Genomic DNA, 231,338 nt, shown 5'->3' with positions numbered 1-231,338 from the left:
AGGAGAAAGGAGCTGGAAAGTTGCAGCCTAAGGGCGTCTGTAATATGAGACATGCTGACTTGAAAAGCTTAGGGCTAGAAAATATTCCGTCACAAACAGTTTTCTAAGACTACAATGAGTGAGAAGACATTTCACTCCTTATATTGCGAGTATGCGTCACCAAAGACATTCCCAATTACCTTTATGATCCACACTGATTCTGGTTGACGTCTACCGGGTGCCTTCTCAGTCTTAGTGGATGCAACCTAAAGTTCATCGCACCAGGGCCGGAATACGCGTGTAAGGCCAAATCAGAAACGTGTATAGACTAGCTCAGCCACAAGGAGCAAGATAAAGCGCTAACGTATCCATGACTCAGCTATCACACAGAGCATTAGATACATAGTATTAATTGCGCCCTAGGCCCCGTCAACTACGTTTCCGCGTGTTGCCTTGACTTCTTAGAACTGTATGCGTATAGACGGATCAACGCACGTATCCGTATACCAATCACTTTCTTTCAACTTCCTTTCACTGCACAAAACCTTGAATCCACCAATCGATGTCGAAACAACAACGAGACCAGCTCTCAAGCCGTCGTTCCCACCGAAAGTCTAGAAACGGCTGCATCGGATGCAAAAAGCGACACATCAAATGCGATGAAACCCGACCGGAATGCCGTAACTGTATTATGAGCGAGCGATTGTGCTCGTATCTTATGCCGGGGTCCAATCCTAACGATATTCACCCAAGTACAACCTACAACACATCCACTCCCAGCAGCGTCGCCAGTGACTACGTGTTGGTTGTTCCTAGAGACACAGCGGAAGGTTTATTGTGTCCAGGGCCGACTTTTACGGCAACACACATGGCCTTTCTTCATTATGCCGAATCCAATATGTCTGAGTATATGGCTCTTGAAGGAAGAGCACAGCCTATGATCGACACTGCTGTGGAGCACGCCCACACAGCGCCATATCTACTGGACCAACTTCTCGCACTTTCCGCGCTCCATCTGTCCACCCAAGACGTGGCGCAGGCATCGTCATTCCGTCACCAAGCCACTGAGTTACAAACACGTGCTTTGGGTCTATTCAACCAAGCCAAAGGCCACATATCCGAAAGTACCTACATGCCAACCTTTCTCTTCGCCTCGCTTCTGGGCATCCACGTTCTTCATGAAACACTTCAGCAACGTCAGGACACGCTTGCGAATTTCGTTGATGATTTTGTTAGCTACCTGCGTCTTCATCGGGGAGTACGTGCCATCATCGAAAAGTACTGGAAACGTATTTTGCAGTCCGACTTGAAGCCTCTTATGTACATTGCATTATTGTCTGAACAAACGGACACGCAAGCCCCAGGGGAGGAGACAAAGCAACTAAGAGAATTTCTTGAGTCATCTTCGACCTCCTCTGCAGCTACTGAAGCTTGCCTCTCGGCACTCAGCCGCATTCAGTGGGTAGTGGACTTAACAAAACAAGAGCCATCTAGATTGGATGTTGGGACTCACGCAGTCATGGCATGGCCACTGGTCATATCAGACGAGTATGTCGAAGCTTTACATCAGCATAGACCTGAAGCTCTTGTTGTACTGGCTTTTTATGCGGCCGCCTTGCATCGATATCGACAATTCTGGGTATTCGGTCATTCTGGTTCGTTCCTGATTCACCTGGTAGCCAAAACGGTTGGTTCTTTTTGGCAAGATGCTTTTGCTTGGCCATTACAAGTCCTTTCAGAAAGTTAAATATTTATGGTTGATATTTAAAAATAAAAAAGGGAGGGATGTTAGCGTCATATTTCTATGTACAGTCTGTTCGAGCAAACTTTTGTTGTCGATAAAGTTTATACGTATTCTTAACATGAACATACGAATTCCCCTAACTTTTAGCATCCATGAATGTGTATCCCATCCCACAGCACTCAAATTCTCGGAAACATGTGGGACAAAACGGGACTAATTCAACCAGAGATCTCCCCAAACCTCTTGCGTCAAAAACTGCGCAGTGTCAAGATGCTTTATAACGAGCTCACATCCAGATGCCCTTTTTTTCTTGGTAATTTTCAATATTGAGCTAGAAACTCCAATCGAGCATCCAAATCCCACTGTCGTCGACAAAGTCTGCCAGTGTTCAGGTTGTAGTCCCACAGATGACTTCCAACGCCAGAGATAACGTACATGCTGGCGGAAGGATCAAATTTCCCCTTGATCCGAAGCAAACGGTCGTAATTACTGCCGTGAAAATCCTCCTGAAGGTTTTTGGCGAAAGGATTAGCTTCGTTAATGTACGCGCCAGATTCGGGAGCCCCCTGATGCCACACAGCTTCCTTGTTCTCCTCGGTCCAGGCGGCAGCGGCAGCCAATGCATCTTGAGGGGTAGATTCTGTGATATTGATGAAAGCTCCAGCACTGATAAGATGGATTTAGGCGCTTCTCCAACCAGGGTTGACTGCGCCGCGCATATCTGGTTGAACTTGTGCTGGCCCGGGGCCATCCTGTAATCCAAAAATCAAGGAAGAAGGGTTTCCTTCAATCTGGGACTTTGAGATGCTCTGCAGATGAAAGCGTAGTGCTTCCAATGTAATTTCTGTCAACTCTTTGCGACCGAGCAGACGACTCGAAATCAGACTGATCTGTTCTACTGTCTGCGGAGATTTGTTGAGGTCGTCGAAGAAGGATAGGTATGTTGGGAAAACTGTTGGCTCCGAGATAAATATCGACATTGTGTTGTTTTTACCGGACGCGATCATCCTTTCTTTTAAGGGTTCGATAGCGGACGATAGAGTAGTCGCTGTCGTGTTGTAACCGAAAAACGTGAATGAGGTTTCTATGCCTTGACTGATGGCACCGGAGGGCAGCTTGGAAGCTTTCGTTGTCACTGCATTGCCGAATCCTGCTATTCCAGCAACCATAAGATCTGGAAGATAGCTTGTAAGTATGGCCATGGCGCTCCAAGATGCAGATACCGCTGCTTCTGCGTCGTTTCCAGCCATGGACATGGATAAAACGGCCTGGACAACGTTCCTAGGAATAGGATGTGTGCGCAGAACGTACTCCGTGACGACACCATAAGAGCCCGGTCCGCCGCCTCGAATCGCCCACAGTAGGTCTTGGTTTTGTGCTTCGTTGACCACGAGAATATGTCCGCTCGTTGTGACAACTGTGGCCTGGAGGACCTGGTCGGCAGCCAAGCCGTAATGGCTCGAATGAGGACCGTGACCACCGCCTCCGATAAAGCCACGAAGACAAACTGTGCTGACTTGGCCGCTGACTAGGGTACGGCCAACTTTGGCAGCAGCTTCGAGGGCGTTGCCCCAATTGATTCCGCTTCTAAGAATCGCCACATTTTCGGTGTTATTCCTCAATGGAGGTAGCCACTCAGCATTCAACTTGATTTGTCGGAATTGATGGGTCCATATCGACAATGAGCAGGCGCCGCTAGACCTGCAGGCGAGTTAGCGAGATAGTAGATGAAGCTGGAATCTAATGTCGCTATGTCCGCTTACCTGCCATTCAAGTCATGCCCGGTCCCCTTTACAATAACACGAACATTGCGGGAAGCAGCCCATTTCATGGCTGCTGCTACCTGATTCTCGGTAGTGGTATTGACCACGAACTCAGGCAATCCTTCAAGCTCGCATCCTTAGTTTTTGTAGCCGTAATCGCTGGGTGGAACACAGGAGCTGTTGGCCCAGTACGGATAGTCGATTGACTCGGGAAAGCGCGCATGGAAAGCCGAAGAAGACCATCTCTTTTCAACCTCGTCACAGGATTAGCTTGGAGAGAAAGGGTTGTTGTCGTAGCAAGATGACACAACAGGTTGAGTTTTGATCAAAACACCACCCAAAGTTTGATTGAGAGCATTCCAGTCCCCAGTGCTGGGCCAGATTGCATCGAGAGGGGTGACTTTGCAGACCACCTCTGCCGGGACGTGCCCGAATAGAAGTGATGCCGCAATCGAGTGTCTTGCGAGCATGGTGTAGATTTAAGGTTCGATATGTTGGTGTCAATTGGATTACAATAAGAACATAAGAGGACCGCACGCATCTTATATCATTCCTTTTCATTTAGTGTACCAGGGCCCGGAGATGAGGAAAAACAACAAGCAGCATCAAAGTTTGGCCTGTGCCACTAATGGTTGCCTGACTTGGCTTGATACACGGATGCATGATGGCGAGAGCCGCTAAACAAGCAGGTATTAGCCAGGGCCCTCACCCATCATCGCCGCAAATGTCCGCAGCTGCCGTAACTTACAGACTTGGTACGTCAACGGCCTGCTCAGCAACATTGTCAATCAACAAGCGGAGTGCTGTGCATTTCATACGGACGCGCAATATCACACTTGGGCCCGGCACTAGCCTATCATGGTCATAATGGCATACGCGTTTAGTATCTTTACCAAAAAAAAAAATACAAATGGATAGATGGCCCTGTTCTGCATGCATCTTTAACTGGCATTTTTATGCATAAAAATTTAATATCTTTGCAAATGCTGCATACGGTTTATTCACAGGCATCTATTTCCATCCATTCTATCTGCAGATACCACCCAAGTTCTGGTTTTTATTACAAAACCTCGTGAGCCGGAGAGTCGAATCTGTAGGACAACCTGGAATGTGGATGTAGGCTTTGTGATTGCCCTTATCAAACAAATATTCTGAGAGCGCCAACCAAGAAAATCGCCTGATTATCAACACATATCCAAACACGCTTGTTTTTAATGCGCAACATCACAGGTGGTTGTTCCTGGAAGAGCCTCATGGATGCAAGAAATGCGACATTCTTGTCTGAAGATAATTGTGTACCTGCTTGGAGGTTAAACCTATCTGTCCCGCACGTAAGCATACAGAGACAAGTCATTGAGTCCTGCCGTCGGCAGGGTCTCCTCGTCTGCTAAGATCTTGTGCTCATTAACAATGCTGCTCGGGTGATATACGGAAAATACTACCGAAACAATAACCATTAGGAGAGCATCCAGCACGTAAACGTAAACCTCCTTCTGAATTAAGCTGCCATCGTGTCCCTGGGCATACTCTATCATGCGAAAGACCGAGCGAACTCGAGAAGTAGAGCACCCATATGAACCTCTGCCAGGGTATATTGGTGTAAATCGATTTCGTTGTCGGATTTATTGTGATGCGGATATGGAATACAGTGGTGATGCCCATGAAGAAGCCAAAAAAGATGACTTGGATGCCAAGACCGAGGAGAATGACACTATTGCTAAGGTTCTGTGATGATTCAGACTTTGCAGTTGCAAGCATGCCGCCGCCTAAGAGAACCCAGTCAGCTCAAGTATTTGCAAGCTGCAACGATAATCTCCGTTATGAGAGTAAGGCGAGAACAATAAGAGATGTGATCCTGCGTACCTCCTCCCTGACCGAAAATAGACAGAATGTCTCCCATAAGAAAGAACTTCGTAAGCCATTTCACCTTGATCAGAGAGTATTTTTCTGCTTCGAGTATCCGAACCAGACGACCGAGCACCATGTAGATAGAAGCGGCGTAGAACGCTGGTCCCAGTAGAATGAGCATGCTCTGTGCGACGTATGGCATCAGATTCCAATTTGGGGTTTGTTTGGCTGAGTAGCCCCGTGAGGCATATCCCAGAGTTTCAACTTTCGGCCATCAATGTTATCATCAACTATTGGGCAGATCAAAAAGTTTTTCTCAACACATACATATGCACCCCACGAAGAAGGGAATGAAACACCAAGTCCGCGTTTTTATCAAGAGCTGCAGGTGGCGTATGGAAACCGCACTGAACAGTATAGCGAAGAGGACTGCAGCAGCAAAAGAAGGTTCATAGTAATAAAGCTTGAAGCCGGAATCATCTCTGGTCATCAGAGCCGAAGTCATTGTAGGAAGACAGCAGGGAAGATGTAAAGACATTAAGAATAGGAAGGGGATTGTGACTGCATGTGAAGAAGATGACCAAGAAAATAATTGGACAAGGGCTACCCAAGATCTATGTAGTATTTCCAACCAAGATTTGGACTTACGTTGACCTCGGGTTTCCATTTCCCGCTAAATTCCTATATGAGATGTGTGTTCTTAGTACATGTGTGGACAGCAGCAGGGCACTTATGTTGAGGTCTGCGTTAGTGGCGCAATCGGCGCAGTTCCGCGTATTAGTGGAGAACCATCCAAGCGCTGGCCGCGTGTAAGGCATCACTGTAGTTCAAATAGGAAAATAGACGGACTGAACATGGCTCACAGTCAATTAGGATAGTTAGTACAGGGTAACGTAAATATTCGTTGGATCAATGGAGCACTAGCTTGTAACAGCGTATTATTTGATTGGCCTGTACTTCGCTAGGGAAAATCAGATTAAGGGCTGTGCACTTGGCACAATCGTGCTACATGAGCAAATATCCTGAACTTTGTTACAAAATGCCTTCTACGCCAGAATTTCCCAATTTCTGAATGACATGGAGTCCCGTGGAGTGTTCGTCCCAGTTGGACTGCAGATCTCTGCGTAGTTGAATGAGTGGCAACCCACCCCTAGCCGCCACTGAGCATAGTCCAACCTCTTCCGCCAGAGGTTCAGTATGGCAACATCAACTCTGAGTTTGGGGTTTGTTTATCCACCTGAAACAATGCTTCGCGTGGAAAACGAATCTTGACTTGGTCTCCATCGCGACCAAGCCCGCTTCCTCTGTGGCTAGCAATGACGGGGAAAACTGGCGCACACATACCAAGGTATATCACATACTGACACGTAGTTGGCGCGCTGTGCATGTTGGACTTGATTTATGAGCCATTATGAGTCTCAGGTACGGCTTGATCACCCGCCGCTTTAAGGTCGCGCGAGTAGGATGAGCAGGTTGCTTGCACAGCAACAGAGATTAGCTAGTCAGATGGCAGATTAGGGTCTGACTGCGTACGAAGTAAGAACCCCTTGTCTGTATTATTCCTAGGAACGGGAATCCCTTGCTCTTCTTCTTCCTGAGAAGGAGAGTTCCCGTGCTCTCATTCAGACTAAACTGCTTAATCCAGCACGCGACTTTGTCCATAAGGGGCACGTCAAGCCTGTTTTTACTTGAAGCAGGTGGAATCGTCGCAGCAAATCAACGTGAGGTCGTTATCGACGCATCTGACGGACAGGTCGCCGCTGCAAAGACCATTGCGGGGGCCGATCTAGCGTTAACAGTGACGCTTGATGTGGCAATAGCTATGACGAAAAACTTGAGGATGGTGGTTGAGAAATGCATTTTGAGAAGTATGATGAGACAAGAGTTGTTTGCGAGGCAGGTAGAAAGCTGAGCGGGAATTGAAGAAGATACCTGTTGTTGGATTTGATTTAGCTGTTTGGATAATCCCTTCCTTTACTGAGGAGAAACCTGGAGCCTTTTATACTACTGTTGTGATAATATCTACATCATTCGCTGGCGACCAGCTTAGACTGCTAGCTGCTACCAGGGTGCCGAAACTGCTTAAGCTACAATGGCGTGGCATTGCACGGCAACATCTTCGAGTTAGAACGGCCCGGCTTGGTTGCAAGCATATCACCCATGGCCTACACAATCGACCTATCTAACGGACACTTTGCAATCTAAACATATTGTCTGGAAAAACTTCAAAAGGCCGGATTGGAGAGATATGCAGTATTTTGCGTCCTTTAAAGCTGTACTACAGCTAGCAAGGTAAAGTAGTGCAATGTTACCGCCCTTTAGCTGAAATGAACCCGAGAGTCCGAGCCGGTCGGCCTAACTTTGGGGGTCGGGCGGTTGCATTCTACAACGCATTCTGACAATAGCATCTTCTGCATGAACTACAATGTACTCCGTAGTATCAGGCCGAATTGAGCTCTCCCTCAGCTCAGAAGTAAAATGACACCGTTGCCAAAAGTAGGAGTTATCGTTGTGTATTGTGTCATACGAAGAGTTTCTAAGATTGCTATTTCTACTATAGACTGCTACTAGGACATTGTCCAACTACGCAATAAGCAGTAGCCTTATATTCTACTCAGCTACTCCTTTGAGCTTAAACTCGAATGGTTATGTGGTTTGAATCTATAGACTTGAGGTTTTATTGTTTGCTAGACCTTAACGTAGTACGTCAGCACGATAAGACTTTTACACCTTGGAATCTACAATATTGCCAATGCGAACAGTCATGACTCATGTTCCTGCCAAGGTTAAAGACCCCTGAAGATCTGCACCTAGCAGGTGTCATTTCCATGCAAATCATCATGCGCAGCTAAATCTACTTTAAGTGTGAAAAGTCGTCTATCCTTGCCAGAGGTGTTGTATTGTGTAGCAGAGTAAAGGGCAACTAACAACTCGGTATGAAGGATAGCTATAATCTGACCCTCTGATTGATATCATGAAAACCACTCATATATAGCCTCAAGGACCCTCCTTTGTTGCATGGCTGTTCCAGTTTTTACATGACAGATTGTGGCTTTAGTGCAAGTCGTCTTCTGAGCCCAGTGTATCAAGTTGGTTAAGAATCTGATAAGCCCTCACAAACTTCTCTATGCTGCGCGAACACGAATTCAGATAAAACTGCGTTGAATGTTCGGCACCGAAACCGGCGAAAAGGTGCGGAGTAAGGATATCGCAGGTTCAGTGAAATCAGACTGGTATCTGAACACATTAATACATTAGCCATTCTCCCATTGTCACGAGACTTGTTGAAAAGAAGGTTCGTACTTCTTTACGATGCGTTACAACAGTAGAGAGCAAAATGCTTGTTATCGCAGCTATAAACCTTTCGGGACTCAACATATGGTCATCATGCATGATTTACGATGTTATAATAGGGACTGGCTGTCAGCTTTTGAATCACCTTAGGCCTCGTATATATTTAATGTGTGCGATCCTGGGCATTGATTCCAGTTTTACAGTCATAAGAGTTGTTCTTTAATCAAATGCGCCTACTACTAATCTATTGTTTAACGCATAGCAAACGTTCAGTGTGGAAGATACCAAGAAGCCCTTGGTCATGCAACAAGACTTAGGTACCAAATAGAACAACAAAGCAGAGCTAGAGAAGTAAAATAAAAACGGTAGTCTTTATAAGTGCTTACACACTTGCCTAGAGCCTCAGGCTTCCCACTTTGCGATATACCAGCTGAGATTCTGGACTGCCCAGGCACTTGTGGTTCTCCCGCTCTTAGCAATACGGACATGTTTCTGAACACCAATGCACGCCCTCTCGACGGACTCAAGCAGACCTACTGGCCCAGAGCTGTATACCCATGCATGGCCGTGCGGTGCTGCAACTGGTTGTTGGCCAAGAACAAGGGCATTATGGAGGTGTGCGGTTGGATCCACTCTGCCACTTTCTGAACTGATATGTACGATAGCTGTCAGGTTCAGCACGGAACTAGCACTCTGCTCGAGGTCTGCCCATTCGGCAATCATTGCAGCTTCTCTATGCCTCACCGTCCAGATGATGGTAAACGAAGTGTTCTCAGGGCGTTTTTCTAGCCACCAGCGTGCGAGACTGCAAGCGCCAGTGATGCCAGTTCCCCCCACGATGCAGACAATATGAGAGGCTGTTTCGAAGCTGGTGTCACCGACACCGTAGGGCCCCTCAATTCGAACCTCTATGTTCTTGATGCTGAAGGGATCGGAGACAAGCGAAGCCAGCTTCCAGGTTCATTCTTTTTTAAGTCTCTTCTGAGATTTTCCAGTCGTTGGTTGTAGTAGGAATCCAGGACAAGAATGAATGGAACTTGGAATCGCGGCGGTAAAGGCGTGGGTTTGAAACCTACTGATGGATGGTATCTGTAAACTGTAGTATAGCAGTGGTTGAGAATTTGATCTGCCTTTCTCTTCTAAGGCAACGTTTCTGCTGTGAAAGCCATCCCTCGTACTCGGTGGGGCAATGTTATCCTGAGCCAATCGTTGCCTGCATTCTCCAGAGTCGCACTTGTCTTCGATAGAAACCCACCTACTTCTCCTGCGAACATCCGGCATGCCCAGTCGGCAAGCCATAGAAGTAGACCAGGCAAAAGGAGGTAAAAGTTAGTGCTAGCATGAATGCTGGCTGCAATGAATATGACCAAACCAAAGAGAACGTGATTGTAGTAGAAGAAGTTATAGTGGTTTCTGCGAATCCAGGGAATGGATGTGATGATGATGATCCAGACAGGCAGAAGCGCAGCAATTCCAGTATATGTGGTCATAGTGAACCATCTGCTTCGTTGTTTACTTTCTGAGAGGGTCATCGCCGGGTTACCCGTTGCGAATGCTTCTTCTTTCGCTTGATCCCCCTCACTGCCGGTGTCGGTTGCATAGAGCTATATGATGTCAGGATTATCTATGCAACAAGCGTTTGAAACGATGTATGCACTTACGATATAAGTGACTCCATGGGCAGTTGCCGCCACAAAGTACATATATGCGACCATCTTGTGCATAAACAACAGCGTGCTGCGATGCAGCGAGAGCCCTTTCACGACCAGACTATGTCTAGACACGGGAATGATCAAAAGCCCCAGCAAGATATCGGAGTAGTGGCCAGTGACCCCAGTGATGGTGAGTTTGACTTTCGCACTGCTCCAATCAAGAGGGTCCGCTCGCAGGCCCCAGAAGTCTTGCTGTGCCGGCAGCCAGAAAATTGTCGTCGAAGCGGTGAGACCAACAAGCCAGATACAAGCCAATAAGCCACCCAGTGTAACGCGTTTGCCTGTGAGTGGTGTCCCTTGTAGCAAATGGAGGCCGCTCAGCGTTCGAGCCCATGGAAAGTATGCTCGTAAGAGGAGGAAGCAGCCTAAAACTGCAACGAGAGTGTAGTAGAGAATAAAATGGAGCCTGGTTTCGAAGTCGAAGTACTGTTCCGAACAGAATGTAGCGTAACATGGCGCAAAGGTGAGCACTATTGTTGCTGCTGCCGATACGGCGAACGTAAGAAACAGAGCCACAATGCATAATATTTGGTTCATGGCTGAAAGGTTTGACAGATGTGGACGATAGTTTAATGAGAAATGGAAAGTGTTGATTGAAAACTTCAAAGGCGACATGCAGTTTGATTCATTCATCTCTAGAAGGAATACTCTAATTATTTAAACTAATACGAAAAGTGAGCACCATGCTCATCAGCACCGAGCTACGAAACTCTTATTAGGTATTACGACTTGGCATTCGTCAGCGCTGCGCCCATCATGAAATCCAGACACGCAAACCAGAGAGTCTCTGTGGTTTTATAGCGCCAAGAAGACGATTTACGTGTGAATATATTAATAGCGACTTATTTTGTATGTCGGATGTTGACGCTAAAGACCGACGGAGTTTTGAGCGAGATCCGTGGTCCAGCGGACACATCGGTTGTCACTTTGGTTCCTTAGCAGGAAATAGAGGTATTGGACACAAAGTCAAGACCTCTGGGCTAGGGACCTTAAAGGATTCCAGCGGTTGGCGTCAGGAGCTGTTCGCTTCGTCGTATCTATCATATGCTAGCTGCTCAACCCTTCTACTGACTTTCGTGGCTCTGAAGGATACGTAATTGATGGGGGCTTTCTTCGAGCCCCCAACGCAAATTACAACCAACTTATGTCTCAAAAACACTTTGGTCTCATCAATCACGTGTGGGCATGAACATGTTGTGTTGCGGGGCTACGTTGTACTTTTTTGAGTCTTTTTGCATTACATCATATTCTCCTGAATCAGACTGGAAAATCAATAGGGGAACAACAGTCGCGATTAAAGCACATAGTGGCACTAAAGAGAACGTTCCGTTGATAGTTGCAGGTCAGTCTACGACCCCGAGAGGAGACATCTCAAGACATCAAATGGGAAACATTGGGCCCAGTGCCGATGCCCTTTGCAGTGACGGTAACCCAAAACTGACAGGATAACCCCAATACAATCCAGAGTAGCTTGTGACGAGTCAAGCCCTTTGCTACTCACTGAGGCTATAGCGATCCTTCACTGAAGCTAAACTTCCCAGACTGCGATACACGACTATACATAAGCCAGTGATGTCATAAGTTGACAGCTTCTCTAAGTACTCCCAAGCGGTATCGTCTGACAAAGTACTGAAAGAACCCTGCCATGTAATTGCATTTCGTTGCGTTGCCTAAATACGACAGGCCATTGGTTCTCTCCGTGGCAAACCGTCTAGCACACAAGGAGCCCGCCCATCTCCATGAGACCTCACGACAAGGAACATTTCTTGTAACCGATTCAAATGAGGGGAAAACGTTGTCTGATGCGTTATGGAAAACCGCTGGTTATATCCGAATCTATGCCTCAACGCCGCCTAATGCATGTTTCTCGGTGTGCCGCGCACTTTCTCTTCCTAGGCCTCTTTCTAAAATCACTGCGTCTTCGGCTTTCTAAGCGGAGCAGTGACGGAGAATGCGACAAGGCTGTACTCGGTCTTCTCGGCCTCCTTCTTATCAGCTGCTTTCTTCTCACCCAACGCTTTGGCCTCCTCGGCCTTCTTCTCCTTCTCCTCTTGATCTTTCTCGCCGTCCTTCTTGATTTCCTTGACCACGTTGCCGTTGCCGTCGAGCTCGACCACGACGTCACGCGTGTCCAGGGTGCCGTCTTCGGTGTACATCCACATCTCCTTGAGCTCGCCGCGGACGAGACCGGTGAACCACAAGGAACCGAGTACACCAGGAACGAGGTACAATAGGGCGGGCTGGCCGTGCTTGAAGACGGCCAGCATGCAGAGAGTGGCCAGCATGCCCAAGGTGTACCCGACCAAGGAAGCGTTGAAGTAGGTCTTGCGGAAGGTTGATCCTCGAACAGTAGGGGGAATCGTTGCTTGTCCTCCCTTGAGCAGGCCCAGCCAGGACGAAGACCAGAACCAGTCTCCCCAGCATCCGGCAATGTCAAGGTAAGTGGCTTTCTGGGCCATATGCTGGGTCTCGCTGACGGTGACGACGTCTCCCGAGTTGGCGTCGTGCTGGTCAGACTTCAAGTCGGTCGGGACGTACTTGATTTGTTGCTGGTAGTGGCGCCACATGTCGAATCGAAGGGCGAGGCACATGACGATGCCGGGAACTACAATGTCTCCGAGGCCGAGAATGCTGGATCTAGCAGCAGACTGAAATTGGAGCTTGATGGGAACGTCGAGCTTGGTGGCGACGGTGATCATGTAAGGCCTTGTAGAGGTCAGCCAATGCTCATGGTGAAGAGCCGGAATAACTCACGTGTAGAAGACCATGACAATGTCGTAAAAGAAAAGCCCCATCAGTACCAAGCTGCCGGTGGCGAAGGTTGTCGGAGACATGATCAGGAACGAACCGTAGCAGAAGCCATAGCCCATCAAGTTGGAGAGGAAAGGCGATCCGGACATGAAGTACGTGAAAACGGCCGTGGCGGCCAAATTAAAGCCAATGACGTGGAGGACGGAGATGTGAAACTTTTCTTGGAAGAGACTATGAACCTTAGCCTTGACTGTCCACTCGTCCGTCAGGACATGGCGCAGGTCCCAGAGGAAGCGGTTGACGTTGATCGTGTTGAACGGGACGATGGAGCGGAGACCGAACGGCAATGGGTTGCTCTTCTGGAGAAACTGCGCGTTGCTTCGGTCCACCTCCTCGCCGGTTAACTTGATGAAAGATTCATCGTCGTCGTCGACATGGTACAGCACGCCGTTGTGGCGGAAGTAGTTGGGAAAGACGAACCCCACGGCAATCCGCAGCGAGTGCGCGATCAAGGTGGACAAGCTAGCGACACCCATAACAGACATGTACACCCTCAGGATTTTGTTGAGGATCGCCGGGTCCTGGAGCCATTGGATCAGGTAGTAGAGGCCAATGAGCATAGCGCCGGCCAAAAGGGGGAAGAGAATCGCGTCAGTGGGCAGGAGACCCTCAGTGATGGGTTCGTCCTCCTTGCGCTCACGCTCCCCGTCCTTACGCTTCGCAGGAGCGGCCGAAGGAGGACGGCGAAGGGAGCCATGAGCGCCAATGTATATGGTGGCTAAGGCGCTGAAGATGAGCTTAGCCTCCATTGTGAAAAAGCTAGCGTAGAGGTAGAGGTCCCATTCCAGTACGGCAGAGGTGGCGTTGCCGGCGGTGAAGTTGCCAGTAATGTTCTGCGTGACTTGGTCAAAGGGAGGTGTGACCGGACTGGGGACAGCTGGTGAAGCCATGCTCGCAGGTTAAGGCCAATCTTGACCGCAGCGAGCTCGTGATCCGAAGCTGAAAGATTTGGACGAAGCAGTGAAATTGAGCCTCGCCCGGTTGCGGCTAGGACTGAAGGTGCTACAAGTGGCAGAGATACACTGTAAGAATCAATGATGGTGACGATGACGATGATGAGATCTTGCCGAATTAATACCGATGAACTCGCAGAACGTTGTGGGGTTTATATACCTCCTGGCAGGAGTACCAAACTGGTGAATGCCGAATGTCGAATACCAAAAGAAAGATACTCTGTTGTAGAAAAAAGCGCAACCTCTGAATGCAAAAAGCCACCTGTCAGGTCTCTGAAGAGTCGTCCAACGGCCGGTTGGGTTGGTGTAGTGTTGATGAAAGACGACAACGTGTTACTAGCGAGACGAAGAACTCGATTCTCAAGATCCAGCAGTACCGCCGAACGGGATAAGTCACTTTCTTTTTGGCTCCGTTTCTTGCCTCTCTGGCTTGCTGGTTGGTTTCCTCAGTCGCTTGACAAAGGAACGCCGGACGTCCAGAGGAAGTTGTCTTCTTTTGTCGAGCAAAGTCGCACCTTCCGCTTAGCCAGCTGCTCAAGACCAGGGTTACAATCCGTGCGGTGTGAGCGCTGCTACAGGAGTCGCTTTGCGCCGGGTCAGAAGAGCGGCCGTGAGATGCAATGATGCGGTAACAAGGTACGGGACGGGACACAGCAGGGGCGAGGGGGATGCTGCAGCTCCACAGCGCCTTGCAGCTCTCAGCTCTCCCGCCAATCCCCCTAAACTCTGACCAATAGCGCAACAGCAGGCTGCCGGGAGGTGGCTGAAGCTCCCCTGGCCACCGCCGCGCGAGCGCAATGGCTACCGCAAACCTCACCGCAGTCGCAAATCGACATCGCAGCCTCGTCTAAAATAATCTCGAGCCCCTCCAAACATCCCACCAACGTAACGTCCTTCCTTTCACGAGCAGCCACCCGCACAAGAACCGCCATAATGACTACGAATGTCGCTCTCGAGACCTCAATGGTACGTCTACTTGCATAATCCTTCCCGCTCTACTCCCCTCCAGGCACAATGCCCAGCACTGTGAAAGCATAACCGCTAACTTCCCCTCCTCAAGGGCACCATAATTCTCGAGCTCTACACCGCCCACGCGCCCAAAACCTGCACAAACTTCTCCACCCTCGCATCGCGCGGCTACTACAACGACACCATAATCCACCGCATCATCCCAAACTTCATGGTCCAGGCCGGCGACCCCACGGGCACCGGCCGCGGCGGCACCTCCATCTACGGCGAGAAGTTCGCCGACGAGATCCACCCCTCCCTTAAGCACACCGGCGCCGGCGTGCTGTCCATGGCCAACGCCGGCCCGGACACCAACGGGTCCCAGTTCTTCATCACACTGGCCCCGACCCCATGGCTGGACGGCAAGCACACCATCTTCGGGCGCGTCAAGAACGGACTGAGTGTCGTCAAGAGGATGGGGCTCGTCAAGACGGGGCCGGAGGACAGGCCTTTGGAGGAGGTCAAGATCCTTAGGGCGTCTGTTGTTGAGGAGGGCGGTGCCGACGACCAGTAGTGGGTTCTCGATGGTTTTTTTGCATGGCATGGAGTTTGGCGTTGGGTCATAGAAAAGACACAGTTGGACCATATCAAGTCACAAATACCAGGAAATTCAGAAGGAAAATGGTTTCGCATGTTCCTATACTCGTATCCATGACGCCGTCCCGCCTTCCTATTTTCATCCTACCTTGATATCAGGCGAAACCTAGGAAGGTCAGGGAAGTACGATCAAGCACTAGAGGCATGACTGAGATAACACGGAGAGGCCGAGGTTTATGCTTGCCCTGCTTGTACTTGTCTTTCGTCTTCCACAAAACATATCACAAGTCACACAACAAGGCCCAAGGACGATAGTCTCAAGCCAAAGGGGGAATCAATGTCATTCGGTCAATGCCTATAGTAACCGCAATCTCTAAACGCCGCCATCTGCCTCGCCGGGTGATGCACGAGAATGTATGGGGGAAACCTCCCCATTCCTTTAGAGAACCCTCCCCGACTGACTCCTAGAACCATGCAATGTTGTGGGTGTCGTGTATCAAGTGTTGGTGACAGTCGTGCTGGAGAATCAAATTTTGTGATGAATACAAGGTGATAATGTGTAGTCTGGTATCTGACATCTGTGGTCCACCCATGACAACTTCTCTGGTCATGGTATGTTGTGACCTGAGGATGATCTTCATCCTGACCTGCGGCTGGGATCAGGCCATGGGTGAAGGAAAAAATTGATAGAGTAAACAAAGAGATAAATAAGTCAGGAACGGCGCCTCTCGTGAGCCTGGTCTTCGTTGCGGTCTGAAGGTCGTTTTCGGGCCTCGGTAGCAGGTCGGGCCTCAGTGATGGGTTGCCCTTTGACACGAAACTGGTTTTCCATGGCGAGAGGACCCTTCACAGCAGGCGGGCTTGTGGCAACAGCGGGGGCCTTGGTGGCAGTCTGGCTCTTAAGACAGGGCTCCTTGGGAGAGAACTTGCCCTTGGCCGAGGGCTGGTGCATCCTCCGTTCAGTTTTGATGCTTGTGGTCTTCTTCTTGCTGGAGTCGAAGGTGCATTGCTTCGCAGGTCCGTCAGCCGAGGACGATGACGGCGACTTGAACGACGAAACCGATGGCACGGGGTGTGGGGAGCTGACCGGGTTGCGATTCTTGGCAGTACTACCAGACTTCTAGTTTGGCGGCGACGACAGTGTGCCAGATGACTCGGATTCGGCGTCTTCGTTCCGACCATTCTTGGAGAGGGGAGAGGACAACGGCGGCTTCGCGGCACCGAGCTTGAGCTTCTTTGCCGGGCTGATGCCTTTCGCCTCCTTCCTCTCCTTCTTGGGCGCAACCTCGACGGTCGAGTTGTCGCCATCATCGGGCTTTGCCTCGCGGCTCAGCAGGGAGCTCGACTTGACCTTTTCCTTCTTGGGGCCCTTTGTCTTGAGGATGACCTTCTTCGTCATCAAGGGCGTGGACTTGAGCTTCTTCTTCCTGTGGCTGTCGGCCGACTCGTCTTCCTCCTCGGGGACCGCCACCTCCTCGCTGTCACGCTTCTTGGGGCTCGAGGCCCGCGACGCGGGTGCCGGCGTAGCCTTCTGGCTCGACGGAGGCGTGCCGTCGCCCTGACTAGCGCCGTTGCTGCCATTTGAGATCTTCGCCGCCGCGGCGCGACTCGCATTACGGCCGCTCATTCCTATGCAGGAGCCCATGTGGTTGTTGAGCCGCGTGACGAGAATGCATCGCTTGCACTTGCTGCAGGTTGCAGAGGGAAACGAGAGAACATTGGGCGGGCGCGATTCGCCGGGGGCGGGCGACTCGATGTTCGGGTCGGGCTTCATGTCCTTCTTCTTCTTGCCTCGGCCGGGGCCGGGCTGAACCCACGTTTGACCGTAAATGTCGTAGCCGGGCTTGTCGATATAGGGGTGCTTCTTGCAGTAGATGACGCTGGGATCGGGCTTTTTCGCGCCCTTTCCGTCGGTCGGGTAGAGCAGGCGTGGCAGGTGGCATCTCGGGCAGAGGATTTCGGAGGTGGTCTTGAGGGGATTGCCCTTGAGCAACACTTTGCCGTCCTCGTATATGGCAGCGTCGGTCTCGATTCGCACGTCGGGTTTTGATTCCGGGGTCGAGCTCTCTGATGCATCGGAAGCCAGCTTCTCGACACGAATGGCGGCGGTGGTGGCTCTCGCCATTTTCTCGTCGCGGTGGACCTTGAGCAGCAAATCGTGGACGATGTTGTACATGAGGTCGTCAAGAACGGCGTGGGCCTGTTGCCGGATAACAGACTGCGGTCAGCATCACATCATTTCATCAGCCACGGCAAAAAGTCGCCCAGTTCACCCATGTGTCGGGACAGGAGTCCAGGTGAAGCTGGGGTGGGACGGAGGGAGGGAGATCGTGAGATCGAAGCGCACTTACAAGCTTGTCCATACTGCCAACATCATCTGGAGCGACGATTACTCCAGCCTTGCCAGTGTTGGAAGCCATCTCAACGAGGCCGACGGAACGGCGCACAAAGGCTGAGGGGAGAGAAATGCCGTCGTGATCGCGCGGCAGCCTCAGACGGCGGAAAGCTTCGTTTGTCGTGCAGAAAAGGTTGTGGTTGCGGATTGTGGAATCGATCTGAAATCGGGTTGACGGGACTAAAATACGGAAGGTGCCACACGACCGGACGAGGGGGGTGGTTGCTGCGAAGAGGGTACTGCCGGCCGAGAGAAAAAAAGTTCAGAACCTTGCGTTGCTGACGGGAAGTACCTTAAAAAGGGTACAACAGCAATGGCGAAATGCCTTGACAGATGGGAAACTGGGCAGTTTTTCCGGATTACCAAACTGCTGCTAACCTGAGGTAATGTAAGGGAACACCTACGGGAAAGAGTAACCTTGCAAAGGCCACAGCACTGCAGCTACCTTTCTTCGCGCACTTGTCTCTCTAGATTGGGTCAACCCCGGATAATTAAATGGACAACTGGAATTTAAGTGACGGGGACAGGTTAGTGACCCAGTGGCCAGGATATGGGAAAGATCACCTCCGCCTCGGTTTGTTTGAAAATCATGTAAGCATGTCACTTGCGTGCGCAGGTACAGTGAGGAGGAGCCGCCTGAGCGCACTTTCCCTGAGTCGTCAACGTCGATCTCGGACGGACGAGTTGCCAAACGACGCGGGCTCAAATCCCTCAGGTGTGTCCAATTGGAAGCCGCTGCAGTTGCGTTGGACAATACAGCGAAACCGCAACATCAGGAGAGGATACTTGATCACTGGCAGTATCGGCAGATTTGCATCCAGCTTGTGCAGAACAGAAGACATGCCCAGGCCGTTGAATTCGTCGTAAGGGTACGCATACCATCGTTCCATACCATCAACCACTGAGCGGATACAGTGTCCCCATCAGCGCATGCATGTGCCTGAGTTAGTTCCCCCCTTTAAAGCCATTTTAGGGGACTCGGACTCCGTGGCCGCGATGCCACCCCAGCCGGCAGAACAGCACCTGGGAGCAGGTTCGCCTTCGGGTTTGACCGCCCAGCACGTAATCGCATCGGCTGCAAGTGCGCCATTGGGATCTTCCTGCAGGTGCTGCTGGCTGCTTGAACGGAAGTCAGTCAGTCAGTCATCGGTGGACACATTTCTGCTGGCTGGCTCATTGACAGAGCGGAAGTCCACTTTCAGCAAATAGCACTAAAAACCCCATCGCCATAACCCCTTGTTTTTGGTACTGGCAAACAGCAACGGGCCTGGATCAACCCATCCGAGCCATCCATGAATTTCCCGACCCAGTCCTTCCGAATTAGGGACCTAGGCTCACTGGCGTCAAATCTGACACGATTCGCCTTGCATTTGCTTGCTCACCTCAGTAGCCGTCACAAGTGGTCAGTATTCTGGGACGACCCGGTGGGGCCGCCTTCCCGCCGGAGCCTCAATACCGCATTTTGACCGCATCTGCCCTGCGTGTCCTGCATTGCACCCGCTCGCTTCAGAGCGTTCGCTCCAGTTTGCTGAGGAAAGTGTCTCTCTCACCTTTGTCCCTGGACACCAAGGGGGGGAAGCACCGACCATCCAACCAACCGGGAGTCCTTCCCCCAACCGAGTCACGACGTGCATTGCACCCAACCTCACTTCCCAGTCCGTCGCCTGCAGCCAAAGAAAAAATCGCAACCATTCAGAGACATTCTGTCCGAAACCTCTCTTGTTTTTTTTTCCGTTTTATATTTTTTTGCCTCTCTTCGTCCTTCCTTTCGCCGTCCCCGGACTGACACACGGCATCACATGTCCTCGAACCAGACCTTGCCGCCGCACGCGTGAGAATATGCGCCTCTGACATCCTGTAATTATCTCTCGTGGACTCCCATCCAAGCTATCCGTCCACCCCTCAATTCCTCACGCTCTTTGCACACATCCATACTCGTCGTCCTCGACTCGGCTTCCAACAACGCGCAACACCCCCAAAGCCACAAGGACCAGCATGTCACTTCCTCAGACCACGACAATGAAGCCGACGCAGTCGTCCATAAAGTCCTTCTTTCAACCTCGTCAACAACCCACCTACGCGCCCCCGCCGTCGTCATCAAAGTACGCGCCCGCACCTTCGTCGACGGAAGCTCCCACTGCCCCTCCTCCCCCCGCGGCCAAACCCCCCGCCTCAACACCGACAACACCTCCCCCGCCAACAACCACAACATCACCACCCGTGACGACGGCACCATCCGCAGCGGCATCAGTGCCCATTCATCCAAATGCCGCAATCCGCCCCGTGGACGACCACGACCTGCAACCCCTCCGTCGCATCAACTCACTCCTCCTGCCCGTCGCCTACCCCGAGACTTTCTATGCCGCTGCCCTCACAGGCCCCTTCGCCCGCGTGATAACCTGGTCCGACCCGTCCTCTCCGGGCGCAGAGCAGGTCGTGGGCGGCGTCGTATCCTGCATCGAATCCTCTCCCTTTCCGCCCGCCTCGCCAGGCGCTCGCCCCGAACACGCCCTCTATATCCAATCCCTTGCCCTTCTCTCCCCCTACCGCTCCTACGGCCTCGCGACTGCCACCATCGACCATCTGGTCGCCGCCGCCGCAGCGTCGTCCCCCGAGATCAACCTCCGTCACATCTACGCCCACGTCTGGACGGACAATGAAGAGGGCATGCACTGGTACGCCGCCCGGGGCTTTGAGCGCTACGGAGAGCCGCTGCAAGGATACTACATCAAGCTGCGTCCAGACTCGGCCTGGATCGTCCGCCGCGCTGTCGGCCCGCTGTCAATCGGCAGCGGGGGGCAGCATTCTGAGAAGCCATCTGCGCCTGTCCCCGGTCCCACCGCCGCGATTGCGAACCTCCCTCCCATGAGCAGCGGTCCTCCCCTGGCCCCTGGCGAATCACCCGCGAGAACCCCCTCCGGTCAGTCCTTCCAGAATCGCCGCGCCGCGACAGAGTGGAACGACCTGCCCGAAGATATGGCGTCGGGCTTGCTTGCTCCTCCCCGGAGCAACGGCGGCTCGGGAGCGAGCTCGAGGAGCAACTCCACGGCGAGGAAGAAGAGGGACAGATCGTACCCCGCCGCGGCGTTCCAGGGCTAGAGGTCAGGAAGCGGCCCGACAGACGCAATAAAACGCTCAGCAAACGACTGGCCAGACGGGCTCGAGGGTCGAACAGCCTTGGAAAGGCACTGTTATCAGTCACTGCCAACCAATGCTCTCTTGGGTCCATCAGTGAGTCGCAGTTCCGTTTAGACCACAGATGAGCCACCAGGTCCATTTGGTGCCGTTGCTCTTGGTTGAAACACCACGCTTTGAGAACCATAAACCCCGGACCATCACATCCTTGGGAAGCACAGATGTAGCATGATAAAGATGGGACAAGAAGGATGCCCAAAAAAGAGGGGTGGCCGCGACAGGCCACCCTTAATATAGACATTGACTTTACTTTAGATGAAGGAAAGAAAAAAGACTCATACAGTTATACAGCTTTGAACAAACAAGAAGCATTTGCTCAGCTCAAGCTCAATAGCCCAACTCCGTTTTTGCCCCTTTGTGGAATCATGAGACGAAGAAAAGAAAAAAAAGTTCGACCACAGAATGTCCCAATGCTGAAAAAATGACCAAATGGAAGAGGGGATTGCAGAGGGTGAGAGAGTCGCGTGCGGGCTGCTGCAGCGGCTCTTTCCCTTTGGTCGTTCCCCGAAATGCGTTTTCGCCCACTTCCCTCATTTCATCTCGAATGAGTCTCGTTCATATCGTTTCCCCAACCCCCTTTGTCGTATCCCCTTTATTTCCATGCCACATCGATCATGATTGACGGTTGTAACGCGACCACCATACGGCCGCAATGGCTGCAACACCCACAAGGCCACCGATTATCAAAGCAGTGTTGGTCGTCGACAGTTCTTCGCCTATAAAAAGAAAACGCAGAAAGCGTGGTTAGCCAGCGGTCTCGCAATGCACAACGGCAGGAATATCGTCACAGTCGACGTGGCGCCTCTTCTCGGTAGCATCGGTGAGTAGCAACTTACGAGGTAAAGGAATAGAGTCCAGCTCTTTCTTGACGTTTTGTCTGAACTCGGTCAAGACGTCGCCCTCCTTCTCCATGCCAGCTGCCACAAGGGCGATGAGCGCGGCGCCGACTCCGCTGCCGTCCTTTGCAATGCCGATGCGGATCTTCTCGGCTCCCTTGGCTCCGATGCCGTCGATTGCGCGCAGGGCCTCGTAGATCATGTCGCGGAAGAAGGGATAGTGCTCGACCAAGCTGCCGTCTACACCAATGTCGATGACCTCCTCCTCAGGGTCGTCAAGCTTGCCAGACTGGAGGACAATGGCGCCAATGGCAACCGCCGATAGGCGAGCAGCGCGGCGGCCGACAGCACCTGCGACGGCCTTGAAAGCCTGGGCGTCCTCAAGCGAAGGAGTGTAGACGTGCAGGATAGTCTCCAGCTCCTGTCTCAGGGTCGACAGCTCGGGGGTGTTGTCAGCGGCAGCGACAGACATGATGGCGCTGTCGAGACCCCACTGTTGGAACATGCTGGACTGGGGGCTGATATCGGTCGTTGACTTCCAGTCGTTGAAGCTAGAATTCTGGTCCTTGAATAGGGACAGCTTCTCGTCCTTGAGCATGTCGAGGATGGTCAGACGGACGATCTCGCCGAGGAACATGCCAGAGACGCGCTTCTCAAACATCTGGATGCCGGGGTTGACGCTAGCCTTGTCAAGGGCGATATCCCAAGGAGTGTTGGGCAGCACGTTAAGCTGGTTGTCAAAAGAGCCCCACTCGGTGTTAACCACCATCTCGCCTGTTGACGCCTCGTAATCGCCGACGATGGGCTTCTGGATGTTGGACAGCTTCTCGAGGTAAGCACCGTTGGTGCCGGTGCCGAAGATGGCGCCGAGGATGGAGCCCGACTTGCCGGTGGAGGTGTAGGACCTCGCCATGAGAGTTCCGACAGTGTCGTTGACAAGAGCGGCGACTCGGACGGGGAGATGCAGCTTGTCAATCTCGGTCTGCAGCAGAGCGCAGACATCCTTGCCGACAGCGTCAGGGATATCGAAGCCCTTGGTCCACCGGATCAGGTTGCCCTTGTTGATGCCAAGCTGCTGGACGGGGAAGCTGAAGGTGAAGCCGAGACGGAAGACATGCTCGTCGCGGTAGCCCTCGGGGGCGCTATAGGTCTGGCGGCGGCGCACGTGCTGCTCGAAGTGCTGGGCGTGGTGCTCGCGCAGGAAGAGTTCAATCTGCTTGGCGAGGAAGGAAAAGAGCTCCTCGGCGGTCTTGGCGACCATGAGCTCCTTGGGAATCGCAACTTTGCTGTAGGTGAGGTTGAAGGTGGTGTCGCCGTTGAGCTGGACGGAGCACACGCGGAAGTTGGTTCCGCCGAGGTCGACGGCGAGGTACAGGCCCTGCGACAAGCGTCAGTACGAGGAATGCCGCCGCATTTTGTTGGGGAGCAGCCATGCGAAGCTGCGTTACCGCGCAAAATTACCTTTTCAGTGCCATTGGGCACGCCAGTGACGTAGGTCGGGATCTGGCTCATGCTGGTTCCATCTTTTTGGAGTCCATCGTCTGCAAGCAAACACGAAAGTCAATTTCTTTCTTCCTAGGGTGACAAAAAAAGACTGCCCACGTCACTGTCTGTCTGTCTAACGGGAGAAGATGAGCGCAGAAGTTATTCGCGCACAGACAGGCATGGCAGCACAGGCGGTGGTGGTGGCATAGTTCGTCGAGGAGGGGCAAGCAACTTACGCATCTGGTCGAGGAATTCCTTGACTGCACCGTTGATGTAGGCATCGGAGAGCTCGAACTGGTCGACAACGCGTTTTGTCTCTGCTTCGAGCGCCATTGTGAGAGGTCTCGAGATGGGTGGCGTGGTAGGGAAGGGCGCTGGATTCTCGCAGACGGGCTCCTGGAAGATTTGGGCGGAGGGAGAGAAGAACGGAGGAGATGGGTGGAAGAAGTGGTGGGAGGGGAAAAAGGAAGTGCGAAGCTGCAGCTGGAAGTGCGGTGGTAGGAGCTTGGCGTCGCGTAGGAGGAGCTGTGTGAGCTGTGCGATTGAGGAAGGAGACAAATTAGTCCAAGAGCTGCAGGAGGATCCCCGTTGTATGTGTGAGTGTGTGCGAGAGAGAGGTGGAGGGCGGGGAGAGAGAGAGAGAAAGAGGATTGGCTAGAAGGTTGGTTGGATGGATTGGGTTGGAGCAGACCAAGTAGGGTTATGGGGAGTGAGGGAAGAAATTGTGGTATTGAACAAGGAAAAAGAAACCAAAAGACAAGCAACGGAGCAGAGAGTCCAAGGTCCAGGCAGAGCGAGACTTGAGAAAGACTTTGGGGGAGCTCTGATGATGTATGTGACGAAATCGCCGTGGAATGGACGGGGGATGGGGTCAACTGGCATGGAGCGAGAACGTGGAGCATGGAGCACGCGTGGAGCTAGCCATGGAGCAGGGAGCATGGAGCAGGGCGGCAGGCAGGCATGGGCCCGGCGTCAGAGTACCTCGAATCCAAATCCAGAGGCAGTGAGGTAATGATGGTGGTGGTGGGGTGACAGGCCTCGTGCTGCCACACGCGAATTTTCCCAGCTGGGACGCCGACTGGATTTTGGGACCACGACATGACATTTGACAATTGACCACCATGACAGGCGTCGCCGAGGAGGGGGGGGGGAACAGCCCAGCCGAGGCCGTGGGCAAGGGAACAGGGACCAGGACCGAGACCATGAGTGAGACCATCTGCGAAAAAGGGACCTGCTGGAGCTGGTGATTGACGGATTGGCAAACTTTCGCCGAGGACGATGTTGATCCTCCAGGTCAGGCTGCATGTCGAATGCTAATGGGCCATGAAAGACACCGCCCGGGTCCAAGGTACCGTATAATGGTCCAAGTCAGTCCTTTCTTGGAGTTCGGCCCGGACGGAACAACAAGCTGCGTGGCGAGAATCGGGTCTTCTGCAGCACGACGCAGCTTGGTGAACGGCCATTGACGGGTGCATGCAGCCAGCGAGCAGCACCACGACGCTGGTATGCGCGATGTGAGGCGAACTGCTGCTGCGTGGCCTTGGGAACCTTGAACCCAGGACTGACACCTGTGACTTTTGGGGGGCGCGACTGCGGGGAACGTCCGACCAATGCCCAATGTCTAGTCTCCAATGCAGCGAGGAACCTTGGCTATGGGGACTTTCTTCTTGCTTTGGAACCTCCTCCAGTCGTCATGCCTTGCTAGGCTTGACAACAAATGGCGGCTGACTGACTGACAGACATGATGATGGCCTTAGGCGGCAGCGGCGCCCGGTCAAGCGTCCCGACCGTGGCCTTGGAAGTATGCGCAGTAGGCAATAGGGAATTAGGCCGCTGGGAAAAGCTCGGGGGCTGGAAACAGCTTTTCATCGTCCGCCATTGGCCCGAGCGTCGAACTTCGGCCCCTCCGTTGTCTCCAATTGGTTCCGGCGAATTCCCGATCATCGATGCCTCTCGCTTCAATCGTTGTTGAGGTGGTCTCGGTTGTTGTAGTCGTTGGTTTTTTGGTGGTTTTTTCCCTTCTCCCACCCTTCAGTCCACTGGTCTCTGTCCGGCTCCTGGGTCCAGTCCCAAGGAGTTTGCTGCAGCTTGTCGCCTGCAGGCCTGCAGTTTTCCTGTCCAAGTCTCGCTGGTCGCATGCTTGTCCCCTGCCACTGTCGCCAGAGTCTGCCAGAGTCTGCCATGTTGTGCTCCCCAACCAAAGTCCCCAAAGACAAGAAACCTGGGCCCCCGTGATAGTCCGCGTGCTGCCCCAGGGGTAAACCCCCCCCCCCCATTTGGCTCAATGGAGAAGAGAAACCTCCAGGCCGCACCACGCGCTACTCGACGCTCCTGGCGGCTCATGACAGCATGCGCAGGGGCGCTGACAGGAGACACTATCCCCCGTCCCACGGCGACCCACTTCTGCGCCGAAGAAGCTCCCGTCCCCATCCACCATCGCCCACCCGGGCGGGCCACCGAACCTGCCGGAATTTGGCAAATGGGGAGGCTTTGACCAAAGGGAGAAACCAGGCGGAAAGTTCGCGCGTGCGACAGTGCTGGAGGAAATAAAACAAGGGGTAATGACTTGTTGGCTTGCAGGGTGGATTCGGGGTGACGAACGGGGACCGACGTGGAAATAACAATATTGTCTGATGAAATGGAAAGAGGAGAATTTGCACTGCTGCAGAGGTACTTACTAGGACGAGCACTAGGAACACGACCGAGCAAAGGCCGTACCAAAACGAGGAGACCCCATGGGAGACCAGGAAGCTGCTCCTCCTTCTCCGGTGTCTCGAATCACCGACTTTGGCTTTGGATTGTCGACGGCCACCTTTGCCGCTGCCGCTGGTGGTCTTGGTCTTGCTGGGTTTGGGGGTGTCGCTACCGCTAAGTGTCAGTAGCATATCGTCGCATGCGCTGTTGTCATCATCGTCAAATCCAATGTCCCCTACAGCAGTGTCCGGGCCATTGTCATCACACTGCGGCCGACGAAGCTGTTTCTGGCCGTCGACGTGTCGCTTCCCATCGTACCGTTGGCCCTGTCGCCCATCGAGGTCTCGAGGAACAGTATCAACACCGCCCACGCGCCAATCGGCGCCTCGCCTCCGGACGTAGGCCGACAATGTGCCGGTATTGCTATGTTCAGGATGCAAGAGTTCTCGCTGCGGGCGCGTTGCTGCACCTCACTGCGAAATCTCCCGCGTTCTCCTGAAGATTTTGTCCGTACTCCTGATCGGAACGACGGCCAGATGAGTCTTTTTTTTTTTTTTTCCTTTTTCGACGAGAGGTCCAAAGGTCCAGAACGGGCTCTCCTTGCGCGAAGAGCGACAAATGTCTCCCTGTGTGCGGCCTACGAGGTGCAGTGCAGCGTAGCAGCGTGCGCCTGTGCGGCGATTGCGCTGGGCGTGGGACAGTGGCGGCGACGGTGGTTCTGCCGCTGAATTTCTCCCTCTCGGCCCTTTGGAGGAGCCAGGACACGTTTAAACGGCCCGTCTGTAATTAGTTTCCCGGGTGTGACGCTGCGGATAGACGAAGAGGACCCAGGCCTGTTCCCCCAATGAGGTCATGAATGGGGATCCCGGGTGCGCAGCTGGGTTCCAGGTCCTAAATGGGAAGACGGCCCTGCAAGGGTGTTGCGCCAAATTCTGATGTCCTCGTGTGCGCTTTTCGTGGAGTTTTTTTCGTGGATTCGTGGGTTGAGCGCCCGACGGCGGGGTCTAGCGGGAAATAAGATCAAGTACGATTATGGGTTTACGGGATGGAGAAATGTACGGAGAAAGTCGAATGAGGGATCACCAACGTCTGCAGTGCCGTTCGATCGCTCGTGATGGTCGTGCGCCGATCACCTCAGACTCAAGGTCCTCCGAGTCTGGCGCCGGGTCTCGGGTCTTGGGTCTCGAATCTAGGTCGGTCGGGGGATTTCCAGTGTCCAAGTGGTCGTTGTCCCGGTCGAGTCGGACGACGGTTGGTGGCTTGTCTTGGTATTAATAAATTGGGCTCCCCGACTTGCGGCTGCGCCTCTACTCGATTTCAAGCGTCAACGTCGCTCGGTACCAGTCCCCTTTGTCGCATCTGCTCCCCAACTAGCGTCTGCTGTCGAATGTCATGCGACCGCTCACAAGTGGCTTTACAGACCAGTCCCTCCTGTTTGAGGAGGTTGGCAGGCGGGCGTAGTGTGAATGTGAAGTGACGAGGGTTTCCTTTGCAGTGTAAGGTGCAGCGCCGGTCTAGTCTACTTCACCTCGTGGGCGGGCACGTCAAGGTGCAGAATCTTGGTCGGCAACGCAATTGCCCTCCTTGTCTCAAGGTCCAGTTTCCTGGTTTTCGGCTTGGTAATTTGGGTGTGTTTCGGCGATGATGGTGGTGCGGTTGGTCTAGTCGATGAGACCGTTATTCTCTGATTCGCCGGCGATGCTGTTGAACGAAGTCCGGTGGTGATTGACGTAAACCAGCTCTTTGGGCGATAGGACGACCAATCCACAAAGAGGGGGGTGCTTGCGTTGTTGGGTTGAGAGGAACGAGGAGGTGCAAAGGACAAGGGGACAATTAATTCATTCGCAAGACGACAAAGGGGAGGCTGGCGCGCAACTTGTTCCTACGGTCTACCGAACGCCGTCTCCCATCCGCTGAGGGGGTTCTTGAGTGCCTCTCTTGCATGAGAAAGGCTCCTGGGAGTGGAGGATGCACCGGGCTGGGTTTTGAGTCGACCACTCGGATTGTTATCGAAGCGTTGCAGGGTCCGCCTAACTGTGCGGTGTGAACTGCAAGGCCCGGGGTCTGGAATCTGGATCGTTGGAGTATCTCCAATCACTGCGAAGGGGGCTGCCGCCACGAGCGGGATCGGTGTTCCTCGGCTGTCTGACAGCAGCGTGAAGACAACGACGACAACGACAATGGCATGCAAACGGTGTGAAGAAATTCGAGGAACATTTCCAGGAAAGGAGGACGCGATGTTTGTCGCACTAAAATACTCAACAAGCAGGTGCACCATTTCCTATAGGGAAAGAAAGCTGGGAGCCGATGAAACGGAGCCCCCAACATGAACGGGCCCCTGCCCCCAACCCCGAGTCTCTTTGCCCACGACGGCCCTCCCCAGCTTTTGGTTGGCGGCATTCACAAATCCCCCGGTCCTCACTATTTCCTCCAGCTGGGGGAGCCTCGCATACGAACCGAATAGGACAGATTGCTTCCTTGTGACAGATTCCAGAATTTTCCAGTCTATCTATGATGCTCGGCCGTTGTTCCGGTCATACATGCCCTATGCTTCTCGATTCCTCATGCCGTGGTAAACGTACATGTGGCAAACATGCTCCAAAAAGCACATTTTTCCCTTGCAATGTGATCACTCCACGCTGCCGGTTCTTTGGCCCAGAAGAAAAGCAGGGTTAGGTCCGTGGTGTTGTTCGATACCGGTCCAATACTTAAACCTTTGGATCAAAGTTTTTCTTGACAATGAAGTAGGACAACATCAGTAACACAGCACAAGTGACGAAGACGCTGTTCCGGTGACCGTCGCCTGTTCTCATGTCAGCTCGTCGTCGTCCTTATTGGCTCTGCGCAAAAGACTTACCCTCTTCATCCAGGCTATGGGCCACGACAACGAACACATTGAGTGGAAGCCTCAACAGGCTGTACACACGCCCTCGTACGCCGTCCTCGACAACCTGGCTCTTCAGGAACGACATGCTGGGAAAGTAGGCACCGATGCTGGCCTCCACCATACACAGTACCCAGAATAGCAACTTCTCGCTGTCGACCAGGACAGCCGCCGAGAGGCAGCAGCTCACGACGAGCACCACGAGCATCAGGATGATTGAGGTCGTCTCCTTGGTGTGAGTCTTGGTATAGAGTGAGAAGAATGCGGAGCCGCCCATCATAGCACACATGAAGCTCGAGAAGATCAGTCCAAAGGGCAACTCCTCATCCGAGCCGGACTTCGTTCTTGCGCTCTTGAGCGCCGCAGACCAGAAAAACACAAAGAGGTACATGGCCCCCTCGAAAAAGGTCGACGTCAGACCCAAGGACAGGACGCGCTTGTCTCCCATGATCATCTGGATTCCGCTCTTAACATCTGCAAGGGACGACGTCGCCGGGCCGGCTTGCTTGGTTCCGTAGTTCTCCTTCCATTTTCCCAAGATCAGCCACATGGCAATTGCGGAGCATGCCACGCTTGCCATGAAAGGCCAGACACGACCGCCCAGCGTGTTAACCAAGATGTCACCGACGACGCCAGAGAGAATCGCGACAATGGAGCTAATGGTGGTCATGTTACCGAAGACGGCGCCCAACTTGAGTCTCGTCCGCGACAGACCACGCTGGTTGTATTCCGTGATCAGCCATGCCTCGAACACGCTGTAGAGAAGGGTCGTCGAGATGCCGCCGCAGAATCGGCCGAGGAACAGAATGAAGAGGTCATCGGTGAGCATCGTCAGGCAGGTGAGAATGTAGGTCACGCAGTATGTGATACAGGCAAGACGACGGCCGTATCGATCAGCGAGTTCACCGGCGAAGGAGGCCGAGATTGCGCCGGAGACGAAACCCGCAGCGTATAGGGCAGCGACGACCTTTTCGGGGATGTTCTTCTCATACTTGTAAATGGCATAGATGTGCGGGCCCTGCCTCATTGTCAGCCCGGAAGCAGTGAGCCCGTTACGCTTCTGTTACCTGCAACCAGTCCGCTGCTACTGCCAGAGCGTAGACGGGGAAGAAGTCGAGCTGGAACTGTCGGACAGCGGCCTGTGATACGGCGGGCTCCGAGAGCAGCTGGTGTTGCTCAACGTCTCCGGCTTCAGCGCCATCTTCAGTACTGGCCGCCTCCTGCTTCAACTCTTCGATGGCTTCTTGCTCTTGGCGCTTGTACTGTTGGTAGAGCAGGTATCCATTGCCCGCCACGAAAGCGGCCAAATTCACCTGGTAGAAAGACATGTTGTCGGAAAAGGGTCTTTCGTATGGGTGCAAAAAGATGAAGAGTAAGTCGCTGTGGTTCGGGACGTCCGATTGATTTAATAAAGCTGTTGACGCGACAGGGCCAGCATTCCACAAGCCAAGTATCAGCAGGCGTTGCGTATCTTGGGATATCCTGACATTCAACGTGTCTCAGGTGCCCTGGGGTCAATACCGCCCTGGCTTGGCATCTGCTGAAGGAATGTCGAGGGAGTCGTAGTGGCAGAGGGAGAAGAGAGAAACTTCGAAAGAAACACTAGCCATCATGAGAGAATGGACGGAGCTGCAGTTTGTCATCCGTCGCTCCTGCCAGCCTCAGTCAAGCAGCTGAGACGGGTGGGTAGTGATGGCCATCCAGGGTGTCCGGAAACGGATGGCAAGAGGGAAGGTTCGCAACTTGGGACGTCATGCTGGTTCAGTAGCTAGCCGTGCTATTGGGTCTGGATCACGACCCCCAAATTTGTACCTGACTCGTCCTTGTCAACGGGGTAGAGTTTGACTGCTCTGATATCCCGAGTTTAACCCAAATACCGTGCCGATTGATCCAACTGACGGGCGCGAAGCAGATGGCGACGGTCACCAATTGGGGCTGCTCTAAAATTTAGCTTGGGGGTTCTATTCCGCCTGTCATCTTGGATAAGGAAGCAAAATGACGGTAGCGGGGGGGGCACTAGCACCCTCAACAAGCCCGGGTTATGATGGTTGCGACGGCATTCCATACGAACTAGGAAGACTCCCTCTGGGAGATGATAGGCTGGTCCCAGACGCTCCCTCGCGACATTGGGCCTGAATCCTCCCTCAAATGCCTTCACTCACTCACGTGCAGCTGGGCCGTTGCCATGCGGGGCAACTTGGTTACGCCGTGAGGCTGTGTGTGAGTATACCTGATCGAGAGGAGCGGATGGGGAAAGAGGAGGAAATGGTACGAGACTCCATCATTGTTATCACCCGTCGTATCCAAACAGATCTACTGCTATTACTACCTTGTGCGCCTCTCATCAATACCAGCTTGACCGTGAACATCCGTATCTCACTGGAGGCCAGGTCCTTGACGACTGAAGTTATAGTCTCCGGGACTCACAGTTGCGGAGGGATGGTTGGTCGTGCCGGGTACTTGACAGCCGGCAACGCCGGCCGGGATGCCGAAGGGTCCCCGCCAGCCACGTGAAAGCCTTACCGGCTCGTAACGTCACGGCGACGGAGAGAACGGATCCTGTCCACGCTGCCGGTGCTCCGTCCAGTATAGAGAACATCCATGTCCCTGATGGAACCCTTCGGGCCTCGCCGGAGCCAATCCGGAGCTTCAGAGCTGCTCCGCGGGAATGGACCCATACAACCAACAGCACACCAGAGCTTTGGGGCAGTGCTCAATGAGGGCTTGGGATACGTGGATGCGCGATCCCGAGGCCATGGCGCGAAAGCGTCGGCGCAGCCGACGCTGCATGGGACCCTTGCAACACCATTTAGGGCGAGAAAGAGAGAGAACAGAGGTTTGAGCCAGGCTCAATGTGCCCCGGCCAACATCAATTGTGGGCGCTGGCAGCGGTTTTCGTGCTCGAGCCCGCCAGCACTCGATGGCGAGTAGGAAGACACCGGCAACTTGCCGTGTCTCCTGGTAATTGCTGGACATGTCGGCAGGACAACAAGGCATCGGAAGGCTGTTCGTCCTTTCATGGGAGGGATGCCTCGCATTACGAAGTTTCGTACGATTGAGTCTCTTGGAGCGCTCGAAGTGACGAATTGGAGGATCTGAGAAAGTTGCCAAACCGAGAAAAGCTGTGCGGCTGAGCTTATGGACGCCGATCAGAGGACGGAGACAGTAAGGGTGCACCTTGTCGGGCCTATCAGACGAGTCTGGGGCTCAGCATGGCTACCTACTGTGCTACGCCTCACGGCGCCCTGGCTGCCCCCATTGTGGGACGGGCTTGTACCGCCCCTTGAGGTTCGTACCGAGAATCCTCTCAGCGGTCGAGCATTGGAATCCCTAGCTCACGAACTTGGTACGAGGATGTGCTTGGAGGTGCCGCCTAGGGCGTTCGTCCGGCCCAGCGGGTTGCCGTCGCGACTGACGCCGGCAAGGCTCTCTCTCTAGCTACCTTGGGCGAGGCGGCATCTGGGGAAGTGTGGCATTTCTGGTGGTTCAGCACCCGGTCGCCATTTCCGGAACCTGCGCATGGGCCTCGAGTCCGAGAGAGTGAATGTGAAGTGCTGAAGGGGTCCGAAAGGCGGACGGCAACACGAAGTGTGAATAGGAAATGGTGGATGACAGGACTGATCCTTCGCACCCCCCACCTTTGCTGGATGCGCCCATCAGCATTGTGTGGAACGTTCGGACTCGCGCACTGCCCTTGCCGTTGGCGGACGTTTTGCTCGACGATGGATTCGCTGTGGATGGAGGTGGGAAGACAATCTGCCATGTCACAGTCAGCGTCGGTTTCAGCATCCCGGCACTCGGGAAATGACGACGCAAACAGTCAGGCTGAAGTTCGTTGGCTTACATTGGGCTATGAAGCCAACGGGGGAGTAATTAGGTTGCTTCTTGGCTTCCATCTTGTCTTCTTCAGCCAGGAGAACATCAAATGGAAGGAACCTCGAGGAGGGGAGGAGCGAGCCCTGGAACTTCCTGACACGGCGCTGCTGCGCAAAGGGTGGAAGCAGCAGGCAGGACAGGCCCAACCTAATCTGGCGGGGTAAGCACAAAAAAAAAACAAGGTACAGGTACATCGCCCCCCCCCCTACTGCCTTTTTTGTTCCGTTTTCTAGGACAAAGGGACCGGACCGGCTTGGCGACTCAAGGACAAGAGTAGATTGTTGCACGATTTTCTTGCAACCAAGTAGCAGGCAACATGCAACTGCAAGGCCGATTCGATAGTCAACGGTTCTCCCAAAGAAAGGAAGGACGTGGGCACGAAAACCCGAGCGAGGGAGAAAAAGTGCTCTGACATCGAAAGGGCTGGAAGTCCTGGCCAAGAGAAAGTCCTTCGTGGCGAGCGAACTGCATGTGGAATCCTTCTCGGCACCCATGTACCGTCCAGGTAGGTATTCGTAGACTGGGGGGAAAAGTCCTACGCAAAAAGTCCTGCATCCCGCTCTCCGGCCTGTAAGACTCTTTTCACGGGCCGTCTCTCTGCCCCTCCGTTTTGAGTCAATGGTGATCCACCCCGGCCCAGGTAGGTTATGCTGGGCCAGATGCCGCATCCCGGCAAGCTAGAAGAGAACTCAAAACCGGTTCGTTGGCAACGACGAAACATGGACGACAGGAACCTTGGTTGCCTGGGTGCTAATGATTTCGTGAAAACATCATGGTAGGACGCCAAAGGGCGGGGCATGTTTCTTCTGCGGTGAACGCTGTGCCTCATGACGCGCACAACCGACTCCCTTAGCCAGCCGTGCCCAAGACAGCCAATGGCTTGCAGTCATGGCTTGCCTGGGGCCTTACATAGAGTTCTCTGGATCACGGTCAAGGACCGAAGCCGTACTGACGGATGCATCGAGAGGGTTGACGAGATGCCAGGGTCCTTCCTTGCAGTAACCCAACTTCGCAAGCCAACGATGAAGTCCAATATAGCCCTGCCTTAAGGGGACCCGATACAGGCACCCGGAGGCCCGTCCCGGTTCTCCGCGAGACTGGAGAGAAGGTCACCATGCTACTGGCATCTCCCACGGCCCTTGGGCGGCTTCTTTGCGACATGTCAGCCGCCGTCAGGAACCTCTGACGGGAACGGCAAGGTTAAGTATTCCTCGTAGGCATCAAGATTTTGGGGATGCTTCTCTTGGCTGTAATCGGAACGGGCTGGCGGGGGCTGGCGAGGCTTCCCATTGAGCCCGTCTCACTGGATGCTTGCATCTCTTGTTTGAAGAGCATCCGGGGTTGAGACACCCAGCTCTAGCTCTAAGGTCCGGCCTCAGCTTTCCGTCTGCCGTCCTCGGGCCGCTCGCATTGTCTGGGTGACTGAGTGTTCAATGTGGACATTGGCAGACCAAAAAACAAACCACAAAAAAAACTCTAAAAAACTACCCCGTTCCCCATGGACGTCGTCCAATGTCTGCCGTCCTCTGATACGGGCAACGGCCAAAGGCCAGTCTCGCGATGCCTCGTTTAGGGAGCTGCCAGCGCGAGTGCCCCTCCCCTTGTCCCAGATCCCCGACAATGACAACGGCGATGAGAGACGGGACGAAACCCTTCGGTGATCTGATCTGACCGCACAAGAGACGACGATCCGACAGTCATAATGTGTCTTGACATGCACAGAAAGTTGGCGCCTTCCATGCCTGGCAACGAACGACAGTGACTCGTACATCGGCTGAGTGGGGGATACTTGGGTGATACACACATAGACTCTCAGTCTCCCACACACACATACACATACACACATACACATACACACATACACATACACACATACACATACACACATACACATACACGCATACATGCACACATACCTCGGTTTCAGACACCGAGAGCAGAGAAACAGAAAGCAGCGGTAGCAGCAGCATTTTCCCCACCGCGCCGCACTGCCCTTTTCGCCCTGCAGGCCAGTTTAATCCAGTGCAGCCCAATCGAGAGGCGGGATTGGGTGTGCCCTCAGCCTTACACTGCCCAGAGGGTAGAGGGCGAGCCGGGGGCGTATTGGGTGACTCCACCTAGCGCACCCGCAGGCTTCGTTTTAGTGCCGTCAGCTGCTGGCGCGATGCATCAGCCACCGAGGCCATTTTGTGATCCTGGATCCTGCAAAGTCACTCCGTGCCGGAATAACGTGCAAAGATACTTGCCTCGGACAGCACAGAGCGGGCACAGGGCAGCTCTCACCATCCCCATCCCGTCAGCACCCCTCGAAAACGACAGCAATGCGATAGCTCCGGTAAAACACGAACACGCAAACAAGCTGGGGGACCGGGGAATGGTAAGCAACAAATGTGAGGCAGAAAAACGGAAGAGGGAGGGAAGGACCCGAGATAGGTAGGAAGGCAGAAACGACAAGCACGGCTCCAAGACAAAGCAAACTCGTCTCTGACTGATCCGATATCCCGTCTAGACCTGGGCCATCCAGTGTGTCAGTGTCGTACGGCCTGCGGGAACAGCCAGAAGCTCCAGTCCCCCCCCCCCCCCCTTCACACTCTCGCACTCTTACTCCAGCCCCCCGGTCTCCAGTCTTTCAGTATTCCGGTCTCCGAGCGTTCAGCAGGCTCTCGTGCGGTACCGCCGTTCATCCCTCGTTCTCGTCGCCCTCCTCTGCATAACCCAGCGCCTGCTTGACTGCTTGCCTCTCCACGACCTTATCCTCCATCTTCCCGCCCGTCCTCGTAGTCCTCCTGCTCTTAACACCGTCCTCCTCTTTTCTCGGCGATATCTCAACCAAACACGCATAATCACGACTAATACCGGCGTCTGGATCCAAAGACTCTGCTGTTACGACGGTCAGCTCACCAAGATACGGATAAGGTACCTATCAAACATCTCCATTTTGTTGCGACTGCTCCCAATACCACGTCGTCCCCTCCCGGTGCCTCTACCCTCCTCACAATCGTCACTCCACTTCACCTGAACAAATAAAGAAGAGCCGAAAAAGAGAGAGAGGAAAACCATACCCACCCCAGTCGGCCGGTCGCCATCCCAGCCGCTCCTCTCACAGTACAGTCGCCGGCCCGCCCGCCTTCGTATCCCTCCCCGATCCCTTTCTTGACGCGCTCGTCGCGGTTGGCTGTGGTGGTCTTTTCTGCGGCACCTGTTTCTTTTTACTGCGCTGCAACGGACAACCGCTATGCTCTTCAGTTATTGCACTGCTCCTTGTCCGCACCGCATCGTCCCAGGAACGGCGGATTTCGTTTGAAGCGCCTACGGCCACATACTACCTCACCTTGACACCAGTGACTGGCCCACGCTCCACGCTTTCGCACTCCACCCCCTCCACACCCCCCAATTCCACTTCGCACTCACCCAGCAGCGCAGTTCTATTTTCTCACCCCTTCCCACCTTTGCCCCCCTACCCTTCCCACCTTCCAGCCCTCGTCCTGTCTCAAGCGTCAAGCGTCAAGCCCCAAACCCCCGAACCGTCGCAACAGCTGAGTCCTTCAGTCCTTCAGTCCCCAGTCCCAGTCCCCAAGTCCTACAGTCCCCCCTCCCCCTCCCCATTCTCCCCCCAAGTCCTGACTAGACAGATTTGTTGACTGACTGACTGACTCCCTCCTCAGACCTACCTGGGTTCTGTTCCGTCTCGAACACGCCCTCCCCTCCCCTCTTTCACTCCCCAGACCCGACCTCGACACCCCAGCCCCAGCCCGGCAGCCGTAGCACCAAGTCCTAAAAGTCTAAGCCCAGGCCATCATCCCGCCGATTACTACCACCACCACTACCACAACCTTACCACCAACTTGCTGGAACTGCACCGCACCGCACCGCACGGCTGCCGACGCCTGCAACCTAAAGGATATACCCTCTGCTCGTCCTGCCCACCTGGGCCCTCGCTCTTCTCCCCTCTCTTCTTCCTCCCCCAATATTCCCTTATGAGCTTTTCCAACTCCCGCCTGAAAGGCTTTGGTTTCGGTAAACGCAAGTCAACTGCCAGCATCCAAACGCCCGACCCGAACCAGACTTCCAGCCCGACCCCTCCTCCACAAGGTGGTCACCCTTCCGGTGCCCCTCAAATACCGCAGCAACTTCCCGTCCGACCAGGCTCGATCGCCTCGACATCGTCCGCCTCAATCGCTCCGATGAATCACCCAGGTTCCGGCAATCGCCCACCGAGCTACTCGGCCAACTACCCTCCCGGCGGTCCTCCTCCCATGGGCCGCACAAGCCCTATGACCGGTCACGGCCCGGCTCGCACCCCGCCCAGCCAGATGGTTGGCGGTCCCCCGCCCATCAACACCGGCGGCGCTCCCGTCGCCGGCTACCCGCCTCAACTTCCTCCCGTCGGTGGTCAGGGGCATCCGATGGGCGGTCCTCCTCAGTATGGCGGCGGTGGTGGCGGCTACCCTCCCCAGGGTCCTCCTCAGGGCCCACCCATGGCGCAATACCAGCGTGGAGGCAATGCGGCCGAGGTTGAGGGCAACAGCAGGAGTAAGGCCCAGCTGATTGTCGGTATCGATTTTGTACGTCGCTCGTCGAGTCGGAAAACCCCCTGTGGTGCTTTGGTTCGGTTGCTGACATGAATTACCAGGGAACGACTTTCTCCGGCGTGGCCTTTGCTTTTGCCACGAACAACGAAGCGAAGGAGGATATTATTACGGAATGGCCTGGCGCCGGATCATACACGAAGCAAAAGGTGGGAAACAGCCCCCGAACCCCGCGTCCTGGCCTGTCCGTCCTTGGTTAACGGTTCTTTGTCCTAGATCCCCACGGTTCTCTACTACGATCAGTACCAGAAGGTTGTAGGCTGGGGCCCCGATATTGCCGATGCCCTCGCGCCTACTGGATACCCGAAGCCCGGCGTGCAAAAGGTGGAGTGGTTCAAGCTGCAGCTTATGCTGTCTGGCAACACATATATTGACCCCATCAACCTGCCCCCTCTGCCCCCTGGCAAGTCCGAGATCGATGTCGCCGCCGACTACCTCTTCAAGCTCCGTCAGGCGATGCGCTCTGCCCTGCAAAAGACCCTCGGCGAGGTCTTCAACCGTGAGGAGCGCAACATCCGCTACTACCTGACCGTCCCTGCCATCTGGAACGATGCTGGCAAGGCCGCGACCAGAGCCGCTGCTATCCAAGCTGGCTTCCTCAAAGACGAGAACGACAACCGATTGACGCTAGTTTCCGAGCCCGAGGCGGCCGCCATTTTCTGTTCCAAGACTGGTCTTTTGAACCTGAAGGTGCACGACGCTGTGCTGATTGTCGATTGCGGTGGTGGTACTGTCGATTTGATCGCTTACGAGGTCGAGGAAGAGAACCCCTTCACCGTGGCCGAGTGCACGGCAGGATCTGGTGACTCGTGCGGTTCAACAGCACTGAACCGCAACTTCAGTAACATTCTGCGCACCAAGATCCGCAAGATGAAGCTGCCCGATGGATCCAAGACCGCCGGCCGTGTGTACGCCAAGTGTATCATGGACTTTGAGAACCGCATCAAGGCCGATTTCCGCAATAACGGTCAGAAGTGGGCTGTCGACGTTGGTATCGAGGCCGAGTTCCCCGAGGCCGGCATCGAGGAGGGCTACATGACCTTTACCAACGAGGAGATTCTGCAGTGCTTCGAGCCCGTTGTTAACCGCATCCTCGAACTCGTTAGAAACCAGATCATCGCCATCCAGGCCCAGAACCGCACACTGCAGAACATTCTCGTCGTGGGCGGTTTCGGTGCCTCCGAATACCTCTTCCAGCAGATCAAGCTCCACGTCCCCCTCAGTTCCAGTCCAAGGTCGTCCGTCCCATGGATTCCGTCGCCGCCATCGTCAAGGGTGCGGTTACCGCCGGTATCACGGAGCGTGTCGTCACCCACCGTGTCGCCCGTCGCCACTACCTCATGGCCACCCTGCAGCCCTTTAAGGAGGGTTACCACCCAGAGGCCTACCGCGTGCCGTCCCTCGACGGCAAGGACCGTTGCAAGTTCACACGGCAGATCTTTGTGCAGAAGGGTCAGAAGGTCAAGATTGGCGAGCCCGTCAAGGTCTCCTTCTTCCGACAAGTCGCCCCCGGCGCTACGCTCATGTACGAGGATATTCTGTACGCCTGTGACGACGATGTCTGCCCCGAATACACCAAGGACCCTCGTAAGTCCCGTTACTTGACCGTTGATGATTGTCGCTAACCCTCGTTTCAGGCATCAAGGAAGTCGTTACTCTCACTTCGGATCTGTCCCGCAAGAACCTTGAGAAGGACTTTGAGAGGATGGACACGCCACAGGGCACATTCTACCGCGTCTACTTTGACATTTACCTGACACTCGACGGATCCGAGTTTAGCGCAGAGCTTGTCTGCCAGGGCGAGGTCATGGGCCGCTGCAGAGCGCGCTTCAGGTAAAGATGGTGCGTGAGGGGGGAGCAGTGGAGAGAGAAAGATTGATAATGTTTGCCGGCTTGCATTGGGCATTTCGTTTCCATACACTCGGATGATACCTCGAAAAGGTGACAGGGGCCAGAAGGACAGCCGAGGCTAATAATGGCCAAGAGTATATATCACGAAGAGACCTCCAGACACAGACAGATGACTGGAAGACGAGGGTTGGATTTGGGGGGGGTTTTATGACACTGAAGAATCATGGCCCACTGTCAAGTGTTAGATGCACGACATTCCCATCACGGGAAAAATCAAGTTGTTTCAATGATTGCAGTGTGCCGATTGTTGCGTTGCATTCGGAGGCGGCCAGACCGGGCAGGCAAGATTTATGGCAGAGGCAACAGGTCGAAGCCATTAACAGGGTCGTTACAAGGTAAAACTATCGAGGTACTGGTCTTGGCTAGAAATCCAGTTGGAAGAGACCGGGGGGGTACCACGTGGGGTGGTCGATATTCCCCATGCATCGGAAGCATCAATCGTCCACGAGCCCCTGATTAGGTATGATGATGACGATGACCAGCAATGAGGCTGTGCGTGGGATGAATGATGTTTGGCATGGAGCTGAACTTCGCAGACCGAAAGCGACGTACATAGTACATTCTGATGCTGACCGCTCCTGAAGCCTCAGCCTCAGCCACATCATTCTTGAGTGGAGACTGCGACCAGAAAAAAAGAAAGAAAAAACGGCGCAGAAACAGCAGCCAAGCAAGGAAGGCCCCCGTCGCCAGCGAGTCAAACCGGACCCTGCAGTCCCAACGGGAAACCGGGCAGCCAGTTGTGCCTGCGTCATCGTCTGAACGTAAACCGCAGGCAAGTTCACCCCAAGGTCGGGCCCTGCATTTTGCAACGTCGACAAGTGTCAATGGCACCAGGTAAATGGGACGGGCCAGTGCCCCCCTCCCCATCCGCAAGTAGGTAGCCATGCTGGATGCGATGTGGTGCAGCGCTCTCCTCTCTTGCAAACATCGTCACCGTCCTCAACCTCATAGTGGAATTGGGGGTTGTCACGCTGCGAACTGCTCTCCACGTCTCCTACTCGAACCCGTCCGTGCCTTACTTTGCATCATTACTCGTCTCCGACCATCCACTTCTTTTAAGCGTAAGAAACAACCTACTTTCTCTGCCCTACGACCCTGTTTCTGTTCCCACTCAGCGGCGCCGTCCGACCAACCTGTGGCTCCCACCTGGTGGCCTCTGACGCTACATCGCGCCAGCAGGGATAATCAGGAATTGGCCCTGGATCAAGCAGGCCGATCACCACCTAGAATCCCGCCGCCCCTTGCTACAATTCGCTCTCTCGTCCACGCTCCGTACGTCACTCGGCGCAGGTCCATCGCCGGCCATTGGTGGCGCCTAATCACCACCGCGTTGGCGCTGGCCATATATCTACACCAGATCGTCGTCTCTCGGGATCATGGGAATTTGGGGCCTCTGAACCATGCATTGTCACAGCACCCTGGCGTAAAACGTACTTTTGGTTCATCGAGTCGTCAAAACCCACAACTGATTCTTGTGATCATCCTCCTACTTTGTTTAAGTTACACCAACAAACGCCCAGGGACGGTCATCGCAGGGACCATGAGACAATCGTCGTCGAGAAAAGGCGATAAGCGCTATACGAGAGCCAGTCGGAGTATCTTCGTTGCGCTGGCCCTCGCCTCCCATTTACCAACCACCAGTGCCATCGTATTCCCTAGCTACCACCCGAACTACAAAGCCGATTACCTCCAGCTAAACAAGCGATATAACCCCGCCAGACGAGGACCGCCTGAGGACTGGAACGGGAGAATACCCTTGAAGATCACCAACTCATGTCCCGAGACAATCTGGCCCGGCATCACGACGCAGCATGGCGTCGGTCCCGGGACCGGGGGCTTCGAGCTCGCCTCGGGTGATAGCCGAGATATGTGGGTTGGTCCGACATGGCAAGGACGCGCTTGGGGAAGAACCAACTGCACGGTCAATGGGGAGTCGGCTGGCTGCTCAACAGGTGACTGCTTTGGAAAGCTTGATTGTGAATTCAGTGTAAGTTTTCATGTCGTACGTTGGGCGAACCAGTGCTGATCAATACAGGGCGCCGTTCCCGCCACACTTGCTGAGTTCAACCTAGCTGGAGGGGTCTCCGGGAGGCAGACGTTCTACGACATCTCCCTAGTCGATGGCTACAATATCCCCGTTGGCATCAACTACATTCCCGCTGAGAACACGTCGTACATTCCGCCCAACTTGACAAACTGCGCCTGCATCGCAACGACAGGTTTTATGGCCCAGCGTGCGGCCAGCGGTGCCGTTTACACCAACAGCACCTACCCCGTCCCTTGGGAACCAAACGAGTCCAACGACAGTGTCCGAGACTGGTGCCCTTGGCCCTTGCTGACCAACCCACCTAACAAGCCTGGCGACGGAATCTACCCTTACCCTGACGACAACATCAGGCGTCCCACCTTCAGCCCGTGCAAGAGCCAATGTGCGGCCACGAACTCGGACCACGACTGCTGTATAGGCAAATGGCACGACCCCGATAAATGCAAGCCGGGCTTGTACTCCAGGCACGCCAAGGCTATGTGTCCTGACGCGTACAGCTTTGCCTTTGACGACCAGACCTCGACCTTCATCATCCCCTCGGGTGGCGGCTGGGAGGTTGTCTTTTGTCCCGCTGGCAGGAGCACTAACATTCTCCGTACCATGGGACCCCAGCTGTTCGAGATCGCGAGCGCCGGTTCCCTGAGCCAGAAGAACCTGGAGCTGGTTAAGAACCGCACCTATATAGAATCTGAGAGCGAGAAGAACGCTGCCCCAGGCCAGGCCGTCCCGGCTTACTGGGCGATCTGCGCGGTTACCACCGCTGTACTGTTGATGTGGTGGTAAGATGGATGGTGTTTTGTTTTTCTTTCACTCGGACAAGCACGACGGGCAGGACCCGCGCAAATAGTCGTGCTTCTTGTTTGGATTTTCAGCATTGGGATACCCTGGAACGATTGCACGACGCATGGAACGACACACGGCAGACATGGACACTGAAGAGAGTAGAGAGGGCTCAGGTTGTGAGCCACAGTAGACAGCAGATCTGCACCTTTCCTTTCGAGTACCTAGAAAGATTATACCCATATCAAAACCCAACAGAGGAACGTTTATACCCCCGGGTAAACTTGGTAAGTCGGTGACATGGAGAGACCTATTGCATGCGTGGCCCCTTTCCATCCGGCACGGGTATCTATCTTGGCCTCTTCCCGACGACTGTACGATGCGTGTGTTACGTGATGTTTTATTAGGCAATGAAGTATGCAAGACTACGAGCTGCGAGCCACGCTGGACTTGGACCTGGGGGTGCACTCACCCAGTTTGGGCACATCACAATGGGACTGACGGGGAATGGCGAATGGTCTGATTGGTCGAATTTCTGCATGGTAATGTACGTGATGCTCAACGCCGGTCTAAGCCGTCCGCTCCTTTCCGGATCATGAAGCTCGGTCCCTTTCTCTAGCCCGCGCGCGCCCTCTTGTCGGAAGGCGACCCGGAGTTTGCCTGGCCTTGGGCCTGTATGTCCCCCCAATATCCCACCCCTCATTTCATTTCATTTCATTGAGCGGTTTTTTTATATCTTGTTTTTTTCTTTCGTCTTCGAGAGGTTGCCGCCCTCGAAGAAGTGGACAGCAGTCGCAAGTCTAGTGTATGGGTTTCCCATGTCCCCCCTTTCTGGACAACAAGCAAAGTACCCCCTCTTCCCCTCCGCCGCGTGTCTTTGTACGCCAGACCACCCCGCGGGTCGCGCAACTCGAAGGAGATACCGCGATGCGAGTCCATATTCGGGGCCAGAAAAGAGGGGGGAGCAAACGACGAAAAAAAAGGGCGGGCCGCTGCTCGAGTCTGACCCTTCTCCCGCCCCTCATCTAACCCCACGCAGGCAAGGGACGAGACGAGTCAAGAGGCAGATCAACTCTTACGTGCGGCGCGCTCCTTCCTTCTCCGCTCCCACTCGGCGCGCTCCTCGTCGTCGCTCCCGCTGAACTCGGCGTCCTCGTCGCTCTCGTCGTCGTAGCCCGGTGCGGGGGCGGTCGGCACGGGAGGCGCGGCGGCGTTGGGGACGGCGGGGGCCTTCTTGTTAGGCACGGCGGCGGAGGAGTCGACGTTGATGAAGTCGCCGGCGTTCAAAGAGGCGTACTCGTGCTTCTGGATGAGGTCGCGGAGCCCAACGTTGCGGGGGTCGACGAGCTGGACGGCCGTCAGGCCGCCCTTGTTCTTGACGCGCGGGTTGGAGCCGGCCTCGAGCATCATATCAATGAGGGCGTTGCCGAACTCGCGCTGGGCGGGGGTTCCGAGTTGATCCAGCGGATGGCGGTGTGCAGGGGCGTGTCGCCCTCAAGGCGGTTGACGGGGTCGCATTCGAAGTTTGGTTGGTCTAGGAGGAGGTCGATTATTTCGTCTGCGAAAGGGGGTGGACGGGGTTAGCATGTCTAGAGAAGAGGGGGAGGGGTTGAGGATGTGAGAATGTGAGGCCGGATGGTGTAAGAAAGGGAAGAAGAACGCACAGTTACCCCGTGAGGCGGCTTCGTGGTAGAGGTGGTTGCCCATGACGGTGGTGGTCTCGTTCAGGAGGCGGGAGAGCTCGTCCTCGTCCTTGATGTCGGCGACGACCTCGTTGAAGAGTTCGGTGTTGTTGCGCCGGCAGGCTTCGATGAGGATCTCCTTGACGGAGGCGCCCTGAAGAGGAGTGGTCCGTCAGTTTGCTGTCCCTCTTGTTTCCTTGTCTGCACTCTGGCCGAGAGGGCGCCAAAGACGGAAGGGGGCTTACCTCGTGTTCCTCGTTGTCCGCGGCCATAGCTGTGCTGCAGATGCCCAACTTTCTAGATATCGTGGGTTGAGGTTGTGGAAGAGAAAGTGATGCGTGTTTCGAATTGGCTCCGTGCTGGCCGGGGACGGTTTGGGTTTACGTAGGTACCTGAACCTCGTTGGTGGGGTCGAGATCGGAGTTGCGGCAAGACGGTGAAGAGAGGGGTATTGGGGGGTTGCTATCGTGGGGACTAACGATTTCTGCAGCAGGTGGTCAAGGTAAGGAAGTCGAGATTGCAAAAGAAGAGTGACTCGCGAGAGGTGTCCGGCCGTGTAGATCTGGGCTCGGGAAGGTCAGGTCAGGTCAAGCGGAGGACGTGGAGTTGCGATTCCGGAGTTCGTCTCAGTGACACACTCACACCCAGAAGTCGAGCCGCGTTTGTTCTCAGTCCGGCGGTGGTAAGTGAGACGTAATCGGGGCTGGTGCCAGGGTGTGGTCTGTTCAAGGAGGTGGCAGTGATCGCCCAACCCCTGGTCGAGAGTCGGGTTGCTTCTATTCTAGCGCGCGCAGTGTGTAACCTCAGCACCGAGCTGCCGTCCTACAGTGAACAAAGGACGCTGTGACAGTGGGCTTGTCCCCCCGGCTGACTGCGCGGGAACGGGTAAGGCGGGGGTGTGGGAGGGAAGGAGGGGCACGGAATATTGTTGCGGCGGGATTCCGGCGGGATGGTCCCGACCCGACCGCGGAATGGGGTGGTTCAATGGTCTGTCCAAGCTTTTGGGGGGAGAGTGACTGGCGGTGGCCTATGACTGGCGACTGCAGAGGTTCGTCCCCCACCGTCGCATTCAAGGCCCGCTGAATTTTCCACGAGGATCACGACCGAGTCACCGAGAGATACGCGGGGAGCTGCGCAACGACATTCAAACACTCTACGCCACCCCTCACCGCGTTGCGCAAGACAACGAAACCTACCCATCTACTCACGGAATCACCCATCCTTCAAAATGTTGCTCTGTAAGGCCTCACTCACCCCGTCGCCTCTCCATTCGTTCGCGCATCCGCTAACAAATCTCCCTCCCAGTCTGCCCCAACTGTGCCAACATCCTCACCGTCTCCGCCTACGCCGGCGTGCGCAACCGTCTCGAGTGCCGCACCTGCCCCTTCGAGCACGCCATCACAGAGCCCATTTACTCGCGCCGCGACTTCGAGCGCAAGGAGCGCGAAGACGTCTTCGGCGGCCCCGGCGAGTGGGACAACGCCGACAAGGCACGCGCCCAGTGCCCCAAGGAGGGCTGCAACGGCGAGGAGGCTGCCTTCTTCCAGGTTCAGATTCGCAGTGCCGATGAGCCCATGACGACGTTTTACAAGGTATGTTTTCGTGGTGGGGGGTTTTAGACAAGGTGCTAACGGCGTTTGCAGTGCATGACTTGCGGAAACCGGTGGAGAGAAAACTGATACGGAGGAGGGACGCTGGTATTTCACGGTGCATTGCGAGGCGTTGGGGAGGATGTTTGGGTTTGCTTGATTTATTTGATATCCGCGATTTCTGGTCGCGCTTCTGGTCGAGCTTGTTCCGGGAGACAGCCTGCGCAAGGCTGCTCTGCATTACAAATGTTCGGTGCTGAATAGCACTGTATTCGTACGATTGACCTCGTTGCCACAAACACGCCTCTTCTTTTGGTCATAACCTCGTGATGTGTCTGATATTGTGCAGCTTTGGGACTCTGCACATATTCCAACAGGCAACCGCCTGCACTCCCTGCTCCGTGTTGCCTGATGCCTATCCTGCCCCGTTTTCAGAGCTTTTGCTGTAATCTCGACAAGGCGAGCTTCTTCCTTTGCTCGGAAACCCATCAAGGTCGCATGTGTCATCGTCGCACACCAGCCCCAACCGCGAAAAATTTATATGGCCTCTTTCTATGGCATTGCCCTCACGCATCGCTTCGATGCCAGTCAATCGCCGCCTTCATGCCTTCGTCCACCAGTCGCTGAACGAGATCCGGGCTGATGATGTCCACCCGGAACTGTTCCTGCTGCAGCAGCTCGAGGTGCTTCAGCGTCGGGCCGGGATACATGAGGTACTTGAGATACGGCGGTCGGGACCAGTACTGCAGGTAGGCGAGGTAGGCGACGAATTCGGGACGGTTGAGGAGCTTCTGCGTCGCGAGGTGGTTGAGGTACAGCGGGTTCGCGAGGGATTGGACAAACTGCACGCGCAATTGCGTGGTTAGCTCTGGCCGTGCGGTCGGGAGAGAGAAAGCGGATGGGGAGGGTGGAGGGGTGCATACCTCGAGCTCGATCTCGAAGCGTGTGAATCCACCGTAGACGGGCTCGTTGTCTGACGGCGGAGGCGGTGGAGAGGCCGCGTGCTCTGGTGCTGCGGTTGTCATCGTCGCGATGCGTGTGATGTTTGTTGCGGATGCGACAGAGTGGTTGCGGGTTGGAGAAGTTGATGGGCTGAAGTGGAATTGGATCCGAGCTAGGACCGGGGTCCGCCGCTAGCTCCTCAACTACTGGTAACAAGCAACTTGACGTGCCAAATTCCTTCCATCGATGGAGAACGTTATGTTCAGGTCAACTCTCTAATTAATATTTTAGGTCAGTTTTTGACTGATCCGAATCCACCGGTTTCTTTTCCATGTGACGCCCGTTGTGCGCCAGGTTTACGCTACTAATTCTGATGCTACTAATCGGCGCTCAAAGTCACCCTTTAACGTCTTCCACCGCGAAGTGGGCTGCAGTAGCTTCCGCGGGGAAGCTGCATGGTCCCCTGCATCTCCAGCTACCTACTCGAGCTGACACCGATCTACGTCGGATTGCAACCGCTAAGAGAGAGCATCTTGATTGCAAATCGCTCCAAGACAACAGGTTCGGCTCAAATATTCCAATCACATGATATTTGTGTGCGTCCAAGGTCATTGTCCGTCTTGGCTCCTCGAGGATTACTGATTATGCCCTCTTTGAAGACAGGTGGTTTGACGATGAATTGCTACAGTGCCTCTCTGAGCAACATTGCCTGGAAGTATACGAGATCAAGAGTTTGATGCCAAAAAAAGATTCGAAATGTGAGGTACAGCACTAGGTTAGCATGATTCATCGAGCGTGATAGGGCTTCCGTAGACTGCAGCCGATTCGATTCGCCCACGTTCCCATAAAAATATTGATCAAAGAAACAAAACATCTCGTTATACAACGCTTTTGTTTCGGAGAGTACGCGTGGTTGAGGTATATGTCAAACTGATTCCCACCATCCGCACAAAATTTCATACTGGGAGAGTTGGACCAAAAAGAACGGGCTGCTTACGCCCTGGCAGAGCTGCATGTCCTTATTTTGATATAGGCTATGAGGGAATGATCTGGGGGCGCAGGAAAGTTGAAGAAGTTACTGGAAGTTAGACGACTATGCTAAGTCGGTACACTATTTACTATGTTTGCAACCAAACTGCCTTTTGAAGTTCGGTCCGAATCGACTGTGGCCCAAGTCTTGGAAAACCAACAACGCAAGTTACACAGGACCTTGACAACTCCCCTTCCTCACTCTTGTTCGCATCAACATCGGTCACTTCGCTAGTTGTACTAGCCTTTCTTGGCCAGATCACAACGGTACAGCACTCCACGATAGGCAGAGGTCACGTTGTGTAGTGTAACACAGGGCCGCCATCCCAACCGCAATGCCTATAAACATTCCATCCTACTGCGAGACAGGTAGTCCTTTGGTATTGCATGGTGGTTCTCGGAAAAGCTGTCTGTTAGTTGCATTTCTCCAAAGTCCAGCTGAATGACGAAGTTCAGACGTTTCTCACCTCAAGCTGCCTGTAATCCGCTACTAAACCCACCAACTATCCACGCTTCACTTTGTCGGAAAGGTCTGTTTTCTCCATTTCCCATGAACACACCAACGAAACTAGCACAATGGCTTCCCCCCAAAACCATCGTAATCATCATCAGCTCCGTCAAGCTCCTTAAGCTCCGACATAAGCTCGAATGTGTCGTGAGAAGGCAAACATTACCCGGATATCATTGCTCAGTGAGGGAGATGGGGCTGTAGGCATTCACAAGCAGTCTTTGGTCGAGAGGAACGGGCTGAAGCCCGAGCCCACTGTCGAGTCAAACGCCGACCAGCAAAACTACGACAAACTCAGCTACGACGCAAGAGGCAAGGATATTACCAGCCTGTAATCATGACCAACCGTCTCGAGCTTCCCTTTCTATCTTAATTCGCAGTCTGCCTGCTCTCTTAGTCTAGTAGCTCCTTAGAATCTACTTCGGAGATGCGTCTTGACTACAGCATCGCTCAAATGCTCAGTTTCACACCTAATAAACTGATACCGTAATGTTTGTGTACTCTCTCAAGTACGAGCCAGCAATTATCGTCGTATTGAATGTTGAATAAGGCAGTTTGATGCATTGAGAAGAGCACTACCTCTTTTTAACCACTTTCTTCTTTTGATTTTAAACTCACAAACACACTTAGCAAAATCAAGGTTTGTTTTCATAAGCTCAGTGAAATCGCTCTCGGTTCGTTATCCAGATCACAAGAGTAAAATTTATTTCTCAGCCATTCATTAGCTCATTGAACGTTCAAAGCTAGCCGATTACCGTGATGAAGGCCGGAGGAACATCGGCGAGCCGGTGGGCGCAACGACCGGAGACCGTCAGGAAGCGGCCCCACGCACCAAAGACTCTTCTCCACTAAAAAGTTGCCCGGGATCAGCGCCAAGGCAGAAGCTCCCATCTGCCTGTTCGCTGAGGTCAGGAAATTTCGCGACTCGTCAACCAGGCCATGACACCGCGCGTCGCTTCCGTTCCTCCCCAACCCAGCCCTACTTCCATACCCGTCTCTTACTCTTGAAGATGGCTTCGAAGCGCAACTACGCGGCGTCCGATGGTAACGACGTCGCCGAGCCGGCGCCGAAGCGCAACAAGAAGCCCAACCCCAAGACGCGCGACCACCAGAACGCCCACATCGACCCGACATGGGGCCAGAAATACGTCTTCTCGTCAGCCGCGGGCTCAACGACGGTTCCCGTGGACCCGGACCTTGATTTTGAGGACGATGCAGATGCCATGGCGTATCTCAAGTCAGTAAGGTAAGCAGACACTCCCGACTCCCTCCGCGCCCTTTTCCAATTGCTGAACTGGTCTTTTTGAAGTAGCCGCACACGATGCTGATATGGTGAGTACTCTAGGACGCAAGCAAACGGCATCCCCCACCTTCTCGTCGCACCAAAGGTCTCGATCGGCCCGCAACTACCAAAGGAGCTCCAGGACGACGGCTGCGATGACGTAGAAGAAGGCGAGAACGTTGAAGAGGACCGGGACATTTACACCACAGGCCAGGGGGATTTCAGAGGCTACTACCAAGACGGCGCATACACCGCCCGACCTGATAACTGGGACGACCGGCGTGCCCCTGGGGACCACGAAGCAGAAGACGGCGGATGGCAAGGTAACGAAGGCGTCTACGACGACGACGAAAACACAGACCCCGAAGCGGCGATCCACGAGGCCTACTTCGCCGCGATCCTTTCCCGCTTCAACGCACTCCGCAGAACCCTCCACACCACGCCACCACCAGACGTCGTCGCTGCCCTCCCGCGCACGCACGGCTACCACGTTGGCGCCTTCGGTCCAAAATCGGGCACGTTCTCCATCTGGTCGCAGCGGCTCCGCTCCACGGACCCTCTGCCGGCGCAGATCGCGAGCATGGACAAGGACGGCGTGCTGCGCGTCGTGCGCGTGCTCCTGGGCGGAAAGTTCCTCCGCAGGGGCTGCGAGCTGAGGGAGCGCACGAGTCGGTGGCTGTGGGCGCTGCTGGCGCGGCTGCCGGAACGAGGCGCGTTGAATCACGCCGAGATCGGGTGGGTGCGCGATCTGGGGCGGAGGGCGGTGTTGATGATGCAGAGCCTGGCGGACATGGCGGCACTGAGAGACGCGTTGGAAGGGGAGGGGATGGATCTGGGCGTGCACGATGCTGTTGATGAGAGCTCGGATGACGAAGATATGTTGAGGGAGATGGAGGTTGAGGAGAGGGACGGGGAGGAGGTGAGCGGGAAGACGGGGGAGACGCCGAGTGCTGGGTCCGAGGTTCTGACCGAGACGGCAAAGCCCGAGGAGCGTGATTTCACACCGCATAAACCCACTGACGACGGTGGAGTTGAGGACGGAGAGGTTGACGACGACCAAAAGTCGGAGCCGATGGACGTCTCTGAAGATGGCGAGATAGACGAGGGCGAGGTTGCAGAGGAACCTGTGCCGGGCGAGACGCTTGAAGAGGCGCGAGCTCGTCTCCTCGCCCAGCTGGATACGGCCGCTGAAGATGCACCGTCCGAGGCTCCATCCGAGGAACCCATCGCAGAGGTCGAGTACGAGGAGATGGCCGACCAGCTGCGCGCCAGGATGAACATGCGGGCCACGCTCAACATGATCCTGACAGTCGCCGGTGAGTTCTACGGACAGCGCGACCTGCTTGAGTTCCGGAACCCTTTCACAGGTATGTAAAATTAGACGGTGCGCAGTGAGCAGGGAGGGGCACAAGGAAAAAATTGGCCAAAAAGTGTACAATTTGTTGGCCTAGTGGGCAATTCAAGGAGCAGGCTAGCTATGATATCAAAAACAACAATGGTGGTAACCACCCGGCCTAAGAGGCTTAATACACTCCACCGGTTCATACCCGGGCATAGCAATCTTCGTCGATCTTCATGACAATTAAACAAATGTCCTCGAAGCAGCTCTTGCCGAGTACAGATGAAGTCACCCCCCAATGTCTACAATCCCAACTCCAGGCGCCCACGTCTCTATCAAACAGTAATGCATCGTACAGCAAGGTTTCCATCGTCTCATCCTCTACGCATCGCTCATATCGGTGTCCGGCGAGACGAGGAAGTCCGCCTCATCGAAATCGTCGACGACCAAGTTCTCCTGCTCCGCCGCGGGCTTGCGACGGCTCTTCCTCGGCACTGCGAACGGACGGGCATTCGCCCATCCGGACGGCGCCAGGCTCCGGGGGCTGACTTCACCTTCCAGCCACGCCGTGCGGTTCGCCCACACCTGCACAGGCTCATCGGTCTCCTCGTCGGCAAAGAAGCGCTTCTTGCTCCGTCCGTCGTTGGCGGTGCTCTCGACGCTCTCGACGCTCTCCTGAGAGCTGCTTAGGCCGGGCATATCGTCCAGACCAGGCACACCGTCCTCCTCGTACTCATACTCGCTGGTGTGTGTCGGCTGACTGGCCAGGCCGCCAACCTTGTTGATGCCGCAGAACGGCAAAAGCTCACGCTGGGCGGCAGCGCTGCGGTGGCGGGCGGTGGTATTCGGGGTGCTGGCGGCGTTGGTTGTCCGGACGACGGGAGTGCGGCGTTCGGTGGTGTCGCTCCAAAGCTTGAAACTGCTGTAGGTTCCGGTCTTGTACCCCTCGGGAACGGACTTGCGGACGCGCATGCCGACGGAGAGGAGGTTGGACTGCACCTCGGAGGGGAGGTTGTTAGAGGCCGGAGTGGGCGAGGGTCCGGCGGGGGGCGCTGGACCGGAGCGGGTGGCGAAGAAGGAAGTGATTTGGCGCTGGGCCGGGTCGCTTGATGCGCCGGCGAAGGGGCGCTTTGTTCGTGGGGCCGACATAGTTGTGCAGCGGAAGGGGAGGTCGAGGATCCAAGCCAGCTTTGCTGTGTTGTTGCGTATGTCGGGTCGAAATAGAGATGTTCGTCGTGAGGTTGGGGTCGAAGCGTTGGTGTCTTTGTGGCGGAGACGGAAAGGATCGTGAAATGCGGCTGCTTGGAGTGGAGAGTTTCCGGTTCGTCGCAAAAAACGAGAAAAAGGTGATGGTCGCCGTAGAAACGATCGCAAGCGAGAAATGACGTACAGAAGCGGGAGGGGATATGTTCTGGAGAGAAACGGGGTGCAAAGAAGGAGGTTGGGTCGGGGAGAGAAGGCGAAATTGAGTTGATACGAGAAGAGGGCGGATGGTGGGGGATGGACCTCCTGGGCGGTGCTGGTGCGGTGCAGTGCCAGGTCGCTGAGCGGTTTCCAAGGTTGCGAGGAGCAGAAAGCAGGAGCCCGCCGACGATCCGTGACGACCCAAAAACGCGTCAGGGCGTGTTTTTTCGCGAGACTCGCGCGGCCAGAGTCCACTAAAACCACTTTAAGGGACTGCCCTGTGGGGACCATGTGCCCTGAAACTCATAATGAGCGGCGGATAATTGGCGCCTTTGCGTTTGCCTCGCAGCACGGTTTCCGCCACTGTCAGACAATAGGCTGGCGGCCGACGGAGAAAGCGGTTGAGCAAGAGGGATACACCCTTTCGTGTCTGGTACTATTTTGGGATCCGACATATTGCTCTTGTTTTTGGCATGAATGAATCCGAGAATCTTAACGAAGAGTCTGACAAGAGTTTGTTCGTTGTTCTGCTAACAGTTCATACTGGAGTCAGCGACGCCCTCTCGAGTCGGCAAAGTACCTATGTGCATGCCATCGCAGCACGGTGACGAAGTGACCGGGCGATCCTGAGCGAAAACGGGTCTGATATGCATCTCAATCTTGTAGCCGAGGCAGCACACAACAGGGCAGGATGCAGGCCGTGAGGAGAAGCTGCGGCGTTGTAATGAGGGGCGCTGAGACCTAGGTAATGTCAGCAGAAGTCTTTGGGTATCGCTGCTAGGAGAGACCATGCTGCCAGTGAAGTAAATCGAATACAACATTCCTGGGTCAATCAACGCTTGACATTCACAGCCCAGACCTCGTAGTGCACGCGCTCTTCAAAGCCAATCTTGTCGGTTGAATTGCAATAGCGGTGCTGTCCACACACAGCCGGGACCAACCTACATAGTACTTGCACAAGCTCCAGGGCCTGTCACCATGAAACAAATCTTATCTCAATATTCGCGTCTAGTCACACGAGCATCTCGTAGGCGTCAATTGCCCAAAGATTCACTTCACAATGAAGGCGGAGAATAGGTGGACATACAAGACAGTGGGGGTCGTCACAGATCCGGCAAGGTGCACGCGAGCACGTCACATCACAGAAAGACACAGATCACGGAGAGGCGATGTACGGAGCACAGGACGAGGGTTAGGGGCGAGTGTGTGGAAACCATTGAATTTCGCGAGCAGTGCTGAATCCTCCGAACTCACTGCACTCGGGTATGAAGCGATCCTCAATCAGCAGGTTCCACGTCCTCGCGTCCAGAGAGGCCGTGTCGCAGACCACTCAAACGCTCATGTGAAAAGCCATTTCCAGCTGTCCACCCATGCAGAGAAGACGACCAAGAAAAAACTCCCGTGGGTGACAGAACAACGTAACGCATCGCAGAAGGGACAGGCGTGGGACGAGAGAGCGAGTGTTTGACTGATTTGCTTTTTTGATTGTTCGTCGGCCGCGAGGAAAAAAACTGAGAAAATGCGTCGTATTGGTGATGCAAAGGATATCCGGAGACCCCCAAACGCCCCTGTGTTTTTTGGTCAAGGAATTTTTGGATGTTCCATCTTCTATCCGCAAAGGTTGTCTGATTATGTTCTGTTCGAAGACAGCAGACTCTAAGAGCCCGTGCCAGGGTTGTCTATACGCCCATGCCCAGGTCGCTTGCTTTTGCAGATCCGAGATGTCCCACCAGTGATGAACCGTCCAAGTCGTTAATACCCAAGGGCTACAAAGAAACCGTCGCGAGGGACAGTTTACTTTCTGCGGAAAGAGCAGCCCTCAGTGAGTCTCGCCTTACCACCGGTAGGCTGGCAGAGGACAGTGGTGCATCCCTGGCAGATGACGACGGTCTGGGCGTGGGAGAAGACGGTGGTGATGGTGAAGCAGCCGGGGCACTTGACGTCCATGAAGAAGGAGCGGGGGGCAGGCACAAGGGTCTGTCCGATGTGTGAGCACGAAAAGTTCGAGAGGGGGAGGGGCAAGATGAGGCCATCGTGGGCGCTATCGTACCTTGAGCTTGTGCTTGCGGGCCTCGGCGGCCGGGGAGGGGTTGAGGAGATCAACGGCGAGAACCTGGGGGAGAAGCCATCAGCATGATGGTTCCTTCATCAAATATCGCATGCGTAATCGTCGTGTCCTTTCCTCCACAGCCCAGCCGTACCATCTTTTCCTCCTCTTGAAATTTTTTCGCCTCTTCGCGGGATTCCAGCTCGGTCGGGTGTTCGGGTTTTTTTTTCGTTCGTCCAGGAATAACAATCACACACGTGTCGCCGCACGCGAGGAGCGGCAGCATCGGGAGGGTCTTACCATCTTGACTGATCTGATCGAGTTGATTGATCGGGTGTCGGTGCGAGTGCGGTGGACTTGACGGGAATCTGATGGTGTTGGAAGTAGATTCTGGCTGCACTCGCAGAGATGGCGGATTGTTCGGTGGATGGGAGCGTCGTTGACAAAATCCTCCGCACTTTCCCTCTCCAATGGCGAAAAGTTCGCGTACTAGTCCGTTTCAGGCTAGCTCTGGAGGGCACATCAACCCTTCCACGTGACTGGGATCCTTGGGAGCGCTTTGATTGGCAGCGCGGCATTATACTGGGGCCGACGGCTCAGAGCTCGGTGAACAGCAATAGCTCACCTTGCGGAGCCTACGCTTCCATTCTCGGCCTCCACTGTGCTTAGGCACCTGCGACATTTCCCTGGCGCCTGAAGTCACTAGACACACCATACTGAGCCCCCCCTCTCGGTCTGATTCTATCTTCACTCTTCGCGACTCACTTCTTTGACTCTCCGACCCCTTGCTCTCTCTTGCATTAGCCGCACTGCGAACCCTTCACAATGGCCGCCCCTATGGACCAGAGAATCCAGGTCCCGATCGATGATCCCAACGCAGACACCGAGTGGTATGTTGCATCGTGACGGCTGCTCGACGACTCCTGACACGTGCTGCCAGGAACGACATCCTCCGGAAACATGGTGTTATCCCCGAGAAGCCGCCCAGCCCGACGCCCATGATCGAAGAGGCCATCGCCGAAGGACGAAGGTTAGCGCACGAGAACAGACTGGAGGGCAAGGACCTCGACGAGCTCGATGAGCTGGAGGATGACGAGGATGAGGCATTCCTGGAACAGTACCGCCAACGCAGAATGCAGGAGCTCAATGAGCTCACCAAAAAGGCCCTCCACGGCACTGTCTACCCGATCTCGAAACCCGAGTACTCGCGAGAGGTCACCGAAGCTTCCAACAACAGCCCCGTGTTTGTGAACCTGACGTCATCTTTGGGAACGAACGTCGAGTCGCGCGTGCTGTCCGAGCTCTGGAAACAGGCAGCGCGGGAATATGGCGAAATCAAGTTCTGCGAGATGCGCGCTGACAAGGCCATCGAGAACTACCCCGAGAGGAACTGTCCCACGATCCTGGTCTACAAGAATGGCGACATTGCGAAACAGGTCGTTACCCTGATGCAAATGGGAGGCGTCAAGATCAACATGCTGCATATTGACAACCTCTTGGTTGAGGTTGGTGCCGTTCCGGAGTCGGACATGCGCGTGGCCAAGCGCCGAAGACAAGCCGAGGATGAGGAAGAAGAAAGGGCAATGGGAAAGGGAATCAGGCAGGGCAATGTGTCCAAGTCCAAGGCGCATGACAGTGATGACGATGAGTGGGACTGAAAGATGTCCTACGTGCTGTCAGTGTTGTCAAGCCGAATGTGGCTCGATGCGCAAATGCACATGGCTGGGGGGATACGGCTGACAGCTTGACCGTTCATCCCCTCCTTCCTTCTGCCAGGAAGCCGAGGAACAATCCATAGTGGCGATATCTTAGCTGATGCCAGCCGAACAGAGCTGCGCCTACATCCTGTTCTTGCTATATAGTGCAAGGGGCTGCGCGGCGAACCTGTTGCCGCCAACAAACCCAGGTTGTGGGGTTGATTTAATCAAAGAAGAAGCTCCATCGAAGATTATCTTCGAGTCATCTTACTCCAAACGAAGAATACGCATGTCTTAAAATGGCACAAACAATACTGGAAAGTGCTGGCTAACAATGAGGACAAGATTGTGACTATGCGAGGGGCAATCTTGGTTCCTGGATTTCGTGCATTTGATGCCCCGCGCCTTGCCGCTGCGGATCCTTAGGACAACGGCACTTCATTGGTCTGTGCATGTGTGGGGTCAAGGGTATCTCTCGACCTGCGGGACAAAGTACGCTAAGCCGTTTAGGAGTAGCTGCTAGCATTGCAAGATGGTGTAAGTTTACGGGCTGGCCGGTGATGGTCGCGTCGGGAGGTAAACAATACCTCTCATCCACGACGGAAGAGCAAATGTCAAATGCCAGAAAAAAGAAAAGAAAACATAAGGGACAACATAGCCTACCCTGTTCCTTCAGATCTTTAGTACCATTCAACGGTGCTCGGAGCTATCGTCGGAGATCGTGTGAGCGGACTACCCCTGTGGGCCTGATCCCGGGCTGAACGCGTTCCAGCCCCCACTTGCGTCACGACGCGCGCGCCGTCGCTGTTCCCACTCGCGAGGGTCGTGGTGGCGGGCCTCGGAGCTTCCCAATTTCTTGATATCGGCTGCTACTCGCGCACACAATTCGACAGTCTTCTTCCTCTCACTCTCCCCTTTTTCCAATCTTCACGATGGCCGATGAACCAACTCTGCCCAGCCTGCCATCCTCCATCTCATGGAACGCGCAGACCGAGCGCTTCAGCAATAACCCGCGGAAGCGCAGGTACAACTTCAAGAGCCACTCGGTTGCGCCCCCGTCATGGTCTAACTCCAGCGATCCCGCCGTTTTCTCCAGCGATGATGACCCCGGTCTGGACAACTATGTTGAGGGGAGGCGGAAGAAGAAGAAGTACGTGGGTTCGTGGTTCCTCCAGCAGCCCGCGTCGTCTGACTCGGCTACCGGAGAGCCGCGGCCGGCACTGAGGGGCAAGCGGACGTTGAAGCGTGACTTGGACAGTGGTGTATGGATGGGTAGCGACAGCACGGATGGAGATGAGAGCGTCATGATGCCCGATCTCCCGACGCAGTCGAGGCTTCCCCAGTTGAACCGGGCACCACCTCGTCGTCGTAATGTTATCTCTGCCGAGGAGCTGGAGGCGCGGGAAAGGATCCAACAGTGCCTGGACGCCGGTAACGAATACATTGATCTCTCGTGAGTATCCTGAACTATGCATGGCAAACGCGATCTAACCAGGACTAGCATGATGGGACTCAAGACACTGTCCGATGCTACCATTCGCCCCCTATCCGAATTCTCCTACATACCCATCGTGGCCGAGGGCGTTCCATTCGAACAGAAGGACCCGGCTCTGCAACTCTACCTCTACCGCAATCCTTTGCTCAAACTTCCAGGCGCTATTTTTGATCTGGAGCATCTCACAGTACTTTCACTTCGCGGATGCCGACTGAGGGAGCTCCCTCCGGCCATTGGCAGGTTGCGGAGCCTCCGTACCCTGAACCTTGCGCAGAATCTTCTGAGGTACCTCCCCGCAGAGCTGCTCGATCTCATGGCCGCCCCCTCCGCCTTGGAAGAGCTGCTTTTACAGGGAAACCATTTCTTCCAGGCGACCGAACGACCGCGTCTCACCGATCTGGAAAGCCTCGAGGGCGACGGCTCGGAAGGCTCGGAACTGGTCGAAGCGTGGAAGCCGGGGTCCGACGGAGTTGCCGCGAGGTTCTTTGCGCGATCACCGGTTCACTACCTGGACAGCTCGGGCTTCTCGCATTCAGACTTCCGCCTCGACCCCGAGGCCGTCATTGTGCAGACGGAACGGCAGGATGGTGACGGAAGCACGTCCAGCGTTGCCCCGCCGTCATCCGCCCCTTACCACTCCAAATCCGCTGGGAGATGCGTTGCTAGTGCCAAAGGGAGCCGCGTTCCCAGCCTGATGGAGCTGGCGCTGCGCAGTGCCTACAAGAGCTCCAAATTGAACGAGCTTCCCGACTATATCCCCGATTCTCTGGCTCACTTGCAGGCGTTATTGGAGCGTGCTGCGGATCAGCGTGAGGTGGGCGGGCTTACGTGCTCCGCGTGCAAGAAGCCCTTTGTGGCGCCGACCACTCAGTGGCTGGAATGGTGGCAGGTCTGTCTCATCGAGAACAGACAAAAAGAGGAGGGTTACGTCGTCAAGGCCCGGCCGTGGACCGACTTGGATGAGGAGAATGATGGTGCCGTTCCCTTTTTGAGGAGGGGCTGCTCATGGAAGTGTGGTCCTGCCCATGTTAGAGAGGGACAATGGACGATTCGATCTACCAGGGAGAACTAGCAAGAGTAAGAGTGCAAGGTGAAAAGTCTTTCTAAGCAGTATATTGGTCTCAATTCTGTAAGGGTATTTTTTGGCGCTCGGCTCGGAGTTGGGGGCGGCCTGGTTTGAGTTTGACCCCTTCAAGGGATCATAGGTTCCATCGTTTCAATATCCAATTTGTCTAACTGACACTCGTTGCCGCCCCTTTGCAAACCGTCCCCTTGTTATACCACTCTATCGACGGCATTATCTCCGATGCCACCCATCTCGCCGTCTGCGAGTGCAAGCTGCCATGCCCAAACGGCTTATCCGTCTTGTCCCTCTTCATCCCTTCCCCTACGCCCAGCTGCGCCACGTTCTGTTCCAAAACATCCACTTCAGCACCCTCTGGAAGGGGACACCGTGGGAACGACGTCGGCCCCTCAGCCAGAGCCTGGAAGATGACGAGCTGATCCTGCAAAAACCCGTCCGTCGTGGACTGTGTTATCGCAAGCTCCTTTACCAAATCGCCAACGACTCTCCGCGAGACCAGGGAGGCGACGGATTCCCTCTGCCGCCCCTTTTTGGGGGTCGACATGAGCACATCGCGGCCCCATCTGAGCCCCGAGGCGGACCGCGCCACAAGCAATACGTAGATGCGCGAGTCGTGGCCCGAATCCTCGACGACCTTGAAGTCGACCTCGGCGTCGGGCAGGGACGAGGCGAGCGCACCCGACAGAGCGTTCTGCAGGTCGGCGTGCATGTGAGAGGGGACGACCATGGAGACATCCACATACCCGACCTCAAAATCGGAGGGGTCTTCGTATGTGCGTCCCGGGTCCAGAAGACGTAGTGTCTGGCCTGGTCTCAAGGGTTGGATAGTGAGGACGATGGATCCCCTGCTTTCCGGGCCTAGGCTCCAGCCGCGCTTCTTCAGCCTCCTCGCAACGTGAACGCCGAAGCAGGACTCCAAGCGAGGAAGGAGGACTTGGTCGAAGTATTCGTAGGAGAGTGACCATCCTACGTTGGTGCCGCCTGTAATTTCCAACTCAATCGGCGCCGAGGCGTCATTGTCTGCTGTCGCGTATAAGAGGAACGGCAGGATGGCCTGGAGGATCAGGAGGGTGCTCGCGGCGCCGGTGTCAGCGGCGATTTTGATATTGCGGGGTTTCCCAGCGAGGGCGGCCGAGGGAGGGAGTCGCGGGACGAATGTGAGGGTGCTGCTGCCAACAGAGAGGCCCTTGGCCTCTGCCTCCGTTGTCTCGGCCAGCCAGCGGATGGCGGTGACGTGTTGAGCTTTGAGACCTGTGAAAAGAACCCCAGGAATGGGCCTCATCAGCCATGGCGCTCCTATCGATGAGCGTACATTTGCAGGTGTAAGATCTCACCGCCACCTCCACTGCTGCTCCCCCCGTGGCCGCCCCCTCGTGAAGCCCGATTGCCACGTACGTTGGTAATCCGGACCGGTTGTGAAGTTACTGCGGCGAGGGCGATGGCGACGCGTACCAACTGGCCCCCGCCTTCGCCCGTTCGACCGTCGATTTCTATAGGTTTACGAGGCATGTCGGAGGTCCTGCGTGGGGGACGTAGGGGCTGAGGGTTTCGTATATCGAGTGAGGACGAATGAAACCGTGGAAGTCCAAAATTACCAGTTGTATCCCTTGTCAATTTTGACGGCGCGTTTCCGGAAATGTGAGTCAACTAGACAGCCGTTGTCTCGATAAGTTGAAGAGAATCAAGAAGGCTTTCTTTCAATCGCTGGTTCAGACTGCGTTACTTAAGAGCGTAGTTAGCGCTCGATCTAGGCAGTGTTCCAAAGTTCGGTACCTGACTCACACCGAATACCTCATGATCCGGTCTAACCTACGCAAGGATGCTGATGCCTTGTCTGCACGCGTTATTCGGGCGATCGCTTCCAGGAAAAAATCATACGCGATTACTCATTTCAGACAGAGTCCAATGAGTGAATAGTGGTGCCTGCTATTTTAGTCCTTTAGGTATGTCCCGATCCTGCCTATACGCAGCCCCCAGGAGTGGGATGCCATTGGAGAGTTCGGACTATGGACGCGTGTTTTTGGTCCCGTGAAATGGTATTTAACAAATTCCCATCCCCAGAATCGAAATCAAAGAATGGACATTTCTGCTCGTTATCTAGAGTTGCCAAGTGGCGACAATTGAAAGATAAGTGCATTGTTCCTCGTTCTTATCGTTGTTTGTGTCTCTTTCTTTCACGGCGTCCCTCCGTGCTAATAGGGACGTCGGGTGCTTCCTCCGCAAACAGAGTTTCAACTCCCGGTCCGCTTTGACCGCCTCGGAAGCCAATTCAACGTCACCTCTTTCTTTGCAGGCCTCCGGCTGCTTTTGTTTTTGTCGCTGTTTGCCTTGTATCACGGTTGCTTACAGCTTTCCATGGCTAGATTGCTGCGGCCTCATATTTCGATTCGGCATGAGCATCTTGTCCTACCAACACTCACGGGATGGCCGACCAATCACCATCGATGATGCGAGCCTCTCTTGCACAGCAATTACACGGAGTCGCCGTTCGTTGGTGAGTGTCTAGATCTGCACTGCGCCTTTAGATCCCCAGCTAGCCCACGGCGAAGTCAGAGGCAAATCCGAGCTTCGAGCGACAGATTCAATCGGCCGCAATGAGGCATACACTCGTGGTAGGCAAACTTGGGACCTGAAAGTTCCATATAGATCCAGGAAGCCGTCGTTACCTGGTGCCCAACAACGATCGATTCGATCACGAGCCTCGAATACGTATCCGTCCCCCTGCGAGCAACCAGCTATGGCGCAAGGTAGGCCAAATAAACACGACGCGTCCGAACTTCCACGACGCGCTGATGCCCAGTCAACAGAACCCAGGCAGAATACAGCACAACAAGACACTGAGGGGTATCGGAGCCTCATTAAGCGAATTGCCTTACTCACGCCCTCCCATTTGGCAGTCTCTCAAGCATCTATAAGAAGCCGAACGTTGGTCACATCTACCGACAATGCAGCACCCGAAGAATCCTGATCGAATATTGCATTGAACTACACAACACCTAGTAAAAAATAATGAGTCGCGATCTAGAGCGAACGAGCACACTGAAACACATGCGATAGTTGCAAGTCAACCCCCCATCTTTCCTATCTTCTTTCTCCTGTATGAGACATCAATATGTGGAAACCCGTACTCTATTTTTCATGTTTCCTTCCAGTTCCATCTCCAGTCCATCCTTGCGGAGTATGTCTTTATAGTATCAAATTCGCCGTCGGTTCGTTTGTATAATAAGGGAAGAGGGGATTTGTCGGAGGTTGTACCCTCGATAGATACGCCACAGAAGAGCTTATACATGAGTGGATGGGGTCATAGATCACAAGTGTGATCACATGTTGTCCTGGCTTACAACTATTTGAGACAAGTTAGTGCTTGCCTCAAGGGAGTTGGGATCATGATGCCTACCTGACTTGATTGTAATGCAAGACCCTCTCAACGGCATGGCGTCTCGCTCAGTTACGGTTGTGTTTGTGCCGGTGGGTACTGTGCCCTTTCGAGTGGGACGAGCCACTTCTACGGTCGTTGCTCGGCGCATCAGGGTAGTCGAGTTCAATGCTTGCAGCGTAGTATGGTGGCGTTGGCTGGTATCCATACTGACCCGAAAAGTTACTCGCAGGTACTGTGGTCTGTTGGGTTATTCCAAATGCCCGGTTGTACGCGTTGATGGGTGCTTCCGGAGTAGGTCGTTGCTTTGGAGGCGGAGGAGGACCTGGAAGATTTAAGGCAAGTTTCCGGAGCTCCTGACGATTGAGTGCCACGTCGTTCAACCTTGGATTATCGTATTGATAGCTTTCTCTATCACCAATCACAATCAGCAGGAAACATCTGGAGCTTGCTCGTCGACAACATACGCTGGGCTTCCCGTTGTGCTGTATCCCGAACTAGAGTCAGGGACTTCAGCACTGTATGTCATCGGGTATTGTGGTTGGGCTGTAGGCTGCCCGATACGACGAGTTGAATCGATGTACTGGGGTAGGCCATACGTTGCCGGCTGTTGCTGAACCGGACCTGAAGACGACGACGCTGTGCTCGAACTGGCCTGGGAATCCCTCCGACTTGAGCTAGAAGTTTTGCCGCCTGAGCGAGACTTCTTGGTACCGCGTTCGCTCATGTTGGTTGTATTGGAGCTAAATATGGATTGTGGTAGATCTTTGGTAAAGTGGTTGGGTTGATTGATCATTTACTGACTCGTCTTCTAGGGGCGGGAGTCTTTAATGTTATAGTCAACCCCTCTTCTCTTGACCCAAATCTACCTTCTCTCTCCTTAGGCAACAATGCCGGGAAGACATCGAAAGGTACCACGCTACTCGGGAAGTGCTGTGCCTAAAAGCTCTTCAATTTCAGCTGCGCATCGCCTCGATCGGCGAAAGACGACTGTCCGTGCCCTTGCCAGGTCCAGCGGATACCCAGGTGTCTTCGGCCCCCACCGGTAGCATCGTACTGTTCAGTCGGGATTATGACTCCTTCGATTATGGCGCAGTGGCGAACCTAGACCGAGTTGCAGGGTGGTGGCAGTAGGCAGCTAAAGAGGTGAGCCCGCCTAAGCGTAGGATGAAAGAAGGCAGCCAGCTCGCATTGGGTCGCCATATTCTCAATTACAGATGGTTGCCCTTGAGGGACGTCGCAGCGGGGTTAGCGGCACTGTCGAAACGCTGTTAGTCCATCGGCGGAAGGCTTGGACAAGAAGGCGGCCAGACTACTAATGAGAGGGTAGGAATAGGGCGCCGGTTGTTGGCTGTGGCTGAGAGACGTGCTCAGCCTTCGTTCAAGATGAAGTGTCGGCCAAGGCTTTCTTGGCCCAATATTGACAGGTCATTGTCAGCACAGCCGCGGCGATAGGAACAAGCGCTGGGAGGTGGCCTCGGTGAGTGTGCCCTGAAAAAGCCTTGAAGACCGCCTGCTGTGGCATTGTCAAGAGAAGAAGCATTGAAGTTGGATACGGCACTTCGAGTGGCAGAAAATGGCGGAGCGAAGTTGGTGGACGAAACGGAAGGGCCACTACTTTATGTCTGGACTTCTCAAAGCAAGGCTGAAGGCGGGGTAAAACGATGCCCACACACGAGAATAATGACCGCCTGATGCGTTGTCTAGCAGACAACCAGAGTTCCTACATGGCGAGCTGCAGATTCGATGGGGAGGCCACCCCTATCTGCAGTCTCCCTACTGGGAGAACAGCAAACCTTGGGCGTTCTCAGCCGAAGATCAAACACAAAGGGCAAGAAGATAAGGAATGAGTATACCCAGGGAGTCAGGAACGATTTTTTGGGAAGGAGTTTCCCCGCCTGTTCTGTTACCCAATGCATGCTAGCACCGCTAGCAATGACCTGGGGAGGGACAGCATGCTTGCTGATCCAGCCAGCCTGACTTGGATTCAGCCCACCCACCTTTTTGACCTTGTCGCGTTCAAGACATACACATTCAACGCTTGTTACGCTTATCGCGGAAGGGATAAAAGTGTCAAGACACCTGCAACATGAGGAAGACGTGTGCATTTGCTGATGCTAGGAGAAAGCACTGCCCGGCTTCCGAGCTTCCTGGCTGCTAGGCAGATTGGAAGACACTTCACGGCGAAGGGAAGGTGGGCATTCTGCAGTGCGCTGCAGTGTGCTGCATGCTGCGCCCTTCCACTTTTGCTTCTCCCTGCAGCTTTGGCTGGTGGTGCACCACCCGAAAGGTGCCATGCCAGCGCTCTTTTACATGGGAGACATGGCACAGCTCACAAATTGCGCAGAGAAATCTGTAAAAATTGCGTAGGGGCGCAAGGGCGCGACATACCTCGGGGGCTGGGGCTGCATGAGACAGAGTTGTGTCTGATATTTACCAAGTAAGTACTTTGCGCATCCAATGGCCAGGCGCTTAGGTCGTCTGCAGCTTCCAATCATAGATTGATGGAGTCTTTGAGGGAAAATGAACAATGAAACGAGGAGTCAACTACCACGGTTGCTGGTATTGGTTGCTGGTATCAGTGAGCGACGGACCGGTCCCATCGCCATCCCACCCGCCGGGCGGGCGCCTGTTTTCAAATTTGATGCATAGTGTTTTCTGTCAACGACCTGAGAAAAAATTGCATCTAAACGTGTGACCGCTTTTCTTGCACCTTGTATTTTCGTCTGAGTAACTAGGAGAGATTTCTCAAGAGTATATAGATCCTCAAGGAAATTCTCGGCCATGGATTAGATAGCCACCGGTCAACTAGCACAGAATGCCACTGTTGAATATCTGACCGTAAACAAACACTTGCAGTAGTTCTGAGAACTCGCAGCAATTAATTCTTGAAGATTGATGAGGCTATCGAACCTTGCGATTATCATTGAGACGCTCATGAAAACACAGAAAAAGCGACTGCTCTTGTTGTACAACTTACAGAAGTCAGAAAACACCATGTTGTGGCTGGAGTACCTATCAACTGTGTCAAACGAACTAAACCTCCCATACACAAAGTTCATCATTTGTTAATCGCCAGCTGCCTCAAAGAGTCACTGACTTACATGGGTGGAGAATAGGTGAATGATGATTCGGACTTCTTGTTGGCACTCGAGTATGTTGAATCCGAATCCAAACAATGATTTTCATACTCTCAAAACGCAAAACACTTCACCAAGTCCAATGGATTTCGCCTGGCAACTACGTGCTTCTGACCAGGCATTGTAGTTTGTTATGAGATAGCTAATCTCGAAGGGCGACGCGGAAATGTGGGACAAATGGAAAAAGAAACGATCAAAGCTTTGGCCGAGTCAGATTACGTGTGGAACTCTCCAGTCAAGGAGCCAAAAGTCAATTTGGATCCATGTATGAATTTCGAGAATTGCTAGTAAAATGGTTGTCAACAGGAAAGATATCGAAAAGTTGTTCCAGCGCGGGTCATGGAACTCAATCCTAACTGGAATCTTGGCCGCTTCGCACTCGTCACGATAGTTTAACGCGACTGGTCAGCACGCGACGCGTTAAGTGGCTGTTGATGGATCACGCCATGAACAAGTCGCGATTAGCGAGATGAGAATGGAGTCATCTGTGGACCCAATAACCCGAAGAGGTATCCACAAACTCGGCATCTGAGTCGGGAGCTCGAGCTCAGTGAAACCTCCCTGTAGATAAGGAAAATTTCCGCCTCCTGGCGCAAACCGCCGTCATTGTCACCACTTCATCCACATTAGCTTGTTGCTCCACGTAATCCCGTACAAAACTCCCCGCCTCAGTTCACAATGTCTACCGCCTTCGTCCAGCGCCCTGCTCCCGCCTTCAAGGCCACTACCGTCTTCCCCGGCGGCGAGTTCAAGGACATCAACCTGTCCGACTACCTTGGTCAATGGTGAGATGTCTCTGGAGCATCGACAGACCTTACGAAAAGGCGGGCCAGGTGAGACAACAAGCTAACATCTCTATTCTTTTAGGGTCGTCCTCCTCTTCTACCCTCTTGACTTCACCTTCGTCTGCCCGACCGAGATCATCCAGTACAACGATGCGCTCCCCCGTTTCCGCGCTATCAACACCACCGTCCTGGGCATCTCGACCGACTCCCATTTCTCCCACCTGGCCTGGACCGAGAAGCCCCGCAAGCAGGGCGGTCTTGGTGATGACCTTCAGCTCCCCCTCGTCGCCGACAAGTCTCACAAGATCTCGCGCGACTATGGCGTGCTGATCGAGGAGGAGGGTGTCGCTCTGCGCGGTCTGTTCATCATCGACCCCAAGGGTATCCTTCGCCAGATCACCGTCAACGACCTGCCCGTCGGCCGCAACGTTGAGGAGACCATCCGCCTGGTTGAGGCTTTCCAGTTCACCGACGAGCACGGCGAGGTTTGCCCTGCAGGATGGCAGAACGGCAGCAAGGGCATGAAGGCTGACCCCAAGGGCAGCTTGGAGTACTTTGCTGCACAGGGAGAGACTAACGGACACGCCAACGGCAACGGCCAGAAGCGTCTTAGAGTGGACTAAATCAATTGCAAGAGAAAAAGAAACCAAAATAGATCATCCAAATGGTTGTATAGATTATAGATGTAGAAACTAGAGCTGTAGAATATCAAAGTGTTAGACACTGGCTTTCGAACGCCAATTCGGCTGGACAACTTCACAGTGGACATATCCTGCGTTGTTTCGAGCGCCTTGAACGAAAGTTAGGGCCCCGATGTGAAAGCGATATGGCGCGAAGTTGCTTATACTCAGGATTAAACCGGCATGCTTTATGGCAGCCCATCAAAGGAAATGATCATTTATTCTATTTGATATTTTAACTCTGCAACATAACGAGAAATCAGATAATCCAACAGGGTAGGATAAAACAAACCACGAAAACCCCATGAAATACAAGAACAAAATCTATCCAGTTCACAATCACAGAACGCCCAAGTAAAACCATCTATGTGTATATCCAACGAGCAACCTTGACTGTTCCTTCCCCCTTTCCCAAAAATAATTGTGCTCTCAAACATGCTGGTGTATTCCTCTATGCTGCTCTTGACCGTTTCTAGGGCTTGAATGGCTTCATCATCTGGTCGAGGCTCTTTTTGGTGGACTCCTTGTGCTTGTGGCGCCTTCTTCGAGAGCTATCGTTTGGTTCAACCTGGTATCTCTTGTGCTTCTTCTGATCCTTTACAAATTCGTTCGTGTCCTCCTCTGCTTGCTTGCGTGAAGACGAAGATGCTTTGCGAGGGTCATCGTTGTCGATACGCGGGTCTCCCTGGAAGCTGTGATGGTCAGCTCTGATATCGTGTTGGAAATTGGAACAAGTACCTTCCAGCTTCGGCTTCATAATCATTATACTGGGCTTCTCCATGGTAAAGCGAGTCTTGTAAGGGGCTCGGGTCCTGTGAGTACTGCTGGTTGGCTGCGTAGGATGGACCTGAGGACGGCAACGAAGAGTAAGGATACCAGTGGCCATCACTGGCCTCATAGTACAGTTGGCCATCGGCTCCATGTTTCAAGTTGAGGTTGGTAGACATTGCGGTCAATTCGGAGGATTGTGTTGAGTAGCGAGGTTGTTGGACAAGCGAAAAGTTAATAGGCGAGAGAATCAGTTGGTGCTTTTCTCCATCAAAGACTCTCTAGCATTTGGCGTTCATCCTTCTTTTTATAACCGCCACAAAACACGACCAGCCTATCGTGAGTCCGCGACATCCTTGAAAGTAATGTCTACCCATCAAGAACGTGATCAGAAACAACATGGATATCAACACTGTTAACGTCGAACCGATGAAGCAGGGCCACCTAACCCCATGCTAAGCATGGGAAAGTGTTGTTTACAACAAGGGGTAGTCCTGGTCTTGGGCCAGTGGTTGACGGGCCGTTTCTTCGGGTGGAAAGCGCCTCGGAGTAGTGGAGGATCCTGACCAAAAATGATAGGCTAGTTGATGAAGTGCAACGGATTCGAGCTTCGAAAGGGAGCGAAAGGGGGCTTACAGGTTGGCACTGAGCCTATGGACCCATGGCCGACAGCATCGTTTCGCGATGCACTGCCCAAGGCAGAGTCGAGTGGCAGACCGGCTGGTAACGGACCAAGTGTGACGATCATACAGACTTTCCTCTGGTTCCCAAGCTACCCTTGCTCTTGACCGGGCCCGCGCCGTTGCGCGTTCTGTGGGAGTCAGAAAGCGCGGCTTTGCGGTGAATAGTGTTGCCTTTTGGCGCAGCGTCATAGGCAACCTTCCGTCATGGCGGAATGTTTACCGACTGTGGGTCCTAGCTAAGCCACCGCTTCTTCTATGTTTCGTCATGATCAGGATCGTAGTGAAGAATCAAAAGAGCTACCGACAGAAGGATTGGGGTATAGATACCGAGTGTTCGGGCTGCGACATTTCGTTGACGCCGAGAAATCGGAGGAGTTGAGAATCGGACATGCCGATATCAAAGCTGGGAGAGATCATCAGAAGGTTGGGGGCGTTTGGGATCTAATACTTCAGAGGCCAGGATCTTGTTAGCTCTTCCTCGACAACCCATATGCTGGGCAAGAAAGCACGCCACTCTGCAGCAGGCTGGGAGCCGATCCGGGTTTTGCTTCTGTAATGGTGCGTCTTCCCTGCTTGATGCCCTTTGGTCGTCCTTGTCCGGCCTGGGAACTTCACAAAACAGCAACCCGAGTACCTTTTGATAAAGAAACCATGGACAAATAGCCTTGAAAATTTATTATTATTATCAGAGTGGCCGTGTTTGCTTTGGGGAAGGCTTTCAAGGGCCGATTGCTGGACACGATGGTGTTGCTTATACAGGCACTCTAGTTCACTGGCAGAAGTATTGCTACCGAAAATGAGAATATGCAAAATTGTATGGCGATTCGCGTAGAGAATCAAGATTGGTTCAAGAGTTAACGACGGAATGCACAGTTGCTCTTAACAGCACTAGGACCTGTGTCTCTCAACGGCAGCTGGCTGGTCTGTGGAAGAAATGGAAAGATGCCGATAACAGCACGCGACGAAACCTCACCTTGATTTCTCTACAGAGTTTAGATGACTGCAGCTCGGGATGGTGGGCTGGCTTGCACGGCGGGTCTTCGAATGGGCCGTTCTAACGCATGATACGTAAAGACTCGAAGCGCACGAGCGGGGTCTGGACGGCTGTTTGCCGGAGATCAATCTCATCTCACAATCCCAGGTCCATACCACCGGTTTTGCGTCTCCATAGGCGAGGTTCAAACTGGGATCAGGGCAGTTGACATCAGGGGAGTTGATGTAAACGCATACAGCTACAATTGTCTTTTTTCTCACATAAATAGATCCAATCCCGGTTCCCAGTTGAAAAGAACTGGCTGCGAAGAAAGTCTTAGGGCGATCGCCGTAAACATCCAACGTCTCCCAGGGTCAAATGTGGCATGCAAGGAATACATGCATCAGTCACATTTATTGAGTGTTGCGGAACCTGGTTGCAACACTGACCGGAATTGGACCCGCCCCAGCCTGCTTGTCGCCCCCCAGCTGACCACTCAGTTGTTGAAGTGTCCTCCAACAAGCGAAAATCAATGAGCCTAGTGCCATATCTTGCTTCTGAAAACTTCTCGACTGACTGAACAACAGTGGATTATCAAGACCAATTTTGGAAGCGATCAAATATACAACGTTAAATAGTTTGAACCAGGAAGTGCAAAGCAGACGACTGGCCAGGTGTTAGATGGGGCCTTAAAAGTAAACGATCGGTGGGCTCAAATTTCTTTGTTTCCATTTGCAAAGGGGTTTCATCTGTTAGCTCAGGCGAGAAGGAACACCATTCGGAACCGATAAGAAGCGTGGTGCCCACCCTATGGGACAATTTTGTTTCTGATGCAACCACAGCTTCGTGGATGGCAGCTCTCCCGACATACCAGAAACCTGCGGCTGTGGTTAAGGTACATATTAGGAAGGTGCGAACCGCAATGTAGCAGCTAGGCCATAGTATGTTCGAGAAATGACTGCGCATGATGGCAGAAACGAAGCCGGAGATTCAGCACGGATTTACCATGAATATCTTGTGTCTCAGCCTGATTCCACAGCCAGTCTCTCCACTCCACAGCCTCCTTGAGCAGACTCCATGTTCCCGGGCTGGTTCCAAGGGAACAGGTATTGGTTTGCTTGTCGCTCGGGAGAAGGGAGCCGATGGCATGGGTCGCTGGGGCAGCAGCCATCTTCCTCTCCACCTCGACTTGTTCGGCTGACCCTTTTCTATATGCAAGCCTCTTACGATTCTTCTGCACGATATCAATGAGTTCTGCTAAAATCATGACACTGTCACACACGTGCTGTCTCTAAAGTTCAATGCCGGTCCATTAGTAGGTCTTGGGGAATTTCCAGAAAGGTCTCAAAAAGAGGGTGTACTCATCTAGCCGAGCTAGCTGAGCCAGCTGTCCCATACGTAGACTCGTGGCTGATTGGCTGAAATTGCGAGATTGGTACTGACAGAGCATGTTGAGGGCGCCCCCAATCCTTTCAAAGGGCATCTGTGATGGTGGGTGAGCAAGGCACGGGGTCCGAAGCAGTGAATACTGGATGTAGATTGAATTCAATGGGATGCTTAACATCAAGTCAATCCTCGAGGCTGCGCACGTCAAACCTGGCTTTCATTGCGACGGCTGATAAAAATGGAAGAAGAATTCAGGGCACAGTTTCGTTCACTTCAACGCGTCCATTTGTGGCGGGCCAAATGGGAAAAAGGGTAGCTTCACCTAGTGGTGCGCGCTCCTCGACATGTGTTCGACCCACACAAACCCTAATCTAAAAGAGAGCAACGTCAATTAGAAGAAGATATGATTTCAATAACTTTGGAATAGGTGTCATGACAAAAACTCAATCCATCGTTCAGGTCCGTGTGGACAGGGGCTAAACACGTCTTGACGCTCTTCGGTTAGTCCAGTAAGGCTCATTCTCTGACTACTCTAGGCAGACTGAGCAGAGACCCAAACGCCACAGGCCAAGGCTAAGATATGATTCGCTTTCTGATGATTTAGGGACGATGAGAAATATTCCTCCCAAAGGAAAAGGCGAAAAGTTCTGACGAGGGATTTTACGGAAAAGTTGACGGCCAAGCCCTTCCCCCCAATCATTCAAGTTGTTCGTGATCACGATACTCAAAGGGAAGCCTTATCCAGTACTCGGGTGGTTGATTTGAGTTTGAGTCAATCAAAAGGCTCTAATGAAACGATTGTGGACTTGGGCCGTCGACGATCGTGGAAGCCTCGTCTGCTGCCTCAACCCTGGTTTGTGCCTTGAGTGGGTTATTTCTGGCGAATACTAAGGCTCTCTCAGCGCATTCTAGACAGTCGGTGCTGATGTCCGCCCTGTTTATCGGATGCCGCAGCCCAATGTGAAAGATTACACTGCACCTCCTACACTGGTCGGGCGTTAAGACGTGTCCGAAATCTTTATGAGGCGAGACAATTTAGAGGTAACGAACGTTCTCACCCCCGGTAAGGTATTACCAACATCGACGGCGGAGCGGTGAAGACAATGTCTGTTAGCTCCGTTGGTGTACATAACAGGGCTGTTGAAATACCTTGACCCAGTAACAGAATGACGTCAATAGTCAAGTAAAGCTGTCCGAGTATCCGAAAACCTCTTAAACCTTGGCCTAAGGAATAACGCAGAAATTGACAGAACAGGGATATCCGACTATACGTACGAGGCAGCTGAGTAGGGTTAGGTCTTCCCCGAGCACAGGGGTCAAGCTTCTTTGTCGGTCTTCCTCATTGTCTTGTGGAGAGGGGGTGAGAATAAACCGGAGTGCCGTGAGTTCAGACATTCTGCCAGACAAACCGTTTACTGACCGTATTACCCCAACGTATGGGGCGCATTCATTGAGGAGAAGAAGGGTGTGCTAGCGCCGGGTGCCATATTTAGTGAGCCGGCAAGCCGATGCACTTGTAAAGGACATACATGAGCCACTGTTTACAATCAACAGCAACCGTAAAGACTGTTCCCCAGCATAATAAACTTCTTGAAGGTTCCTCTACGATGGGCTGATGATGTTGATCAACGTCAATACTACGTGGTTCGAAGAAGGACGATACCAGGCTTCTTGTCAGCCCGTAGGTAATATATCAGAAAAGAAAGAAGTTGAGCTGAAACCAATTTGATAGAAGCGCATAAACCACTTCGCAGTACTTAAATACTAAAGTCTGAGGATTAGATAGTTGACTACGTCAGAGAAGCAATCAGGCAGAATGAATACATTTCTCTGTGGGAATTTCATCACTGCCAGCAACTAAATACAACCTTTGCCCCATGAGCAAACGATTACCACATATTAATCATGGACGTACGAGATCATATATCTCATGTACGAAAGCCAAGTCTTGTAGTTAGGAAGATAATCACGGAAAATACATCTTTGATTCACCCCACGTTTTAACCCAGGTACGATCGTACGACTGGGTTCTCTCAGGAAGAGAGAATCTATTCAACAAGAGGACAATAATCTCAACGACTACTAATCCCAAGTTTTGGTATGAATCTCTGGATTAATGTGGCAAACCCATTAATCAAGTGGTCCTGTCTGTTTTAATATGCGTCAAAAACCCAAGTTAATGGTCCGACCAGACTGTTTGAAAGGGGCAGGAACTGTGCCATAAACTTAGTCACACATGCGTAGAATGATCATTTGTGCATATACAACAACAACAACAACAACAACAACAGAAGGATATTTGGGAAGAACAATGTTCCCGCCGGTACGGCCTCTATAATCTTTTCAGTCGGTGGCCTAGTATGTATCAGCGAGCCCTTATATAGTTCATAAAGGGGTTAGGAAACTGGAGTTCTAATTGATATTGGTGATCTGAACAAGTACTGTAAATCAAGTCAAGACTCCGCTGGTGTATGCGAGATTGAAATCGAAGATAAATATCGAAGTACTACGTCCTATGAAGTCCAGAGGGCGAGACCACAAGTGGAAATTTGAAATTATTACAGAGTATCGGGTTCATAAGAATATGTTGGTGCACCTTAAACCCTCGGGAAAGTAACCCCCTTACTGTTCATAGTTTGCCTCCGCACCTCCCTTTAGCCTGTCTCGCTATGTAGATACTGATATGATAATATGGGTGCGAAAGCAGTTGCGTAATAAATCCTTGTCGGTAAAATCGATCAACAAAGGATATGAATCTTTATGTGTCGTCAGACTTGCCCAATCCCTTGTTTGGAGTTGCGAGCATGGGTTTAAAGGGACGAGGTGGACCGCGCTAACATAAAGTTAGTGTGCATCTTGGCCACAAAATGATTAAGGCCTCCACAATGATTGGAAACTTAAAAACTATAATTCGACTTCTATGAATAATTTGGGCCTAGTGTCATTGTTATTGACTCGACCCCCGGCCCATGGTCTGTAAGGGTGCGCAAGAGATATACATGCAGTGTTGTCAGCCTCGCATTTATACTGACGTTGGAAACTAGCACTGGTATAGAGTTACCATCAATCACATGATCTATATCCTCAGCTGCTCCATATCAGAATCCTGAGACGTTATTGTACTTCTTTCAAGGGTGCCATATGGGCTTTAGAGAAGCTGCCAGGTAACGCTCCAATGTCACTTATTAGCTCTCCCTCTCACTCCCTAACCCATAAGCCAGCTGAACAAGATGTATGTTCGCTTGAGTAATTTTCATAAAACAACGGTGGGCGACAATAACATGGGACCTTCCGGTCATCTAGAAGCGATGGATGCCTAGACTGGCGAAGTCGTTGCTAGGGTGGTTGATTGGATCCTGTGGGACTTTTTGGATAGCTTTCAACAAGGGCAATGCGTGCCTCAACCAATAGCAACGTGAGGGACTGGCTATCGGGGAAAAGAAAGGATATTTCGGCGAGTCACAGCTCCAGGGCTCGCGAAAACCGCCTCACTTTCGTGACCCCAGTTTTGGTCACATTTCGGATTGGATAACGCCTTAAAACCGGTGGAGATTCCCAAGGGATAGGGAAATCATTGGGCTACAAGACTTAAAGTTTATGGTTTCTGTCTTATTAGCTCGGAAAATGCTACGAGATTTCACAAGTTCGGCTGTGATGAAATAGGGGCGTGACGTGACCATTCATCAGTAGGGTAGAGCGCGAGTAAACATACTCACATGCCCAATGTTTCGATTATTACACTTTCAGATAAGTTAGAGATACGCTCCCTCCTTCATGACAGCACAGCCTTCATTCATGAGCGCTGAAGAACAATAACTTTCCGGCAAAGAATGCAAGGATGTTGGATAACCAAACTAGGCTGACGTACGCCTTCAGACAAATCCGAATCACTGTTCATAGCCGAGAAAGCTAAAGCAACTGTATAGATTTTCACCATACAAACATAAGGAAACAGAGAAAACTAATAAGTTCTAGTCACAAGTCTGCTAGAGTGGGTTTCCCGTTTCCTTTCGTCACGTTTCTTCTCATCGTGGTCATCGTCCTTGCGACGACGAGTTTGACCATTGTTTCGGTCATCATAACACGACATTGAGGTTCGGCCTCGTCTTCCTTTGTCACCAAAGTTTTCTTCTCTTGAAGGGCTATTTGTAAGGTTAGCACGTGGAACACTACAAGTGGTGCAGCCGGAGATACTAACCTGTCGTGTCGATGCACTTCGGTGGAATCAGAACGCGGTGATCTGCCAGGAAGATTCTTGAGGTTCAACCGCAGGTGCTCGCGACCACGATGATCCTCTGGTGGTGGAGCGGGGTAGGGGAGCTTTGCCATAGTATCAGCCCAGCCACCCATTCCCGCAAAGATTGGAGACTGGGGGAGAATTGTGGTGTACGCAGAGCTCGGCGTTGTGGTCGATGGGCTTGGCTGATAATAGAGACTTGAGGTGCTTGAAGACGTTGTCGAAAGGTCAGTACCGCCCATACTTGCTGCATAAGGGCCGTCTTGGTGAATGCTGTATGCCAAACTTGGATTGAAGATATGGACACTGTCTTGGAGTGCTTCATGTGGCGTCCTGACACGGCTGTCGTTTTGCTGACCAGGATGATCTAATTGCCGGAAGCCCTCGTCGTGCGTTGAGGAGTTGCTGGGGTAGGAGGCGGTGGTCTGTTGTGAAGGGATATGGCTATGCTGTGGGAAAGTCCATGCAGTGTACAATGTGTGCGCTGGGTCGTGCCCTTGCATAGCAGTGTCATGTGTGGGATGCGCTGACGATACTTTTGGGTTCGAAAGCATCGAGGTAACGTATGGGTGCGAAGAAGGAAAGCTTTTGGTTGAGTAATGGTAGGCAGGAGGCAGCGCAGTTGAACGGCGTCGTGTACGGTGGGTGTCCTCTGTGCGTCTCCCAGATTGATTTTTTGCGTGCTTAGGATCCATTTTGCTCGTCTGTATCTAACATGGAGCGCTAGATCGCAGGCGGATCGACTGAGAAACAAAGAGTTGAGAGGGAAGGGAGGCTTTAATGTTCATCAGGTCGATCTCAATTATCAACCATCATGCCCTGTCAGTCTTTCTACATGATTTCTTATTGTTATTTTCGATTAACCTGAGGTATCTGACTTCTACGACATAGAGTCCAAGCTTGCATCGGCATCGGGCACAATTACTCCAGCATATTCAATCTCGTCAGGCTTCAACCACCATAGAACAAGAATTATCTCCTCCTATCGTTTGGTTCAAAGAGTAAAAGCCGCTACCGCCCTGCATCCCCGTCAGCCTAATGAAGCGAAGGATGGATGCCAGCGTCCCCTGCTGCCTGGAAAAGCATGGATAGGTGGGGTGGGGTGTCGCCTTATGCTGTTTCCGTTGTCCCGACTTTCTTGAGCTCGGGGCGAGAAACGGCAATAAACGGAATCCTTCCAGTCAGTGTACCAATACGTGTGGTGAAAGCTCCTTGGGGCACTTGCTGAAGTACAGTTATTTGTTTGATGCGACGATCCGGAGTGGAACATACAACAAAACGGTAGAGTCACTCGTTTTGAAAACTTACGGTGATGTAGAAAACTACACGCATGCTGTGGCAGAAACCGGGGCCTCAGAGCCTGACGATGGGCCTTTCTGAGTTAACAGAGCCAGAAAATTCAGGGCAAGAAGCGTTACAACAGCATCACGAATTTGCCTTTGACAGGATATTTGTGGGAAATAACATGAAACCTTAGGATCCTGTTCGTAACGGCATTCTCTAACAAAACCAGCAACTTTCTATTTCTACAAGCCTTCATGTTACCACAATCCGTTATGTGTCATGACTAACGGTGCTTCGTGTTAACGAGAAAGCCAAGGAAATTGCCTCGGTCGTTGCGAACCAGCTACTCCGAGGCTGTTGGCTGCATGGAATTGCTGCCAGGTTACTGGAATGAGTGGCACTAGAAGAGTACTTCCATCCATCAAGTACGGCGACCACTAGCGTCATACGCAACCTTGAACCGACGTTTGGTATGGACCTTGGGTTCTAAGAGGTCTCATGAGCCCTTGTCAAAGACTTATAATCAAGATTCAAGGTACCTCAGGGTTGGGGCAACAGGAAAGGCTAATTTTGAAGACTTCCAAGGCTCCTAGAGGAAGCAGACCGGCTGTCTGTTGGGGCTCGAAATTTGATGCAAGTTATTTCTCCCCACAAAGAAGCCCCCAACGGCCCCCAACGGCCCCCATGCTTACTCTTACAACCTGGGAAGATGACCCGCAAAAGCTGCTACGGAGATTAGGGAAAAAATTCCTGAGTCTCTCGAAACTGAGCCAACACCGGTACCAGTAGGGACTCACGCTAATACTGGTGCGACCCTTTTTCAAAGACTGTGCAGCCGAGGGAGACTGAAGAACATCATGATTTTCAATTCTGAAGTATTTAAGACTTTGTCTATGTGTCCTTTCCACGTGGCTTTCGGTTGATTGACGTTGGGCGCGGCGATCGGCGCAGCACTGCAGCTGCTGTACAGCAGCCCATCTGCAGAGGGAAGGGACGCCTACAGTTACATTGCTCGGTCTCCATCTCATCGGCGATCTAGTTCAACAAGTAGGCGGGGTATGACTGTACTTTCATGGTCGACAACGGTTTCAGGCAGCTCGAGCTAGAAAAAAGCCAAGGCGGCGTCTCCGAGTTGGCATATATGAGCTCCAAACGCCTGACTTGAGAGGCTCAGCGCGTAAACGTGTCGTCATCAAGTTGGTTGACAACCTCTTGAGGGTTCAAACGGACATTAGGTATGGCCAAATGACCATGCAATGAAAGCGAGCAAGGCTGGCTTGGAGTCCGAAAACAAGCGAGAGGAATTCCGGCAGTGTAGGTAGGAAAAGAGACGGCCCAAAGGCCGAGGTAACCAAGACGCTAAAACCTTCTGATAAAGGTGTAAATTTTGCAGTTAATGTGCTAAGAGGACGCTATCAGCCCTGAATAGACCAGAAAGCCTCGCACATATTAAGTGAGCAACTGGTGCGAATGAAGTACAGGATATATTCAGAAGAATAACCCTTGTAGGTGATTGCATTTAGGCGATGATATAATACGGTTTTGAATCCGAATTATAGCAATAAAGATTCCTGATCTTTCTATCAGAAACATGTACTTGCGTGGATCGGAGGAAAAGAGAAGCGAGCCGGTTGCGTTACAGATGCAAAGTCAAGTTGAATGATGTTTATTTTCTTGCACTACTGTGTGTTGGTTATGCTACATCTCAATTGAAACAAGTAGAATAATCACTGATGGCCACCGCTTTCACCCTATAACCTCGAGCTGATCGAGTCTAATCTCGTTTTGTTTGGAAACGACACGAACCTCCATCGCATGCTGCCCCAGTTGAACAGGTCCTCTGCCATTCAAGCAGACACAGTTTTCAATGGTACTTCAGGTATGCATTTTTAACACGGAACAGGTTATAAAGGCTAAGCTCACCAAGCCTCTCAGAAGGGAACATGTGCCTTTGTCCAGGGTGTTGGTTTTGTTCACTATGGACACTCGTAAGGCGACTACGGCTCTAGCATGCAGAAGAGAACTGGTTCCTAGATCTCGGGCTTGAGAGACGTTTTTGCATCCAGTCAATCCCTGTTCTTCCCATGAATAGGCTTCCGAGGGGTCTGGTCTTCTTCGTAGTAGAAACGTCCGGACCCGTCTCATTAGGCATTAAAGTTTAACGACAGGATCCAGAAACCATGGCTACTGGACCTGAAAACCGTGGTATTACTCAACCGTTTGTAATGAGTTTTGGCGAAGCTTCTTCAGTGATACAATTAGAAACCACGCGAAGATTAATGCAATATTGGCGGTCCATATTGCGTACAATGAGTGACCGGATTACATTTCCGTTAGTAACATCGGAAGTGCTGAAGTATTCCAGTTCATAATAGCTTGCTTGAAAGTCTGCAATTAAGTCCGCGGTATCGACGAATTGTAAATATAACATATCTTGGACGTAGAGGGAATTTTATAACCAGTTGGCAACCCATTAATGTGAGCAGAAAAACATACCACATCTGTCTCGCATAGGTATGATTTTGAAGCCATTATACAGCAACTATCTAGGCCGGTTCAAGGTTCAAAAGGGACCATAGCCTTCAGTGTATCTACATCGGGCCAGCTTTCAACAAGCCGTTCATTGCAAGACCAAACTTGCGAGGAGAAATTTTAATTTGGCGCTTTCATAAGGTGGTTTATCCTTGTGAAATTCAAGGAAATTCTTATCCCAAGACACGATGCAACGTCTCATCATAAAGGAACCCGCGCACTTTAGGAAGGTTGTAGAAATCGAAATTAATTACCTAGCTACTTGGATCCTCGAGGCTGTCTATAGCTCCCATGCTAATTCTTGTAATTCTTTGCATAAGAAAACTCGAAAACATCTCCAGGGCTAAGTGCCTTCACGCGGCTACTTCTGATATCGCTTCTGTTTAGAATCTGTTGGTACAACGGCGCAAAGTCTTTGGAGGTTGTCATTTCAAAGCGTGCAAAGGGTTGGCTATCTTTTTCCACTTCGAAATGGACACAATAGGCAAGGTAGACCTCATTGAAGCGAATGTTCGTCTTCTCATTCTCGCGAGCAGCCGCGATGGCAAAGCTCAACAGAGCGCCTTGTGTTACAGCTGGGGCTACAACATATTCGACCAGATGACGGTAATGAAAAGTTCCCCTATATTGATCTGCGTTAGATTTATATACCTTCAGAGCCTCGGAGTAATGGACATGGTCAATACATAAATGAGATCGGCCTCGGACACGACTAGGGACTCTGCTCGTACTATGCCGGATGCCGTTGCGCTGGAGTTCGACTTAGTCCCGCACTAAGTGAATTAGAGCTTCTCATGTACCAAGTATTCTCTGTTCAGAATACCGAAACACACGAAGAAAAATAAATAACAGATTTCTTACATAAACCTTAAACTCATAAGACCAGTGATCATAGCCTTTTTATGCAAAGGGATTTTGACATTCGAGACTACTGTGAGAGGAAGGAAGGAGCAGAGAAGGTCCGATGCAAGATAACAAGCTATAGTCATAGTCAGCAACATGACATAGGCGACCTCGAGATAATGAACAGAAAAACTATGATAGATATTACAGTCCTCGATCGGTAATGCGTCAACATCAACTTTGCAGGCGAAAGGTCCAAAGAGCAACCGGTGTTCATATTTCATCATCCTCATCGTCGCTATCACCTTCTACCTCGTCGCTACCTTTTTCGTTTCCACCGTTGTCCTCTTCAGTGTCTGGGGGCAGCTGACTTATGAGGCCGATGAGAATCGAGTCAAGTCCCTTCTTGAGCTGCAAGTTGGATGTCGCCTCAATACGCTGCTTCAACTCGCCGATCCTGGCCTGAAGCTCCACTTTGTTTCTCTCATCCGCGTCCACTTCACTAGCTTCGACGTCGCTAACCTCATCCAGCTCATCTCGCTCAATCCCCTTGCCAAAGGCTTCTTCGAAAGCATCAGCCATACCGGGGTCTTTGATGGCAAACACCACATCTTCAATCCCGTCCCATGTCTCCTTGTTGCCCCTCTTCTTTCCTTTCGTGTCGTTCCTCGGGACAAGGGTCTTTCTCCACGCTTTCGCAACCTCGGCTACCGGATTCCCATAAGCGCCACAGCCCCATGCGCCGAGGATAATCTTCTTAATACCCTTAATTTGGCAAACCCGTAAAACCACTTTCATCTTCTCCAAGATGAGCTGGCGGTCTTTCTCATGTACGTAGTAGCTGAATCCCGACGTCTCATCTCGCTCGGTTTCGGGGTTCCGCAGCATGGCGGCGCTGATGCAGTCAACGAACCACCGATCCTTCTTCTCCAGCACTTCGCTGGAATCCTCGTCTCTGAATACCAAAACGTCTGATGTATAGATAGCCCCGAGTTCCGGTAGACGGTAGTATTCGTCTTTAAGAGATGGAAGCAGCGTGGTGCGCATGCATAGAGATTCTTCTTGGCTGCTGGCTCCATTGACGAAGCCACCGCCTGGTGTGAGTGGAGAGGCCATGTTGAGGATGGCCACTCGCGTCTCTTTGTTGCTCAGGTCCGCCGGTCTGTCTGGAATTGACATCCCAGCTACCATTGAGTGAGCAGCCGTCAGAGTATCCGCCACTTGAAGCCGGATGCGAGGCAGCGAACCATTGTGAGAGGCATCGCCAGTCCCCTGGTTTGAAGGTGTGGGTTGTTTTGTCGTGGGTTTTGGCTCGACGATAAGCTCAGCAGTATCGACTCCGCGACGAGCTCGTGGATGTGTAGGGAGCAACGATGGTATGAGTTGATTGAGGGTGACTTTAGCCTTCTTGGCGCGCGCAGCCTTACGAAACGCCGCTGGCGGCTGTCCAACCGATGGTTGAGTTCTCCCCATTGTGTAGGGAATTTCGGAGTTTGCGCACGAAAAGGAAGCGAGACTGCTGGTGGTGGCACTCAAGTTTCAAGAGTTGCAATACCTTTGAGCACCTCGTTCGGCTTTATGTGGCGATCCTATGAGGTGGGGCGAAAGGACACCCTGATGGCCAAACACCGCAACGGGCTGGGACAAATAGTTGTCTACTACGCTGTTGCACTGGAAGCTTTCTTCTCATTCATCTTTCACTTCATAAGCTGTTATGTGAGGGGATTTCACGATGACGTCCATTGAAGGCAAAATCGCCCACCTAAATTTCTAGAGGATAGTCTCGACAGATGGCGACAGCTGGCAATATCAGAACCTTGCTGGCTTTCTGCTCCAGCCTGCCCAGGATTGATGGAGTAAGACCAAGACACGGCTTGCATGAGATATTAGGCGGTGATTGATTGTTTTTTTCCGGCTCTTTTTCAGGGGAACTGAACCTCTCTTCGGATCAAAATTCCAGAATCTTTCGTTTGCGATTACAACGCTCCTCCCGTTATAGCATATGAGCGTCGTTCAGCTTAGGCCACCCAGGTTGAGAGGTGAAGTCACCGGACCCACACAAGCCACATTCTCGAAATGGCCTCGGCGTTCATTCAATCTCAGCAACTCTCATCCAACTTCACCCAGCTCGTCGCTCAAACGTCATCGTCAGGTGTCAGCTTCGAACCGACCCAGTTCATTCTCACGATAGCCGGTCTCTCGCTTACTATGGCGTCCCTCACGGAACCCCGGCGCGTCGCCGAAATCATGCTCTCATGGCTGGGACTCGAACTTGTCTCCCTAATCGAACTCCAAACACTCTGGGCCGGCTACGGACATATCTGCGCCATCACCGCAAAAGTTTCTGACACAGATGGGCAAGTTACCTCAACCAGAACATCGCCCACGATTTTGCAACAAGCAGACGGCACATACCATCTCATCATCAAACTCATCTCACCGCCTCGCGCTAAGGGGGAGGAGACGAGGGCCACCTTCGCAAGATGTTGAGCTACGAGGTGGAGCAGTACTTCTATCAAGAGATTGCGCCGCGTTTGGCGGATGATGTCGCGGTCGCAAAGTGTCTCGCCTCCACTCTAGATATGAAAGGTAAATCACGGGCGGAGGAGTTGCAGGGGCTCACAGCGACTATCATCACCGACCTGCGGCCGCAGTTTCCTGTCGCGGGAGAGAAGAGGCTGGTCCTCAACCGCCGCCAAGTGCATGCTGCGTTGGATTGGTTGGCAAAGTATCACAGCAGCTCTTGGGCCTCGTTGCCGGACGATCTAGGCAGGTTCGTGTTGCCCCGCTTGAGGAAGCGGAAAGGAGAGCGGCTGGCAATGGAGCCGCCGAGCCCAAGCTCTGGCTGAACGGTGGTTACACATACCTCACCACGCGAAGGAAGGAATACGGATCGCTGTGTAGGGACGAGTATTCGGAATGGTCATCCGCCTTTTGCGATCCTGTCGAAGGCTCATCATCTTCAATTGCTGAGCTGGTGGCCGAGTTCCTCACCCCCTCTGGTAGGTCCTTCGAGACCTACATTCACGGCGATATCAAGTCTGAGAACCTCTTCACGACTCAGGCCGGCGATAAAGTAGCATTCTTTGACTTTCAGTACGCCGGGCTGGGAGTCGGTGGCTGTGACCTTGCGAAACTGTTCACCTGCTCAGTCCCTGTGGAGATGCTGACGCACCACGAAGATATTCCTGATCAGTTGCCAATGGACAAGGGCGAGAGAACACTGCTGGAACTGTATCGGGACACGCTTCTCAACCAGAAGCCACCAGGAAAAGGCCCTGCGGACTATGACTGGGTCACGTTTGTGCGGCATTGGGAAACTGCTCTTGTTGACTGGTGTCGGTTTCAGGCGTCTTGGGGATTCTGGGGAAACACGGAGTGGCTTGAAGCCAGAGTGCGGCATATTCTTGCTGACAATGGTTGGAGGAACTGGTTGAAGAAGGAAGTACAGATATGATGGTCCTCAAATCTTCACACAGAACCTTCAATGTTGATAAACCTAGACATAGAAAAGTTGACCAAGCTCTTTTGAAGCTAGTCTGGCACACTTAACATCCAAGTGCGAGCAACCTTCCTTGGGCGTAAATTCGCGCATCTTGCACTGAAGCAAGTTGGTTGGTGCACGAGTCCAACACCGTCTATCATTCAGATAAACCATGAAACCGGTTTCTCATTGACCAATTACTCCTAGATTAACTCTATTTCAACTTTAAATTAAATGGGGCAGTTAAGTCCACGCAGGTGATTCGCAATTGACCGCCTATGCAATTTACATATATTATTGAGCATACATTATAAGTCTTCTCTTAAATGGTAACGTCGGCTCTCCCAAATATTATGCCCTTTATCACCTATTCCCATACCCTGTGGGTTCAGAAAATAATGAAACAAGCAATGAAGGCCTGGGATACGTCCCTTCGCAACTTCCACCAGAAGTTCAGACATACGCCACTTTGCCCCTTCTATAATCTTCATGGTATTTACATTTGGAGTCGACGTAACTATGTTCATCATTCTCAAAAACCACTCGTTAGGATATGGACGCGATAGGGACCCAGAAGTATGGGTACGATACCACGCAGTATGTTATCAAAAGGCTAGCCTCTTCAAAAGGCATGGTCAAACCTGTCCACGTACCCACTGGGTCGTGGAACATGGAGACTCCCATTGAACCGGTCCGAAACGAATTCCCTGATCGGCTCAAATTTCCTGCATGTGTGAACAACGTCGCTCTTCACATATCCATGGCCATATCCAGGGAAGTATTTGATTGGCGTAACGGCCGTACTGCCCCAGCACATGATGGATTGACGAATGTGGTTGATACAATGCTCTAAGCAGCTGTTAGCATCTCGTGCCTGGTGCTTCACCACGATAATGATCTTACCAGTGTGAACCTCCCCATGAAGCGGTATCTCAGGGTAAACATCTCGATGCAGAGCTTGTCGGATTTGATTGAGACAATGAAGCTGATGGAACATATCAAAACCTCCTGTCCATCCACTCTTGTCGTGATCCCAGTAGGTCATATAGTCCTCGCCCCATAGATTCTTTGCCTCCTCCTCCGATATGGAGAAATACCTTCCCCAGAGCAGACGAGTCCAAGCATCGTCAATTTCTTCAGATGGGGTTCCAACATAGACTTTTTCGTCGGCACCAGCAACAAGGACTTCGTGGCCGTCTGCCTCAAAGTCAACTGGGGTCCCAAACCTGACTTGTTCTAATTGGATGCGTTCGAAGGGCACTGGGCGTCATTGTCAGCTCTGTTATTCTCATCACACTCTTTGATAGCACTTACGCAAAGTATCTTCCTTAAACCCACTCTCGTATGTATAAGGGGGGAAAATTCTTAAGCGGAGTTCCATTGCCCACAAGGTGCAAATGACACCAGATGCAAAGAGACCGAATCCAAACAAGATGGTGACAAGAGTTGAATGCTGTGATTGAGAGCTGTGTTGCTTTCGACTAGAAATCAAGTGCGCCTGGACATCTTCCAAGCCACTGCTGACAGGGTGGTATTTTAGCAGGGACATGACACTGTTGTAGGGCTGGCAATTTAAAAGATGGAAAACAAAGAGTAGAAACTAGAGATAGAGATATATGAAGCGCAATGAGAAGATGCTGCCATAGCTAGTGTTGCGAACGATTTTGGAGACGTTGAAATATAGACCATAAGAGGCTTGCGGTCTTGATCTCGTGACATCAGATACGTAAAATGAACTCGCTTTGAGACAAATGTGCAATCATTTTCATCTATTTGAAACGTATAGTTGCTTTTGTAGTTGTTTCAGAAGTAGAGTAATTCCATGGCTCCTCGGCTCTCTCATGACCTGGTATGTAATTCTGGGTATGAGTTTGAACTAGGTCGAAGAACTGTACCAAGCTCCACAAGGGCTTTTGTCACTTTGCTATAAACCCTGCGATTGATATAGCTAGGTGGCAGTCTTACGACTGGATAATTGGCTCATTTCCCCTAGATTCAAACCTTAGCTTTGTATGATCGACGTTCTCGTCGCAGCATCACAAAGCTTGTTTGCCTTTATGCACTGACCCCGTGTCAACGTCAGCTCCCAGCGTCTGGGGAAAGTCGAGTCATAAACAGTTCCTACCCAGCTGTTCTCCGCCAATCGATTTCTTCATCCATAGTCGCTGTTCAAGATCACACCATGCACATAATACTGGTTGATTATGTTAGGAGCATGTTTGAAGCTGTTCAACGATCCTGGGGCGCCTATATTCGCACATCCACCGATTCTCCGATTGGCGACGCCGTTCCTTTATTTTGGGCCCCCTCGTGGCAGATTATCACGGGTGATTGACCAAGTCCAGACCTTGGAGCTGATCAGAAGGTGTATCATTCTTGGCACTTTAACGAATCGGCAGTGTCTATCCGGCACAAGTCGTTTTGCCCGTCACCTGTAGCTCTATCCTGTAGAACACGTAGGCCTGCATGTCTACTCTCAAAGGCTGGCGATATAGAAATACAAGTATATATAGTCAATGAGGCTCCAGTCCAATGGTCCTGATAATTTTATCACTGGAATCAACTAACCAGCACACTCTTCTCTTCCTTCTGCCGAACGTTCCTACTTCGCTTCTGCGGGTCAGACTCATCATATCTTCTGTGAAGATATCTTGTTTTAACTCGTTGTCCCACTTTCACTAGATCCAACCTCTGTTTTCAAAATGAAGTTCACCTCGGTGTCCGCTGTTACCATTTTGGCGGCTATTTCCGCTGTGCAAGCTGCGCCACTTAGTGTAAGTACTATTTCCCAGCACGAAAACAGCTCTGCTCTAACAGTTCACCAGGTCCACTCTTCTGCCGTGGCTGTTGACCTTCTTCCTCGCAACGGGATTTCTGCCCTCAGCAAGAAGGGTGAGACAGTCGGCGATTTCGAAGCCGAGGAAGAGAAGAAGGCCAAGGCTCTCGAGGCCCAAGGAGTCCCGGAAGATCGCCGACTTAAAGCCCGTGCCAAAGCCGAGACCGTTGGTGAGATATTGGCAGAGGAAGAAAAGGAATTCCAAGAAGAGGATATTCCAGAGGACCGCAAGCTCAAAGCCCGCACCAAAACTGAGACTGTCGGCGAGGTCTGGGCCGAAGAGGAAAAGAAGACTCAGGAGGAAGGTCTTCTTGAGGACCGCAAACTAAAGATCCGTACTGTCTGCGGCCAAGTCGACTTCAGCGGCGGAAAGCCTGTCCAACTCGAGGACCGAGAGCTGTGCCATGGTCAGGAGATCGATCCTACGCCTGCCAAATTTGCTGACCTGGAGGATCGCGCTGTATCGAAAGAAGCCAAGGATGAACTTGATAGAATCCGAGCTGGGATTGCCACTGAGCCGAGGCTCGAGGACTAGATGCCGGAAATATATATTCGATGACCGGAAGATGAGGTTAGGAGCCTTGGAAACTGCGAAATATAGAAAGGAGTAGTCGGATGTACCATGGGAAGTACGATGATGGAGGTCCAAAACGGCTGATGTACATGCCGTGGGATCCGAAAGAAATTTATCTGCCACATTTATGTTAGTCAAGATCTCGGCAGGTGATTCTCTCGCTATGAGACTTCAGATGATTTATTAGTTTACAAGGCCGCGAGTAATGGCATACTTCTTGTTGCGTTTGCTCACAATTATTCATTCCTCGAATGTTGACAGCCCTCATCTGGTTTCCTTAAAATCGAGGCTGTCCCAAACTTAATCACCTTACAATAGTAAAAAGCGTTCTCTTTCATACTAGAAGAAATAGACGGTCTGATTACCGCTTGAGACAGGAGTTAAATGATGTGGATTTGTTGACGGCCGACTGTGCCGTCCCACGTAGAATGCAGAGGCTGAGTAAGCTGTCACTGAGGATGTTCGCCTTATCCAATGATGTTTTCTATAAGCTGTCTCCACATTCGGTGTTGCTGCCCTATGTCTGCAACGGGAGGTTGCCTAATGGTTGCCTTAACATCTTTTTCGCCAATTACTGGCCAACAGATCATTGGTTCGCCGCAGAGATATCCCTGATATATGCACTGCCGAGAGCCTGATCTTCTGGTCTCCTCATAACTATCAAGAGGCCTCCACATCTTGCTTGTCATGAACTCTCCTCTCTGCAAGTCTGTTCTATCTCGCTCTCATACTCCGTGCACTCACCAGACTACTTCATCCAACCATCGTAAGATTTGTCGTCTTTATTGGTCATTTTCCTTCCTATTCCCGAGATTGAAAGTCAATCAGTCCACAACTCAAATCCATTCAACTTGGATACGTTTGTCTGGGAATACAAACCCACCAAAAATCTAGACATCGAATCGTTATCCACATCAAGCACCCGTTTGATCCAGGTCATAGGATGGCAACCTCTTGTCATGCACACATCTTCAAGACGTTGGCCGGCCCTCGCGATATTCGAATACTGCATCTATACCCGGGAAAAGGCAACGTTGCTCTCTATGGTAGGCTTGAACACGTCAGTCTAGATTGTGTACCGTCCTACGAGGCCCTTTCGTATGAATGGGGAACGTCGGAGAGGGATAACCAAATTACCCTTCAAGATGGTTCGAACCTCCTTATCACAGAGTCTCTGTACCATGCTCTTCGAGATATCCGATATGAAACACCATCTCAGGAAAGCAGGATCATCTGGGCGGACGCAATTTGCATCAACCAGGAAGACACCAAAGAACGGCAGCAACAAGTCTCAATAATGGGATCCATATATCGCAAAGCTTTTAGGGTTGTTACTTATATTGGCCCTGAAAAGGATGACAGCTCCCTCGCACTTGCCGTCGCACGCGACATTTATAAGAATACTGTTTTCCTGTATGAAAACTCTGGTCTAGTCTCTCTGTCTGTTCAGGAGCACATCAGTATCGAAAGCCATCCAGCATTTAAGAAATACTGCAAATCACTCAGAGCATTAGTTTTAAGAAATTGGGTATGCCGATATTCTAGTTTTGACCGGCAAGATGGTGCTAAGCTAACGACGTCTCGTCAAGAGTAGTCGATGTTGGTGTGCTCACGAGTTTCTACTCAACAAGAACCTCATTATGATGTGCGGGCGAACGGAACTCTATGACTGGAACTTGATCCCGGTCATAGTAAAACTTGTTTTCAGAAGATCACTTCCCAAGTCCTTGCTTCCATACTCTTCAGAAGATCCGATTTCAACAAGAGAATGTCTTACAGCACTGATGAGGTTGCGCTTATCAATCATCCACGATGGACACCAGCTGAGCCTTCTCACTCTACTTAATTCAGCGCACCCATTCCAGTCCACAGACCCCAGAGACAAAGTATATTCTCTGTTAGGTCTTGCAGCCGATCGACACGACTTGGCACTGGAAATCAATTACAGTTGCAAAACCGAGCACTTATACATAACTGTAGCCAACAAGATTCTCGCCAAGTCACCTACGCTTGATATTTTGTACAGCAATCTCAACAAAAAGTCCCTCAACTTGCCCTCCTGGGTACCAGATTGGTCGACATGGCAGTTCGGCAGCCATGGAATGACTCTTCGATCCTGTTACGCGGCCTGCGCCTCTACAGAGCCAGAAATTCGATTGCATACTTCACAAGACAAACTAGACGTTTGCGGCTGCTTCGTTGACAAAATTTTAGGGCTCAGTGACAAAATCGAACCATATTACAGAGACAACGGTGGGCCCAGCTTGCTGCGACGAAAGAGATGGTTGAAAAAACAAGCAGAATTCGTCAGAACACTAGAACCTTACCCAGACGGTTCCGATATCTCCGATGTGCTCTGGAGAACTCTTATTGGCAATATCACATTTGAGGTGGAGACCGCGGGTGACGACTACAGAGCTCTTTTCTACGCTCACCTAAACTGTCGTGAGAAAGACTCTACCGCATTAAAGAAGATGGCAAATGAGTTTTGTGATGCTGTACGAAGAAGATCGCGCTATCGCTGCCTTGCTGTCACTGAACAGGGTTACTTTGGAGCGATTCCGGATACCGCAGAGATAGGAGACCAGGTATGGATGTTTCACGGCGGACAACATCTTTTTGTTGTTCGCCAGTGCAAAGAAGGCTTCATGTACGTCGGTCACGCATATATCCACGGACTAATGCAGGGTGAGGTTTTGCATTTAGATTGGTGTGAGAAACGTGCTATTACCCTCATATGACAAGTACTGCTTAGGTAGCCTGTCACGACTTGGATTATCTTTGAAACAGAGGGTTACTTGGAATATAAATGCATAGTTTCTCAACTAATGCACTTCAAAATTTTCGTCGTCGTAGTCACCGAATCAATTCTTAGCTTTTACCTTCCTGATTATGTTTCCGAGAAGACCGTAATCTCTCCAATGGAGTAGCTTCTTGATGCCTGTTGATCTATAATTCTAACCAGTTGGAATTTGCGATTGGGACAGACCAGGCATTAGTATGGTTCTAGCTAGCACAATTGTTGATTGCGACTTTAATGCCGTACCAATGAAAATATGCGGATTTTCACTAAAGACGTCTCCTGACGATATCGGACCAGCCATCAATGGTTCAACACTACGGCACACACAGATCGAGAATTGGCGAGTTGTTATACTTCAGTTGCACAGAAGCTCTTAAGCCTCGCTGCCTGTGAAGTGGAAAGTTCCGTCTTCTTTTCTCTTGCGTGTTGTCTTCAATTGGGGAATTTCAAGCATTTAATGGTGATCAACTGCGAAATAACTGAAGGGTAAATTCGTAATCGTATGCGTAGAACAACAACTGGCATCGTTCTTTCTCTTTACAACGGTTATTAGAGCGGGTAGCAAGAACTGCATTACAAAATCAGGCTGTTCTTGCGTCCCTCCCTGTTGTCCCATAATATCTTGTTGTATTTCGGATTTGCCGTCAGCTTAGCACGCCATACTGCGGTTTTGGTGCTGTGTCAAGTTGAACATGGGTGAGTCATCACGACTTCGGCCCGCATCCCGCGCCGGTTCTGGAGCCGAAAACTTCTCCACTCGTTGATCCTCCAAAGTCCTCCAAATGAAACGAGGCAAACCATCAAACACAAAACGCTTGAACGATTTCCGTCTTTACGTCTCCAAACCCTTCTTCTCTGATTGATAACTGAAACAGACCTAATCTCTTCAGTACCATTTTTCGGGATCATCACCGTCAAATCATTGCATGATGGACAAAAACTCTACACCAGCTATCAGTCTAGGTGACCTGCTGGTTGCCGCGCCCATTGACATGGACAAATACGAGGCACTTTACAAACACTTCCATGCTCATCCGGAACTTTCCAACCTTGAGGCTCAAACTGCCAAAGCCGTTGCAGAGCAGCTGTCGCAGCTCCAAGCTTTCGATATCACTACCAATATCGGCGGCCATGGACTTGTCGGCGTGCTGAAGAATGGCCTAGGTAACACCATCCTCCTACGCGCTGATATAGATGCGCTCCCAATAAAAGAAGAAACTGGTCTTTCATACGCTAGTACAGTCACCATGCCCGACATTGAAGGCGTCATGCGACCTGTGATGCACGCCTGCGGTCACGATATGCATATGGCGTGTCTCCTTGCTGCGGCTGAACGCCTCGTCAAGCTGAAGCAGGAGTGGAGCGGCACATTGATTGTGCTATTTCAGCCCGCGGAAGAGCGTGGCACTGGAGCAAAGGCCATGGTAGACGATGGTCTTTACGACAAGCACCAGATTCCTGTGCCTGACTTTGTGCTTGGCCAGCATGTTATGGCGATGCGAGCTGGAAGCGTAGGGTCAAAGACGGGGACAATCATGGCTGGTGCGGATAGTATGAAGATTACGCTGTCTGGACTTGGTGGTCACGGTTCGCAAGTGAGTACTCGAGCTTTGAATGTTTTTGCTGGTATATGAGAGCTGGCTAACACCACTCATAGCCCCATCGAACAGTTGACCCTGCTGTCATGGCAGCTCATGTTGTAGTACGCCTTCAGTCAATTGTCAGCAGAGAGATTAACCCAAGCGATATCTCCGTCATCACAGTCGGCAGTTTACATGCCGGTCAGACAGAGAACGTCATTGCAGACTCGGCAGAAATCGGCCTTGACATCCGCAGTGTGCGGCCGGAGACGCGGGAGAAGCTCCTGGCCTCGATACAGCGGGTGGTAAAAGCCGAATGTGAAGCAAGCGGTGCAACGGCCGCCCCCGTTTTCAAGATGACTCGGCATTTGCCAGTCACAGTGAACGACGAGTCGATGACGACAACGCTGGCCACTAGCTTCAAAGAGCATTTTGGAAATGACTTTGATGCGAACATCACGGCAACTACCATTTCAGAGGACTTCTCAGTTCTTGCGACGTCACAAGGTAAACCTTGTGCTTTTTGGCATTGGGGCGGGATAGAAACTGGGCTATGGGATGAGAAACTGGGAGAAGGAAGGTTGGACGAAATCCCGGCAAATCACACAGCAAGGTTTGCGCCTGTTATACAGCCTACATTGCGGACGGGTATCGATGCCCTTTGTATTGGTGCACTTACTTTCTTCAAAAAGAGCTTGTGATGTTTAACTAGCGGACTACTCAAATACAAATCCACAGACCCGTATTGATAGTTTTACCATTGCATCACGACCCTCCCTCCTCCTCCCACCCTCTACTCGTCTTTCAGATAACCTTTTTGTTGTAACCAGGCCGTGGCCAAAGACGGCCATTTCGAAACCGGCAAGTTCTTAGTATCCAGACCGAACCCATGGGGCGCATCTGCAAAGACGTGAAGCTCTACAGAGCCTTCTGCGGCCTGGAGACCTTGCGCTAAACGGTACGCGTTCACCACCGGAACAATAGGGTCGTTCGCGGAGTACACGATGAAAGTCGGCGGTGCTGGCCGCGCGACCTGTTGATCAGGGATCACAATGTCATAGAGTTCCTGTTTGGCCGGCGGATCGAGAGGGGATTTGTTCGGCACGATGGTATGACCCTTTGCGTTCGTCGAGATGGGTCCATATCCGATGATTGCAAATTCTGGCTTAGGAACCGGTGGCCCGGCAGTTGTCGCCCATGAAGCTGGGTACTCGGCTAACAACGCTGATGCGAGGTGGCCGCCGGAGGATAGACCACATACTGCCAAGCCTCGCAGGCCGGCTTTCTTCTCTTCCATGAGACGCAGAGCTTGCCTGGCGTCATCTACCGGCGCTAGAGGTCCAGTTTCGGCAGTCGGGAAGCGATGTATGAGAACGTAGGCTTCGAAGCCGAGGTCCGCAAGCCAGCGGGCGACTGCGATCCCCTCACGGCCCACCATGAGCTGCACGTATCCACCGCCACCGAGGATGAGCACAGCGCGTCCGTTTGAAGGTGTGGTCGGCTTGTAGCCGAACAACCATGGTCGAGATACTTTTGTGACAACCCCTTGGTCGATGGTTCCTTCCGGAAGATCTATTTCAAAGGCTCCATCAACGGGCTGGCTGTCCCATAGGGGCCAAGCGGAATCCGCCGCAAAAGAGGTCGAGATGCTCATTTCGAATCAATTATCAGACTCGGAGTCTTGAGATTGATTCTTAGGTTGTTAGTTTGGATATTCAAAGTAGTCAAAGTGCCCCGTGTTTTGATGGAGGAGAGTTTTACGCAAGATGCACACGAAGTTTCGAGCGAATGCTTGAGCGGATTTTACTGATTCTCGGTTCCCTTTGTCCCGATGACCGACCGAGTTACCTGTCGCACACCCCGAGAACCACATAATAAACGGCGGGATGGCAAATCTTGGGTTTTACGAGCAAGGTTCGAATATGAACTCCCTGAAATTCTTTGTATTCAAGAAAGCAAACAAGAGGTACAAAATGATATTGGTTGTAAAGCAAGTGGGGATAATGACCTACCAGGCAATTCGACTTCTAACTTTTCCATTTTGCTTCCATGGATCATACAACGGGTTTTCTCCGCAAACACTCCCTTATCATCTCTGAGGTATGTCAATCAAGCGCATCTATTTCACACACTGCAAGAACTTTTAAGCCCCATATGCCTTACGCCAGTTGTTTTGGGGGTACCTTCAGACACAAAGCCGCCTAGTTTCGATTGGCGTCTGCTCTTATCTAAGCGCCCAATACACTAAGTGCTTTCGAAGCTAGAGCAAGTCATGCTAGAGCTTCGTCTTCTGCACACACAGCATGGTCCGCTGGGTTCGCCATCGTGGACCTTGTACATGCTGATGTATGCGCTCTCCTCAGCGTTGTGGACAGTGTTTGGTTGCATTCACGGAGAGGACGGTCTTGGTTCCATCCATGACGTATCTCATGTTGCAGAGATTCGCCCCCAGGCTGGCCTCAACGTGGTCCGGGCAACATTAGCCAATGTAAGCTGTGGCTGTGATTAAGTCTGTGCCAAGTGGAAAGACGTCGCAATCACGGCGGATCAGCAGCTTGATAGGGCGAATGGTAAAGACCGAATACATGCCTCACCTTTGTATTTGTTCTGATGGCGCGCATTCTCGTCGCCTTTGAGCTGCCGCTCTCTTAAAATGTGTTATTCGCCTCGTATTACGTGCCTTACCGACATCGTCAAGTTCATGGTCAAGCAACCCTCCGTCTCTAATCCACACTTGATCACTTATGGCTTCGTTCCGCGGTTCTTCCAGCAGGGTTTACACTTGCTTAACTTGTTTCCGCCCCAAAATACTCTACAAAATACACTAATTCGGCGACATTTGTTGCTCTCTCAACATAGGCATTAGGATTAAACTTAGAAGTGCGACATTAGCCAATGGTCGCAGAGGAAGCGTTTGTTTTTGGAAGGCAAGCTAGTTGTTAGACGTCTTCATACATACAACGATGTCTGAGGGTTGTATCCCTTGCAGCTTAGGGTTCTTTCGTTAAAATCCAAATACCACAAGATGAGGTTTTGATAATTAGCACTGAGATATGAATTGAATTGGCATCCGTGACAATTCCCACCTACAGTCGAGTTCTTACGTAATGACTCCATTGTGCCGTCAGCCTAAAGCCTTCATATCGAATGAGAGTACATGACGTTGACTTCTAACCAGCCAACTAATTGATTGAATGCCTCTTTCAAGCAAAAAATATGAAATTTAAAAAAATTCCATCGCTTCTAGAATACACAGCCAGACAGTATCTCGGGGAATAATCCATCGGTTGCGATGCCGGCATTGGCGGCAAGTAGTTTGCCCGCTCAATACCACCCTACCCCAGAGGTCCTGCTGGAATTAAGTTTGCGGGTGGCGGGGATCGCTGTCAGCCAAGCCCTCAAAAGCCCCGGAAGCCCCAATTCCGATTCCGCTCTTTCTTTCTCAACCTTTTATCATTCGATTTATCGTTCGACAGGCTCGGTCGAGGAAGCAAGTCGTATGCAGCAAATTGAGGAGCGGGAAAAGCCCGAGTACGTGGAGAATTGACTGTCTTTTGTGATTGCACAAAAATGAGTTCTCCAGATTCCCCAAGCTCTCGTGCAGAACTGAGATCCGGGTCTCCTGGCCCCCAGAGCGGAATTCCGCCCACCCCCAAGGCGCGGACGACCCGCGGAAAGTACATTTCCAAAGCTTGGTGAGACCCGCCTGAAATTTCGAGCATCACTGGCATCAATACTGACATTGATGCCTCATCACAGTCTTGAGTGTAGGAAGAGGAAGAGCAAATGTAACGGAAAGAGCCCTTGTTTACGCTGCGCCCGTCAGGCTTTGACCTGTGAGATATCCGATTGTCTTTCACTATGGCCAATGACTAACAACACAAGGTGCTTACCCTGCTTCGAAAAAGCCCCGGAAGGATCGAGGGAACAGTATGTAAGTTCAGTCTCCATCTCCAAAGCTTCAATGTTGGTGTCGCTGATGGCTTCAGTGAGACCGATGCCGAGACTCTCCGGTCTCTGAGGGATCAAGTAGCTTCCCTTCAAGGAGGGCTGGACTTGTTGCGTCGACAATCACAACAACCCTCGGAAACGCATTCAAGTCCATCTCAGTCAGAGGTTCCACTGACGATTGTACAAGCGTCTTCAAGTCATCCGAATAACAGCGCACTGGTAAATCCGGCGCCCCAGTCGGACTCAATTGTTACCGATGCGGATTCGTCTGCTGAAGATGACAGCTGCCAGCCATCGGCAAGTTATACCTTCAACATCAGTCTTGCCCGGGCTCATCTTCGCGCACGAGGAATTGGAATCACCGACTCGGATCCCGGCGAGATGCCTGGATCTGTCAACCCAACTCGACCGCCTTCTCCTTCCATCCAGACCGCCTTCGGCTTAGACATCAGATCAATAGACCCTCTATGGCTCATCAACGAAGAAGAGGCTGTGCGTTTATGCAACGTCTACGAAGAAGAGATAGGCATACAGTATCCTTTCCTGGACATTCAATGGCTCATTGCAAAGGTGCGGAACCTCTATCGCGCCATGAATAGTGGTTCACGCCTTGGTTTCGCATTTGCCGCAATACCAGGTCCGACAATAATTGATCCCCAAGATCTGAGTTTGGTCAAAATGGTGTTGTCTGCAGCATTGACTGTCGAAGCAGGTGGCTCTAGCCATCTTGGCAAATCCCTATTTCTCGATGTGAGAAAGTCGTCATACGATATGCTCTGGGAATCTGCGACTATCAAGTCTACTATGTTGTTCATCTTGCTGGTAATTACCATCTCTGCAAGCGAATCATTACCTTTATCCTTACTGACTTTACACAGGCCGTCTATAGCTTCATGACGGGCGATGATCTGCAAGCATGGAGACTTGTGGGCATCGTTGCGCGATGGTGTTTAGAGATGGGCCTTCACCAGTCTGCAACCTTGAACAAGACATTCAAAGATGCTGCAAATCGTAGGATGGCTTCGAGACTCTTTTGGTGCGTCTACACGTTAGATCGCCGGTGGGGCTTTGGGGCAGGTCTGCCATTTGTTATGCACAGTTTTGATGTTGATCAGCAATTACCTGAACCAGTGAGCCTTCCATACCACCTTTCATTGTATCGATGCACATTATACCAGACACTGATGTTTTCTGTAGGACCAAGACGTTCCCTATCTCAAAGCCATGGTTGAGTACAACCGCATAGGCGATAAGGTCTGGGGTACATCATACAACTCTGCTCGAGCGACTGGTGCCATCAGGGACGATGAAGTCTCATACCTGCTCTACCGGATAGATCAATGGTGTGACGATCTCCCAGAAGACCTCAGGTTTAGTCCAAACCAACAGGCAACCAGTCCTACATCAGTACCTAGAGGCTTACAGCGACTTCAACTTCTGCTTCATTTGAGGGCCAATCAAATGAAAATACTCCTCCTTCAACCATTTCTCCACTCAACGTCCAGTCTCAAGGCCAACAAGTCTAAAGTCCAATCGCTTATCAAACTTGCCAAAGACACCATCCAACGACTGGACTCTCTCAACAAGTCCACAGATATTTATCAGAACCAACAGATGTGCTTCAATCACTTCCTGGTTTCTGCACTCGGTGTCATTTTCTTAGTCGTTGCCCTCGTACCATCAGAGCACGGCGCATCTGTTCGTGACGAGTTCCACGTTGCCCTGGATTTGATCCGTGGTCTCAGCGCCAGATCATATGTATCCAGTCGACTTTGGAGAAGAATTAGTGACTTGCGGCTTGCCTGGAGAAGGCTGGGGCTAAATGCTCCACAACCCAGAGATGGCAGGGAAGCTAGCGCGCAGTGTCACGCACTTGTAACGCCCCCGACATCTACCAGTAATGTCGATGTTTCACCACAAAATGCACAAACAGTTTTCGATAACGCTTTGCGGGACTCAGAGGTGGTTGAATGGCCCGCAAACTCGGAAGAACCTTTCACAGAGGCTCAAATGACACAAGAGCTGAACGACTTCTTCAATGCGATGGACAGCGGGGTGGATTATAGCAATTCATTGTCAGCTCTTGGTGTCGGAGAGGAAGGTCTTGATTCTGCCCAGAACCTGCACGACAAATTCCTCGTGCCAGATTTGAACAACTCTGCAATGGATGTTTCACACTTGCTTGTAGATATGTTGTAAACAGTTTATGAGGTTTATGTGTTTCTAACGCTACTCTTCTCCCATCTTTGATGATTATCATACAGATTATCTCATCATACGCGGTGACAATGGGTTCTAGACTGGCTTCCGTCTATTTTCAAGCTGCTGACCAATCTGACATCGTTAACGACCTGCTTATTCGAACAGCAAGTGCTCATATACAATAATCCCACTGGCAAGACACTGCTGCTTTTATCGGTACAGAAGGTGCAGCTATCACCATCAACCGTTAGCGTTATCGCTAGCCTCGATTCTTGCTGTCGGCACCGCAAAGTCTGATGCAAAGGAGCTACCGAAGATCAGCCAAATCTTAGATAATTGCTTCCAGGGATCCTTTAACAGTAACTGAGTTGATGTATGCAACAGTAAGCTTCCAGTAAGGATCTTAATTGGCTCGACAGCGGAAAAATCATGGCTAATCAAGGTACAAGACAGATTTGTTTAATATAGTTCAGCAGGGGCAAACTGAGATTATGAGAAAAGCTGCTCGAACAGGTATAGTTGACCGTAAACTAGTTCTGACTTATTGCTTGGAGGGCCTTATCCAAAAAATCTTATTGAATTGGGGTCTTACCGAAGTTGCCGGTCACACTCTGATAGAACTGTGGAACGGAATTTGGAAGAATAATTCCGACGCGGAAGCGGCCCCGCGGGCTCCGCGATCGACCCTTCGCCAAAACGCGGGGGACTCAATGGCACAAATGCGGTTTCCGCCTAATGATGTATTTAATTATAAATAATTGAGACCATATTTTAGACCCTGAAATTGCTTGACATGTTAACTCTGTGGGGTATTCAATCACTTACCACATCTGCCTGTTACCAACATGTTTGTTGCCGAGCTCATCCAGAGCCTTTCTCACGGAGCAACTCATCAACCCATCGAATACCTTTTCAAAGGAACCGTGTTAGCTGTCTTTTTTTATTTCGTTGTGAATGAAGTAGTCCGGTTTAAGGCTCGTTTGCCGGCTTGGAACGGCCCAAAAGGACTTCCTGTCATCGGAAATTTACACCAACTTGGTGGGAATGCCTCTCAGAAGTACCGGGAATGGGCTCGAGAGTTTGGTCCGGTCTATCAGGTTCAGCTAGGCAACCTACCGGTTTTGGTTGTCAATACCGCTGCTGCTGCGAAGGTCGTGTTCGGAAATAACTCGCAAGCGACCGCGTCTCGCCCTGAGCTGTACACTTTCCACAAGGTTTGACCATCCAGTGCTTTATGAGAAGTAAACGTTGCTAACACCAGACAGATAGTTGCAAATACTGCAGGTACCACAATTGGCACATCTCCGTACAATGAATCCCTCAAAAGAAGGAGAAAGGGTGCAGCATCTGCCCTCAACAGACCCTCCATTGAGACGTACATTCCCCACCTGGACTTGGAGACGAGAGACTTCCTCAAAGATGCTCTCAATTACGGGAAGGGGGGAACTCTAGCAGTCGACCCTATGCCTCTCGTCCAAAGACTCAGTCTTTCTCTGGCCGTCACTCTCAACTGGGGCATGAGATTTCCAAGTCATGACGACGGACTGTTCAGGGAAATCACCACAGTTGAAGGCGAGATCAGCCGCACCAGGAGCGTTACCGACAATGTGCAGGATTACATTCCCTTATTGAGGTTGAACCCCTTCTCAGCCGGCAAACGACATGCAGTGGAGATGAGATGTCGGCGAGACAAGTACTTGTCCAAGCTGAACGGTGACCTCGAAGAGAAGATCCGGAACGGATCTCATGAGCCTTGTATCCAGGCGAATGTTATACTCGATGAAGATGCGAAACTCAGCAGCGTAGAGTTGACCTCAATCAGTCTGACGATGCTCTCCGCCGGATTTGAGACGTTTACTGCAGTCTCGACGTGGGGAATTGCGTTCTTGGCCACACACCCTGAGATCCAGCAGAAAGCATTTGACGCCATTCGGACAACCTATGATGAGACAAACCCTCTGTGTGATGCGTATGACGATCAGACGATTCCTTACGTTCGCGCTCTGGTGCGAGAATGTCTGAGGTATGGCTTTCTATGGTACAGTGAAAGAGACAGATGGGCTGACAACAATTGGGCAGATACTTCACTGTTCTTCGACTCTCATTGCCCCGGGCAACTAACAAGGAGTTCACTTACGAGGGGAAGCTTGTTCCTAAGGGCACAGTGGTGTTCCTCAACTCCTGGGCTTGCAATATGGGTCGGTAATCTCCTAGTCTTCACACAAGTATCAAAGTTCTAACTCATTGGCAGATAACGAGCTGTGGCACGATGCCGAGGTTTTCCGCCCCGAGCGCTGGCTGGAGAATCCCGAAGCTCCCATGTTTACTTATGGAATTGGTTACCGCATGTGCGCCGGAACCATGCTGGCTAATCGCGAGCTGTATATCACTTTCCTTCGTATGTTGGCCAGCTTCGAGCTGTCTTCAACTACCAAGATCGATACCGACCCCGTCACCGGAGCAGCGGATTTGACAAACTTGATCATCACGCCGGGACACTACAAGATTACTTTCACACCTCGTAACGAGACGGCGTTGAAGAGGGCGTTGGAGACCGAGGTTAAGCACTAGAATTCCATCCAGCATCAGACTGTAGAAGAACAGGTTATAGATTAGTATGTTGTAGGGGCTATACTCGAAAACTGAACATACTGCATATCGCGTTTCCTATCTTGAGAGCTTGAGGAGGTACAACAAGAATAAGAGAGGAGGCTGATGGCAACCAAGGCCAGTCATCGACGGTGGCTTTACGGACCAAGAATATCTTGGAAGTTGAGGCAGTCAAAATGCAAAAGACAATTTTCCGAAACCGAGAATCGAACTCGGGGCTATGCCTAACCTCTCGTGGGACTTGAGAGGGCATCATGTTGGCCACTACACCATATCGGATCCTTTGATGATGGTTTGACCCAGAAGTGGATTTGTAAAGGCTTCAAGATGGAAAACAAAGTTGTGGGAGTCGGATGGGGTTGACTAGAAAACTCAGATTGGTGCTGTGGGACGGTGGGTCAGGCTTTTGATGGGAGCCATCGTAGGCTAGGGTAGAATTGTCACAAGCTACGGTGAAAAATAGGTCAAGTCAAGGATGACAAGATAGAGCGGCAATATACTCTCAGAAACACGTTAGCACCAGAGTAGGCAAGATGATCGATCATACCTGCTCTGTTAATGCTGCCTACAGCGGGACGCCGAATATCTATTTCAGCAGCCCTTCCTACCCGACTTATTGAGACCTTGATGCCTGCGCCCAGGGATACCGAGATTTCGATCTTGACATAATTACGTTCGCATTCATCTCAGCCAAATATTGTTCCTTCAACTTTGTCGACGGTTGAAGACAGGACCAAAAGAATCAACACGGACCCAAATGCTGACTTCAGGTTTTGCACACCCTCGCGTCGTTAAGCGATACGTTCAAGACACATGGTCCGGAAGTCACTTCACCCACTCAACCGTCGAAAATGGTGTATTGGAGCGTTTTGGGAACCGCTTGTGGTATATGGTCAAGAAATAGCATATTGGTTCATTGTGTCATCCAAAAAGGCCTTGCGTCAGCGCAAGCCAACTGTCTTCCAGTTATAGATCCCCTCTAATGTGATGTCATGCTGGTCAAGCTTGCTTTGACGGTTTATGCATGAGCCAGGCAATTCAGGCTCAGATCTGTCATATACAAATGTTGCTTCAAGTTCCATCTCTTCGACAGTAATAAAGCCTTCAGTGTAGAATTCGTGTAAAACAGCTGACGCTCTATCGAAGCAATTCTCGCTGGCTCCTACGAGGTGGGCAGTTGCATTGAGCATGAGATTGCCTACCTCATCTGGGTAAACATCAAGAACCAAGGTGACCTTGGGAGTGCCGCGGTGCGCAGGTTGGATACAATCCAGCCTGAGATTGACCACCTCGTCGTTCTTCCTAATTTGGGGAAGCTCCCCTTGAAAAACTGAAATGATGACGGTCTTTTGGCCGTCTGTAGTTGTGGTAAAGTTCAAAGTCTTGCTAGCTGGTAGCATTGTCCACCTTTGAAATACGCGCAACGCTTCTCCCCCAATGGTTTCAACACTCAGACTTCGTGGTTGCACAGAATACCTTCCAACGATCTCGGCGTATCTTTCATGCCCGGCAAGGATATCGGCCAGAATGGCAGCGCCGTAAGTAACAGATTCGTCATGGTCCAAGGTATCTGGAATCAACTCAGAATCATATCGATCGTCCAATGCTGCAGCACGTTTCCCGTCGAAGAAGGCTTCTATCATAGACCGAACTTGTTGAGCCCGTGTATAGCTGCCCGTGATTACAAGGTGAGCAATATCTGTCCGTGATAGGTTGGCATTTTGGATAACCCTCTCCATATGTGTCAAGGTCTGCTCAAAAAGCTCCATCTCGACTAAGTCAAAATGATAGTCTCCGGTATGCCGCTTCTCGATAATCTCTCCTATTTTCTTGCCAAGTTTGGGGTCGCTGGCTGTGGTGCGATGTTCAAAAATGCCCATGTCCACTTCAGCAACAGAAACCTCAAAGTTTTCTCTTCCCAGTTCGTAAAAGACGACGTGAGCAGGTTCATCGTTCGACTTGTCTATGCCATATCCAATTCCAGTAGCGGTGGGTGCGTTCAGTATTCGAACAACTCCCAATCCGACAGACGTCCCAGCTTGCTTCACAGCGCTGCGGTCATTCTCGTCGAAGTACATGGGAACAGCCACAACTACGGATTGGATAGTATGTTGAGTCCAAGCCTCGGCAATTCCTGTTAATTTGCGGAAAATATCTAACAAGGCCTCGTGAGATATGTGGTTTTCGTGGCGATGGATGCCGAGTCCCCCTGATCGGCAAGGGTTTCTAATGACTGCGTGCATGAAATACTCGGGTTCGGTGGGTTCGCAGACCATGTACCTGCTCATAGTCAGCGCAAGCTTTTCGAAGAGCTCTTATGGGATAATCCCTCACTCGATATCGAACAAAGCGTTGGAAAGACTTGGGTCAGAATAGGCATAACCGATTTGATCATCTGTCTTCATGATAGAGTAGCCTGTCGTGGGTTAGGCATACAAACTGGTCTCTAGCGAAAGCAATCTTACTCTGACCAGGAAGAGGTATCCTGATAGCGCCATGCTGAACCTTTCCAACGCTTGAGTACGAAGGCCCTACACTCTAGAAGGTTCACCTTCATCAAAAAAAGAGCTCGATGGCGCTAAAATTTTCTAGTGATGAAACTCACAATAGCAATTATACGCGAGTGGTCCTCAGTATCTCGTTCATAGGTTTCGGAAGCGATAAAACCAGGCACCAAGAACAGGTATGTGGCTAATACTTGAAACGACCTCAGGCTAACAATCGAATGTCGTCTTCTCTGCAGCATATTGTGATGATTGTTCATCAAGATTCAGCTAAATCGAGTATCGCCAGCTAAAGGTGTTAGGATATGAAACCTTCTTTGCGTTCTGGTTAACGCAAAACTATGAGACCAAGGTCCCTCTCTATAATCTGATGTCAGGGAAAGAACAGTCTTACATAATGCCGTTGAGCACGTTCGTTTTTGTTATTGCATTCCATCGACTCGTGCTGCATACCTGTTTTCTTGGTCATGAGTAAATTGATGACTGCGTGTTTTGTTTATCAGAATATTAGCTTGGCGGCTTAGTGAGCAGCATTGAATGGACCTAGGCTCGATTCGTGTTACTAAGCAACCACCCTAGAAGATACTCAGCGATCTATGCGAATGTTCTTCATACGTTTCGACAGTGTAAGCAAGCATATGGGAAGAACTCAAAAGACAGTTACGGAAATCGGCTTGCCCATCGTTCGACGACATCCTATTAGGATGACATCAATGTCTAACAGCACAGCCCTCTGCCTCCTTCATTAATCAGTTTATTTGTTAAGAGCAAATAAACTGGGCTTGCCCCACAACAGGAAGATGTGTTGACAGGCTCGGCAGTCTGTCATCCGCCATATCATTATTCGGGTTGTTGGTTTAGTGTAATCAATTCAATACTTTCCCCAAGGTGTGATGTCGGCAAGACCTCTACGCAATTCATGACTCTTCTACAGCTTTCTAGGACTCGGTAGACTATGAGGGAGGAAAGAGGATGATGCGGAGAAGAAAAGCAGTGATCGTGGACACCAAAGGTCTTTAATACATTTATCGACACTCACGACCACATCGTGATTGCTACTTGCCCTTAATGGGCTACAGTTTGATGGCACATTTGTAGCCAAATTGAACACTAAAGGTTTCACTCAACCCCCAAGTTTGAAACATTGATAAGAACCAGTGTGAATAATAACATAGACTCCCAAGACCGTTACATTATTACGCTAGTAACTTAAGCAGAGAAACCGAAATGCTGAGACGAAAGAGTTGGGCGGAGAAAATCCCCGCGGTCTCCTTTCGAAACGCTTAAAAGGGAAAGATCAGTGCGCGGCTCGACCGGTCCCAGCCGTTGTCGGCCGCCCCACCCGCGGCTCCCTTATCGTTGCCGTAGCTCCGATAAGGCTCGCATAACGAGCCAAACCACTTCCGTCATTCTCCCTCTCTCATGCTGTTGCGCGTGTCGAAAGCTCCCTCCCCCAAGGCTGTCACTATTCATGAGCTAAGCCAGCAAGCATGATGAACGCACGCTCGGCATGACTGATCCTACGTACACAGTCTTCGTCCGACTGCCCATTCTCCGGGGCGAGTTTACGGATCCTCCTCCGGTAAGTCCATTCCACTCGTCGCCTTGTCTGGTTGCTCACGGCGCCGCGGGCTGCCGATGCTGATGCGCTTCCCATCACTGCAGGTGAACTGGGATTCCACCAAGGACGATGTGCTGTGGAACATCCTATCTAACGCGGCCAAGACCGAGATTGACTGTAAGCTGAAGATGCGCCGTCGATTCTTTGGATGTCGCTCACTGACTTGTGTCTAGGGAACGAACTGTTTGTTGCCCCGACTGGCCTCGACCAGTGTATGAAGCTAACCCATCCACCAGAGCTGCGCATTTCGATGTGACTGTCGACTTCCTCCTGCAGCAAGTAGCCTACCTGACCGAGCGGCACACTGCCCAGCTACGAGCCCAGGTTCGAAAAGCCACAGCCGCTGCCAAAGGCTCCTCTGCTCCCTCTCCCATCCCTGGCGCCGAGCCTCAAAGTCACCTGAGAACCGTGTCCGCCCTTTCCATCCGCCGCGACTCGCCCCTTCCACGAACCGATACTAGTACGCCCGCAACCCCGACCACGAGTTCCCTACGACCGAATATCTCCCGCCATGGCTCTGCCGGCACCGTAACACACAATCTGGGCGGCGGCTCATCAACTCGCCAGAGCAAGCCTGCAACTTCTCGTCCGTCCAACGAGACGCAGCGCCGTCGCCTGTCATCATTGCCAATCCAGACCACACCCCGCAGCCCCGAACCGACTTCGCCCGTTGCCGACGAACTGAGTTCTCCCACATCCTCCGACGATGAGTCCAGCCCGGCACAGTCGCGCATCATCCGCCGGCCTCCTCGCTTTCAGCAGCGTGACGGACCAGGCGACCTCGAAGATGAAGACGAAGACGCTGAGCCCGCTTTCCTTCAATACAAGCCGCAGTCCTCCGATACATCGGCGCAGGACATGGGATCCACTCTGCGGGGCGACCTACGAAACGTCCGTCGGACACCGAAAGGCAAGGAGAAGATCCATCATTCGGAGACGTCAGATTCGTCGACCAGCTCACCTGCTCTGGTATCCCACGGCCCTTCGACAGGAGAGCGTCGCCCAGCCGGTCCACTTTCTCCACGGCGCCCGGCCGAGTTGTCTGGGAAGAGTCCGAGCAGAAAGGGCTACTCACGGGACGGGAGTGACGGGACGCCTAGCATGGGCAGCAGCTTCAGTGACTTGGACGGTAGGTTTTCAGTTGGATTTGAGAAGATGTATACTTGCTAATGAGTGGCAGACGCTTCAGTAACGCAGTCCGCGCTCGAGGAGGCACTGGCGAGCAAGATGCAAGATGGCGCCATTGGGAGCAGGTTCAGCATCAGTCAAGCGTTTAGAAGCCGCTACATGCCCAAACCTGGTCAACAGTAGCAGCATGATGAATGTCGGTTTTTCTTACAGTACAATGTGAAACGGTTGGGTCGCGAAGCATACTTGGCGTTCAGGTAAGATCACGAAGGGAGTCAGACTGTCCATTATGATTGGGGTGGATTGGATAATGTTTTAGGTATTGAATTCCAATACATTTTCTTCGAATTTGCAGCGAGACAGGCACATGGTACTTATTTACTTCGTTTCCAGTATACCGGAAGCACTGACGAGCTAGGTGGTGAGAAGCAAGCATCGCGTTGCTGGAGATGCGACCAGGATGGCGTCTGGCAATGTTTTGTTCTGAAATGAACTGATACAGAATTCAACCGCGAGCTATTTACAACAGATACCCGAGGTACTAGATGTCCGCATCGACATTCTTCGGCTTCAAGCCGTAAGTCAGGCTCTACGCGCACTACAATGATGACGATCGAGAAGAATTTGCACCTTCGCATCTATACGACTCTCGCTTTATCGATATCCAGCTTTCATCCCTTGCTGCATCTCGTGGCTCTCGGCTCTTTCAACTTTACACCGTCAGTATACGCCACATCATCTCAAGGAGAAGAAGCCTACCGTCAGCATCATCCATCTTGGGACCCTCATAGGGATCCCAAACCTTCTTGGTCCTGGGTGGATGGTATCTTGGTGGGGGCGGCGACGGCAGTCTCGTTACCGTTGTCTCCTCGCGGAATGATGCTTCGTCACTCTTTTTATTCCCCGTACCCTGCAACTGATGCTCGTCATCGTCTACCCTTTCGCCGTTTAACTCCCGGCGCTTTTTGGCTTTGTGCGCACGGTAGAACAAAAGAGACCCTACGACACCGACAAAGACGGTGATGGTGCCGACGATGGCTCCGATCTCGACGGGAGTGAGGGCCCGTGGCGGGGGCGCGGGCTGTTCGCCTTTGCGTGTGTCTCCCTCGAAGAAAGACATGGCGTCGAGCCGAAGGTTTTCCGTTGATGGCGATGATAGTGGCGGTGGCCACAGGTCCGTGTGTCTACGAAGGGCAGGGAAGCTTGCGGCCCGTGATGGGAGAGGCGTTCGACGGCGGTCCGGGGAAGATGGTGGCTACCATCGATCGAGACGGTGACTTGGTGGGGTTTGCAGGAGGCTGAGGCGACCTGGCTGAACTTGAAGCTCGGCGCGGATAAGTGAAGCAGGATACAACGAACCAGAGATTCGGAAAAGATGAGAGAAAGATAAGGTTCCCAAGGAGCTAAAAAGGGAACAAAGGGCACCTTTGTGTTCTTCCCGCAGAAGAATGGTAGATTAAGAAATATGATTGACACAAACTGAGTCTTGGGGTCATTATGCGTTGTCTCTGCTGTTGTCCCATCTCTTTTCTGCGTGGAGACCTGGGTTACTCTCTCCCCCCCTCTCTCTTCCTTTTCCTCTTCTCAAGGACAATCCATGTCTCCTTTTCCATATTTGCTTCTTACCACTGACTGCCCTGTTGTTGGTGAGCCCGACAAGACTTCCCCTCCTGCGGCTAACCGAAATGGCTCTCCCGGCTTGTGGTGATGTTCCCAACGGACGTACCGTGCCCTGGGACGGCATTGTATAATACGTACATCGGTACTGTACCCCTTCCCCTTGCTCCCTCAAGGAAACCGTGACAAACGGAATTGTCGATCAAGTTGGAATAAGAAATGTGTTGGTTCGTTTGCTTCCTAAAGGGGTAAGTGTGATATGTCGGGACATGGATGTTACCTACCTGGCCGGCTCCTGTCAGGCTTTTGATAACCAACATGACCTGACCATTGTTTCCTCACCGGTCTCGGCGGTTGATGTCCTACACAACTAACCTGGACTTGGCGTCCGTTGCGCTATTTCTTGTTGCTTTCGTGATCGAGGCTTCCGGAATGTGAGTGGATTGTTTGCTACTGGAATGTGCCTCCTTAATTCTCTTGTCTCGCTGACCCCCTTCAATAATACAATGAAACGGGCATTCTTGCACCGGGCCATCCGCCCACGACGCCGAGAAACCTCGACTAACTCTGCCTGACTGTCCAAAGGTCTCGAGAACGAACGCAGACAGGTCTTTTTCGCCATTGGTGGGCGGACTTGAGGCAACTCCCGTCTTGTTACCCAAGCGCGCAATCACGAACTTGGCTCTGTGGTTGTTTGTTTCCAGCTCAGCGTCATCTCTACTAGGACATCTGGAGACCTATCGAGTCGGCTACACGCATCGGGGTCCCGGTGTGACAACCAAGTGAAAGGTCGAGAGACACCGTCGCCTTCGTCCCGAAATGATTCACTTCAGTTCGCCATGATGGCCTGTTTTACCCCACTCCCGTCATGCAACGGGACACCCGCAGTCTCCTCCAACCCTTGCACGAAACCAGCTTCATCCTCCCCGTCCATGTCCAACGTGAGCCTTGGCCCGACTCTCAAAGGCTGGTAGGACGACGTGAACCAGTTAAACAATTTGAGGGAGAAGCGTTGGTTCAGATTGAGATTGAGATTGCCCGCCGGTGTTTCCTTTTCCCTTGTCAGGGGCGGCTGAGACATGGGCTTCGGCTGCTCGCGAAGCCCTTGCATAGGCCCGCAACGTGCATCGGGTACCCCAAGCCCCGTGGGGAGAAGAGGGTAAGATTTTGTGGTTTTCAGGAGACAATACTTGATTTAGGGGTTTCGTGCAACGGTCGCCGCATCAATTTACCTACCTACTTCTAACAGATGAAAGATGCATGTAGTGCATGAGAGATCCAGCATATCACCGCCGCGGACACGGTTGGGCCGATGGTGTCGGGCCTGGGCCCGTCTGGGGTTGAACCGGTTTGCACCGCATCGCACTAACCCGTATCTGCATGCCGAGATGGGACGCACCCATCCTGCCTGCATGCTGCAGTGCGATGGTGAGCGGTTTTCGAGGTGTGGGCGCTGCCTTCGCCGTCTGGTTTGCGAACTGACAAGTCCCTTGGACTGGATGGCTTACACGGTTTCAAGTATCAGATTCAATGTCAGACTTGGCAAACAGGATGTAGAAAGAGTGATCGTGACGTGCAGGAGGATCGATTTTAACGACATAGGTCATGCATGGTTCTTAGTGTGAATACGGACATGTTCCTACACCCCGAACGACTACACCAATCTGAATGCTGCATGAATCGGCAAAGCAATTTCAAGTGGCTCACCACCAACTCTTTCGCACCCACAAGCCCAAGAGCCCCTAAGCCGGTGTAAAACTCAGCAGCACATCGTTTGGCAGCTTTGTCGTGATCCCCACGATCTGCTGCAACGGCCTGTCGTCCCTCGGCGAGATCTCCTTGAACGTCTGCAGGATCCTCACCACGAAGTAACTCATCTGCGTCAGCGCGAACTGCTGGCCGATACATATCCGGGGACCGCCAGAGAATGGGATGTAATCCCACCTGCAATAGCCACGGGAGTTAGCAAAAGTTCCCAAACCAACAATCACCGGTGCTTGATCATTGCTGCACATCACTGGGATGTCTAAGCAAGAGGGGGGTCGTGACGGGGGCAAACGTACGAAGGCCGCCTCTCCTCCCAGCGCTCGGGGCGGAACTCGTCCGCATCCTCGCCATACAGGTCCTTCCTCCGGTGAACACGGAAGGTAGACCACCGCACGGTTGTGCCTTTCGGGACGAAGATGGGCGATTTGCCGTCAGGCCCGCCGCCCACAGGGAGCGTGGTATCCCGCGCCGTGCCACGTGACATGGTCGACACAGTCGGGTACAATCGCAAGACTAAGTATGCACAGTCAGCACTCTAAAACCTAATCCCAATCATATCGACGCCGTCAAGAAAGCGTATACTCACTCTCCTTGAGCACCATGTTGAGGTACTTCATGTCCTTCATCTCCTCCCACGTCGGCTTCCTCCCCTGCAGCCCCTCGACCTCGTCCCTCAGCCTCTTCACAACGTCGCCCCTTCGCGCCAGGATCCAAAACAGCGCCGAGAGCGTCGAGGCCGTCGTGTCGCGCCCCGCGAGAATCATGGACAACAACTGCGCGCGAACGTACGCTGGCGTCATACCGGGCTGCGCCATCATCTCGTTTAGGAACACGTAGCCCCGCTCCGGGTCCTCCTTGTTCGCCTTCTTCTCGTTGGCCTCGAGATCGGCACGCACGCGCTCGACGTAAGTGTCGCAGAAGCGGTTGATGGTCTTGAGCCCGTCTTCCCACTTCTTGTCGTTGCCGAAGAAGGTGAGAAGGCCGAGACGCGAGCGGATCGCCGAGCGGGTGGTGATGTACTCAAAGGTTGAGGTGAACTCGCGGGCTTCGAGGGACGGCGTCGTGAGCATGTCCGTCGAATGGCCAAACCTGTCGTCCTGGTCAGTACAGCCAACCAGTAGATCGTCGTGCCTGATGCGCTAGAAAAACCTACATAAAGTCTGTCGCCGAGTCCATAGTCATCATGTACAGCAATGCCTGCAAATCCACCGTCCCGCCATCCTTCGGGATCCTTCCGATCAAGTCCCCGACATGCCTTTCAAAGCATTTCAAATCGGCAATCTGGTTCCTCACAAAGGTCGGCCTCATCATCGCCCTTGCCCCGTGCCACCCTTCTCCGTTGGCCACGAAGATGGCATCCGGCCCCAAAATCGGCAGCACCGCCTCCCTCCGCGGGCCCGTGATTGGAAAGTCCTCAAAGGAGCTCGCCAAGATCGCTTTGAGGTTCTCCGGTTCGCTCGTCATGAGCATCCACGCCGTCGGGGTCTTGAACCACCACGTGTGGCCCAGCTTGTCGAACACGGTCTGCCACCATTCAAGCAGGCCGTGGTCGCGCTGCCGCGCGAGCGAAGCCCGCACCCAGTCGCTGCCGAAAATCGGATCCATGTGTGGATACACGGGCACCTCGCCGCAGTTGCGGGCTCTCATTTTGAAGAGATATGAGGCCTTGTTGTACAGAATCAGAGCCGGGATAACGAGGAGAGCGGCAAGCACGGGGTGAGCGTAGGCGCGAGTGTCGGAAGACGTGAGATGGGAGCCGTGGCTCCAGCGGAGGTACGTCTCGGCGGCGGTCCAGAGGATGTAACTCCCCAGGACGGCCGAGGAGGTAAGGTAGAGATACTCTCGCGCCATGTTGTGCTGATCCAATCTGGTAGCCCGTCAGTCTTCGTAGTTGGAAGGGAGCAGAGTAGCTGTTTCGTTTCCATACCTATCCCCTCGGACTCTTATAAACAAAACGGTATCCTACCAGTGTCTTCAAACGTCTGTGCTGGAGCATACGATGAGATGTGGAAACATCAGACGGAAAGGCACTCCGACCGTTCTCGGGGCTCGTTTCTCCTTAAAAGAAGGTTGATGGGCGACTTTCAACGACTATCAACAATCAAAGAAACTAGCCTAGGCATGAACGGCCAAGTTGCAATATCAGTAATCATCCAGCACGGGTGAAATGCCGAGACGATGCATGTGTCCAGCGGGGTTTGGAGTGATGTAACACAACCATCTCATCCATCCCTGGTTTGCCCCTCTAGCCCACTTCTCCGGACTAGCTTCCACTACGAGGATGCTGCTAGTCCGCTATTACTCGCCCAACTGCCACAGCTTAGTTCGGCGCGAAGACAGCTCTTTCACGGGAACGCCACGGGCGCTATGCTAGGCTCACGTTGACTCTAACTTTGAAAGGCTAGAGATCGTTTCCAGGCTCCCCCGCATGCCAAATAGCTACACCAAAAAAAGTATCCCCAACCACAGCTGCACGGGGCTGATCCTCCATGCGCCTGATTTCCAATCAGCCTCCAGCAAGCCTTCGGAATACTACCAAGAATGGCACTTTGCTCTTAGGAAGGCAGGTGAGTCGAGATCAACCGGCAGTGTCGAGCATATCAATAACATCAACCGAAGTGGTCTCGCCTCCACAACACCCAATCACCATACCGCCCAAATCCCCTCAAGGCCCGGCATGTGACAAAAGTGCCAAGTCGGTGCTTGGTTCGACCAATGAGGCGCAGAAACTTTGGAGTCAAAGGATGTAGGTATCGGTGGATAAGCTTTTCCTCTCATAGGACCGATGGACAGCCAGGTAAGCAGGTTCGTCTGACTAGGAGTGGAAACCTAGGAATCACTACCATATAACCGTCGGTAGTCGGCTATTTGATTGGCGTCGAAGTTATCCGAAAGAAAGCGAAAGCCTGTTCTTAGACTATGTAATTCAATTTAAATATGTTTTCTCGCATCCGGCTTCTGTGTTGCTCCGCCCCATTAGTAACCTCGTTCTCGTTGTCCAGCTATCTTCCCCAGTCCGTCCGAGCAGGGGTTTGGATTTCTTCTGCTTCGATCACCATCCCGACGCAACGTCCTTTTGCAAAACAAGCTCCTGGTCTACCTTCCCACCTTCAATGCACTCACTTGACTCACAGTACTGAAGAAGTTACGCGTACAGAGCAGCCATGGGCCGGTTTCATTACAATTGCCATTATCTGTCTATGTACAAATTATCATAACGTCGTTAGTTTTTGTTTCTGTCTATCTCTGCTTAAGAGTTGGCTTGCTGACAATGCCTGTTGAGTCCAGTCTTCCGATGAATGCAAGATGATGCCAACCCAATGCGTATGTAAACATCCAAGTATGTTCCAGAAACATGTCCGTAGCCACCAGGTGAACGCCGTGGGTGGTAAAAGCAAAGTAGCATAGAGATCTTGCTCCTTTGCGGACTATTCGATCCGAGCAGACCGCTGCGACGCTATGCTGTTCCGCAACGTAAGGTTCTTGTTCTTCCTGCTAAGCCTCTTCTCTCGGACCATGGGAATCCCCGGAGGATGGGTCGAAACCACTGTCGTATCGCTCATTTGAGAGATCATACTGCCCCGCTGCGGTAAATCTCGTTGGCCGTTTACATCATGACCCTTGGGCGGCAACGGAGACAATATGCCGTTTTCATGTGAGCTCGCTCCGTCGCTGGAAACATCGTTGTCGATTCCCTTCCCTTTCTCATTCATCTCATCCGTCTTGTGTCGCTTGGCCAAAGCTGCTAGGCCCCCGCCTCCAAGAAGCGCAGACCTGAAGTCGAAAAAGCGCTCCTGAAGGGGCTTCTTCGACGTCTCGTCCATGAGCATCCATATAATCCCGACGACAAGAAATCCAAGAACCACCATCGTCAAAATTGCTGCTCCGGCCGTTTCGCCCGGACTCAAAGGTGGGCAATTCGAGACCGCCGGAATCGTTCGCCCAATATCGCTGCCTCCACCTCCGGGGTCGCCTTGGGAAGTGCCGCCACCATGGGCAGTAACAGGGTCCCTGGATACTCCGATGAGGTTGCCGAGGGTGACCTCAAGGGCCGCCATCTGCTGCCCGACACCTTGCATTCCGTCCCAAGTCCCGTTCTCGGTCCACTTCAGTCCGCACATACGACCGTTCGAGCCACCCTTGCATTGAGCTGCAGCTGCAATAGACGACGGACGAATCTTGGCCATGACACTATCCGACAAGTGTGGGGCCCATTTAGTGATGGCGACCAGCCAACGACTGAGATACGCCTTGAAAGACTGCTGATCGACATTGCAAAGATTCACCGTCTCACATGCCACCTCCTGCATGATGTTCTTTTCCTCGCCAACAAAGAAGACATCGGCCGCCTTGACAAGTCCATCCAGCCGGTTCTTCCACACCTCGCTTTTCGTATGATTGTACATGGCCGCCGCACCGAGGATCATGCCGCCGGCGTTGTACGTCCACTGGTAGGGTACGATGTTTGTGCAATTGTACTGGATGTGACCGCCATCGTAGACATAGTAGTCGTCTGTGATAAACTTGACGCCCACCATCCAATCCCATGTTTTGTCGGCCCAGTCGGAGTAGGAAGTATTGCCAGTATAGAGGGCTAGGCGCCCGGCGAGGGCAAAGAAACAAGCCTGCGAGATGGTGTTTTTGTAGTCGTATCCGTTGTTCCAATTGAAGATCTGCCATCTGAGCCCTCCTGCACAATTGTCGGGATCCCAACGTGCAGCCTGGGTGTTGAAGACTGCCTGTGCCAGCGCAAGCCATTGCGGCTTATCCTCGGGGGGTCGGGGAACTTATACTCGGCGGCTGTCATGACGGCAAGTCCCCAGAAGCCCTGGTCGTCGTTGCCTTCGGTTAGTGTCTGGTTGTCGGGCATATAGTCGTTGTATTTGCCGACTTGGTGGAGGAGTCCCTGAGTGACAACGTCATTCCAGGTATCATCGCCCGTGTAGTACCAATAGTCGATCATGGTGCCCATGAGGGCGCCGGCTTCCCACCCTGGATAGTGTTAGTACCCAACTAGGGGTCTAATGACCACGAGAATGCACTTACAATAGTACGGCTTGGGAAGAAGACCGGGGGTATTGCCCGGCTTGTCTCCATCGTAGAAAGACATGAGGTCTTCGGTCATCGATCTTGCGATGGTCTTGATGTTGTCTGCACGCGATACCTGTAAATAACAACATTGTCAAAGAAGGACGTGCCACTTACTCGGGTCATCCGTAACCAGGTTGTATGCGTTGGTGACCGGGACGGTCACCAGCAGCATTGCCGGCAACAGCCGGCTTACAGACCATGACGGCCGGCCCCTCAGTGCGGGCATGATGCGAGAGGTTGGCGACGGAGGGGGTCCTTGGTTTCGAGGGACGGACCGCATGAACGACAAGACTAAAGTGATCCAGAATCCGGGGACAGGCCTCGATCAAGTGCAGCAAAACGAAAGTGCGGGTGCCGCAGGGTAGAAATAAGAACCGATCAACGATTGCACGATGTAAGAAATCTCCTAGCGTAATCCGGGCAGGTCGTGCGCATGGAGTCGAGCCAAGGTCGTGAGGTAATGTAGTACCTGCGATGAGGTGACAACCAGGAAGGTTGGTTGGTACTGTTTTCCCCTCCTTCTCGGACAGCGAGTTGAGTTCGTACAGCGTGGTTGGACTGACCACACACACGCCAATAGCTCACGCCCTAGGGAAGTGCGTGTACTTGTATGTAGGCATGTACGTGCATGCAGGTCGGACGCCCCCAGAAAAGTAGTGGCACCTTGGCAGCTTGTAGTGTTCGACTCGAGTCCAGTTGGAAGTGACGGAGAAGAGTTGAGGGGAAGGGGTGATGACGGCGGAGTTGCGCTCGCTCGAGTACTGCTGCTTTCACTTCTTTGCGTCGTGCATTCGTTCCAGGAAACCGAGAGAAGGAGAAAAGGGGGCGCAAAGGGGGTGCTTCTGACCCTCAAGTAAATACGAGTTTGGTCAGGAGAGATCGAGTACACGAGAAAAGACGGAACCGTCCTATTCAAGGGACCATGGGAAGGGGACAAGTGGCGGAGGTCCACTAATAGCTTCTTAAGCAAATACGAAGAGGATTCCACAAGACGAGATTTGCCTTCGTTTCTGGCCCGCGACTAATCAGCCGGGATGAAAACAAAATAAGACAGAGAGCAGAGACACAGGCATGGAAAACGCGAGCATATCGGGCCTGGTAAGACTTGGGGGGCCGATCAAGCATTATTCGCGAAACCAGCTGAACGAGATCCAACGTGATTATGTCTTACCGTGTGTACTTGTTGTTGTCGTGTTGTGATGTGTTCCCATCTTTCTCCCCCGTCTCAAAGTTCCCCATCGGCCAGTAGTAGGTTCCCTAGGCTTTGGCCCTTTTCCTTGCTTCTGCTTCTAGCGCAGGCATTGGCAGCTAAGCTTGTTCAGCATGGTTATGGTGCTTGTGCATCATCCCATCCACAGCGTGCGTCCGGCTGTGGCCCGAACCCCTGCCGTCCCACGAGCTTGGTGCTGCACCTTGCTGACTTGTCGCTGGCATGCCCCAAGCTTGCATCGCGTTGTGCAAGCTGGTGGTGACGTCTTCGGGTTCCGCCGAGAACTACTGGGGATCTCGCACCCTTTTTGCTCCCATTAAGGGGAAGAAGGTTTGTAGCTGGAAACATTGATTATTGACGTGTTCCCGGTCTTCCAGCTCTCGCGTGCCAGGCCCGGGCTCCTGTTCGGGTGGTACGGAGCCAGGGTTCGTCTTTTCACTACGGGAACCAAGGCTACTGTTGCTCGACATAAACCTTGGCTCTGGTCATAGCCATGCAACACTCATGAGCTGATCGACTTCAATACCGGTGATACCGGTTGACCATGAAGGACACCTGGGCATTGCGCTGCAACCGCGTCGTGCTCATCCAGTGTGATCGTGCGGCGGCTTTAGGGTGGGATACCGCCTGGAATTCAGGTAGAATAACCTGAAAAAATCGGGGCTGGTTGACGTCGGTGATCATTAGAGCTTCCGGGGTGGCTAGTATCCGACAAAACAGGGCCAGTGTGCCGCTGGTGCCGGACTCGACGTTAGGCCCAGTAAGCTCTCAACCGACAAACCAGAAGCTGCCTAGGCTGCCGCGTCCCTGCTGCAGGAAGCCAACCATCGCGTGGGATCGAGAAATGGTAGCGAGCGGGGAAATCGCCGTGGGCCGTTGCCAAGTGTGTACATTGCCGAGAACAGTACCTCTCTGTTGACTCCAACTTCGGACGTTGTTCGAGAGAGTCGACATAATACTGGCCGTTTCCCGCTGCATCGTCTTCGTCGTCGTCTATTTCCAGCCGATCGCAAGCTTGTAAATCTTGGCGCTTGTGCGAGCGGCGGGTGGTCGACGTTTGCGAACGACTTAGTCCGACAGTACTCGGCCGGTCCATTCCTAGAGTGCATATACGCTGCATGATTTGGGCCTCGGGACATGGGATGGACAAAACGGAAACCGCTCGTGATCCTGGCCGTGAGTAAGACGACAACGCATAGCGAACGCAGCAAATCCGCATTCTTGGCTCAACTAAGAATTTCCCGCGAGAATGCATGCCAAGCCGGTGCAGGCAACAGAGAAACAACATGCCAGAGAGAACTTGCGATGCGCAGGCTGCTGTGTCATCGCCCGGGTCGTTGGCATTGAGGCGCATCATTCCGCATTGCTCTGTCATGAAGAGCGTAATTTAACTCCTAGGTGACTCCATTCCTCAAGGGACTAAGCCCACTCGACAACAAGCTATGGTTGCGACCACGTTGATCGGGGGTCAACCTTTCCCTGCCAGTATCCGGAATAGAATGCCCATTCCATTGTTGACCGAGGTTCGACTGGCAGGCCGATGAAACACCGTTGCAACAGTTTGGGGCTAACTGGGACATCGCAACCGGCGGGATCAGCTTTATAAAGTGCTTGACGAGGGTGCAAATCTAGAAGCGCGACGTATGAAAGTGCAGGAACAATACAGGTTCGACTGAAGATGAAGCGACGCCGTTATCATTATCTCCATTGGGATGACAGCCGATGTTTTTTGCCATGCCGTACTATGCCTTTCGCGGCGGGTCAACCGCGATAAATTAAATGGTATAGGAGTGCTAGATACCTCGTTGCTCGACGACCAGCAAGCGATCACTGTGCTACTTAGCAATACTGTTAAGATTCGAGGAGTTTGTTCTCTTCCGTTTGGAAGGTCAACATCGGCTTGAGCACCGGTCCCTTTACCCTTACCTGAACCGAGATTAGCAGTATAAGGATACCATTGCGTTCTAGTCGAATGGAAACGAAAGTCTATTGAAATTGCTCAGGTGCGGTCGATTGTTGAATGATTGAATTGGGCAGATAAGGAGGTAGGAAGCAAGAAGGGTGATTCAGGGCGCACTGACAAGCCACATGGCTGCGCCGCCGACGCTGTGGAGATAGAATCCTTAAGCCGCAAATCTCGGCTAAGCTCCGGAACTAAATTTTCGGATTCGCCAGCTCCGTTCCGGGCAAATACGCATATCACGTGGCTGTAATTCACGTGCCGTTTTTGGGCAATGCGAAGGAACACGAACGGGATAGACAGGTAAGATGGGACGGAAGTGCAGGTGGCCAATACTCCGGCCCAATCCGGGTCCGTCGGGGTCCAGGCAGTGACGACCCTGCAGCACCGCCTCGACGATTACATCAGAGGCCGCGAGTTTATGGTTCGTGGTGGCACTTCCAGCGTTACCGCAGCAAAGCGACGTGATGCCCAGCCTCTCAGCCCAGCCCGATGGAAAAGCTCAGAGTCGGGTCTCCATGGAAATGGTCTCCTGGAACGAGTCTGGTTGAACGGCGTCAAAGGTAAGGGAAGAGAGGAGGAAATGGCAGTGCTGCCTCGGAGACGCTTCCAGATTCTTCGTATTCAGGGAAGAACCTTTCCGTCCCCTTTGTCATGTTTAAGGGCACCTGCGTGGACAGCCGACAGAGAACAGCAGACTTTTGAGTGAATAGAGAGAGCCACTGCGTTCATGACTTTCTGGCTTTCCACTTTTTGCCGGGTTCCCCAGGCACCGGACGAAGGGTACGTACCCTCACCGGCCTGTCTCTGACTTGGTCGAAACATCCGTCTTGATTGGCCCTCATGGGCTGTTCCAGCATCCACGTCTCTCCCCCCTGGGCGCCCCATCCTGTGTTGCCTGTCCAGCCATCATCCCCTGCGGTGGCCGTGCTGAGCCGTGTTGCGTCGCCTTGAGTGTGTTCCCTCCGCCCCGTGGCCGTAGGTGTTGTTGCTTGCGCGCTGCACCCTTTGAGGTCTGGTGCTGGTTTGTTCCAGTGGCTGGGTCGTTCCCAGCTCGACTAAATTTGGTAGCCTAGCATCCCCCAAAGTGGCCCTTGGTTGTCCCCTTCCGAATGTCCCTCTGTCCGTCCCTCCCCCGTAGCCCCCCCCTAGCAGGAGACCGCAGCACCACCCCCCCCCAAATCCTCAGACGGACACCTTGTTTCGGCTGGGCGCTCGCCTCTTTTCCAAGACGTCTCATCACCTGAACCCGAACTTAACCACCTCATCAACCCTCCTACGCCCGCCAACCACCTTTTCTCCTCTTTCCCAACCACACATCGCTCTCCCACCGTTTATCAACAACAGCGACCGATCTCATCGAACAAACTCCAAACCGTCGTCCAAGTCAATCTTGCATCTCGGTCGCCCGAAACAACACTTTAACCTACCAGCCGCAGCTTCGAGCTCCGCCAGCAAACCCCAACTTTACACCTACCTCTCTCACCTTTTCCGTCACCACAGCGACAATGCCCGAGGACGCCCCCTACGACCCTTACATCCCCAGCGGCCAGGCTGCGCCGCAACAGCAAGGAGGAGCTGGCGGCAATGCGAGGACCCAGGCTCTGCAAGCAGTAAGTTGCGCTGATTTTTATTGTCGCGAGGATGCCCATCTTCTTTCCCATTACAAATGGACGTTGCCCCGGATTGCCCGACGCCTGATGACGACCGACCGACCGACCGAGTGACCTGCGCGACCCAACATGTCGCCGACTACGCCTGATTGGGCTATCACGTCAATTCTTCAGCGCGCCAGGTCCAATATGACAACACCAACGGCCGAACGATACAGGAACATCCTGCGCATGCCTATTCTGTGCTGTGTTCTGTTTTGTTGTGCTGTGTTGCGCCGACGCCGGTCGCACATCAGCCTTGTTGGCAGGCAGTGCAATTGGCATCAACAACACAAAGACTATTTGGCGACCGACATCATTTTGACGGCATATACCGGGGCATCGCTACTCAACGAGCGTCGCCAGCAGGGCCGCACGCAAAATTTTCACAGTTGTCGGTGTCGCAATCAGGGGCAAATTTGTTTCGCTTGCAGCGTAGTCGGAACCATGTCGCCAGAGTCATGTGCTAACGTTCTATTTATAGCAAATCGATGACACCGTCGGTGTGATGCGCGAGAACATCAACAAGGTCTCCCAACGAGGCGAGCGTCTGGATGCGCTGCAAGATAAGACTGATAACCTGGCTGTCTCGGCCCAGGGTTTCCGTCGGGGCGCCAACCGTGTTCGCAAGCAGATGTGGTGGAAGGATGTCAAGATGCGCATGTGCCTGATTGCCGGCATTATCATCCTCATCCTCATCATCGTCATTCCTGCTGGTAAGTGTTTCTGTTTCCCCGAGCGCTTTTCCTTTGAATCGCGTCTGTGTCGTTGTGTGGCTCTAACCAGTATTTCCTATCAATATAGTCGTTGCAACGCGCTAATTTGGCCGGCCAGTTGTTGCTACCCGCAAAAACTAGATACCACACTTTTTTGCATTACACTAGCCCCTTGGGTTCATGGTTCGCCCTCATGATATGGAATGAATTGTCAGATATCTCGCAGGTTTCGAGCAACCGTGGGAGAAGAGGGGATGAGGCGGCATCCTTGCTCAGGGGCCACCTCTACGGGTTAATGACTTGGGAAGCGCGGAGGTTGTTCGAAACGGACTCCGATCTACTTCGATGGTCTGCATGCAAAGGGCTGCTGGCCGACTCCGGGACTCGCTCCGACGCAGTTGGCCGCTCACCCCGGCTGCGGATCGACCGCATGTATGTATGAGGGATGGCAGGCGTTTGCGTAATTTGAATTCTACTGGCCCTGATTCCACACCTGGACTGGTCATTCTACTGTATTCGAACGAAGTGATGAAGATTTGTTTTCCACTGGTTCTCGGAGCAACGTTATCGGCTTCTGAGTCTCATCGCTTATGGTAACATGTGCGTATGCCTTCATTTCCATTACGTCTCGATATCGAGAAGAGGCAGCCAATGAGAGACTTTGAAACTTGCCCGCGAACGCCAAACTCTAGCTTCGAGGACCCGGATACGTGATCGGATGGAGTCCTGAAACCAACACTCGTAAATAATCGGCGGATCTGCCGCTACAGAATGGTTGTCGGCAGTCGAGACCCTTGGGACGGGGATCCACGATTTCGAGCAGTGTGTGGACGGGACATTACCTAACGGCGAGCCAGCCAGCTCCCGGCGGAGGTTCCACGGTAGCTTTGTGGTTCATCTCAAGCTCGGCGGTCTCTGCACCCGGCTGGGTTTACGTCGGCGTTGGGCCGGCGTGAGAGGCGACAGATCCGAGGCGGCGTTTAGAGTTGGATGTCCACTTGTTGTGTTTCCACCTGACTGGAACCGGGAGGGAATGAGTTGGCTGATGTTGTCGGTGGTCGAAGAGGGTTCAATACACATCTCCTCTGGCCCTTACGTCGCTTAGGCCGACCGTAGACGACGGGCGTTGAACAGCTCACTTCCGTGCATGGCCACTCCCAAACGTACATTATGCCATGATTCGAATCGAGATGGCTTGAGCGACCTCTACCGTGCTTCTTCTGCCTGCCTCGGCTCGTGCTAGGCCTGCCTGCAGCTTCGCTCTTCCCCCATTTCTCCACCGCAGCCAGAAAGAAAATTTTCAGCGAACATTTCCCAGGGCCAGTGGCAGGAAATGCCTCTTTTTAGCGTGAATGCGTACTGTAGTACCGCGAAAGACGGGCTGCAGACTGCAGATCCTGGCGGCGTTCTGGTGATCTGTACCCGTGCCGGGGCATTCCTTATCAGATCCGACCAATAACCGAGAGCCCACTCCCCAATGGAGAGAAGTGCGGGTTTGCGCCTGTGCGCCGTTGCCAGGTGGTGGCGGCAGCAGCCCACTCGTGGAGGAGTCGCACCGTTGACGAAGATGGCCAGATGCCTCTTTCAGCAGCAGTCATCCATCTGTCATTTCTGACAAGCTACGAATGCCATTGTAAACGCAAGAACGGGCTCGCCTGGTTTTATAGAGATAAGGGTAAGTGAAACGACGATTGAATCCAAAAAGGTAGAATGACTAGTACGGACGATTCTCAGGAAGCAGGAAAATCAAGGTTCTTGGGCTCGCCGTCGACAGCCCTGCCAGCTGGCGCTGAGTGGCGGGGAAAAGGTGCGAGCGAAGCAGCGCAAGGCCATAAAAAAAAAAGGTAGACTGCGGTTTCGGTCGAATTTTCAACAACAGGCTGGCTCAGGCCCCCCTGCCCCTCCTCCACAGTCCACACCACCTCCACTGCATCATACCTTACCGGTTGTCCCATACCCACGCCCAGCACCTTCGCAGGCCTCAAAAAGTAAAAAGCCTCGCCGTGCCCGCTTGCCGCTCTGATTTCCCTGCTGGTACTGTTTTTTCCCTCTTCTTCCTTCCGTCTCGACCCTTTTGCGAACAATTGGTCCAATTCCTCCGTCCGTCATCGTCGTTACCATCCGTCGGGCCCCTCCGTCGTCGGTCAGTTCTGAGTCAATTGTTCCCTCCGTTGGTCGGCACCAATTGGACCGTGTTGGCGTTTGAAAAGAGTCAGCGAGAGGAGTAAGAGTGCCGAGGTAATTCTGCCCGGGTGTTTGCGACTATCACCTATTCTCGAGGATTCAAAACCAAGCTCGCAAGAGGTGTGTACTTGACGGTCCCCCCGATCTCTTGACCTATGTGCTGCGTTGCTTTGGACAACCACGCGGAAGCCCCTCTCGCGATTGACTCAGGCGCAAGCTCTCGAGCATTCGCCCCGTGACCCTTCGTACCTCTCTTGGAACCCCCTGGGACTAGAGAGAAGACGACGGCATCAAAGGAGACGACTAGAAGAGAAACAATTCAATAAGACATAAACGTAACAGAACCCAATCCACTGACCAATTGCTGATAGTCACGATGTTCTCCGCTGCCGTTATTCGGGCCGGCGCTCGCCGAGCCATCCCCCGCGTTGTTCGCCGCCAGAACGTCGTCGCCGTCCGCAACCCCTTCCAGCGCCTCAATGCCGTTCGAGCACTCTCAAGCACAAGCTCCCAGTCCGAGCAGGCCAACCGCGACCGTACCCGAGCCATCATCATCCGCACCCTGAGCCAGATTGGCAGCCGCCGTGAGGGCCAGCAATACCTTTCATACTTCACCTCCGTCTCCTCCCAGAAGTTCGCCGTTATCAAGGTCGGCGGTGCCATTCTCACCGACTACCTCGATGACCTCTGTGAGAACATCGCCTTCCTCTACGAGGTTGGCCTGTACCCCGTCATTGTCCATGGCGCGGGCCCGCAGTTGAACCGCCTGCTTCAGGAGGCTGGTGTCGAGCCTCAGTTCGAGGAGGGTATCCGCGTGACTGACGGCAAGACCCTGACGGTCGCCCGCAAGCTGTTCCTCCAGGAGAACATGAAGCTTGTCGAGAAGCTCGAGAGCCTTGGCGTCCGCACTCGCCCTCTGACCACCGTCCTGACCGCCGACTACCTCGACAAGGAGAAGTGGAACTTGGTTGGTAAGGTCACCAGCGTCGACAAGGCGCCCGTCGAGCTTGCCATCTCTCAGGGTTACGTTCCTATTCTCACTTCCATGGCCGAGACCCCCGAGGGCCAGATCCTCAACGTCAACGCCGATGTCGCCGCTGCGGAGCTTGCCCGTGCGCTCGAGCCCCTGAAGATTGTCTACCTCTCTGAGAAGGGTGGTCTCTTCAATGGTGAGACTGGTGACAAGATTTCCCACATCAACCTCGACGAGGAGTACGACCACCTCATGTCCCAGTCTTGGTGCCGCTACGGTACCCGCCTTAAGATCAAGGAGATCAAGGAACTTCTGGAGACCCTGCCGCGAACCTCCAGCGTTGCCATCATTCACCCCAGTGACTTGCAGAAGGAGCTGTTTACCGATTCCGGCGCCGGTACTTTGATCCGCCGCGGAGACAAGATTGCCTTCGCCGACAGCATCTCCTCGTTCCCTGACCTCGACAAGCTGAAGCAGACCCTCATCCGCGACCGCGAGGGCATGGACGCCGAGGCCACCGTTGACCGATACATCGAGTTCCTGAAGGGCACTCCCTTCAAGGCCTACTACGACGAGCCCCTTAACTGCCTCGCCATTGTCCTCCCCCCCAACGAGGAGCGATCCCACCCGACTCTGGCTACCCTGACCGTCACCAAGGAGGGATGGTTGAGCAACGTCACGGAGAACGTCTTCCATGCCATCAAGAAGGACCACCCCAAGCTCGTCTGGACCGTCAGCGAGGAGGACGAGAACCTCACCTGGTTCTTCGACAAGGCCGACGGCAGCTTTTCCAGCAAGGGCAACCAGCTCTTCTGGTACGGCATCGACAACCTCCAGGAGCTCGGCGTCTTGACCGACGAGTTCAACGCCCATGGACGCGCCATGCTTGGCGACTCCAACCTGGAGGCCCGCCTGCGCCGCGCTGCTCAGACTTCGAGCCGCAGCCTCAACCAGTCTACCACCCCCGCCCAGGCTCGTGGTTTCTCGACCATGGCTCGCCGCCCGACATGGGCCCCTGCCGCCGCCAGCCTTTCCGGCAAGCGCACTTTCGCCACGTACACCACTACCAACCCCAACCCTCCTCTGGGCAAGAAGAACGCCTCCAACGACGTTCCCTCCCGCGTCGCCCTGATTGGTGCCCGTGGTTACACCGGCCAGGCTCTCATCGAGATGCTCAACGCCCACCCCAACATGGATCTCCGCCACGTCTCGTCTCGTGAGCTCGCTGGCCAGAAGCTTGAGGGCTACACCAAGCGCGAGGTCATCTACGAGAACCTGAGCCCCGACCAGGTCACTGAGCTCGAGAAGAAGGGTGCCATCGACTGCTGGGTTATGGCTCTCCCTAACGGTGTTTGCAAGCCTTACATCGAGGCCATCAACGACGCCCGCAAGGCCGGCGCCGACCACCGCAGCGTCATTGTCGACCTGTCCGCCGACTACCGTTTCGACAACACCTGGACGTACGGTCTCCCCGAGTTGACCGGCCGCTCCGAGATCTACAAGGCCGACAAGATCTCCAACCCCGGCTGCTACGCTACTGCCGCGCAGCTCGGTATTGCTCCCTTGGTTGACCACCTCGGCGGTTCTCCCTCAGTCTTCGGTATCTCCGGCTACTCAGGTGCCGGCACTAAGCCCTCGCCCAAGAACGATGTCAACCTGCTCAAGGACAACCTAATGCCCTACAGCTTGACGGATCACATCCACGAGCGTGAGATTAGCGCCAAGCTCGGCACCGACGTCGCCTTCTCCCCGCACGTCGCCTCCTGGTTCCGTGGCATCCAGGCCACCATCCACATCCCCCTCAACAAGACCATGACCTCGCGGGACATCCGCCAGATCTACCAGGACCGCTACGCCGGCGAGAAGCTCGTCAAGGTTGTTGGCGAACCCCCGCTGGTCAAGAACATTATGAACAAGCACGGTGTCGAGATCGGTGGTTTCGCAGTTCACAGCAGCGGCAAGCGCGTCGTCGTCTGCTCAACCATTGACAACCTGCTCAAGGGTGCGGCGACTCAGTGTCTCCGTAAGTTACCCCATCTTGCACTTTCGTACGCCCTAACTAACGACCGCACAGAGAACATGAACCTGTCTCTTGGCTACGCTGAATACGAGGGTATCCCTACCATGTAAAGGACCATCTATACTTTCAGACCGAATTAGAATCAAAGGCTCAGCGCGGACACTCAGACTTACGGAGTAAACCCGGTTCAAAAAGCATTTCCTTTTATTTACTTTTCCATCCTTGGTTGGCAGTTCTTTCCTTGTTTCACTGCTGTCGTCTGTTATTCCTTGCGTATTCACAGTGGGTTTTTTGATGTTTATTCCATCTAGTCATTCGGGGGACCCGAGGGCGGGTCGTCGCGAACGGACGTTCTGGACGACGTGATTTGTGTATGCTTGTATATACCGAGGACGGGTTAAGAAGTAATTACACAGATTTAAAGCACGATGCTCGCCGTCTTTATCCTCGCTGAGATGTATTTATGAACTTTCCAGGATTTCGGCATCCGTTCCGCGTCTCCGTTAGTCCATACCTTCAAGCGTTGGGGGCGGCATAGAGGTCCTAAATGGCATCTCTTTGTGTTTATCGAACGACATCGGCGTCTAAGTGTTTAGATGAATAGTTGATATGCGGATTCGATCCGGCTGACCCTGGGCCAAGGTACGAAAAGAAGGCAAATTTCGTTAGTTCTGCTGACGAAGCTGCTGACTCGATTGCTTCAGACGTGGAACGACCACAAGCGGGGGTCTGACAACTTGTAGACATCGGTCCAATGTTTATCCTCAGCTGGAGTGACTGTCCTTGAATTGCGGAATTCGACCGCGAATCGTACGACCAAGACTGGGTCCGACCATGCTGATGGTGTTGCAATTACCTGTTCTAGCGTAAAAGACACCACTGCCGACTGCCCGGTCTCGGGTATAACCAAGGCAGTAGTGCTTGTTTGCGGAACTGATCTGGTGAGGGAGTTGCGCATCTGTTTGTTCGTAACACGTTCATGTCGGAGCATTCGTGCAGTGATGCGGTCCAGCTTCATAGTAAACTCGTCATAATCCACGATCGAACAACTGATGGTAGGGCGTGAGGGATCATAGGCGTCCCCGCAGAATATGAACATGCAGTTCCACTCTGAGCGTTCCTCGATGGGTTCATCGGCGTGCGACTCGATGCTGAGCAGGACTGCGCCAGAATAGTTTTTCATAGGCACAACTAGCTCATAATCCTCGTCTACAAAGTATTCCCAGGGCCAGGCGTTGATTATCTTCATGTTAGAGGGCATTCGAAACCTAACGCACCTGCCGCTCGACAACGTATCGCTGGTTGTTATTTCATGTAGCTTGGGAGTATTTGTCGATAGGCACAAGTCTTGGCGGAACACATTGAGATCCAAGGCCACAAACTCCGCAAGCGTATACGGATCTTCCCTGACGAGTGAGCCGTTGATAGTCTTTTTCAGGCGCACACCCATCTTTCTTGTGAAGGTATCTTCGGTGACGGGCAGGACGAGCTGGCGTCCTGCTCGTCCAGGTGCTGGCAGGTGGTAGAGATAATCGCTGATCTTAATGCCATTGCTTGTTGTTGAGCACCCTATCCGCCGTGCAGTCACCTTACTGCTGTTAACAGTAAGCTGGCGCCAAAACAGGAAGTCTTGGGGGACTCAGCAAGAACACCGCAGAATACACCTGAGCCTGTCCCAGAATGTAAAGTCCCCGTCCGCTTGGCGGCCCACGCAAAGATGGACATATCAGGTGTGGTCTTGATTATCTCTTCCTGTAGCCGTCTGAAGGCCTTTTCTTCTTCGCCATAAAGCAGCGGCATGTTGATGTCGAAAATGCCGAGGAGACAATATGCCATGTCCTCGATACGGGTTGTTTCTCTTTCTGCGGCCCAAAACATCTTCTCACAAATGGCTACGTCTTGTAGGCTGCACGTATTAAGAAGGACCGTAATAGGTATTGATGTAGCTTCGGAGAGTTGTTGAATCAAGTCCATCTTCCGTCCAACAAATTTCCAGTCTCGATTATAAAAGTTCATCGACTTTGGGGCGATGAGCTCCTGCAAAGTCCAGCCCCTCGTAAACCATCGGCACTTCTTCAAATCCGTGTCGAGGTCGGCAGATGCAGTGAGGTCAGATAACCAGACGTAGCAGATTGTAGCGCGCTCATACCACTTGAACATGGAGTTGATGGCCTCGGTGAGCTCGGCGCTGCTTGACTTGTCGATGCAGCAGGTGTCCACCCAGGCGTATTCGATTTTGCCTTTTTTGGCTAACGAGCAAATATTCTGGATTTTCTTGAATCCCTTCATCCCCGCCCTCGACTCCTGTTTCATTTTCTGGAAGGACACCTCATCCTCTTCCCATGTGTGGGACAGGATTGCGTACGGCGGTGTATTTCGGCCGATGTATTCTTCAAAATCGAGAGTGTTCGTGTTGATAAGTCGCATTTTGATGTCTGTACCAAAGGGAGGACAGGTATGCAGCCGGTCGTTTTTATGTATCTGTTACTTGTGATGACGTGTCGCTCAGCGCGTTCGGAAGTGCAAGATCTCGAGTTTGACAATGTGGGCTCAAGACAAGACGCAAATGATGGTCCAAATGAAACTGTGCTCAGTAATATCGCGCACCTGTCGGAGGGTAAAAGTGATTAGAGGATCAGGCTTGCCATGGAGCAGGTTAAGAACAGATTGGCGAATGCTGCTCAGCCTCATACAGCATTGTCATGACAGGCAACCAAGGCACGCTCTGAGACAAATCAGTGTGACTTCTCCTCAAACGTCATTGGTTCATGCCGTTTGACAGGATACCGTCCTGAAGACCTCACGAGTCGACCGATGTCCGACCAGAAGGCATATCGCCCGCCGACATATCGCCGTGGGCAACCGCATGTATGGTTCGAAGAAGCATGAATCAACTTGGGCGTTCGCGTACCGAAATCGTTTCAATTAAATTTAATTATCGGAGAAATATTCTTCTCTGTACTGCCTGCTCGCCAGAGCTTGAATGAATCGAAGATAGGTAACACCATGCCGCCCCGCTTACAGGTACACAGCTGCCAAACAACCAAGAGTTACGAGCATGGCATGATTAAGAGATACACTGAAGCTTCCCGCACCTGACGATGCCGGAACGTAGTTGGCTGTTGGATTGACGTTCTCGGTGAAGGGAGCATTGGCGGCCTGGACGGCACCCGCAAAGGCGGGCGTTGAAGTGCCGGGTGTTAATTTAGGGGATGCAGGGTTGAGGACACTGGATAATGTTAGACACAAGCCAATGGCCCACAGGAGAAGGTTTGTAGACTCACCTGTCAATGACGTGCATGACACCGTCGGTAGTAATCATATCGGCAATTGTGACCTTAGCCGAGTTGGCATAAACTGACCCGTCCTGCTTTCGCAGCGTAACCTTCTCGCCATTCAAGCTCTTGTGTGCCATCTTCGTCATCGTCACAGCCGAGCTGAAGCGGACCTGGTTGGTGAGGACATGGTACTGGAGGATCTTGGCGAGGTCCTGCGGCTCCATGGACGCGGCCGTGGCGCCGATGGCCTGGAAAGCCGCGTTGGTCGGCGCAAACACAGTCGCGGCCTGCAGCGAGTCGACACTATCCACCAACCCAGCATGCATCAACGCACCCGCCATGCTTGTCAGGCCCGTGTTCATGGCAGTCTCGGCGGGGGTTCCGGGGAACGTCAGGACCGAGTCGACGATGTGCAGCACCCCGCCCATGAAGGCGATGTCGGGGTTCGTGACGACGCTCAACTGCTTATAGCCGCTGAAGACCCGAGCCTCTTCGCCCTTCCTGGAGAGCTCGACCTTTTGGTTCCCCGTAACGTTGGTGGAGGGAATCTCGAAGAAGGTCTCGGCGAACTTGGGAGTCTCAGGGAACGAGGCGGCGGGAGTCTTGCCGGTGACGACATGGTACATGAGGAGGTCGGCGACGAAGGTCGCGTTGGTGGCCTTTTGGGAGAACGTGGGGTCCATCTCCATTGCCTTGGCGAAGGCGGTGTTTGAGGGCGCGAGGATGGTGATGTCAACGGCTTTGCCGAGGGTTTGGCTGAGGCCTGGGGCCATGGCCAAGAGGGCTGAAGGATGTCAGTGGTCGATGTCCTGATCGGGAAAAGAGAGGTCTTACAGCTGAAAGTGCTCAATGTGCCATTGTTCGCCTTGAGCACGGTACCGAGCGGATCGGCCGCCGCCGCCAGGGCAGCGAAGACGAGCGGGAAGAAGCTCGTCACCTGCATCGTCGCGGTAGCCGGCGAAGAGAAAGCGGGAAACCAGCCCTGGGTTGAAGAGAAAGGAGAAGTAGGGTTACAGACTGGGTCTAGACTTCCGAAGACCAAGTTGATCTACGGGGAGCAGCCGTTGAGTATACTTATACAGACAATCCAATCATTGGGGTCCGAGAGTCTGGGGGAGGCATGCCTTGACACTTGCCAAGGGTTGGACGGTTTGTTTGCCTGGTTTGCGGCCTGCCTTATGAAGCATCAGCTCGACAACAGGGCTGCCAAAATAAGCACTGGGAAGTAGGCCGCGGGACTGGGTGTTTTGTGTTTTGATGTGCTTCATATTCTGAGTACCATAGTTTTCTACTGCAACCATGTTCGGTTGGCATGGGGCCCAAGACGAACAGGGAGAAACTGGTCCACGCCCAGCAACGGGGCACGGCAGTCCCGGACTAGAGGACCCATTAGTCTTGCTACACTCGCGGTGACGAATGGACAAGATGGCCATGGCGCCGGACCAAAGCACGACGGACGAATCAAAGTATGTTGGAAAAGCTTCTCGGTCGGCAATGGACGTTTGTTGGTACATTATCATACAACGACACACACACACACACACACACACATACACACACACACACATACACACACACACACACACAGAGAGAGAGAGAGAGAGAGAGAGAGAGAGAGAAGGCAGAGTGCTCGGAGTGTGGGCGGGAGATCGACGAGCAGAAGCGACGGGGATGATGATGAAACATGCCTCGGAGGCGAGCGGAAACGCATCCATGCGAAGGGAGGGGGCTCCCAGACTTCTCAGACGAAAGCAAAGTTATTCCAAGAGGCATATGCCTCCTTGATGCATCTGAAGTCGAACCAAATCGTGCAAGAGCCGCAATCGTTGAGAAGGAATTGAGCTTGGAGCCGCACTGACTTAACAACGTTGCTCATATGCCGAATTAGACTCGGTGCGGCAAAGACCAGAGGCTCTGGTCTGTTGTGAGAAGATTGACAGAGGCCTACTGATTGCGAGGGACGGTGACGGGCAGAGTCGCATCTGATGGAACGCGGCGGAGAAAATCGGGTAGCTGAGGCTGCATCTGATGTGGTTGGGACTCTCTGACAGTGCACTGACGGATTCTAGGATGGAAGAAACTGATGGGGGTTGAAGTTATTCGCGGATGAGGGTCCCGAATGGGGGCTGGCCGGAGTGGGCCCGGTCGGGCGGTCCCTGATGAGGAGAACTGAGCTAGGGGTATGACTCAGCTGGGTTACGCAGTGTTGTTGCACCTCCCAGACACGCACGTATGGCACCGGTGGACTGCGTTTCTTCTGTTCTTCATTGCATCCCGTCGAGATTCTACCTGCAGCACAATGCGCCGCAGAACATTTCCAGATGCCACAATCCCAACTTCTCGACAACATATGGTGAACTTCAGTTTACTGAGCGCGCTAAACGGCAACACAGCAACTCATCCAAGCAACCTCGTCTTTGCGGCAAGGATTGTCATTTTCGCGTTACCGCCGTATAGATGAATGCCTGCTACTTAGTACCAGACTTTGGTATTAAGCTCATTACTTGATAAGAACCAGGCCTCCACGTCTTTTTCTTCTTCTTTTTCTCGGTAAGGGTGAGTTCGATTTGGTAAGCTCTGCAGTTACATCCGGTCAACCGTGCTTCGGTCTCCCTGTTCGTGCGGTGACACGAACGGAGAAGATCGGGGGCGAGACTGCGACTCCAATCCAGCCGTTCATATATCTTGCTCCGGCCTGGCTGTCTGTTACCTCTTAGGACAGAACCGAGCCAAGTTCAACAGGTGTCAGGCCCGGTGGCTCAGTGCTACTCGCCTCTCGCTTAACCAATCCTACGTCGTTCCTCATCCCGATCGAGTCTTGCCCCTTTTCAAAGCCTCCCACACTCACAACCCTTTGACACCGGAACTCTTCGTTCTGGTATAGGCTTCACGCTGCGACCCCGCGAGGTTTCTTGGCCTCGCCTGCGTCGCCATAAAGCCCAGCCGTCGTATCGCAACGCACTCGAAACCCAACAAGACCTTGGCTGCTCTCTAGGGATCGAGTCGCTATACATACTCGTTCTCGACAACTTCGGGGCTTTGACCTCCAAATCATATGCAGCCTATTCTGAGTCGTCGTTACCCAGTTCGGATATTGGTATCTCCCTAAGTGTTATTCATGGAGCACGTTAGCCAAGGGATCGTGGGCTCCGTCCGGGACAGACTCCGAACGGCATGCCTGTGGTAGATGAGCCACGAACGGTCACGTGATGACTTTTTACTAGATGCGAATTGGCCTCTGGGAGATCCAAGTGAATCCCGGGATCACCTCACTATGCCTTACCCACCAAACAACCACCAACGCATCGCCCCCTCTTTGCTATGAAACGTTCTCTAGCCACAATTTTCGCTTCCTGAATCCTTGCCAATTTGCGCGAGCTCGTAAATCACGTAGAGAAACGACATTGCCATCGCCATCGCCTTCAAAAAGCTTGGCCAGTGCCACAATCTGTTGAACTGCGCCACGCTAATACTATCTCGAAACACGTCATCCGTCTTGCCGCCCAATCCCTCCTTGCCCGCGCCGCAGTCGTGTGTTGCGCGTTCCCGTAGTAAAGTTGTTCGCCTCTTATCGAGGCGCAATATTAAGGTTCATAGATAATCGTGATGCGCTGGTGCTGTTAACCTGAACTCTCTTTTTTCTTTCCCTTCATGCCGTAAACCTCCTCCCTTCTGGGAAACCTCGCGGATCTCTGGCAACTTTCATCACCTCGCATTTGCTTCGCCAAGAGCCTTCAGGATGGACACCACACAGGAACGGGAACGTCATACGACGAACTCCATTGCGGAGCAGGAGCTCTTCTTCCCCCAGTCATCGGGGTCTCACAACCAAGGCCAGTCACAATCTGGGCACCAGTCACAGCCTCGATGGTACGATAACACCAACAACGACTCGCCCATAGAACCAAGAAGCGGAGTCCCCGCTGTCAACATCATCCCAGCCACGCCTACAACCATTCGCTCCAACAGTGTGCGCTCAAACGCATCCTATGGAGAGTATGTTGAGCACAAGCAGCAGATGCCCGGCGCGCTTCCGGAGGTGACGGAGGAGGACAACATCTATGATCCGCCAAGCATCAAGAGCCCCTCGCCGCCACTTGGCGAGTCCAAGGGCCCAGCCCATAACACGGCGCCTACTTTTGACGAGCAGAACAAGTCGAAAGTGGACGAGGTACACTATGTCTCCCCCATGACCGAGCCTGCCGTGTTACACCAAGACACTGGGTTAAGTCAATCAAATGGACAGCCTTCTTCACTCGACAAGGGTAAAGCCGCCGAGACGTATCCAGAGGAATACTATGATGCGGCGTACTCTCACGACGACAACCAAGCTACCCCATTCAACCATGGCAAGGCGTTTGAGCCGCATCCGGAGCATGCCGCTCTGCATCATCATACAGAACACGCAGACAACACAGGCCTCCCTTCATCGTTTGACAAAGACAAAGCTGCCGAAGAGCATCCAGAGCACAACGCGCTGCATCAAAACATAGCGCACTCAGACCACAATGATCATCCAACGTCATTTGACAAGGGCAAAGCTGTTGAGGCTCATCAGCATTACGAGGAACGGCCAGCGCTGCCTGGCCCAAGACCTGTATCTACAGAAGTCCCTGACTATTATGCCCAAGAGCGCGGGGGTTATGGGTTGGATCCCGCCATTCAAGAGCAGGAAGACCGCGACTATGCCATGGCACTCGCTCTTCAGGAGGAGGAAGAGACCCAGGCGCCTCCCCTTCCCCAACGCCCTACCCAACCTGCATGGAGCAGCAACGGGCCTTTGTCGTCCAACCCTTTCTCATCGCCCGAAGACCAGGATTTTGCCTTTGCGCAACGTCTTCAGGCAGAAGAATCCGGACAGGCACCACCCCTACCGGCCCGTCCTCACCCCAAAGCCGTTGCAGAGCTGCTCGCACAGAACCCAATGTCGCCCCCGTTCTCCAGAACGCCCTCGATAGAGGGCATCGCGCCTCCTCCCAAGCGCCAAGGCTCGGACTTTGGCAACGACGACCCTTCCCACCCCATCCACTACTCTCGAGACCCTCACAAGCTCATCACGTATCTGGTCCCCTTCCCTAAGCCCTGGCTCGGGGCCAAGGCGCCCACCGATGCCATCCCCACGCGCTTCCTCATCTACACGCCCCCGCCCCCGCCGCTACAGGCACCGCCCGAGGGCGTCAAGGAGGGCGTCACGCACAAGGTGCAGCGGAAGTGGCAGAACGAGGTGCGGCAGGCCAAGCTGAGCGACGCAAAGACGACGAGCTGGGCGGGGTTCAAGGCGAAGTGCACTCGCGGTGTGGACAAGGCTATGCAGTATACCACCACGAGCAACTTGGATTACCTTGCGAGGGTTACGCCTCCGCCAAAGCCCCCTTCGGCCATCTCCCGCAAGCTGTCGCTCAAGGGCAAGGGAAAGAAGGAAAAGAAAGACAAGGCCGTCGAAGTCGACGAGAAGGACAACAAGGAGAAGAACGTCGAGGAGAAGAAGGACGAGGCGTCCGAGAACAAGGAAGACACGGAGAAACTCATCAATGACGAGAAGAAGAATCCCGAAGGTAACGACCTCGATGAGAAGGCGAGAGAGGAGAAGCTTGCCGAGGAGCAAGGTGACAAGGACGAGGAGGATCACTTCAAGGCTAAGGAGAGCAATGAACACGATGACTTGATGGAAGATGACCCGGCTCACACGTCGCACGAGACGAAGAAGACAGTCGGGGTCGAAGAGATTGTCTTTGTGTACTCACCATCAATGAACATGACGCCCGAGGCCATGAGGGAGGAGTTCATCAACTCGATGCTGCGCACAAAGTCCAAGGCACAGCGGGACGCCATCATCGCTACGGGGCTGTTACCTGTATCGCTGGCGATCGATACCATCATGATTGCCGTCTCTGGACTCTTTGAAGTTAATGGTCAGTATCCCCCCACATACCAAATCTACCCCGTGCGTCTTGCTAACATCCTACAGCCGTATGGGCGTACTTCACCATCAAGGGTTCCAAGACAGCACGCTCCGTCACAAAACGCCTCACATCCTCCTCCAAGAAGCCCGAGTCCATCGACCCGCAAAAGTCCGAGGCTGAGATGGCCAAGGAGGACAAGCTGCAACTCAGCTTCAGACCGGCGACCCGCATCGACGTGCTTGCGCGATACCTTGAGGCCGAATGCCACCGCGTTGACTCGAAATTGTTTCCCAAATACACGTCGTCGCCCACGGAAGTGTAAGTCTCATCCCTACCAAACGACTTGTTATTGTGCCTATAAGATGTACTGACGGCTCCCACGTGACATAGTGAGTGTCTAGAGGCTATTGGCTGGTCCCCTGCTTTGACGCGTGGGCAAAAGAACTGGGAGGATGAGGCCTGGGAGGTGAGCGACGTCAAGGACGACTTGCGGGTCGTGATGCACAAGGCGGCCAAGGAGTGGCGCAAGTGGTGCAATCGGTACGAGAAGAACCCGGAGAAGAGCCTAAACAAGTGAATACGATGGTTTAGGTACGAGGCGTGATTTTGAGCTTGGGGACTTCATATCGATCTATTGCAAAGCATATAAGGTTGGCAATTCACCCACCAGTCGCGAAACCTGTAGTCTGCCTAGCCTTGAACAACGTGAACTTTGAAAACTCATCCCACGGCTATCGCAACAAGGTTCACACAAAGTCAAAAAGCTACCTTCATAAGTCAAATCCGGGGTAAACAGATCAACTTGAGGCCATTACTGTGTATAACCTTTTCGTAGCTGGAAAACCCCGGTAGTGGAGGGTCGTGTCCCGAAGTTCAACTGAGTTTCCCCGTGCCCGTGACGGCATTTCGCTCTCTGCCGAAGGTCGGTAAGTTCGGATCATGCCCTTGACCACACCTTTCTTTTTCCCCTCGTTTTTCTGAACCTCCTCTATCTTGTGTAGACAAAGCTCGTTCCCGTTTCAGAACTAGATCACGGGAAGCTTAACGATTCTCGAGGCTTGTCCACCTCCCATAGCGCATTGTGTTCTCCCTGCCCCGTCCCTGACGGTATTCTCTTTTTCACTTTCGCAACTCGCGCCCAATGTCTTTATTCTCAGAAGTCTCGTCCTTTCTAATGACTCGGTAATAGCGTGCGTGCTCACGCGTCGTCCCTCCCGCTTGTTTAGTAACGTAGTTTATGGCAGACCAATGGCCGGGCAGTACTCGTCCGGCTTTGGTTACTTCCCCGCATCAAGAGTCTCGGAACCCAATATTACGTGAGGTGGTGAATTGACCTCTGCTGGTTCGGCCATGGTACCTGCTTGGCTACAAGAAGAACAACGTTCGCATCCTCTTTTGATCACTTACTCAGTACACATGTAGTAAATATATATTTACAACAGCTCACAGAAGTTCAGTCAGATGTGCTGCCGAGCTGTACAGTTTTTGAGTCAAACGAAAACTCTACGAGGACCAGGTTGTGATAATGATGTGGTGTCGGAATGCGGTCCCGCAGGATTTGAATATTTTAGCCTTATCAATTAAGCTTACTCAACTGTAATTGAGTCTTGAATCTTACAATGCCATAGCGTATCATCGTCCCAACAAAGTAGGGCCCATCACATGATACTAACCTACCGCATGCCAGTAAAGAGAGGCGAAGCCACAAACTCGCCCAAACTCGCAGAGGGCAGGCCTTGGTTGACGGAACCGCTGAGGTTTCCGGCTCACTCATGGCCAGAAGGCAAGGCCAGACAGCATCTCAACTAGACTCGGCGTGTCCGTTGCGAATCCGGCCCCGAGACCGCATGCACTTCCCCCGCCCCGGCAAGACCGTTGCCCAGCAAAAGAACTAGGTCGTCTTTCTCCCGCTGCCCGTCATCTTCGTTTCCCCCTCCCAGTCTTTCTCTTCTCCACAATCTCCATTATCGAATGCGGGGTAAGCCCAGGTTCGAGCATCTCCACTCGTTCAAGCGGTCCAATGCCGTCACCAGGAACCTGGGGTGAGTCTTGTTCGTGGACATGGGGGTTTCCCTGGCGGCGCCGGCCCCTAGCCCTTGAGTGAGATGGCTTCGGTAAAAAGGTCACCGCCTGCAGCCATCGCCCATCACCGGACCATCGTCGACAGGTCGAATGACGATGCTCATTAAGCTAGAGGGAAGGAGCCAACGGTGCGGGGGATGCGGAGCCGAACGGCAATGCCAATTGCCCAGTGGATCGTTGCCCCAGATGCTGTACCCGATGTGACGTCCTTTTAAGAGCCGGATTCCCAGGCCATTCGCTTCCGTTTCCCCCAAGCTTCGAGACCAACTCTCGTCGTTCCATTGCAGCTTTCTTTAAAGGTGGGATTTGACGCGAGCTTGCTTCCACGATGAAGGGCCTTACAATCGCCCTCGCGGCGCTCGTGTCGTCAACATGCGCACAGTACATGAAGGCTCCCACCGTGCCTCGGTACATCTCTCATAAAGCTGTCTCGAGACAGGAGGGCAACCAGACCGGTAGCGCGTGGCCGTACGGTCCCTTCAGTACCCGCGGCCGTGACATCGTCAACAGCCGCGGCGAGGTTGTGACATGGGCCGGCGTCAACTGGCCCATGAGCGGTATGTCTGCCTTATGGCCCAATGCCTCGGTGCTGTGACTGATTCAGAACCCAGGAGAGACCATGGTCCCCGAGGGCCTGGAATGGGCATCGGTCGACCAGATTCTCGATAACGTCGAGAGCGTGGGCTTCAACTACATCCGCATGTAAGTCGCAAGTCCTGTGACAGAGCCCACTCTCCAGGATAACGTATTAACACACCCTTCTCAGGGGCTACGCCATCGAAATGGTCGACCAGATCTACGACCGCGAAGGCGAGGATGTGCCCCTCGAGGTCGCCATGATCACCGCTCTAGGCTTCGTCAACGGCACGAAGGTCACCAACGAGATCGTCCGCCACAACCCTTCCTGGACGCGCGAGACGACCCGCTTCGAGATCTGGTCCGACATCGCTGCCGCCGCCCTCGAGCGCGGCATCTTCATCTCGCCAGACGTCCACGTCAGCAAGGCCTCGTGGTGCTGCTCGCACATCGACGGCAACGCCTGGTTCGACGACGTGCACTTCAACACCACGCACTGGCGCCGCGGCCTCTCGTACGTCGCCAATTGGGCCAAGGCCCACCCCAACATCGTCTCGCTGTCCCTCCGCAACGAGGTCCGCGAGTCGTGGAACGTGACGAACCTGTACTACAACTGGGAGACGCTGGTCGGCAACTTCTCGGCCGGCGCCGACGCCATCCACGAGGCGAACCCGGACGTGCTCATCCTCTGGGGCGGCATGCAGTACGGCCAGGACCTCTCTGCGCTCACCTCCGGCAAGAACTACCTGACGGCGCCGTGCTACAAGTGTACCGCCATCCGCGACGCCGCCCGCCGTGAGCCCAAGGTCTTCGACCTCGACAGCCATGCCTGGGCCGACAAGCTCGTCTGGGAGCTGCACCTGTACAAGATGAGCGAGGACCAGGACACGGGCACCTGCCCCATCATCGAGGCCGGCCTCTACCGTAGCGGGTTCAACGCGCTGGGCATCGACAAGCCCGCGGCCTGCAACGTCACAAACGACTGCCCCAAGGCGAGCCGGTTGACGCCCGTCATCTTTTCCGAGTTTGGCAATGGCCAGGACGCCACACTGAGGAACGACACTCTCCAGGTGTGCTTGCGGGAGTACACCGTCAAGCACAACGTCAGCTGGATGGTCTGGGGCCTTGCCGGCAGCTACCGCGTGCGCTCCGGCGCGCAGGGCGTCCCGGACACGTGGGGTCTGACCAACTATGAGTGGAACGGATGGAACGACCCCGAGACGATTGAGGATATCTGGAAGCCTTGGGTCAAGGCGATGAACCCGACGAGGAAGTCGTAGGCCACGGCTGACATGGTCGAACAAATAGTAGTGGAACCCCTAATTATGAATACAATCACCATGGTTTTGTGAGATATCTGGCTTTGTCTCTGACTTCGGGAGACACATCACTTTACGCTGTCGATCGACATGGATGGCAGGAGCGGGCCTTGGTCTGATGAACTTTGAGAGCTTCGCTCTGTTCATGAACGAGAATAGACCATGGCACGATGCGTACTCAGCACTCTCTGGGTTACGAATCCTGTTCGGGACATTGGATCAAAGTAGCATGGATTACTGAATACAAGTTGAAATCTCTGCCGTTGATCTTTGAGGCTAGAATACAGAGACCAGCTGCGAAGGCCGTTCAGACTTTACAGAGCCGCCCGTCGCTTCTCGCCGTCCACCCCTCGCTTCCAACGCATGGATGACACCAAAAGGTGTCGTCTGGGTCGACGAGTTTCTTGATGCCGAGGAGACGCTCGTAGTTGTCACCCCAGAAGGTTTTCTGCCAGTCCCTCTCGTATTGTAAACCCTGATTGATGTCAGTGAAGCCTCAGGGAGTAATAGTTCAGCTGTGTGACCCGTTCTCACCTCATTCACGTAGGAACCCATCTCTGGCGAAAGCTGACGAAAACCCTCGACCGCATCGTAGATCCTCTTCTCCGCGTCTTCCTTGGAAGTCGTGTTGAACGAGGCCCACCCTACGGCAGCGACTACGCAGCCCCAGTCAGTTTTGGTAGAACGTGGAAAGTGTGGCCGTCTCAACTTACTAGCATGGATGTAGGCTTTCCGCCATGACGGATGCACCGCATTCCCACCACCCCTCGGCTTCGCATCATGTACCCCCTTACCGGAGACCAAGAAGGCGTACATGCCTCCGACGTTGTCTGTCATAGTCTTCACCGCGCCTGCCAGGGCGTCCAAGTCTCCCGTCAACGCCTCCTCATCCAGAAGTCGCGACACCAGCAACTTATTCATCCCACCCTTGTTTTGGTCATGGTTCTTGTCGTAATAGTCCTGCCATGTTGGGTACTGCGTGTTCATGCTGAGGAATGCTACCTTGGGCCAACGTTCATGGATGGTCTTATTTATTGAAGTCCAGAGTCTCTTCACTTCGTCAAAGTCTGCATCGTCTTGGAGAAGGGACACGCCAATGATTCCGGTTGCGTTTGGCGGAAGACCCGGTGCGCTGACAGGATTCGGCATATGCGAGTTGATCAAGGCATAGCCAGAGAGTCCGGCCTTGCCGAGCGACGGGGCTTGGGACAGGAAGTATGCGGCGAGGTCTGGGAGATAAGAGGCCCTGGGCTCGGTGAGCATTGCCCACGCCGTGTTGGATATTGGTGGGGAAGGATGCGTTGCAAAGGTGACGGACGTGATCACACCAAATGTTGATCCGCCTCCCTGGGATAGTCAGCCTTCACGTCGACTTCCGAAGCTGGCTCTACTCACACCACGCATGGCCCAGAACAGAGCGCTGTTCTGCGCCTCGTTGAGAGTCAGAATTTCGCCCGAAGGCGTGACGACTTCCATCTGAAGGACATTATCGGCAGCCAAGCCGAAACGGGGCGCAAGCAACGAGTGACCGCCTCCGGTAACGTACCCGCCCACGCTCACCGACTCGGCAGTGCCGCCGACCACGACCTGGCCATGCTCAGCAGCGGCCTTGAGGAGTTCGCCCATCTCGGTGCCGCCACCGGCAGACACAGCGTTGCCCGCAATAGTGGTGTTGCTGCCTGCAAGCTTGAATTCATTCGGGTGGTATTCAATGCCTTGCATATGATGCACCCAGATTGAGAGGGAGCCAGGGGCAATCGATCTGCCGAGGTAATCGTGACCTGTGCTCTTGACAACGAGTCTCACATTGTTCTCCCGCGCTGGCAGCCAGTCAGCCTTGGACGTTGGCACGCACGAACAAACACAAACCGAAATCGACGCCAAGCTTAACGTGCTCCGGCGTGGTGGCGTTCACGACGAACGCAGGGTATCCGTCAGAGCTGCACACATCAGCCGGGTCAGGAAGGCAGGTGTCATTGCTGAAGTTTGTCCACATGACGGAGACGGGGTCGGCGACGTGGAGCTCGTAAGAGCTCCAGCCGGCCGTGACGGCGGCGCATCGGTCCTCTTCGTAGGTGGGTTGTCCGGGATGGCAGACAGCTCCTGGAGGAGTCGGTCGCAGGAGTCTCCCTCCAAGAGACTCATTGAGACGGGCCCAGGTTTCTGCGGACGGCCAGTCAGCGCTGCCGGGGTATGCTCTGCATGGTGCTTCAGGCAAAGCGTTGCCGATGGTGATGGCAAGGGTTGCGAGCGCCGCGGGAAGGACCCGGGGATATTGGATGCCGTACAGCCGCATGGTGAATGAGATGGGAGACCGTAGACTTACCAAGACAGACAGACGCAAGTTGGAGTCAACGATGCATATGATATACTACGGAACTCGAGGTAAGGCTGGCGTGGCGTCGCTCGCCTGGAGTTATCTGCCTGTATCCCGCGACGCGAGTGACTCCGAGCTGAGCTGCAAGGTTGCGGCGGGGAGATCACCTCTTAAAGGAACTGCGGGTCTGGATGAGGAAGGCCGAGATGAATGGGACGCTACTGCATGAAAGGCCGACTGCGCCAAGAACCGACGAACTAAAATGGCCTAACAGGTCGGTTCGTAGGCGACGGCCATCTTCAGGTACTGTCGAGAAAATGAAAAAGCTGTCAGATCAGTGCGATCGTTGGCATCTTGGAACACCAGCACAAAGTTGGGCTTCGAAGCAGAGGTGAGATCTGTCCAGCCTGATATTGCAAAGTGCGACAGAGCCAGCCACTTATGCCATGTCATGCTCGGTTGTGGCTTGGCTTGGCAACAGTCAACCCGAAATACGCAAGAGATGTTCCAGGCTTTGGTGGCTTGTTTGATTGGTTCCAACCAAATATACCTGTTGGTCACTAGTCATATTTGCCCTCCATCATCCCAACTTCCTAGATAAGCCGTCCTCCCGTCACGGTATAAGTGGCTCGATTTGAGCTGATTTACACAGGAATTGAAATCATTGATGAGTGGCAAACGATAGCGAGAAGCACTGGCATTCACTTAGTGGTAATTTTTAATAGCGTCAAAAAACCAAGACCAGTTACAAGCAGCAAATTGGCCTGAGTCAATACCAAAGGATTGTGCAAAAGGTGTGCGAGATGGCTAGCTATTGCTAGAAATGAGTCCCAATGGTTATCTTAATATTTCCAGTGACCTACCTCTAATACCTCCACAACTATCCGATAAACATCTGTCAAACATTCACATCATACAGCACTTGCCATTCGAAAGGATATCTTCCCAGGGCCCAACAGAGTATGCGGACTTACCAAGACTAGACTCGTAAGTTCCAAGGGGGTGGAAGGTTGACACACGCTGGGTTTTCCTCAGGAGAACGATGCTCGACTCGAAGTCGTTATACAGCCGCGCCGTCCGGTGCTCCATCTGCATCGAGGCGTCTAGCCGGCGAAGCTCATTGAGAAAGAACTGGTCGCTCATCGGGCCAATCTCGGGCGCCACGTCCCAAAAGGTCGTCGCCACCACGACGTGCTGGAACTCGTCCGACTTGAACGTCTCGTGAAAGTGTTCGAGGTTGCGAATCGCAAAGTCGGCACTGGTCGCTTCCATGATGCGCTGGAGGTAGATAACGCCGTCGAGCTGGACGTTTGCGCGGTCGAGCCGGGCCTTAATGAAGCTGACCGTCTCGTGGTCCGGGGCATTGTCCCTTCGGGCACAGAGGCCTGGGGTATCTACGAGAATGTATGGCGTCTGTCCGGATGCGAGGTTGCAGCGATGCAGAGAGACATCGGATACGTCAGGAGGTGTGTAAGAGAACTGGCCATCTTCAATGACAGCAGGGCTTTGAGGCAGGTTGACGGGGTCGCATCCCGTCACGGATTGAATGAAGGAGGTTTTGCCGGCTCCATGAGGACCGATGACTGCAAGCACAAGAGTCTTCATGTCTTGATTGTTAGGATGGTTGAGCGATTCTGAGTGTGAGTTGTTGCGGATGTGGCAGTAAGTACATCGTGGCAGGTAGACAAGGAGCATCATATTATACAAGCCATTGTAGTCGGTCAAAAATCCATATCAGTTGTCCGTATTCGAGATCAAAGGCTTGGTTGTTTAGTGATGGACCTGGTCTACGGCGCAAGGCCAACCTGTAGTCTTTGAGGCTTCAGCACTGTTTTCTTTGGGCTGGCCCAGTCGAGGCCGAGATTGCAACACAGACCTAGCAAAGATTATTTCAAAAGGCTTCTTGTATTCGGTAATCTGACAGAACCGTTGTTCTTACCTTGTCAAGTCTTGATGGCGACTACATTCATAAAACAAAGTGGCCTTGAGGACAACGAACTCGAGGAAGAAGGTTGTCTCAGCTCTTTACTTAACCCATACGACTGAACGTCAGATAATGCAATATGTTCATGGCACGAGTTGGGGATGAACAAGTGATTTGGTGAGGATCTCCAATCTGTTCGTAGGTACTAGATGTTAGTGATGCCTCGAGGAGAACATGTGTTTGCATGATTCATGCACAGGTCGAAAATTTCTTGACCGACCTGATCGCCGTTTCTCACACAGACGGACACCACAGGTGTTCAGAATTGTCTGGCCGGTTGGCCCAATGGCAAGGCGTCTGACTACGATATACCGTGGAATCAGGAGATTGTGGGTTCGACCCCCATGCTGGTCAAAATCTTTTGCCGTTCAGCCCGACTCAGCCGAGTGCTTTTGCCAGTATTGTCTCCCGCTCTCTGAGCTCTTCTTTCCTTCTCGATAAGTTGCACGAGTGGCGGGTGTCGACTGATCTGCTTTTTTTTTTTTTTGTCGCAGCGCAACAGCAAGTTGTTGGTGGTCTGTGTCTTTGTTGGACCCTTTGACAATGTAGTTATTGGCCGAGTGCCGCTCTCTGTCTGGCGCAGACAACCTGATCACCTGGTAGACATCGTTCCAACCTTTTAAACAACACCTAGTTGCCATCGAGAGACTTGATTGCCTCGATGGTCTTAGTATGTTCGGCACACGAAGTAACAACCGGCTCTTACATAGTCCAAGCCTTTAATACAAAGACGGCAGAGTGTCTGCCAGCGCAGACCTGGCTCCAAGCCCATATATACGGCCTTCATTATATTTTCCTTATTCTCCTCCTTCCAAGACATCGGAGGCCCCCCTGGATAATCACAATACCCAACCTTTAAAGAGGGGGTGCCGAGGCCTGCAAACACGCGCGCCAAATAGGGGGGACTGGCGTACCTATTGCATCCCGTAAAGGGACTTGTCGAATGCTGTGCCGCAAGGACATACCTTGGCGACGCACCACACAAAGTCTTGGGGAGGAGCGACGCAAAAGAAAGAGGCGGGAGACGCAACACAAGAGAGTCGTCGGGTTGCGTGTGAGACAACCAGAACCCCGTCTGTCGAAGACGGTATACGCACCCGGGAGGGACTGTCTCAGCCTCTCGGACGATGTGAGAAATGCGGCAACGCGCACTGCAGACTCAGCCCTGCCGATCGTAGGTATTTGGGCAATCGCATTGGGGTGCAGTGCAGAGAGAGCGCTAGGAGTCCCCCTAGCAGAATGCGAAGAGGAATGCCAGACTAGACTAGGTAGATGGACACTTGACGCTAGGTAGGCCAGGCGCACATCGTTCCCCTGTCAGACAAGACCAAGACTCTTCCCAGCGTCCGTCCGCCGCCGTCATTCCGCCCCGCCGCATGCGAATCCTCCTCCTCCTCCTCCTCCTCCCCCAACTAGTCCGCCGACGCAGCGGAGCCAACTATAGTGTGTGTGTGAGTGTGTGCCCAGTGAATCCTTCCTCTCCACAGCGCAGGAGGCCACAGCCCATTCCAGCGAGGAAGCCTTCCGTACAGACGCCGCTGACGGATAGGGTGGGCAGGGCAATACCTTAATTCGAGCCGCCCAGCGGGAACCCGCAGGGGTCGCATGCCACGTCGCGTGCCGACTTTCCCAGTCCACCACCAATTTGCACCGCAATCCTCGACTTGGCGGGCAAGCAGCCCTCTTGGCTCTGTCTCTCTGCCTCCCGTTCCCTCTCAACTCCGGGGTCACTTGTGGTCAGCGAGCTGCTCCTCTCAACCATCCTTTTGCGGACGCGGTGGGTTTCTGTTTTGGCGAAAAATCGCACGGCATCTTCGACCCATCGCATCCTCCCCCCCCTCCTCGGTTGCGGCCTCGAGGTCTTGGTCTTTTATTCGTTATTGTCCCCTATTAGCCTGTGTTTCTTTCTTTCTTTTCTTCTTTCTCCTTTTTCAACGGCGCCACCGGAGAAGAAACGAATGATCCCTGACAAGAGTTTTCACATCCCTGAAAACCTGTAGATGACCACGGACCCATCCCTTCTCGACGGCATCCACCCCCTTAACCGATTGCGATAAGGGAAACGAGACTCCATACAGCCCGCCCATCTACGTACGCTTTTTTCCCCCTTCCGCAACCCGGGGAACATTGCAAAGTTGCCGGCGGCCACCATCAACACCTACGTCCCGTCCCGTCTCGTCCCAACCTTCGAGACAAACGCCGGAAGCCACCCGCGCGAACCCTCCCAATCTCCGAAACGAAGGTTGCCGATTAACCTTGGGCTCGCTGCCACGGGGGAAAAGCTTTCTCCTCTCTCCTGCAAACCCCCAACAACGTCATCGTTCAACAAAGACACGCGGCTCAGCTCGATAGCCATATCAGTGGCGACAACCTCTCTCTCCCGACGCAGCAAACACACACGAACAGCCCTCCCGAGCCACCACGCCGACAACAACAAGACGGCCCTCGAGGGGACAACCCGTTATATCACATCCAACGACGCATATACACACCCGCCCCAGCCCGTCGTCACAATGACGTTGCAAGTCCCGGCCCGCCTGCACCGCGGCATCGTCTGCGCCGCGGCCCTCTTCTTCCTCACCACAATCTTCCTCGCGGCCACCCGCATCGCCTCCTCCGTCGACTTCTCCATCCGCCGCCGCCCCTCCGCGCAAGACGCCCCGAGACGCTCCCCCGCCGACGCGCCCATGTCGTACGGCTCGACCGCCCGCCCGGGCTTCACCGACCTCGCGGTGCACATCGCCTCGCTGCCGGGGCACCACGTCCCCTCGCGCGCGAACCCGCGCCACCGCCTCGTCATCGTCGGCGACGTCCACGGCATGCGCGCCTCGCTCGACCGGCTCCTGGAGGAGCTGCGCTTCGACACGGCAAAGGGCGATCACCTCGTGCTCGCGGGCGACATGATCAACAAGGGCCCCGACTCGCGGGGCGTCGTCGACCTGGCCATGCAGCTCGGCGCCTCCGCCGTGAGGGGCAACCACGAGGACCGCGTGCTGCTGGCGCACAGGAGCATGGGCATGAAGCACGTCGCCGACGAGGACGCCCACGGCAACCCCGTCGCCACGAGGGAGGAAGAGGAGACCAAGGCCGAGGGCCAGACGACGGAGGACGCAAAGCCCGAAGCGCAGCCCGCCTCCGACAACGACGCCGTCTCGGAACCCGAGCAAGACGACCTCGAGCCCGCCATCTTCCCGCACGGCGACTCCAGGGAGCGCGCCACCGCCCGCGCCCTCTCGCGCAAGCACCTCGACTGGCTCTCGACGCTCCCCGTGATCCTTGACGTCGGCACCGTCGAGAACCTCGGCAACCTCGTCGTCGTCCACGCCGGCCTCGTCCCCGGCCTGTCCCTGAAGCAGCAGGACCCCTGGGCCGTCATGAACATGCGCGGCCTCGTCTACCCGCGCGAGGAGCTCCGCCGGGAGGAGGCCAAGAAGGTCCTCGAGGAGTACCGCAAGACGCACTACGCCGCCGGGGCCGCCGGCGGCGCCGTCACCGAGTCCATGATTGAGCGCGAGCACGAGCGCCGCCGCAAGCCCGACGACCGCAAGATCGCCATCCCCACCGACCGCCGCGACGGCGCCAGCAGCTGGCCCAAGGCCTGGAACGCCCACCAAAAGGCCCTGCCCGAGGGCGAGCCGCGCACCGCCGTGGCCTACGGCCACGACTCGAAGAAGGGGCTCAACATCAACACGTACACGTTCGGCCTCGACTCTGGCTGCGTCAACGGCGGCGAGCTGACGGCGCTCGTCATCGAGGCCACGCCCGAGGGCGTCACGCACGTGGTCAAGAGCGTCAAGTGCGACAAGGACCAAGGGAAGAAGGCGAAGAAGCACAAGAAGAGCAAGAAGCACGAGGCCCGGTCATAGAAAGGGAGTGGAGAATCATGATGCATATATAAAAAAAAGGACAAAATGGTTATCCATGTGTCAGAGAAGAGGACATGGAAATGCAAGCCGACGATAACGATCAGAATGGGTCGATAAGTGCCCAATCATCTTTAGAGGAAACCAGACACAAACATGCCGTCGATATTCATACGACTATTGAGTCTTTCTACTGTACAAACCTAGCTGCTACAAACCGGATGGACGCAACCCGTATTTTAACTATTTTAATGAAGCATCAAAGCCATTGACGGTTTTTATCCCCTCGTTTTTTATTGTTCACTTGCACACTTGCTCAGACATTGGCGACTGGTTTTTGGGAGACTAATTCCATGGATTGTTGCTACCAAAGCAGTCTGATCTTTTGTAATTTTATGCCTCCCTCCAAAAAAAAAAAGGAAAGTTCTCACAGCGCCTCGTTTTCACTTCTGGAAGTGCTGTATACAATGGGGTTTGTGTTTTGTGTTCCTTCTCATTAAGTCATTCTCACATCATGATATATCCTCCACATAAATGCCTAGCGCACTCGTTCCCATTTCCCGTTACAAGCAATTTATGCCTGGACCTTGGCCTTGATGATGTCCTTAAGGGTGACAGCGTCGGCGGCGAACTTGGAGATACCCTCGCGGAGCTTCTCGACGGCCATCTGCTCCTCGTTGAAGTCGAAGCGGAAGAGGGGCTCGTCGTTGATGTACGACTTCTTCTCGATGTCGAGGCTCTGGGCAGCGGTGGCGTCAAGCTTCTTGGGGACGGGGGCGTCGGAGTTGAGGAGCTCCTCAAGCAGGTTAGGCTAGAGAACTTGTTAGTGACGTGCTGGTGAGCAGGTGGAGACTTTAAGGGGGGACATACGGAGATGGTGAGGTAGTCGCAGCCGGCAAGCTCGGTGATCTCGCCAATGTTGCGGAAAGAGGCACCCATGACGATGGTCTTGTAGCCGAACTTCTTGTAGTAGTTGAAGATGGTCTGGACGGACTTGACACCGGGGTCCTCCTCCTTGGTGTACTCCTTCTTGTGGGCAGCCTTGAACCAATCAAGGATGCGGCCGACGAAGGGGGAGATGAGGTAGGCACCGGCCTCAGCGGCGGCGATGGCCTGGGTGATGGAGAACATGAGGGTCAGGTTGGTGTTGATGCCGTGGTCGCGCTGGAGGATCTCAGCGGCCTTGATACCCTCCCAGGTGGAGGCGATCTTGATCAGGACACGGTCCTTGGAGATGCCCTGCTCCTTGTACAGCTAGAGTGGTCGTCAGTATCTCAGTAAGCAGTCAAAGGATCGGGGCAGACGCACCTCAATGATGTGGAGAGCCTTGTCGACGGAGGCCTTGGTGTCGAAGGAGAAGCGGGCGTCAACCTCGGTGGAGACCTTGCCGGGGACGACCTTGAGGATCTCCTTGCCGAACTCGACGAGGAGGGAGTCGAGGGCAGCGTCGACCTGCTCGTCGACGGAGCCGCCCTTCTTCTTGGCGTAGGCGACAGCCTCGTCAATCAGCTTGGCGTACTCGGGCTTCTTGGAGGCGGCGAGGATGAGGGAGGGGTTGGTGGTGGCATCCTGGGGCTTGTACTTGGCGATGGCTGCAAAGGTAACATGTTAGCTTTCTGTCCATCCGTCGTTGGCACCATGATGCGATTCCATTGGCAATTGCCCGCGATGGATTGGGGTGTGGTGGCAGCGAACCAATCCATCGACAGACAGCAGCAGCGGGTTGAGAGATTTTGGGGAGAGGAGGGGAGGCGGGGTGAACTAACAGGCAAAGTCGCCGGAGTCGCTGACAACGACGGTGCCGGTGGACTTGAGCTGGTCGAGAGAGGTAGACATTTTGGTTGATGATGGATGAATGGTGGCGGTTGATGTGTGGTATCAAGGAGAGTTTGACTTGGGAAGAGAGAGGAAGAGGAAAGTTGTAGGTGGAAGAAATTGGGAGGACGTGATGTTATAGAAGTAGTTTGGATCTTTGTTGAGGAAAGAAGCGCCGCGCTGCACCTGGGACGAGGGGTAACATTTGTCCCTCACCTCACTGACACTTTTTAGACCCACACTGGGGGGCGGTTGCTGCTGCTGTCCGTGTACATGAGTAAAATAAACCGCCGCCAGGAAAAAACGACGGTATCTACAAGGTTGTGATGGCTACAAGTCTGTCGGCCAGCATTTCGGAGACACGGCCGACTTCATGGGTATTCCCATTTGGCTAACACTGCACACAAGTAAACGCGTTGTCTAGAATGCTGATCGCTGTTTTTCTGAATAAGACCAATTCTGGCAGGTTGTTGGTTCATCTCGCGATGCTATGCTGCTCTGCTCATGTGAAGTAACATCCAGCGTGGTCGAGCAACACCGACGACAACCCACCGTCACGCAGTCGCCCACCGTTTGGCGGGGTAGGTATTACGTCGACGGTCGCGGCTACCGTGAGTAAGGCTGCTATTTTTTTTTGGTCTGCTGGTGCTGGCTGCACTGAAGGGGATCCGATCCGCCCAGCAAGGGGAGGTAAGGACCCCCCTCCCCACCGTTGACCTTTCGCCCCTCCATGACCCAGAATCAGCGTCATACCCCCAGTATTCCGTGGGCACCCGTGGGCCGCCCTCCCTACCGCTTCGTTGATGCCAGTTTGAGAGTGTTGCCGACAAGTTGCAAACTTCTGGTCTCAAAAGGTTGACGGAGATCCGCTCCTGTCGCAAGACCCTGTCGACTCTCCTCACTGCTTGGTCCAAGGCTGGGTTTCGGTCCCTAAAAATCGCTCTGCTGCGGTATTGCCCGCGCCTGCGAGGCTGCCCACGGGCCAGCATCGACGTAACATCCCCATAACAAAACGGAGCCGGGTGATCGCGAATCGCGATGGGATTTGCTTGAACCTCGAGTCGCTTGAATCGCTCAGGCAACAAAAAATCCAAAACCAAGGCATACGCCTGGAAGCCGGAAGAAGCGAGAAATACTGCTGACCAGTGAACGAGAAAGGCCCGACTCAAGCAGCGTCTCTTTCTTCGGTGATAGGCGATGTCGTCTTGGGAACGAACGCTTTACTCATCACCGACGCCGCCGTCGCCGCAATCACCCGTCCGTCCGTCCCGGTACGACCGTATTGTAGTGGTGCCCGTCCGTACTCGGCAACGTGAGCCAGGCTTTTTCTTCGGTCCTAGACACTCACTCATCGCCCCTCCTCGAGACGAGGCCATTCGCCCAATTTGGCTCACACCTCCAGCGCTTCTACCGCTTCTCACTCATCCAGAGATGACCGAGATGTGAATGCAGCATCACGGAATCTGCGCTCGGCTATGACTCAGCTCCCCTTAACCCGAGAAAAGACACCATCGTGCTTCTCGCCTTTCACCACGTGCTCGCCGTCGCTCGCCATTGGCTCAAAAATCTCCCTCACCTGGTGTTTCAATCGCCCGTATCCTATCGCGTCGCTCTAAACCCCCTTCATATTTATCCGTCAGATCCGCACGCCGCTTCAATTGCCCCTCGGTTGCCATGGAACTCTACCGTTATCTCTGGCGACAGTAGCATGGCCTTCTTACTCTAGGATTAGTCTACGGAGCACAACCAGGGACGACGAGCCCGTTATCGTGGGAAGCCTGTAGTTCCGCGCCAATGCCTGACGAGCTTTGGCAACCCTTCTGGCCCGCTCCAAATCGCCAAGTCACCTCAGCCCCCGAAGTCGCCCTCGAAAAAAGGACGCTCGAAGGACCCCCCACTTGAATCAGGAAACTCCGGCTCCCGGGGCTTCTCGTGCTTCTCTGACCTTCCACCGCCTCCCACCATCGCTCCTTTACTTCCTCTCGCGCGCGCAACGCAACGTGACCTAGCGCATCTACTTACGCGAGCCGAACGAAGCGCGCGGTGAGAGGCCTGTAAATGTGGTGCCGCTCTCCTCCGCTGGACTGGACCAGACCATTCCTGTCTGGCCTTGGGAGACATTAAACCGACCGGCCGACCATCCCGCCCGCCAGCGGCACCGGGACACCTCTCATTACGTAAACTCCGAGGATCAATCGTGACTCTCAGTCCTCGTCACCTTTCGGAAATCCATCTTACGGGCGGCACCTCCGAGGAAAACCGCCATGACACTCATGAAACGCCATTATGATTATGAAGACGGGAAAAAAAAACCCATGTTAGGCCAACCCGATAAGGCCTCATGCTGCCTATTGATTCATACAAGGCTACTGCGAATTATGTAGTGACTTTTCCTGAACCGCCCCTAAAGACATTTTCCTATCCTGCTCGTAATCAATTCGCTGCCTTTAGTCTTCGGTGATATCGCCGTACTCCCACATGCCCAGTCTCTCCTCCTTCGCCTTGGCCTCGACCTCCTTGAGGTGCTTCAGGTAAGCAGCGTGCTGGCTGCTGCGCTCCCACGCCTTGAGCTTCTTGGGAACCATGGCCTGGCCGTTGGCAACAATCTCCTTGTTGATAGAGTCGTTCGGGCCCGGCTTCTTGTCACTTGCGTTGTAGTCAAAGAGCGTGATGTAGCTGACACCCTCCTTGTTGTCGACATAGTCGAAGCTGGCAACCAGCTCCTTACCCTCGGTCAACTCAGCGATGAAGGCAATGGACTCCGAGAAGTATTCGGGCGCCGTAGGCAGCTGGAGGAACGACAGCGAGGCGTCGATAGCCTGCGCCTTGAGCTTCTGCACGGTGAACTGAGGCTGGTCCAGGGGTCTCAACTTAGACCAAGGCTGCTTCTCCGAGTTGCCGTAGTCGACGTAGACGACCTCGGCCACCTTGGCGGCGCGGTCGTTGGAGCGAATGCGGGCCCTGTACCACTGACCATCGGCAGAGAACTGAGCGGCGACGTAGTCGCCGGCCTTGGGCGCATCGCCAACGGGCTTGCTGTTCTTGGAGTCGAGGTGGAACTTCTTGAACTCGTTCATGAGCGTAGTCAGCGCAGCAGTGCCCTTGCCGATCTCCTGGATCTTGATCTTGCCGTTGCCGTCAATGTTGGTGATGACGACGTCCCGGTAGTCCTTGGGCTTGTTCTCGTACGCCTCAGGGGTATCGTTGGTTGTGGTCTCGGCGGGCGCGGACTCCTCCTCCTCTTCTTGTGACGGGTCCCAGCTGTGCCAGAGACCCTTGCGGCCCTCCTTGGCCTTCTTCTCAGCGGCAAACAGCTCGGTAGCGTTACCGGACTTCTCGGCGGAGTAGGCGTGGACGGACGCAAGACCCTCCTCAACAAGCAGCTTGGCAAAGTTCTCACGGTTGATGTACAAGTCACCAATGAACCCACCGACCTTGTCAATGTCGTAAATGTCAACCTCAACATCGCGCTGGTTGCAGCGACGGTTGGCGAGGTCAATGGCCTCCTGGCCGAACTCCTCACCCTTCTCGCCGCGGGGGCCCGGGGCACGAGGAGCGCGGATGCCGCCCAAAACCAGAGTGAGCTTGACGCCCTCACGAGGAATCAAAAGGGTGAAACGAGAACCGGACTTGACAAAGTCGACAACGGCGGGCACCTTCTTCTGTCTTGACAAGGTGCCGAGCTGGATCTTGGCCTTCTGTTGAGATTCGGAAACGTCGACAAACTGCTTGATCTTGGGCGCCTTGCCAGACCAGATACCCTTTTTCTCTTCCTTGGCCTTCTCTTGAGCAGCGAGCAGCTCGTCGTAGTTGGGCGAGCGGTCAGTGTCGTCCTTGCGGTGGCGGATCACGGAAGCGTAGCCCTCTTCGACCAGAAGCAGACCAATGTTCTTGCCCTTCTCAGTCACCGTGGCAACTTCACGGGCCTCAAATTGTTCTGTAGCAGGCTTAGAACCGTCGATGCTGATGCGGACATGCTTTCCAATGATTTTCTTGCGCAGGAATTCCTTGGCCTCGTCTTTGTAAGGGGCCTCGGACGGTTCCTTACTGCGGGGACCGCAGACACTGCTGAAGTTGATTCTCTTCTCATTGGTGCCGGCCTTGTTGCGAACAATGATGGTGTCGGCGCCGATGACCTTGGCGACGACCATGTCAGAAGACGAGGCATCTGCCTTGGCGACGTGGTGCTGATGCAGACGCAGCTTCTTGCCCTGGGCCGTCTTCTCAGCGGCACGAAGGCCGGCCATTTTCTCGCCGAGCATGGTGGAGTGGAAGTCATTGCATCTCGCAAGGCCCTCGCTCAGGAGGAACTCGGCAATGTTCTTGTTGCCGTTGGGGTGGATGATGGCCGCGACCAGCTGACCCTGGGCGCTTGCGCCAACGATATCGACCTTGACGCGGCGCTGGAGCAGTCTCTCCTCGACGAATGACTTGGCCTCGTTTCCAAACTCTTCGGCGGCTTGAGTCTGGCCGGTGGACTGTATCGTTCGCTCGGTGGTCGGCGTACGGATTCCGGCAAGGAGCGTCATGACCTGCACGTGCTTCTTGTCCGAAAGCAGAAGTCGCACGAGCAGACGATCGCCACTAAGGACCCGCTCAACAATTCCATCAACGGTCTTGCCCTTCCACTCGTTCATGAACTGGGGACCACCGAGGTCATTCTGAACCTCAATGACGCCGCCCTTGTCGGACCATAGACCCTTGCCGGCGCTCTTGGCCTCGGTTTCCAAGTTGCGCAGATTGTCGAGACGCTGCAGAATCGCCTCGTTGTCTTCCTTGCGGCCGGCATCTTCTCTGACCTTGAGCCATCCAGCCTTGACAGCTTCGTCGGGCAGCGAGGGGCCGTCCTTGGAGAGCAGAGCAGTGCCAAACTCACGGCCGGAAGGTACGGTGTATGCTACTGTGCATTGGATCTGCTTGCCAACGACGAGTTCTCTGAGGTATTCTCTCGATTGGAAAGCAAAAGGCTCGTCGCCCTCCTTGTTCAAGCGAGGGGCGCCGACGTATGCGAGGGAGAAGGTCTTTTCGGCTTTTGGGTTGTTGGGAGCGGTCAAGATGAGGGTGTCGCCGCTCAGCACGCTCTTGACCTTGGCGAAGAAGGGCTTCGACATGATGGAGGATCAATGAGCGACTGGGTGCCTAGGAGAAGATAAACTGTAGCAGTTAGCGCGCTGTCCATGTTGAGCTGTTTGCGGTGACGGTTGAGTGTCTCGGTCTAGCCGTCTCAGACAGTCTGCAGCTATGGCTTTCAGACGCTTGGAGAGGCAAGAGCAGCGAAATAATTGCGATTGAATTGCATTCTGTCCAGCTGCTAATCCAAGCATGAATCCCTGTGCAAATACAACCAGAGAGACAAAGGCATTATGCTCGGATGAGGGTGCTTGCAGCTGCATGGATATGTGCAGTTTACCGGGGCAGTGGCATCAGCTGCCCGTGTGCCATGGATGGGAAGCTAAGCCCTTGGTAACTATTGCAATGAAAGGAAAACCGTTGACTTACAGTGAATGCGAGGGATATGAGGGGAAATAAGAGGAGAGAGGATGTGATGATGGATTCGGGGGAAAAGGGAGAGTTGAGAAGGAGTAGCAAAAGGCGATTGTTCGATAAACGTTCGACACTCGTACCGCCTTTTTGACAGCTTGCCTCAATTTCGCCCGGTCTCGAGCAAGCAAGTGTGGGGAAAGGAGGTTCAGGGACCACACGGAGGCTGCAGGCAGGGGTAGCAGCTCGCCGCTGGCCAGTGGCAGGCGGCGGGTGGCTAAGCGAGAGCGGGGTTGCAGCTACCTTATGTAAGGCGTTGCCCCTGCCTTTGGTAGCTAAGGACAGCTTCCCCTATGGAATTGGAAGGACAACAAAACATCATTTGATGGCCGAGGCAATAACTACTTTTTAAAAGAATAAAGAAGGACATCGGTAGGCCAGCTTCAAGGGCGTGCAGAAGATTAGTTCGATCATATGTGGCTCGACCAATCCCTCAGATACATAATGCAGGTTGTCCAGCATTGCAGGCAACCAAGCAGAAGACCGAACACATCCTACACTTTTGTGTGATGCCAGTTCAACAGGATTCACGTCATCCCCTACCCCTCACAGTGCAAGGACGAAACCCCACCACCGTTGCCGCCGACCATCCAGCCGGAAACCCCAAAGATTCAATGCTTCACGATAGCAAAAGAGCAACATTACGGTTGTTTTTTATATTGCTATGCAGAGCCTGAGTTGAAGCTCGAAGCCGAGGATGCTATCAAGTTATCAGAGTCCATTGACGTTGGCTTATCGCTTAGTCATGGTAGCTTCCGGGGACGCCTAACTTGATAACCCCGCCTCGGGCCGCAGTCCGACCCGGACAACAGCGACCTTGGGAACCAGTATATTAGTTGGAGATACCGATAACACCTGTATTTACTTGTTAGTCTTCTTATGGTTCTTGATGGCAACCATGGATACTTACCGCAGGCGGGACGGGGACCGGCGTTGCCAGTCTTCTTGGACTCCTCGTTCTCGCCCTTGCCGAGGTCGTCGGTGCCGCCGTGGACAACGACGGTGCGGCCGATGACGCTCTGGGGGCCGATCAGCTTGACGTGCTTGTCGGTGACAGTGCCCTTGGAGTTGCCCTGAGCATCGGTCTCGATGTTGCCGAGGTCACCGACGTGGCGGTCCTCGTCCTCGGGGGCGCCGTGACCCTTGTTGTGGGGGTTGACTGCAGTGTCCGGTGGTCAGCAACCTGCTTTCTAATTCCCTCCCCTACGGCAGGTGTCGGCTTCTAGCAGTACTCACAGTGAGGGCCGGCAGAGGTGCAGCCGTTGGTGTTGTCGCCAAAGGTGTGGATGTGCATGCCACGCTTGGCGTTGGCGTCGTTACCGGTGATGTCCCAGGTGATCTTGGTGGGAGCGGACTCGGACTCCTGCTCGAAGACGACGGAGCCGGTGACCTTGGAGTCACCACGGACGACAGCGACTAGGTTACAAAGTTAGCGACTGACTGATCTTCGTCCATCGTTCCCTGCTGGACTCCTTTCTTCCCACCCCCTCGAACAAAACATCCCAGACCTCCCCACGACGGGAAGGACGGAAACCATCTTGACTCGGACCAAGCAGATCGGGAGCCGCAAGGCAAGGGACACGAGGATGGAGTCGGTCGAGCTTGAAGATTGGCCAGCGGAAAGCTGTTCCCCGTCGTGGCATGTCGCAGAGCCATCAGGGTGTTTGCTCTCTCTCCCACATACAAAAACCCGCTCAATCCAGCGCAAATCGGATGGTTGGACGGCGTTACCCCTCCATCCCAGCGCCGCGGCTTTGCACTAGGGCGACGGAGCTGCTATCCCGGTATATAAAGAGTCGTACTTACCAGCCTTGACCATTTTGAATGATTTTTGTCTTGTTTTTGGTTTGAATTGGTTTGTTGAAGTGTGAGATTGTTGCTCAGTCGGCAGTTGTTGAGGAGAAGAATGACGAAGGTTTAAGGTGCAAAGAGGGGAAGAAGGTGAAAGTACCTGATGGAGTCTTTGGGGACTCGGGAGGGACCACCAGGCCTAGGTGGGAAGAGAAAGGCAGAGACATTCACTGAAGGACACAGCACAAAGGGAGGCACGGCACAAGCTGCACAAACTCTATGGCCGAAGAAGTGGCACAATTCGGAATTCCGAGTACCAGAAGCTCGCCTCGCCTCGCTTTCCTACTCGCCCAGCGTCCTCTTTCGCCCACTGATCTTTGCCCCTAAGTCCGTATCTCCCCTCTCCTCTTCTCCGTGCCCAGGTTCTGAGTACTGACTGGGCAGCAGCACGCCAGCTTGCGCTTGGATGGTGGGGGAAGGCCTCTGCCCCGCTCGAGCATTATCTCATCGCCGTCATCTTGGCTGAAGTGGGCTCGGGTTGAGCTTCGGACGCAGCTGGTTGGCTTGTTGTCCTCGAGGCATTCGAAACGCTTACAAATGGCGGATGCAACGCGACAGGAGCAGGATGCGTATTCGGCCAATTGCTCTGCTATCTCAACTCCGTCTTAGGAGCCGTCTTAGGAGGCGCTCGAAACGGTATCGTCATCCATTGGCACCAGGGGAAAAGCCGATGGTCGGCCACCCTTGGCACCGCCCGCGCAGGGGACCCATTCCGCTGGACACCCCTCACTAACAATTCCCCCGCCGATTGTGGCTTCGCGATTGCTGAAGGGCAGCGCGGCAGTGTCAGCAGAATCGTGAGCAAAGTGCGACACATGGCCCGAAAGTGCCGGGAGTGGCCTGGACAAGCAATCCGCAAAGCATGGCAGGCCTCCAACTCTTATGGTCCATCCGGTCGATGACACGAAGATGCCGCTGTGTCCGGCTCGGCGGGGAGCAACCCAGTAGGTAGGTACCCGGGTCGGATCGATAAAGCTACCTACTATCGAGAGCTTCAGCCATTTTCGTTAGTAGTATGCACTGTACACACAATCTGCACTAGCATGAAGCTCTGGCCATTCAAACGATTTGGCGGGGCAGTCGCAAGGCTTATCCCGAATATGTAGATCGAGCGTCATAGGAATCGTGACTGACGGAATGATCGCTGAGATGCCAGCTTTGAAACAACTGGATCTATGTGTCCAGCAACACCTTGTGTTATGCTCATGCGGAGGGAACCGATTGATGTTGCAAATGCTCAGAACCCGGTCAGTGTAAAGGTAGGCTGCCGGGTCAGTAACGACAACCATTGATCTCTGCAACTCATCGTAAACTTTAGCTCCGAGCCCAAAGAAACTTCGACATCTTGTTTGTGGACACCTTGGCCAACGCCCGACTGTTTGAGTCCCGGCACTCGAGAATAAAGGCGTCCAGAGACGGAGAAGAGGAACTACTTGAACAGACTTGAGGCATTAGGAGTCCCCGGCACGCTTCCTGCATGAGAACAAACCGACCGACCAGTCATGTTTGGTATCTGACTGTTTGGGAATGCTGACCTGACGAGCGCGGAGACCAACACCACCACAGCGTCGTGCTCTCCAGATGCAGTCAGCCCTACAGACAGAGCACGACGCGGTGTGAAGGTCCGAGTCTGCGGGTTTGTTGTTGCAGTTCGGGGTCTCAGCCTCTGCAAGTAGAAGACGGAACGGGGAGTTGGCCCGAAAACGACGCTGTTCTAAACGAGACCAGCTTCGTTGCCACAGGCGTTAGTGCCAAGTGCGATGTATGAGACGGCGACGGCCATGGCTCCGCAGTGCGTGGGTCAAGATCGATCTTGATGGGACACGTGGTACGAAATGATGGCAATCTCCCATCTTCCATGCCCGCAGAAATTCCAAGACGAGCCTCGGTTTGGAGGGGGTCACCAGCATGCCGACCGACGTTGAAATGTCTGGCTCGCGGTCTACCAAAATTCAGTCTATTGGCTTCATGAACTGGACCCTGTGCTTGGGCGCAAACAAGGTCCGAGATGGGGCAACAAAAGACGAGACAGAATGCAAAGCGGATGAGCCGGGCATTGCGTGCTCGTTGCTCTTTGGTTTCCCGCCGGGCGGGTGACGAAGCTGGGGGCGTGACTAGAGCTCCCGCGGGCCGCGATCACAGTCCCTGTAGGACGGAGGTCGTGGGAGGCTATACGAGGATAGGGTTCACTAGCAGATTGATATCCACCTGGCAGGGACCCCGAATTGTTGGAATTTTCCGTGCGTCCAGGGCGTTGGACAGGGTTGGTCCAACCGTCGTGCAGCCCAAGAGTGCGGTTAGTCGAAATACGAGGCTCAAAAGAGGAGAAGAGACCAGCGTGATGTGGTGTGGGAGAAAACGAGCCTCACGGGAGAACAGCCAGCGTCGTCCAGTGAAGCCCCAGGTCGGGTTTGTGAGTTTATGACCTACCTTATTCTGTAGCACAGCACAGCGGACGCAAAGTGCGACAAAACCTGGTGCTTTATGGTTGGCAGTTGTAAGAGGGGAGTCGAGAGCTGTAAGGTAGGGTGACATGGCCTGAAATCAAACAAATGGGATTCCGTGATTGGGTCGTGGTTCCCGACCGGGTGCGGTGCCAATTCGATACGATAGTTGGTAGGTTCAGTGAATCAACGTGGGTACTAGTGTGTAGTACTTGCGGAGGTACTCGAGGCGGCTCAGCACTGACTTTCAGACTCTTGTGTGTTCATCCTGGAACCGGAATGAACCACTCTCTAATAATATACCCGAGGTGCTATAAAGTTGGACATCAGATGACTTCACAACATCATTGAAGGGGGGGGTCTGGTGTCCGATGTCTGAGCCTCCCGCCTTTAGTTCACTTCTCTTACCCTTCTTGTGGGACAATTGCCTCGAGCATGTCGGTGCTTCCCAGTGAGTGCAGCATGCTTGCTTAGCAGTCGGGTGTCTTCCATCCTCGAATCATCCCCCCTCCCATCTCCCCTCCACTCCACTCCCCTCAGAATATTGTCGAGGACGAAGAACGGACCCAACACACCTAGGTAGTGCACTATGTAGTACGTACTCGCACCTTAATTGGACATATCAATCAAAGTCAGCCCAGCCCAGCCCACCTCGACATCCAGACCGGTTGCCAATGTACCTTTTCACCCAATATTCGCCCTGCAGGTACCTCGTCTCGGGCAAGTGCAAGTGTCCTCGCTCATCTCGACTTCCCCATTCTCCCCGTCCTGGTGCGGCCGAGCCAAGACTTTGTTCGGCCCAGCTTCAATCTCTTCTTCACCTGGAACCAGCAACTAGAGCGACATTCACAACAAGCGACGGCCAGATTACAGGGTAGTTACTTGGCCTAATTCCTCCTCACTGGACCAGTTTCCTTTTGCTGTCTGTTCCCGTTGGTGCCTCATATTTTGGCCCCGGCGCCTCCCACCATCCAAACCCACAACTTCGCAACTGGTACCTGACCTACCTTTCTGTTACCGATCTAATCCATCATCAGCGAAAAGGGAAAGAAGAAAAAAAGAAAGTGAGGTGTTGTGTCTCTCTTTTCATACACCACAACTCGACCCCGACACGAGACTACCGCACTCGTCGTCTGACCTGCGAAAAAGAGACGTCTGTTCGCCCTACCGAGCATTGCATCCACCCGCCCGTTCCCCTCAATCCTGACGGGGCCACACGTTGAGCGAGTGTGAGCGCGCAAACACGCCCGACGAACGCGGCCACTGTGTGCGACGTGCGACTTGACCTTCCTGACCTGCGAAAAGGAACAAGGCACAGAGGCAGCGTCAGAGACACAATTGTCCGACACCATCCTCGGAGACAAAACCACGCATCTCACCTCGGGACTCGCAAATCGTCCACGTCTGCCCTGCGCGGTACCGCCAGCCCCAAGCCAACCCCGGCGACTCTGACTTTGCGACTCTGACGACTCTCCAGCCCCGGTCTTGTGGCTTAGTTTTCGCTCTCCCCGACTGGCAGAACGCACCGCACCGCACCGCGCCGCATTGCACTACATTGTCATTGCTGCCTCTCTCTCGTCCTTCACTCCAACCCGAAGGGCACTATTGGCACCACCCAGAGTTCTACACAGGACTGTCTTCCCGACGACGCACTGCTCTTCTGCGCCTAACGACTGTCCCGAGTGCTCAGCTCTCTGTTTGTCGCGGGACGACGGTTGCCTTGCGTGTCAGTCCTAGGCCGATCAGCCTAACGACCTTCTCCAACTTACCTTCGCCGCACATCACTGCTCAGAGGGCAGCCCAAAGACGTCAGTCCTACTACGCCCGCCTGCGCCTGCGCCGCACCACAGCACACAACCACCAAACACGAGGCTCACTCCGCGACCACCCAGACAAACGGCCGGCCAACCTTAACTTCAACTCTCCATCAAGCGCCATCTCTACACCTCCGACGATCTACTCTCTGGCGCATACCCGAACAATCCGCCGACTCGAGAACCGCACGGCCCAGCGAGCAATCACTTCGATCGAGCTCGCACGAACAGATGCAATCGACCTCCGCCATCATCCTGCTCAGGTCGACATAGCAGCCCGCGGGAGAGGCTGCCTTCACGGACTCGTCTCGACGTCGCTGTCGCGCTTGCTCTTGCTCCTACGTTCGCGATCGCCATGTCTTTCCGAGGCGACGGCCAGCGCCGTTACGGCCATATTCCTCCCGTACAATACCCCACACCTGAACAGTCGCAAGATCAGTCTGCTTACCTCGGCCGGCGCCCGAGTTTCAACAACGGCGATGACGCCGCCATGTTCGACCAGAGCCGCGCGCAAGCCCGAGGCCATCAGCAGTCTGGCTCGAGGGGCGAAGACGAACTCTTTTTGACGAGCCCGACTAGCTCGACCCATTCCGGGGGGCGCCACAGCTACGGCTCAACCAACAATGCGCTCTCTGGCTACCAGCACCAGTATCAAGCTTCATCGCCCCCCACGTCTTCTCACTCCAGCTACAACCCCCAGGCCTTTGCGCGGACGCCGTCGACGGCCTCGACATCTTTGCCATACCATCCAGCTCCTCCGAGCCGGTATGGATCCACCGCTTCGCCGACCTCATATACCGCTCCCACCCAGACCAGCTACACGCCGGCAGCATACAACCCGGCAGCCTACGCAAGCACAACAGCCCCTCAACGGCAGCCGACATATTCTGGCTACAATAACTACAGTCAGAGCTACGGCTCCCCAACGGCCACTCACTCCTCGTCTGGGTTTGGCCAGTCGCCTGTTTCTTCGTACCCATCCACCTTCCAGTCTGTCCAGGCACCCTCGGCAACATCACCGGCGCCAGCCTACGAATCGTCGTATTCTCAGTCTTACAACAACAGCTATAACTCGTACCCGACGAACGGTACCAGCTCCGCAGCGCTGTACCCATCAGACAACGCGCAGACGCCGTACCCGATTCAGTCCTCTATGCCCATCGGGCCAGGCTATACTGATTCTTCGTCCTTTTATGACAGACCAGCGCGATCCGACTCGGTGGCATCTCCCATTTCCTCGCCGCAGGTCCAACAGCAGCACTCGCCCGGCTTGCAGCGACATCCCACCAACGCCCCTCTGCCCAGCCGGCCTATGGAAGAGCCTACCTGGGACCCGAGCACCATCACTCCCACAGACGAGGACCAAGCTCAGTTGCAAGACGATATCATACAAGACATTGAAGCTGAGTTGGGCGGCCGGCACCGCCCTCTGCCGATCAATGGTGGACAATTCTCCGACGACGAGCTGCAAGGACTACGGCGATACAACTCGGACCTTGCCAACACTAGCATGACGCAATCTACAAACGTCAACAGAACTCCTCTTCCTACTTTCGATTACGACGATGACGACGACGATCCAGAAGGGACTGCGGGGGTACTGGCCATGCAACAGGCGGAACTGGACGATAGGAGGTTCAGCAGTTTGCCCTTTATCCCGCACGATCTCCCAGTCACCTCCAATCCCCTTCCACCACCTCCCGAGGAGCAGAGTGACGATACCGACTATGGTGGCATGGATCTGGGTGCACTTGCTGGCGGGTATGCCGGTACCTTGGCTTACGGCAGCGAGGTGCCAACCCACGACGGATCCCGGCCGCTACCCAATCCCAACGACTACGCAGGAGCGTCCCCATTCGCCGATGCGGGAGTTGACTATGGCGGTACTGGCGGTCTGCAGGCTCCATCTGCCCACCGACTAAGCTTCGATGAAGGTGATGAGCCGGCGTCTCTGCACTCGAAACAAAGTGGCAGCGAGTCGCCCTACAAGGAGGATTACCCAGACCTCTATTACCATCCCGGATTGTCCAATCGGCCGCTTCCAGCCCTCCCTCCAGGCCCGGGCAGCGACTCAAGCTCTCTGCTCTCCGCCCATCCCACTACCCGCAGCTACCACTCCCACTCACTCAGTACCGAATCTCGGACACTTCACGAAGGCGGCTCTGATTACTACGGTGGCTCAACGGGCCTTAACTCGCCCTTCCCTGAGCGGTCCATATCTTTATCAAGCCACAGTCACACGCCCCAAGTTCAAGCGCCGGTTCGATCACGGACAGATGCGGCGGAAGAGCGGAGAAAGATGGCCAGATACCAGACGCAACAGCAGCAGCTTGCGGCCCAGAACGGACTGCCATACGACGGCTATGAGTCTGGAACGCCGTCATCAATGACCTATGACATGATCACACTGCCTAGTGGTCGGAAGAGGAAGTTTGTCCCCTCCAAACTCACATCTGGTGACCTCAGAAGGTGCTCCGAGCCGTGGGCTTTGAGTGGAATTGCCGCTTGGATCCGCGAGATGGCTGACGGCGAACCGGATTTGAAACAAAAGACAGTCGAGGAGGCCCTGCTCAAGTTGTTCACCGCCAAGGTGCCCACCATCAACGTTGCTGACGCTGAGCTTCTCAGCGATCGCGTGTCGCAACTGATGCTGGACGCCGGAGTTCTCGTGCCTGAGGAGGAATGGGTCAAGTTCGGCAACGGCACTGTGTCTGGAGTCTTGCCGCAGCTAACGGGCTCTGGCTGCTATGCACCGAAGCTTCATGAGGATGAGTCTCAGTCTGGGCGCTGCTACTCGCACCAATGCATGAGGACGCTGAAGAAAGCCAACCTGGATGAAATGCTTCTTGAGGAAGTCAAGCCGGCAGACTGGAACGTGCACTACAAGATCCAAGAAGCCGAACTTGCCGAGAAACCGAAGAAGGAAATCGAGCGCCAGCACGTCTTGCACGAAATCGTGAACAGCGAGGAGTACTTCATCAATCAGCTCGAGGTCCTGCGGGTACTATACCGAGACCACCTGCGGAACAGCCAACCTCCCATTATCCCGCCCAACAAGATTGATAAGTTCCTTCTAGTTGTGTTCGGCAAGGCTGATGCTGTTCAAGCCGTCAACAAGGACAACCTTTTGGCGCAGCTGAAGTACCGCCAACAGGAGCAAGGCCCGTGGATCACCGGATTTTCTGACCTCTTCCGTGAATGGATTCGAAAAGCCAAGGATGTTTACATTGACTATGCATCGCAATTTCCCTATGCAGAGTACATGGTGCGCAAAGAGTCTGATCGAAATCTTCTCTTCCGCAACTTCCTCGAGCAAGTCATGAGGCACAAGCGCTCTGAGCGACTGGGTTGGCAACATTTTCTCAAGACCCCCATCACGCGGTTACAGCGGTACTCGCTCCTGCTTGAGACCGTCGAGAAGAAGACTCTCCGAGACGATGAAGAGAAGGCCAACTTGGCAAGGGCGATCGCAGAGATTCGCCACGTCACCATGGAATGTGACACCAAGGTCGCCGAGATGCAGAAGAAGGTAGAAATGATGGAGCTCAACAATATGCTCGTCCTTCGGCCAGGCTTCCACTCAGTCCTCAACCTCGACCACCTTGGCAGAGAGCTTATTAAGCAGGGCGATTTGCAGAGAATGGGTTCCAAGGGCGTCAGATGGGTTGACACGCATGCATTGCTGTTTGATCACTACTTCATCCTTGCAAAGGTAGTGACTCCCAAAGACGTTAGGGGAGAGAAGAAGTACGACGTGTCGAAAGAGGTAAGTCACTATAGAATCCTAGAGCTGATTGCATGCTAATTGTTCAGCCTATCCCAATGCCTCTGCTATTCCTTGACAGCATGAACGATGACCCCATCTCGAAGCAGAAGGGCATAACTGCCCCCTTGGCCCGGACCGCTGGGGCAGGTTCAGACCCCAGACTGAACAAGGTCGCAACCAACGGCACCGAGCGTCCCGGGTTGGAGCACATTCCAACGAGTTCCTCGGTAGCCTCGTCTTCGGCAGCCAGGCTTACGCCGACCATGTCAAACGATCCCGAGGGCAAGATCCTCTACCCTTTCAAGATCAAGCATCTGGGTCACGAGACGTACACACTGTACGCCACGTCAGCCCAGAGCCGTGCGGAATGGGTCGAAAAAATCATTGAGGCCAAGACGAGGCACGCGAAGGCGCTTTTCTCACAAAATGCCGAGCCCTTCCGCCTTCGTGTCCTGGCCGACAGCGCGTTCGTGTATGATGCGGCATCAGCTGTCGGAAGGCAACCTGGCGTTCCTATCCGGGGTACCCTCTCGACCGAGCAGTCCGTGAGATTGAGGAGGTCTACGGGCCCGGCAGAGGCCCAGCTCCGGTATGCAGAGCACAGGTCAACTGCGCCTGTGGCTTCAATGCGTTCGGCAAGTCTCTCGTTGCCATTGGCACGGACTACGGCCTGTTCATCTCGGATGCCACAAATCCCCGTGGTTGGATGAAGGTAAGCTACTGTGCATCCCGTGATACCCAGCAGAGCCGATCGCTAATATTGTGCAGAGCGTGCAAACAACTAGAGTGACGCAAATAGCTGTCCTCGAGGAGTTCTCTGTCTGCCTTGTCATTGCAGACCGATCTCTCGTCGCTTATCCACTGGATGTGGTCGCCCCAGTATCAAACTTCCCTGCTCCAGCCCACGACAACCCGAGACGAGCGCCACAGAGGTTGGCCAAGGACGTGGCTTTCTTTGCCACCGCCCGCATGAAGGAGCGCATGCTGATCTTTTTCAAACGCAAAGAGGGCATGCACAACACCTTCAAAGTCCTTGAACCCGTCTTCCAGAAGGCAACCGAAAAGAGACCCAGAATCTTTGGTGGCCGCAAGGGGCTGGGAGGCAGCACTGATTCCTTCCGCGACTATGACGAGTTCTACCTTCCGACAGAATGCTACTCGCTCAACCTCTTCCAGAGCTATATTGCGGTGTCTACTGCGAAGGGTTTCGAACTGCTTACCCTCGATAAGAAGCAGACAATGTCGATCCCCGACCTGAAGCAGCCTGCTATTGCCAACATTGCTAGCCGGATACGGGATCAGAGACCGCTGGGTATGTTCAAGCTGAACGACCAGGAGTTCTTGCTTGCATATGAGGATTGCGCCGTGTACGTCGATAAACACGGCGACGTGAGCCGCACCCTGATTATGGAGTACTCGGGCAAGCAGAAGAAGGCTACGAGCGCTACCATGTACGGTCAGTACCTACTCCTCTTCAACGGAGACTACGTCGAGGTGCGGAACGCCGAGAACGGCCGGCTCCGACAAATTATCGCCGGCCGGGATGTGAAATGCCTCGACTTTGGCGTCAGAGGCCCCACGGGCGGCAACTCATCGAACACCCAGAACTGGCTGAGCGGGCAGACCCCCGTTGGAGAGGATTCAAAGGGGACAGTGAAGATCTCGATGAGCCACCCTGAGCAGCATGGCGTACAGGTGGTTATGGAGATGCTCCTCAACGATGGACATATGGAGAAGTAGGGCTGAATAGGTTGTGTAGAGGGTGTGACGATTGATGAAAGGGGCACTATGTGTGTCTTATGATTGGGCAGATGACGGGCTTCCAGCTCGTTTCTCTCCATTTCACCTGCCTCTGGGCGGGGAGTTCCCAGTTGACGACCAAGATGTTGTGGATACGCAAGTAAGTTGCGCGGACCGTAAGGGCGTTCTGGATCAACGTGGATCAAGGAAGGGTTTTTGTTTGCGCGGTTGGAAAGAAGGGGCGCCGGCGGGCGGCGGATGGGTTTATAAATCGGTCCTAGGCCACGGCCAGGATGTTCATGTTTCTTGTCGTTCGTGTCTGTTGTTCTCTATTGGGGATTTCTCATTCTTCTGCTGTAGCGACGGCGGGGTACACACTTTCTCGCAGATGAAGAATATAACGATTCCTACGTTGACACATGCTTGAAAATCCTACAAGTTAGGTGAAGCATCTCGAACGAGGGCACATTAAGACTATTGTCTGGTTTGTGCAGTCGTCGTTGTTGCTCGGCACTTTACGGCGACTAATGACACCTCCCCTAGATTGGTGAGGAAGGTGATTACGAATCTACGATACCCTGCCTGCCTGCCTGCCTGCCAAGACCTCATTATCTCAAACAGGTAGCTCTGAGTACTGCTAGCCTGCATGTGCAGGGGCACTTTCGTTCTCGAAGGTTGCCGCGTCTCTGTTCTACCCTGTTCTCCAACCACGTCACAATACATTCGTCGTATTATTAGTTACCTTCCATGCAGCATTCCACGACCAGGAAGCGAAAGGTCTCACTTCCCCGCGCTGACGCCCCTCTAACAACGCCTATGCTGTCAATAGGGAATGGCCGTCAGCGTCGGCGCGGACTGCAGGCCGCGCGAGGAGGGCGCCTCGGGGTGCAACGAGGCCCCGTAAGGGTTACTTGCCGCATCGAGTGTTGATTTTCGAGGCAACAACCGTCTCGTCGTCGGCGTGGACGAGGCTGTATCTGGTGGAAGAAGACACTACACAGCTGGAAGTTTGAGCGGATGACCGATGATTAGGCCAAGATATCAGACTCGAGACTGCTTGGTAAGACCCTGAACAAGGGAGACGAACCGACCTCACGAGTTTCTAGTCACAGCATAGTACAGGGAGAGAGCGTTTGAGAAGATGTGAGGGCACTTGCGAGACAGCTTACAGCGCCATCTAACTCCTTAGGGTCGAACCTCCTTGGCAATGACGAGGCTATCGTAAACGCTGTGGGCAGGTCGCAGTGTGCGTCCCACGCTTTCGTGCTAGTGGTCTTGGAAGCCGGCGGCGTTCCCGCCCGCGCGCCCGGGTACCGTGGGGTTCGGCTGACGTTACTGGGGCCGGCGCAGCTCGGCAGGGATTCGGATCCTGCCTTGCGCAACGCGACAGGCAAGCAGTCAGACGCACCATGCTGTGTGAGGAAGGTCTTGTTGTATCCGGTATCTAGATTTGTTGATCTTGGCGAAGAACATAGCGCAAAGACTATAAAACTCATGTCGCCGAGAACGCGGGAAAACATGATGAGAGTGCTTTCAGGTTCTTGTGTGCGTAAAGATTTGCCTTGGGTGTGATCTTGACAGTGATAGTAAGTGACTTGACAAGATCTCTCCTTAGTGACACAGAGGACCGGTTCAAAAGTTTTGGCCAGGCTCCCAAGTAGCTGTGGACCCGGAATAATTACTACACAGGTCAGTACGAAGTCTTATCAGAGGGGACAAGGATCAGTCCCCATCTATTTCTTCTTCAGGCCCATGTAGCCGCTGAACCGGAACTATCACAGAGAGTGAATCCGAATCTCTTGTACCCTAAGTACTGATAGTGTTGGCGAGGTGATTCTGTACTTCACCCTGGCCAGAACTTTCAAACCGGTCCTCTGTACAAAGAGATAAGACCCGTAGACTGACAGTTGATTCCAGACTCAAGACATCACAACCAACCATGCGCTCCTCCCTTGCTCTCGCGGCCACGGCTGCCCTTGCGGCAATCACAGCCGCAACACCCTACCAATGCCCTCCCCTCGGCCCCGTCCTCCCCAAAGCCAAGTCCCCCAGCACGCACCCCTCCGTCCGCAGAGCCGTATCCGCCTTCATCACGGCGCTCGAGGCCGAGACCGCGGCCTTCAACGGCTCCGCCGTCTCCATCGGCGTGAAGTCCGCGCTCGAGGACGAGCCGCTGGTGGACTTCCACTTCACGCCGCGGGACCGCGACCCGCAGGGCGCACAGGTCGTCGACAAGCACACCGTGTACCGGCTCGCGAGCGTGAGTAAACTGTTCCCGGTGCTGGCGGCGCTGCAGAATGGGGACGTGATCGGGTGGGAGGACTCCGTGGCGAAGTTCATTCCGGAGCTTAGGGGTGCGCCGAAAGGGGCGTTGGATTATCATGATTGGGAGGAGATTACCGTTGAGGCTGCCGCTGTTCATACTGGTGGCGTTGCGGGTGAAAGTAAGGGCATCCCGTGCTGTGAAGACCTATGAGGAGAGGTTGAGTGGAATTTGAGCTGACGAAGTCAATAGTGACGACGGACGGCGCAGCGTACCCTGGAGACTGGGAGGCGCTTGGATTGCCTCCCGTGTCTGAGAAGGAAAAGCCGACCTGTGGAGGTTTCTTGGATGTTCCGGCTTGCACCAGAGAAGGTAAGTTCCGAAGGAGAGTGGACACTGTCCTTGCCGGGTTCCCGCGAGAGGCTGAGTTGACAAATTGCAGAGTTCCTGAGCGTGATGAAAGATCGCCGATCACCAGTCTACCCGGCCTACCAGTCACCGGTCTACTCAAACCTCGGCACGACCCTTCTGGGACTTGTCGTAGAGGGGGCCACGAACAAGACGTTTGAAAAGGTACTGTTCGAGTCTATCCTGGATCCCGCCGGGATGGGCAATACGACATATGGCAAACTCCCAAAGGACCTGGAGACGCTTTTCATCCCCGCAAACGACACGTATTACAAACACCCCTTGGGTGTCTTCGACCCGTGAGTGTTCCACCCGAACAGCCTCTCCATGAGATGCGAGCTAATTTGACCACGCAGAGCCGGCGGCATTTACTCCACCACAGCCGACATGCTCAACTTTGGCGACGCGATCCTTCAGAACAGGCTCCTCAGCGCGGCAAAGACCCGTAGGTGGCTCAAGCCCTCAACCTTCACCTCCGCGCCCGGCAGCTTCGTCGGAAAGCCGTGGGAAGGCATAGTCTCGGACAACCTCACAGCGGACGGGCGGCTCGTCGAGGTGTACACCAAGGGTGGCGACATCATCAGCTACCACTCGATATTCATCCTGGTTCCGGAGTACGGCATCACCATGTCGGTGCTGGTCGCGGGACCCGAGGTCAGCGGGGGCTTGTTCTCGTATTACTCGCTGAAGATGAACGACTTGCTCCCGTCGCTCATCAAAGCCCTGGACGAGGCTGCAAAGGACGACGCCAGGAAGGAGATTGTTGGAACGTACGCCGACGCGGAGACGAATTCGAGCTTGACGATTTCAATGGACGACGGGTGGGGCCTCCTGCTGGAGGACTGGTACATGAAGGGCTTCGAGGTGATTCCGAACCTGAGCCGGTACATCTTCCTGGCCGTCAACGAGACCGAGCTGCCGCAGAACCGGGAGAGGACGGCGAGGCTGTACCCGACTGGGCTGGGAGAGGGTAACAGGACGGCGTGGCGGGCCCTGTTTGACACGTTCACGCCGGAGATGCGGGACGCGGTCGACGACCTCATGTTCTATCCCAACGCGTCGTGTGTTTCGTGGCTGTCGATGGACCGGACGACGTACAACTACAAGGCATTGGACCACTTTGAGTTTACCTACGGAGACGACGGCAAGGTTGAGAGCGTGCTGCCGAAACCGTTTGCTCTGAGCTTGACGAGGGTTGAGAAGGAGGTATCGGAGGATTTGTAGTTGTAGTCGTACTTTGGTCTTCTAGAGGGTATTCAGTAATAGACGCATGATATCTGGATCAAGATGGCGTTCGTTTGCACTGGCCCGTTCTTGTACACGTTGAGTTAATGGTGTTTGTCCGAGAATAGGACTTTCAGAATGCATTTGGTTCTTCGAGACTGTCACGCTGCAACAGAAACAACCCATAGCGACTCAGCATGTACCATAGTAGACGTTGAACATATGAATCAAGACGATACTCCGAAAACCTTACAGGCGATGCAGTCTTCCTGCCGTGTTGAGAGTCGTGTCTCATGCCAGTTCAGTCGAAAGTTGAACGAGAAATTCTCATCTGGTAGCCTCTTATCCACCTTGTCTGGACCTTGTTTACCCTTGTTGCTACAAGAGTACGTGGGATGAGACGGGGAAGAAGCGTAGACAGTAGATTGAAACCGAGAAAGAGGGTGTTTTGAAATTGTTAGTGGCTTTAGCAATGCATCTAGTAACAATGCATAGCTGTGTATACTCAAAGTCAGTCCTAACATATAAAAAGGTAGGCAAACCGCATGATTTCTTGGTTGACAAGCAACGCATAACGAGTTTCGAAAAGCAGAACTGCCTTTCCGGATCCACGCTCGCCGCTTGTTCGAACAACCTCCACATGGGTTCATCTTCGAGACATATTTCAACGGTGACTCAAAAACACAAAGGAAGTTCGTCGACTTCATCTTGCTTGAGAACACTCAGCAACGATTGACCTGAAGGGAGTTTGTGGTTATGATTGGTACAGAGAACGCTTGGAGGGTATCTTGTAAGTATGTATACATCGCCACCGTAAGCGAAATAATGATCAGAACATACTCTTCGAATACCTTTCGTGATTTCCGCCATTTCATTGGGCCCAATGAGGGCCTGCTTCGGCTGCCGGAGTCAATATCCGACGCCCATATCGGCGGGGCCACGGACTTTGTCTGACGTGCCATCTTCCGCCACCCATGAAGTAGTAAATCTCCAAACACGGCAGACTCTAGGTCTGTGTCTCGGCCCAGGAATTGGACAGCCAGGGTCTGCTTTGCTCGCCGTGCTGACCACTGCTTACCAGCATTATGCTTAAATAGAATCAGCGTAGCAATCCCAAGGTGTGACCAAGAGAGGAAAGCTGCCTGGCTCGAGCCCCAAGACGACTGCGATATTCGCGACGGAGGGTTGCAATCTATAGGAAGGCCAGCCACTGCAGGTTGCGGCAAAGCACGCCACTTTGGATAATTTCAGAGCTGGCAGCCCTCGCGGCTTCGGTGCCATGTTGCAGTGTCGAGATGTGCTGCGCATTGCATGCAGTCCCGCAGAGTACACGCAAGTGGTGGTGCCAGTGCCTAGAACCATACTCATCTACAGCATCTCGACACCTTTAACCATCACCACCGTCGTCGTCGGCCAACCTCGGGATCCAGATGTTGGAGTACCCAAGCGGGCAAGAGACGGCCAGAGCTGGAACGCCAGGGTCCTGAGAGCAAGGCAAGGGTTCACCCCTCCATGGCATTCAGCTCTAAAGCTTAAAAACAACCACTCGCCGCTAGCGTCCTAGCCGCACCACTTCCAAGGCTTCCAACCACTGTCGTGCCCATCTAGCCCAGAAGGATTGGAATGACGAAGGCCGTGAGCAGACCGGCTGTGATGGGAGGGGAAAAAACAACAAAAACAGGCAAAGCAAAGTACCGCCAGCTCGTCCGAGACCCCTTCCAGAATCCAATCGGAAACTCAGCTCGTGGCGGAATTGTTTTCGTTTCCTTCCTTTCAAAATGAGCGATCGTCCCCGTAAGCCTGCATCGTCGCCAAGGGGGTCGCAAACCCCAGGCCTCCAGGCTTTCAGCTGGGCTCCCGCACACACGCACACCGCACCGCGCTTCCCGTTAACCAACACACGCGCACGCAGGGGGTTTGCAACAAGGGTCAGGCAAGGGCTGTGAATAGGCAGCAGAATTGTAGCGAGACATCGGGCAGGCAGGTCAGATTGGCAGCAAGCAGCGGCAGCAGCCCGACAGTCCTACGGTCAACGGGGCCACACACACATAGTAATTACGCAGTACGTGTACACAGCCCAGTCGCAAGCAGTGGACGGATGATCCAGCTAGCGGACTGTGTGTGTGTGTGTGTGTGTGTGTTCGGTCGAGACGTGAGGTCATTCAGCGGCGCTAAACAGGGCCTTTTCCTGATGAACTCCATCGAACCCTTGGACTGCCATTGCCCCTCTCCTCATGTCTCCTAGAGCCCACTCTCCAATGTCCCCCCATGTTCCCATAACCCTGTTCCCAATCCCCCGGTCCTCGTGGCTGAAGGACTCCGAACCCGAACGTTCGTCCTTTGACGACTACCTACCTACCTACCGCGCCCATCGAGGCTAAGCCAAGAAGAGTAGAGGCGCGCTGCGGCTGTGAAGGGCGCGAAAGAAGCTAATCTTGTTTCTCTTCATTTCATCCCGACGTCCTGCAGCGCCTGGGCAACTCTCTTTTTTTCAAACCTTCTCCCTCTTCACCACCCCGAAACCCGTGGATTGCCGTGAACTTCCTGGCCCGGGTTGCGGATACCGAAACGAGGCAAAGCAAGGGAGCCAGGGAGACAACACGAGGCAGCAGGTAAGAGAGCGTGTGGGTTGGACGGCAAATATGGACACCACCGGCCGAGGACCCCCGATCCAGCCGCAGTATGCGCATGCGACATACCCGCCGCAACAGCAATACTACGTCCAGCAGCAACCCACGCCTCCGGGGCAACCGTCGCAGCAATCGCAGCCTCAGTATCAGCAATATCAGCAGCATTACCCGCCGTACCAACCACCGCAGCAGCCGCAGTACTACTACCCTCCCCACCAGCAGCAATATGCCTCTCCTCCTCCTCCTGCTGCATCGCAACCCCCGCCACCTGTCGCCCCTCCGTCGCAGCAGCAACACTTCCTCGCCGAGCTGGAAGCCCCGCAGTCCACAACGCCGGCCGCGAAACCAAGACCGACATCAACGTCGACGTCATCACCGTCCACCACCGCCGGGTCGGCCGGCTCCGCTCAAATCCAACATGGCATCTCCAGCACCGGCACCGGTCCCGTCTTCGAGATGCCCGCCGAGGCATCGGCGCCCAAGCCAGAAAACGTCTCCAAGCCGCAGAGGATAGCCTCTGTGTCCTCGGCCACCGCGACATCGCCGGCGGCGGCGGATGCAGAGGCCGCAGAGCAGGCAGGCCAGAAACCGCCAACCATCCAGGCGAACCCCTGGGGCTTCTTCCTCCCCGACGACCTCCCCGACCGCGTCGGCTCCACCTCCCCGACCAAAGAGGCGCTCGCGGACGATCAGACGCTCTCGGTGAAGCCCCTGAGGATCGTGAAGACCGGTCCCGCCGAGGAAAAGCCCGGGAGCAGACCTCAGAACGGCGTCTTGGAAGATGTCGCGCCGGCCGCGGTCGCGGGAGTGGGCGGACCACTTCAGGCCGGCGGGGCCCCCGATCTGGCGCAACTGGCCCCGGCGCCGCTGAACATCACACGCCCGCATTCCCCTGCCGCCCAAGACCGCCCTCTGGGCCCGACGTCGCCCGTGTCCACTGCTCCGTCGGCGTCCCAGCTCCCGTACCCCGTCGACGGCGCCAGCATCCCAACGCCGGGTCCTCATCCCATGCCCCAGCCAGGGGCCCAGATTACGCTCCCCATACACCCCGCCGCCGCCGCCGGCCCCTCTCCGAACCCGGCGTCTCCCACAACCTTTGCTCCTTCGCCCCTTACGCCCTTACAAACGGGCACCGCGGCGCAAAAACTGCAACCGCAGCACTACCAGGTTCCTCCCCAGCAGACGTATACCCAGGCAACGCCCGTAAGCCCCATCATCGTCCAGGCCGGGCTGCCACCGACTCTGCCCGCGGGCTCCTACTTCCCCCAACAACCGTCCTACGCCCTTTCGGAAGTAGCCCAACCGGCCCAGGCTCCTCCCTCCGCACATCACAGCCCCGCGCCGTCGGTCTCGAGCACCACTCAAGCAGGCCCCCAGACCGGCCAGCACTCCCCAGGCCAGCCGTACACATCTCCGCCCCCGTCGTACAACCAGGTCGTGACCCAAAGCCAACCGGTACCCACATCGCCAGCCTCCCAGACACACTTCTACCAACCGCCGGCGCCCGCTCAGCCCCTCTCTCCGAACCCAACCGGCATCCCTCTGCCCATGAGCCCTCCTCCCCCTCGCAGTACCCGTACTCCCCATCCTGCATCGGCGCAGACAAGATGGGCTTCCACTACCAGCCCTCTCCGGTCCCACAGCAATACCCCTACAACCAGCACGCCTCGCCTCCGATCCCTCAGCCGTCCTACGTCAACGGCCCGCAGCAGTACCAAGCGACCCCCCCGCCCCTCCCGCCGCGGACGTCTCCGCCGGCGCCAGGCCAGCTCGGATACGCGGCGCCCTCGCCCTACGGCCCGCCTCCGACGCGGCCGAACTACCAGGCCCCGCCTCCCAAGTCCGACTCGCGGCTCTTCAGCAGCGCCACAGCGCGGAAGCTGCTCAGCAAGACGACGGAGCTCATGGACCAGACCATCACACCGTACCTCCAGGACCACCGGCACAGGCCGCCGTACAACATGTACCAGCACCAGAACCAGTACCTGAACCGGCCGCCGTCCGGGCCGCAGGGCCAGTATCAGCAGCAGCAGCAGCAGGGCTACGCCCCCTCTCAACGTACGTAGTTTTGGTTTTCCGCCTGGCGAGTCCGTGCCTTGTTAGTCGTGAGACTGACGGGTTCGTGTTGTAGCAACGTATGCGGCGGCCCCGCCCGCAGCCCGCGAGGGCCCCAATGCGTCTCATACGCCCTGAATGGGAAAGCCACGGTGGCAGCTGTGCAGTGAGCAGCGAGGGAGCTGTATGTACAACCCGGGCGGCAGAGTCCCGCCGGAATAGGCGCCCTTGCCCCTGGTGCGGCAGAGGTATTATGTTGCTGTAACGCCAGCCGCGACACAGAGCCGAGTCGCGCAAGTGGGCGAGATCTGCACAGCGAGTGGGAGATCAAATACAGAGAAAGGAGCTGTCCGCCGGGCACATGCAGACGCCCGGGGCGTGGGCTGGCTCGGGGGACCGAGTCAGGTTGGACGGAGCAAGACGCGCGCGCGCGCTTGCGGCATGTCGTCGGTGCCCGTAGGCAGCGGAGTCGGAGGCTTGCGGGAGCCTGTCCTGGCGCGATAGAGTCACGAGCTAACAATGCTCGTCAATACGGTCCTTGCTGCCTCAAGCTCGAGCACGAGCATGCCGGTGGCCTCTGGGTGGCTCCGCGGCTGCAGCTGGGAGTGCATGGGTGTAGCCTGAGAGATTTCGAGCCGTATCACGAGAATAATGTAAATGACAGATGAGTCTTCACAAATCATGATTGGGCACCTCGGACAACTTGAACCTAAGCAAGAAATGCTATTAAAGTTTCCGGGCTACTGTTGTAGAGATAGGCGGAAAGAGCATAGCCTCCATGGCTGTCACAGAATCATGAAGAAGCAGGAGTCTTCGGGATCATGGGTATCGAACGCGTGTCAAGGCCATTAACTGGCAACTTGCCCAGTTCAGATCTTGACAGATGACCTCATCGACAGCAGCCCAAGGATCTCGAAGCAATTGATGATCAGCTGTACTAGCATCTTCCAATACGAGAAAGCTTACTCATATGAGTGGTACTCACGTGAGCCCGCGTGGTATCAGCACGTTGGACCCCGAAAACCAGGGGCAGGCCATGACGGGCATATTCCGAAAGCTACAAGAGAAAAAAGTTTCCGAGGAGCAGGGTCCAAAGTTGAGGTCGTGATCGATGCGGAGTTTGATCCCCACTGTCACTCGGGCAAACCGCGCCAAGACAGCTCAGACGAGGGACCAGGGCCAGCAGAAAGCTCTTGTTCTTCTTCTTCGTTGGCGTCGTGCGGCGTGAAAGTTCATCTCAAGTTTCGGAGATGCGCGCGATTTGGGAAAGTGGGGGTTCGAGTCAGTGATTTTGCCATCGATCACCGGCAGATGGACTGTTGGATGGCAAGATTTTCTATTAGAAAAAAATTTGCTCCGCCCCAAAGGCTTTCTGTCCCCAGTTTCGATTTTGAGCGAGTTCGGTTGCTGAGGGAGGACACACGCCGCTCACGGGTCTTGTTACCCAAGCACAGCATCCAGGATTGACGAGGCAAAATGTGCGCCAGATAACAGATAGGCAGCAGAGACTCAACGTTGAGGAAGCACATATAACCAGTACATAGTTACAAGACGAACCAGGACCCCCAGCCGGGCTCTCTAGCTCCATTCTACCGGCGATCCGGACAAAGGGCGGCAGAGTTCATTTATGGCTTTGGTTCGCGGCCCGGAGCATAATGTGGGATGGTCCGGTGCGGTTTCAAGGCCTCAACGCTCGACATGGGTAGACCGAGTTTGCTGGCGTCGAAGACTCGCCAATGAAAATTCGGAACTGAAGGGAGTCCAAAGTGGCCTATTCGGGGCCGTTATTACGACACATCTCGAACCCAAATGGCACGGTTGAAAGTGTTCGATTATCGTCCCTGAGCGCGCCAACCGCCGATGTCTGAGGTCAGTTCAAGATCGGTCGAACGGTCGTCCCCTCCGCTTCTGCCTCACCAACCAATTTTGCATACCGTCTTCAGGTAAGCCTGCCGTGCCAGGTCAGACACTTATCCTGCCATAAAGTTCCATGACATGCAGCCGTCGAGATCTTGTGACCTTAGCGTCCCAGTCGAATGCCTTGAAGCAGGCAAGATCAGGCAACGCGCAGATACTCGGTGTGTACCGCGCCAAGCACCTCCCGGAAGCTCATTGGAACCAGGGGGCAGGCCAGGCAACTGCAGGGCGGTGATGTGATGGAGGGCCTATCCGTGCCGTCTGAGGTGCGGGTGGATTGGCCGAGGCGGGAAACCCGAAGGAGATCGGCAGTGGCCAGAAGCTCATCGGCCTCTGGGTTGATAGGTGCTGCACTCCTTGGGTAAGCTCTGGATTGCTTGGCTTTGCGGGGGTCCTGGAAGCATCGGCAACCGTTCGCCTGTCGTTGGGTGAACCACCGGAGACTCCCTGAATAGCACGCATTGAATGGTTTCGTCCAGAACTCGTTAAGAATCGAAATTTGGGTGACTGGCTACGAAATCAAGTTCTTCTCGCTCCAAATGACGTTGGATGCCGACATTGGCATGCCAGATTTGGGGCGCCACAACTCTGCACCTGTTTGCAAAGTTTGGTTGCCTCGGCGTTGCTAATCTCGGGACTACATATTTAATGTTGCGCCAGCTGGAATGGCAGGCTTTCGGAAGAGTAGAAGAGATGTCGGTCATCCGGCCGAGCGCGGAATAGACTTTGGTAGCTTGAGCATCTCCATCGTCTCAAGTGGCCGAAAGACAAAGCGGAAGCAATGACCGTTGGCTTGTGGGAGAACGAGTGGCATTCCTGAACCGCTGCTACGGGGACAGCTTGAAAGACCTGCAGTCTGCGTTCCACGGTTCGAGACGGACGTGCGATGCCCTTGTATCAAATGAAGCCAAGGCGTAGTGTAGCGCTGCCAGCGGCGGTGAGCTTCCAGAATACCGTGACCAGCCATATGCCGCTTCTCGAACTTTTTGATAGAGTGCGCCAGTACTTCTGCATGTTACTAAAGCTGCCCCTCCAGCGTATGAAGCAAGCAGGCTTACTCAGTACTGTCAGCTCTACAGATATGGGGAGAGGCATTTTCATCCCTTCTGGAGGCGAACTCGTTGCCTCGTTTATGCCGACCATCATGCTTCAAGCGAGCAAGCTCACAAAACACGATTATTCGTACCCACCGCCACCGAACAGTCAGTCGGAGCTCGCTCTTTGTAGCAAAGTGGGGGACCGACGATTGCCAGACAAGGAAACACGCTGGACGCCTCCCAAGGTGCCTAGCGAGATGCTTCCCGCATTGCGTTTCGCTGAGAATCATCTCGAGCCGCACGGCCGTCTTTGGGAGCGAAGCCCGAATCTGTGTTTCTGTCATATCCATGGCCATTGCAATCATTGTGAATTCGTACGTCCCAGCCGAGCCAGGAGACAGGGCGTCGCGGGAGCAAGCGCTTCATTCCACAGCATGCACGGAATCCAGCTCCCCGTCATGCCGCAGACTAGGGATCGTTGCGTAGGGGTTGCTGCCCAACTCCGAGACAGTTGGCTGGACAGGGGTAAACGGTTCGGACGTCTGAGTCGTGAGCTTCGGTCAGGCAGTGAGCACAATCCGGATTTTGACCTTACGGACGGTCCAAAAAACACGGTGAGGAGACGCCTAAGCTGGGAAGCGCTGGCTAATTTGCTCGGATTGCTGGACACTGTGGCTTTGAACCCGGAAGCTGTTTGTGCCTTGTTGTTGGTTCTTTGAATGATGCGAGTTGGCCTGGCGCCACGAGTGACGTGGGAGCCGTCTAATGGCTTTGGTGGCGTTTGACCCTATCTGACACTACAACTCACTGCTCTAGGTGCGCCTAGCACACGTGCACAACTGAGAAGAGGCAAGCCTGAGGTGAGATCCAATCCACGATGGGCGGTTGCATTGCAGGCCTATGCCTCCTCTTTGTGCATCGCAAGGGAGAGAGTGGAGGGCACAGGGAGAACCCCCTGTTGCCGCCCCTTGCTGGATATCCATATGCTTTACTGTTTTAAGGAGGGAAAGTCAAGGGGGCATTGGTATTGGGATTAGATATCTCGGGCGCCAATAACTAAATCCGAGGTGCTGTTGTTGCATGACGAACGCGGGCGGCACCACACTGGTTTAGCATGTCCTCCGAGACGACAATTATGCCATGGTACGGCACCCAGCAGGACTATTTCTCTGTGACATGATCAGGCCAGCTTCAATTTAGACGGCAGAGTCCGTATTCAGCGTATGTAGAGTAGACAGATCGATCTTGCTGCGACACCGCTCTCGGTCATCCGATAAGAGATGGTGGTCTCCTGACCGATAAGCTGGAGTGAATGTTCCCCGCTAGGTTTGAGAATCGTGATCCAGTTGCGGGGAGAAGGGCTAAGAGCGGTGAGGCTCTCGTTGGCTGGGAGTTAGCGCATGCTATTCTTGTGAGAGCTGCATCACCTGAGGGATTAGCAGGCGATGGTAGATGCGGCAATGTCGAATGATGAAGGAGCCGATCTTGGTCCTGGAATTACATGCCGACTGCCGATGGAAATTGGCATGACAGTAGCCTCGGGCCCGTACATTGGTGACATTGGATGTCTCTGCCAAAAACGTGTAGAGCACGGTAAGTCGACAAGTCAATGTCGAATTACAAGGGCTTGCACCATATCTCGCCCTTGGGGCGGACGCGAGGGTGCACTCCAGAGCTGTCGGCTTGGTTCCCGAAGATACAGTTCGCGCCCTGCATGTCTTCCGGCGGATGGGGTTGTAATCGGCTCCATGTAGGCATTTGAGTGCAACCAGACGGATCGACAAGAAACTCGGTGACCGATGATGGGTCATGGCGATGGTGGCCTAGCTGAGAATCCTGGGGTTTGGACCGCTTGTGTTTCTATGCCACTTTCTGGCAGCATCTTCGTGGTGCCCGCAGGACTCGGTGGTATCTGTCTGTGCACTTCGAGTTGAAGTATTGTCAATCGTTAAGGGTAGCCTTCACCCAGAGCCGTGGCCACCAGTCGCGGATACGCCCCTCTCGTATCATTCCGTGCCATTGACGCAGCCTCCGCAGTGTGCCCGTCTTGCGTGCGTCCCTGTCGTGTGCGTATGTACTGCAATCTTCCGAAAGCAGCGATTCGAAGCAAGGGTTCTTGGATTATCTGGGGCCTTGGTTTGGGGGCGGCCGTAGCGGTTTTTCAGGCTCTGAAATTTCCCCTTGGGAGAAGCGGTGGAACGTTTTTCGGTGGAGCGTAGGACCCGGGCAGCCAAGGGCCCCAGGGCGCCAAATGTTGCTGACCAGGTATTTCCCCGTCGTTGTCCAGTGACCCAGTGGAAAGGCGCTCGTTGCATTGAACTGCGTGGCCAGTGCGGTGTTCCAATGTCAGGACGGGGGTCTAAGGCGAGAATGGCCTGGTGATTGGCCAGGCCACAGATCACCTCAACTTGAAGCTCGGTTGGCCGGTGGTGTTGGACTATGTGTTCCGATTGAAGTGACGGAGCCGGCGGCTGTGTGCTGTGTGTGGCATGTGTGCGTATGCCTGGAAGGCTCGGTGAAGCTGAGCCATGCTGATGCGATGTCGTCCCCGGCTTGCTTTGTCCCCTGTCTGGCCTCTTTGCCGGGAGTTTACAATAGACATCAGGAGAGGTACTGCAAAGGCGCGGCGACAAGGGCATGGCATGGCACCTGCGACAATAGCGGATAGACTCTGGGAGGCTGGCTGGCTGGCTGGCTGAGGTCACAGACCGCCGTCCTGGAAGCATCGCGGGAAAATTCGACAAGCTACCTAAAAAGGGGGCCCAAAAATAAAAATAAAACCATGGTGTGCAATCAAGGACATGACAGGGTAAGAGGAGAGAATCTCGAACATGCGGGCGGCCCTCCCGTCACGGTAAGGCAGAAAGGCGGGAAGCCACGAACTACCTAATTAATTACAAGCTTGCTACGTTGTGCCTTCCTTCGCTCTTCTTCGCAGGTGGCAAGCAAGCGAGCAAGCACTCACCCACTACTTACCTACCTGAGGTATCCGCATCGTACAGTAGGTATCTTGGTTCCGAAATGCAAGGCAGGAGGCAAGCAGAGGTACGTGCTTCCAGGGCGAGGAAGACGCGCAAGGGCAGGTACCTGCCACCGGATATCTGACGAGCCAGGCGCTTACTTTGTTCCATTGGCTCCCGCCTCAGAAAAGGTCCAGTCCAGTCCAGCCCGGACCACCAACCTTCAGTCGTCTCCAGTCTCCGTATCCATTCAGCGCCTGTCCGCCCCAGTGGTCCGCCGCCCGCTGCCCGTCCGCCAGTACCAGTCAGCCCAGCCCTCACACTCTCCTCATCCTCCTCCTCCTCTCCTCCGTCCAGGTCTGCCTTTTCGCCTCCACTTTTGGGCTCCCATCCCATTAAGGTACCCTTTTCCCTTCCTCCTTCCCTCCTCCTTTCCGCTCTTCCCTTCTTCACCCACGATCTCTTCTTGAGCCCTTGATTGCCAAAGGCTACTTGCCCTCCCCAGCACATCGTCCTGTCCCGCCCCGTTGGACACGGCTTTTCGTTGGGTTTGGAGACATTTTCACCTTCGACAGCATCGATTACAAATCCCCATCTCCGTCTCGATTGACCAGGCCATCCGGTCGTCCGTCTCCCATTCTTGACTTCAGAGAACCCTCCCCCCCCCCATCCTCGCTCGCACTGGTCGGCCTCTTTCGTCACAGGTACAAATCAACCACCACCACGACGTCCACCTCTTTCTGGCACACAACGCCTCCCACCGCTTCCGACACGAAACGCGTATAGACACCCAACAGGTGAGTTCTTTTCCTGCCTGGTGCATGTCATTTTTCAATTCTTGTTGGCCCCGTTGTCAATCCATCGACAATCATTCCGTTCTCGGACCACTCCCGGTTGGAAATCCATTCGTTCTCCGTCTGCCCAGCCTAGCCTTGGGCTGAGAGACCCGTGGGTTTGCTGGTGGATCCGACCTTTACCTCATTCAACCCTTCTCTTCCAAGACCTCGACCAACTCTCCACTCTTCAAACTCCCATCCCCTTCTATTTTCCAACGTCCGATCCTACCTTTTCATCACCCCAACGTCACAGCCCCCAAGATTTTTTCTACAATTCATGCATCTTTACTGACCTTGTTATCATTTCATCCAGCCTACAGCTCCGCTGTCGACTAGTTGGTTACTCCGTCAATCGACACTCAACCCATCAAACCAAAAACTGCATCCGCAAGGAGCAGTCCAAGAACATCAGCCAAGATGACTACAATGGTAAGTTGTCAGTTAAGGAGGAGTTCGGGGCGCAGGATGAACTTGGCCGGCACTGTCAGGCGTCTCTCTCGACTGTGTTGGATGCCTCCTCGTGCCCCGACTACCTGCCTGTCAGCCAGTGCCTGCTCCCTGCTAACGTCCTCGGCAGGATCTTCGCGTCGGTAACAAGTACCGCATCGGCCGCAAGATCGGCTCCGGCTCGTTCGGTGACATCTACCTCGGCACCAATATCATTTCTGGCGAGGAGATTGCCATCAAGCTTGAGAGCGTCAAGGCCAAGCACCCCCAGCTCGAGTATGAGGCCAGAGTCTACAAGTCTCTTGCTGGCGGCGTCGGCATCCCCTTCGTCCGTTGGTTCGGCACCGAGTGCGACTACAACGCCATGGTCCTCGACCTTCTCGGTCCCAGTTTGGAGGACCTTTTCAACTTCTGCAACCGCAAGTTCTCTCTCAAGACCGTTCTGCTTCTTGCCGACCAGTTGATCTCTCGCATTGAGTACATCCACGCCAAGTCCTTCATCCACCGTGATATCAAGCCCGATAACTTCCTCATGGGCATCGGTAAGCGCGGAAACCAGGTCAACGTCATCGACTTCGGTTTGGCCAAGAAGTACCGTGACCCCAAGACGCACTTCCACATTCCTTACAGGGAGAACAAGAACCTTACCGGAACGGCCCGCTACGCCTCCATCAACACCCACTTGGGTGTCGGTATGTTATCTGCGCACGCTTACCCCTAGTCCGTTTTCCCATGGCCACTGACATCCTCGCAGAGCAATCTCGTCGTGACGATATGGAGTCCCTCGGTTATGTGATGCTTTACTTCTGCCGTGGATCCCTCCCATGGCAGGGACTGAAGGCCGCTACCAAGAAGCAGAAGTACGACCGAATCATGGAGAAGAAGATGACCACCCCGACCGAGGTCCTTTGCCGCGGCTTCCCTAACGAGTTCGCCATCTACCTCAACTACACTCGATCCCTCCGATTCGACGACAAGCCCGACTACAGCTACCTCCGCAAGATCTTCCGTGATCTGTTCGTCCGCGAGGGATTCCAGTACGACTACGTCTTCGATTGGACCGTGTACAAGTACCAGAAGAATGCTCAGGCCATCGCCCAGGCCGCGGGAGCTACTCAGGAGGAGGACGAAAAGGCGCGGGCATCTCGCACGAATGCCGCTACTGCTGGTCAGCCGACCCCTCAGTCTGGCGCTAATAAGCCTAACGCCCTTCCCAGCTCGCGCCGCAAAGTGATTGAACGAGGATCTGGTGCTGGTGTTGACACCCCGGATACCAACCGTGCCGTCGGTGGAAGTGACAGGATGTGAGTGTCTCCCCCACCAGTCCTGTGGCATGCAGTTGACCGCCGGCTGAAGAATTGTTGCTGACAAAAGCATGCTGACCTAGTGGACGATGATTTAGTTTGCGCTCGGCTACGAAGAGCGCTGGTCCAGCATATGGTTCGAGCTCCTTTCTGCCGAAGTGATCCTCGACGGCAGCAACCATATGCATCTGTCCAACATGTTAGAGTATGACCAGACCGGCTTGCTGGCTTCATTGCTCCGTGGCATGGCTCCCAGGCATCACGATTGGTAACGGGTTCTGCTCACCAGCAGGGTCTCTTTGATGATACGCCTTGCCACGCGAACCGGTCGCATTCTCTTTACGCATTTCTCATCTTCGTTCTTCGACATTTTTGGGTTGATTTTCATGGATGGCTCGGTTTTTTCATGACGGGACGCCCGACTCTCGAGACGCTCAGCAGACTTTGCTGTTGGGCCTCTTTGGGTTGGGCTCCATGGCAGGAAGAACTCGAACGGCACGTCCGGTACCTCACCTGTGAGGCGCCGTCGTCGGGCCGCTCCGCGAGACATTCCCCACCCGAACCTGAGTGCCCTGGTTTTCTTACCTTGCACCTCGTCGATGCGTTGGAGTTGCGTTCCACCGACGGTTTTTCCTTGTTCTGTTTCCTTAACTTTTCTTACTTCATTTCCTTCTGGTCACGCGCGGTACGATTTTTTTTTTTTTTTGATGGCTTCGCACCTGTTCTATCACGCGTCGAGGCCCGCTTCTGGGGAGGTATTTTCGGTGAGGGGTCGACCACGAGAGAATCCTAATGTGAGGTGTTTGGAGCTGCGGATACAGTCAGACAAGACATGACTCAAACTGGGTCTCCAACGACAACACCGGCCCGATACAACGCATGCAGAGCTAATGAGGAGGAGAGTGATGTTTTCATTGACTTTTGGTATGGTTCGTTTGGTTGGGAAACCGTAACTTCGGCATTTGCACATGGGGGATTCTGGGCCTGGTGGGAAGACCTACCATGACTGCGATCCTCGGCAACTATCAGGGGCTCTTGGGAGTGGTCCAGCAATGTCTCGGGAAGTTGATGGTCTTGATGCGGCTGCCTCTGGCAGACGTGTTGAAGGCCGCTCTTCTTAGGACAATGGTGCTTGGACTCTCAACACTGCGCCTTCATCATCCATAGATCTTCATTGGTCTGGCAAGCTTACATTTGGTGGAGGCGGAGCACGGGTAGTTGTGGGCATGTCGACAAGCGGTGGAACCAACCAAAATGCATGGTAGCTTCTCAATTTAACAATGTTGCGCGGTAGCTCGATCAGTGCATCCATGCTTGGTGACAATATAGCTGGCTCTTGTGATGGAGCATGTGAATGCATGTGCTCCTGTGCCAATTTTAGGCAGCCTCGCCTTCTGCGATGAAGGCAAGTCCTCTGTTCTCCCAGTTTACGCTGAACTACTGCTGGAGGAGTTATGCCTCGCGTAGGACTACAAGCAAAAATCCGGGCTGCACAGTCAGCTCGGGAGGCTGGCCGTCGACATGAACACCAAATCGGCAAGGTTGGCGTCAGGAGGCTGTACGGGTCAGGTGCAGCCTTGCTGAACACCAAGTCCGTCGGGATACGGCAACCAGCTGACCGAACGACTCAGAAAAAACCTCCATCATACGTTGCCAGACAAAAAGTATATATCACAGCAAAATTCTGCCTAAGCTGTGGGCTGTATATCTCCCCCTCCATCTCGAAACCCCTCGTTACCAACTCGACTTTGGCATCCAAGAAAACTGCACCGCACCGGATTCAACTCAGTCCTTTGCTAAGGTAGCCTCAGTCTTGCGATCTTTCCTTCTCCCGAGTTCATGGCGCTGGCCCTTCCCCATTTCTTTCCCACCATAAACACCAAGTTTCATTTCCTGAACTCTAGCCAGAGCGCCTTTCGGCGTCGTTTACGTATCGGGCAACTAGTGTGTGGCTGTACAGCACTTGCCTCTGGCTACTTCGCGTGCGGCCCTACCGCCTTGGGCAGTCTGGCCGGAACAACGTCAGGACTCTAATCTGTGTCTTCCTTCGTCTACTCCTTGTTCATTTTTCCCTTGTTCATACACAACCCGATTTTTTTATATATCTCTCTCGGGGTTGGCCTATTGTATCATCTACATTTGACTGATTCTATCCATCATTCGTGGTCATAGAAGAGGGGCAACAAGCTGACTAACAAAAAGGGCAGCCAAGGATTCCCAGCGCCCAACCGATAATCGTCATCGGCGTTTATCACCTCCGACAGCTCTGATGGCGACCCTTGTTGACGCCAACTCCACCACGCCCACCGACAAGATGGCTCCTTCGACGCTCGACCTGTTTATGTTGACGTTCAATTGCGCCAAGAAATTCATCGACGTTGGTGTATTCGCAACTCACCTCAACACTGCCTTCAAGCATGATGCCACTGCACTGCCAGAGGTTGTCGTCTTGTGAGTGCCCCGTCGCGTGACTTTGCTCGAGTCCTTCCGCAAGCTAACGTGCGCCGTCCAGCTCTTTACAGGAGGTCGCCCCGTTATCGTATTCCTTCATCGGCGGCTACTTTCTCAGCCCATATCTCGCACGTTTCGAAGAAGCCTTGAACCTTGCCGCAACTCGGTACACCAACGAATACACGTCGAACGGGCAGAGCAACGATGTCGGCGACGATGACACGATTTCGGTGAAAACCACCGCCCCTACCCCTGTGCGGCCATACACCCTAGTGCGGACTCGGAATGTCGGTATGACCGCCATCATGCTCTTTGCACGCAAGCCAGAGTCAATCCTGCGCGTGCAAGAGGCGGAGGTGGGCTTCGGTGCTGCAGAAATGGGCAACAAGGGCGCTGTGGCTCTGCGAGTCTTGTACGAAGGCATAACACCGGACGGTGGGAAGAAGGAGACGGAGTTGACTTTTGTGGCTACTCACCTGGCGGCGATGGAGTGGAACTTGCCCCGGCGAAACGCCAACTGGGCAGCCATCATGCGGGGCTTGACTTTCGAGAACCCCGAGGACATTCTGCATCCCAAGAACAAGCCCAGCACAGCCGCGCCTACAGAAGGGGAAGACCAGGTAGACGGTGCTGGGGACGAAGGAGTGCACCTCTTGCACGACGAGCACCATGCGCAGACATTGGCTCTCCAGGAGCGTTTACAGGAGATATCTGTCTTCAAGCCGAGCTCGCACCTCTTTGTCGGCGGTGACCTCAACTACCGCATCTCCACGACGAGCCCGCCGCCGATGGCGACGTTCCCCAGCCTGGATCCGGACAGCGAACACCATTATGCTCGCTTCTTTGCCTTGGATCAATTGACGAGAGAACGCCAGGCCGGCCGGACCTTGCATGGTCTCAGCGAGGCGGAGGTCAAGTTCCCACCAACTTACAAGTACAACGTACTGCCCCCGGACGACACTCGTCTCAAGGTTGACGGTGTGGAGGACGTACCGTGGGTATTCGCCCCTCACCGATATCCCGGCTGGACGGACCGAATCTTATTCCTCGACGTCCCCTCGTGGACTAAAGCAGAGCCTCGGAAAGTCGATGTGAAGTCCTACGACGCCCTGCCCGTGGTGCGGAGCTCAGATCACCGAGCCGTCTTCCTGAGAGCGGCGGTGCCCCTTCTGACAGAGGATGAGCTGGCTCGGCCGTCCTCGGAGGTCTCGACAGCCAATGGGGTTGATCCCCGCCTTGTGCTGCCGGTGGCCATCGACCCCGAGGCCTGGGAGCGACGGGCGGCGGCGAGACGCAAGGAGGTGCTTGTTGGCTGGAGCATGTTCCTTTGGTCTACTAAACAAGGAGCGTTGGTGCTGGCCACGCTTTTGGCGGTGGGCGCAGGCGCTTGGTGGTTGAGCCAGTGAGCCTGAGCGGGGACGATTCGCGGCCGAGCTTGATACCCTAGCATGTATTCCGGGGGCTTCATATATGCACGCAGGATAGGTTAGGCGATGAAGGGTTTAGGCAATAAGTACAGCATTGACAAGAGCGGAGCATTGGTTATGGGCAGAGCATGATCGAAACCAAGCCTAGATTTTGATCACAAGTTGACATTCCAAGAATGGCCGCCGACTCTATTGAAGACCATAGCAAGATATTCCTGCCTGTTGTGACGAAGCCCCTGTATATATCGGGTAAATACCGGGCATGGGCATGTCTGGATGACACGGGAAGCGAGTCAAACTGTTTCTGAAAGCGTCGTCGTTGTTGGATCTCCATGTCCAATCCGGGGACGAGGGATTGACGCCGGGATAACCCGCACAACGGTTCTTTTTTTTTGGCAAGGTCGGAGTCTAGGCTTTGATCGCGTGCTACATATTGACGTACGTCTCCAGGGATGGAGTTTGTTCAACAAGGACGACGACCGTCCGTTTGGGAAGGGAAGGGGGGGGGGGGGGGGGGTGGTCCGGATCCGAGCCTCCAAGGACGGCGAAGCGAGGGGGGTTGCGGGCTTCAAGAGGACATGGTTGGGAATCCGAGCTCCGGTTCGCCGGGTGTCACGTCACTTGATTTCAATCTTCCTTTTCCGATTCCACCGAAGACGCGCGGCTACGGGAGGACGGCCACGTCCACGGGACCAAGCGGAATCCGTGGAGAAAAGCGCGCCGTTGGTCGGGTCGGACACACGGACTTCTTTCGCGACTTTTGAGGGAAGGTCGAGGCTTGGCGTGCCGCAACCTCTGACAATGTGCTTGCAGATCACTTTTGGTCTCCGAAGCAGAACGTGGCCTCTATGGGCTACCGGGTCGAGTCATCGTAGCATCGAGGCCGTTCGGTCGAGCGCTAACAATACTGTGAATCGAGGCGTGTATGCCTCCTTCTACCGCAAGTGTGGGGAGGGGGGGCTTTGCTGCGTGTGCGTGGACGCGTTTGGTTTAGAAAAGCCGATGAGGTTCGCCCAGACCGGCGAAGTTCGGTTGAGACTTTCCAAACGGTCTAGTCGATCCGGGAAGCGTCCCCGAAAAAAAGAATGCACAACCAAACTTGGAAGCCATCGCTAAGCCTTACGTCGGGCGTCAAAGAAGTTTGAAACATCCTAGGCGCGATGGGTCACGATCTAGCAGCCGTGTATCGCATATCAACGCCGCGATCCTCGGACCTGAGCGGGGGCGTGGTCACCGCAACAATGAACATCTTCATCTCTGTTGGGGGCCGGATCGGTCCTTAATTCAGAATTGCCGGCCGGGGAGGAGTTGGAAAACCTGGAAGACATCCAGGAGACAACGGTTCGTTGGGGGTTGAGGTGACATAACCGTCAGGACCTCGCCGCAATCCGGCATGGACACGACTCATGTAAAGGCAGCTGAGCCCAAGGCCAAGCTGTACATGGCTGACTGGGCGCCGACAAGCGAAGTTCGCCTATGGTTGCCCTAGGCGGCGCTTCCCTCACGCTCCATATCCCATATTTCGTGTTTCCCCCCCCAGGAGATGTAAGGTTCGCATAAAAGTGGTTTGTATGATGACATGTTTTGAGCTCGAGCATGACGGGACAATGAGACGTTGTAGGAACACGGGGGCTGGTTAGCAGAACAACCTGTATTCTCCCTTCCAGCGTCCATTTGATTTACCAGGACGCTGCGGAGGTGGCTCGGGTATCAGAACCGAAAAAAGCATGTTCTTTCGGATACCCTTTGGGACCGTGGATGAGCGGGATGAGGGGCAGACGAGAGGTGGGATGGATCGAGGACGTTGCGTCATAGGCGCCGATAAGAGTTGCTTGCATGCAAGGCGTACCTCTCTGATCAGGCCCTTTCCCTTCCCGCGGGACCGGGTGCCGCATGGCCTGGGCGGGATCTGGCTGACGAAGATGAAGTGAGGCAGCCCTGTGCGAAAGTAACCGTCTTGCATAGGATGGGGGCCGAAGAACCAGGAGCAGCAACGGTTGATTCATCAACGGCAACGCTTCGCTCGGCGGTCGCTTCAGGATGTTTCTGTCAGCTGGGTTGCTTCCTTTCTCTTTTTCTTTTTTTTTCAAAAACTTTTTTGGTTTTTAACCTTTACCGTCTTTTCATCGAATGTCGAACGTACGGAGCCCCCGTCCGAGCCACTCTTTTCTTTCCCTTTCTCCTCTGCATTGGCAACTAGGCGTGCCACGAAGCGTTTGCTGAAGAAGGCGAGGCATCACACCGCTGCCGTAGACTTGAGGCGGGACGGGGGCTTGGCTTCGTGAGTGCGCTACCCGAGGGACCGTCGGTAAGAGGCGGGAGTAGGTACGAAGGCCAGACGGGAGATCAGTGGCCAGTACTCCCTGTACGAAGCAGAGAAACGGTCCGTTGTAAGTCGGGCTCTGGGCTGGTGCGGCGACGGCGGGGCAGAGTCTCCTTTCTCCTGTCCTAAGATGACTTGTTCCAGCAACGGGCAGTACCGTGACAGAAGGAAACGGAACTGCCGGTAGTCCTTGCGCGCATCAGGGTTTCGGAGATTCAATCAAGATGGGAAGAAGCGGCGGTGGGAGCAAGGCGGACGGGTTGGGAAGCACGTCCGAGTCCAGGCGTCAGCAAGGGGGGCGGCGGAGCTTTCTTCGTCTGAGGCTGGCGGGGAGACCGTAGTGGATTTGAAGGGTGAGACTGCTGGGCGATATTGCGAGTGTGATGAACAAAGCGATCGAGCTGGTCGGTGCTGTTGGCGAACGTTGCAGAATAAGAGCCGACGGGTCAGACAGGAAAAAGGGGGTTAGGCGAAAGGAGGACGTGGCGAAGACACGACGAGCTGAGCGCCAGCTGAAGCGTTCGATGTGGGGATGACGGGCAGCGTCCGTGGCTGAGGGTCCCCCCAGGGCGAGTCTTGCAGACGGCAAACGGTTGTGGAAGAGGAGGAGAAGGATAGTTTAGAAGCTGAAGGTACGTTTGGGGTCCAATGGGCGTTGCAGTGCGAGACATTCCCCCGGATTTCCACCGGGTGGACATGACACCATTCCCAAAGAGGAAACGACTTGTCGGTGTGTCCGCGGCATTACACGCCGCACCCGCACCCGCAGCAGCAGCAGCAGCAGCAGCAGCAGCAGCAGCAGAGTCTCAAAGGCAGTCAGGAATAAGTTGCGACTTGTTTTCGTGCCGAATCTGGCAGAAGGGGGGCATGTCGACGCAAAGGGCCGCCGCATCAGCTAGGTCTGCTTGCTGGGCCTGCAACCTTGGACCTACGGAACGTGGACTGGATGGGCCGGCTGCAAGCAAGAGAAGAGAGGCGGCGGCGGCAAGAGATTATTTTCCTTCCTGTCGGAGAGGGGGGGAGAGCAGGTCGTACATACATAGTACATAGTACTCTGTACGTAGATGCACGAGCAGAAAGCAGGCGCCAGCAACCCGTGTAGATTGGGGAGGGGACCCCCGTGTTGTCGGGTACCTACCAGTGAACCCAAGCAGAACCCACGCTTTCCCACGCTTTCCCACGCCTTCCCACGCACACCACGCCTTCTTGCCTGCCATAACGTGGCGTACCCATCCCGGCATCACATTCCCCAGCAGCACCGGCGCTAGCACCAGCACCAGATTTATACCTATGCGTGCCCCTCAGTCGTGGTACCCCCCTCCTTGTCGGCCCCATAAATGGTCCTACCGTTTGTAGCTGTCTCTTCTGCTGGCTTTCGTCATTGCCACGGCCCTTTCATCTGAAGGTTTCCTCTCCCTGAAAGATCCCAGAGGTCCGTCTGCCCAAAGGTCCAAATTGCTTGTAATCCGGGGCGCACTCCCACGCCGACCAACGAGAACGGTATTGCTCCCTCGCCCATATTGAACGACAACACCACCACCACCCACCAACGAGACTAGCGCTGTGCCCGTCTGGTCCGTTCAAACGAACTCGATTTCGACGCGGAAAAAAAAAAGCGGTGCCTCTCCCAGCCTCTGGGGTTACGAACCGCCTACTCCTCCCAATCTCGACTCCAATCCCCAGGTCCAGGCCCAGACACAAACCCGGACCCCGACGAAGACTCGACCTGACCCCCTTTCCACTCTCACCCTCCCCATTGACCACCGACAAGAGGCAGCGAGACCCTCTGCCTACCAACACTTTGTTGTACATCTCGCCGACCTCGACCTCGACCTGTCTCACCTCGGACGGCCAACTTTTCAGGCCGTGATGGACGGCGCGCTGTCAAGCTGAACGACTAACAAACGAACATCAACCCCGAACCGACCCCGAACCGACTCCGACCCCCCTAACTCTTTATGACGGGAATCTCAGCAATCAACAAGAAGCTACACAACATGGCTGCCACGGTTGCGCATGCGAATCCCGTGCCGAACCAGGTCGGCGGAGGAGGCCTCTCCAAGATGATGAGTGGTGGCGGTGGTAGTAATAGCAATGGCCACAGCCATGGGCAACAACAACACTCCGACGCTGGGGTTGGTCCCGTCGCAAATCGGAGGCTGACGCCTCAAGACTTCCGCGTCGTGAGGACACTCGGAACCGGTTCGTTTACTCCCGCCTCCTGTCCCTCAAGGGCTGCCGTATTCCAGAAGACCGTTTGCTAACCACGCTCGATGCGCCACGCAGGTACCTTTGCCAGAGTCTGTCTTGTAAGGCCAGCTAATGCGACAGAAGAAGAGCGCGACACCGTCTTTGCTCTCAAGATCTTGCGGAAAACAGAGGTCATCAAGCTCAAACAGATCGACCACGTCCGCCACGAGCGCATGATTCTCGGCGACGTCGCTGGGCACCCCTTTATCACGAAACTGGTTTCATCCTTCGCCGACCGCGACCACCTGTACATGTTGCTCGACTACGTCCCCGGCGGCGAGCTGTTTAGCTATTTGCGCAAGTTCCGGCGATTTGAGGAGGACACGGCGCGCTTCTACGCAGCAGAGATCGTCTTGGTGCTCGAGTACCTGCACGAGCAACAGGGGAGGGTCGCCTACCGCGATCTCAAGCCGGAGAACCTCCTGCTGGACGGGGAGGGTCACATCAAGCTGGTCGACTTTGGCTTCGCAAAGAGGTTAAGCAACAGCGCCGGCCAACCCATTGAGACTTACACCCTCTGCGGCACCCCCGAGTACCTTGCCCCCGAAGTGATCCATAACAAGGGCCACACGACAGCGGTAGACTGGTGGGCACTGGGCATTCTGATTTACGAGTTCCTGACGGGTTACCCGCCATTTTGGCACCAGAACCCCATCGAGATCTACAAGCAGTGAGTCTTACCGAGGTCGAGGGGTCGCCTTTCTTTTTGCCACAGCCACTGACTGGTAGCTTAGGATTGTCGAGAAGCCTGTCATGTTCCCGCACGACCCGCCAGTCTCTGCCGAGGCGCAAGACTTGATCAGGTCCTTCTGCACGGTGGATCGATCCCGGCGACTCGGTAACATTAGCGGAGGAGCCGCCAAGGTCAAAGAACACCCCTTTTTCCGAGGCGTCAACTGGGACGACATCTACAACCGGCGCGTACGCGGTCCCATCATCCCGCCAATCCGGTACCCCGGCGACGCGCAATGTTTTGACATTTACCCCGAGGACGACGGCAAGCGGGAACCGTACACGGACGACTTGGTCCAGAAATACGATCATTATTTCAAGGACTTTTAACCATGTCCCGTCAGAACTTTTGTATGAATCATGTGCTAGGACTTATTTTTTTAGGGGGGGATGTTGATCTCCGGGGGGGTTTTTTTTTTTCGTTGCATACCATTATGATACTCCAACATGTAACTCTACCGGATGCGATTTAGGAAGCGGGAGAGTTGAGAAACGACGGCGAGGCTTTTAGGCTTCAGGTTCGAGAAATTGGCGCTCACCGAGACCGGGAGGGGAGGGGATTCTGCTGGGCAAACGCTGGATAAGCAACTGCTGGGAAGGATTGTTTATGGCGTTTGACTGGCGTTGACATCTTTTTTATGTCTACTACAAAGGTGGGTGGCAGTCCGTGAAGCTCATCTGGGGAACGGAGAATAGGGGCTCAAATCGAGGACTAGATGAGAAGCTTCAATCCAGCCAGCCATGCACAACTGTAGCCTCGGCTGGCGTTTCTTATTGTTGCCCCAGCGCCGTATGCGAGGTGACAATCTGTACAATAAACCAATGAAGCAAACATGTTTAGGCGCATGTTGACAGACGGCGTCGTCAGAGCGTCCCGTGAGCAACGCAGAGTCCATGCCATGACAGCACGGGAGAGTGTCTCAGCTTTTTGCTAGGGGCTAGCCGAGACGGGCATGGCACATGTCCATGGGGAGTTTGTCTGGGTGATGGACCACCACGCTCACGTCACCTGGGGCCCAGGCGATGCGTTCCCTTTGAAAGGGTCTCTCGCCGAGGACAGGTCGAGAGAGCGGGAGTGATATCATGCCTGGGTCTGGAATGTGTAAAGCGGACAAGTGCCATCATCATGGGTGCTCGAATTAGGGGTTCAAGAGTACAAGCGGCGTCGAATGGGTTTGCGTGAGAATGAGACTGACGACGCGGCGGAGTCAGCGGGCGAGCGAGTGGTGGCCGACCTGCCCGTGGTAAGGTAGAGAGGTACTCCGTAGAGAGGTAGAGAGAATGGCCGGATGGTCGGGTTACGAATAAGGTGCAGAGGGGCTACCCCTGTGCAGGGGGGAAGGGGACTGACTGCTGGACAGCGTCCCAGCCGTCGCACGCCCGCTCTGCCGTATTCTAGGTTTGCAGCTAAAGAGGCAGAGAGAGGCATGTGGCTGACTGACCTGCTTGCTGACCAAATTGAGAGAGAGACAGAGAGAGATATCCAGGGCAGGGTGCTCAGGGAAGTGAGTGGTGGGCTGTCACTGACTTACGGTTGCAGGTCACTAGCAGTTCCCATAGGGCAGACTGGTTCAGGCTAGGTAGGGCAGGTACGTACCGCAGACCCTCTGGGCATGGACGTCAACCTTGGCGGGAAACCTCCAACTATCCACTTCACTGCATTCAGCTCCAGTCCCGGCTCTGGCGCAGCTGCTACTGCACTGTTCCTCCTCCCGCCAACCTATCTATCCTCCGACGAAACACCAAACCCCAAACCCGACCGTCGAATCCAATCTCACCTCCGCCTTCCTCCCGAGGCTGACTGATGCTTCAGCAACTACACCTCAACCTGCTGTAACGCCAAACTTCGTTCGCTCCGTTGGCAGACAGCAACGCCGTCTTGGGCCTGTCCCCCCTCAGGCCAGCAACCCACCAACCCGACCTCACCTTACCTCACCTCGTCCATCTCGCGATCCCCTTCCCATCCCGTCTGAACCGAGCCTTCGTTCTTCAGTACCCTCGAATCAGAATACCCCCGACATGACCAGCTGAGTGCAACAGCTCCAGGATGTTCACGCTATCCAGCCTCGTGCAGAAGGCCCAGCAGTTGGTCGACCCGACCCAAGGCCTGAATCTGACCAACTCGGACAAGAACCCATCCAAGTCGTCGCTGTTCCAGAACCAGTTCCGCCTTCCCAGCACCCAGACGCCGCTGTACGAGATCAATGCCGAGTTGACCATCCCGCCCGCCAATGCCACCTATGGAGGAAAGGACCACGATCGAGGCTACCACTACGCTGGCAAGCTGCATCTCTCCGAGGGCTACATGTGCTTCTCCACGACCCCCTCGAGCTTCATTCAGTCGGCCAGCACCTCAACAAGCTCTGCCTTCACTGGCCAGACACATGGTGGAGGCCCGAGCGGGAACGGCTTCACCTTTCCCCTCTGTGCCATTCGGCGCGTGGAGAGGCTGAACAGCCAGACCTTTCAGGTGCGTTGAGCTTGACTCTGACTCTGGATTCCGGGCTGCGACTTAGCCAGCAGTCCGTGCTTCTTTCCCCGCAAGACCACAAACTGACATGTTATTCACCTCATAGTTTGCCTTGGCGATTACCACATGGAACGGCATCAACCAGCAAAAGGACAAGGACAAGGACAAGGACAAGGAGACCGCGGCCGACAAGGAGAAGAAGGACAGCCGGGAGCAAAGGATCACGATACACTTGGCCGGCACTCGGCAGGGCTGCGAGCGATTCTGCGATGGCTTGAAAAAGGGACTCAGGGCCGGCGTTGGCAACGTTGGCAAGTACAAGAAGGTTGTTGGCGAGTGCTACTCCGAGTACCTTCTGCGGTCGGACGACAAGAAGAATGCGAGCCCGCCCGATGCCGGCTTGGGCATGATGTTCCGCTACCCTGGGGACCCGAAGAAGTTGCGCGACCGAGCCAAGATGCGCCTCTGGGCCGAGTACCTGCGCGACAATGGCCGGAACATGACGCTGATCCGCCAGCCCACCTTCCATAAGCTCATCCGCGTCGGCCTGCCGAACCGACTGAGAGGCGAGACCTGGGAGCTGACCTCGGGATCCATTTACCTTCGCCTCGAGCACCCCACTCTATACGCCGAGACCTTGGCCAAGTACGAGGGCCAAGAATCTCTCGCTATCGACGAAATCGAGAAGGACTTGAACCGAAGTCTTCCAGAGTATCCCGGCTTCCAAAGCGAAGAGGGCATCGGTCGGCTGCGGCGCGTGCTTACGGCATACAGCTGGGTGAACCCCGACGTTGGCTATTGCCAGGCTATGAACATCGTTGTCGCGGCGCTGCTTATTTACATGTCCGAGACACAAGCCTTCTTTCTCCTGTCATCACTTTGCGACAGGTTAGTCCCAGGTTACTACTCGACGACCATGTACGGAACGCTGCTGGATCAAAAAGTATTCGAGTCACTTGTCGAGAAGACGATGCCGATCTTGTGGGAGCACCTGGTGAAGAGCGATGTCCAGCTTTCCGTGGTGTCGCTGCCTTGGTTCTTGTCACTGTACATCAACTCCATGCCTCTGGTCTTCGCCTTTAGAGTTCTGGATGTTTTCTTCGTCGAGGGGCCCAAGGTTCTGTTCCAGATCGGTCTTGCCATTTTGAGGATCAACGGCGAAGAGCTGCTGGACGCTACAGACGACGGCGCCTTCATCTCGATTCTCAAGGGGTACTTTGCTCGTCTCGACGAGTCGGCGCACCCCAAGTCCGAAAACCCGAAGCTGCGTGCTGTTACAAAGTTCCAGGAGTTGATGGTCGTGGCGTTCAAGGAATTTTCTGGAATCACCCACAGCAGCATCACCGATTCGCGGTTGAAGAACAAAGACGCCGTTCTCAGCAATATCGAGAGTTTTGCAAAGAGAACAGCCCTTCGAAACCTGGGCCCCGACAGCAAGCTCCTTGCTGCAGAAGAGCTGGGTGCCCTTTACGATCGCTTCTACACCATTCTGTATGAAAGACAGCAGCGTGAGAGCATTATCCAGCAAGAGAAGCAGCGCCGCGCAAAGAACGCACGGCCAAGAGCGCGGGATGTTTTCGAAGTCAACGACGAGCACGTCGAGAAGGGACGGGTGGCACTTGGCGCCAGCACCAGTCTCATGGACTATGATGCTTTTAGAGAATTCCTCGCCAACATGGCCAAGTGGGCCATCTCCGATTCACCTACTACACCGCGCCGAGACACCTTTGCAGACAAGGACCGGAACGCCTACACAAGTCGGCGGCAGAATAACGGCCTGCTGTCTCCGTGGGGCTCCAGTCCAGAGCCTGCCGATCACGAGTTTATGCAACGGCTCTTCAAGAAATGGGACGTCAGTGGCACAGGTGCGCTGACGCTGGCCGACGTTGTGGCTGGGTTTGCCAGAATCAAAGGCAAGAAGGACATCATGGGCACCATCACCTACTTCTTTGAGTTGTACGATGATGATGGCGACGGCAAGGTTGACCGTGAGGGTATTTTGCGTATCTCCGAGGCTCTGTTGTTCTTGTCGAGACGAGGGCTCGAGGGGTCTCTCAGCCCAAGCGCTTCTACCCTCACCCTCAACATGCCGAACGGACAGGGCCCTGAGCCCAGCCTGCCCGGCATTTCGACCAATGAGAAGTTCCTGGGTAGCGTCAGCGCATTCATCCGAAGATGCTTCGAATACGCTGATCCGGACCACCCCAACAACAAAATTCACGAGGAGGAAAAGCACAAGTCTGAAGACAACAGCGGAGCCTTTGCTATCGGTGACGATGAGGATGAGGAGGATCTCCTTGCCATGGACTCACCAGCGGGTAGCCCCTCGAGAGCGAAGAAGTCATCGCCAGAGTCACCAGTGTCGCCATTGTCGCCGGTCGAGGAGAAGCCCCCCGTCGCAGGCCAAAGACGTGTTTCCAAGGCACAATCGGAGGCGGCAAATGCTGCACTGGACCCCGCCAACCCTCTCCACATGACACTACCCACATTCCGGATGGTTGTCCTAGCCGACGAGCTTCTCGAGCAATTCTTCGAATCCTCTTTCCCCATCTCCTTCCATCTCATCGAGGGTCTGCCCTCTGTATCGACGCCTAACTCAACGCTCACCACTTTCTCCAGTCTGAACTTTGGACGCGCCCCGGTTGCTGCTCTGAACCCTGCTGCTCAAGGGGCTACTCGTGGCCTCCGCGGAGTACTGGACAACATTGTCACGGACGGCATGCGCGTCGCCGCGGAAGTCCGCAGGAGGATGGACGAGGCACAGAAGGAGTTGGAGAAGAACGCCTTGCCCGGTCAAAGGGACGAAGACGAGGAGGACGACGCAGACATTGGCGTCGAGATCGGCATCAGGAAGGGCACAGCCGGCGCGAGCGCGGACATTGAAAGACGCAGTGTCCGGAGCGAAGACCGAGATCTGCTCGACGGGGCAGACGCCGAGGCTGGGGCCAATGGTAACGGCAAGGAAGGCCAGCTCGTGGACATTGAGCCTACGACTAGGAGCGAGGCGAATGCCAAGGGCGTTGTGGAGTTTGAGGGCTGACCACAGCCTCCACGTCCGCAACGCTTGCGTGATACGTTGAACAGAGAACCTTTGAGGCGATCAGGGGATTTTGGTGGCTAAACGCATGATGCCGGGCAGGGAGCACGCGAGGAGCGGCAGTTGACAGGAGGGCTCAGGAGGAATGCAAGGGAACGGAGGGATGGTGGGCGGTGTTTGCCCTCTGGCTGTGTAGTGGAAGGTTTGTGGGAATTGGGATTATACCTGCCAACGTCTTGTAACCGGGAGTACGTTTGGGATTGTGTTGCCGCTGCGGCTAGATTACAAGGTCACTCGAAAGAAGATGTTGACCGTTGAAGGCCTGACTGTGTCAGAGCATCTTCCTACGTGATTTAGAAAACCATTGCCATTCGTGCAGCATGAGAGCCTCAGATTTGATCGACTCTACCATGGTGAAAATCTCCCACAAGCTTATTGCCGCACTGAGGCCAACAGAGATGAGAGGGCGCGTATGTCAGATCCGCCTCGGTGCCCGGGCCGGCCATTGCGGTGACATTCAAAACCCAGCATCCAGATGCAGGCATCCGAGGTTCTTATGCTTGGCGATGCATGTCTTCTTGCCGGCGATGTTGGAAATAGGCGGGAAAGCCCTGGAGAACGGTAAGAAGCCCTCGTCGGAGCACATTTCATTGCGAAGCTATCAATCAATGCCGAAAAGGGAGGCGGGGTCGCCTACTCGAAGGCCGCGGATTACGCAGGGAGGGGGAGCTGGCATTCTAGTCGTTCCATCCCTTGGCCGGGGACGTTACTAGACTCTCTCTCTCTCTCTCTCTCTCTCTCTTCCTTCTCCAATGCGGCAAGCAAACACCCCTCGCCTCGTCGCCTTGCCTCCCACATGCCCCTACCGGACTGTTTGCTACTGGACGGCGTCGGCTCACACATTCCATCACCCGGCCCTGGCGCCTCGCCAGCATTCGGAGGGATTTTTTTTACCAAAAACCTGGGAAATGTGTCCCCGGTCTCAAACTTTGTGCGACGAGGGCCACATGTCCAGGCAGGCGCCTCTTCTTCAACACCACTGCCGGTCTGAGTCGTCTTAATAGGCCCGATGATACAGAAAAGAAAGCCTTTGTTTCCGCCCGCACACACACATCATTCATTCCCTCCTGCTACGGACTGCCGGGTTGGAAGCAGCCGAGGGGGGCTTTAAGCTTTCGTTGGCAGCCCCTAGAGAGAGACATTGGTGGTCTCCTCCCGTTCGGACGAAGTTGGCCAGCCTCACGCGCACACCCCAACGCCATACAGCTACCATCTGACGTAGATATACAGTGGAGCGTTGGGAAGGTGATCCGTCAAACTGCAGGGAGGCGGTTTCTTTGCCCCCTGTCCCCGATTCCAACGATGTCCTCTCTCTATAGCCCTTCTGCATTCCTGCTGCCTCGCGGTCAAACTTTTTGGTCTTCCGGTTGTGTGTCCCCTCTCATTGCTGCGCAAGAACGCAGAGCAAAGTACAGCGGCACTGAACGCTTCGCCCTTTTGACAGCCCATCCCTCCGTTTTCCTCACTAGCGAATCTGACATGTCCCCGGGCACGATAGGGAGCTCAAGGCCGTCGGCCGAAACGTGCCTCACCAAAATGCGTCAGGCGGCCCCGTCATTGTCTCGAAATCCAGCCGCCTTGGAGCTGGAGGCAGGAATGGCCAGTGATGTATGTGGGATAGCGGACTCGGCACTTACGAAACGTCGCCAGACCTTCTGGTCCTTCTAGGCCCATTCCCTTAACGGACTTTTTGGCCCAGCTGTGTCGAGACTAGTGGTGGAAGCAGCGTTTCGAGGTCGATGCCAGGGGGTCAGACACGCGCATGCGTGGACGAAGCAAGGCGTGGGAAGAACGGGTGGCGTCCAAGGAGCAGGGCGCCGCACATGGCTGGAGCTGACTACCGCCGCTCAAAGCATTCCGGGTTCTTGGGACAAAACTCGGCCATTGGACCTTGGGGAGGTTGGTTGGGAAAGGGCAAAGATGCACCGGTTCTTTCTTATAGATGGGTAGGGGAAACGGAGACGGGAGCCGGCATCCTGATCTCTCCAGAGGAAAGGCTTTCAAATACGATCAAGATCCTCTTATAGCAGATCTCCCTTCCCTGCTCTCTACCCAGCTCAACTCTCATTCGCTTCGTTCTCGGGCTTTGGCTGGTTACGACAGGAGGCATTGGGTAGAGCGTTCGTTCCTCGTTGCTTGATCTTTGCTCTGGGTTTCTCGGACTTTCGAGAGACTGGCATCCCCTTTGTCTTCCGTCTCCCGATCCCAAGGACATCTCAACAAACCTCTCCTGGCTATTTGATCCTCGTCTGAGTTGCTTCGCGAAAGCCTACCACGGAGATGGGTTGGATAAAGCAAGCGGCCGCTCTAGCCGCCGCGTCTCTCGCGGCCATCGCGCAAGCGGCGGTCGAAGCGGCGGACAACAACTGCTACGCCGCCGACTACCTGACCAACTCCCAAGGCAAGACGCCCGAGACCCTGACGACGGCGACGCCCGCCGACGGCCAGACCAACGACAAGTGCAGGGCCTACTGCTCCGGCTTCGCGTACTACGGTCTCTCCGGGGGGGCACCTGCTCCTGCGGCGACCAGCTCCCTGCCACGCAGGACGACGACCCCAACTGCGACCAGGCCTGCACGGGGGACGCGACGGAGAACTGCGGCGGCGCCGGCAGGTCGCACGTCATCGTCTTCAGGGCGGACGGCACGGCTGCCTCGCAGACGGCCACGACCACCACGACGGCTACGACAACTGACGCGACTGGATCGTCGACCTCGTCTACGGAGACCACGACGACCGAGACGGAAAGCAGCAGCAGCAGCAGTTCGACTGAGACCTCGTCTTCCTCCACAGATGTCACAACAACGGAAATGGAGACCAGCAGTAGTAGCGGCAGCAGCAGCTCAACTGAAACCCCAACCTCGACTTCGTCTATTGATGCTACGACGACAGAGATTAAGACTACCAACACTGCTTCGACGGAAACTTCGGCTTCGTCTACCGATACCACAACAACGGAGTCTGAGACTACCAATGGCAGCAGCAGCAGCTTCACAGAAACTTCGACTTCGTTTTCGTCTCTTGAGACTACGACGACCGAGACTGAAACCACCACCTCCACCAGCAGCTTGACTGAAACTCCGACTTCGACTTCGTCTACCGAAACTACGACAACGGAGACAGAGACCACCAGCACCCGTTCGACAGAAACCCCGAGTTCGTCTACCGAAACCACAACAACAGAGACCGAAAGCACCACCAGCGGCAGCTCGACTGGGACTTCAAATTCGATTATGGACACCACCACAACCGAAACAGCAACTAGTACCACCACCAGCTCAGTTGGGACTTCGACTTCAGAGGCTACCTCCAGCACAGCCGCCGAAACATCAAGTAGTACCAGCAGCAGCTCGATTAGCACTTTGTCTTCGTCCACACATATTACGACAACCGAAACTGAGACCTCCGGCAGCTCGACAATGGGAGCCGAGACTTCTTCTACCGAAAGAACAACAACTATAGCCTCGACCACCGCCACCAGTACGAGTGAGACGTCGTCTTCATCTACTGGCATCACAGCAACCGAGACCTCGTCTTCTGTTACTGAGACCGCAACCACATCTGAAACAACGACCAGTAGCAGCTCATTGTCGTCTTCCACCCACAGCACAAGCTCTACTCACACCACAAGCAGTAGCAGTGGCAGTAGCAGTAGCAGCAGCTCAACTCACGCCTCTTCATCTACCAACACTTCAGCAAACGGGGCTGAAACCACCACCGCCGCCGCCAGCTCGACAGAAACTTCGACTTCGACTTCGCCTGCCGGCAGCACAACAACCGAGACCTCGTCTTCATCTACTCACAGCACAACCACGACAGAAATGACTGTCGCCACTAGTTTTTCGTCGTATTCTGCTAGTAGCACAGGCTCTCACGAAATGTCTTCTCTGTCGCCCATAGAGAGCACGACGTCAAGCGCTACACTCAGCAGCAGCAGCTCAACGTATACCTCTTCGTCTGGGTCCTCATCCTCGGCCCCTTCATTCAGCAGTGCCAGTTCGAGCCATAGCATCACGAGCAGTAACTCAATGAGTACATCGAGCGAATCGACTTCCTCAGCTTCTAGTAGTTCCAGCAACCGCGAGACTTCAAGTCAGGCGACCACACCGGCTTCTACCACTTCCACTCTGGAATCTTCCATCTCGTCTAGCTCCCTTAGCGACACCTCGGTCCAGTCACCGGCCACCACCATATCGCCTACTACCGGTGGAAGCGGGAGCTCTACCACTACTCCTTCGTCAGTCTTTGAACAGACCTTGTCGAGCAGCCAGACTATCTCATCGCCCTTCGCGTCTGCCGATGCCTCATCGTTTGCCCCTGAACAAACCCCGTCAGTCGAACCAAGTATCTCTTCATCATCAACCCCGGCCGGTGCTCTTCCTAGATCCTCCACGACTGATGTTGCTTCCACCTCCCTCGGGCAGCCCTCGTCGAGTGACCCTGTTCTTTCATCCTCTGCTCAGGCCACCACCAGCACCCGTCCTCCAGGGGCGACAAGTGTTGCTGTTCTCAGCCTTAACCCTGTGCCTTTCGAGACGGTGTATGATATCCAGCCTTTTGAGGCCGTTATCGTTGCACTTCCTAATGCCAACGGCAACTCCGAGCAGTTCGTTATCGAGTCTCGGGGCTGCCGAGGTGTTCCCGCTGGAGATTCTCCGTTCGAGGAAACTGTTAACCCGCCCAACGCTGCGTCTTTGCCTCTTTGCGCGGTCGCTTGCGTTTCCCGGCAAATCCCGCTCGCCGGTGTCATCAGGGGTGTCTGCTTCTGCGGCTCGACAATGAAGAACCTCCCACTCATTCCTCCCGAACAGTGTGCAGCAGCAACTGCTGCTGCTGCCGCTGGTTCCAGCAAACGTCGCCGTCACTTCTTCAGACGGCAAGCCGGCACGTTCGATCCCGCCACCATCATTGCCATTACCCCGGCCAGCCAGGTTGATCTCGTTGCTGCTACCACAACCTTGACCCCGTCCAGCCTGTCTTCGCTCCCGACCAATACCGACACAAACCTTGTCTTCAAAAACTCTACCAGCGCCCGAACGACCGTTGGCAGTACCTCCACAACAGTTGCTAGTAATTCTTCGGGAACCTCGTCTACTTCGAGGGTTTCATCTACTTTGGGGACCTCATCTGCTTTGGGGACCTCATCTACTTCAAGAACTTCATCCACTTCGGGAACTTCGTCCGTGTCCACCTCTAGAACCTCCTCCGATACGACATCTAGCGGTAGCTCGGTCACACCGTCTTCCACTTCCCTCCCCTCTACACTAGCCACCGATAGCGTGAGCACCGCCTCCAGTTCTACCCCCAACACCTCTCCCGCCGTCAGCCTGGGATCCAGTCTTACCTCTGGCGGTACCACTTCTTTTCCCACCACCGTTTCTGTCCCTGGTCTTTCGGCCAGTGCTTCGACAACTGTCAACTCGATCAGCCCCGCACCACCCGGCACTTCTAGCGTTGTCCCCAACCCTCCGAGAGTTGGCGGTTTTGCGCTTTTGGGCTGCTTTAGCTCGACCACAAACTTCCCCACGTTCCAGTTGGTCTTGTCCGACCCTGCCTTGACCATCGAGAAGTGTACCGCCGCTTGCCCTGCTGGCAAGAGATATTCTGCCATGTTTGGTACCGACTGCTACTGTGGCGACATCGTCAACAACTCCCAGACCGCCCTCGTGTCCGAGAATCAGTGCAACCTTGCCTGCTCGGGTAACCCGGCGCAGCGCTGTGGTGGTCGTGCTGTTTCCGTCCGTTTGGCTCGCCGCCAGGCCAACCTTCCCGCCAATGCCCGCCTCACTGTCTACGTCCGTCTTGACTTCACTCCAACGACTATTGCTGTCCCGACCAGCGGCGTAGGGGCTCTCACCCTGCCTCCTGGTCTTTATACGGTTGGTGCTGCCACTCCTAGCGGCCAGGTCTGCCGTGTCGTCACCCGATCCTGGGTTATCGGCCAAACATCATTGCTCCCGGCATTACCTATGCCTGCTGCCTGAGCACTCATTTTTCCAGCGCCAATGTATGAAATCGTTAGCAGCACATCGACTTTACATATAGGATAGGGTAATCGCATTGTTGTTTATGGGAGGTTTTCTGAAATTCTTGTTTTGAGTTGTATAGAAGAACGAAATCAGTCACAACGTGCACGAGTTGTGTCACTGGGTATTGCAAGAGCTTTTGGTTCAGTTTACAGAGTCTTTTCTGTCGAAGGTTGGTTTAGGGTGAGTAGGTATTTAGGACCCAGTCCTTTTCCACAAAGTGGCTTGATGAGTTGGGGCGTTGAGACTCCCCTATATCAGATATTCAGAATCAGGTTCAAGGTGGTATATTGACTAGAGATGCCATATTGGAAAGAGAGATGATTCACAGCGATGTCGGTAGTCTCATGAGAGTTATTGGCCGACGGTGCTCTGCGTGAGGTGTATGTGGAAGTTTTCTTCTCTGCTTGGCGACTGTGTACTGACACATGATTCTAATTAGAACCTTTTGTATTCTTGACGTACAAAATCTGTAAAGATCGCAAATCATAGGCAAAAGCCTACCAAAGGTGCAGCTCGAGACATTGACGGTCTTACGCTGCTGCTCCATTTCTCTAACCGAACCGCCGCTCTCGACAAATGACGCCCAATCACCACCAACTGTTCCCACTTCCCCAGACCTGTACCCCTGCACACATCATTGCTCGACAGTCACTAGTCCAGGTCAGATTCTAAGCATAAAAGCCAAATCGATCCCGACGCCACCTATCTTCGGCGCAGCAACGCATTTTGTGACCAACTTTTAAACGCATTTCCCTGAACAATCCTCCTCTCTGAACTCTCATCCGCGCCAGATCTGCAACTCGATAAAGCCTGTCAGCGCTGCCACCCCGCATGCTTCCTTGCTCGTCACAAGGACAGCGAGGTCAAGAAGAAGTGAAGATCTCCGTCCTTCCCGCTGCTTTTCACCCTTTCCCCGCGTTTCCTGCTGTCACCCTCCGGTACACCAACCGACCAGACCGTTACATCCACCATCGGCCTTCTTCCCTCGATCGGGCCTTGTCGCCCGTCTTGGCTCACCTTTTTGTGTGCTCCGGCTTCCTCCTTTGGTAGGCGAAAGGCTTTCTTCTCGTCAACTTACGCATCGATGCTACTCCGTGTTCCTGGCCTGATGATCTGCGTGACTCTGAAGCTTGTAATTCAACCTGCTTGGTGTCTAGGACTGACTACTTCCCGGCATCACATGAAAGAAGCTTATTGAGCCCGCGGCATTTGGTCTATTAGGGAACTGGTTAGATTGGGTTTCAAAAACAGGTTGTACCTGCTCATGAGCAAAGATCGGTGCTGCTATAAGTGAGCTGCAGGTTCGTCTCATTTTCGAGATGGGGTGGTCTTGAGTTTCTACCTCCTAGCAAGGGACCTCGGCCTTACTATTCGTCCCGTAAACTCTACTGCAATGTTGTCTCTCCGTCTAATCTGCTTCCTTACAGCACTCGCTCTAAGTGGCCTTGGTAGCGCAGCACCCTACAACACCTTTGACGGACCCGGGTTCCCCGCCTGCAACAATGTGGCAGCAGTCCGTAACGCAACCAGCGTGGACGACATTCAATCCCTTGTCAAAGATGCCATCGCCGCTGGCCAGAAGGTTCGTGCCTCAGGTAAAGGGCATATGTGGTACGATACCATGTGCTCGGACGACCCGAACACGGTCATCATCCGCACTGAGGAGGTTCATGGCATCTCCGAGTTCGACCTCGACGCCGGCACCGTAGTCATTGAAGCTGGCGTTACGTTCTTGCAGTTGGCGGAGTATCTCCATGCCAGAGGTGCGTCGGCGGGGTACACGCTTGTTAACTGGAACATCACCCTTGCCGGGTGTGTCGCCATGGGTGCGCATCGGTCTTCGATCCGCGAGGATTCGATGGTGGCTGCCGGAGTGTTGGAGCTGGATATTGTCGATGGCAACGGGGAGTTGAGACACATTGTGAGGAACAATGATGACGACGAGTGGCTTGCTGCCTCGACTTCGCTTGGCTTGTTGGGCGTCATTGTGAGGATGAAGTTTAAGATCTACCCCGACTTCAAGGTCTACGCGGATCAGAAGACGTGAGCCCTCATGTTTGTTCTGGCTGGGTTGCTTTCGACTGACAGGCGCGCAGGCTGGAAGAGAAGGACGTTCTTGATGGTGACATCTATGGCATGATCGCTCCCTACGCGACAGCCAACTTTTGGGTAAGATCCCCTCGTCTTGTATATTTCTTTGGAGTCCGACACTGAAAGTCTTCAGTGGTGGCCCTACAAGCGCAAATTCCACCACCGCTACTACGACGTTGTCCTCACCAACACCAGCTCCCAGGAAGGTTTCCAAAACACCTTCTCCGTCACTGACCTCGAGGGCACCACGGCGCGCACTCTCCTCGACAGCGGCCGCTACCTGCCCACCTCCAACATGCTCGCCGAGGAGATCTTCTTTGGTCTCTGGTCCAAGCCAAACTTCCGCGAGAAGACGACCAACGAGCCCATTGAGAACTGGCCCGTCTACGGGTGGAACTACGACGTGCTCATCGGCGGGCTGTACCCGGACCAGAAGCCCCTCTGGGAGGTCGGGGTCCAGGGATACACGCTCGAGCTGGCGTTCCCGATCACGCAGGCGAACGCGATGCTGAAGCGCGTTAGGCAGCTGTTCGATGACGAGTTGAAGAAGCTCATCGTCATGACCTCGACGTACCGCAGCGGTGTCAACATCAAGTTCGGGAGGCCTTACTTTGACTTCTTGGGGCAGGTGACGTACAATACGTCTGATGGGGCGGATTGGAGCAAAGGGGTTATCATGCTTGATTTCCCTAGCTTCAGGCCTACGGTCGGTGACCACACCAGATTCAATGAACCCTTTTGTGAGTGTCCCCGGCCGCACTCACGCCTAGTTGGACGAGCCAATTGGGAAGCGTGCTGACTTGACTGCAAAGATCACAATCTTGCCAAGGTCCTCATTGCCGAGTTTCCCTGCCGCCCGCACTGGACCAAGAACACCAGGGAGATCTTTACCCAAGCAGCGAAGAACATTGACCCCGATGTAGGCTTGAACTCCATCCGATCTGGCAAATTACTGTCACTAACACAGAGCTCCAGCATATTGCGCGCTTCAAGGCTGTGAGGGAGCGGTTTGACCCGAACGGAGTTTTCAGGAGCGTCGTCGGCGAGGCCATCGGGGTCTACTGAGATAGGGTATCAAGCGAGATGAAGTCAGAAGACCGGAAGATTTGTGGTCGTAATCTTTGTGTCCATAATCCACCTTGAATACTTGACTCATCGCCTAATCAACGTTCCATTTAATCGAGGCACTTGCACCACATGATATTATATAAGCGGTAAAATTAGATATGGGTAGGTTTCCTAGAGTTAATGTCTTTCCCCGACACATCCGTCTACAACAGATATGTGGTGTCCTCTTACACTCTTTGTTCTCAATATGGAATACCTCTGTTGTTTGGCATCAAATCAAGCCCACATGCGGGGCTGGTTATTGCAATTGTTTTTGTAAACCGTTCGTCTTTGGGTTGATGCTTGATATATTAAGGACAAGTAAGAAAGAAGTGCAAGTAAAAAATAGGGGTCAATGAGATGTGTACTAACATATATGCATCTCGGTCAAATTTCGATTATAGAGAGGCAATAGACTCCAAACTGAGCTTTCAGTCTTCATGGCTATTCTTAAATCACGGACTCCTGCTTTGAAGCATCAGAACTGGGATTGTCCAACTTTCTCTGATGCCCTGGCTCTATAGGTTATACATACTTGATGGAAAAGTAGACTTAGTCACCAGGGTCTTGCTTCATTATGACTTGCACGGCAACAGAAACCCAAGAACGTTGTCGAACAATATCAGGAATGCTCCAAGCTAGGAGGCGAGAAACGCGGTTTCTGCGGTAACACACAACGGGATCAACATGAAGAATGCGGAAGATTTGGGCTCTGGCTGGGACAACAAGACAAAGAAGTGAAAGGTAAGCAAGGAAAACTCGGGTTCTGATCGCGGCTCCGGCTGAGATTGCTGCAGCTGTTCTGAACAATGCGGAAAAAATCAGGTTGGAGAATCGTTCCTCGCGTGGTAAATGCCCGACATGTGATAAAACCGTAGCGCAATATAGAGACTGGAAACTGTACTGCGGCCTAAGAAAACCAAGGTTTTCACAGACTGATAGTTCCTGGGGTGCGCGCAACGCGTGTACGTACACATTGATAGAACTTCGCTCCTCAACTCATCTCGCACATCAATTATAGGAACCTGAAGATTCGGGCTTGAAACACAGCCGACTTAGTGTCGTGTTTCCCTAACAGCGCGTGGCAGAAGACAGTGGAGATATTTAGTTGCAACGGCGATTGTCCAGCCGTTTCCATGTCAGTTGGATTTAGGATACGACGTCCTCGTGTACACTGGACGCCTCGCCCTTTCGCCGGAAAAACTGACTTGTAAGCACGACGAGCTAAACTCGATTCTGCAAACGATGCGGCCCGGCCCCATCTCTTGAAAAGAGAACCATGCCGTGAAACCTCACCAACGTGCCCGATGCGTCAGGGTCGCTTCGGGACCCCGCGAGACGTCGTGCTGCGGGCCACAACAGCCCATCAAAAGCAGATGCTCGTATATAGACGTTTTTGGAGGTGTGCATACCCTGTTCATTGGATAAATACAAAGTACGGCAAGCTCAATCGTCCGAGGTTGATGATGGCCTTTTCAGACGATTATGGGAGGAGGTTGCGAATTGGATCGCGCGATTCCGGAACGAGTGGTGTGACTATCTGACAAGGACAATCCCAGTTCTTCGCGTTTGCCTTTGTCGTTTTGATCTGAAGACAAACCCATTGAGACGACGCCACCAAGTCTAGCTGATACAAACCCTTTCCGTTGTCCTCAATATCTAGTCTAAGATAGTTTCTTTCTTCAATATGCCTTTCGCGTCAAGGAATCTCAGCCCGCCGTTCAACCCCTCTTCACAGGCATCAGCTTCACCATCAACGGGCCCTTCTCCCACGTGAGGTAACACTTCTGCGCGACCCAGTTCTCCATCCCGGGACACATCTCCAGGTCGTAATGCCACAGAGTTTTGGCCAGAAGCAGGCGGAGCTCAAGCCACGCGAGACTATGCAGGACAGCCAGTCAGCAAGGAGCCCCTCTTCGAGACGAGGTCGCAATCGCTGAAAACCAGCCGCGAAGCAATGCTACAATAGCAAGGCGGGAAGGGCTTTTACTCACTTCTTCCCAATACAATTCCTCGGTCCGTACGAGAACGGCTCGTGCACATCCCGCTTGTCGTCCTTCCACTCCGGAGCCTCCGGGTGGAGCCACCGCTCCGGGACGAACTCGGTCGGACGGGCCCAGTTGTCCGGGTGCGTGAAAGCAACGTACGGGTTGACGGAGACCAGGGTCTGCGCACAAGTCAGTCAGCCGCCACGTGAACCCCCCCAGCAAGTAAAACTTGAGCAGCGGGATGGGGGTTATAGAGTACTCACGCCTTCGGGAATCGCATCGCCGCATATCTCCGCCCCGCCCCGTGGGACGATCCTCGGCATCCCCGCGCCCCCGGGTTATACATCCTCAACCCCTCCATCAGCACCGCCTGCAAATACTCCAATCCGACAAGCCCGTCGACGCAGATATCCTCGGCCTTGGCAAACTTGTCTCGAATCTCTTTCGTTAGCAGGTCGTATACCCTCGGGGTCCGTAGCAGGTAGAACGTCGTCCCCGAGAGCACCGTCGCCGTCGTCTCCGTCCCCGCGGCCATGAACATGGCCGCGTTGGCGTGCATCTCCCTCCCGCTCAGGCCCTTGGCCTCGTCCCCGCTGTGGCGCAGGACGAAGCTCCAGATATCCGGCTTCGTGTGGTTCTCCTTCTTGAGGCGGCGGTCCACGAGGTGGCCGGCAAAGTCGGTGTGCCCCTTCGCCTTCTTCTTCAGCGGCGCCGCCGTGACAGCTTGTACCAGCGGTCCCAGCACGGGGATCTCGAGAAACACCAGTCCCCAAATCACGAACTTGAGTCCCGCAAAGAGGTTGTGAACCCAGGGGATGTAGCCCCCCTTTTTGAGCAATAGCAACGGCTCGCCAAAGGTAAGGTCGGCCATGATGTCAAATGCGCAGAAGTTGTACAGGTCTACAATATTGATGCTCCCGTCACGTCGGTTGATCAGATCCATCGCCTCAACCATCTGGTCCGCATAGCCCGCCAACAGCGGCTGCTGCGCTTTGAGGGCCGTATTGGAGAAGGAGGGCGTAAAGATGCGGCGCTGGCGCGTGTGGTCCTCGGGCCGGGCCGTCACGATACTGTCGCGACCAAAGTTCTCGCCGCCAAAGAAGCGGAGATCTTTGGGCATCTCAGACTTAAGAGGACGGCCCATAATGTCTTTCCATGCCTGTGCTAACGGCGCAGTGTGTTAGTCAATTAGTCAGGCGGCTGCGTGTAAACAAGGGACAGGTAGTTGAAGTACGCTGAATGTAAGAGAGCTCGTTTGGCGCTACACGGACGGTCCCGGGATACGTCTCGTGGATCTCGCGTGCTTTGGTAGCATAGTTGCCCATGAGCAGGTAAAGATTCTTGGGCACCGGGCTGAATCGCCAGAAGATTGGCCCCGGATAATGACGCAGTGGGTGGAAGAAGACATTGTATATGCCAAGCAGGAAGTACTGTAAATGCCATCAGTTCTACGGCTCATCCACTTGCCATAGCCATCATACATACGTAAACAAAGGTCAGTTCAACAAGATAAAGAGTAAGAATTCCATAACTCAGCGCCATTGTGTATCGTTCACACGCAGTCTTCGCAATCCATAAAACTGTTGAGAAATAATAAAGGCAAACATGAAAATGCAGGGACCATGGGAGACTCAATGGCTGTTTATTAACTAGGGTTCAGCTGGAACGAATACGAATTCGATGCGATGCCTTTCAGCGGCGGCGAAGGTCAACGGTTTGCCTTATTGGGCGAACTCAAACGTCATTGCGCGGGGCTTTGGGTCAAAGGAAACACACAGCACACGGTTGAAACCAACCCGCTTGGTTGGTTCCCTGAACCTTTAGTCCGGCAGTCTTGACAGCTATCTATCCCCGTAGCCGGGACCCACGATGATTAAGCCGCGATGAGATGAAGCTTACGGGTGTTCTTGACAAGCTGAGATGGGTAAAAGGGGCGGTTCGAAGCTGAAGTTGCATCTACTGATGAGGCTTGTCAGACACCCGTGTTGTGGTCCTTGCTTTGGTCCGACATGGCACTCGCCTCGCCACGGGTGTCATTGTCATCCCATGTGATCCAAGGAGGGTCCGCCTCAACCGAGCGTAATGATCTTTGGTATGGAACATGCATTTCGTACAGTGGCCCTTCCAGCAGTAGAGCACAAAGGGAAGGTTCGGAGTCGAAGCTTCAGCTCAGTCAGCATAGCCTTCGTCGCCTCGGCTTTATCGATAAGATGTGATCACCAGCCCCTCCCCCGCCATTGCCGTCAGCCACTCGCTGTTGAGCTCAGTGCAACATCTACGTCACGATAGCTGCTCCCTCGCATTGCTCGACGGTCTCCCTAAGCATCCTCCAATTCGTATTTCAACGGTGCCGCATTCCAGAAGCGTTTGAGAGTGATCAAGAATAGAAAGCAAAAAGTCGCAACACATAATTTCCCCCCAAAGCGAGCAGGCGAGTAAGCGCAAAACATGTCTCCAATCCTGATTGTTGGCGCCACCCGGGGCCTCGGGGCTTCTCTCACCAAGCAATATGCCGTGGACGCCGGCAACACCGTATACGGCACGACGCGCTCGAAGGAGGGTCCCGAGGGCTTCCCGGAGAGAGTCAAATGGCTTCCCGACGTCGATTTGACTAACCCCAGTGTTGGTGAGACCATTGTAAGCCTACTCGGCGGTTCAAAGCCGTTGTCAACGGTGGTATGTCGTCTATGCACCGGATATCATCTGGCCACCGTCTAATCCTGGTAGATCATCACGGCAGGCTATTTTGCGACCGAAGACCTCAGCGCCGACAAAGGTCCGAACTGGGCCGAAGAGCAGCGCATGTACACAACGAGCTCTATCGCGCCCGTCTTCATCGTCCATGCGCTCGTGCATGCCGGCCTTCTCCACAAGGACTCCAAAATCGTGCTCGTCTCGTCCGAGTCCGGGAGCATCACCCTCCGACACGAGACGGAGGGGGGTGGCAACTACGCCCACCACGCGTCCAAGGCCGCCTTGAACATGGTGGGGAAGTTGTTGAGCCTCGACTTGAAAGACAAGGGTGTCATTGTCAGCATCGTCCACCCAGGCTTCATGCGGACGGAGATGACCAAGGGCGTGGGCTTCGACAAGTTCTGGGACGACGGCGGTGGTGAGTGCCTCCTGCTCCCGAAGCCGTGCCGGCTTAATGGCGGGTCGCTAACATCTGTGTACTGCAGCCATCACGCCCGACGATGCTGCCGAGAGTCTCATCAAGTGGACGTCAGAGCTCGACATATCCAAGACAGGCGAGTATTGGGCGCCGAGAGGACCTGGTAAGTGCCGACGTTGCAGTTGCACCTTCGGGAGTACAAGACATTGACTGATGCACCCCGTCGCAGGCGACATTGGCACGGCCGAACCGGTTCTCGGAAAAGGGCTCTCAACGCCGCTGCATCTTCCTTGGTGACCGCTTGAGAACACTGGTCAGTGTAGACAAGGGATGCCGCTGTACTTTGGGGACGGTTCAGGAACAATCCAAGGCAGAATTCACCGTAAGCGACGGCGAGAACCCATCCTTCAAAATTTAGACTGGGTATTTCCTGTGAGAACCGGGCAGGCTTCCTCAATATTGAGCTAGGATGAGGGCAAAGCAATTGGGGGGGGGGGGCGGCTGGGTTCGGCGGGGACTGTTACGTGAATACCGCCCATTCTACTGTGCAACATTCCACAGTCATAAGGAGCAAGTTTATGGTCGTCGAGAACCCTGTATCCCACTCGAGCTCGGATTAGCGGGCAATAGCGGCTCGACGGTGTCAGAGGCTGTTCACGTGTGCAACGCTGCAAATGAGACGAACGACTCGCTTGATTGCATCCCCGCAGTTCCCGTAGCCCAAGTGGAGGTTGAGCACTGACGGGAAAGCCAGCCACTCAAAGTAGTAATAAGGATGCTGTAAAAATAGGAGATCCGGTGGTGGTCACAATCGCATTTTTTCCGCAAATGGCCCATTGACGATGGGGACCGGGAGGGGGATTCGCGCCGCCCAAGGGGAATTTCTGAGAGATCGCGCGCCTTAACGCATCGTCCGGCCGGCCCCTGCTCTTATTGTTTAGCGGAGCCTCTGCCGCAGCTGTCGATATTAATCAAATTCCCCATGCTCATCTGCTCATATGAACAAGCTCCGTCGAGAGATTTTCGCTCTAATGCTCTCGTCCGTTAAAAGCTCGCTTGCGTTTCAGATTGGCGATGTGAGCCTGGGGTGACGCTGCTTCCTACATCTTGTTCTACGGGGCACCGTGACGACGGAAGCGGCTCCCCGATCAGGTATGAAGCGAGGTGTGAGTGAGATGAAGAGAAGCATTGCGAAGAACAAAAGGGGGCGCGGAGTTCAGGTGCCACAGTTAGAAGCGCGTCATGCCACTGACGTCGCAGTGTCGGCTCGAGCAAACGACGACGGCGCCTGGCACAAGTTGCTTTTGGTGCCAAGTGCCAGAGGTATTTGACTTATGTCTTCAAAGTCGGCGTATTGCTTCCTTGCGTTTGCTTACGCGTTGCTGGCCAGCCAAAGGGCCAGTGGTATGCTAGGAGGGATGGGATTTGGGGGCTGAGATTGGAGGGTATCTCCCTCGTTGCTCGTTGGGGGGTGCCCGATGCCCGTTTGGTTTCCCGGTCCGAAGCTTGGCAAGGGAAATCGGCAAGTTGTTTGACGCTTGTTGCTGAATGAGTGTTAATCGGTATCGATCTCAAACCGACCAACACCGCGCGCAGGTCCTCTTATCGCTCCCTAAATAAAGCGGGCCTGTTTCCTCTCGGGATCTCTGTTAATCTCTGTGCGTGGATGTTGATAGCTCCCTTGACGCACTGGCGATGAGGGCCACGGTTGTTTGCGCTTGGATGACAGCTGAGATCGAGCGATGAACTGGGCTGTCCGATGCAGAGCAACTATTGGGCGCCACCGAGATGGCCGGACTTTGTGGGGGTTACAGCGAACGGGCTGGATGCGTCACGGGGCGAGCGGCAGACGGACTTGAGCATGTGTGCAATGACAATGGAATAGTAGTAAAACCGGGCTGGCTGACTTTGACAGTTGTAGCGTTGTAGTGTTAACAGCCCGTCGGGAGCCGGGGTGATGGACAAGAGCTCTTTGGGGTCTGACGCAGTGACGTCCAAAGAGTGCTGCTGCACCCCGTGTTTGCTTGGCGCAATGAGATGACCGGGGGGGCCAACACGAGGTTGCAGTCCAGCATTTGAGAAAGCGGGCGACGAACCAGGGCCCTAGGTCTTCTTTTGGTTCTCGTCATCTCCAGTCGCTGAAGGTACCAGGGTCTAGGCGGGCGTAGAGCTCCATCTCTCATCTTGATTCCAGGTAAAGAGAGTGGTGTCACCACCGAATGGGTCATCGAGGTTGCCATTGAACGTATCTGTCCCAAGACGGACGAAGTGCTCGGGATGAAGATTGTTCTGTTACGTAGGTGAGCCTCTGACCAAGTGAAAAAAGAAATAAGGATCAAGAGGCCGTGGGCCCAAGTGGAGGGTACGTACGTAGGCTGAAAGACAAAGTCTGACCTTGACTGATGTCAGATACATGCCACAGAGTAGCTGACAGGCGGCGAGCCAAGTCAAGGTAGCAGCGCGGCCCAAAGAAGGCTCGTCGGTTGGAGCCGGTGTGTGCATAAACATAAGGTAGGGCAGGTCAGACACAACCATGCGGCCCGGGGGATGCAATGCATCGTCGGCCAGATGGCTCCAGCGCCGAACGGGGTTTCCCCTCTATTTCCGTGCCGTCGTCGCTTTTGATTCCGTTGGGGTCAGAAGGCAATGTCGGGGCCTTCGATGCTGCAGCAGATAACAACTGCAACTGGTCGTCTTGTTTTGCGGAATTCCACTGGGAGCGAATATGGGCGCATCGCACCCTATCGCTCGACTATGCACCAATCAGTTGACATGACTTGGTTTGCAGAAGACGGTCTTCTGTCTATTCTAGTGTGTGGAATGAATAGAGATCATTTAAGGGTCCTGGGGGCTGGTGTCGTCGGCACGTTTCGTTTGTACCCCGGTCAGCCGAGGACTATCACTCCCGCGTTGGTCATTGCTAGTGTTTCCAAGACCCCATGCCGCGATACTCGTTCGAGTGTGGACTGGCAGACATGCAAAGCGGCGGTGGATATCTTTGGCCTGGAAGCTTGGTGCTGAATCTGGGCCGACACGAGAGAGATTGCGCGTGAGGCCCCAGTGCCTGTGCCCTGTGCGATGCGACAGCCGGCTGGATTCTGGGTGTGGTAGAGACTGTAATGAGCTAGCTGCCAAGGAGAGGCAAGCTGAGGTTTCGAGGCAAGGTATCCGTGTAATACGGCAACAGGTCTCGTAATGAAAGGTGTCGTCGAAGCGTGAAGTGAGAGCTTGGAAGGCCTTGCCATGTCTGCCGCCTGCCGCCTACTGTGCACGAAGCAGCCACAAACCCGGGCTGAGGGGGACCCGAGCTGGAGGAGGCGTCTATCCACTCAACAACAACAACATCGAGTGGTCAATGCCCAACGGCCAAAGTCCCATATCCTTGGACTTGATGGAGGCGAGTATTATGTAGAAGTGAGGTGAGGCTAGCTCAGGTTAGGTCGAGGTCGATGTGCGAGGTCGAAATTGGGTGGTGGTCCAGATGCATCACCCAGGCCCAAGACTAGGAGGTCCCAGTTCAGGTGCACCTGGCCTGACAGATGATTTTTTTGATGGGATGGATGCCAAAATAGAGAGGAGACAATCGGAACGGGTGGAATGCGCGGGGATCGGGACTGCGTCGTAAGGATGTGTTTCTTTCTGCTTCGTCCTCATTTTATTATTATTTCCTCCTCCTCTCGCCCTGTGAGACGGCTTCTTTCCCCTCCCCCTCTCTCTTCTCTCCTTCTCTCCCAAAGGAAGACCAGCTAATACCACCTAACGTAATAAGCCATCGATCGCTCTTGCCCGTTTCCCTCTCTCCCGCAGTCGGCACCTGCTTAGCTTGGCCTCTTGCTCTTGCTCCTACCCTTCCTTTCCCTTTCAACCCTCTTTCGTTCCTTTCTGGACTACTCGGGATTCCTTCTCGGTTTGCGCCTTCCGCGGCCCGCCTCCTTCCTTTGTTCTCTCGTCTCCTGCAACGGGAGGTCGTGTGGTGTTCCTTCAGCTTCCAGCTCCCCCCCCCTTCCTCCCGTCTCGACAACCCCATTGCCACCTGCCAAACCTCCCTCGCTTTCATCTCACTTTCTACCATACACGATCTCGAACTGAACCCGACTTCGTCTATCCCACCAATCTTCTCCACCGGACTCGAGAACCTCGTCGACTCTCCCTTTGGCTTCTCGTCCGTTCTCTTTGGTCGACCCTCAGCGCCTCCATCCGACGTCACGTCTCATATTCCATACCGACCAAACCGCCCGCATTCTCTAAGCGTCCAAACACAACTAGCAGCAGCGACAGTGCCACCAACCCAAGGCACACAAAGCACGTTCTTTACCGATAGGAACTACCCAGTAGAAACACCGTCATCTCGACCAGAGAACACAACACAAGCCCCGAGCTCCGACCATTGGCACATCCGGAGTCGAGAAGGGAGACCAGAACCGGTTCGAACGGAACACCCCCGACACGCCAGCCCATCCCAGTCACCCCTCGCCGGTACCGAGACAAAGTAGGCAGCACGGCCGCCTGTCTGTCCACGACGCAACCCCGTTGGGTCCTCCGTCCGACTTGACCTGACCAAAGCGACCAAGAAGTTGGGTCGACCCGGTCCGTGTTGCAGGCGCACCGAGCCCGCGTCACACAAGCAATACACCCACCTACCTACCTACCTGTCGATTGCACAAACCGTCAAACACGACATTGATCTTGGCGACACTCTGGATCCTTCTCGGAGTGTCTCTATTCCATAGCTTGGAGTACCGAGCAACGACATATCAGTCAGCTAGGCCCCCCTAAAAAGAAGGGAGACATTATCCCACAACCCGGGATAAGGGCGCAGTAGTTGGCAGAAAAAAAGAAAGTAACGGCAGGAAGAAGTCAATGTGAGTTTGCAGTTCCCTTTTCGGCCCACTCTTCATACCGCTGTTGCTTGGCCTGGCTGGTTGCGCGTTCATCCATTCAACGGCATTGCCCACCGGGCATCCTTTCGCAAATCCCCGATCCCCAGTCCTATTCAGAACCAAGCAGCCAAACCCCTTCAACCTCGCTCGGCGCAGCGTGGACCCTAGATCCACCACTCTACCACCCAAAATTCCAAGCCAGACCACTCGCTCCCCAGCAGACCAAATTTCCCCCTGAATTGGCCCCAAGCCCGATATTCTATCAGCTCCCCCCCAGTCGACCCAAACCAAACCAAAAGCCAGTGGGTTTCCCTGAGCTGACATTGACCAAAGTAGAAAGAAAAAGGCAACCTGCAGCAAAGCTGTGCACTGCAAACCAAACAGACGCGCATTGCCGATTGTCGAGGTTCCTCGATATTCCCACGGGTTGGGCCAACTCACCCCCTTTTTTCCCCTTCTTTTCCTCCCACCCACCATCGGTACCTTCGCTCCACAACCCACGGTCACCCAGTTCGAGTCCTCCAGGCCCCAGCCGCCCATCCACCGCAGCTTGCCGCACTCAACGCGGGCCACGCACAGCACCTGCCGAGGAACAGTCGAGTGGCTCCCCCCCTCCAAAAAAAAAAAAAAACACCCCCCGTTCCTTGTTGTGTTTGCCGTCCCTGCAGCGAGGTATGACGCTAGGAACGGCCATTTAGGAACCAAAGAAAATCAAGCTCTCCAGCAACGCTCGTCGCTCCTTCATCGACCGGTCGGCCAGCTCCCCTTTTTTGCGGAAAAAAGGCCGATCCCTTGATTTTCGATACGACGCGCCTGTCCATCATCATTATCCGTATTCCATCCCTCCCGTCACGGCAACACGGGTACCACACCATCCCAGACTTTCACAAACCACAGCCAAAATGTCAAAGGCACAATCAACACAGTCAGGTAAGCCAAGCATCGAGCACTGATATGGATATGGATATGGATATGGATATGCGCATCGGCATGTCCCATCCTGCTTGACTTCCCACCCTCTTCCCACCCCCCCTTTCCATGCCTGCCACCATCTTCCCGGATTTATCACCCCTTTGACTTTGGCCTTGTCCAACGGGAAGAGAGCCGCCCTTCTCACGGATTGCACTGCCGCCCAAGCAAACGCAAGCACGGCGCCCGCTCCACCCAATTGTCGAACCTGCTGTGTCATGTATACCTCCCTCATGTTTCACATCCCTTCCCCCCTCGCCGTCATTCGCATGCATGGGGCCGTCTCTGCCTATGTCTTTCTCCTATCGAGGTGCTGACTTTACTTCCTTGGAACAGGCCATCAACCTAGCAGGTCTGCCGGTGCTGGCCTAACGCTTAATCTCTCATCCAACAACCCCTTTCGCAACCGCGCTGCCTCCCCACTCCTGTCCGGCGCTACCTATAGCAACACCTCACCCGCTTCACCTTTTGACGACCCTCCTCCTCGACCTGTCTCGCGCAACCCGTTCCTTGATCCATCATACTCGTCTAGTCAACCAAACCTGATCGGAGTAGGCAACATGGCACCAACGCTCGACCGCAAGGCATCGCCCACTGCCGAGGAGCTATTTGTACGTGCCCTAGATTTTCAATTGAGGCGGCCTGAATGTACCATTCGGTCGCCCGTCGATTGCCACACACGCGTACTGTTGAGAGATAAGGTTTACTGACCTTTCCATCGCACAGGACTCCTTGATCATCAGCGACCAGAAGCAATCGCGCCCCGATGAAGGACGGGCCCCGACGAATCGCCCTCCTGGCCAGTCTGGACGCGAAAACGTGCCTCCTGGCCGCCGTGGCCCTCCGCCCCCCGGGCACCGCCCGTCGAGATCCCAGGAGGAGGCGATGAGACAGCGACGTCTCCAAGGCAGTAACGGTGGACCTCCCCGACCAGCAGGAGCGCCGGGATCGCCCCAACGCCGACCTCAGGAACGCCGACCGCGTAGGAACTCGGACTCGTCGGTTCTGATTGACATTGAGAAGCCTCTGACTGAGGAAGAGAAGAAGGCAAAGGAAGCCAGACGTCGTGAGAGAGAGCGTCGCGCCCGGGAAGGAAAGGATAAGGACCCCAAGAAGCCCAGTCGCAGGCTCGACATCATTGATCAGCTGGATGCCACCAGCATCTACGGCACAGGATGTAGGTTCTCTATCCCCCATTCCGTCATTCGCTCCTCGGTGCTAATGAACCCAGTATTCCACCACGATGGCCCCTTTGATGCGGCGAACCCGCATCGCAATCGCAAGGGTAGCAGGCGCGCACCGATGCATGCCTTCGCTAAGGACTCGTTAAACATGTCGCTGGGCGGTGCCGGTCCCCTTAACAAGCGTCCCGATCACGCTACCTTCTTGGGTAACAACGACGGTGACGCGTCTGCGGACTTCGCCACCGCTGCTGCACGAAACGCTGAGCGGAAGAACGACCCGGCTGTGTTTGACCCTAGATCCCGCGGTTCTATCGTCTACGGCGAAGAGTCCATGGGCCTTGGCGCCTCAACATTCCTCGAGGGCACCCCTGCAGCCCGTGCTGCAATCCAACGCACCCAGGCTGAGCAGGCCCAACAGACTGCTGCTGAGGGTCTTGGCAGGAGCAAGTCAATTGCCCAGCGCATCCGTGGCATCAAGCGAGAGCCGCGTGAGTACGGTCCTTCCGGCCGCATTACCAACCCTGAGGGTGCCTACACCTCACGTAGATCGCCTGACGCCAACGGCCCTGCCACGAGCATTTCGTACACCGGCGAGCGAAACCCCTTCTTTTCAGAGTACGGAAAGGAGCCAGAGACGATTTCGGTGAGACGCACTGAAAATGGCATCAAGTCGCCTGGCAGCCCACCGCCGGTTCCCCGACGGGGCTCTGCCAACGGCCTTGAGCGCCGCGCTACGGCCGATGTCACTTCACCAACCGAAGACGGACCTAGCAAGCCTTCTGGAGGCTTCCTCGCCAGAGTCAAGAGTCTGAAGGGTGGTCGAAGGCGCCAGGTTTCTGACGCGATTGCGCCACCCCCGGCGCCTGGAACTGCCGCCTAGTGGACACGCAGGACTTAGGAATCTGGATATGAGCTCATTGAGTCGAACCGAAGGACACCTGGTGGCGGATGCCAGCGACGCAACGCCAGGAGGCAGTCCTTAATTCCTTTGAATCACCTTGCGACAAGGCAGTCCGCTGCGGCAGGGGATAATGAGGCACCCCAAAGCCACCCGACGATGTGAACCCATATATACCGGCCAAGCTACGCTGCACATATCGGGTTAACCTGATACGACAAACGCAGTGCGCCTGGCCAATATCGACTTCTGGATCAACCTGGGGAGGAGTAAACAAAGATAGGAATCTCGGACTGGGTTGGAGTGGCTCTTGGAGAAGCCACCATGACGAGAACTACTACGACTGTCAGGGCGGAGCAGTCGCACATACGCGTCTGGTTTCCACTGCCCGACAAGTGATACCTTTCTCGTGAATAATCTTATTTCTTTTTTGGGAGGAAACGAGCCTCCTATTCTGTCTCTTTTGACTACAAATATTCCAGCAGCCCACAGAGGCACATTACACATGGGGAAGGTATAGAGCAGGCAACCAACAGTCCGTCGGCAGATTGTTACGAATTAGCTTTAGTAAAAAAATCGAGACTATTGAGCCTCAGAACCAGCCGCAATTCTTTCCCTTCTTTTCCCTAGTTCTTTACTTCTCCTGATGAAATGCACGTGCAGGATATTTTTGGAACAAGGAATAACTTATTGACACGGCAAAGGCCGAAGTGCATGATTTGATAGAATGCAAGGTATTCTCTGGCGAAGTCCGGACGGGATGCACTGAGCAAGGAGTAAGCTCGGGTGACATTCATGCAAGATAGCAGAAATGATGTCATTGAGGTGAATGACTAGTCCTCCCGGTGGACTGTAGTGCCTGTGCCTGTTGGCCCGAGGCGCCGAGACTGGATCTCGATTCGGGCGGAGGATTAACCCCCAGCTGCCCCTGAACCCGGAAGGAACTAACTTTAAAAAATACTTTGTCATGTGACTTCGCGATACCCTCCTGCCTCTGTCAGCTTTCCTCAAATCATGTAGACGGCCGCACCATCCATTCGAGCACATTATTGAAACTTGAGAGAGATGACATGCCACGACAATATCGTCGACCTTATTTACGGACGGCAGAGTCTGTGCTGAGCCAATAGAACCCAGATAAGGGCGGACGACGAGACCATGGCTACCGCGGCCGTTGGCGAGCTCTTCTTGGGGTCGCAGGCGAGCTCGCATTTCACTCTAGATCCGGTTTCCGCGGCAGTCCTATGCAGTCGGGAGACGAAGCGGCGTGATGCGGCGAAGGCGAGAGGATCTCTGAGGGTTGGGTGTCGGGAGGTGGATGAGGAGGTTCTTGTGGGCGGATTTGAGAGGGGCAGTGTTGTTGGACTTAGTGCTGAGAGTGAGCAGATGGGGCTTCTTGTAAGTTGCTGGCTGTGGTTTCGTTGGGGGGGAAGACGAAGCAGGACATGTGATGATTGGTGACTGACTCATCCTCAGATTTCATTGCAGGCGCTGGTCAACACGCTAAGCAGACAGGATGGTGGCGATGCCGCCAGAGGAAAGGCGAGAGCGATGGTCATCACGACGCAGCCGCCTGCTACCATTCTCCCGACGTTGAGGGATGCAATCAGGGCTGAGCTCAAGGCGCGCAAAACCGCCGAGGCGGAGATGCAGAGCAAGTTGAGGGGCTGTCTGGAGAGGGTCTCCGTGTCGAGGGTATTTGATCTGGAGGGGCTGTGGGAGGTTCTGGGGGATTTGGATATTCCGCCTGAGAGTGCAGCTTCGAAAACACCACCAACCCCTGAGCAGCAGAAGCAGGGGAAGAGTGAGGAGGAGACGGGAGAGGCTGTGCGAATCCCAGAGCCCTCACCGAGTTTACCAAAGCAGTTGACGCCGGAGGAACGACCTGAGAGGTTAGTATTGCCGGAACTTAAACCTCTCAAGCCTACAAGGACGGAAATCGCAGACAGCGATGAGGAGGATGCCTTGTCATCATCGAGTGAGTTGTCGCCGCCACCTTCGTCAATTCGGTCCCCGACACCGTATATGGCGGCAGACTCCCCAGAAAAGTCGAATTCGAAAGAACAGCTTCAGGAAGAAATACAAGAGGAAACCCAAAACGAGACGCGAGAGGAGATTCTGCAGGAACTGCAGGAGCGGATCAAGGACCAAACACCAAAAGGGGAACCAAGCGAACCAGGACCACCGGATATCATCCTCATCACGCACTTTCACAGCCTCATGACGGCCCTCTTCACACGCCGCGACCGGCAATCTGCGCACAACTCGCTGCAAGTTCTCTCCTCGCACCTGCGGTACTTAGCGAGGAATCTGCCGAGCAGTCCTTTGATCATGTTGCTCAATAGCACGAGCTCCTCAAAGGATACCTCGGCGGCCAGGCCCGCAAACCATCAAGACGGCCCGCCGCAGCCGATGCTGCCTCCTCCGAACCATGGTGGAAGCACGAGCGGTAGCGGCAACAAGCCGCTCGATCCAACTCTCCGGTCGATCTTCAACCCACCCCCGCTAGATTTCGTGGGGTACGGCAGCAACCAGGTGGCGTCGAGACGAAACAAGCCGACGTTTGGGCTGGTGTTTTCGCAGCTTTTGGATTTACATCTTTTATGCACGAGGGTGCCGAGGGACAAAGAGGACGCGGAAAAGTTGTATTTCCCTGGGCCTGGGCATGGCGCCGGTGGCGGGGAAGATGATGGACTCACGGGGGCTGTAAGGTATGTCTGGATTATAGAGGTTCTGCTGGACGAGATTGGCGTCTGGGAGGGGGCCTCTTCTGACACGATGAAGACGAGGAAGGCAAGAGAGCAGAGGTGGGCTGCTGTCGATGTCAGAGGCGGGAGGGTGGTTGACGCGTTTGAGGTTGCCGAGAGGAAGACTGGAGAGGTGAGAATTGTCGGCGGGTTCGGAGGTCCGAGGGTTTGATTCGGGAGACTTGCACAATACTCAATGTGACTGAAACTCTGACGTCTCTGGAACGAGAGGCAAGAGTATACCCCACGTTTCTTGGCGGCGTCGAGACTTGGTGTTTGGTGATGGTGCGGTCGAAGCAGCTGACAGCCACCTTGTTGTCCCGAGGACCATGGGGACGTTGCTTTGAGGAGCATCTCAGCCAGTCAGAACTCCGGATTGTTATGAATATCAAGGACGATGTGGAACAAGCCCCAAATCTGCAACGCAAGAGCCGCGTGCTGCGATGTAAGTCGCTCCCCGGTGTTGCGGACCCTGATGGCCCATCCCCATCCGGCGGCGTCTTACAAGCCCCGGGAGGAACCTCTATGACTCCATACTAGAAGCCCGTTTGTATCCGCATTCTCTTCGAGCGGACGGAAACAGTAAAATGTACCGGCAACGTTCCGTCCTCATCAGGGTTGGATGTCTCAAGCCTTTAGAGCCCTAAAGAAGCCCATTCTGTTCCAATATATGGTAGACAAACCCGAGGCTCCCATGGGACGTCCAGTGCATATCTACTTTAACACATCCACAACTCTCCGCCGTATTCTCTCTGAAAAGATTCTGAGCCACGTCCGGTCTTCTACGTCTTGGAAACCCGATACCGAGGATACGGAGGATATGAAGCCACGCCATCTTCTACCGTTCGCGGCTGCGGCTGTTGCTGCGGCCGCGCTTCCCGATAATGCGAGGAGGCCGCAGGCGCCGATGCCAAGCGAGGGGAACAGCGCAGGATCCTTGGAGTGGAAAGGGTTGCCGACGCTGGACGAGATCCTGACGACGCTTGATGGTGCGGTTGACTATATCGGCGAGGCTGTGTTGCATGCCGCCGACGCCGCTACGCGGTCGGGGAGGAGGGTCGGAGGATACTACGGCGGCTCCGAGATACTGGAAGTCGAGACTACGACTGGAACTCTGCGGCACACTCAGGATGTGCCGAGGCCGAGCCAAAAGGAAGGCGTTGCCCAGTCGACGAACATGAGTGTCATTGAGATCATCCAGCAGAGCAACCAGGCGACGTATTTTGCACGGCTCCTGGAGTCATATGACGAGCTCCGGGACATGTTTGAGGACGAGGAGAGGGATTTCACAGTGTTCGTGCCCACTGATGAGGCCTTTCGAAACCTCGAGGGGTTCGAGAAGAGCGAGGGGGCGCTGTTGGGGGAAATTCTTGAGTACCACGTCCTCGAGGGACGGCACCCCGCCGACAAACTCCGTGAGGCGAGGACTCTTCCGACGGTGCTCGAAGAGAGCGAGCTCGGCGGCCGACGGCAACGGCTGAGGGTTGCGGCGGGAAGATTGGGAGTTGAGGTGAACTTTTACGGACGGGTTGTCGATGCTGAATCTGTGAGTGTCTAATCGTCTCCGAGACAGACGCATGGATGAGGCTTGTGCTGACTCTTGCGCACAGAAAGAAGCAAGAAACGGGGTAGTTCACTACATCGACAGCGTCCTGGTCCCGCCGCCGCGACGTGCTGCTCTTGTGAATTCCCTGCCGGAGCAGCTGGAGACCTTTTCGCGGGCGTTGGAGGTGACTGGATGGAGCGAGGAGCCACACGCGCTTGCCCAGCGGGGTGTGACACTCTTCGCGCCTTCGAATGAGGCCTGGGAGAGACTGGGCGAGGATCTGCGTCGGTTCTTGTTTTCTGATGTCGGGGTGGAGTTTTTGAAGGCTCTGGTGAGGCACCACGTCGCTCAGGAGATAGTGTATACGGATGTGGGTGGTGGCGTTGCCAAGGAGGAGGAGGGGGAGGACAGGCACGAAGTCGAGACGATGCTTGGAAGCACCGTTTCGGTAGACGTTGACAGGTTGAACGGGTCACGACTAGTGAAGGTTAACGGGGCGGCGGTCGCGGTGAGGGATGTGCCGGCACGGGACGGGGTCGTGCATATCGTGGATGAAGTGCTTCTTCCGCCGGCGTCGGAGACAGAAGACATGATATTGAATGGAGATAGAGGTCAAATCAGTATGTCGGATCTCAAGAGACGATTAGGTCGATATATGGAAGGGGGAGACGGGATGAAGAGTGAGGAGTTGTAGGATGTGGAGGAGCGCGCGTTGTGGAGGAAGTCGGTCCTTTGAGATTATGACGATATGACTGTTTTTTTTTTACAGAATTGATTTAACTGAACGGCCGAGAACTGAATCTCCCCATTTGAAACAAGAGACCGAGATGGTCAAGGCCATGTTGCGCAGCTTGGCTGAGCTCTCACCAAACACCCGGGTGAACTCTGTATTTCACTAGAGAACTCAGCGAGAAGCCATGCAAGAGGCCTAATCCCAGAGAGGATCGAATTGCTGGCCTTCGCATCTTAGCTCCACTGATGGAGGGAATGTTTCTTAGTACGACCCTCTTACAAGCTGAGCTATGGACCGACAAATTTGGGATATAGATTCGCGTAGCCCTACTCAATTGGCTCCCTTGTTCACGATTCCACCCTATGGGTCGGTCCACTTAAATGGAGATGGCCATCGGCCGAGGCCGCTTGACGGGAACTGGAACATTCAGAGCGGATGAAATGAAAGCGACATGCAATGGTTTTGGTTGTGTGCATATACTACACTAGGAGGGGAGAGGTGGGAAAGGGATCGATATCATCGCAATCGCCGGGCCTGCGATAGTCAATCCTCGACTTGCTGACTTGACGGTAAGCAGGGGGGTGAGACAACATCGAAAAGTCCATCAACCATCACAAAAACGAATCTCGGTGACGACGGCTGTCTACTCAAGCATCGACTAGCAGACCGCTAGACGCGTCGTCTCATGTTTGACGGCCCTCCGGCGGTGAGCTTCAGCCTCAGCCGGCGTTGGGCGGTTCTCCCGCCTCCTGCAGCCAAATATGTGCCAACGCCACCGGCTTCCTCCCCCGATCTTGGACAACAGGGATTGAAGAACGAGTGAAGAAGGAAAGCTGCAGGAGAAAATAGCGACTCGATGATGCTGCTGCTGCTGCTGCTGCAGCCAGACGTTTGGTCCGAGGCAACAAGCAGGTATCACATTCAGGGCAAGAGATTGATCAAGGAAAGCTGCAGAGACAAGTGCATATGTGTGCGAATTGAGAAAAAAGAACGAGACGAGGGGAAAGCAAGCAGTCCAGGCTTCTGGCGGCCAAGTGTGGGGCGAATACCCCTGCAACCCAGCCACTGAGAAAACATCCCCCCCTGCGACGAGGTAGCAGCGGATATGGGGACGCGGTGCCGTTGGTGGGGCTACCTATGCGTCCCTCCAATGCTTGTGGTGTCCTTTGGTGTCCTTCAAGTCCCAAAGCGTCACTATCTCACTGCCAGCCTGTCAGGCACAAAGGCCATACCCAAGAAGCAAGTGGAAGGGCCTCGCTGTGGTGATGGACGTGGTGTCGGGCATTTTTAGGTTGGTAGACAGCTGCAGGACAGCTGTACTGCAGGATACGTACCTTTGCCCGACCTTGAAATCGATGCTGTACGAGGATACAAAGACGAGATGAACTGCTACCACACGGAAATCCTCACTTCCATCTTTTGGTCCTCTCTTCTGTATGCCAAACGGCGGTTAGTATCTTCCTTGCCTTTCGGTGATAATTGCACAATCAAAAAAGGCATTCCGCGTAAGTGTCCCCTGTCTTTCGTTCCGTTTTCTTCCCCTTCTGGCTCTGGTTCCTGCGTCCGGGGCGCTACGGGGCCTAGCGCCCGGTCAGGGTCCCCGGGGGGTTCCAGGATCTCGGTGGGGTTTCTCGGTGGCTGGGAGGGCAACGCCGTCGGCTTCCCAACCTCCAACCTCCAAACCTCACACACCAACGCCGGCTCCTTCACCAGTCACAAACTCCTGATGATGCATCACGATCCCGCTTCCCAACCACTTGCAATTCGCAGCAGGCGGCAAACAGCAAAACCTCACCACCACCCACCCACCCATCCACGATGGATAGCCCTCCCTCCCTCCTCCTTTGCGTTATGCACCTGTTCCATTGCAGATATCTCCGCCCGTCTCTCTGCCGCTCGCAATTGGCCCGTCGCTTCGTTCGGAGTGGAGCGCTCACACGCCGCATCTAACAGATTCTCGCAACGAACAACCAACAACCCATGAAAGACGAAGGGCTAAGGAGTCATGTATTCTCATAACGCCCACCCCGACGCCTTCGTGCAAGAACAACGTATGTCTGCATCCTACTTCGCGACCTGATTCCCCTTTCTCACTCCCTCTTCATTCACCCACACCAACTTCTACTCTTGCATGTTTCATCCTCCTCCTCATCCTCCTCATTATCATCACCACCACCTTCTTCCAGGTCCTCCATATTTGGATGCCCCCGTTTCTGACTCGAAGTGCTAACGGCCTCACCACAGGCGGCCAATACCCTCCTCAGTTTTGGTCTGCCAGGACACCATCACAACAGTCGTCCACTCCAAACACTCTTCGTCCTCACCACGCTACGAGGCAACATTATGCGTATGGCGTAGAGGAAGAAGACTCCAGCCCCCAGGAAACCATCTCCCCGCCGCCCGACTTCGTCCCCCACGCACCCTCACCACCTTCACAGCAACCTCAACCAAGCACCTACCACCCGGAGCAGAACTTCCCTGCTCCAGTCGTCATTGGCAGCATGTTCAACACCCAGGACCCCTATGTCTCACAGCCGGCAGTCCGCTTCAACGAGGCCCAGCTCGCCATGGACGAGGTCACGAACCGTGTCCGTGGCAAAGGTTTCCGCGACGAGCTCACCATCGCCGCCAACGGCTCAGTCACACCGGGCGTAGACGACACCCCCTACCTGCGCTACGCCTTGGAGGCACTGACGCGGGAACATGGCCACAACTTCTCGCCTCCATCCAGCGTGCCTTCTCCCGCCGAGAACAATGGCTACTACCGCGTGGCCGGCTACCTCCCGGACAACCTTGAGAGCCCGCAGATTAGCGGCGAGCCTGAAGGCGGTTTCACTCCGATGGTCCCCGTCCCCAGTCACGCTCGGGACTCGTTCCTTCGCCAGTCCCGTCCCCAGTCGCACGGCGGCGAGCGTCCATCCATGTCTCTGGGCACCCGAATCATCTCCATGTCGCCGCCGCACTCAGCCGACTCCAGGTATCATCACAATCAGGAACAGGTCCCCCTCGCCGAGTCCACACCAAAGTGGCTTCCCATCAGCGAAAAGGAGAGCGTGTTTCCGGGCATGACGAAGATCGACACGATTGACGAGGACCGCGTGAAGTTTCCCCGTCTCACCTACGTGCCCGCGATCCTCAGGCTTCCCTCCATGATCATGCTCATGGTGCTGTGCGTGGCAATGGTTGCTTGTCTCATCGTCGCTGCCATCTACTCGCCGATCCAGCCCGGCTTGCTCACATATGGCGAGACCATCTACAGCGGCAAGTACTTCTTGTTCCGCCTTCTGCCGCAAATCATCGCCGCCGCCATCTTCGTGTACACGCAGTGTGTTGCGACGACCACACTGCGAATCCTGCCTTTTGTGGCATTGACCGAAGACGAGCCCCTGCGGAGACGAAATGCCCTCTTCCAGGACCTCTACCCCAAGACGTTCCTTCTCCCCCAGCTCGCCGGACCCGTCCAAGTCAAGATCGCTCTGGTGATCTTGTGGCTTGGCGCTTTCACGATCCCCCTTGCGAGCGCCTCCTTCACCGTCATCCTCAACAAACAAGTCTGGTACTGGACCGCCGTCCAGGGCGTCGTCTGGACGCTGGTGGGCCTTTATGTCCTCGTCATCGGTGCCGTGGTCCTCCTGATGCTCTTCTGGCATAACCGCGTGACAGGGCTCATTTGGGACCCCAGATCCATCGCCGACTTCTCCGTCATGATCAGCAGGAGCAACACGCGCGAGTCCTACCGCGGGTCAGAGGTTGCCGAGAACCGCAACATGCTGCGCAGGATCTTGCGAAACCGCCTCGTCGACAGACTTGGGTATTGGATGACGGATAACAACCAGGAGATGCCCTGGTACGGCCTCGGCACCGAGCACTCTCAGGGCAACAAGCCCTCCGAGCACTATGACCTCAAGAACGAGTCGGACCGACTGTCCGTCACCTCCCACCTTATCAACGAAGGCCAGGACGACTATATCCGGAACCTCTACCTTCCCTGGTGCCTGCGCACCGGCCAGGTTCTCTTCTTCGTCGTCGCCGCCACCGTCCTCCTCATCGCCCTCTTTGTGGTATCTTTCCTCAACCGGACCAGTCTTATTGTGGGCTTCCGGCCGGGCGTTCCCGCGGCCCCTACCACTGATGCCTTCTCCGCCGCCAACTTCCTCTACAGCTTTGTCCCGAGCTTTATCGGTCTGCTCCTATACCTCGCCTTCCAGTCCCTCGAGCTGTACATCCGGATCCTCCAGCCCTGGGCCGACCTCGGCGCCAAGGACGGCGCCCCGGCCTGCCGCTCCGTCCTCGCCGACTACGCCGCCTGCCTACCCCTCCAATCCACTCTCCACGCCATCCGCAACGGCCACTGGCGCGTCGCCGCCCTCTCGCTCCTCACTTTCGTCCTGGCCTTCCTCCCCGCCCTCGGTGGCGGCCTCTTCATGGCCCTCACTGCTCCCTCGGGCGTCCGCATGTTCCCCAACGTGCCCGTCTTCGGCGTCATCCTCGCCCTCCTCGTCCTCTACCTCCTCGGCCTCGTCTCCCTACTCTTTAGACGCAACCAGTATCGCCTCCCGCACGCCGTCACCTGCCCCGCCGAGATCTTCTCGTTCTTGACGAACGAGGACAACGCCCAGGACCCGGCTTTCCAGGCCGTTCCCCGCTCCAAGGAGAAGCTGCGCGTCTACCTCGGTGCGGGGCCCGGGTCGACGACCCCCGCGGCGCAGAGCACGTGGATGTTTGGGTACTGGCCCGGCCGCGACGAGAGACGGCTCGGCGTCCGGAGGCAGAAGCGCTTCACGGAGCGCAAGTCGTTTCATGAGCGGGCACCGTCGCGCCCTTCCATGATTTAATGCTTAAATGGGAATCCACGCCCTTCCTCCCTGGCCTCGCCCGGAGGGAGGGCAACGAACGATCGAATGGCGCGAGGTCAGACGCAACGCAAACGTCTTACGCCTCGCGACCATCAATTTGGAAAAGTTTACTGTTCATATCTTGGCTTAGTTCTTACATGGCGTTCTCTTTCTCTGTTTCTCTGTTGTCATCTTTCCGGGGGGCGTTTTCGGTTTCTCTAGCATTGGCATGGCGTTTAGACGGGGGCATTCACAGCACGCAAAGACTGTACGAAGAAATTGTTCACACGATAACGAGAACGAGGCTACGGGGGACACGCAAGACATGAAATTGTTTACGCATCACGCATTGAAGTTTGTATCCATCTTCTTATTCCAGCTAGTACATAGTGGTTTTTTTTTATTTAATTCCCTTCCCGATCTGCGGGATGAATAGATCCGCCTCTCCATCAGGGGGGGGCGTTGTTTAGCTGGCATCTGGAGTTTCCCGTTCCGTCCCGCCCACATTTCCAAGACTCTCCCGTTGTCCGTCCTCGCGGCGGTCGCTGGGTACCCAGAGAGAAAGAGCATTTTCGCGCGGGAAAAGGAAAAGGAGAATCTCGCTTCGAGGACCGCCCCCTGGAATTCGGGTCCCGTAAGCAGACCGAAATGGCCCTAAACCTTTCTTCCGAAACACAAAGAGGCACAAGAACGACCTTAGCAAATCCGACATGGTCGTGGCGTGCCTTATCCCTCCCTCTCCCTCTGCATGTCAGCGGCCCCCGTTCCTCTGGCAACTCGGATCTAGAACCCTTTTTCACATGGAGGTCAACATGTGGACGGTGGGACTTGATTGGCATTCTGGAACGGAAAGGAGGATGGCCTGGCCTGGCCTGGCCTCGGGTAGACCCCGAGAGTCTTGCTGCCAAAGGGACGTCATGGGTTTCCGCGGGCAAAGAGCGACGCGGGGAGGGGGGAAGCAGCACATGCTATGAGGCTCCGGCAATGTTCAACAAAAAACACAAGTCTCTTTTGAATTTACTCATTCAGCTATGGAGAAGAAAAAAGATTATTCTTCAATCTGTTTTCAATCCTTGTCTTTGTTGTTGTAAGAGTTTGTGTGTGTGTGTGTGTGTGTGTCTATGTTTTGCCATCTTGATATTCATGGTGCGTCGTCGTCCCATCGTGGTAGTCCTAATAGACTGACAGAAGAGAAAAAAACAAGAAAACATGAGACTTTTTTCGCCTCGAAGCCATCGTCAAGCCCGGAAAAACACAGGGCCGTTCCCTCCTTCTTCTTCTTTTCCTGTCTCGAGGGACTTTGCGTCACCAGGTATTGCCGTCGTCGTCGTTTGATCCGTCTGACTCGTTGACACCGGCCCCGCCCGCCAGTCGTCCGTCGTCTCTCCCTTTCCAAACCTTCTTTTTCGCCCTCCCTCGACGCTCCTCCTTTTCGCCTCTCCTTCGCCACTGCGACTGACTGCATTTCCATTCCTCCTCTTGCCGACTAAGTCCTCCTCGTCCCAGACTCCATGTCCTTTTCGTCGTTGATAGCATGGCAGCAGTAGTAATAATGATAATAAAACGTAAAGCGTAAGAAAGCCACCAAGCACGTGATAAACAACGTCCAAAACAAACAAATGGGCAACGGCGGAAACAGGCGAAACAACAAGACAAAAGAAAGAAACGCGGAAGAAAGAAAAAAAAACAGAAACGCTGCGCTTCTCCACAAACAAGATACTCCGGCTAGCCCCACGCTTTCCTGTCGTTCATAGGCCATATGTCATAATGCGCAAGTGATGGTTGAGATGGAGGATACATGCGTCATGTTGCTTCAGGCGTTCGACGGCCTCCCGTGCGCGCGCCCAAACATGCGCCCAAAGACGGCGCCGGACCTCTTGTGCCGCTCAAATAGCATTTGGTTCTCCCGGATCCTCTCCGCCTCCGTCTCGGCGCGGACCTTGCGGAGCTGCGCATCCGCGAAGGCGGCCGCCTTCCCATTCCGCCGCGTCTCGCTGGCAGTGCGCTTGTGCAGGGTCTTGACGAGGCGGGAGATGGCGTGCTCGGGCTCCGGGTCGTCCGAGTCCGATTCTGAGTCCGAGTCAAAGTCGAAGAAGGATTTGGGCGTGTCCGGGCCGCACAGTGTGTTCATACTCATGGTGGGTGTATGAGGCGGTAGCGGGGCGGAGTGGGGGTGGGTAAGGTCCGTGGTGGATGGGAAGCGACTCCCATGCGAGGTGTGAGGTCTGGTATAGTCCGAAGGGTTGGGAGAGTAGAGAGGTGATGAGAGGGGGGAGAAGAGGGACGCGGTTGCAGAGTAGAGAGGGGCTGCGGTGGCAGTGGGCATGGAGTGAAGATGGATGGGTGGTGGGCGATGGCCTCTGCGGAGATTCGCCAGGCTCGGGGATTTTGGGAAAGCAGACATGCGTGGTGGAGGAGGCGGGGGATGAACCGGCGCCGGGAGTTGGGCGCGTGGGAAGATGCTGTAGGAAGAGCGGACGGCACGGACGGTGCGGCGAGCTATCGGATGACTGCGAGGCTCTTCAGGGTCCTCAGGGTCTTGGGAGGCTTGAGGGACCTGGGAGTCTCTCATGTCTGCGTGTGGCTGGGCTTGAGTCACAGGGTCGTCTCTGGTAGGAGGCTTTGGCGGTGGAGTGTGCTTGACCTGGATGTTATACTCGACAGGCCTCGGTGGCAAAGGATAGTCGTCATAGTTGATGCAGCCTGTCTTCTTGGCTCTTCGGATATGTGGCGACGGGATCAATGCCGGATACCGAGTCTTGGACTTCTCAGGTGTCTTCTGAGTCTGCCCCTCTTCACTGGGCCAGAAAGTATCCCAGAGCTGAGAGGCAGAGGCGTGGTACTGGTAGTCGTCGTCCAGTGACACCTCCGAGTCGGTCCGGTCGTCGATGAGGCTGGGTGCAGAACCGCTTGAGCTTTGTGAGCCGATGGAGGTGCGGTCTCTTCTTGTTGGTGTGTGCGGACGTGACAACTTGCCATGGTAGTCGGCGAGATCCTCTGATGAATACGTATGGCCGGCCCTCCTGTACGGGTTCCTGGTTGGAGTGCCGTCGGCGCGAGGATATGAAAAGTTGGCGTAGCCGTAATACTTTGAGACCAGCTTGAGGTGAGCGAGCTTGGTCTGACGCTCCATGCTCGGCGGCCGAGATGATGGTTGAGATGCCCTCGTGATATCGAGCTCTTGTGCGTGACCGACCATATCCTCATGGGGAACAGACATCGCTGCAGTCAGCGTCTGCAACGACGACTCCAAACAATACTAGATGTGGAACTCTGGAGATAGTAACGCCACGATGAAGACGTTGGCCGAAGGACTCCTGGTTGGAGGGAGACGCAACGATATATGCACGGGACGGCCTGGAGCCAAGCGACGATTGTCTCCCTGCCACAAACAAATTTTATGTATGCCTCCTCTGTCATGGTTTGCCAGTGGCACGAATCATATGCCTTCCACACAACGGCGGACAACAACAGGAGCACACAAAT

At 54.2% G+C, this 231,338-nt stretch overlaps 62 protein-coding genes and 2 non-coding genes across 64 annotated transcripts; 33 read left to right on the top strand and 31 right to left on the bottom strand.

The window, feature by feature from the left end:
• Positions 1-2,403: 2,403 nt before the first annotated feature.
• Positions 2,404-3,554, bottom strand: ColSpa_02879 (FAD-linked oxidoreductase apf9; the record flags this gene model as incomplete). Its single annotated transcript, XM_049269091.1, has 2 exons — positions 2,404-3,424; positions 3,487-3,554. 2 exons carry the CDS (start codon positions 3,552-3,554, stop codon positions 2,404-2,406), a joined length of 1,089 nt encoding a protein of 362 aa, XP_049125048.1.
• An 8,696-nt stretch (positions 3,555-12,250) lies between these two features.
• Positions 12,251-14,041, bottom strand: ColSpa_02878 (putative iron/ascorbate oxidoreductase; the record flags this gene model as incomplete). Its single annotated transcript, XM_049269090.1, has 2 exons — positions 12,251-13,046; positions 13,095-14,041. 2 exons carry the CDS (start codon positions 14,039-14,041, stop codon positions 12,251-12,253), a joined length of 1,743 nt encoding a protein of 580 aa, XP_049125047.1.
• A 996-nt stretch (positions 14,042-15,037) lies between these two features.
• On the top strand, positions 15,038-15,626 carry ColSpa_02877 (peptidyl-prolyl cis-trans isomerase-like 1; the record flags this gene model as incomplete). Its single annotated transcript, XM_049269089.1, has 2 exons — positions 15,038-15,070; positions 15,165-15,626. 2 exons carry the CDS (start codon positions 15,038-15,040, stop codon positions 15,624-15,626), a joined length of 495 nt encoding a protein of 164 aa, XP_049125046.1.
• A 735-nt stretch (positions 15,627-16,361) lies between these two features.
• ColSpa_02876 (uncharacterized protein) lies at positions 16,362-16,601 on the bottom strand (the record flags this gene model as incomplete). Its single annotated transcript, XM_049269088.1, has 1 exon — positions 16,362-16,601. The coding sequence occupies one exon, from the start codon at positions 16,599-16,601 to the stop codon at positions 16,362-16,364; it is 240 nt and encodes a 79-aa protein (XP_049125045.1).
• A 168-nt stretch (positions 16,602-16,769) lies between these two features.
• On the bottom strand, positions 16,770-18,069 carry ColSpa_02875 (uncharacterized protein; the record flags this gene model as incomplete). The annotated part of the gene is made up of 2 exons (XM_049269087.1): positions 16,770-17,849; positions 18,001-18,069. The coding sequence occupies 2 exons, from the start codon at positions 18,067-18,069 to the stop codon at positions 16,770-16,772; spliced, it is 1,149 nt and encodes a 382-aa protein (XP_049125044.1).
• Positions 18,070-20,063: 1,994 nt separating this feature from the next.
• On the top strand, positions 20,064-21,143 carry ColSpa_02874 (N-alpha-acetyltransferase 50; the record flags this gene model as incomplete). Its single annotated transcript, XM_049269086.1, has 1 exon — positions 20,064-21,143. The coding sequence occupies one exon, from the start codon at positions 20,064-20,066 to the stop codon at positions 21,141-21,143; it is 1,080 nt and encodes a 359-aa protein (XP_049125043.1).
• Positions 21,144-21,983: 840 nt separating this feature from the next.
• On the bottom strand, positions 21,984-23,893 carry ColSpa_02873 (glucokinase; the record flags this gene model as incomplete). Its single annotated transcript, XM_049269085.1, has 3 exons — positions 21,984-23,453; positions 23,537-23,616; positions 23,797-23,893. The coding sequence occupies 3 exons, from the start codon at positions 23,891-23,893 to the stop codon at positions 21,984-21,986; spliced, it is 1,647 nt and encodes a 548-aa protein (XP_049125042.1).
• Positions 23,894-25,518: 1,625 nt separating this feature from the next.
• On the bottom strand, positions 25,519-25,743 carry ColSpa_02872 (uncharacterized protein; the record flags this gene model as incomplete). The annotated part of the gene is made up of 1 exon (XM_049269084.1): positions 25,519-25,743. The coding sequence occupies one exon, from the start codon at positions 25,741-25,743 to the stop codon at positions 25,519-25,521; it is 225 nt and encodes a 74-aa protein (XP_049125041.1).
• A 3,219-nt stretch (positions 25,744-28,962) lies between these two features.
• ColSpa_02871 (molybdate-anion transporter) lies at positions 28,963-30,165 on the bottom strand (the record flags this gene model as incomplete). The annotated part of the gene is made up of 2 exons (XM_049269083.1): positions 28,963-29,057; positions 29,112-30,165. The coding sequence occupies 2 exons, from the start codon at positions 30,163-30,165 to the stop codon at positions 28,963-28,965; spliced, it is 1,149 nt and encodes a 382-aa protein (XP_049125040.1).
• A 25-nt stretch (positions 30,166-30,190) lies between these two features.
• ColSpa_02870 (uncharacterized protein) lies at positions 30,191-30,466 on the bottom strand (the record flags this gene model as incomplete). Its single annotated transcript, XM_049269082.1, has 1 exon — positions 30,191-30,466. The coding sequence occupies one exon, from the start codon at positions 30,464-30,466 to the stop codon at positions 30,191-30,193; it is 276 nt and encodes a 91-aa protein (XP_049125039.1).
• A 5,228-nt stretch (positions 30,467-35,694) lies between these two features.
• ColSpa_02869 (uncharacterized protein) lies at positions 35,695-35,951 on the bottom strand (the record flags this gene model as incomplete). Its single annotated transcript, XM_049269081.1, has 2 exons — positions 35,695-35,863; positions 35,935-35,951. 2 exons carry the CDS (start codon positions 35,949-35,951, stop codon positions 35,695-35,697), a joined length of 186 nt encoding a protein of 61 aa, XP_049125038.1.
• Positions 35,952-36,991: 1,040 nt separating this feature from the next.
• ColSpa_02868 (heat shock protein 12A) lies at positions 36,992-39,440 on the top strand (the record flags this gene model as incomplete). Its single annotated transcript, XM_049269080.1, is given in 5 exon segments — positions 36,992-37,579; positions 37,648-37,752; positions 37,820-38,815; positions 38,827-39,190; positions 39,241-39,440. 5 exon segments carry the CDS (start codon positions 36,992-36,994, stop codon positions 39,438-39,440), a joined length of 2,253 nt encoding a protein of 750 aa, XP_049125037.1.
• A 1,614-nt stretch (positions 39,441-41,054) lies between these two features.
• Positions 41,055-42,344, top strand: ColSpa_02867 (thiamine pyrophosphokinase 1; the record flags this gene model as incomplete). The annotated part of the gene is made up of 2 exons (XM_049269079.1): positions 41,055-41,501; positions 41,550-42,344. The coding sequence occupies 2 exons, from the start codon at positions 41,055-41,057 to the stop codon at positions 42,342-42,344; spliced, it is 1,242 nt and encodes a 413-aa protein (XP_049125036.1).
• Positions 42,345-43,747: 1,403 nt separating this feature from the next.
• Positions 43,748-44,295, bottom strand: ColSpa_02866 (ankyrin repeat-containing protein; the record flags this gene model as incomplete). The annotated part of the gene is made up of 3 exons (XM_049269078.1): positions 43,748-43,899; positions 44,006-44,177; positions 44,269-44,295. The coding sequence occupies 3 exons, from the start codon at positions 44,293-44,295 to the stop codon at positions 43,748-43,750; spliced, it is 351 nt and encodes a 116-aa protein (XP_049125035.1).
• Positions 44,296-45,251: 956 nt separating this feature from the next.
• On the top strand, positions 45,252-45,702 carry ColSpa_02865 (DNA-directed RNA polymerase III subunit RPC10; the record flags this gene model as incomplete). The annotated part of the gene is made up of 3 exons (XM_049269077.1): positions 45,252-45,261; positions 45,329-45,615; positions 45,667-45,702. The coding sequence occupies 3 exons, from the start codon at positions 45,252-45,254 to the stop codon at positions 45,700-45,702; spliced, it is 333 nt and encodes a 110-aa protein (XP_049125034.1).
• A 476-nt stretch (positions 45,703-46,178) lies between these two features.
• Positions 46,179-46,637, bottom strand: ColSpa_02864 (mediator of RNA polymerase II transcription subunit 31; the record flags this gene model as incomplete). Its single annotated transcript, XM_049269076.1, has 2 exons — positions 46,179-46,454; positions 46,536-46,637. The coding sequence occupies 2 exons, from the start codon at positions 46,635-46,637 to the stop codon at positions 46,179-46,181; spliced, it is 378 nt and encodes a 125-aa protein (XP_049125033.1).
• A 1,594-nt stretch (positions 46,638-48,231) lies between these two features.
• Positions 48,232-48,426, top strand: ColSpa_02863 (uncharacterized protein; the record flags this gene model as incomplete). The annotated part of the gene is made up of 1 exon (XM_049269075.1): positions 48,232-48,426. The coding sequence occupies one exon, from the start codon at positions 48,232-48,234 to the stop codon at positions 48,424-48,426; it is 195 nt and encodes a 64-aa protein (XP_049125032.1).
• Positions 48,427-49,101: 675 nt separating this feature from the next.
• ColSpa_02862 (uncharacterized protein) lies at positions 49,102-50,748 on the top strand (the record flags this gene model as incomplete). The annotated part of the gene is made up of 2 exons (XM_049269074.1): positions 49,102-49,337; positions 49,437-50,748. The coding sequence occupies 2 exons, from the start codon at positions 49,102-49,104 to the stop codon at positions 50,746-50,748; spliced, it is 1,548 nt and encodes a 515-aa protein (XP_049125031.1).
• Positions 50,749-51,093: 345 nt separating this feature from the next.
• ColSpa_02861 (uncharacterized protein) lies at positions 51,094-51,861 on the bottom strand (the record flags this gene model as incomplete). The annotated part of the gene is made up of 1 exon (XM_049269073.1): positions 51,094-51,861. One exon carries the CDS (start codon positions 51,859-51,861, stop codon positions 51,094-51,096), a length of 768 nt encoding a protein of 255 aa, XP_049125030.1.
• Positions 51,862-53,910: 2,049 nt separating this feature from the next.
• On the bottom strand, positions 53,911-54,449 carry ColSpa_02860 (40S ribosomal protein S27; the record flags this gene model as incomplete). Its single annotated transcript, XM_049269072.1, has 3 exons — positions 53,911-54,093; positions 54,167-54,229; positions 54,318-54,449. 3 exons carry the CDS (start codon positions 54,447-54,449, stop codon positions 53,911-53,913), a joined length of 378 nt encoding a protein of 125 aa, XP_049125029.1.
• Positions 54,450-54,988: 539 nt separating this feature from the next.
• Positions 54,989-55,821, top strand: ColSpa_02859 (phosducin-like protein 2; the record flags this gene model as incomplete). The annotated part of the gene is made up of 2 exons (XM_049269071.1): positions 54,989-55,053; positions 55,104-55,821. The coding sequence occupies 2 exons, from the start codon at positions 54,989-54,991 to the stop codon at positions 55,819-55,821; spliced, it is 783 nt and encodes a 260-aa protein (XP_049125028.1).
• A 971-nt stretch (positions 55,822-56,792) lies between these two features.
• Positions 56,793-58,427, top strand: ColSpa_02858 (leucine-rich repeat-containing protein 1; the record flags this gene model as incomplete). Its single annotated transcript, XM_049269070.1, has 2 exons — positions 56,793-57,313; positions 57,356-58,427. The coding sequence occupies 2 exons, from the start codon at positions 56,793-56,795 to the stop codon at positions 58,425-58,427; spliced, it is 1,593 nt and encodes a 530-aa protein (XP_049125027.1).
• A 160-nt stretch (positions 58,428-58,587) lies between these two features.
• ColSpa_02857 (RNA 3'-terminal phosphate cyclase-like protein) lies at positions 58,588-59,948 on the bottom strand (the record flags this gene model as incomplete). Its single annotated transcript, XM_049269069.1, has 2 exons — positions 58,588-59,690; positions 59,774-59,948. The coding sequence occupies 2 exons, from the start codon at positions 59,946-59,948 to the stop codon at positions 58,588-58,590; spliced, it is 1,278 nt and encodes a 425-aa protein (XP_049125026.1).
• A 5,685-nt stretch (positions 59,949-65,633) lies between these two features.
• Positions 65,634-66,363, top strand: ColSpa_02856 (peroxiredoxin-1; the record flags this gene model as incomplete). Its single annotated transcript, XM_049269068.1, has 2 exons — positions 65,634-65,740; positions 65,823-66,363. The coding sequence occupies 2 exons, from the start codon at positions 65,634-65,636 to the stop codon at positions 66,361-66,363; spliced, it is 648 nt and encodes a 215-aa protein (XP_049125025.1).
• A 529-nt stretch (positions 66,364-66,892) lies between these two features.
• On the bottom strand, positions 66,893-67,367 carry ColSpa_02855 (uncharacterized protein; the record flags this gene model as incomplete). The annotated part of the gene is made up of 2 exons (XM_049269067.1): positions 66,893-67,112; positions 67,159-67,367. 2 exons carry the CDS (start codon positions 67,365-67,367, stop codon positions 66,893-66,895), a joined length of 429 nt encoding a protein of 142 aa, XP_049125024.1.
• Positions 67,368-79,399: 12,032 nt separating this feature from the next.
• Positions 79,400-80,242, bottom strand: ColSpa_02854 (uncharacterized protein; the record flags this gene model as incomplete). The annotated part of the gene is made up of 1 exon (XM_049269066.1): positions 79,400-80,242. The coding sequence occupies one exon, from the start codon at positions 80,240-80,242 to the stop codon at positions 79,400-79,402; it is 843 nt and encodes a 280-aa protein (XP_049125023.1).
• Positions 80,243-81,609: 1,367 nt separating this feature from the next.
• Positions 81,610-82,583, top strand: ColSpa_02853 (uncharacterized protein; the record flags this gene model as incomplete). The annotated part of the gene is made up of 2 exons (XM_049269065.1): positions 81,610-81,825; positions 81,867-82,583. The coding sequence occupies 2 exons, from the start codon at positions 81,610-81,612 to the stop codon at positions 82,581-82,583; spliced, it is 933 nt and encodes a 310-aa protein (XP_049125022.1).
• Positions 82,584-85,312: 2,729 nt separating this feature from the next.
• Positions 85,313-85,981, top strand: ColSpa_02852 (uncharacterized protein; the record flags this gene model as incomplete). The annotated part of the gene is made up of 2 exons (XM_049269064.1): positions 85,313-85,384; positions 85,436-85,981. 2 exons carry the CDS (start codon positions 85,313-85,315, stop codon positions 85,979-85,981), a joined length of 618 nt encoding a protein of 205 aa, XP_049125021.1.
• Positions 85,982-89,752: 3,771 nt separating this feature from the next.
• Positions 89,753-91,104, top strand: ColSpa_02851 (hippurate hydrolase; the record flags this gene model as incomplete). The annotated part of the gene is made up of 2 exons (XM_049269063.1): positions 89,753-90,418; positions 90,481-91,104. 2 exons carry the CDS (start codon positions 89,753-89,755, stop codon positions 91,102-91,104), a joined length of 1,290 nt encoding a protein of 429 aa, XP_049125020.1.
• Positions 91,105-91,196: 92 nt separating this feature from the next.
• ColSpa_02850 (acetylxylan esterase) lies at positions 91,197-92,057 on the bottom strand (the record flags this gene model as incomplete). The annotated part of the gene is made up of 1 exon (XM_049269062.1): positions 91,197-92,057. One exon carries the CDS (start codon positions 92,055-92,057, stop codon positions 91,197-91,199), a length of 861 nt encoding a protein of 286 aa, XP_049125019.1.
• Positions 92,058-97,401: 5,344 nt separating this feature from the next.
• ColSpa_02849 (3-hydroxyphenylacetate 6-hydroxylase) lies at positions 97,402-99,127 on the top strand (the record flags this gene model as incomplete). The annotated part of the gene is made up of 4 exons (XM_049269061.1): positions 97,402-97,770; positions 97,822-98,579; positions 98,636-98,754; positions 98,808-99,127. 4 exons carry the CDS (start codon positions 97,402-97,404, stop codon positions 99,125-99,127), a joined length of 1,566 nt encoding a protein of 521 aa, XP_049125018.1.
• Positions 99,128-99,357: 230 nt separating this feature from the next.
• Positions 99,358-99,445, bottom strand: ColSpa_tRNA_074. Its single transcript is given in 2 exon segments — positions 99,358-99,392; positions 99,409-99,445. It is a non-coding gene; the product is annotated as a tRNA-Glu (tRNA).
• A 3,735-nt stretch (positions 99,446-103,180) lies between these two features.
• Positions 103,181-104,602, top strand: ColSpa_02848 (autophagy-related protein 29; the record flags this gene model as incomplete). The annotated part of the gene is made up of 5 exons (XM_049269060.1): positions 103,181-103,252; positions 103,336-103,408; positions 103,465-103,501; positions 103,528-104,420; positions 104,472-104,602. 5 exons carry the CDS (start codon positions 103,181-103,183, stop codon positions 104,600-104,602), a joined length of 1,206 nt encoding a protein of 401 aa, XP_049125017.1.
• A 529-nt stretch (positions 104,603-105,131) lies between these two features.
• ColSpa_02847 (uncharacterized protein) lies at positions 105,132-105,539 on the bottom strand (the record flags this gene model as incomplete). The annotated part of the gene is made up of 1 exon (XM_049269059.1): positions 105,132-105,539. One exon carries the CDS (start codon positions 105,537-105,539, stop codon positions 105,132-105,134), a length of 408 nt encoding a protein of 135 aa, XP_049125016.1.
• A 2,239-nt stretch (positions 105,540-107,778) lies between these two features.
• ColSpa_02846 (cytochrome P450) lies at positions 107,779-109,654 on the bottom strand (the record flags this gene model as incomplete). Its single annotated transcript, XM_049269058.1, has 4 exons — positions 107,779-107,980; positions 108,100-108,316; positions 108,390-108,934; positions 108,957-109,654. 4 exons carry the CDS (start codon positions 109,652-109,654, stop codon positions 107,779-107,781), a joined length of 1,662 nt encoding a protein of 553 aa, XP_049125015.1.
• A 1,577-nt stretch (positions 109,655-111,231) lies between these two features.
• On the bottom strand, positions 111,232-113,066 carry ColSpa_02845 (mannan endo-1,6-alpha-mannosidase DCW1; the record flags this gene model as incomplete). Its single annotated transcript, XM_049269057.1, has 4 exons — positions 111,232-112,476; positions 112,518-112,795; positions 112,850-112,954; positions 113,009-113,066. 4 exons carry the CDS (start codon positions 113,064-113,066, stop codon positions 111,232-111,234), a joined length of 1,686 nt encoding a protein of 561 aa, XP_049125014.1.
• A 5,158-nt stretch (positions 113,067-118,224) lies between these two features.
• Positions 118,225-118,690, top strand: ColSpa_02844 (synaptobrevin YKT6; the record flags this gene model as incomplete). Its single annotated transcript, XM_049269056.1, has 2 exons — positions 118,225-118,432; positions 118,659-118,690. The coding sequence occupies 2 exons, from the start codon at positions 118,225-118,227 to the stop codon at positions 118,688-118,690; spliced, it is 240 nt and encodes a 79-aa protein (XP_049125013.1).
• Positions 118,691-120,992: 2,302 nt separating this feature from the next.
• Positions 120,993-123,719, top strand: ColSpa_02843 (protein arg-6, mitochondrial; the record flags this gene model as incomplete). The annotated part of the gene is made up of 2 exons (XM_049269055.1): positions 120,993-123,612; positions 123,664-123,719. The coding sequence occupies 2 exons, from the start codon at positions 120,993-120,995 to the stop codon at positions 123,717-123,719; spliced, it is 2,676 nt and encodes an 891-aa protein (XP_049125012.1).
• A 590-nt stretch (positions 123,720-124,309) lies between these two features.
• ColSpa_02842 (vegetative incompatibility protein HET-E-1) lies at positions 124,310-126,036 on the bottom strand (the record flags this gene model as incomplete). Its single annotated transcript, XM_049269054.1, has 2 exons — positions 124,310-125,178; positions 125,274-126,036. 2 exons carry the CDS (start codon positions 126,034-126,036, stop codon positions 124,310-124,312), a joined length of 1,632 nt encoding a protein of 543 aa, XP_049125011.1.
• Positions 126,037-126,627: 591 nt separating this feature from the next.
• ColSpa_02841 (fasciclin-like arabinogalactan protein) lies at positions 126,628-127,830 on the bottom strand (the record flags this gene model as incomplete). Its single annotated transcript, XM_049269053.1, has 3 exons — positions 126,628-126,838; positions 126,894-127,671; positions 127,722-127,830. 3 exons carry the CDS (start codon positions 127,828-127,830, stop codon positions 126,628-126,630), a joined length of 1,098 nt encoding a protein of 365 aa, XP_049125010.1.
• A 2,796-nt stretch (positions 127,831-130,626) lies between these two features.
• On the top strand, positions 130,627-133,367 carry ColSpa_02840 (uncharacterized protein; the record flags this gene model as incomplete). The annotated part of the gene is made up of 3 exons (XM_049269052.1): positions 130,627-132,799; positions 132,856-133,108; positions 133,181-133,367. The coding sequence occupies 3 exons, from the start codon at positions 130,627-130,629 to the stop codon at positions 133,365-133,367; spliced, it is 2,613 nt and encodes an 870-aa protein (XP_049125009.1).
• A 1,833-nt stretch (positions 133,368-135,200) lies between these two features.
• ColSpa_02839 (glycosyl hydrolase 5 family protein) lies at positions 135,201-136,728 on the top strand (the record flags this gene model as incomplete). Its single annotated transcript, XM_049269051.1, has 3 exons — positions 135,201-135,429; positions 135,484-135,574; positions 135,639-136,728. The coding sequence occupies 3 exons, from the start codon at positions 135,201-135,203 to the stop codon at positions 136,726-136,728; spliced, it is 1,410 nt and encodes a 469-aa protein (XP_049125008.1).
• A 346-nt stretch (positions 136,729-137,074) lies between these two features.
• ColSpa_02838 (FAD-linked oxidoreductase patO) lies at positions 137,075-139,063 on the bottom strand (the record flags this gene model as incomplete). Its single annotated transcript, XM_049269050.1, has 5 exons — positions 137,075-137,242; positions 137,302-137,411; positions 137,481-138,114; positions 138,163-138,587; positions 138,637-139,063. 5 exons carry the CDS (start codon positions 139,061-139,063, stop codon positions 137,075-137,077), a joined length of 1,764 nt encoding a protein of 587 aa, XP_049125007.1.
• A 927-nt stretch (positions 139,064-139,990) lies between these two features.
• On the bottom strand, positions 139,991-140,689 carry ColSpa_02837 (uncharacterized protein; the record flags this gene model as incomplete). The annotated part of the gene is made up of 1 exon (XM_049269049.1): positions 139,991-140,689. The coding sequence occupies one exon, from the start codon at positions 140,687-140,689 to the stop codon at positions 139,991-139,993; it is 699 nt and encodes a 232-aa protein (XP_049125006.1).
• A 650-nt stretch (positions 140,690-141,339) lies between these two features.
• On the top strand, positions 141,340-141,422 carry ColSpa_tRNA_077. The gene is given in 2 exon segments: positions 141,340-141,375; positions 141,387-141,422. It is a non-coding gene; the product is annotated as a tRNA-Arg (tRNA).
• A 2,159-nt stretch (positions 141,423-143,581) lies between these two features.
• On the top strand, positions 143,582-144,934 carry ColSpa_02836 (bis(5'-nucleosyl)-tetraphosphatase, symmetrical; the record flags this gene model as incomplete). Its single annotated transcript, XM_049269048.1, has 1 exon — positions 143,582-144,934. The coding sequence occupies one exon, from the start codon at positions 143,582-143,584 to the stop codon at positions 144,932-144,934; it is 1,353 nt and encodes a 450-aa protein (XP_049125005.1).
• Positions 144,935-145,505: 571 nt separating this feature from the next.
• ColSpa_02835 (transaldolase) lies at positions 145,506-146,767 on the bottom strand (the record flags this gene model as incomplete). The annotated part of the gene is made up of 4 exons (XM_049269047.1): positions 145,506-145,742; positions 145,802-146,185; positions 146,240-146,523; positions 146,698-146,767. 4 exons carry the CDS (start codon positions 146,765-146,767, stop codon positions 145,506-145,508), a joined length of 975 nt encoding a protein of 324 aa, XP_049125004.1.
• A 2,426-nt stretch (positions 146,768-149,193) lies between these two features.
• Positions 149,194-151,857, bottom strand: ColSpa_02834 (nuclease domain-containing protein 1; the record flags this gene model as incomplete). The annotated part of the gene is made up of 1 exon (XM_049269046.1): positions 149,194-151,857. The coding sequence occupies one exon, from the start codon at positions 151,855-151,857 to the stop codon at positions 149,194-149,196; it is 2,664 nt and encodes an 887-aa protein (XP_049125003.1).
• A 1,262-nt stretch (positions 151,858-153,119) lies between these two features.
• ColSpa_02833 (superoxide dismutase [Mn], mitochondrial) lies at positions 153,120-153,930 on the bottom strand (the record flags this gene model as incomplete). The annotated part of the gene is made up of 4 exons (XM_049269045.1): positions 153,120-153,142; positions 153,198-153,446; positions 153,524-153,703; positions 153,729-153,930. The coding sequence occupies 4 exons, from the start codon at positions 153,928-153,930 to the stop codon at positions 153,120-153,122; spliced, it is 654 nt and encodes a 217-aa protein (XP_049125002.1).
• A 2,116-nt stretch (positions 153,931-156,046) lies between these two features.
• Positions 156,047-156,235, top strand: ColSpa_02832 (uncharacterized protein; the record flags this gene model as incomplete). Its single annotated transcript, XM_049269044.1, has 1 exon — positions 156,047-156,235. One exon carries the CDS (start codon positions 156,047-156,049, stop codon positions 156,233-156,235), a length of 189 nt encoding a protein of 62 aa, XP_049125001.1.
• Positions 156,236-165,841: 9,606 nt separating this feature from the next.
• On the top strand, positions 165,842-167,797 carry ColSpa_02831 (beta-lactamase-like protein ARB_00930; the record flags this gene model as incomplete). The annotated part of the gene is made up of 4 exons (XM_049269043.1): positions 165,842-166,346; positions 166,418-166,537; positions 166,608-166,872; positions 166,930-167,797. 4 exons carry the CDS (start codon positions 165,842-165,844, stop codon positions 167,795-167,797), a joined length of 1,758 nt encoding a protein of 585 aa, XP_049125000.1.
• A 3,086-nt stretch (positions 167,798-170,883) lies between these two features.
• Positions 170,884-172,620, top strand: ColSpa_02830 (uncharacterized protein; the record flags this gene model as incomplete). Its single annotated transcript, XM_049269042.1, has 3 exons — positions 170,884-171,882; positions 171,999-172,485; positions 172,586-172,620. 3 exons carry the CDS (start codon positions 170,884-170,886, stop codon positions 172,618-172,620), a joined length of 1,521 nt encoding a protein of 506 aa, XP_049124999.1.
• A 10,632-nt stretch (positions 172,621-183,252) lies between these two features.
• Positions 183,253-184,840, top strand: ColSpa_02829 (tyrosinase; the record flags this gene model as incomplete). Its single annotated transcript, XM_049269041.1, has 2 exons — positions 183,253-183,434; positions 183,496-184,840. 2 exons carry the CDS (start codon positions 183,253-183,255, stop codon positions 184,838-184,840), a joined length of 1,527 nt encoding a protein of 508 aa, XP_049124998.1.
• A 7,373-nt stretch (positions 184,841-192,213) lies between these two features.
• Positions 192,214-195,676, top strand: ColSpa_02828 (putative guanine deaminase; the record flags this gene model as incomplete). The annotated part of the gene is made up of 2 exons (XM_049269040.1): positions 192,214-192,636; positions 192,743-195,676. The coding sequence occupies 2 exons, from the start codon at positions 192,214-192,216 to the stop codon at positions 195,674-195,676; spliced, it is 3,357 nt and encodes a 1,118-aa protein (XP_049124997.1).
• A 2,364-nt stretch (positions 195,677-198,040) lies between these two features.
• On the bottom strand, positions 198,041-199,247 carry ColSpa_02827 (uncharacterized protein; the record flags this gene model as incomplete). Its single annotated transcript, XM_049269039.1, is given in 2 exon segments — positions 198,041-198,204; positions 198,224-199,247. The coding sequence occupies 2 exon segments, from the start codon at positions 199,245-199,247 to the stop codon at positions 198,041-198,043; spliced, it is 1,188 nt and encodes a 395-aa protein (XP_049124996.1).
• A 364-nt stretch (positions 199,248-199,611) lies between these two features.
• ColSpa_02826 (uncharacterized protein) lies at positions 199,612-201,717 on the top strand (the record flags this gene model as incomplete). Its single annotated transcript, XM_049269038.1, has 1 exon — positions 199,612-201,717. One exon carries the CDS (start codon positions 199,612-199,614, stop codon positions 201,715-201,717), a length of 2,106 nt encoding a protein of 701 aa, XP_049124995.1.
• Positions 201,718-203,155: 1,438 nt separating this feature from the next.
• ColSpa_02825 (L-gulonolactone oxidase 5) lies at positions 203,156-204,918 on the top strand (the record flags this gene model as incomplete). Its single annotated transcript, XM_049269037.1, has 5 exons — positions 203,156-203,805; positions 203,859-203,931; positions 203,987-204,559; positions 204,683-204,772; positions 204,829-204,918. The coding sequence occupies 5 exons, from the start codon at positions 203,156-203,158 to the stop codon at positions 204,916-204,918; spliced, it is 1,476 nt and encodes a 491-aa protein (XP_049124994.1).
• Positions 204,919-206,681: 1,763 nt separating this feature from the next.
• On the bottom strand, positions 206,682-208,490 carry ColSpa_02824 (cytochrome P450 monooxygenase radP; the record flags this gene model as incomplete). The annotated part of the gene is made up of 5 exons (XM_049269036.1): positions 206,682-206,841; positions 206,955-207,127; positions 207,316-208,107; positions 208,220-208,378; positions 208,434-208,490. The coding sequence occupies 5 exons, from the start codon at positions 208,488-208,490 to the stop codon at positions 206,682-206,684; spliced, it is 1,341 nt and encodes a 446-aa protein (XP_049124993.1).
• A 906-nt stretch (positions 208,491-209,396) lies between these two features.
• ColSpa_02823 (putative oxidoreductase YteT) lies at positions 209,397-210,357 on the top strand (the record flags this gene model as incomplete). The annotated part of the gene is made up of 4 exons (XM_049269035.1): positions 209,397-209,624; positions 209,676-210,060; positions 210,128-210,223; positions 210,290-210,357. The coding sequence occupies 4 exons, from the start codon at positions 209,397-209,399 to the stop codon at positions 210,355-210,357; spliced, it is 777 nt and encodes a 258-aa protein (XP_049124992.1).
• A 6,112-nt stretch (positions 210,358-216,469) lies between these two features.
• ColSpa_02822 (protein PAL1) lies at positions 216,470-217,973 on the top strand (the record flags this gene model as incomplete). Its single annotated transcript, XM_049269034.1, has 2 exons — positions 216,470-216,520; positions 216,636-217,973. 2 exons carry the CDS (start codon positions 216,470-216,472, stop codon positions 217,971-217,973), a joined length of 1,389 nt encoding a protein of 462 aa, XP_049124991.1.
• Positions 217,974-219,149: 1,176 nt separating this feature from the next.
• On the top strand, positions 219,150-220,910 carry ColSpa_02821 (uncharacterized protein; the record flags this gene model as incomplete). The annotated part of the gene is made up of 2 exons (XM_049269033.1): positions 219,150-219,389; positions 219,468-220,910. 2 exons carry the CDS (start codon positions 219,150-219,152, stop codon positions 220,908-220,910), a joined length of 1,683 nt encoding a protein of 560 aa, XP_049124990.1.
• Positions 220,911-221,432: 522 nt separating this feature from the next.
• ColSpa_02820 (aurofusarin biosynthesis cluster protein S) lies at positions 221,433-222,978 on the top strand (the record flags this gene model as incomplete). Its single annotated transcript, XM_049269032.1, has 2 exons — positions 221,433-222,284; positions 222,349-222,978. 2 exons carry the CDS (start codon positions 221,433-221,435, stop codon positions 222,976-222,978), a joined length of 1,482 nt encoding a protein of 493 aa, XP_049124989.1.
• Positions 222,979-225,022: 2,044 nt separating this feature from the next.
• On the top strand, positions 225,023-227,852 carry ColSpa_02819 (uncharacterized protein; the record flags this gene model as incomplete). Its single annotated transcript, XM_049269031.1, has 2 exons — positions 225,023-225,068; positions 225,262-227,852. The coding sequence occupies 2 exons, from the start codon at positions 225,023-225,025 to the stop codon at positions 227,850-227,852; spliced, it is 2,637 nt and encodes an 878-aa protein (XP_049124988.1).
• Positions 227,853-229,665: 1,813 nt separating this feature from the next.
• Positions 229,666-231,072, bottom strand: ColSpa_02818 (uncharacterized protein; the record flags this gene model as incomplete). Its single annotated transcript, XM_049269030.1, has 1 exon — positions 229,666-231,072. One exon carries the CDS (start codon positions 231,070-231,072, stop codon positions 229,666-229,668), a length of 1,407 nt encoding a protein of 468 aa, XP_049124987.1.
• Between the last annotated feature and the right edge of the window lie 266 nt (positions 231,073-231,338).

This window comes from Colletotrichum spaethianum (assembly GCF_022836535.1).
Source record: "Colletotrichum spaethianum MAFF 239500 DNA, contig05, whole genome shotgun sequence".
NCBI lineage: Eukaryota > Fungi > Ascomycota > Sordariomycetes > Glomerellales > Glomerellaceae > Colletotrichum > Colletotrichum spaethianum.
This window is presented reverse-complemented; position numbering and strand designations above follow the sequence as displayed.